The sequence below is a fragment of the Ursus maritimus genome, unplaced genomic scaffold (genome assembly GCF_017311325.1).
Source record: "Ursus maritimus isolate PB19 unplaced genomic scaffold, ASM1731132v1 scaffold_15, whole genome shotgun sequence".
Lineage (NCBI taxonomy): Eukaryota > Metazoa > Chordata > Mammalia > Carnivora > Ursidae > Ursus > Ursus maritimus.
Genome location: NW_024423897.1, coordinates 12196659 through 12485016, shown reverse-complemented (window position 1 = coordinate 12485016; position 288358 = coordinate 12196659).

Below are 288358 nucleotides of genomic sequence, written 5' to 3'. Positions count from 1 at the left end.
TATGTTCTGCAGGAACTACCCAAATTTACTATGGTACAGACACCTTCGCCCTAGATAGTTTCCCATTTAAAATGTTTCGCCAGAATCATGTACCTTGTATGTACAGGCTCAGACCTCACTATCCCTAAGAGGAATAAAAATATCTTTGTGTTTAGCTAAAAGCATTCTGTGGCATATTTCCAACAGAATCTTTTCTGGAAAGCAATTCTTGTAGACTGTAAATAATGGCATCAAGCAATCACCACTAAAAAAAAAAAAAAAAAAAGGTAACAGTAATTGTGATTTCTTCCTAGAGTGACCAAGAGAGTGGCTTGCCTATTTTTGTGAAAATTAAAAACAAGTTGCAAGCTCCCAGCCTGTCCTCTGTCCTTATAAAGAGTCAACAACGTTTTGTTGTCTCTCAGTACCCCATTCGGTGCATCTCAACCTGGTTTTTGGGGTTTTTTTGCCTTCGTTTATTAAAATAAATGTTGTACGTTCTTGGTGTGGCCAAAAATAAATGATGGCTCATATTGTGCGTAGGTTCTTGCTCATGACAGTCCAGACTGCGAACAGATTGCTAATATGTTAACAGCTCTATTATAAGACTCCGAAAGATGCAATTTTTATGCCATTTGTGAAGTCAAATTCTCCATGTTAAAGAAATATTGCACAGGAACTTGGGGGTAGGTGCTGTTGAGCCCGTATGCTTCCACACGCAGGGGTCTACAGAAGGTGTAACTGATTTAGATGACTGAGCCTTTCAAGGTAACATTCTGCAAGGTGTGCTGCTCTCCCAGGTATGCCCACTCTGGGAACCAGACTATTGATCTGAAACAGTCAAATAGGATATCTGCCTCCTGGTCCAGATCTACATCTAACAAAATTAAAGTACTCTAAATGCAAAAGTTTCTGGAAATGATGGGGGTTTAAAAAGTTTAAGATAGTCTGGACTCAAACAGTGAAATTAGATATATTTTCCAGTTCTTCCTTCCAAAGATACTGGTGAAAACCTTTAGGTAGATTACCTTTAGGTAATTCAGAATGTCTGTAATTCTTGTGGGATACAGGTTTTTAAAAATATGTATTATTTATATGTGTTAACGTTCTTTTATAAATCCTATGCTGTTTGTCCCACAGAGTCTTGGCACTGATATTGGCAAGGGGAGTCTGGCTTTAGGTGGGAACATGGACAGTGCCTTGGAGCAATGAATATATATCTGATACATGGAATGCACTCTATAAATACATCTCAGTGAAGTTTCCTGGGATGATCAGTCCTGACTTTTCCAAATCATCTATTCAAAGAGAACTTTATTGCTAGGAAAATATTCTGTAGAAGATGGTTATGGTCCCTCAATCTTTAGGTCATAGTGTCAGTGAGGTTCAACCATTGATTTAGATTGACTCAGGTAGCACAAATTGTATTGAGTACTTACTTTCCAGACATTATGGCAAATACTTTTATGCACAAAATTCCTACAAGAAGAATATGAGTGTTATAATCTTACTCAGTATTCATCCCTCTTTTTGGAAAAAAAATAAATGCGATTTATTTATTTATGAATTGCAATTGTAATGGGATGATTTGGCTTTAGGCACCAGAGTCAGATGCCCAAATAATACTGTATGGATTCTCTCTTTCTTTCAGTTGTTTTGTTTTCCACTACACTGACTTTATCTGGAAGCAAATTTTGCCTTTCCAGTAGCTTTTCCAGTAATTCCAACTAAGATCCTAACACTGCAGCTTACCCACTGATACTCTTTGAATATGTTTAAATCATGTGCCTGCTTCTGAACCCACACAGTGGGTTCATCCTCATCTGAAACAAACATTGAATCTAAGGGAAGGTAGTTCCCAGAAAAACTCAGGAAGTTATTTTTGGAAGGGAGCTGATTGAATGTTGTACTGACTAAAACAGGAAGTACCCCCTGCACGCTCACTTTATAGATAATTACACTGAAGCTTTGGTGATGTGTCAAGTAAGTAAAGCCAAAAGTTTCAGGCCTACTGAGCCCAAGGTCACGCTTGACAAATACACCATATTGATATCAGTCTCAGGGAGGATTGTTTATTCTGATTCATTCTACTGAACTGAAATGACAGTAATTCAACAAGTGAAAGGAGTTCTGCTTTCTTCGTAACTTTTGTGAAAATAACAGGTTTTTTTTCTTTAAATTCAAGTTTATGGGGGCACCTGGGTGGCCCTGTTGAGTGTTTGACTCTTGATTTCACCTCGGGTCTTGATCTCATGATCCCTGCATTGGGCGCTACACTGAACAGGGAGTCTGCTTGAGGTTCTCTTCTCCCTCTCCCTCTGTCCCCTCCGTGCCAAATCATAAATAAGTTAGTTTTTAAAAATTCAAGTTTATGTATGACTATCAAGCACCTCGAGGTATGTTCCACCAAGAAGACCCTGCTGTCTTTAAGGGCATATTATAAAAGGCATTAAAGTCTCAGAAAAGGTGAGCTGTTACTTAAATGCATTATAACCTTTGTTGTGGCTTTGAGTTTTCTTTTTATTAAATATAAGCAATGGATATGAAACTGATTTTTTTATAAACATGAAATATGACAAAGTCTGAAATATGACAAAGCCTGAAATATGACAAAGCAAAGAAGTAAGGCAGACAAAGTAGAGGGTGATTCCTTTAAAACTCTCTGCCATTCCTTACCTTTTTTTTTTTTTTTTTTTTTTTGACAACAATTACTTTTGAAAAAGATTTCTGATATTGGAGAACAGGTCAAGATTCATAGAACTGGATATGTTTCTGCTCACATAGGACTACAGCCTACAATCCAAGTCCTGGGTCTTGAGCTCTAAGTCAGCTAACTAGCCTCTCACTATGACTTCTAATAAAAAATTCTCATTATACCACAGCATGCTTGGCAGACCGCATACTGCTTTACATAAAACATCTTCAAAAGTGAGGAAGAAAATATCCATTGCCTCACATAGGAGATGTGTTGATGATATTATCATTTTCAAGATGGGAAAATGGAGAGAGGTTAAGTGACTATAGAAGGTCACACATTTTCTGTCTGAAGGAGGGTGATGGTTTTGTTTGCAAAATTTGGAGAACTGGAAACAGCATTATCTATGCAGTCACAGATCGATAATCACTGCACCCTCTGGCTGTAGCAAACTATTAGAAATGCATATACCCTCATATATCATGTGTCATTCTTGTTTTGCTCCTGTGTGAGTAATTAATTAATCTTCACAAGGGTGCATAAGTTGCTAGATTTTTTTCAGTTTTCCTTTTGTTTTCCATAAAAATTTAACAATTTATTATTTATTTATTTTTTTTTAAAGATTTTATTTATTTATTTGACAGAGAGAGAGAGACAGCCAGCGAGAGAGGGAACACAGGCAGGGGGAGTGGGAGAGGAAGAAGCAGGCTCATAGCAGAAGAGCCTGATGTGGGGCTCGATCCCACAACGCCGGGATCACGCCCTGAGCCGAAGGCAGACACTTAACCGCTGTGCCACCCAGGCGCCCCTTAACAATTTATTTAAAGATGGTTCACCTAAACCTCATTTAATATTAGTATTTTACTGTATCTGATAAATGAATCTCTATAACTTACAATTTTTTTGTAATTGAACATATGAGAAAATATGAGGAAATGTACAGATATCTAGCCAATTCAACAAAAATCTGGTTCTTTTCAAATTACTTTTTGTATTTTCATGACTTTTCCCATGGCACAAATCAGAAGTAATCAACAGCAAGCCTACTGTGTGAATCGACAGAGGGCTTAATGTAAATAATGAACTTTTATGATTAGAATCCCCACTGACACTAATTCTTTAATACAGACTTCCAAACTCAGGTACTTCAAAATCACCCCAACCATTTCTTTTCTTAACTTTCAAATTTTGAATGTCTGTTTTCTGATGCTTTATAGTATTCCAAAACTGCTAGGAAGCCATTTCAGCTTTCTTATTACCTGGAGCACAGTTCAATTCTTAAAATAAATAAATAAGTAAATAAATAAATAAATAAATAAATAAATAAAATAATTGATCAAAAATTCCTATTAGTAGGGGCGCCTGGGTGGCACAGCGGTTGAGCGTCTGCCTTCGGCTCAGGGCGTGATCCTGGCGTTATGGGATCGAGCCCCACATCAGGCTCTTCCGCTATGAGCCTGCTTCTTCCTCTCCCACTCCCCCTGCTTGTGTTCCCTCTCTCACTGGCTGTCTCTCTCTCTGTCGAATAAATAAATAAAATCTTTAAAAAAAAAAAAATTCCTATTAGTAGATTCTGTGTGGCTTTATTCACATAAAGGCAAAAGTAAACTAAGATGTTGAAAGTAAGAAAAGTTTTTATCTTTGATGAATAGGGTGGAGATAGTGATGTAGGAGCCTGAGAGTAGCTTTTGGTATGCTGAAATAGACTTTGATCTGTGTGGTGGGTTGCAAAAGTATGTACATGCTGTGATAATTCATTAAGTTGTACAGTTATTATTTGTACAGTTTCATGTAAATATATTCAATGTGTATTGAGTGTATTAAAAATAAGATACATATGAAAATTGGACTGTATGCAACCTTGATTTTTTTATGGAAACTTTTATTAATATCATCTAGTAAATACAGTAATATCCTAACAATATTCTTGTTTAATATTTTCTCTTGTCTCTGAATAATTCAAAATACTTTGTTATCTGTGCACAGGGAGTTACAAGCCTCAGAAAGGGTGTATACCAACACTTTGAAAAAATATCACTTGTAGAAACTGAATAAAAATTCACATAAAAGCGTTGGATGACTCCTCTATGGAAGCTATTCACAACAAAGAAATCATTTGTAATTAAGTTACTGAAAAGACTTCAATAGTTCTTAAACATAGATCATTTTATTGTTTTAAAATATCTGTAATGTAAGAAATGGCAATATTTACCAAATTATAATATTTCAGGTAGGATGAGTTATTATACTCATTTCTTTATGACTAATAAAACAAAAGAAAAGATCTTAAATAGAAATGTCCACTTATGGGGCACCTGGGTAGCTAGGTTGGTTAAGACACCGACTCTTGATTTCAGCTCAGGTCAGGATCTCTAGGTGGTGAGATCCAGTCCCATGCCTGGCTCCACACCCCCTGGGAGTCTGCTTGAGATTCTTTCCCTCTGCCCCTCCTGCCATGCGCATGTGCTCTCTCTCTCTCAAATACATAAATCTTGTTTAAAAAAATCCAGTCAATAAGTGAGTGTGTGATTTGATTCTAATAATTGTAATATTCATCATCTAGATGGAAATAAACTTCCTATATTGGAAAAGAAAGCATCAAACTCTTGTGCTTCATGACACTGTCTCTTTATGCTTCCACTAACCTCCTTCACTCACTGAAAAAAAAATTGTTTTGTTACTTGATGCCTGAGTGGTCTTACCTATATGGAGTGATGTCCCTTGTTAATAATATGTTCCAAATATCAATATTCTGCCAAATACTAAATTAACCAGCTGCCATTTAAGATCATTAATTAGTGTTCTGTGAGCTAGTATTGATCTTTTTAGAGTAGGTTATGCATAAAAGTAGAGAATATTTTAAGCAGCTCCAAAGGCACCTGGGACATTGCAGGTGCTCAATAAATGTTCGTTATTATCTGGAAACTAGAACTGACCACTACCCAATAGAAACTTATTGTTGACTGTTATCTCATTAGCATGTTGTAGGAGACTGCTTCTTCATGCCTTTGAAATATACTACATAAATCTGCCATGCAAAGCAAAAAGCTAATGCTTGTCATTAATAACCATAATAACAACAATTATTATTCTTTCCATATTCTACAAATGCTTACTAAATGGGTATTCTGTGCTGGGTATGAGTGACTCAGGAGAAATTAAGTTACACAGAATTCTTGCCCAATGGAGTTTAGTTTAGAAACAGAAGCGTATTCTTCAAGCATAAGCATAATGTGTGCTGCACAGTATGTTGTGAAACTGCCCAATAAAGAATGTGACCTTGTCTGGGGTTTAATCTGAGTATTCCAAGACTTAAAGGATCAGTATAACATGGACAGACTGACAGCTGAAGGGGAGGAAGAATTCTTCTCTACCCTCAAGTTCTTCCAGCTGCTCTAAGAATTAAATTTACATGAGACAGGGGTGCCTGGGTGCCTCAGTCAGTTAAGTATCTGCCTTCAGCTCAGGTCATGATCTTGGGGTCCTAGGATTGAGCCCCACTGCCTCTGCTCTCTCCCCTCTCCCTCTCCCTCTGCTCCTCCCCACTGCTTGTTCTAGGCATTCTCTCTCTCTCAGATAAATAAATAAAATCTTAAAAAAGAGAGAGAGAAAACCTAACTTTATAAATAAAAATAAAAAAATAAATTTACCGTGAGAGATTAACAGAAGAAAAATACCAAAGTTTCACTACGTGTGCAGAGAGGCCCAATTATGAAATTGAGACCCCAAGAAATGACCGAGGCAGGCAGTTTTCATACATTTTAGACAAAGAGACAATAAATCTGAGGAATTGACAAGACAAAGAAAACTTTGGGAGCTTCAGTTAGTAAGAAATTCTGAACAGAATTTGGGTTGAGTGGTAAATTACTAAAAAGTAACAAGCATTGTTTATACTGCCTTCTGAGCTCTAAATTTCCCATCTCTGGTGAGAAGGATGTCTCTCTGCATCCTGGTACAGGGAGGGTAGCTTTCACATGGGGGGATTATTTCCTGCTTTCAGGGAGACAGAAGAGGGTCTGAGTGTCCTTCTTACACAGGCTGTCTCTTCAGTAATGTTCATTTAAAATAATCATTATGCCAAAATGGCCCATCTTGGGGCAACCTGCCTACACAGTGAAAGAATAATCTTTTCCAGGCAAAGAGAGTATCATATGCAAAGTTTAGAAGATAAGAAGTTTGAGAGATCAAAGTAGCTCATGGAGAGAAGTCACCAGAGGAGAGTGAGAAGGCATAGCAGAGATATTCAGGAAATCCAGAAGAGTAGTTTATCAGTACAGTTCCTACATGTATGCAATATTTGGAAACACTTATACTAAAAATTTTTCATTGTTTATTTGCTATTCGAATGTAATTGAGCAACCTGTAATTTTTTATTTGATAAATCTGGCAACCCTTGTTATCAGGTATGTCAAGAGTAGAGAGTATTTCAAGAAGGAAACCACAACAATTACAAATACTCCTTGTGGAGCATTGTGTCAAGAACTTTGCATAAATAATTTTATTTCCCTGACTTTATCAGTTCTAGTTCCGACATCTGTATATACTGATGGCCTGACTTGAATTTCCTGGAAAGTTCTCATTTTTAACAACCTCAATCCAGATGAAAAATACCAAAGGAACTTTAAATCAATCAGCCTTTGGGGTACTGGAATGTCATTACTTTTCACACAGCCCTGAGCTCCAAAGTGTTGAGGGTATGTTGTAGGCACCATGAGAGCCCCAGAAAGTTTCAATAACTTTCTCTATCCCTTTCACATCCCACCTATATTGGCCTAGAGTCTTTATGTTAGCCTAGTTGGCTGACAGCAGAATTATTCTACAAGAACCACAGTGTCTTTCTAGGACCAAGCCCCTCCAGCTACGTCCTATTAGATTTACGTAAGTGCTCATTCTTCCCTGAGTAGCAGGTTCTTATTCCTCAGATTGTCTTAACTCCCAGAATCCTGGATCACAGTTTGCTATTACCATCTTAATCATAGTCATTATAATATTTAACATTTGCTGAGTTTTTATTAAGTGTCAGGCACTCTGTTAAGAACGCTATATGAGTTATCTCACCACATTTCACAACAGTTCAATAATGTTAATTTCATTAACTACGTTTTATACACGTGAAGAAACTGACACCCCACAGTTCAGCCACTTTCTAGGATGAGAAAATTCAGGTTCCCATGTTACTTGTCAAATTCAAAGTAAAGTTCCTTGACCAAGACCACTAAACTAGTAAGCTGTGGATTCAAGACCCAATCTACATTTGCCTGTCAACTAAACCCAGTCTCAATAAATATTCTTTTCTCACTCTCCAGCTCTCCACATTCTCCCCACCATCAACTGACACATTTCCTTATCATTTTCAAAGTCTGACTTTGACCTGGTGATTTGACCATTTGTCCAAATGTTCCCATAAGAAACACGAATTTGGATCTTCTTGACAAGGTGGTATTGTGACAAAGTTCTCCTTTCATCACCCCATTTTAGCATGCCTTCTACTCAACTCTACCTCAAACTTAGCAACTCTATTGCACCTCCAAAAAATCCACATAAAATTTGGGTTATATTTAGAGTCCTCAATATATCTCAAACAGCATGTAAAATTATGAGAAATGAGTTGAATTATGTATCTGGATTAGAAATTACAAATATATAGAAACATTGGGTTGGTTTCATTTAAATCCTGAGTTTAATACAACAGTTCTTTTTATCTCCATAAATATGTCTATTAACTCCCAGTAAAAGGTCTGCCTCACTAAACCTCATTTTGATTACACTAGTACCTCAGCTTCTGTTCCAGTTAATCAGATCAATAAAGTACAAAAAAATTGCTGATGAAACTATTTGAAATGACAGATCAAATACGCTGGGAGACTTAGGGGAGATGAAGTAGGCTCTAGGCAATCATTTGAAGGAGCTAAATCTCCAATGGTTTCAGAAAGATGCAAACATTGCTTAAGATTCTAGAATATTAGTTGAAGGACATAATATCTGTAGAATAACCAAAAAAGATAATGCTAAAAATAAAATATCTATTGCAGGACAGATTCGGGATTGAGATCAAATTTTTTCCCCCGGCAACGAGTATTCATCTGTATTCTTCCCTGTGGATTTACTCTCTGCTAGGCCTCCCCTTTAAACCATCTTATAATCTTCCAACTCCAATTCCATTTGAAAGAGACACCCTCTTCCCAAGAGTTTGGGCAAAGGTCCTAGGAAGTAAGGTCATTATCCCTGATTGGGTAATAAATTAATCTCTAAACCAGCCACTTCGGCAAAGGAAATTTAATTTGCAGGTTATCAGGCAGGCTTAAAGCCAGGGGTGTATTCAGTTCTCACTCAAACTAGCTGGGCTAAAGGGAAGGCTGGATCCCATGGAAACTGGGACATGACATTATCGCTAGGCAAAGCAGGAATGGGCACTGGAAAAGCCAGAGTCCCAAATGTTCCTTTTTCCTTTCCCTTGTTTTCTTCCTTTGAACAAATAAAACTGATAAGCCGTTGTTTCTTTTTCTTCTGTATTTACACTTCCCTAAATCCACACAGCTTAGAGTAGTTCCTTGAGTGGATTATAACGCTGGCATTCCCTGAGTCTTTGCACAGACCAGTTCTCAATGCCCCTTCCTTATTCATTTGGACTGCTTTTCCCCCCTCTTGTTGCATGACCAATTCCATTAATTCTCTGTTTAAATGTCAGTTCCTCCAAGAAACCTTGGAGTAAAGATCCAGAGACTTTGATTTGCTCATTGCCCTGTTAGCTTATAAACCAAACGAAAGCCTTTGCCCCACTGCACATGACAAAGCATTTGCATCGCTGGAAACCAGAAGCCCTGTCTCCTGAATGTGCTCTACTGCAGCATAACCACTATTGAATGAGAACAGAAATGTGCCGAAAATGGAGATGGGCAGAGAGGAATACAATCTGACAATAGCGAGTTATTATGGCTGGGGGGCAAAAATAGAAAAGTTTGTTGGAGAGTGGAAAAGTTAGAAAGGCAGTAACTCCACACTGGCCCTTTGTGTATTTTACAGTATTCTCTGGCTGCATTGAGCCAAGTATAAGCTGACATTTGAAAATTCAAAAAAAACCCAGTAACAATAAAACCATGAAATCAAATGTGATTACATAACTTCAAAAACAAAAAAATTAAATTCAAGCATTCTGATGACTATCTCCAAAGTACCTTCTCTTTTAAGAAATGAAAAGAGACAGAGAAAAAAAATCAAAAAGAGGGAAAAAAGCAATTTCAAGTTCTTTTCCTAGGGTTTTCTAAACCACTACTCTTAGTTGTGTTTGGAAATTTTTAGTTAGCATAATGTTCAGTGAAGGCAATGATTTAAAGATTTTTTCTTTGGTTTTTGTGGGGGCTTTTTTGGCTGTTTTAGAGCAAATTTCTTTGAATAAAATAAAGGAAGTCCTGCAGTTGCTATCTGATATGCTCTTCTCTTTATCTTTGCTTAGCTAACTTCTAGTCAAATTATTATGTCATTTCTAATGTCATTGCGTCTAAGAGAGGCTTTACCTGAACAATTTATCAAAATTTTGGTCCATCTGCAATGCTCTCCTAGAGATCATTGCATCTTTCCTCCTTTATCACTTATTTTTAGTCCAGGATTGTTAGCTTTACATGTCTGTGCCCTTTATGAACTCTGAGTTCCATGAAGGCAGGATCTGTGTCTGTTTTGTCCCCCACAGTATTTCCATTGTTTACCCTGGTTCTGTAAAATCACTCAATGAATATTTGTGGTATAGATAAATGCAACCCATCCTCAAGACTCAGCACAAGGACCTGCAACTCCAGGTCGGTCTCCTTAATACCTCCAGCCTAGAGATGCCCATGTTCTCTGTTTCCAGAGCCATCGGACTATACCACTATCATAGCACATATCACATTGTACTGAATCTATGATTATTATTTTCTTTCACCTTCTGGAGGAGGCCTAACACAGTACATGTCGTTGAATGTATGAATGAACAAAATAATAAATCTATCCTACATCCATCAGCCTCCCCGGGCAACATACTTGTTGTTATAGCCTGGCTGAGGATCCAAGGAATAGCTAGCTTGAACGACTCTGAAATGCACTCTTCACTGGAAAACGATATTACCCAGAGAGAAAAGATGTGATTACAGTAGCTTCACCTTATAAAAATATTTTTAGAGGGGAACTTGTAGAGTCTTCCCTACCTTCAACAACAAGAAAATATTTTTAGCCACTTGATTCTGAAGTCTTTCAATGTGACAATATAACAGCGTCATTAACTACAATTTCCATCATGTGAATGAAGCCAAAATAGCTGACACAGTTCTTGTGGGGCCACGTGATGCCAGCATGATTCAGCTGCTTCTCGTGTACATTAAGTGAGGGTGATTCATAATACCTGAGAAGCAGCATGACCCGTCTTAAAAAGAAATGCTATTCCGAATCCAAGTCAAGATCAAATGAAAGGAATGAGGATATCTAGTCACGATTACCAAACTTTCTGTCTATGTGGTATTTAGAGGAGACTCCTATACATTTGAATATAGAGAACTTCCATGGCTAATAACATGTACTTTCATTAGCAGCTGAGAAACCACATATATATATATATATTGTGTGTGTGTGAATAAACAGGTAATATGCTAATCTCATATAGAGACATATGGTTTATGCATACAATCTATACATAAATAGCATATATGAATATAATACCTTATTTATTTTTTTAACAGCTATGTTTTGAACAACTACTATAAACCCACCACTGTTCTAGGCCCTAGGAGTAGAATGGTGAACACAGCACAGAGAGTTCTTATCCTTATGGAGTTAACATTCTCGTGAAGGAAGACATAACAAACAACTACATTTTAAAAATTTAATGTTTTATAAGGGATTGACCAGGATAATATGGTAACTAGGGAGAGGGAGCCACTTTAGAGATTTCATCTGTACACATATACATATAGGTAATGTGTAAAATTTACTGAATGTTCCAATGGAAATCTAGCACATTTTGTAACAAACACAAGAATCCAATAACTTCATTCTTAAGAATTCTGTAAATAATTAGGTGTTATTTCATGTTTAGGCATTTAAGTAGTCAACTATTTCAGTTAACTCTGGTATATCAACAATAAACCAGGTGATTGCTAAGTTTAAATTTTTTCAAAACTGGAGAATACTGAAGATGATACTGATATTAATACGTTTTCAGAAAGTCATTCCCTAGTGTGGCTCTGGTAAGAATCACCTAAGAGGCTTTTGTTAACTATGGATTCTGGTTGCCCTACTTAAAATCTACATAATCATATTTTTGTGGATGGGACCTGTGAATAGAAGTACTTAAAAGCTCCCAGGTGAATTTGATAACTGGCCAGGTTTAAGATCTATTCATCTAAGAGATTTAGTGTGGACATATTAAAAAATATTCAGAATAGTGCTTTCCAGATTCAGGTAAGTAAACCTGCAAAGTTTGGTAAAAATGCAGCCTATGCTTTTCGGCCCAGGGATTCTGATTCACTAGGTTTAGAAAGCTGTTTGTCCAGCTTTTATCAAATTCCCTAGAGAACTGTGATGCGCAAATAAGTTTTTAGAAATCATTGTTTTGAAGACAATATGTTAGACAGAAAAATTTCCTACAGATACAAGTATGATAATTCCTTCAGCAAACCTGGGGCTACCAGCAAATTTTCAAATAACTTCTTGCTATGAAGAAATGCTATAGAATATGTCAGCAACTAATGCAGCCTTATAAGAAAATGCTGTTTTGGAAGAAACAGAAATAGATGCTTATAATATCTGAGAGAAAAGTATATTTGGCTAGTTGGGTTTCACATGCACCTACTGGTTATTGCATTTAAATGAAAATAAAGATTTCAATTTACTAATGAAAGAGGAAATTTCAGGATTGTGTCTTATGATAATCATTGGGCATGAAGACCAGAATGATGAATTTGCCATTCATTCAGATATGTAACTTAGTCTGCTCTATTTTCTTATGTCTGTTTTCCTATTACTTGGAAAAAAATAATTTGTTCTCTATCCTTTTTCTTGCTATCCCTTGTCCCTGGTTGAATTTTTATTCCTCTCAATGAATGACTCACACCTGTTGGAACAAGACCCTCTTATCCTGAGCTGGGAATTATGGGAGAAGGAAGGGGTTCAAACAGAAAGCATCAGTGTTGAACCAGGTGTAAGAAATTATGAAAGGAAAATGCACAGATGGTCATGGAAGATGTGGCTTCCCCACAGCACTCTGCTGGGAGTAATGATGTCTACCTGGGAATGTATATCATTGTGGTTTAATGTGAATACACAAGCTGGGTTGTAAGTCAGGCTTTGGAGTGGGCAGGTGAGTGGAGGCAGTTCTCTATAAAGGAAAAGAAGAAATAGAAAGAGTGTAGTATAGCCTAAGTTCACTGAAAAGCAAACACATTAATTTAAACTACATGGCAGTAATTTAAACTGAGTATGAATTGACCTACAGCTCAATGAAAGAAAATCGTTTTTAGAAAAAGCTGATTGGGGACCTGGGTGGCTCAGTCAGTTAAGCATCTGCCTCCGGCTCAGGTCATGATCTCAGGGCTCTATGATGGAGCCCCAGGTCAGGCTCCCTGCTGTGCTCAGCGGGGAGTCTGCTGAACCCTCTCCCTCAGCCCCTCCCCCCACTCATGTTCTCTTTCCTTCTCTCTCTCTCTCTCTGTCTCACCCTCCCTCTCTCTCTGTCAAATAAATAAATAAAATCTTTTTTTAAAAAAAAGAGCTGATTATATATGAAAATAAAGGATACATTTCCTTTCAACCTAATGTAGATTGTTTTAAGAATCAGAAGTCACGTAAGTAAAACACAGCAACATTCTATGTTGTTGCTATTATTAAAAATATTATTAAACAACATAAAGAGATATAGGCCCTGGGAGTTTAACTTGGAGAAGAACTTGGAAATCATGGGTCCTTATTCCATTTTTCCATCATGGCTTTGGACCTGCACACTTTGAACTCACCAAGGAGTTCACATCTTTGATGATATCCCTGCAATTACCACTTATTTTTCAGGCTTCCTGCTTTCTCCAAACCTCTGTTTTGGAAAGCCAAATCTCTGTTCTAGGAAGCTTATTGCTTTCCTTGATATGGACACAAAGAAGAGGAAAAGCATAGAAATTAATGTACCCTTTCTCATTATACAGTCATTTTCAGAAAAAAACAAATTGCATTGACCTCAGGTTGACAATTATTAATAAAATACATCTCCGACTATAAATACATCCTAATTTTGGTAAAGAGTTTTTAAAGTTTACTGTGAACATAAAATCAATTATAAAAACAAGCCATTCCACAGTTATTACCTAATAATAGATAGCATGACAGTTGATGTCTATCAACAACATCATCTTTAGGTTTGTATTTACACTGAACACAAACTGAACTTGATGTTATTTAGCTTGAAATAGTAGAAATTCTTTTGCATATCCAGAAATGCTGAGAATAATTTCATTTCTTGAACATAATTTTGCAAAATGGCAGGAGCATGATGTTTCTAAGGAAGATGACTTTAAGTGGCTTTGAAGCAATCACTATTTCCAGTTTCTAACTGAAATGAAGCCAAAACCACAAGTTTATTATAGGCCTCTGCCAAATGAATAGGAGAAAAAAATCCATAGGGGGGAAGAAGAAGAAGAAAGGAGGAGGAGGAGGAGGAGGAGGAGGAGGAAGAGGAGGAGGAGGAGGAGAAGAAGAAGAAGAAGAAGAAGAAGGAGAAGAAGTCCTCATTATATCTGCTTATGTTCTAATAGCATCATATACCTCCCCTGACACACTTAGGTATCATTCAACTGACCACTTACTCATCCCAGGCACTTATAAACATGTGTAAATTGATTAAAGGGCAATATTTATTTGAAGTCGCCCTGGTTTTTGGCAGAAGCAAATATAAGATATTTTCTCTTTATAGTTTATGTTATTACTTGATTTTAAAAGTACATGCCCCAGGTCTCTTGCAGGACACTGCTGTGCATGATCAGCAGTTAATTAAAAAATTATTCAACCAGAACTTTTTTAAAAAGGTTATTTTGAAATGAATCTTTAACTGGTTTCCCCCAGTGGCTCGATGACAAAGGAGAACTTATTTACAATTAAATAAGCAGTTATTTTGAAAAATATCCTTTCTATGGCATCCTTTCTCCGGTTCTACCAAAAATGTTTCTAGTGATTACTCTTTACAAATCAACATCAAACACATCATTCAAACATAATTTCAAACTATTTTCGTGTTCTATTTATTCCTCTCATTTTTCCAAATATAAAGGCTGAATATACTCACCACATAGTTTTTCTATCTGATGGATCCAACAAGTAAAGCAGTCTTCTTGGAAACCTTCTACATGCAAAAGGATTGAGACTTCCAAAAGTCTAAGAATGAAAAATGGAAATCTACTGCATTGACTTATATACATAGTAGCTGTTACTATCTATATTGGGGAACATTGTTTCATCCCTATGTATCAGGTTTACAATAGATTGAAGGTTAATTGGAAGTGTATTTCAAAAGGAAGTTGGTAGCACAAGGCCAAACGGGTTTTTAAAGATACATTGTTTCATATTTTTACACTAGAGGAGTCGCCCAATTCCGGAAAAAGTTGCTAGTAACTAAAGAACATACAAAAATTTTTATCTATGTAAAACCTGGCTATAATATGGAAAAAGTAAATAAACCTTCTGCAGATCTACTTTACTGAACAGGTTAAGAAGGATTTGTGATTCTAGCCTTCAAGGTCCCTATTACCTGAGCTTGATTTTTTTTTTTTTTAAGTGCCCTACATAACATTCCTTTCTTGTGGACTAGGACTTGCTCTATCCTTACAAGTGTTTTTCTCTCTGCCTATCTTGCCTCTCTTGTCAGCCCCACATTTTAAAACCCTCTACATCCACTGACATCATCTCAAAACCTTTCAGGTCACCTTCCTAAGCTGCCTGACTGGACAGTACATCTTCTTGCTGACACCTGCAGCTTAATCTACACGTATGATGATTATGCTTATGTTTGTTCTACCTATTCATCAATATTTGAAGTTTTTGAAACCATCATTGTGTCTGAATCATCCTTATAGCTCCTACAATGCAATTACATGCACAAAATAAACATGTTGCTTTGGACTGATTTGAACCTAGCCTCTTAAATCTGTGGAATGATGATGATATTTTGATTAAATGCATCCTGACGCCAATATATGAGTACTTGCAGTCCTACACTAAGCTTCATCTTGAAAAAAACATGCTGTCAGTTATTATGATAGAATCAAACGTTGAAGTGTTTAGAACAATTGTCAAAGTCTCATTCAATTGGGGTTAAAGTTAATCACCAGGAAGACAAAAAACAAAGAAAAAAACATATCTGAAGTTTGTGAAAAAGTTAAGTTAAAAGTTACAGTGTCTTACAGAACAAGTTTATGAGCTCTAAGAACTGCCACACCAATTGCTTAAAAGTTACAGTGTCTTACAGAACAAGTCTATGAGCTCTAAGAACTGCCACACCAATTGCTCCTTTGTTCACGGAATAATAACAATGGAGGGTATTGTTTAGTACTTGCCCTATCACAAATGTGTGCTAAGTACATAAGAGATTTAAAACGTCATCTCTTATGTGGTGGTCCTAGATTACTACATAGCACCAATTTGTAATCCTCCTACACACGATTGTGAGCATATCCATTTTTTAAGTGAGAAACCTGAGTGTGACAGAGAAATTCCCTTCTCACGGGATATCCTTCTCTACAATTTCCCGTGTACCTGTAAGGAGCAGGGCTATGGGACCAGTTCTGGATGGTGGACTATGTGTAGAATTGGTGAGTGCTACTCCAAATATTTAGAATGGGTATGCGTTTGCTAAGCTCCTTCTTCCCCTGGAAGCCATCTGACAAGAGATGATGGCACAAGATCGAATCATGCTGAGTTACATGTGGGGTAGTCACTGATCTGCATCAGGTTTAATAAACAAGAGATCTTTGTGTTAAGTAACTAAAATTCAGACCCTTATTTGTTACCACACATAACCTAGCCAACCCTAACTAACACTCTGAGGCTCCAAATGTTCTGTAATTTGTAATTAAAAAAAGAAAAAGTTGAGCAATTTTGAGACAAGTTCAGTTTTATGCCAGAGTTTACAATCTTGCACAGTATACTCCTTGCAAGGAAGCAGTTCCAAGTGGTTCCTCCTTGCCCACGTTATATGCAAGCCCCAACAAAACATTTCTGGCTTTCTTTGGTGGGACCAGTGAATAGTGTCTAAACCAAAGTTACTCTGTGATGACTGGGTATAAGGAAAGTAAATGCCCTCTGAAGTATCACATTATCCTCATAAGATTCTCTCTTTGGGAAGTATAAATTCCAGGTGCAAAGGCTACTGGGGTTGCGACGATGCTTTGAATAATGCTGAGGTCAGGTTCCAGTTCTTTATGAGACTATCTATGCTAGCTGGGAAGTTTGAGATCTAGAAAAAATGTTAAGGTGCCAAGGCTGTTTCCCCTGCTACTTTCCTTTCTATGTGTCCTTGTAATAAATACACAGCAACAAAGATGATCTGGCTTTGTGTCTTCTTGGGAAACCATAGAGACTAGAAATAAAGGTATTTATTCCCTTTCTAAACAGCATGTTTTCAAAGGCTAGAATGATACTGGAGGTTCATTAACCTAGATCTTCTACAAAATTATAGCCTAAGTACATTGCACTTTTAAGCTGGTGTTTCACAATTATGTTTCCTAAGATGAATATCAATGTATAGTTAGCTGGAAAAAGATACCTCTGTGCAAATAACATTGGGGAGATTCAGAGATGTTAAGAATTGTGTTGCTTTTCAAACTTCCAAGTTTGTGTGTGCATGTGTGTTTATATCAGAAATTAAAAGGATTGTTGCTGTTTCTTTTTACAAGAAAGCCCTGTTTATCTTTAAAAAGACAGCTTTGTGTGCAAGAGTTTTTGCAACTAAAATGACCTAGAAGGACACGTGCTTCTTAGCATGCTAATTGCTTTTGCCCTGAGGGGGGAAGAAATACCTTGTAGCTGGTTTTGCATTTCCTAAGCTACATATGTAGATGCCTCACAACCAGGAGGGAAGTTCACTTAATGTGCTTTGTAACTTTCAGAAATGATTACCCAGTGGACCTGCAGTTTCTACTACGCTTCCAGCATGTAGCTTTGCAACTGCAGTAATTATTTTTGTAGATATGTGGCTGCTCAATTGAAAAATACTGGGAGAAGAGAGAATTCAAGGCTTATGGCCATGGCAAGGTGGATAGTTATTAAAATTTCATTTTTTAACTTTTAATTAATACTACTTGATTTCTTAAAACATTCAGATAAAAATTACAGATGCCAAGTCCTCATTAAAATGATTAGTTTAGTGGGATTGGGGATATAAAGTTACATTGCGAAAACCATTAAAAACCCAATAGCCAACAGCTTAATTTTTCTTTGTTATTAAAAGGTTAGCATCAGCTTTAGGAAATTCTAAAATTCCACTCCCCATGTATATAGGCCATTAAAATGAAGAATATGGCTGGTGCTCCCATCTGCAAGTGACTGATCTACTAATTTTGCCTGCACAGAATCCACTCCCACTTCTATTAGTAATACTGATCCTCCTTGACTTACAATGGAATTATGTCCCGATAAACCCATCATAAGTTGAAAATATTGTTAAGTCCAAAATGTATTCAATATACCTAACCTAGCAAACATCATAGTTCAGCCTAGCCTACCTTAAACATCCTCCGAACACTTACATTATCCTACAGTTGAACAAAATATCCTAATGCAAAGCCAACTTTGTAATAAAGTATTGACTATCTCATGTAATTTATTGACTACTGTACTGAAAGTGAAAAACAGAATGGTTGTATGGGTTAGGGATGGTTATAAGTGTGTGGGTTGTTCCCCCTCGTGATCATGTGACTCACTGGAAACTCCAGCTCACTCTCACGGCCCAGCATCATGAGGGAGCATCTTACCACAAATCACCAGCCTGGAAAAATACCAAAATTCAAAATCTGAAGTATGGTTTCTACTAAATGCTATCATTTTCAGACCATTGTTGAGTCAAAAAATCGTAAGTCAAACTATCATAAGTCAAACTATCATAAGTCGAACTATCATAAGTCAGGGACCGTCTGTAGAACATATTCTATTTGAGAACAATCTTCCCCATCTTCGTTTCATGTAATTTAACTACCTGGCATACCTCTTGCTCAAGGGGAGAGTATGCAACCCGGGCCTGTAAATCAGAGTATCAGACTCCCAGTCTAAATGATTAGTTCAGGTATTAAAACATAATCCAGCTCAGACTGTTGAGGCTGAGCTTCAAGAACATGTTTTGCCATAAAGAAGAGAGACTCTGTTAGACCTTGAGCTTGGAGAATGGTTTGTCTAAGAGTAAAGCCAATACAAAACAAAGCAAAGCCAAAAGATGGAGAGAGAAATTACTTGTGATATCACCTGAGCCCTCAGATCCAGCAATTACTGGACCACCCGGAGTTGTTCAGTGACTGGAGACAATAAATCTCCCTATTCTGCTTAAGTCAGTGTGATTTTACCTTTTTTTTTTTTTTTTTTTTTTTTTGACGATGGTCTGAAAGTGATAGCATTCAGTAGAAACCATACTTCATTCTTTTATTTGTGCTTCAGTTTCATACAATAAAAAAAAAATTCTGGCAAATAAAATTATACTTTACTACTGTGCTTTTTTGGTATGATCTGAAATCAACCTACCGTTAACACTTATTTCCTCTTGACTTGCTATAAATGGTCTACCTCCTATTTTCTCTTTTATTCATTCATTGAAGAAGTATTGAAGTCTACTATGTGCTAGGTACTTGTGCTATCCTGGGTAGTCTGAGTCTAAACAATGCCAAAAAGTCCCGACCCTCACATAATTTTATGTCTAGTGAGAGAGGCAGAACTTGCTTCATGATTACTAAGACTAGACAGAAAACGTTGCTGTGTGAGCACAGGAGCACATAAGAGAGCACATAACTCAAATTTAGGGGCTTAGCAAATGTTCTTGGAAGGGTATCTTCTAAGAAAAAAGCAATGTATACAAGTTATCAGGAGTGGAGGAAGATGGCCTCAGCAAATGTATGCATGAGAGTCTTACTGAAAGAGAAAACATGGGAGGCATGGCAAGGTTTTGCAGGTTGGGGGGCATCGGGGAAGGAAGAATAACGATAGAGTAGAATATCTGAGAGTAAATACCAGGTATTTGAGTCTAGAGATCTCGAGATTAAGATCTGTGAATCATCATTATTTTTTGGAATTTGAGGCCATGAGACCAAAGGAGTTTTCCCAGAGAGTGTAGAGACTGGAGAACAACAGGCTTAGTTCAGAGTTGAGGGCAATACTAATGCTAACAAGGTCAGAGGATCCTGAAAAGGAAATGAAGAATTATCACGGCAAGAGCTGAAAGAACAGGGAGACTAGTGTCACAGGAGCCAAGAGAAGAACTTGTTTCAAGAAGGCAGTAGTTGTTCTCAACAGTGACAGTGCAGAGAGGTCAAGTAAGATAAGGCACAACAAGCAGACACTACATTTAACATATAGAGACTTGTTCATATCTTTGTTGAGATCATTTTTACTTTTGTGTTAAGTACAGAAGACAAATTATTATGTGTTTAATGTTGGGAAAGAAGAGGTAAATAATTAGGGACTTTTTTTTTAAGAATAAGAGATTGTGGCAGCTTGATGGGGATATGAGACTGGGGAAATTAGCTATGAGCATATATTTGCTTAAGTTAATAGATATTTAAACACCTTTAAATTCTTTTTAGAAAAAGTCAGCAGAAGGAGAGATTTGAGTTCTAGGAGAGAAAAGAAATTTTTAATAGATAATTAGGCACAGAGACTGCCAGATGGAGATATATGAAAACTAGTTTATCTTTTTCTTTGTTTTGAAAAATACAAAGCATGGCATTACCACGAGCAATATTGAATCTTCAAATAGCTAAATGTTCTAGCTCAGTTCAGGTGATTGTCTCTTCCTTGTATTCTTTGTCTTCAAACTTCCTGAAGGATTCTGGGATCAGTTATTGAAACAATCATATATTGAATGGTTTTACTTGTTCTCTTAAAAGAGCAGAAAATAAAGAGAAGCGAGGTAAGCAGACATGGCACTCCCTCATCATTCCTCCAGAATTTATCACAGACAAAATGACAAATCTCATTTTTATGGGAAAGTAAGTGAGGCAACAGTTCCAAATGGTATTATTTTTCAAACTTAGTAAGTTACCGTAAAAACATACGCATGCACCGGACAAAAACCTGATCTCTTTCTTTCTGGTTTTTATCTACCCTATCTACCCGTCCATCTGTCTTCACTCACTTGTTTTCTGCGTTGAAAACTTAACTCTGAAATTCTTTCCTTGTTTATTTTGTGTTCCTTCATTAAATCTGCATTCAATGTATTAAAACTAAGAATATGAGATTGTCTAGGTGGCTCAGTTGGTTAAGCATCTGCCTTCAGCTCAGGTCATGATCCCAGAGTCCTGGGATGGAGTCCCACATTGGGCTCCCTGCTCAGTGGGAAGCCTTCCTCTTCCTCTCCCTCTGCCCCTCCCCCCTGCTTGTGCGCAGGTGTGCACACATTCTCTCTCAGATAAATAAATTTAAAAAAAAAAACTTAAAAAAAAAAACTAAGAATGTGAGAATATTTCTTCAGTTAAAAAAAAGGCAAAGATGGGGGCGCCTGGGTGGCACAGCGGTTAAGCGTCTGCCTTTGGCTCAGGGCATGATCCCTGTGTTATGGGATCAAGCCCCACATTAGGCTCCTCCACTATGAGCCTGCTTCTTCCTCTCCCACTCCCCCTGCTTGTGTTCCCTCTCTCGCTGGCTGTCTCTATCTCTGTCGGATAAATAAATAAAATCTTTAAAAAAAAAAAAAGGCAAAGATGAAACCTTCAACAGATCCTTAAAAATATATTTGAGGAAGTTACTCTATTAAAAATGCAAGTAGGCATATGTCCAGTATAAATACAAATATTTGACTGATTTTAGAAATATACTTTACTCTTTGGGCAAAAACATCACTTGGGTTCTGAACTAGACCACTTAAGTACAGATGGAGTAAACTCAGCAGATGATTGATTATCTCTTTAGACAACTATCTCATATTCTAATCCACAAAAAATTATACAGTGCACAACAAACATTTAATTTATGAATAGCTCATTAATTTCATTGTTGTTTTAGCCAATGCTCTAAAAGAATATTGAAGACATTGCTACTACGTGGCTTAAGGCCATAAGTATCTGCCATATCCAATCCAAAAGATATTTCATGACAGATGGAAACAAAAATGATATGGACTCGTAACAATCTAAAAATGACCTTATAGTTTGATGAATTTATAAACTATTTCCACTTAACATAAATAATTTTTAAAAAAGTAACATAGTCATTTTTAATTTCTCCATCTATCTTTCATTGGACAGGTGGAAGAAGGCCAAATAATCACTAACAATCCATCAACCACATAATGGAATTTGTGCTTTAACAAATTGACTAAATAATGGCTCACATTTAGCAAAATGGACTTTTTAAATGGACTATTTATAGCTCTCATCTATATTTTTAAAGACCTTTCTTTTGAAGGTTTTATTTTTTTTTTTTTAAGATTTTTATTTATTTATTCGACAGAGATAGAGACAGCCAGTGAGAGAGGGAACACAAGCAGGGGGAGTGGGAGAGGAAGAAGCAGGCTCATAGCAGAGGAGCCTGATGTGGGGCTCGATCCCATAACGCCGGGATCACGCCCTGAGCCGAAGGAAGACGCTTAACCGCTGTGCCACCCAGGCGCCCCTCTCTCACTCTTCTTGAGACTTCTTATTCTTAGACTAGTTGGTATGTTTGTTTTGTTTGCCCTAAAGCCAAAGCATGATATATTACATTACCTATCAAACCAACTATACAGTGTTTAAAACACTCAAAAGAGGGGCGCCTGGGTGGCACAGCGGTTAAGCGTCTTCCTTTGGCTCAGGGCGTGATCCCGGCGTTATGGGATCGAGCCCCACATCAGGCTCCTCTGCTATGAGCCTGCTTCTTCCTCTCCCACTCCCCCTGCTTGTGTTCCCTCTCTCGCTGGCTGTCTCTCTCTCTGTCAAATAAATAAATAAAATCTTTAAAAAAAAAAAAAAAAAAAAAAAGAAGAGTGAGAGAGAAAGAGATGGGAAAATCCTAGAAACAAAATGAATCTGGCATATTCTGCCCTCAGGCAGCCAAGGAAGCCATTAAAAAAAAAATTAGAAAAGCTTAGGACAAGTGGAACTCAGTTGTATAATGACTACAATTTCCCCTACTTCAAGGGGAATGTAAATTAAACATCACAGGTTTCACAGGCAAAAGTAAAAAGCATTGCAAAAACCAGCCAACATGCTCCACAGGCGAATTCATCATAATACCAGATTCTAGAGAAGTTATATACATAAAACTACCCACCTACATAAGTGGAGAGATGGAACTCAGTATGGCAGGAAATGTGTCCCTTGAAAGGAAATTAGAACATACAAGAGTAGCCAACTCTGCTAGTTTAGAAAATGAGAGTTTCTTCTGATTATGAGTTAATTCAACTCTCCATCTTTGGAATTAGAGAAAGACAGTGACTTAAACCTTATTCTATTCCATGTGGCATATTAAGGCAGAGAAAAGAAACCACAAATCCCACAATTAAAAAATAAGTTCTATGTAAACCATATAAACCATGACAATTATCTTCCACTTGGCTTTGAATGTGGAGACTTGACCTCCCTAGAACAGATCTTGGTTTGGTTTCACTCACTGAAGCTGCCTCCTTCTAAATGACTCACAGAGCTTACCATATATAATACAGTTGTTCAAAAGCAATCTTGGCCTTGATGAGCAAGGACAGAATTCAGTAGCACACATCAGAATTTTCCTGGAAATTAAAGTTTAACATCAACCAAAGTAACGAATCAGCAGTATCAGGTCAGCCAGATTTACACATTAACAAAACAAAAAAATATGTACTTTTTTTCACAAGTAGGTCACCTTCCGGGATGAAAATGTTCTGTGGGATTTTACAGAAATAATTCAATGTCTTCATTTGTTTATCAAGTTTTTGGTTTGTTTTGAGGAAAGGGACTATGAAACCAGTGATATTTTCCTTCTTCATGGTTTATATTTACGTTCTATCTCCACATTTGGAGAGAAACTGGAGAAGGGTTGTTGGTACAATCGGTAGAAAGCAATTCTGGCAAAGTGAAGTAGACTTATGTAGGGAATCATAAAAAAGAAAACAAAAAAACTTCAGGAACCTAGGAACAGAAACAATTGGATAATCACTTTAGGCCATCCTTCCATGAAATGCTTGAAATTCAATTTCTCTGGAGAAACACCTGGACTTAGGGTTCATGTCCATCTCTTGGCTGATCAAGCATGGGGTCCTTTGTTTAAAATTCCCCTAAAGATTACACATAATGAGAAGATGCAGCAAGGGATAGAACTTATAATTGGATATCTGACCTGCAACTTGCCAATATCCTTAAATTTATTTTCTATTAAAATCATTCATAATTACTTTTCTTTGCAATTTTAAAGACTGACTAGCCTGCTTTTACACTAGCAAGCCTATATTGTACTTGCCTACAATGTATCAGGTAATACATAATATAAATTGGCACTTGAAAATTAAATCAAATTAGGTTGTTAAATTCAAGGCCCTACTAATATAAATAGAAAAGACAGCCAAGTTTACAGTACGGAAGAGCTACACTCCATGCATATGGCTGATGGGATTTTTGATGTGGCAATGTGTGATATTCTACAAGAAAGGGAAAACAGATCTTTAGGCAGAGAAATGTTAGGGGGCCCACCACGCATGCCAGTGCGATTGTTCACTGTTGGAAAGCAATGATAACTCTGATTTGACCAGAAACTCAAATTTAAGGTTGACGACCTTCTTTTGTCATAATATTCTTGGTCCATTCACTCCTTCTACTTGTCAGATTATTTCCTGTTTCATGGCAAAAGAGATGATGACTTTATTGCTAAAACACGGGAAAACAACAAAAAAATAACAACTAACTCTCTTGAACTTTAGAGAACTGTGAAGACCTCCCTATGGTATCATGTATCATGGTGTGTGTGTATGTGTGCGTTTCTTTCCCCATGTGTAAATATACCCTCTGTGAGCTCTCTAAAATAATCTATTTATACAATGCTTCTAAACGTTTGCAAAACAAGATAGTTACAAAGACATGAAATTTTTGAAAATGTATTTCTGTACTAGTATGAGCAAATACTTAGATCCTTAAAGAAGTATAATTTGATATTTTTGTTCAATAAAGGAACTCACAGCCTATTAAACTTCAAAACTTGCTTTAATCCAGAGCATCCCCTGTGACTATTTAAATAAATTTTAATGTATATTTATGATTAAGAGTAATAAAGTAGCAGAGCCTATTTAAAACACAATAAAAGGCTTATTAAACTTTGGTAAATTGCTTGGGGATTCTTCAGAGAGGTTTATTTTCCTCCTCCTGAAATATTGCTCTCCTTCTCTGCAGACTTCCATGAACTTTATATACCTTGACTGGGATTAGAATTCCTGCTGCTAGAGTAGAGAGCTACGTTCAAAGTGTTTTTCCATAAAGAGCTAGTATCCCAACAGAATAAACTGAAAAGGTCATTGAGATACCTTTGGAGTCGCAGCAGAGCTGGGCAGGAGTGAAGTGACTGAATCATAAAAGGAATTTGACCATACTGTGTCCGCACTGTTTTTCATTCACTCCTTCATGAAAATTACCATGGCAAAAATATTTTGTTTTTTCTTAGAGGCTCTTGCAGCATCTCTCCTTTGGAAAACATGCACATTTTCCTCCTGATGAAGCCAGTTTGCTAATCAGCTGAGGTGCACTAAAAAGTCAAGTGCAATCAGGTATTAAGAGACAAGTGATTAGGGAAAGTATTTAAGAATCAGAAGCAGAAGTCATATTAAATGTAAATGCTTCTGTCTCTAAACTTAGAAACTTTTGCTTTGTGACATTTAATTTCTGTTCTTGCTTATATTACCCATCTGCCTTCCTAATTAACATTTTGCATTCACTCCCAATATCAGCCTCTCCTATTGGTTTATGTCAATATGAAGTTGGTTCCTCTCCAGCAAAGTAGGTCTTGAAGCAGTTCTAGTGAATAATAGTGGGAGTGTAAAGAGATGAATTATTTAGCTTCTAGTCAATATGCTTTCTGTTCAATTCCCCCACTGTTAAATAGAAACAACACTTTTTATAAATGACTGTTTAATATGGTCAAATTAAGGTATATTTCATGTGACCCTTATGTTCCAATAACTTTTCATGCCAATACATGGTAATAATGATTAAGACAGATGCACTTCAAGACTATTCTGACATTGACCTTTGGGAACTGAATTTGGATCACGTTTTATAGGTTTTAAAGATTCTTCTACACAAACACATAAATGGTTTAAGATTCATTTTTCGGAGATTTCTTTCTACCATGACCCTGACAATTTAAACCATACAGATATATAATTTAGCAACACTGAAAAACCTTTAAGGATTATAAAGCAAAATTGTTTTCCCCTAAAACAATGTTTCTCAACCATAATACAAAATAAAAAAAAAAAAATGAAGAGGTTTTTTTGTTTTTTGTTTTTAAGTATCCATATCTAGACCCCAACCCAAACACATAAAAAGGCAAGGTTTTCTGGAAATCAGACCCAGATACTGATATTATCTCAAAGCTCCCCAGGTGCTGCGAATGCACAGCTGGGGCTGAGATTCACTACACTAGAAAACATGAACGCACGGACACACACACACACACACAACCCTCAGGTTGTAATTTCAAGTTCCTAGGAAAGGGCATTTAAACCTTTGTCCTCGAGTTTCTAAGAGTAATAGATACAAGTGTACCAAAAGTTACAGTAGCAAATTTCTCATCAATTTTTTTGGCTGAATAATAAATGCTTATTAGTTTTCCAAGATGCATTAAGCGGGTGATATATAAAAATGAAAAAAGCAATATCTTCACAGAGGATAGAGTTGAGTGCAAATATTCCTCAGTTTAGGACTGTTGGGAAAATTTCTGGCAGATCCTCAAGAACCAAGAAATTTGTTCAGCAGAAATACATTCTTTAGTATTATGGTTGCTTTTATTTTTCTTATATTTTCAAATATTTTCCAAATATTTCTGAAAATGCTACTTGAAAACAAAGCATTATATTATTTCAAATAAATAAATATTATTTATATAAATAAATAATAATAATAAATAATATTTATTTATATAAATAAATAAAAGACTTTATTTTTTTATTTGACAGAGAGAGAGAGACAGCGAGAGAAGGAACACAAGCAGGGGGAGTGGGAGAGGCAGAAGCAGGCTTTCTGCTGAGAGGGAGCCCAATGCAGGGCTCAATCCCAGGACCCTGGGATCATGAGTTGAGCCAAAGGCAGACCCTTAATGACTGAGACACCCAGGCGCCACTATATATTTTTTTAAAGATTTTATTTATCCATTTGAGAGAGAGAGAGAGTGAGCATGGGCAGGGGGAGGAGCAGAGGGACAAGCAGACTCCCTGCTGAATGGGGAGCCCAGTGGGGCTCAATCCCAAGACCCCAAGATCATAACCTGAGCTGAAGGCAGATGCTTAATGACTGAGCCACCCAGGTGCCCTGAAAACAAACATTGGAGGACATCTGGACTGTGTTAAGTATTAAATTTATCTTATCATTGAAAGAAGTCAGAATATTATCTTTTACTTGTTATTCTTGTCAGGCTTTTTCCTTCCACTATAGATTTATTATCAAACCACATGTTTTCTGGATGTAATTTTTCTATTAGCTCATTTGGTTCTCCATCAATTTAGAAAACTTTTGTCAGTGTTCTCCTGCTCTTACTCTTTCTGATATGATTCTCCTTTGTTTAACATTGTTACTTATGTCTATTGTCTTCCTGTTCACTATGACCAGAATTCTCTTCATGCTTTCACGTTTCTTGGTGTGAGTCAGGAAAGTAGGAGTGGTTTCGATTATTCATGGCAGATCTACAAAAAAAGAATGTCAGCTAGAATGTGGCCCAAGTAGCCTAGATTAGCCTCATTCAGAGTAAAGGAACTCAACAGTATAAATGTGAAGGTAAGGACAGAATTGTTACAGATTATTGTTCCCATGTTATCCTAATAGCCCCACATTCAACTAGCTCTTGAACATACTATCCGATTTCTACTGGCTCCAAACCCGCTTCCACACTCGTAGGGAATGCAAAATTTTCCCAAACTGATTTTTGAAGCTTCCCCATACTTACATTCACTTACAAATAATGTAGAGGTTTTGATGGTGCTGATGCGCCTCATTTATGCTTCAATTCTCGTTCTCCACGACAATTCAACAATCTCTAATTTAGAAACGATGCTCTTTATCTCTCGGTTACCCGGAGTGAAGTGCTCTGGGCCTGAACATGTCCCTAAGTGATTTAGATATTTCAACTGACAAACTCTATCTTCCTCCCAGCATGAAAAAATATTTATCATTTTTCTTGATCAAAGCAGTATTATCAGTTACCATACCATAGCCAAAATCCGCTTGCTTCTGAAACTAATGTTCTGTTATGAAATCTAATTTATTGAGTCATACCACATACTCTCTTATATCCCCTTTGCCATATCAATGCTCTTGTCTTCCCTTTCCCCGGTCCGCAGTGCAACAGTTAATCCCATATCTCTACTTGGACCCTGATGAGTGATTATCCTCATCAATGTGAGTAGACACGAATTGTTACTCGAGTTGGTAGGGGTTGCCTAGATCCACCTTTGACTTACATAAATCTGAATGACTGTACAAGAAATGCTCCTGTGTGATTTTTCTCCCATGCACAAAAGGAACTCTAAGAACAGGGATTAGATCCCAAATGCTTGACTCCTTATTATAGTTCAATAAAGGTATATGGAAAAACTGTACCAACGAAACAATGTGAGATTACACAGTGGTAGGAAAAAGTTAGGTGTATTGATACATACTATCCTCTATTCTACAACCTTCTTTTTCATTGAGAACTGATTTTTTTTCTCTAGCCTAAAAAAAATGGCAAAGATATAAAAAAGCCATAAAGTCATCTTTCTGCCTTCCTAGCTCAGCCAGCAGGGAGGGCACTGCTGCTCTTATTCCCTCAGAGGAGCGTTTCCCTTGGAACAGCCTAACAGTGCACTTATCCCAGCAGTAAAGCCTCAATCTATCTCGAGGAGCTGCAATTCTGCACAAGTAGCTCCACACTGAGGGATGCCCAACAGCGTAACAGTTACAGGGTCAGAAGAACATGGGGGCTGTTGATGTGATTATTTTGTTCAATCTGATTTCTGGGTGCTAAAGCTGATAACCTAAAACACACAGGCTCTCATTTGAGTAAAAGTATGATTATTGAAGCCATATTCAAGTTCCATTCCGTTTGATTTGTTCTCTTATGTCTTCTTCGGGTAAGAATGGAAATTATATTTTTTCTGATTAGATATGAAAGAAAAAAAATTTTTTTTGCTTCTTAGTACACTTTCAGTCCAGACTTCCACTTCAATACTCAGCCAAAGTCAGGAATCTTTTACAATTCAGTGCTGAGCACAATACTCTGAACAATTATGTTATCTTTTATTCACTAAATATTTATTGAGCTTCTACTAAGTGCTCAAGAAATATTCGTAGTAGTCTTACTAAATCAAAGTTGTAATAAAGATAAATGAGACTGTACAAGAATAAATGGAAGGCTAAGTAACATCACTTACTGTATACTATGAACTCCTTTGAGGCAAGGAAGAGTTTTAAGTAGCTAACAAGGTGACTGGCACGTAATAGATTCTCAATAAATATTTGCAGCAACGAACTGTGAAGTAATTAGAAAATAGGATCTAACCCAAGAAATTAAGACAGCAAGCTTAATTTTATTAGGAAATTAGTAAAAGTTGTAGTTAAGGAGCAGAAAACTTTGAAGATGGCCATGGAAGACCCGGTATGTATCATGTGCTTACTTAGAATTCTGCAGAAACACGAGGAACTGTGTCTTTTCTCTTGTCTGTCTTACAGTTTAGTCATAGAAGCAAGACATAAAGAAGTATTTGCTTTTGTTAAAATAGTGAGCATATTTGCACTGTCAGACAATTTAAGACTCTGTGTCAAATGAACAATCCAGGCATTGTTGAGTATGTAGAATTGTAATATTTCTGTGGATTTCATAAAGATGATAAGACATAGGCTATTCTCAAACTATACAAATATTTCTCCTAAGTATAGGTTCCTAGTAAACTTTCATCTCTAAGAGTATAAATACAACATTCCTCATGAACGATATCAACACTCTCTCTCTTTCTCTCTCTCTTTCTCTTTCTTTCTCTTTCTGGGTGTGCTTGCACATGTGTGTCTCAGAAGTACCAAATATATTTTATGTGATGGTGAGAATTTATTTGCCAGCCTCTGAAGGGTTTTACGAGACAAGTTTATGCTTGTCAAAAATCGCAAAATATTTGCTTGTCAAAAATCACAAAACGTAGGGGCGCCTGGGTGGCTCAGTCAGTTGTGTCTGCCTTTGGCTCCAGTCATGATCCCAGGGTCCTGGGATCAAGTCCCAAGTCAGGTGCCCTGCTCAGCGGGGAGTCTGCCTCTCCATCTCCCTCTGCCCCTCCCCCCCAAGTCATGTGCTCTCTCTCTCTCTTTCTATCAAATAAATAAATAAATATAATTTTAAAAATCACAAAGCATTTAAATACTTGGACACAAGTAGACTTGTAAAATAGTTAGTAACTTATAAAAAACCCTAAAACATTAATTATTCACATTGATTTCACTTATGATTAGTTTGTGACCACAACTATATTGTAAAGTACTTAACCATTGAGAATATTATTAGATTTTTTTTTTTTTTTGCTTGCACAACTGTCTCTAGCATGATACTTAAGAATTTACTGATTTACATGAAGAGATTAATTGTTGGACAACTTGAAGCTATCTGATATGATTTCTAGGTAAGCAGATATTAAGAAATCCAGCTAGAAAATTCTAAGAGTGGAAAATCACTTTTCTGTAATTAAAATCTCAAAGAATATTTTATTTCATAAGTTGGCCCTGAAAAGACTCTAAAAATGTGCAGCTTCTGTTGGCCTGGAAAACATGAAAAAAAGATAGAAATAGATATTATCACTCAGTATTCAGATGCTTAAAATTTATTAGGTTATTTTAAACTCCGCTTTTAGCCATTAGGCCTTTGAGCATAAAAAATACTTAGAAAAATCAGATAACTGAGGGTATGGAATTTTTTTTAAATGCTTTAAATATAGTTGAAGTAATACTGAATTGATCTGCTTCACAACCTTGGGGGAAAATACTTTCAAACATAAGGCAAGGATTAAGCACTGAGAGAGGTCGACGAGTCACACAGGAGTTAGTCAAGTCAGCACAGAAGGCGAAGTCAATTATGTAAAAATTGCCCTTAAATTACCTGTGAAATACACTACACACAATTCCGTGTACCCAACCTGGTGCAGAAAATTGTTTGCACACTAAAATTTGAGAAACATTGAAGCCGACCAAGAAAAGAACAAAAGAATGTCTGTATGTAGATACATAAAAAATCAAATCATTCTACTTTAGATATAACTATGAAATCTCTTGGGAAACAAGGTTGAGGTAACAGGGGGTGAGTAGGAATTCTAAAGTGCTTGTCCTTGCAAGCTGGTATAACCAATTTTAACATTAAGCCCTTACCTCTTAATTTAAGAGATTTATTAGCGCTTGTGAGAGGTTAGATTCTAGAGTTAGCACATAATGTAAATGTACTCGTATATGACTCCACTAATCTTTTTGAAAAGGACCTCCTGCTCTCAAATTCTCCCCTACCGCCATTTCAATGTACCTAGTGATCTCACATCTTACCAAAGTCATGATGGTTTGAAGAATGCAGTCAAAATTCAAAGGTTTCCTGAAAAAAGTAATTCGATTATCTTTGGCAATAGAATATCCAATCTCTCTAGATAGGTTAATTCATAGTGTCCAAATCTCTATGTACAGTTAGTTCATTAAAGATATTATTATCAACCTGTTCTATCCAATATGGAAGCCACTAGCCACATGTGGCTATTTAAACTAAAATTAATTAAAGATTAGTAACATTTAAAATTCAGTTCCTCAGTCATACTAGCCACATTTCAAGAGCTCCATAGCCACATGTGTCTAGTGACTACCATTTTGGGCAATACAGATATAGATCATTTCCATCATCACTGAAAGTTCTGGGCAGCACTGGTATAACCATGGACCTACTTCCTTTATGATATTTTTTCTACAGAAAACCTCACAAGCAGTTGGGGTAAATTTTGTATAACAAACAGATTAGTAATTTAATTACCTACAATAGCTTTAATTATCTTTAATTTACTTTGAGTCATTTGTCTTCATGAACATGATATCCATTTATAATGAATAATCTCATTTTGTTGGTGAGCAAAACTTTTTTTTTTTTTTTTGCAGTTCAGAAACAAAGAAATATTGTGCTCTAACATTATGGAAATAGCAAGATACAATCTAGCCTATTAGGCTTTATAAAACATTTATTTTTATCCTATATATATTCTTTTGTGTGCAGGGGATATTTTTTATTTAATGCATTATTTTAAAATTGACCAGTGTATTTGAGCCAAGAATAAAATTAAGTATGGTGTCTGCTACTGATGGAAATTACACAGCCCTTTATCCTTCACCCTTGGTGGTTGTTCATTTCTGGGAAAGTGATTTGGTGTACAAATGTCAATAACATACTAATCTCTACTGTAGGGATTTCATTTTCAAACAAAAAGCTTTCTTATTTTATTTTTATATAGAATGCTTGGGTTCAAGGAGGTAGAACTGCACATGTAAGTCAGTCTATTGCCTTTTTCCCATCCAATCACATATTCATAAGGCTTTGTGGTTCTCTCAGTTGGCTGGTTTCCCACTTGTATCCAAGTTGGAACAAATAAATACATAAAAGCAAAAAACAAATACTAAGAAATGGACCTAAGTCAACTTTTCATGCTGGGTACATTAATTTTTATTCTAACTCTGGTTCATTCATTCAATAATAATTACCGAGTACACACGGAATTCCAGACAATGTTGTACGCACAAGGAAGAGAAGGCTCCTGCCCCTCATGGGAATTTAAATCTATTAGAGTTTGAGTAAGTTGAAGGCAGGGAAGACAAGAAAATGTAAGCAAAAACATAAATAAGATCATTGTAAATAGCAACAAATTCTATTAAGAAATTAAAACAAGCTAATGGGAGAGAAGTGACTAATGCAAGTGGCTACTTTATGTAGGATGCTGAGAAAAGTCCTCTACAAGGGGTGATGATTAAGATGACAACTACATGATAAGTAAACATCAACAGAGGAGTAGAGAATTCAAAAAGACAGAACAGTAAATGCAAAATTCCTGAAGTGGAAATAATCTCTTAAATGTGCTTAAGAGGTAATTACTTAACAACAACAACAACAAAGACCTAGGATAGCTAGAGTGGAGGAAAGAAGAAGGGAATGGTAGGGAATGAGTTTAGGGATAAGTAGGAGGAAGATATTAGTCTTGTAGGCATGGTAATAAAGTTAGGAATCTATTCTAACTGCAGTAGGAAGCCATGTGAAGCATTTTAAACAGAGAATTTTAAACAGTGGTACGTTCTGATTTCTATTTTTAAAAGATCATGAAAGCAACTTTGTGCAGAATGGACTAAATGAGGCAACAAAAAGAAGCAGAAATATCATCCAGGAAAAATAGGGAGTTATAGAAGTTCCACCAGATAATGGTGGCTGACTAGAAAGGTAACAGCGGGGATGGGGAAAAATAGATTCAGGATACATAGCTATAGATATAGATAGATATAGATATAGATGATATAGATAGATATAGATATATTTTAAAGATTTTATTTATTTATTCATTTGACAGAGAGAAAAAATGAGAGAGCATGAGAGAACACAAGCAGGTGGAAGGGAAGAGGAAGAGGGAGAGGCAGACTCCCTGCTGAGCAGGGGCCCTGATGCAGTGCTCAATCCTAGGACCTTGGGATCATGACCTGAGGTGAAGGCAGACACTTAATTGACTGAGTCACCCAAGCACCCAATCCAGGGTATATTTTAGATGTAATGTAGACATAACATACTAATGGGTGTGGGCAATGAGAGTAAAGGGATGACTAGGGATGAACCCCAGTTTTTGAGCGAGTGACCAATGGTTCCATGTTACTCAATTAATTTCACATGGAGGATGCTGTCAGTGTCCACTTAGCCCAGTAAACTGTGAAGAGAGATATTTCTTAGTCATCAGTTTGGTCATGGCCAGAAGTATCCTCTGATCAGAGATAATTCCCTACCAGGATTGATGTAGTTGGTAAAATACAATTTAGAACCACTGTGCTATACATAATTCTATCTCGGTATATCATGATATCTGTGCCATGTGCATAAATATATATACTCTTAAGATATCAATCAGAATGGAAAAAGCTGGCAAACATAACCCATTCCATATCCCACAGCCCTGAGGTCAAATTCTTCCTTTGGCTCTGTGTAATCTTAGACAAAGCACTTAATCTCTTAAGATTGCATTTGAAAGTGGAGGAAATAATGTGGATTTTAAAAGATTTGAGTAAAGATTACATGAGATACTATAAGTAAAACACTTCACCTACTGCCTGTGATGTAATGATAGTCAATAAATAAGAGAGCCCCTCTGTCTTCTTTTCCACTCACTGTGTGATTGCCAAGTTGTCATTCAGCCACATCTATTCCAGTAATTTAGGAACCTTAGTGTAAAAATAGTATCTCTTTCCTGGTAGTTCAAGCCAAAGCTCCATATTTATCTTATTTTCCTCTCATGGCTGCAAACCAGAACTAAATACCGATGGGTAAGAGGTAGGATAGGATAACTCACCAGATGCAGCTCACCTGTCAATTTCTGGAACAAGAGGGTGGGCTCAGAAGGCCCAAGGCCATGTCTAGTGAATAGGAGAGAAAGGTGGTCCCACAATGAGAAATCAAAATGAGGTTACCAGAAGAAGAGTAATGAATGCTGACCAGGAGAAAACATCTACTGTGATGTATATACATTTATTTCTTGAAAAATAGTTAGAATATTAATATTTACTGGCCTAATTCTCTTTTAAAAATGAAAATGTTTCTAGCCCCCTCCCATAACTGAACTGCTCAGAGGAGTCAATATTTTATGGTAAGATTAGCCCCAGACGAGAAGTTACTAGGTGCATTTCTACTCCTATCTTCATTGCTATCAGCTCTTAAAGTGCAGGCGATAGATTTTGTTTGCTGCAATCTCAGGATGAGAAAACAAGAAACTGAGTTTAAATACAGATTTCTCCCAGGTGTCTTTCCTTTAAGATAGAGAATGGCGTGGGATTCTCATGCTTTGTCCTCCTCAATTCTAAGTTCACCTAATATACCTTTAAGTTAGACCTGTCTTCTTTCCATTATCATATTGAGGGAGTCAACCCTGTACATGCAATGTGGACCTGAAAATTCAAATGAATTTAATTGAATTCAATCCTTACTCCTTCTCTAATACTTTTTTTAAAAGGATCATTGTCTTTTTTAAATGCTTATTGACATGTGAATGAACATCCTAAAAAAATGTGCACCCTGATACAATTAGCTTAAAAGATTATATCTCAGCTCAGCCACTTACTTGTGACGTTTTAGGCAAGTCAGTTTACTTTTCTCAGGCTTAGTTTCATCAGCAGCAAATGGAAAATGATTCTTGAGCCACAAGTATGATGTTTAGATTAGACTAAATTTTGGAAAGCACTTTCAAAGCTTTTAAGATTTACGCATGTGTGGCAGACACTCTTCTTCATCCACTCAACAGCCATCTCACTTATCTTCTTTCCTAAGAGAATCTCAATTATGTTCTGTAAGGCAATGTAGCCAGCCCCAGGAATAAATCATTATTGATCTAATCTGATCATGGATAGATACTAATTTCCCAACCTTACTTGCACCAAAGGGTTTCCATGTTTCTCTCTTCTGGCTAATTAAACAGAACAGGAAGTCTGCTAGATTGTTAATGGGAAAGAACTTTTACTCTTTAATGTGAGGGGGAAGAAGATAAGGTCCTTACTTTCCTAGCCAACCACTGCTTCTTATCTTTGTATAAAGTCATACCACCGAAAGTCAATACCCTGATTTAGGAAGGGAGACCAGAAACTAAGGGGTTAGATCTTGGATGAATTCATTGAGGAACTAAAAAAAACGCCAGCAACTGCCAATATCTACAATTAATTTTAAGTGAGAAAAAGAAAACTATACTGGTTTAATACAATATTAATTGAGATTTCTGTTCTCTATTGCCAAATGTATTCTAATTGATAAAACAAGTATTACTATGAGTAGTCTTGCACTGCTCTGGGGATGAGAAAATGGAAGCAAGATAAATAGTTTATAGAGGACCGATGACAGGGATTTTTAACCAAGAATTCATGACTCTCTGGGTTCTATGATCCCTGGAATTGTATGATAAACTGTATGTGCATACGTATACTTTCTAGGAAATTGTTGAATCAATATTCAAATAGGGCTGTGATCCAAAATAGGTATGTAATTCAAAATAGATGAATATGTTCTCCCATCTGCTATATTGGTTGTGCCAGCACACAGTAGGCATTCGACAAGTATTTGATGACTAAATGAATGAATGAATTAACCATGTCAACAGTTTGCTTTCTATGTGCCAGATAGGTGCTAAACCCTGAGATTTGGATCATGTCACGGCATAGTCCTTTTCCTCAAAAAGCTTGTATTCTTGAGGAGAAAGAAGGAATGGCAGTGATTTTGTGTTAGACTGGTAATTGGTAAGATAGATTTGTGCAGAAATGCTACAGAAGATGTTATACAAAGACAGGGCCCTGTACCATCAGGAAAGCTCAGTATACTTCATATAGTCCAGACTTTTTCAGCTGTAAGGAGAAATCTACTCTAGAAAATAAGAGTGAGTTTTGCTAAAGAAGAAACCAATATACAGTAAAGTTTGAATAGCGTCCCCTTAAAATTCACGTACACCGGGACCCTCATAATGTGACCCTATTTGGAAACAAGTTCTTACAGATGTAACTACTGAAGATAAGGTCATACTAGATTAGGAGGAGCCCTCATTTCAGGGACTGTTGTCCTTATAAAGAAGAGAGAGGACACACAGAGAAACAGGCAGGGAGGAAGGCCATTCGAGGGGCAGAAATCGAAGTGGTGCAGCTACAAGCCCAGCAGTGCCAAGGACTGCTGACAGCCGCAGAAAGCTAGAAGAAAAGAGTACAACAGATCCTCACTCAAAGCCTCCAGAAGGAAGTAACCCTGCCAACATTTTGATTTCAGAATTCTGTGTTCCTGAACTGTGAGAGAATAAATTCCTGTTGTTTTAAGCCACCCAGTTTGTGATAATTTGTTATATGGCAGCCCTGGGAAACTAACACAGATGTCGGGCCAACAGGAAGGCTCAGTAAAGGCCTCGTAAAGAAAAAATTGTGAGCTCAATTTAAAAGATATTTAAGGTTCTTGTCTTGGTTCATTCAAATTTAAAACAAACAAAAGCATGACAACTACTTCATATGCTCCAGACTTTTTCAATGGTCATGAAAAAACCACACCAGAGTTAATTTTTTTTTAAATTTCATTAAACCATTTGAATTTTGTTACTCTAGGAGGAGCACAGTGTCCAATACCAAGTATTTCCATTCTTGCTATTGGAGTGCAAATGCAGTACTCAAGTGAAGAAACTGCTAGCATCTTATTAAAAGCAAATTTTGTGCCTACTCCAGTCCTCAATTTAGTATGCCTCAAAGCAAAGTAATGAGGTCAAAGAGATGGTATGACTTGGAAACTCATGGAAGAAAAATACTCATCCTACTAAAAGGGTAATGTATCATATATTTCTAACTGAGAAAGATTGCTTTCTATGTGGTTTTCCTTTCTATTAACAGCTAAGAACATCCCCATTCTTAACGACATTGACTTTATATTTTACATTAATTCTATTTTCAAATTTGGATGTAAAAAAGTGACTTTATACACAAAGACATTTTCTATGTAATAAATAATTACGAAGTGAACATAAGGAATATAATTATTGAACATTACCCATTATGTAGAATACTTTCAGTATTCTGAATCACATGTACAGAGAAATAGTTACATGCTGGGTTTTAAATTTAACAAGATATATATATATTTTAAAGATTTTATTTACTTATTTGACAGAGAGAGAGCACAAGCAGGGGGAGCGGCAGGCAGAGGGAGGGAGAAGCAGACTCCTCGCTGAACAGGGATCTGGGTCTGGGGCTCCATCCCAGGACCCTGGGATCATGACCTGAGCTGAAGGCAGACACTTAACCAACTGAGCCACCCAGGCCCCTAACAAAATATTTTAAACAACTATAAAAAAGTAATTAAAAGCAATTGACAGGCTTGCAGGGTGGTAACCCCAAAACTTTGGCAAGATTCTCAAAATGTTATTCGTATATATCTTATACATTCTTCATCTTTCTTCCCCAGGAGCTGGAGTTAGAAAGAAAGCCCAAGAAGCTATCCATTAAAAGATGTCTATACCTCATGACACTTAATTTAGGAACTTCTTCTAGATACCATGTACTGGAACCAGTGATAATTCCCATCATGTTCTTGAATAATTATTGTTCTTTTTATTGTCAATGAGCAAGTGAAGCTTATTCAGACCTCTATTTCCCAAAAGAAGTAAAGAGAATAACAAAAGCCTAATCTTCTGGAGAAAGAGTTGTGTCTGGAAACTGAAGGATTTTTATTATTATTCCTTCCTTCAGATGTCTCCAGGTCCAGGCTGTAGATCCAGTCCTTCTCTTTATACTTTGTCAACCATTGTTTTAGCCTTCTCCTAGCAAATGTGAAGCATGAGGGAGAATCCATGAGATCAATATGGCCACAATTCCATTTTATCAAGGCAGGTTAAGGCTGTCAAACAATAAACACTTTTTTTGAATGCTTATTACTAAGTGCCAGTCACCATACTAGGCACTGGGTTTTCAGTAGTAAGATAGACATAATCCCCTTTGGAAGACAGTGCTGTTTTTCTAACATTGGGACATGACAATCACTTGTGCAACCTCTTCTTGAGATAAAGGTTTTCTTAATCCTCTCCCACAACCTTGAAACCTTCAATTTTAAAATGTTACAGAATTAATACTACTGTCACATCTGTTTTAATTTATACAGTTAAAGAAATATTTTGATAGTACTAGTATATTTCCAAATGTAATATTTTCCCTATTTGGGATGTATTAAGTATGTGATGTGAATGGGGGATTTGGAATCCTCCTATGACCTCATTGCAGTTGTTCTAAAGTAACTGTGAAAGAGCAGTTTCAAGACATTTAAAGGGTTACTTTTCCTTGAGGAATTTTGCATTCTGTCCTGAAAGGTGAAACTTAGTCCATTTACATAATAGTTAAAACCAAGTGGCCAAATTGCCTACCTTTCTGCATTCTAATATGTAATTACCTATATTCAACTGAAAACAAACAAACAAAACTCTACAGGATAGCAAAGTCATTAGCCTATAATTTTCAAAAACAAGAAGGAGTGATATAAGATGCTTAATTTACTTACTTTGGCATTTTTCTTGAGGATAGGGTTCCAGAAATGCTTATGAACTATGAAAAGAAATACAGCATTTAAAACAGCCTGAGAATGCTATGTTCCACCATCAGAATAAAAGAACCTAAACTTATCAATATCATAACCTTTTTCTCTTTTTCTTTTCTTAAATTCTGGTAATATTTCTTTGGTGATGTAATGTTGAAGCTATGTCACGTTGTTTTAGTGGTACCCTGAGGGAGTGCAAATGAGCTGAGTTGTTAAATATATTTGTTTAATACCCAACAGTTATACCCACCTACATTTTCTATGCCAGTTATGCTTATTTTCCATTCTTCCTTGTTAGAAAGTTTAAAAACAACTTTATCTGCCTTCTTTTTAAATTTAAGGGATTTAATTTATATCTTCTCAAGTGGCCCATCTTCCTTCATGTGGTGTGTAGGTTTATTTAATCAAACATCTCCTTTGTAAGCAAAGTCAAAAAAAGTTCAAGCTTAAAAAATAATGAAAACAAAAAACAACTCTCATCCTGAAGATTAAAAAAAAATTAAATATTCAGGGGGAAAGATTTTACATCTGAATTTTATTAGGCAATTATCTTTCAGAAGATATTGAAAATATTTCAGTGATGTATAACCATAGTAATAGGTAATTGGGTTTATTATAGACATTTGCTTTGGTTATTCTCTGAGGTTAATTTTGCTCTGTCTAATGCTATTTTAATTAAATATACACTGCAAGTAGGTCAGTGTTATTAGATGTTGGGTCAATATATTTATGAGTCAGTTTTTATTTATAATAACTCTCTTGCTCCTTTCCAGCAAGAATTATTGGCCTATAATTTAAAACACAAATGAACTGCCTCTTGAAAATAGAACTAAGAATTAGTTTCAAGAAATGAATACTTAAAGTAGATTAACATCCAATGAATGAAATTGTGAGCTGGTTTGTTTTATGTATATATATGTCTATAAATAAATGTGAGCTGGTTTGTTTTATAGGCATATAAATATATACGCCTATAAATATATAAATATGACTATACACACACACACACATATATAAATGTAGTGTGTGTATGTGTGTATATTTAATACAACCTAGCTAGCTTCTAGTGAGATGAGATCACTTATCAGAAAAAAACAATTATACAACCCCCCCCCCCAGGCTTATGCTTTCTCAAATCAAGAGAAAATATCATCAAAGGGGATAGTTGGTGATGACAATAATGAGTTCAAAAAGGAAAACCTCCATTGCTGCCAGTGCTGTAGATGTAGTCTCAAAAGCATCATTTTGCTGCATTGGCAAGAGTCTTTGTGGCCACTGCCATATGTGCAGAGATAGCGTCTACAGATAAAATTTCAAGAAGGTCTCATCGACTAGAAGTTCCCATCAGTTTAACGATTCTATTTCACTATACTACTGAATGTTGGGAAGACATACAGAAATATTTAAGCAACCACATTATGACATGATATTCTTTGATTATTCATGGCAAAAAAATGTCTGAGGCAGTTAAAGGATGATTCTGCCATTTGGCACCACCTAAGGATTCCCTTCTTGGTCACTTGAATGTGGGATACGCTCTAAGACTCTGAAATGGCAGAACAATGCATAACTTTAGATTTTTGTTATCAAGAAAATATAAAACCAATCTCTTTCCTAGGGTATGGGAAACAATAAATAGAAGACAATCTCTTCCTGTACAAATTTCTTCTACTAAATACAAAACTGAATTTTAGATCTGAGTCATCTTTTGCATCAGAGGTTTCTAATTGATTAAATACAAGTAGGATCTCCAATGAATAAACAAGTTATCATCTAAAAGATAGGATAATGTCTAAAATTTTAGGAAGCAACGTTCTACGAATTCATCTATTCAATAAGTACATTGTGCCGGCCAACACTACTTCAGTTATTAAGATGAGCTGCAGAGAATACAGTAGTAATAAACCAATGCATATGAAACAGAAATTTCTTGTTTTCATGAAATTATCCATCTTGTGAGATAGATAAGAGATGCACAACTATGATACGAAGATATAAATGGTCAGAATAAGAGAGAGTGGTACAGTACAATACGAATTTAGGCCATCCTAAAGAAAGTAGTTCCTATTAACTTTGAAATGCCCATTGTGCCCCAGGCCTCATCATGAATACTTTGCACATTCATATTTTGGTAAGTCAAATATGTTCTAACTTGTGATGTGCAATTTTTTTTAATGTTAATACTTGGACAAAAGAAGAGAATATAAGGAGAGGAGAAAGGAAGTCGGTTAAGATGTCTGCTCTCTAAATGTCCCAACCCAGAGAAAAACTCAATATTCTACAAATGTTAGTTACTGTGTTTATTATTACTATCATTATGTTTCTGTTATTCAGAACCATACCCAAAACCTTCATCAAGTTATAATTAAGGCCTTTATATTCTGAATAAAGGCCAACATTTCGTAAATTGTATTTCTCAGAATATTCATTCTGTGAACTATTTGTGTTGAGGTTATATTTTACAAGAAAAGTTTCTTTCAGTGTCAAACATGTTTGGGAAATGCTAGGTTAGTCCCCCAGAGAAAACGTGCCAGACTTTTCTGAGCCTGTAATATTATTCTCCAACTAGGGAACACAGCAACTGCACAACTTATTTGAGTGTAGAATTATTTTTCTCTTAGCTCATTGAAAATTATTTTTTCTAAGATGTGTGTTTCGAACTCCTAAGGGTCATCTGTTCCAAGATGGGGATGGCTAGAATTCACTCCACTGTCTTTCCTGGCTAAGTCTATTTTAAACCACTGACTAACTTTTTTCTTTCTTTCTTTTCTTTTCTTTCTTTTCTTTTCTTTTCTTTTCTTGTCTTTTCTTTCTTTCTTTCTTTCTTTCTTTCTTTCTTTCTCTCTCTCTCTCTCTTTCCTTCCTTCCTTCCTTCCTTCCTTCCTTCCTTCTTTACTTCCTTCTTTTCTATTTTGCTCTGTTTATAAGACTTAGGGGAAAGTCAGATGACTCATTAGATTGCTTGAAGTTAGGTAAGTTAGAGTTTTTCCAGAAGATCAAGTATTATTGGCACTAACGTCATTTTTCTTAAGATAGATACGGTCTGAGATGATGACCCAGGTTCTGAAGAGGAGAGAAGATGACTAAAGAATGGCATAAACTCAGTGTTACATATAGATTCAACATGATTTCCTTTAGTTTGCTTTTCTCTCTTAAGTAAGAAATTAAACCAGTACATTTTATAATACAGATTCAAAGTGGAAGTTCATACTTGTTCTTGAAAAAGAGACAGATGAATTCCAAGTAGGATTGAAGCATGATTTATTGAGATAATATTTCATTATGTATCAGACTAAGAATCCTGTGCAGCAGGACGCTCTGTCCATGACAGTCTTGCTGAGTATTGAATTCACCTTTTATTTCCCTTTCTATCATTCCACCTCATCTCAATGTTTTCTAATGTTGCTGTGTCTCAACAGTATATTGGTTTAAGTAGTCACCAGGGATGGGATTTAGGATGAGGGGAATGAGATACTCACCTCAGAGACATTTAAGCAGTGCCAAAAAAAAAAAAAAGTAATCAAGATAAATAATATTTCAGTAAATTTTTAAAATCAAAATTAATATTAAAAGTCCATGATACACAAAACATCAGAATTTTGAATAAAGAGGATCAGAGTACTGGGTTGTCTTTTGCCTTCGGCTCCTATATGGTTTGGCAGGGCACCGGTAGATGTCTCTTTAATCTGAATTTCGCTGGGCTGTGCTGTCAGTCTCATACCTGAGGACACTTAGCTTGCAATAGTTGAGTTTTACATAACCTATATGATCAAGCACATTTGAACACAAACTGTTTAATTCAGGTGTTTAAGGTGTTATTTTGCCAACAACCATCAAGTATTTTGAAGCTAGATTAAACTGATTGTTTTCTTTTCCTCTAAATTTGTGAATAGGCATGCCTTATGGACAAGATCAATGGAAAATGTAAATATTGCTTATTAATGTTCTGATGGACACTTCAAAGCCCAGGAAAGTTAACTAACACAAGGTCAAAGAAAGAGCTCCCGATTCTGAATACCTCCAAACTGCCTTTTCTTCTCTCAGAGTAAACATGCATTCTGGCAAATTAAAAGCAAAAATCATGACACTGACTTTTCTTCCTTTATAAATATGTTAGACCTATTTTGATGATTTTTCTAGAGGTTAGAATGAGGGACATGGTTAGTTTTATCTAAAATAAATTCTATGAACCATTATTCTACTGCCCTCTATTGTTAAACAATGAATAATAATGTCCTTGAACAGGGTGAAATATAGAGTGAAATCTTTTTCACAAAGCAGCCATATACATCTGTCTTCTATATATGTTTTGATAACCTGGAGGATTCCCTGGAGGCAAAACATATGTGCTTTGTCTTTGGAATTTCAAAATCCTTTAGGAAAAGTTTTTATTCTGGCATATATACTTCAGCACACAATATGACAAATTAATAAGTTTATGAAACTTAACTTATTTTAAGAAAAATAGTATAAACACATTTAAAAATAGCTGTGCAGCATAGAAATATTGCACAGAACAGAGTACAAGTCCCCAAATCCTATACCCATAAACACTAGTGATATCCGATGTTATACTTCCAAAGTTCATTGTACACAATTCCACTTAAAAAAAAAAATCACGAAGGCACCTCGGTGGGGTATCCGACTCTTAGTTTCAGCTGAGGTTGTGATCTCAGGTCATGATCTCAGGGCTGTGAGATCGAGTCCTGCATTGGGCTCTGCACTGGCCATGGAGCCTGCTTAGGATTCTCTCTCTCTCTCTCTCTCTCCCTCTGCCTGTCTCCTTCTGCCCCTCCCCCACTCTCTAAAAACAAACAAATCTTTTTCAAAAAATCACAACTATTTCTAAGTCAACTTTTGCTTTTCCTCATCCTAAAAGGCATTTTCTTTCCTTCTGGCTTAGTTCTTTTCAATATCTTCAGTGTTCAATTGATTAAGCAAATCACCCATGAGGACCCATGCTAGAAGCAATGAGAGCATGTAGAAAAAAACCACCCAATAAGTTTGAGCAACACGTGACAAGCACATATAAAACAACCAACCCAAGAACACTAATGGTGGCATACTGTAAAGAACTAAAGAAATGAAATGCAGAGTAGCAAATGTAATGCAGCTCACATCTGCTGTGAGGATGGTTGTGAAAGCTTTCTTCATTCTGGAGAAAGCATGAATGAAGGGGATGAGGGTGACGTTCATGCAGATATCAGGTGAAGACCGAGTAAAAGTAATGATGGGTTGTACCACGATTGAGAATAAGCATGATTCCTACTGAGAATAGTTTAAAAAATAAATAAAAGAAACAAAAAAGAAAAATACTGACCTGACTTATGCTAAACTGTGAGCTCGTTAAGTGCAGTAGCTACTTCGTAGTGTTGGTGGCATTCTCAGATCTAGATGTGCACACAGTAAGCAAAAAGAAATATTAAAGAGAAAGAATGACACAAAAGAAAGGAGATGGGAAGGGAGAGATAAAGGTAGTACAGGAGGGAGAAGGGAGAGAGAGTGATGGGGAAAACAGAGAAGAGGGGGAGAATGAAGAATAAAAAAGGAAGGAAGGAAGGGAGAGAGAGTGGGAGGGACCAAGGTATTCCATAGGGAATACCAAGAAGTATTCATATATTCGGAGAGGTACGTTACTTTATCTGATAAAGAGCACAGATAATAAAAACGTCATAAATGCAAAAAAAATGAAGTTTTAAATCTTTAACACTCCAAGCAGACACTGAAATTTGAGCAGGTGAATGATAAGATGAAAATCTGGCTTTGGGTGGTATGTGCAGGTGTACCATAAAGAAATGTTGATGTCACCTGATCATGCAGAATGATATTTGTAATAACACATTATTGCTAATGATAATCTTCCTATAATTGTACTGTATGGGATAACCTTTCCAACACTCCCTATCCTGCTCACTCTGTCTGCTATTCATCCTCCCATTTATTTATAAAGGAAACATCTATTGTATATCTTATGTGTAAGGTGCATTATTCCAGATCTAACAAGAAAGCAAAGATTATTTACTTATATATGTACTTGTGCTGTACCTTATTCCAAAAAAGAATTGAAACAAGGAAGTGTGATTAATAGATGATTGCTCCTAAGAAGGTTATGATTTCAGTAGAAGAAGATATGCATGCATAATAAAACACAAAATAAATAAATTAAACATTCTATGAAAGCTCAAAGGAGGCTAAAATGAATTCCAAATTGCCAGATTCAGGAAGTCTTCATGAAAGACATGGTGTAAGAGTAGAGACATGAAGTATACGTCAAATTCTCAGAGGCAGAGGGGACATACACATACTGGACAGCGGCTATATAAAGTGAAGTAGTTGACCAGAAATGTGATGGTTTCAGGGAACAACAAAGTATATGATTGGCTAGGGTACAGGTGGACTGTACATAAGTAGACAATAATGGTGATGTATTTGCAGCACTAGATGATATTAGAAAAATCAATAATGTACTTTTTATTATTTTGTTCATTAAATTATCATGCAATAAAATTGACTTTGGGGTATATATTTCTTGGCTTATTCAGAAATGGAGCCTAGCAGACAAACAGCAAAGACTAAGCAGGATCTTGCTCTTCTTGGACGTTATTAGGTATTTGGAGCCTAGGACATGAGCTTCAAACAAATAAAGCTGACCCTGGCATCAAAACCCCCGACCTTTGGTAATTTATGGAATAACTCCTATTGTTCACCTGACACTTGCCTGACTGGAGTCTACCCTGGATGCCTAAGGAACATGTATCCTAGACTTCTTTTCCCATATAAACCCCTAACCCCAAGAAAAGATGACACTCATTCTCTTTTCCTTTCTGAGTCTCTCAGATACTCCATCTGCTATTCTTTCCCAGTCACTTACACTATTTGATGAACTCTGTTTTTCCTTTCTCTGACTCACATTTGATTTCTATCCTGTGCAAAGCCAAGACCCTCTTGGCTGGGTGGGACCCCCTCTGGGTCCTTGGACCCAACCTGTCTACATCAGTTAAAGTGCATTTATTTTATTTAGTATCTTAACACATAGCTCTGTATTATTTCCATATCTTTATTTTTCTTTGCCTCATTTTTTAGCCTGTTTTTAAATGTATTCATTCTTTATTATATGTCCTTTTATAATCCACCTTAAATATTCCTGGAATAAGTTTAAGGGGTAGGATAAAAGAGACAGAACACATAGTTACATATAAATAGTTAAATATGCAAAGAAATAGATTCCTTCCTGGGATTAAAAACTAGGGAAGTTATTGAATTCTCTCAAGGACATTTCTAGTTTACCTAATCAGATTTATAAGTATGTAGTCATAGGAAGGGAATGAGGATAAAAGCTCATCAGGAACAGAAAGAGTCCTAATTCCCCACACACACACTATCCCTTCATAGATTGGATTATTTTGATGAGTATTAAAGACAGAATGGAATCTAGAGTATTTTAATCAGTAAAACTCACATTCACACAAAAACATATGCACTTGCTATCAATTCAGACACAATGTTTGCTTTTCCTTTTTAGGACAGTCTCCTATACTGATTGTAGTAAAGAGACCTGAAAGCCTGAGGGTAAAAGGTGCCTTGTAAATAAATATTATTATTCCCCCAGGCTCTGAAGAAAGGTTCTGGAACATCAACCAGAGTTTAATTAAAGAGTCTCAGCATTACTGAAAATGTCTCTAGCAGCTTTCTCCTGCCTGCCTGAAGAACTGTCCAGCAAATGAATCACTGAAAACCAATGTGGCATTTATGCTGTAATTAGCTCAAATAAACCTGTAATAATATGGCAGACCTATGACTTCCATTTCACATTTTCTTTCACATCTGGCTCCTTCAGAGCTATGAAAATTTTCCAAAAAGATGATAAATATTAAATGCCAAAGACATGTCTCTTATTTCCTCAAACTGACATCATGTATCCTAAATCTTAAAAATCAAGTATCCTGATCTATAAAGGTATTAATTTCTACAAAGCTAATCAGATAACAACTTAGGAGATTATATAAGAATAAATGCTAGGGGCGCCTGGGTGGCTCAGTCGGTTAAGCATCTGCCTTTGGCTCAGTTATGATGTCAGGATCCTGGGATCAAGCCCCACCCATCCCCTCCCGTCATCAGGCTCCCTGCTCAGNNAGCAGGAAGTCTGCTGCTCCCTTTCCCTCTGCCTCCTCCCCCTTGCTCTGCCTCGGTCTCTGTCTCTGCCTCAAATAAATAAATAAAATCTTTAAAAATAATAATATAAATGCTAAAACATAGACAAAATAAAATACAGGTCAGAGAACTGAGTTGGAATCACAAAGTATTTCTTATTCAAATGATAATTTTTTCAATTCTTTCCCATGTCATTTAAGCAATGATTTTCATCACAACATCATCTGATCTTTATGTGGAGAGAGACTGTCAAGAAAAAAAAATACTGCAATGGAACTTTAAAATATAACACTAAAACTTTAACTTTACAAATAAAAATAATGTTATCTTCATTACGCTTGTGTTTTTTTGGGGAGGAAACAATGCATTTTGTTGAATTTACTTAAATTATCTTTAGTCAGAAAGATGTTTCTGACGGCTTTAAATCAAACTTAAATGTGACCTCTGTTAAAATACACATCTTAAAAAATGCTTGCTGATACTAACTTTTTTTACATTGAATCGGTGCTTAATTTCTCTTTAAAATACTTTTTATTAATCAATATTTAAATGAAAATGCCATTTCTCATCCTGCCTGTGGCCAAAATTCCAATTCTCATTACTCATGTTAGTATTTGCTGGAGATAATTAAAGGAAGAATGAAGTATCATATAGTCCTTCTTAAAATTCACAATGCACTTTACAATAATGACTTCAATGTGTCTCCACGCACGAGAAAGCTTATACAGCAAGTCTTCAGTCTCCTCCACTTTCCGGTGATGCTTCATCATTACAAAGAGGAAAGAAAAAAGAACATAATTTGAGCAAGAAGGTAAGACTTTGCATGCTTAAAAAAGAGAGAGAGAGAGAACAAGAAAGGAAAGAGAAGTTGTGTTGGGCTCTGAGCTATTGTGAAGGAAACCAAGCCAGGCGAGTCAAACAGAGTGAGTGATCTCAAGGGCCAGCCTGGATGCTTGCAAAATGTCAGGAAAAGGCAGTGTGTGAGGGACATGACAGGAGACTTAAAAGGAGCCTGGCGTGACTATGATCCATAAGGAGATCTGATGCAGGGACAGCTCTTCTTCCCTTTCTTTTTTCAAGAATATATATATACTCATATATATGGATGATAAAATAAATGATAATACACATTCACGAAATCCATACTATAATTGTTAGGTGAATCCTGGAAACTGAATCCTAACTACTAAATAAGCAGGGAAATTAGATGGCTTGAATATTTCCTCAGAGATGGAATCAGCATTTCAGCATCATCTTTTGTGAATGATGACTATTAAGTTCTTTTATTATAGGTCAGTTCTCCAAGTGCAGTTTCTGGACCAGCAGCATCAGCCACACCTGTGAACTTAGAATTGCAAATTCTCAGGCTCCGCTCTGGACCTACTGAGTCAGAAACTGCATGGGGGTGTTCAGCAATCTGCATTTTAACAAGCCCATGAGGGTTCCCAATGCATGCTAAAATCTGAGACCTGCTAATCTAGATACTGGGACACACTGAAACAATCTAGAAGTAGCTGTTCATTTATTTCTTTATCTGTTTAGGAGGCACCTACAAGATGTCAGGCGTTGGAGATGTCATGAGCAACGTAACATGGTCACCGACCTTGTGAAGTTTATAATCTAGAGATGACAGACAAGCAAATCATAAATAAGCAAAATAATATTAGGAAGAGAATTACTTTAAATGGCAAGGGCATGGAAGTTCTTTCTAAGGAGGTGATAAAAATGTCTGCCTGTCAAAATGTAGTCTGTGGATCAACATTGACATTACTTAGAAGCTTCTGTGAAATACAGAATCCCAGGGCATATTCCAGACTTACTAAATCACAGTCTGCCTTTGAACAAAGTCTCCAGATATTCATAAGTACAATGAGAAGCACTAACGTAAAGTAAAAGAAAAAAATCTAGGTGGGGTGTGACTTATTCCACTCAGATAAATATTCATGTGCAAAGGCCCTATAACCAGAAAAAAAAAGTATTGATTTTACATCTCTGTAGAATTCAAACATTGGCTCCTATGTAACCAGATTCCATCCCATCAGAAGCAGAAGAGAAAAGCTATCCTTCCACTTTAATACCATAAAATCATAGCCCATCACCTTTCAGTTTTTTTCAGTGAATTCTCGAATATCTCTTACAAGAAGTATCTATAAGAAACGTTAATTTCTTGACCCTTATTATACTTGTAACAAGGCTGTCACATTCTGGTTAGCCTTATGGTTCAGGATATATATGACCATACATAATTAGACTGACTTGTGGTAGGAAGGAAGGAAGGAAGGAAGGAAGGAAGGAAGGAAGGAAAAAAAAAGAAAAGGAAAGAAAAGAAGAAAAAAGAAAAAAATAAATAGATATGGTAAGAAAATACACTAAATAATTGTTTAAAGTTAATTTGAGTACTTCATCTGTTTCAAAATTTTGGTACTACGATAACTGTTATGATAAATTTTATTCTCATTATAGATGAAGCCTAACTCTACTCAGAGATGGGTGTTGGTTCCAGAGAATTAAGCTTTTTCTGGTTCTGAGTTCACTTAATGTGATACTTAACTTTTGATACAGTGATAACCAATAAAAGATATGGGGAAAAAAAGAACAAAAAGCTAGGAAATAATAATATTAACAGTCCATCTACAGATGACTACTATAAGATATCTAGCACTGAGCTAAGCACTACACATATATTTAGACATTTAATAAGACAAGAATCCTATAAGATTTGTATTCTCATATCCCATTTTTCAGGTATAAATACGTTGGACTGAGTGGCAGAATTTAAAATCAAGGGTGTATGAAAATTTCAAAACTGTTTGAAATAACAAGTTTTTCCAAGTTTTACACATTTTTATACTTCTATTAGGATATTATTATACCCAAATGTAACTTACACTATTCTTTTACTTACATAAGTGATTTTCATTTTATATCAATTCTACAAATGAAATTTTTTTTCCACGGATAGAAAATACACCAGCACACCTGAATGGCTCAGCTGGTTAAGCATCTGCCTTTGGCTCAGGTTATGATCCCAGGACCCTGGGATGGAGCCCCACATCAGCATCCAGGCTCAGCGGGGAGCCTGCATCTCCCTCTCTCCCTGCTCGTGCTCTCTCTCTCTATCTCTCTCTTTCAGATAAATAAATAAAATCTTTTAAAAAAAAAGAACATATACCAACAACAAACCAAACAAAATAAGAAAATACACCAACAACAGACTAAATAATATTTCTTGATTCTATCTCGACACTGTTGGTTACCTGATGCTGAAGACCATGAATTATAAGGACTACTCTAAAAGATAAAAATTATCTCATGTTCAAAGGAATTAGAGCAGTGATCACCAAACTAATTCTTTCCAGGGATAATCCTGGTTGAGCAAGAATTGAGCAGGGAGTGGGGAGGTGGGTGGGAGAATGGGGTAACAGGGTGATGGGCATTAAGGAGGGCACGTGATGTAATGAGCACAGGGTTTTATATGCAACTGATGAATCACTGAACTCTACATCTGAAACTAATGATACACTATATGTTAACTAATTGAATTTAAGTGAAATAAGAAAAGAAAAGAAATTAAACAGGGAGTAACTTCCCCGTCTTTAATGTCATTTGATTCTAGCCTCAAATAGCCATGCTTTTCCATGCTTAGCAGCAGAACTATGGGCTCTAGAGGCTAACTGCCAAGTGTCATCACACCTAAGTCAGCCCATTTTTTATTTCTAATCATGTGCAAACTGAAAATTATCAGTTCATCAATTATTGCTAAATATGCCACAAAGATGTCAAAGGAAATGGCACAATTTTGGGGGATGATCATAGTGCTGGGTTCCATTGCTGTTATTTTTTTCCTTCACAAACTCCCCTCCAATAAGGGAGGTCTATTACCTGATTCCTCTGGCAAAGTCCCCTAACCCCTTCTAAGATTCACATATATTTCCATAAAATAATCTTCTCTAATGTAAAATGTAAAAATAACTAAACATAGTTATAGAATAATCAAGAAAATAAGAGAAAAATTAAAAGCACAATGATGATAACTGAAAAAAGAGAAAACAAATATTGACTATATTTAGTATTATCTATGCATCCATCACTAGGTAAACTACTTTCCACATATTGTTTCGTTTTATCCTCACACAATCCCTATCCCATGAGTGTTGTTAGTGTGCTCATTTTACAAATAAGAAATCTGAAGTCCAGAGTATTTAAGTTGCTCACCTAATGTGATACATTTTGTAAGTATCAGGACTGAAATATAAAAACATGTTTGTCTGATTTGAGAATAAGTTATTTTAACTCTTTAGCTAGTAAACAATAGAACTGAATGTCTGCAAAAATAACAGCTCACAAGCCTAAGACAGAAATTTGGATTGATTTTTTAAAATGATGTCATATATTAAAAATAATAGATTGGAGTTAAAGTAATATCAGTACTTATGTTCTATGTTGCAACAAAGTTAATGGAAGATTATACTCATGATCAGAAATGCAAATTGCACCTTGCCGAGTGATGACTAGCTGAATGCAAACGAGCCTCACTTTGCAAAGTGCCTATTGAAGAGCTCAGTGTCAGCAAAATGAGATGCTCATCATTGATTAGAAAAGACCTTAGCATTTGTTGGGATAAAAATAAATTATCAACAAGAAATTAAGTCAGTGCTATGAGGTAAGTTATTTTTCACTACTAGGGTGAGAAGTCAAAAGCTTACCTAAAAGCTTGCTGAACAAGTATACAAAACGCATCACATTTTCACATTCTGGATGATGGTGGTTGGTGATGAAAATGCATACTTTTAGAGTATTTTATTAGCAATGATTAAAAATACTAGTGTTTATTAACTCAACTGTAATTAGGTAAATACCACCACAGGCTGTGTCTGCATGATAGAACAAAATATTATCCAAGCTATAAAAGGAGATTTGGAATTCTGCTGTGCTTACCCAACACTCTGTGTGTGTGCGTGTGTGTGTGCGTGTGCATGTGTGTGTGCATGTGTGTGTGTGTGTGTATCCTTGCATAAATCTACTGAATTAACTGTTTTTCAGCAACATTTCCTGTAAGACAAGTTGCTGCATTGCAAAGAACTCTTAATGGATATTGAAGAGGTTTATGTACTAATCCTGGCTGTAGGCTTATTTGATTTCCCGCTTCTTTCTTATCCATTAAGAGTTTGGGTAATATGATATCAAAATGCCTTAATTTTAGAACTCGTTGTCTAGATCTTCAGCTCCCCACAATCATAGACTGGTTGTCAGCTACTAAAAGATTAATGGCTAGAACTCATTTGGAAAAAATTACTTCACATGCTTTAGGGATCCCATACTTCGAATGTTCAAAATCAACTGGTTACTTGTAACCCACTTGGTGGCAGACACAGAGCTATGCACTTTATGCCACTGAATTCTAATCGTCACAAATGGATAAATAGAAATGCAGAGAAATTCTAAATCTTCACTGATGGATGAATAGAAACTTAGAGAAACTGTCCATTGTCACACACCTAGTGAAGGACACACAATAACTGGGAGATTCCCATACTAAAAATGAAACTGTCCTTTATCTGAAATTCAAATGTAACAATATGTCCTACATTTTTATTTCCTTATTCATTCAACCCTACTCCAGGTTCGTCTTACTCCAAAGCTTGTGAATTCATTGTCTTCTCCTGAAATTATTGTTTTTTTTTCCTATCTTTATTTTTTATTTTTATTTTTTAATAATATTTACTTTGTTATATTAATCACCATACAGTACATCCCCAGTTCTTGATGCAATGTTCCATGATTCATTACTTGCATATAACACCCAGTGCTCCATGCAATATGTGCCCTCCTTACTACCCATCACCGGGCTATCCCAATCCCCCACCACCCCCCTCTGAGGCCCTCAGTTTGTTTCCCAGAGTCCATTGTTTTTACGTTCATTTACATTTTGTCGCAAAATTTCCACAACAAACCTATGGGGAAGACTGCCTTTTCCATATAACGCTCTGAATGTAGATGGCAATAAAATACTTCTGAAAAACAAATGACTATTATTTGGCAGGGGGAATTTTTCACTTTACTAATATAGAAGATTGATGGTATATAATCCCTAGGCTCTGTGTCTGGCATGTAATAAGTGTTTTAAAAATGTTTGCTGATGATGTTTCTGCCAGTGTTATCATTATTATTATTGCTGTAAGAATCAACTAGACTATTTAAGATTAAGAGACTTTTGCATGTGCAGATCTATAAGGTTTTCCTAGAGAAATAGCTTCATCATTGAAATTTTGTCACATCTGGTAAACAACTTCAAATCATTAGCCAAACAGGAAGAAAACACAAAATGTTGAATCAGAGAATAAAACAGTCCTATTTGGGGGCGCCTGGGTGGCACAGCGGTTAAGCGTCTGCCTTCGGCTCAGGGCGCGATCCCGGCGTTCTGGGATCGAGCCCCACATCAGGCTCCTCCGCTATGAGCCTGCTTCTTCCTCTCCCACTCCTCCTGCTTGTGTTCCCTCTCTCGCTGGCTGTCTCTATCTCTGTCGAATAAAATAAAATAAAATCTTTAAAAAAAAATAGTCCTATTTGGAGGGCTAGCAATGGGTCTCTAAGTAATTTTATTAGACTATAAATGCCTTAGGGACCATCATAGAGTAAGAAAATAAAAATCTGTTTAACTCCCTTAGCATCCATTGATGACCACAGTAGTATGTTTAAGTAATCCCCACTCTTCCCTTGTACATATGGAATAGTAAGGCATGCAGGAAAGTTCGAATCTCAGATTTATCTCTTTCTGACTATCCACATGACCTCAAACAATTTATTTAGTTTTTTAAGCTTTGGTTTCTCATCTTTCAAATGGGGCTAATTTGAGAACCCCTGCTACTGAGTGGTTGCTAGTATTAAGTGAGATATATATGCAACATGCTTAGCACATTATTTAATAAATACTTGCTGTTAGTATTATCACCTTTGTTTCCCCGTTTCCATTCAAAATACTTTGGAACTCTTTAGTAAACAGCTTGAAAGGCAATTTGACTGTTTTTGATAAAGTGTATTCAGCTGGTTAAATCTGTCAAAATAATCTGTGATTGTAGATTTGTAGCCTAAATTTCACATACTCTAATATTTGGACTCAGGCCAGATTAATTAGATTTTCTGACAGCAGCCCCACCGGCTGTTTAAGATTAATGGTTTAACGGCTTTATTCCCACCTTAACACTCTTCTCCTGAAGAACTAACTCTTGCAGGAAACTCCAATGCCACAGTCCTAAAGAAAATTGATCTTCATAAATTCTTCTAAATAAAGGCCCATATAACTTGCACTTTTTATTGCTACTCCATTCTTTGTTTCTAGTTTCTATACGGGTTTCAGTTTTAGTATATCTCTGGGTAACAAATGTTCTCAAAGTTTCAGGCTACTGGCACAGAACAGTAACACCTCATTACAAGTAGATTTCACACTATTTTCTTACTTCATCTGTCTTGAGATAACAATGATTAAAGACAATCAAGGCATAATCACAATGATGTTATTTAAGTGATGATTCTCTGCTATAGAAGATTTTGAACAAGGAAAAAAAAAGCTGAAATCCAGAAGACTCAAACCATCTACTTCCTGACTCTCTCACTGAAGCATATGTGAGTGCTTCAAATCATAACTTATTTTCATACTAAGAACTGTTCCTGCCTAAGAGCAGAATCGCCCAAGGGAAACTCTTGAGGAGATTGGCTGGAGTAGAAGAGTGGTCAGTCACATTCACATTCAATTTACTTCTGTCTCAGGAACAAAAATACAACTAGGGCCACGGGCAAAGTCAGAGGTCACTGCCTCCAAAGTCTGCAGGGTCAGTCAGGTAAGAGCAACTTACAACCTACAGTTGATGTCGGCCATGTAGGAAGAGGGTCTGTTGCTACAATATTTTGCCTTTTTTTTTTCACAAGAAGAAAGAAATCTAGACTTACTGTGAATTTCTTGACTTTTAAATGTTGCTAATTCACATATTTGAAATATATTTTGTGTGACACAAAAAAACTTTCAGGCTAGATCCAGCAAAAGAGCTGCTAAGTTAAAACTTCCACTTAAGGTCCTGAATGATCAAATTCATTTATTCAAAGAGATCCTAATCTGAGCATAAAATAACAGTATAGTAAGATGCTGAATCTTTTCACAGATACCACAGGCAATACCTGGGCTGCCAATCACAGTTCTTCTAGCCTTTATTGACCATTGGCTTAACGGAGTTCTTTGTAGGGAATCAACTGTGGGCCAGCAGAACTGAGCGATGTCTCCCTATTGGATAAGGAATATACTCTTTGCTAATGCCATGACAATGCACCAAAGATCCATAATCTTTAATATCTCCCCTTGGTTTCCCTCCTTTAATTGCTCAGAAGAGGATGATAACAGTCCTCCTTGAGTGGGTTCTAGTTATATCTTTCTAGACTCCATTTCATATTACTCCAGACCTACAAGTATCAGAAGAACCATCAGTAACAACACATCTGGACCTTTATGATAGTTCTATATTATTATATTAGGGTTTTTTTTCTCATCCTTTGAATAAACTATCAGGCTTTTGGTAATCTTCCTGGAAACTAGTAACCAAGAGCAATGAAATTGGCTATCGAGTTACTTTTAGAGATGAATACCTTCTTCCAAAGGAGATATTTTACAGAAACCCAGTGTTTAAAAGATCAAAAGCACTACTCCAGATCCAGGGAAAACTCTCTTCCTCTCAACCTTTCTTCTCTTTCTCTCTCTCCTTCCAGTAGATCTTAAAGTCCTTAGAGTCCATATTCACAGAGGCCCAGAGTCCAACAAACTTGAACTGTGAATCTTTCTGCAGAGAACAAAATGATACTTGTCTGAATCTATGACTAAACTCAGAATGTAGGAAACTGTGTATGTGTGTGTTTGTGTATTTTATCAAATCCAATATTATTCTTATCTAGCATTTTAGCTCAGTTGGCAAGCTACTCTCTATTGTTTCCTTCTTCTCCTTAATACACCTACCCCTAAGATCTATTTTTTCCTTCTCTTCTTGCTTAGAAATGAAGCATTTTCCTCCTGATTTCTATCTCTAATAGTTTTCTTCTGGAACTTGATCCATCAACTGTGTCAATACACAAATGGACTGTAGATACAATGTTTTGAATTATGTACATTTTTTTTTTCTTTTCAGAAAGAGAGAGAGAGAGCACGTGCAAATGATGGGGCAGGGGCAGAGGAGAGAGAGAATCTTAAGAACCATTGATCTCACAACCCTGAGATCATGACCTGAGACAAAGTCAAGAGTCAGATGCTTAACTGACTAAGCCAGCCAGGCACCCCCACATACATATTTTGAAAGTGAGAACTACCATATATTCACTTGTAATGGTAGCTATTTCTTGTGGATGGGCTTGCCAAAAATATCATTCTAGACTCCAGCATTGTTTGCATATTTTTATAGCATATATTGTTCTTGTAATAAAATTTTTAAAAAACCCATTTTAATATGAAAGTGTGGCCACTGTATTTTCATCATGTAGTTATTCCTTAACCACTTGCAATTGTTTCCTGTTCCTACCACTCTCAAGAAACTTTTCATTTGGGGGCCATTATTTATCACCTATTGGCAAAACATAAGTCTTTCTGATTTCTCCTGAAACATTTGACCCTGTGGGCCCCATTTGTTCCAATTCCTATCCTCTTAGATCTCTTTGCTTGTTCAAAACTGTTCTATCTTCTGAAGTGAGTGAATATTCCATTTCTTATACTTATCTCGCTCCATTCTCTCATATATATAAAAGATTCCTTGGACAGTAAGATAATTCAATATCTACATTTTGCTGCTTTCAATCAAATACCATAATATGATGAAGATAGTAGTTTGCCAAGAGAGAAGAAACCCTAGAATTATTAGAAAGATCAGAGACCTGTCATTTCAGACTGAAATTTCATTTAAAATACTATTATTTGCAAATAGTATGACTGTATTAGTCTTTGATCTCTACATGAAAGAATTTTTTTTTTCAGATTTAATCTCTTTATTTTTTATTATATTATGTTAGTCACCATACAGTACATCCCTAGTTTTTGATGTAAAGTTCCATGATTCATTAGTTGCATATAACACCCAGTGCAGCATGCAATACGTGCCCTCCTTAATACCCATCACTGGCCTATCCCATTCCCCCAACCCCCTCCCCTCTAAAGCCTTCAGTTTGTTTCCCAGAGTCCATAGTCTCTCATGGTTCATTTCCCCTTCTGTTTACCCCCACTTTCTTCTTCCCTTTCTTCTCCTATTGATCTTCCTACTTGTGTTCCATAAATGAATGAAACTATATGATAATTGTCTTTCTCTGCTTGACTTATTTCGCTTAGCATTATCTCCTCCAGTCCTGTCCATGTTGCAAATGTTGTGAAATCATTCTTTTTGATGGCTGAGTAATATTCCATTGTATATATGGACCACATCTTCTTAATCCAGTCACCTGTTGAAGGGCATCTCAGCTCCTCCCACGATTTAGCTATTGTGGACAATGCTACTATGAACATTGGGGTGCATATGGCCCTTCTCTTCACTACATCTGTATCTTTGGGGTAAATACCCAGTAGTGCAATTGCTGGATCAAAGGGTAGCTGCATTTTTAACTTTTTAAGGGACCTCCACACTGTTTTCCAAAGTGGCTGTACCAACTTGGATTCCCACCAACAGTGTAAGAGGGTTCCCCTTTCTCCACATCCTCTCCAACATTTGTTGTTTCCTGCCTTGTCAATTTTTGCATTCTAACTAGTGTAAGGTGGTATCTCAAGGTGGTTTTGATTTGAATTTCCCTGATGGTTAATGATTTTGAACATTTTCACATGTGTCTGTTAGCCATTTGTATGTCTTCATTGGAAAAGTGTCTGTTCATATCTTCTGCCCATTTTATGATTTGTTTATTTGTTTCTTGTGTATTGAGTTTGAGAAGTTCTTTGTAGATCTTGGATACTAATCTTTTATCTCTACATGAAAGAATTCTTAAGTGTGATATTACTCATTTCCATTTCTTAGCATGTTAACCTTCTTCAGAAACATTTTTTACAGTTTTATTGAGATCTAATTGATATATAATGTTGTGTAAGTTTAAGGTGTAAAACATGGTGATTATATATTTATGTATTGCAAAATGATTACTTATAAGGTTAATTAACACATCCATCACCTCACATAGTTACAATCTGTGTGTGTGTGTGTGTGTGTGTGTGTGTGTGTGTGTGTGTGGTGAGAACGTTTAAATCTACTGAGTAACTTTCAAAAATACAATTCAGTATTGACTATGGATACCATGCTATACATTACATACCCAGAATTTATTCATCTTATAAATGGAAGTTGGTATCCTTTGGCCACTTTTAACCATTTCCTCCACTTTCTGCCCTCCAGAGAAGGGGACAGAAAGTCTATTTTAAATCCACTTCAGCAAGATTTTTAGACAAATAAGCAAAATATATTATAATATGTTTACAGTGTCAACCAAAAATAGTGGTTTGTGACAGGAAATACATTAAAAAGTATTCTTTTTTTCTCACTTTTAGAAAAATGACTGAGGTTTCCATTTCACATTGTCTAGAATTGTATTAAGTGTTTTTATCAAGTCCTAACTTTATTCATTCTGCACAACACCATGATATTAAAATGGAAATATCAAGCTACAAGAATAGGAAATGTAATGTGACATTAATTGGCTTGAAGGAAGTAAATAACATAGTATATTGAGGCTCTTTGTTGCTGTTTAGGCAATATTAATCTAAACAGCCATCTATTTTATTTTATTTTTTTTTAAAGATTTTATTTATTTATTCGACAGGATAGAGACAGCCAGCGAGAGAGGAAACACAAGCGGGGGAGTGGGAGAGGAAGAAACAGGCTCCCAGCAGAGAAGCCTGATGTGGGGCTCGATCCCATAACGCCAGGATCACGCCCTGAGCCGAAGGCAGACGCTTAACCGCTGTGCCACCCAGGAGCCCCTAAACAGCAATCTATTTTAAAGGCAAATGGAAAACTCTGAGGAAAAGGCAGAGGAAAAAGAATATAAAATCTGTGAGATCTGGGGATGTGTGCATACTACCAGATGTCAAGGAAAAACAAAACAGGAAGAAGAAGCCTTCAGAATATGAAAGTGGCATATATTTTTTGAAATACAAGAATAAGGAAAACTGAAGGTACAGAGAGATAGGACCATGGGTTAAGTTTTTAGTTAAAGCTGAGACACATATGTTCACTCATAGCTTCCTTACAATATCCCATAATAACCCCGGACAGTCATGGAAATAAATGGAGACAAGGCCACGTTCAGTCTAGTCAGATTCACCTTTAGGGGAGTTTGGGGAAGAATCTGGGAATAACTGGTTCCTCAAAGTGAGTGAGACTATGAGCAAAAGGAGATAAAGAACATTGGAAGTGACCACCTGCATCGTATCAAATTATTTTTTTCCACCAGACTAGGCCAAGCCAGTGGTTAAAATCATATGCTTACATTTCTTCATGGCTCATTCTTTTACTTGCCATCATCTCAGAAACACACTTGAAAAAGGGAGTGTTCATCTGGATGAGAATCCCACTGAAGCTAATTATGTCATCACAATTAATGATATTTTAACTCCTTCACAGTAGGCTTACTTATTAATATTCTTGTCTCATCATACAGGTTAGCGTTTTCAAATCAATGTTACATAACATGTTAATAGTAGGGATCTTTATTTTAGCTCTTCTATTAGTGGAAATATCTCTTGTGTTTCACTGTTATATTTGATGTTTTCATTTGATTTAATACACAAACTACTTACAAACCTTTAAAAAAAATCCTTCTAGAGGGAGTTCAATATGCTTGTTTGTTTTTCAGGAATGTATGTTTAATTTTCTCTAATGATCATTAGTAACAACCAAGATAATTTTGTTCTGTTTATTGATATGATGATTTAAGAGGCAGATGTTAAACCAACCTTACATTCCTGAGATAAAGCCAACTAAATCACAGAGAAATATATCTTATACTAACTTACATACATATTCAAAAGTGAGCGAATTCTACAATTTTATGTTTCGATGTTGACTTGCTTATTTCAGAATGTGTTTCATTTTCCCTTTTTTTTTTTTTTACTATACTTCTTTCCATATCTAGAAGATCATGTTCTATTTTGGGAATCCAAGATTGACAGTATTTTAGAATCAGAAGAGGAATAAATGCAGCAAAAATGACAGTCAAGAAATGGAATGCTAAAGACAGAAAGTGTGTTTTCACTGAGAGAAAATTTTCATGTAAGGACACAGGGGAAATCTTTTGTTATATCTCCATAATAATAACCACCCATCATGCAACATGGTCTGCTAATACATCTGCTTTTATGTCTATGCATTAGCACATATGAAATGAATGAGTGAAATAAGCTTAATAACTAAGGGTAAGAAAACATTAAGTTTAAATTCCACTTTATTTTTACACTGTTACCTGTCATTTTAGTACATAGCTCCAAATATTTGAATGGCTTATTTTGTGAAACTTCAAAGGAAAAAAAAATCCTAATGTTAATTTTAATCTCAATTTATGTATTTAACACATTTAGCAGTCTAAACATGTTCACTCTAAAATCAATGGGAAGAAACTGCAAAACAGTTCATTTTTTTAAAAATATGGGTCCTACTCTGGGTGCCTGGGTGGCTCAGTGGGTAAGTGTCTGCCTTCGGCTCAAGTCATGATCCCAGGGTCCTGGGATCGAGCCCCACATAGGGCTCCCTACTGAGCAGGAAACCTGCTTCTCCCTCTTCCAATCCCCCTGCTTGTGTTCCCTCTCTCGCTCTCTCTCTCTCTGTCAAATAAATAAATAAAATCTCTTTAAAAAGTAAATAAAATTTGGGTCCTACTCAAATATTATGCTCCTTTGAAGAAAGGGAAAATTAAGGAAGAAATTAAAATTTTCTTTAAAAATCATAAATTTATTGAAAGCTATCAAAATCTTATGAAAAATTGTTTAAGTTTCAGTATACCTCAATAAGGTGGAAATCTTTCTTTTTTGTTCAAATAACTGCAGTTTGTCACTTTACAGACACATTTGGAGATTACACAGTAATTTACAATGCAGAAGGGGTTTTTTTTGTACGGCCTAATTACTTTTATGTTATTTAAAGTATCTGCATATAAATCAATGATACTTATTTAGGAAGAACATAGAAACAAAAAGGAACACATTAAACATGTTAGAATGGATATCTAAAATGGAAAGAGAAATGGGAATAGAGTATAGGGATAGAAGACAAAGATTTTGAAGAAACTTTCCATTATTAAGCTACCTTAAGTAAATTAAAGTATTTTTGAGAACCACCTTGAAGCTTTTAGAGCATAATTAGATGTTATCTAAAATGGTTTTCTAGTGATCCTAAGGTGATACCACCTCTAAAATCAGTAGGCAAAAAAAAAAAGAAAGAAAGAAAGAAAGAAAGAAAGAAAGAAAGAAAGAAAGAAAAGGAAAAAAGAAGATTAACATGCTGGGGATAATAAGCTCCCTTATTTTTGTCTAATTACAGATATCAGATAGTTCTGATTCATAAATATACTATATATATATAGTATATATCATGATACATATATCCTGGAAAAACTCTCCAACTTTCCGTATCTATACTTTTTCTCCAAGACAAATAAGAAGATGTGTTCACTTTCTACCTGAAAACAACTCTCCACATAGAGTTTACCATCTGTCAGAGTTTATCAACTGTGGGTCCTATTGGGCCAATTTAACATTAAGATAGAACTACTGTATAATAAAGCAATCAGACTTGTGGGTATATCCAAAAAACTTGATATATGTACTTCTGTGTTTATAGTAGCTTATCCATAATAGCCAAGATATGGAAACAACATAAGTATCTATCAAGACATGAATGGATGAAGAAAAAGAGGTATAATACATATAATGGAATGTTATTCAGCCTTAGAAAAAGTAAATCTTGCCATGTGCGACAGCGTGGGGGACGGATGAACTTGGAGGACATTATGGTAAGTGAAATAAGCCAGTCACAAAAGGAGAAATACTGCATGATTCCACTTATATAGAATCAAACTCATAGGAACAGAAGGTGAAAAGGTGGCCACCTGCTGCTGGAGGAGGGGAACAGAGAGTGGTCATTTGATGGGTATGGAGGGAATTTTCAGATATGCAAGTTCTAAAGGTACACTGTCCAACACCGTGCCTGTAGTGAACAATACGGTATTGTGCACTTAAAAATTTGTTAACAGAGCAAATCCCATATTAAATGTTCGTATCACACAAATCTTTTTAAAGAAATTTTAGATGAAAATTTTCATTTCTAGCTTTTCTTTGTGGGGAGAGTAGGGGCTAAAATACTGTCAACTTGATACCTGGCAGGTATTAAGGAGAAACTCCCTCCCACCTACTGGGTCCCATCCTGCCAGTAAGACAAGGCAGCATTTAAGTTGTCACAATTTCCACTTCTATTGCCTTCCTGATACTGAGATGTTCATAGTCATCGTTGTGCTTCATTGCTGTTTTCCTAGAATCAAAAGGAATGGTTTGTATTTGTTCCCATGTCTCTGTCAAAAGTGAGAAAATTAACAAACTGAAAGGCCTGCATATTTCAGTATAAATGGAAGAAAACAATTTTCTGTATAGAAATGAAGATTCCACCTGACCAGCTCAGTCAAGTTACCAGCCTGGCGCATGAAGGTTATTTGAGTTTGGAATCCCTGTTCTATGTAATTGAGGATAACTAAAGTAACTACTGAAAGAATGAAGACTTTCTATTTCTCATGATAAAATAGAGGCTTGCGGACTATTTCTCAAAAGTTTCTAAACTATAATGTTACCAGTTTTCTTTAGATTTTTTTTGTAAACTGACTGAATTATTCATCTAAGCATAAAGCTTTGGGAAAGAAATGGTAGCAGCCCTTATAGGTTTACTGCCACACATCACAAATTCTTAAGGGTTTATCTCATGGCAGCGAAATATCTGGCATATTTAGTAATTCTTGCAAAACTTCAGTCAATTCTAATAGTATTTACTGTATAAATCAAATATTCTTTTTTGTTGCTATTATTTAAAATTTCATGGATTAACTAAGAATAGTATGCAGATCAGAGGATCTTGAACTTTAGTATACATTAAAATCACCTGGAAGACTTATTAAAACAAAAATTGGGGGGCCTCATCCCCAAAGTTTCTGATTTAGTCAATATGGTATGGGGCCTGAAAATTTTTATTTCTTATAGATTCCTAGGTGATGCTATTAGTCCATGATTCACATATTGAGAACCATTGAAAACCACAATGCAATTGTGAAATAGGATGTTAAATTTTTTAAATCAAAGATTAGTAATAAAATTTCTGTCGTGGTAAATATAACCTCAAATAACATTTTTATATGAAAGCTAATTAATAATAATAATGTAATAATAATAGCTTAGACTTATGCATTAGCACTTCCTAATACATAAAATCTCTCTCTAAAGTCTCCTTTTCCTGTTTGTTTGTATAAGGAACCTCCAGTTAGCATACAAAATGGAATTCCATAGGAAATATCATTTTTGGTGTAAGTTTAGGAAAGATATGGAGAAAAATACTAATATCTCTAATACTAATACCCTGCAAAAAGGAAAGATATCTAGCTCAGGATTTTATGGGTGATTTATTGATTTTTGAAAAAAGATCTATATTAGGGATTGTGAAAATCTTAAAAGGGGTAAATTTCTGAAAAAGATTGCAAAGTTAAGTTGTTTCATTGAAAATAAATCTTCAAAAAATTGGTACACACATGTTCTTTGACTAATATACATTATTATTCATCTTCACAATTAAATATTTCATTCCCAAGCCCATGTACTAATATATTGTGTCTTCAGTAAATTATTTTTTTCTCTGTTGGGAGGTTTTTTTGTTTTTATTTTGCTTTTCAGATTTTTTTTTACATTAATTCTAGTACAGTTAATGTACACCGTTATATTAGTTTCAGGCGTACAATATAGTGATTCAACAATTTTATACACTATTCAGGGCTCATCACGGTAGGTGTATTCTTAATCCCCTTTACCTATTTCACCCATCCTTCACCCTCTACCCCTTTGGTAACCATGTTTGTTCTCTATAGTTAAGAGTCTGTTTTTTGGTTTGTCTCTTTTTAGTTTGTCCATTTGTTTTGTTTCTTAAATTCCACGTATGAGTGAAATCATAAGTTGTTTTTCTCTGACTGACTTATATCATTTAGCATAATACTCTCTAGATCCATCCATGTTGTTGCAAATGACAAGATTTCATTATTTTTTTTATGGCCGAGTAACATTCCATTGTATGCATACCACATCTTCTTTATCCATTCATCTACCAGTGGACATTGGGCTGCTTCCATAATTTGGCTATTTTAAGTAATGCTGCAATAAACACAGAGGTGAATATATCTTTTCAAATTAGTGTTTTCATATTCTTTGGGTAAATACCAATAGTGAAATTACTGGATCATATGGTAGTTCTATTTTTAATTTTTTGATGAACCTCCATTCTGTCTTTCACAGTGGTGGAACCAGTTGCATTCTCATCAACAGTGCATGAGGTTTCCTTTTTCTCCACATCCTCCCCAACACTTGTTGTAGCTTGTGTTTTTGATTTTAATAATTCTGACAGGTGTGAGGTGATGCCTCATTATGGTTTTGATTTGTACTTCCCTAATGATTAGTGATGTAGAGCCTCTTTTTATGTGTCTGTTGGCCATCTGTATGTCTTCTTTGAAGAATTGTTTGTTCATGTCTTCTGCCCATTTTTAATGGATTGTTTGTTTTAGGGTGTTGAGTTGTATAAGTTTTTTATATATTTTGGAAACTGACTCTTTATTGGATATGTCATTGGCAAATATCTTCTCCTGTTCAGTAGGTTGTCTTTTAGTTTCGTTAATTGTTTCCTTTGCTGTGCAGAAACTTTTTATTTTGATGTGGTCCCAACAGCTTAGTTTTGTTTTTGTTTCCATTGCATCAGGAGATATATCAGTAAATTACATTTTTGAAGGATTAATCATTTTTAAAAATATTTAAAAATATTCCTGTACATTATTTTGTCTATAAACTAAACTTATGTCTCCTATTGGGTAAAAAATATTTAAAATGTTAATAATACCAAATGCAGAATCTAAGCTTACTTCCACAATAAATGCTTATATTAAGGATGTTATTAATATTTATATAAACATCCCTTACATATTTTTTAAATTACAACTATCAATATTTCTAAACAATAAAATGAAAAGAACTGCCTCTATTAGAATGTTTCATTGCAATACCTAATTTTTTAATGTTTTAATGGCTTAATGGGCTCTATTATTATACCCACATATACATTCTTAATAGTCACTCACATATGAAAAGAAACAAAGACAACTCAGATTAGAACAACTATTCAGAGTTTGCAATAACAAAGAAATCAGTCATCATCAGTTGTATTTAACGGACTCAAAAATATGCAAGGGAATGAGAACACTTTATATTGAAAAAAGGGAGGGCTTTAGATATACTCAGATTGGAAATTGTTGGCATAGAGAAGCTAAAGGTAGGCTAACTAAAAACCAAGCATCTTATGTGAGTGGTTTGGGAAACATATTTGGCTTTCTCGGGTTGATCTTCAGTTGGAAGCAAGGGCAAATATAGGGAAGTTAAAATTATTGACCAAGTCCTGACCACTCTGGGCTGACTGCTGCAGAAGTTGTGGTTTGGCTTCACAGTTCAGTTGATGCAGAGTTTGTGGTCAGTTCTGTTGTCACATACATTTTGGCCATTGTCCATTTGTATATTCAACAACTCCTCCATATAACATTCAAACAACAGAACCCAATATCTTCATGTAAATTTGCCATTAGTAATAGATGAACTCCTTAGCACGAATTCAGAGCAAATAACGTTATTTCTGTTGATATTCCACAATATAAATTATAATTAAATAAATAAGGTAAAGAGATATTCAAATTATTTTTAATCCAGCATAATAGAGTCACTGTTGTACACAAACACTGATCTGAATAAAAAATACCATTCACTCAATGAACATTCATTGAACACATTATCAAGCAATAATGTTTGGTTGTTGAGTCCCAAGAAAAGAAAACCACTTCTCTTAACACTTTTTTTCACCTTCTTAGGCGAACAGACATCTAGTTTTCCTTTGGGATCTCTTGAAAGTCTCTCAATTGATCATTGTTTCAACTGCCATATACTAGACCCGGAAGGGGGGTAACTGATCACCTTGCCTTACATTGCTGCATTCAAATACCCATACCTCTCTTCTCTGTAATGAAACCCCCCAGCTCTTAGCATCAGACTACACCATATGCTTCCCCAACCTGTTGCTGCCATCTACAAATTGATATCATTTCTTCAAGACTTTAGCACCTGCTCAAATACTTCCTTGCATCTTCTCTATCATTTTTATTTATGATTTCAAAAGTCAAAGAAGCAATGCAACCAATACCTTAATTTTCTCACTTCAAATGACTCCAATGTATAGTTAAGGTTGCAAATCAATGGTTCTCGAATATCCCAGCACCTGGAAACATTTTTAAATGTTAGTTTTCTGGTTCCAAAGCCCAGACCAATGAATGGCATCATTACATGGACTTGGGGCAGGCAACAGTGTTGTTTTTTTTTTTACAAAGAAATAAAGGAAGGAATGCAAGAAAGAATACATAATGGATGGACAAATAAATAAACACACAAATAAATTTCCTGAGTGATTTTAACAGTAAGTTAGAGTTGAAAAAATGCTGTATTCTAGACATTTCCATTACCAATAGCACTCCCCTCACTGAAGTCTTTTTGTTTTCTAATTCCCCTCTGAAATCTCTTTTCTCTCAAACAGCCTGACACCACCAATTCCTCATTGTCATAGACTTCTGAACCCACCATTTGAATTTCTCCCTTACAAAAATGCTCAACCTGTTCCACTCTGTTCCCTGCTGTAATAATGAATTGTTCTCTCTCCACTTGTTTGTACCATCCCTTCCTGCTCACTCTAGAATATTATTCCTGCCATTGTCTCCTCCATCTCGTTCATCAGTAATGTCTCTTTCACTATATCATTTCCATTATCAAGCAAAAATTTTATGACAATTCTGCATTTAGCAATAATCTCTCGATTTTACATCCTCTCCAGTTAGCACCCTATTTATTTGCTCCTTTCTATGGCATAAAACTTTCTCCATTTATTGTCTTTCCATCCTCCTTCCAACCTACTCTAATCACTAAATCCATTCTTGACAAGGGCAGCAATGAGCTTGACCTGAAGAAATAAATTGGCCAATTTTTAGTTCTTATATTATTCTACCTATTAATTAGCATTGATGTAGGTGATCACTCCTTTCTTCCAGAAGTTAAGTCATTTGATTTATATGATACCATACGTTTTCTTTTGTCCTACCTCACTCCTACTTCCTACGTCAGTATCTTCTTTGCTGAGTCTCTAAATGATAGAGTCACAAGGGTTTGCACATGGATGTCTTCTTTTACCTATCTACACTCAGTCTCTACATGAACTTAGTCTGTCTCACTGTTAACATGCATTCTTTATACTGATGACTCACAATTTAATTTCTTCAGCCTTGGTTTTCTTCCAAACTTAAAACTCATATCCATTCATGTCCTTAATTTATCCTCTTGGACCCACAAGAGGTACCTCAAATTTAACATGTCTAAAACCAAACCCTTTGATGTTTCTCCCTTGTTCTCCCCTCTCTCTCCCTTACCTTAACAAATGACAACTACATTCTTCCAGTTCTCAGCATAAAGATCTGGCATTCATATTTTATCTCTTTCTTTCTCTTATACCCCATTCCTCTGTATAAGCAAATCTTTCTGCTACTTTCTTCAGAGTATATCCCAATCCTGACCACTCTCACAGATTTCACTACTCCAGTCCATGGCACCATCACCTCTCACCTGGGCCACCACACTGGCCTCCCAACTAGGCCTTAGTCTACTCCTCCATCCCTAGTGTCATTCTGCTCTCCACACGTTAGCCAGAGTGATTCGTGTACAATATGTGTCAAATCAACCATTACTCTCTTCAGAACACTCATCCTAAAAAGAAGTAAAAACCTGTCTTTACAAATACAATTTAAAAGGTTTAGTGAGTCCCCATGTATCTCCTCTCCTATGATTTTCTTTTGCAATCTCTTTACTCCAGTCTTAATGAATACTTTCCGTATTTGTACATGCCAAAACCAATACAACTTCAGGGATTTTGCACATGCTATTCTGCCTATAAGGCCCTTCAGCCAGATGTCTCAATGACTTGTATCCTCACTTAATTCATACCTCTGTTGAAATAGCAACTCCTTAGAGAAACTTTATCTCACCACCATGTCTAAAAGAGCACTTGCCATCACTCTGTCCTCTTCCTATGTTTTATTTTATTATTTTTTGCGTCATTTTATTTATCTACTCATTGCTGTGTATTATTTGTCTTTGCTCGTGAAAATATAAAATTTAAAGAGCAAGGGTTTTCTCTATTTTTTCCATTTTAATATTTTAGATTCTAAGCCATGCTTGCCACATAGTAGATAATCAAATGTACTCGAATGAGTGAACATTTACTGTAACCCAGGTCCTACCTTCACACAACTTACAATGTATTGTAAGCAGAAAACAGCCAAGCAAAACAAAAGCCAGAGAGTTACAGATGACAGTAAACACTATGAAGGAAAGACATAGAATGATGTATATTATAGTGATTGTGTAAGAATCTTAGGAGGAGTTGGGACACACATTTCTGAGCAGCTGATATTTAACTTGGTGCCTATAGGCTGAGCAGTAGTGGTCCTTTGAAAAAGCTAGAGGCAAACACACCAGCAGAGAAAACTGCAAATACGAAGGTCCTTTTTAAAAGAAAAAGCCAAGTGCTATGTAACTGATAGAAGGAAATAAGAATACCAGAGGAACTCCCTGAATGAACGCATGAGTAAATCAGTTAATCTAACAGCAAGGAAAGGAATGTTTCTTTTCTTTTCTTTTCTTTTCTTTTCTTTTCTTTTCTTTTTAAGATTTTGTTTATTTATTTGACAGAGAGAGACAGCCAGCGAGAGAGGGAACACAAGCAGGGGGAGTGGGAGAGGAAGAAGCAGGCTCCCAGCGGAAGAGCCTGACGTGGGGCTCGATCCCATAACGCCGGGATCACGCCCTGAGCCGAAGGCAGACACTTAATGACTGAGCCACCCAGGCGCCCAAAGGGATGTTTCTTAATAGCATTTGTGCAATGACTTAGGTCTATGTAGGACATAATTTTTTGATGACCCTCAGCATTACCAACACCCTTATTGCCTAAATATAACCCTAACCGATGCCCAACAATAGCTACTTTGCCTGAATCACATGAGCTTCGCTTTCTCACACTCATTCTAACCAGCACCACACATGTCATTCTTCCAGAATACAAAATGCACAGCCTGATGAGGCTATCATGACATCTGTTTAAACAACATGACAAGATTTTTTTTTTTTTTTTTTTTTAAAGATTCATCGGCAACAAAGAAAGAAAAAAATAAATTCTAGTTCCGGCTTTGGCAGCAGCTTAGAAGGCAGCCTTGTATTTGTGGCCGCATCTCAGATTTTTTTTACCTGCAAAATAACAAGGTTTGACTGGATCATTGGTTGTCAAATTGTGTGCAGAACTAAGACAGGGGTCCCCTTAGGGAAGGACTAACCAGAGCAAGTAGACCTCTGGGTATTGAGCTCTATTATGACGAGAGAAGCACTAAGTTGTAGGAAATACTGGGGTTCCATGTAAGATTACATTGTAAAACAGTTGTTTCTGGGGCACCTGGGTGGCTCAGTCATTAAGCATCTGCCTTTGGCTCAGGGGGTGATCCCAGAGTACTGGGATTGAGTCCCACATCAGGCTCCTCCGTGGAGAGCCTGCTTCTTCCTCTCCCACTCCCCCTGCTTGTGTTCCCTCTCTTGCTATCTCTCTCTCTGTCAAATAAATAAATAAAATCTTTAAAAAATACAAAGAAAAAATAAAATAAAAAATAAAATGGTTGTTTTTTGTATAGAATCTAGGTGCTATAAATGTGTTCACTAAAAAAATTATTTCAGGTTTTCCCTACATTTGAACATTTTCTTAATGTTGGCCAAAAATTGATACCACTATAAAAAATAAAGTTATAGAATATTTCGGACTAATTAATCAATGCTTAACTAGCTCCTATATCCTCCGAGTCAATACAATTATAATCTAGCCTTTGGAGTTAAGGGACAGTTTTTAAAATAATGTTAATATATTAAGGTTTACTGTTGAGAAATTATTGAATCTGTACCATCTTCTAGAAGATTGGATGCAGCTTTGAGGCAGAAGTGCTTTTTTTCTGTCTAGGTACTAGAACAGAGACAAGCTCATTAAACACTCATAAATTTGTGCGTGTGTGTGATTTTTAATGAAAGAATAAACAGGACGTAATAGCTTAGTAGCCATTTTTCTAAATAATTTGATTGCATTTTACTGAGTGACTAGGCCCTCAAAACTGGTTTGTACATTTGAGTTTACAGTGAAGATCTTGCACAGATGCAATGTTCCTTCATTTTTCTTCTTCTGTACATGTTAGAAAATAATACAAGGCGAACAGAATTTTGCAACTGAGTTCAGCAAAGTACTTACCAAAAAAGCCCCTGTGGACTTTTTAAGCCTCATCTCCACAAGACACTAAAGATACAATATACAAAAACTGCCATCTTTTTGCCCCAAACATTTTACAATCATTGACAAATCCGTCTTTCCACCAGGCCCAGAGAATGGGGACAAAAGAAAGAATTTCTTTCTTTTCTCAAAATATTATGGGGCTCCATTCAATCTCACAAAGTCAATCCTTTGAGGACTGGTGATAGAATTAAAGTTGTCTAGTTTTAGACCTTGATTGCAAACACTGATTTCCCTGTGTCCACTTGGCACAGAGATAGGGATACTAATTCCTTCACGGGTTCCTCTTAAGCACATTTCACAGAAGCCATTTACTACACTGATTAGCAAAATAGAACAAGCGATAAATGAAAACCTGAATGTTCTAATATTCACACTGGAAAAAACAAATAAAATATACAAAAGATTTTTGTCCCTGGCTCACAGGTTGTGACACCAAGCACTCAGATATTTCAATTAATGTTAACTGAGCTTCATAACCATGACAGCAGGAGGTTACAAGCAGCAGCATTTGCGATCTGCTAACACATTAGAGAGTAAAGTACTTCTCCCCAAATGTCTTCCTTTAAGTGAATAAACATGCAGAGAATTTTACTTGTGATCAAATGGAATTTTTCTCCCATACTTTAATGAATTTTAAATGGTCTGTGTTCATTTTACTTGTTAATTACAGTCATGTGCACACGGAAGTGATGAAAATCCAATTCACTCCTATTAGAAATGAGTGGTGTATTTCCAAATGTCTTCACTAAGGAAAAAAGAGTCCACCGACCAAGCAAATAAAACCATTTCAAACAGCCAGCTGGCGAGGGTTATGCCCTGAATCACCATGGGTAAGAAATCATTACCTAGTGTCTTTCAATTAACAAGAATGACTAACTGAATGCTTGTTTTATACAAGAAACTACAATAAATGTTTCAACTGCTTAATCTCACATAATCCTGACAATCTTTTGAAGGAGACCATCTGATGCTGATTTCAAAAATAAGGAAACTGAGGATTGTTGAGGTAAACTGTTCAAGGTCACACAGCTGGTGATAATGAAGCCAGGACTCAACCAAGTTCTCTTTGATTCTAAGGCCCAAACACTGAAACCCTGCATGTGGTGCCCAGTTCAACTAGTCCTCACCCTTACCCAGCACCCTGACTCAACTGCAGGAAACTAATTTTCACTCGGAATTCTTTTGCTTGCATAGCAGTTCTAGTCTGTGAATATAGAATATCGAGGTGTCAACTCTCATAGGCATGTTCCTTCTGAATTCTCTTCTCAGCATGGCGAAAGTGAAAATTAAAATTAAACAAAAAATCAAATAAAAGCATCCAGAGCTTTACGGAGTATATATTTTGTGAAGGAATGTTTATATTCTGAATATGAAGTATAAAAACGTGTAATGACCAGCAGAAATAGAAGGTTGTATATTAAATAAATTTCACTTTACATTTCTATTTTTGTTTGCCAGTAAAAGTAAGGACATGATGCTAATTAGCCAGTTTGCTAATATTTATTCTTTATTTACAAACCTTAAAGGAGGACTGAGCTTTGGAAAACTCAGTATTGTTAATCAACAAATATTTGATAAATAAAATTTCAAATATAAATAACTGATGAATATCCTGTAAATATTATCAACATATCTTTCAAGGAGGTATGTCTCATAAAATGACTTTTTTTTTCTCTCTTTGCTCTATAAAGAACCCATCACTTTACTGAAGCTTGAAGTAATGACATCATAGTTTGAGTCTGCACCGTATTTGTTTTTCCCTTCTGCTAAATAGTACCTTGATTTTCTTCTGGTGTGTAACCCAACCCCAGGCTTAGACAATATGATTAAAGGGATCTGAGACTAGCCCAGGGATTGAGAGGTTAGCATATGGCCAGTCAGAGCTACATATCATGATTTAGATATGGCCAAATGACCTCATGCAAGCCAATAAACTCAAACCTAGGACTTTGTTGTTGCTGTTGTTGAACTCGGAAAGTATGTTTCATTGAGTGCCACTAGGCTGCCTAGAAGTAAGCCCAGATAGTAGTCCCTGGTAGTCCTTTTCCTACCTTAGAAGACAACTTGCCAGAAGCAAATTCTAGGAAAGCAGATCCAAGAAAAGGAAAAAGAAAAAATCCTGAAGACATTTTTGAACACCTGGATCCAGCTGTGCCATAAGTTTAGAACTTTCCAGTCAGATTTTTGTTTCCCGAGCCTATAAATTCCTTATTTTGTGCAATCTGTATAAGTTGTATTTTCAGTATCTGTACCTGAAAGAGTCCTACTAATATATTTGACCTAAATGAGAGAAATATTCACTGAGGTATGACACACATGCAAAATTGAGAGAATTGCTTATGTCTGATTAAAAATAGCCTTTATATGGATGCCTGGGTGGCTCAGTAGGTTAAGCATCTGCCTTCGGCTCTGGTCATGATCCCAGGGTCCTGGGATCGAGTCCCACATCCGGCTCTTTGCTCAGTTGGGAGCCTGCTTCTCCCTCTGCCTGCTCTGTGTGCTGCACCCCATTTGTGCTCTCTGACAAATAAATAAAATCTTTTTAAAAATAGCCTTTATGTAGCATTTCTTTCTGTGTCTGAAGGCCATTATAAATAATGAAAATACATAAATAATGGAATAAATAATGGAAGTTGTATGAAATGGATTTCTAGACATAGCCCCCAAATCACTACATAAAACCAATATAATATAGCTAATCATATCCACTTATTCTATAGGTAACTCCATAAATTCTATACATTATTTTTAATTGTGAAAGTATAGCATTACTGACTTAACAGACAGAGCTCTGTTACAAAGCAAGATGATAATTGTCAAACAAAAGACAATGCAGAAAGGTGGAGTTGTTTAAGAGGCAGTAAACCTGATTCTAAATCACTGTGACGTTTTCCTCTCTGGTTGTCAATGATCTCACCTATAAAATGGGAATAATACTCTCTTGTGCTAGTCAGCTTTAGTGATAATATAAAAGAGACCCCAAAATTCATTATTTAATGTTTTCTAAATGGTTCCTACCATCTTCTTATAGGGTTCTATGGTTGTCCTCTATAAATGCTATAGGCTTTTCACTCCCTCCTCTGCCAGATGTGGCCTCCATCTGTTGTCCTGTGGACACTCTCACTTCTCCACATGGGCTTTAGCAGCATTTGAACCAACAATACCCTTTATCCTCAAATTATCTTTTATCCTTTGCCTGTGGTCTGGGGAACCAAAGGCCAAATGTGAGCCCACTGACCATCACAGACTTCTTGTCTGAGCCTTTTAGATGAAGATGCCCAGAAGGATTCTTGAATTTACTGCCATACTCGAGTCATTGTTCTTCTCATATTCCCTACTGTGCAGCTGACTGTGTAAGGTGCCATGCTCATCAACTGACATTAATTAGAACATGTAATAAAAATGATCATAATTAATTACACGATTATGAACATTTCAAGTTTAATTCCACCAAAATTACTTCATGAACTATGTTGAGAATGATGCCTGGCTAAAAGAAAAGAGATATGAATAACTTTAAATACATTCAATAGTCATATACCAACAATCCACGCCACCAATATTTATAGATATAGATATGTAGAATTGATCACATACATGATTACTGATAAAATAGTAACATCCCTAGTTGTTTTTCACTCATTTCCAAAGATCGTTTGAACTTTAGGTTGACTTTGGCATTCAGTATTGCTTCATGACCCCTTTCTGTTTTTAACTGAAGTATAGTTGACATACAATGTTGCATTAGTTTCCAGTGTACAACAAAGTGATTCGACAATGCTATCCAGTATGCTATGCTCACCGCAAGTGTTGTGACATCTGTAACCATACAATGCTATTACAATAGCTTGACTAAATTCTCTATGCTCCATGACTTCCTAAGTGCAGTCATGTCCTGTAATCATATTGTTCCAGTTAAGCTAAAAATAAGCTCTCTGCCCACAAAAGATACCTTCCTTCGTCTTTCCTTCCTGCCTCCTTCTCTTCCTTTTTTTCTTCCCGCCTTCCTTCCCCCATTTTTTCTTCTGCAATCTTTAGTGAGATCTTTCTATATTTTAGATATTGTGCTAGCATGAAGAGAATATTATACTGAATAAGATAGAAGACATTTTCCTTCAAGGATATTAAAATCCAGCAGAATGGGAATAATGGATAGATTGAAGAATGAATAGATAGATGGATATGAAAATACAAATATAGCAACATGTTAATCATGTCAAAGTCTAGGTGTTCAATGAATATAGATGATAAATCTGCAATTCTTTCCATTCTTCTGTGTTTGAAAATTTTCACAATAAAATTTTGGAGAAAAATTCAGTAGAAGAAATAGAAAATACAATAGACAAGTCCATAAAGTAGAATAGCTGTTATGAGAGATGTACAAAATATTATAGAAGCTAATCTTATTTTAGGAGTAAAGGAAGGAGTCTTAGATTTCCAGATGAAGATTATAATGTGAATTGAAGTGGTTACTCCAATATCCATTGTGTAAGAGCCATGTGGATGTGGAGATGAACTCAATGCCCCATTTCTGGATTCTATTCGTTCAACTAACATAGGCCTAAACCAGTCCACATGTGACAATTTCCTGTAACTGGGATAGGGCAAGAAATGTGCATGTAACTCAGCTGAAGCCAAAGCAGCAAGATGAGGTGCTTCCTGAGAAGATGGAGACATTTCTTTCTTTGCTCTTTTGAAAAAAGCTACCAGACAGAAACCATTCTGTCTCTCCTTGGGGATAATGTGATGTGTTTTTTTTTTTTTTTTTACAACTAAGACTGCTATATTCATTTTTCTATCATGACAGAAACAGCGTTAAGATGTGGCTGACAACTCAACTTTGATGACATCCTAGAGTCTATGATACAAACCAACTCGAAGGACACATTTACTCCTAGAATTTGAAATTGTGGGAGACAATAAAGTCCTTTTAATTTTTAAATTATTTTAAGTGTGCTTTCAATTATTGCAACCCAAAATCCAAGGTTGTTTAGAGGACTATGTTTGTTGTCATTTGTTTGTTTTATCTCTAATATATACTGTTCTTGGTTTCTCAGTTTCAAATGACTAGCTTTTAGAGTGTTTTGGAGCCCTTGACTTGCAAGCTCTGGTGATGGTGGGTCAAAAGATGATATAAATGAAAATACAATGTTGTGCCCAAATCCTACCTCTAGATATAGGAATACATGGGAATCAAGCTGGTATATCTTGACCCTCCCTCCCTAGCTCCAAATTGTCTACTGGTACACTAATGTAATCATTTCCAAACATTCCAAAATTTTCAATTTGTTCTTACATTAAAATGGACAATAAACTTTCAACATGTTATATTCATTGGCTCAGAAATCTATACCTTCTTATCACAGGTAATATATTTTTTTCCAGATGTCTATTTGGAAACAGCTTAGCCCATCTGTTAGTATTTAGCTGTTGTTTCTAAACCAAACTTTCTCAAATATTTGTAATCATAGAAGGATAAACAAAAACAAATGCTGGCATTGTTAAAAAATTTAATTCAGCGTTTGAGAAATGAGGGATTTCTTTCTATATAGTGAGTATATGCTACTGGCTTACTTTTATACTTATGTCCATGTATTTATTCAGAGAAAAATTCTAAAAAAAATAATACTGACCTATTTTGAGGCTTATGGATCAGTGCAGCATATTTCATCTACTGTACCAGTCAGTAGAAATTCTAAACTGTCCTCAACTTTTATTGGTCCTCCTTACAGATATAAAAATAAGAATCTTTTGATCTGTAAATGATTGTAGATATTACTCTACCAGGAGAGGCATATTGAGAATGAAAACCATTTAAAAGCAGAAAGGACAACACAAAGGAAGATCAAATGTGTCTCTAGGAGCCTTCAAATCTCTTTTCACAGCCCTCTCCTTTTCTCTACATTCTGTTTCTTACCCCTCGGTGCCCACACCCAAGACTTTGTGCAAGAAGATCAGCTTTGACTCCATATTCCAGTCTTTTCTTATAGTCTTGTATTAGTTTTCTATTGGTACCCAAACAAATTACCATATGCTTGGTGGCTTTAAGCAACACAGATTTATTCTATCATAGCTGTATAATTCAGAAGTCTGGGCATTCCCAATATCAGCTGGGTTTCTGCTCCAGGTTTTACCAGACCAAGTCAAAGTGTAAGCCGGACTGCATTATCTTTTGGACACTGGGGAAGAATATGCTTCCAAGCTTATTCAGGTGGTTGGCCAAATTTATTTCCTTGTGCTTATAGGACCAAGGTCCCGTTTCCTCAGTGGTGTTGGCCAGGAGTCTTTCATAACTTCTCACAGTTGAGATCCACATTCTTTCACTTGTAACTCCTTCTATCTTCTAAGCCAACAACACATTTAGTCTTCATGCTTTGAGTCTGTCTAACTTCCCCTAAAACTTCATTCCTCATCTGCCTTCCTTTTCTGTTTTTAAGGACTTGTGTAATTACATGGGCCAACCAGATAATCTCCTTATATTAAAGTCAGTGGGTAAGCAGCCAAATTTCTTCAGCAAAGTACCTAGATTAGTATTTTTTTACAGCTTTATTGAAGCATAATTCACATACAAAAACAACACATGCTAAATGTATGCAATTTGATAAATTTGGACATATGAATATACTCATGATACCATCATGACAATTAAGGTAATAAACATATCCATCACCTCCAAAAGTTTTCTTGTGTCACCCTGTGGTTACTGTTGTTTAGTGTTTTGTTTTGTGTTTGTTTTGGTAAGAATGCTTAACATGAGATGTACCCTCTTAGCAAATTTTTTAAGTACACAATACCATATTGTTAACTATAGGCACTATGTTATATAGCAGATCTCTGGAATTTATTCATTTTGAATAAATGAAACTTTATAACAATAGAGCAAACAAACCCCCACACCCCCATCCCCTTCCCCACCAGCCCCTGACAACCACCATTCCATCATCTCACAATTTTGTTTCTAGGAGTTTTGTTATTTTAGATTCTTCATATAAGAGGAATCCTGCAGTATTTGTCCCTCTGTGACTGGCTTACTTCACTTAGCATAAGGTCCTCCAGGTTCACCCACGTTGTTGCAAACACAAGATATACTTCTTTTTTAAAGCTAAATAATATCCCAACAGAGGAGTATATCACACTTTCTTTCTCCATTTATCCATCTGTGGGCATTTGGGTTGTTTCTATATCTTAGCTATTGTGAATAATGCTGCAATGAACATGGAAGTATAGATGACTCTTTAACAACCTGATTTCAATTGTTTTGGATATGTACCCAGAAGTAGGATTGCTGGATCATATGGTAATTCTATTTTTAATTTGTTGCGGAATCCCCATACTGTTTTCTGTAGTGGCTGTAACATTTTACATTACCACCAAAACTGTACAAGGGTTCCAATTTCTCCATATTTTCTCCAACACTTCTTACCTTTTGTATTTTTTATAATGGTGATCCTAAAAGTTCTGAGGTGATATCTCATGGCTTTGATTTGCATTTCCCTGATGAGTACTGATGTTGAACACCTTTTCTTATACCTAGTAGTTATTTATATGTCTTCATTGAAGACATGTCTAATCAGAGCTTTTGCCCATTTCTAATTGGGCTGGGATTTTTTTCTTTCTCCTCCTTTTCTTCTTCCTCCTCTTCTTCTTCTTCTTTCTTTCTTTTTTTTTTTTTTTTTTTTGGACACTGAGTTGTAGGAGCTACTTAAACACCTTGGATAGTAACCCTTTATTTTGTTCTTGGATGAATGCTTCTCAAGTTTTTTCTTGCATTCTACAGGAGGCCTTTTCACTCAGTTGTTTACTTTTCTGTGAGCAGCTCTTTAGTTTGGTATAATCCTACTTGTCTATTTTTGCTTTTGTTGCCTGTGTTTTTTTGTCATATCCAAGAAATCACTGCTAAGACCAATGTTAACATGCTTTCCCCTGTGTTTTCTTCTAGTTTTACAGTTTCTGATCTTATGAGTAAGTCTCTAAACCATTTTAAGTTGATTTTTGTGTATGGTGTAATACAGAGATCCAGTTGCATTCTTTTGTATAAAGACCAGAACCATTTGTTGAAGAGACTATTTTTTCCTGGTTATGTATTCACAGTACCTTTGTCAAAGATCAGTTGCCCATACATAGTTAGGTTTATTTCGAGCAATCTACTGTGTTCTATTGGTTTATTTGTCTTATACCATACTATTTTGATTACCGGGGCTTTGTAACATATTTTGAAAGTAGGTAGTGTGATGCCTCCAGCTGTGATCTTTTTCTTAAGATCACTTGGCTATTTTGGATCTTTTCTAGTTCCACATGAATTTTAGGAATTTTTTTTTAATTCCATTGTGGGGGAGCATCTGGATGTCTCAGTTGGTTAAGCAACTTACTCTTGATTTTGGCTAAGGTCATGAACTCAGGGTCGTGAGATTAAGCCCTGTGTCCATCTCTACACTACCTGTGCATGGAGCCTGCTTAAGATTCTCTCTCTCCCTCTCCCTCTGCCCCTACATCCAACCTTGTGTGCACTCTCTCTCTCTCAAAAAAAAAAAAAACAAAAAAATCCATTGGGATTTTTTTAGGGATAGCCTTGATTCTGTAGATCACTTTAGGTAATATAAACATTTTTTCAGGTTTTTATTTAAATTCCAGTTAGTTAACGCACAGTGTAATATTAGTTTCAGGTGTAGAATTTAACAATTCATCACTTACATACAACACCCAATCCTCATCACAGTAAGTGCCTTCCTTGGTAATCATTACCTATTTAAACCATCCCACATGCTTACCTCCACTCCAGTAACCCTCAGTTTGTTCTCTATAGTGAAGAGTCTGTTTCCTGGTTTGCCTCTTTTTTTTTTCTCCAATGTGTTCATCTGTTATGTTTCTTAAATTCTACATATAAGTGAAATTATACGGTATTTCTCTTTCTCTGACTGACTTATTTCACTTAGCATAATAGTCTCTAGCTCCATCCATGGTGTTGCAAATGGCAGGATTTGCATATATGTACCACTTCTTCTTTATCCATTCATCAGTCATGGGCATTTGGTATCTTTTCATAATTTGGCTATTGTAGATAATGCTGCTATAAACATCAGGGTGCATGTATCACTTCGAATCAATATTTTTGTATCCTTTGGGTAAATACCTAGTAGTGCAATTGCTGAAGTGTAGGGCAGTTAAATTTTTAACTTTTTGAGGAATTCCCACACTGTTTTCCAGAGTAGTTCCACCAGTTTGCATTCCCACCAATAGTACGAGAAGGTTCCCCTTTCTATGCATCCTCACCAACACCTGTTGTTTGCTGTGTTGTTAATATTAGCTATTCTGACAGATGTGAGGTGATATCTCATTGTAGTTTTGATTTGTATTTCCCTGATGATGAATGATGTAGAGCATCTTTTTACGTGTCTGTTGGCCATCTGTATGTCTTCTTCAGAAAATATCTATTTATGACTTCTGCTCATTTTTTAACTGGATTATTTGTTTTTTAGGTGTTGAGTTTTATTGGTTTTTTGTATATTTTGAATACTAACCCTTTATCAGATATGTCACTTACAAATATCTTCTCCCATTCTGTAGGCTGCCTTTATTTTTGTTGATTGTTTCCTTCACCGTGCAGATTTTATTTTGATGAAGTCTCAATAGTTTATTTTTGCTTTTTTTTCCCTTGCCTTGGGAGACATAGCTAGTGAGAAGCCGCTACAGCCAGTGTCAAAGAAGTTGCTGCCTGTGTCCTCCTCTATGGTTTTGATGGTTTCCTGTCTCAGTTTAGGTCTTTCATCCATTTCAAACTGATTTTTCTGTGTGATGTAAGAAAGTGGTCCACTTTTATTCTTTTGCATGTTGCTGTCCAGTTTTCATAATACCATTTGTTAAAGAGACTTTTTCCCATTGGATATTCTTTCCTACTTTGCTGAACATTAGCTGTCCATACAGTTGTGGCCCCATTTCTGGGTTTTCTATTCTGTTCCAGTGATCTAGGTGTCTGTTTTTGTGCCAGTACCATACTATCTTGATCACTTCAGCTTTGTTGTATAACTTGAAGTCTGGAATTGTGATGCCTCCAGCTTTTCTTTTCTTTTTTGAGATAGCTTTGGCTATTCAGGGTCTTTTGTGGTCCCATACAAATTTAGGACTGTTTGTTCTAGCTCTATGAAAAATATTGGTGGTATTTTGATAGGAATTGCATTTAATTATAGGTTACATTGCATAGTATAGACATTTTGGCAATATTTTCTCTTTTGATCTGTGAGCATAGAATGTTTTTCCATTTCTTTGTGTCATCTTCAAGTTCTTTCATCAGTGGTTTATAATTTTCATAATATAGATCTTTTATCTCTTTGGTTAGGTTTATTCCTAAGTATCTTATAGTTCTTGGTGCAATTATAAATGAAATTGATTCCTTGATTTCTCCTCCTGCCACTTCATTATTGGTATATAGAAATGTAACAGATTTCTGTACATTGATTTTGTATCCTGCTACTTGACTGAATTTATGAATCAGTTCTAGAAATTTTTTGGTGGAGTTTTTCAGATTTTCTACATAGATTATCATGTCATCTATGAATACTGAAAGTTTGACTTCTTCTTTGCCAAATTGGATGCCTTTTATTTCTTTTTGTTGTCTGATTGCTGAGGCAAGGACTTATAGTACTATGTTAAATAAGAGTGGTGAGGGTAAACATCCCTGTCATGTTTCTGACCTTAAAGGAAAAGCTCTCCACTTTTCTCCCCATGGAGGATGATATTAGCTGTAGGTTTTTTGTATATGGACTTTATGATGTTCTTATGTTCCCTCTATCCCTACTTTGTTGAGGGTTTTTATTATGAATGGATGTTGTACTTTGTCAAATGCTTTTTCTACATCTGTTGAGATGAGCATATGGTTATTTTCCTTTCCTTTATTAATGTGGTGTGTTACATTGATTAACTTGTGAGTATTGAAACACCTATGCAACCCAGGAATAAATCTCACTTGATGTGGTGAATGATTCTTTTAATGTACTGTTGGATTCGATTTGCTAGTATTTTGTTGAGAATTTCTGCATCCATGTTCATCAGGGATATTGGCCTGTAGTTCTCTTTTTTAGTGAAGTCTTTGTCTGGTTTTGGAATCAGGTACAACACTGGCCTCATTAATAGAATGAGTTTGTAAGTTTTCCTTCCATTCCTATTTTTTTAGAATAGTTTGAGAATACATATTAACTCTTCAAGTGTTGGTAGATTTCCACTTGGAAGCCATCTGGCCCTGGACTTTTGTTTATTGAAGTGTTTTGATTACGGATTCAATTTCAATGCTGGTTATAGATCTGTTCAAGTTTTATATTTCTTCCTGCTTCAGTTTTGGTAGTTTATATTTCTAGGAATTTGTCCATTTCCTCCAGATTGCCCAATTTGTTGGCATATAATTTTTCATAATATCATCATATAATTGTTTATATTTCTGTGGTGTTGGTTGTGATTTCTCCTCTCTCATTAGTTATTTATTTATTTGGGTCCTTTCTCTTTTCTTTGTGATATGTCTAGCTAGGGGTTTATCAATTTTATTAACTTTTTCAAGGAATCAGCTGCTGGTTCCATTGATCTGTCCTACTGGGGTTTTTATTTATTTGTTTCTATATCATTTATTTCTGCTTTAATGTTTATTATTTCCCTTCTTCTGCTGGCTTTAGGCTTCATTTGTTGTTCTTTTTTCTAGCTCCTTTAGGAGTTGAGGTTGTGTATTTGAGATTTTTCTTGCTTCTTGATGTAGGCCTGTATTGCTGTATACTTCCCTCTTATGACCCCCATTTCTGCATCCCAAAGGTTTTGCACCATCATGTTCTCATTTTCATTTGTTTTGTGTATTTTTTAATTTCTTCTTTGATTTCCTGGTTGACCCATTCATTCTTTAGTAGGATGTTCTTTAGCCTCCATGTATTTGTGGTCTTTACAAATTTTTTCTTGTGGTTGACTTCCAGTTTCATAGTCTTGTGGTCAGAAAATATGCATGATATGGTCTCAATATTTTCATATTGTTGAGGTCTGAATAGTGACCTAGTGTGTGATCTATTTTGGAGAATGTTCCAAGTGCACTTGGAAAGTGTGTGTATTCTGCTTCATTAGGATGAAATGTTCTGAATATATCTGAATATATCTGAAATGTAACAATTCAAAGCCATTGTTTCCCTATTGATTTTCTGCTTAGATGATCTGTCCATTGATGTAAGTGGGATGTTAAAGTTCCCTACTATTATTATATTATTATGAATGAGTTCCTCCATATTTGTTACTAATCGTTTTATGTATTGAGGTGCTCCCCAAGTTGCGGGCATAAATATTTACAATTGTTAGATATTCTTGTTTGATAGACACCTTTATTATGATGTGGTGCTCTTCTTCATCTCTTATTACAGTCCTTGGCTTAAAATCTGGTTAAAATTTATGATGCAAGTATTGCTACTCTGGTTTTCTTTTGACATCCATTTGCATAGTAAATATTTCCGTATCTCTTCACTTTCCATCTGCACGTGTCATTAGGTCTAAAATGAGTCTCTTGTATGCAGCATATAGATGCGTCTTGCTTTTTTGTCCATTCCGACACTCTGTCTTTTGATTGGAGCATTGAGTCCATTTACATTCAGAGTAATTATTGATAGATATGAATTTAGTGCCATCTTATTACTTGTTTTGTCATTGTTTCTGGAGACTTTCTCTATTCCTTTCTAGTCTTTGTTTCTTTTGGTCTTTCTTTCCCACTCAAAGAATCCCTTTTACTGTTTCTTGCAAGGCTGGTTCAGTGGTCACAAACTCATTTAGTTTTTGTCCAGGAACTCTTTATCTCTCCTTCTATTCTGAATGATAGTCTTGCTGGATAAACTGTTCTTGGTTGCATATTTTTCCCATTCAGCACAATGAATATATCATGCCACTGTATTCTGGTCTGCCACATTTCTGTGGAGATCTGCTGCTAAACTTATTTGTTTTCCCTTGTATATTTGGGACTTCTTTTTTCTTGTTTCTTTTAGGATATTTTCTTTATCTCTATATTTTGCAAATTTCACTATAGTATGTCTTGGTGTTGGCCTGCTTTTGTTGACTTTAATAGGAGTTTTCTGTGCCTCCTGGACTTGGATGTCTGTTTTCTTCCTTTTTATCCTATTTTATCTTCTTTATCATATATTTGTTCCTCTGCTTCTTTCATCCTTGTGACCATTACATCCAGTTAGTTTTGAGTCTCAATTACTACATTTTTCATTTTGGCCTGATTAGTTTTTAGTTTTTTTATTTCTGCAGTAAGGGACTCCCTGGCATCTTCTATGCTTTTCTCAAGCCCAACTAGTATCCTTATGATTGTTGCTTTAAATTTTCCATCAGCCATATAACTTATATCTGTGTCAAATAGATCCTTGGCTGTGACCTTTTCTTGTTCTTTCTTTTGGGATGAATTCTTTCATCTTGCATTTTGTCTAGGTCTCTGTCGTCTTCTCTGTGTTATAAAAGCCTACTGTGTTTCCAGTTCCTGAGAGTAACAGCTTCATGAAAAAGAGGTCATATAGTGTCCAAGGTCTGGCACGTCAGGGAGTGTCTCTGGTGTGTGCTACATATACTCTGCTGCTGTGTTATGCTACTCTATCCCTCAGGTCAGTTGTCTGCAGAGGTTCTTGCATGCAGTGGGCAGTGTTTGGATCTTGGCCAGAGTATGGTGAGTTTTAACTAGTGTGCTCTGCTCTACTTATTAAAAGAGACCTAATACTATTTCCACAAGAAGTGAAGCCTTGAAGAACTCTGTGGTCAGTAGATGTGGAGTGTGTAGAGATTTCAGCTGGGTTTCTGGGGAAGAAGCCTGTTGCATTGGTCCTTAGGCACAATTGCCTGAGAAAAGCAGTACCAGCAGAGCACAGGGCAGTGGAACTTGGTATAAGCAAGTTAGGCAGCCAGTTTTGGTGCTGTGCTGTTTCTGAAGTTGGTTTATGTTGAGGGGCAGGGGCGGAAAATGGCTCCAGCCAGCTACTTTGTCTCCATAGAAGGGACTCAGTGCTTGCTGCACTCAGGAGAACACTCCCAGAAGAGGGAATAATTTCCTCTCATGAGACCCAGGTGTTTTTCAGATTGTTGTTTTCATGCTGTCTCTGCATTGCTTGCCTGCCTGGAGTGGCGAAGTGTCCTCCAGGCCCTATCCCAGCTAAGCCTGCTGACTTTTAAAACTCCAAACTGCAGGGATCTGGTGTGGTGGGGACCTGTGCTGGTCTTCTGGAGGAGGATCTCCCCACATTGGGACGGATGAAGTTTTCACTGAGAGGGGCAGTCGTGCCAGAGCTCAGGGGCATAAGATTTGAAGCAAAGTAGGCTAAATAGCCAGTATCCAATTTAGCCACCCTCAGCAGATTTCTCTGTGTGTGTCCTGAGAGGCAGTGAAGGAAAATGGGTCTACCATCTCTGTTGTGTTCTGAGAGGAGGCTGCAAGTGTCGACTCTCACAGATGCACCCCAAGAAGAGTAAACAGTCTCTCTCCATGCACCTTAGGTGATCCTCAGATCAAATAGTCTGCCTTGGGATTGCTTGTGTGCCTTCTCTTCAGGAATAGGGCAGGGCCCTCAGGGCTCTATCTCAGTCAAGCCATAGACCTCTAAAACTCCAGTCTTTGAGCCTGACTGGTTGAAAAAACTCACAGCCCCTCTCATTATCCCAGCCAATGGCTTTGGGGCAGTGTCCTCCTAGTGTGTATCCCTGTGTGTTCCCGTCTTTTCTTTCTCTGTAACCAGGGCTCCCTCTCCTCTGTAGCATCCGTGATATGTTTCTCCCCCAAACCATGCTCTGTACTTCCTACCTTCCTCACTGTGGCCTCTTCTCTCCCTCTAGTTGTGAAGTTTGTTCCATCAGTCCTCTCAGGTCAATTTCTTGGATATTCAGAATGATTCAATAGTTATGTAGGGTCTAGGGTCAAGGCAAGCCTAGAGTCCTCCTGCCATCTAACCCCCCTCCCTTAGGTAATATGGACATTTTAACAGTATTAAGTCTTCCAATCCATGAATATGGGATGTCTTTCCATTTATTTGTGTCTTCTTTCTTTTATTAATGTTTTGTAGCTTTCAGTGTACAAGACTTTTACTTTCTTGGTTAAGTTTACTCCTAGGTATATTTTTTCTTTTAGATGCTATCATAAATAAGATTGCTTTCTTCAGGGCGCCTGGGTAGCGCAGTCGTTAAAGCATCTGCCTTCGGCTCAGGGCGTGATCCCGGCGTGCCGGGATCAAGTCCCACATCAGGCTCCTCTGCTGTGAGCCTGCTTCTTCCTCTTCCACTCCCCCTGCTGTGTTCCCTCTCTCACTGGCTGTCTCTCTGTCACATAAATAAATAAAATCTTTAAAAAAAAAAAAAAAGATTGCTTTCTTCATTTCCTTTTTTGATAGTTCCTTGGTAATATATAGAATCATACATGATTTCGTATGTTATGTTTATGTTATGTATGTTAATTTTGCATTCTGTAACTTTATTACATTTATTTATTAATTCTAAGATTTTGGGTGACACTTAGGGTTTTCTATATATAAAATCTACCATCTACAGAGATAATTTTATTTCTTCCTTTCTGACTTGAACGCCTATTATTTTACTTTCTTGCCTAATTACTCTGGGTAGGACTTCCAGTACTATGTTGGATAGAAGTGGCAAGAATGGGCGTCCTTGCCTTGTTCCTGATCTTAGAAGAAAAATTTTCAGTTTTTCACTGGTGAGTATAACGTTAGCTGTGGGCTTGTCATGTTTGTCTTTATTTTATTTAAGTGCATTCTTTCTATACCTAGAAGAGTAATAGTAAAGATCAATAAAAGGAAGAGTTGGTTTTTTAAATGATAAGCAAAATTGGCAAGTGTTTAAGTAGACTAAATAAGAAGGAAAAAGAGAGAAAATGCAAATAAAATCAGAAATGGAAAAGGAAACATTACAACTGATGCCACAGTAAGGCAAAGGATCACAAAAAAGTAACTGAAATTATATATCAATACATGTATTAGATAACTTGGAAGAAATGGATAAATTCCTGGAACCATACAACCTACCAATACTGAATCATGAAGAAACGGAAAATCTAAACAGACCAATAACAATAAAGAGACTGAGTCAGTAATCAAAGACTTCCTAACAAAGAAATTTAACCCAGGACTAGACGGCTTCACTGATGAATTCTGCAAAACATTTAAAGAATTAATGACAATTCATCTCAAACTCTTCCAAAAAATTCAAGAAGACAGAACATTTCCAAACTAATTTTATAAGGCCAGTATTACCTTGAAACTAAAGCCAAAGACACTAAAAGAAAAGGAAATTATAGGCCAATACCCTTAATGAACATAAATGTTAAATCCACAACAAAATACTAACAAACCAAATCCAACAGGACATTGAAAAGATCATACACCATGACTAAGTGAGATGTATTCCTGGGATGCAAGGATGGTTAAAAATACATAAATCAATAAATATGATATACCACAAAAAGTATTTAACAAAATTCACCACTTATTCATGATAAAAATGCTCAACAGCTTAGATTAATATTTGATTGCAAAATCAGGGGATATTAATCTGGAGAGTGAGCAATCTGTACAATTTTCACCAGCACATTCCTCCATGCTTTACTTTACTATGTAATTTTACTACATTCTGTTCTGCCACCTAGGGGAAAGAACTTAAATTTTACTTAAGATTAATGCTGATAAAAGCTTAATAGGAACCTTCTTCCAAATCTGAGTTTAATATATACCTTTCAGATATTTTGGTCATGGGAAAGTCTTGATGTTCTTTTGAAGCATGTTTTAAAGTATTGTATCTTTGGTTATAGTCTACTTTGTGTCCTCCTCTGAATTTCCTGCAGGTGATAAGTGCTCTATTCCAGTTTTTAGAACACTGAACTTCTTTCCCATGTTTTGGGAGTTTCTCACCTTGTGGATATCTCCCACCATAAAAGCTAGAAAACGCTGGATACTCATTTCCCTAGGCGTCAGTGCTATGACATACACATATGACCTAGATTCAGCCAGTTAAGCACATCAGAGCCAGTGACTGGAGCAGCAGAAGTGGTGAGGATCTCTCTTTTTATAGCAATGGTAACAGTTTCTGCAAATAATAAATCCCAGGAAAATTGCCAATTCTATTAACAACCTAACTATATGATTTAGTTTTAGATGTGGTTTCTAGCTATAGAGCTTTCAGTCTTGTCTACCAGCACCCCAATAATTCTATAAATTCCCAATATCCTTTTAATAAAATCTACTTCTGTTTTCTCAGCCAAAGTCTGCTTTGGTTGTTCTCAACCAACAACAATGGGTTGTACAAACAACATCAACCGTGCTAAGGGAGACTTGGAAGGAGTTAATGGCACTTCACAGGGAACCTGATTTACCACGATCCATGGCTCAGGTTCTGAAAGAGCGGAATACAACTTTGCCCCTGATGTGTTTCTGCCACTCATGCACGGACTTTAATTTGAAAGAATTTAGCTATGCATTTGGAAATTGCCAATTTAATTCTTACTTTGCTTTTGTTTTGATATCAAGTCACTTTTTTTTCTATTTACATGACTAAGTGTTCAATGAATTATAAGGAAACAAAAATTGTCAATTTTGATACATTTGCATAAGAAATAAGTGTAATGATTTTATATTGCGTTCCGGTAAAATAAATTCATAGTCACAGTTATTCAGATGAAAATCATGCATAGTTTTTCATTTAATGAAATACGGAGTTTTTCATTTAGAAGATTAAAATTAAATGCTGTATGTTCTTAGGCAAGCCTTGAAAGTAGTTTCAAACAAGAACACAGAAACAACAATAAAAGGTTAAGGGTTAAACATTATACCTAGTTTAAATCATTCATTTGACTGCACCATGCATTTTTTTTTTATTCTTCAATTTCTCACTCCTTTCTTCTTTTGCTGCAGATCACATGGAACAAAAGAGAGCCCAAATATCTAATTGTGGTCACTTATCCAAAACTTTGAATGATGGGTAAAATTAGAGACAGACGTCTCTTATAAATGAATGCCAATAGAAATTAAATGAAAAAGAGAAAGAACATAAAAGTCACACACCAGTAATTATTGCTCATTGATACTACTTCCATTTTATTTTAGATATTGGCTAGAATAGTAAATGTTAAGTTGTCCAGAATATATCTTTTTATTCTCTATCCTAGTTCTGAATCTGGATGGTGGGTCTAACTGGCATGATTCTCTTGTCTTACACCTGGTTTATTATTAGATACAGTTAACAAGTTCTTTAAAGCATGTCACCTTTGTAGGTTTTGATTCCTCCCCAGTCTTTTCAAAAGAAGCTTTTACCAGAAACACTATTTATTTTGTGTCAATTTAAAATTTGTAGAAAACAGATTCCAGAACTCATTCTGTATATGTAACTAGCTGTAACAAACATTTATTAGCAAGTCATTCCAGATGACTGTTTTGCAAAATTAGATTCATTTAGTCTTACCAATCTTGATTGCAATAAATAAACAACTAAGTCGTTTCTGAGCACTAACTATAGTGTATACATTTTCAGGATGTGTGTGTATGTATGTGAGCGAATGTGTGTGTTTGTGTGTTTATGAGTGTGTTCTTGTGCCCCATGTGCAATGTCCTTTCTCCTTGAGGGGAACTCCCCATTGCAAATATAATCAGTGGGACACCTTACATCATGTCTCTCTATAGGAGGCCGGACAGAGGAAGGTTATAAAATCTTTAATTCTTATTCTGCCCACTTTGCTGGTAGCCATATGCAAGTAATGAACCGATCACAATCTCCTCACTTGATTTTGAGGTAGAATAAGAGCACCTGCCTCATTCAATACGTTATATACTTCCTTTCTTTCTACCCCTCCTGCCCACATGCACACCTTACAAGTTTGATTCTCCAGCCTTTACATTACACTGTGAATTCTAAAAAGCTGTTTGTTAAATTTATCGTTTTCTAAGAATGGCTAGAGGTGGTTTCAGTTGCTTGCTATTAAGAGCCTAAAAGCGCAAGCACCCTGACTGATAAACTATTAGGTTTAAGGGATGGTATTGACTACTTATAATGGTGCCAGATATTCAGGAAAAGTAATTGTATGTGTAGGTGAGGGGCATGGAATAGAATGTTGATGCTAGGTTTACATTATCTAAAACGTCAACTTTTTCTATCTTTCTCTTTTTTTTAATAGTATTAAAATGACTCTATGAAAATATCTCAGTATTTTCTTTTCCAAGTAAACTCATCCAATTTTTAAAGGTAAAAAATGTCAGGCTTAAACCTTTAATTTGGTGAATATGTACCCCGTAAAAAAGAGAAAAATGAAAAACTAAACAAAAATTTATAAAATCAACTTCGACTGCCATCACCATTACATACAAAATTTTAGAAAACTGATTATGTTTGCATCCCCAGCCTCCTACAGTTGAGCTGATGTACTTTCACTGTTTAAATTTTACTTGTCATAAGTGAGAAGCTAAGTAAGTGAAAGTAGATTTAAAAAGATTTGCACCCAGCATCATTGAATCAGAGTTGCAGACTTCCAACTCAGGCTCATGAGCTTGCCTTCAGATTTAATTCTAGATGTCCTTTCTCTCCTGCACATGCGAATAAATAGGAAAATGATTTCCGTTAGCTAGATCTCTGGTTTAAGCAGAAATGCAATCATCATAGTTCCTAAGTGTTGTGTGTACACTCTCTAACTCAATTTTCTCAGCATTATTTAGACACGCTCACTGCTTAAACCTGATAGGAAGCCTTCCCAGCCATACCAATTAACCTAACCCTGCAATTTAGTTTTACCCAGTCGTCCTTGAATCCTCCCTTGTTCTCCTCTGTGCCGCTTATTTGAATTGGTTTGAATCCTTTCCCAGAAAGTGTGTGTAATCTAAAAATTGTCTTAATCTCTTTGGTCCAATTTTTCCTGCTCTTTAATTTCCCATGGGACCCAAGTAGATTTCCAAACTTTTCCAGACATCACATGGGACACTATTTTTTAAATACAATTTTCTTTTTGTGTTTTGCCCACGGGAACTGGCATTCTAAAAACAGCAGTCATCAGCGAAACCATAATAAAGAGTTTCTCTTGCTCCTATTCTCATGGGGTTTCTGGATGTTTCTCTCAGTAGGATCCAGAAAGGAAAGAAGAGACAAAAATATGTCTTAACTGCCGAGCTAATGCCACTCTCTACAGGTTAGGCATTGAAAAATATAAATCAGTTGAGAGGTAGGAAGTCAATGATGCCCTGGGAATGACAAATTCTATGGGTACTTGGAAGGAGACTTAAAGAAATGAAGCTTAGAGGGATCTTCAATTTGGTTCAAATAAAAAACAATAACTCCACATCACTTGTCATTATAAAAGCAAAATACAGTCATTAGAGGGGATGAGTATATTCTCCAAAGATTTCATTTAGTACTTGGTACTCTTAGGTCATTATCTTTTTTTCCCCCACATTTTACAAAAGCCTTTAATGAAAAATATTCGTGAAAAGTTTAAAGTAGGTCCTGCTCCGCAGTGGGTTTCAAAGTATTACGGAGACCTATCTATGTTGTGATGTCCAGCATTCATTCACCAATATTTATTAAGTGTCTCGTATCCATCAGACCTGTGCCAGTTGTTACAAATAAAAACAAAACAACTAGTAAGACACAGCCCAGGGCCTTCGGAGCTTCACAATCTAGTATACTGATTAAAATAAAGCCTCTATTATTTTATTTTATTTTTAAATTTAAACTCAATTAATTAACATATAATGCATTATTAGTTTCAGAGGTAGAGGTCAGTAATTCATCAGCTATATATAATATTAGTTCATCATTTTTAGAGCTTTATGATTAACTTTGAAGTGACAATATGGGCTTAAGGGTTTAATTGACTTATTTGGATACATAAATTCATGATTTTCAGCAAAAACGCTGACAGATATTCATGTCATTCTACATGCATTCACATTTTTCTCATATTTCTCTAGGTAGAAATTTTTATGTTGATATTCTCCATCCTGTAAACAAATTGAGCCTTGTAATAAGATGTTGTAACAAACTGGTTAACTTGGGATTTAAGATCTGTACAAAATAGATTTCCTATAAAACTAATAACAAAGCAACATAAAATATAGTGATATATCCAATTTCTCTTCAGCGTCATGATTTTAAGTTGTGTCTCTATAGAGTTATGTATGTTAAGGGAAAATAGAGTTTATATAACAAAAATTCCCAGAATTCTTTACTTCCATTACTTCAAATAATCTTCTTGTTTTTCCTAATAAAACATGGAATGAAAACTCTAAAATACTATACTATAAAATACTAGACCCTGTATTTGAATAATTTCAGTTTGTCCCCAAAATAATCTTATGAGTTAGGTATCCACATTACTTCAGGTTTATAAAGGGAGTAAGGATGGCTTAGAAAGAACTGTTAATCGCCCCGAGTTACAGAGCTAGCAGAGCCAGTACTTGAACCTAGATCTATGTGGTTACAGAGCTCAGGTTCTCAAACACATCTCATCTCCATGGAGAGCCACAACTACTTATATCATAAATGTAAACCATACAAACTACAATCTCAAGATTAAATCTATGCCCAGTAGGAACAACTATACAATGCTATTCATCTTTGGCAATGGAGAAGCCATTCTCACGTAAGACAGAATCTTTCCATCTGTGAAGCAACGATTTGCATTTCTCTCTTAAAAAGTAGAGAAAAGTTGAAATTTCCCCAACAGACATGACATGAATACCAATCTACACAGAGCTTTTTGCTTAACCTGCAATTTTAACAATCTTTATGTCCAAAAGCCCCAGCTGTAAGACCAAACACACTTGTAAACAGAGACCTGATAATTTAGTCTTTTTGTTGAATTACATAATAGACCAGGAAAGTATGTATTCCAGATATATAGGCGAGCAGGTGGTTTGCATGGCTCACTTTTAGAATGCATGTGAATATGTGGGTGTCTGCAAGTGGTGGACATAGAGAAAAACGGGGTTATTCAAAGCCATCTAGTCTCACAGAATTATTTTGCGAGTCACCAAATGATACATGTCTTTAAAGCATAGAATTTTTTTAATCTCCTATTCAAAGAATGCCATGTATCCTATAATTCATGAATTAGTTTGATATTTCAACTATATTTATCCTTCATAAGGATGCAACCAAAATCACATACTCTGAAATTACCTTTCTTGAGATTGATTTAGTGCTCTGATGCATGCTAACTAGAAATATACCAGAAATGTTGAGATAAGTAGCTAAACATATTACAGAATATAGTGCTAAGCTATAATAAACCTAGAACTGTATATATCTTATTTCCATATGTTAGCAGTTGTCAGATTAAAGACAGTTAATAAAATAATTTTTTTTCTCAGAATAGGCATTTCACCAAGAAAGATTATTTTTTCTTTGTTTATGTTCTAATATATTTGAAAGGAAATTTTTAATACCTGGTGTGTGTGTATGTGTGTATGTGTTTTATAAATCAGAGGCTACAAAATAACAGTCCACAGGCCTTTGCTAGTCTACAGAAAGGTTTTACTTGAATATAAATTTGAGCCATATGAAAACATAGTTGATCCTTAAACAATAAAGGTTTGAACTGCACAGGTCCACTTTATGCAGAACTTCTTTAAATGTATTTTCTCTTCCTTAGATTTTCTTAATGACATTTCCCTTTTTCTAGCTTACTTTATGGTAAGAATACAGTTTATAATACATATAACGTACAAAATATGCATTAAACAACTGTTTATTTTATTGATAAGGCTTCCAGTCAACAGTATGCCATTAGTAGTTAAATTTGGGAGCCAAGTTATAGATGGATTTTTCACTGCATGAGAGGCCAGAACCCCTAACCCCCACATGGTCCCAGGATCAACTGTGCATTCTCTGGATATTAGCACTCTCCTGTGTAAAATGCAATTTTGGGACAAGGTGATCTCTAAGTTCTGATTTGAAACAGTGTGAGATGCTGAATGCTGAAAATTGCTATCTGTCATTTTAAAATAAAAGGAGGGCTACCAATTTCTTCTAAAGTGATACCTTCTCTTGATAGGGCTAGAGTCAATTAGTAGCAGTGGGTAGCAACATTATTTGCAACTCTCTAAGGCAGTACCTCTCAAACTTCAGAGTGTATAAGAATCACCTAAGAACCCAAAAATGCAAATTCTTAGGCTATACCCCCAGAGACTCAGACTAAACAGGTCTAGAATATAAACCTGAGTACTGTATTTGCATTTCCAGCAAGCTTTCACGTCATCCTGATGTTACTGGGCCATAGACACATTTTGAAGGGCACTCATTGACCTGAGGAAGAATCTCAATCATTCAAGAGGCATTCAACTCATATCACATAAAAAAAATCAACACAAAATGTAATCAAAGACCTAAGTATGAGAGCTATAAAAAAGCCATACAATCTTAGAAGCTATAAAAAACTATAAAACCTTAGAAGAAAACATATAAATAAATCTTCATGATCCCAAATTATGTACCAGCAGCAACAAAAACAAACAGATAAATAGACATTATCAAAATTAAGACAGTTTTGCTTCAAAAAACACCAATAAGCAGGGGAAAAGAGAATTCATGGAACAGGAGAACATTTTTACAAATCATATATATGATAAGGGATTTGCACCTAGAATATATAAAGAACCCTTACAATTCAACAGCACACAAAAATTTGCCCATGAATGTTCATAGCAGCATTATTCATAATAGCCAAAAAGTGGAAACAACTCGGTATTCATCAAATGATGAATGGATAAATAAAACATGTTATATCCATACAGTGTAACACTATTTGAAAATAAAAAGGAAATGAAATACTGATATATGTCATAGAAGAACTTTGAAAACATTATTAGACTTTGAAAACATTTGAGAATTCAGATACAAAGGGGCACATATTGTATGATTCCATTGATGTAAAAATGTCCCAAATTAACAAAGCTATAGAGACAAAAAGTAGATTAGTAGTTGCTTAGGGCAGGGGGAGGGGAAATAGGAAGATTCTGGGGGGTGTCTGTGAAGGAGTATAGGGTTTCTTCTGCTAACAATGAAAATGTTCTACAATTGATTGTGGTGATGGATGTACGACTCTGAGAATCTACTAAAAACATTGAATTCCATATGTTAAATGGGTAAATTCTATGTAATGTAAATTATATCTCAATAAAGCTGTTTTTAAAAGGCATTAAATGTTTATTGAGCTGGTACTACATTTTGAGCACTGTCTTCTCCCTCTTTTTAACTTTGAAAATATCAGATTAAATAGCAAATCCTCAGGAACATTTTTCTAACCTTCCCAATGACTTGATTTGATGCTTTAACTAAATGCTTTCAACACATCACTACTTCCCCTTCAGAGCCTGTGTGACACCTTGATGTCATAGATTATTTACTATTCTGTCTTCTCTTTTAGTTTCTAAATTCCGGTGACCATGAATATTTTGTCTGCTACGTTATCCCCATAACTTAACACCGTGTTTGGTAGAGTTGGTGCTTAATAAATTATTCTCAAATTAATGAACGAAGGGCTCATGGTCTTATGGGACTGTAAATCTCCTGGATGTTTATAGTCTCATAATACTTTGGAAGCATGAGGTGAAGAGAATGCCAAGCAGTTCTTCTGCTATTCACAGGCATATAGACATGGTTATTGTGGAGACAAAGCAACTTTTGTTACAATTGAAGAGGTCACCAATGGAATGGTTTAAAAAGGAGCATCAGATTGCAGAAGATTTAGATGACAATCCTTACCGTTTTTTGTTGTTGTCTTTTAAGCTGTGCAGCTCTTGGCAGATTGCCTCACCCAGGTAAACTTCGGTTTCCTTGTCAGTAAGGTACTGATAATGGTATTTACTTTACTTTCCTGTCTGGGTGGTTATGAAGAACAAAGAAGAGAACCTGGGTATTAACTTCTTGCAGACGCGAAACTATATAAACATAATTTGCTAATAGTATGGCATATTTGTAAAGAATTAAAAATATGACAGCTAAAGAAAGACATTTGTTCAGATCAGAACCAAACAGCAGACATTGTTGTTTGCCTACACAATAGCCATTTCTCCTTTCTTCCTTGCTAATAGAATTCCAATTTTGTTTGAGCAGCCTTGTGCCCTCCCCTAGGAAATGAATTACTATTGGTCTAAGCAAATCATTAAAATTATATTTCTCTTACCTACAATTGGGATAGACATTAATTCAGTTCTGGCCAATGAAAAATTAAGTGAATTTAATATGTGCTTCAGGGAAACATTTTCCTCCTTGAAAAGAGGCACACCAGAAAAAAACCTTTTATATCCTTTACACCCACCATCTTCCCTCCTGTGTGAGATCCTGTTCTATAAGGACCTCAGTGTCACTGCGGCCAACTTCCAGTCATGAAAGAAGGACCAAGAGAATCACAGAAATGCTGCACCAGTAACTGCCACAGATCCATTGACCTTGGAACCCCTGACCACCAGAATTCTTGCCATGTGAAGTGAATCACTGCCTTCAATATGGAAGCTGCAGGGTGCCTGGGTGGCTCAGTTGATTAAGCCTCTGCCTTTGGTCATGATGCTGGGATCATGGGATCAAGCCCTGCTTTGGGATCCCTCTCTCCGGGGAGTCTGCTCATCCCTTGCCCTCTGCCCATCCCCCAACTCGTGTGCTGTCTCTCACTCTGCCCTCTCTCTCTCTCAAATAAATAAATAAAGTCATTAAAAAATATGGAAGCCACTGGGGCGCCTGGGTGGCACAGTCGTTAAGCGTCTGCCTTCGGCTCAGGGCGTGATCCTGGCGTTCTGGGATCGAGCCCCACATCAGGCTTCTCTGCTGGGAGCCTGCTTCTTCCTCTCCCACTCCCCCTGCTTGTGTTCCCTCTCTTACTGACTGTCTCTCTCTGTCAAATAAGTAAATAAAATCTTAAAAAAAATATATGGAAGCCACTACTAGTGGGGCTTTAAAATAGTTGTTTTTGAAAGTGCTCTAACTGATACTGAGCTCTTTGGGGAAGTGCAGTGGCATAGTGACACAGGGAAGACTAGGGTCTATCATAAGGCCTTCCTCTATATGGAGTAGTGGCCGTCCAATGTCTCCTTGCATTTTGCCACATTAGAGCTGTAACAGTAGGCAATTAAATATTTGAAAATTGGAAAACTTTCTCTTGAAATTAGACGGATTAATTGAAATGATAAAAGGTATTTTTAAATGTTCATGTCTAAGTGCTTGTCACACTAATTTGATAAAAGAAGAGAGACAAAGCACAGGAGAAAAGAGAATGAGTTTTTCAAGCCTGAAGGATTTGTTGATTTCTAATGTAGATTCCTATAGGTTCATGACAGTTTTAAACAAGGTACAATATATAGTTGAAGACTAATTATGCAATTTTCTGTGTGGCTTTTGTAGCCTTGCTGTCCCAGCCAACACCTGTCTCTTTTATTAGAGTAACCACATTAAAGCAGCTATGAGGCCCAGGAATGCATAAGCAGGCACAGGGACACACAGTTACACACACACACACACACACACACACACACACAATTACTCATGACAACTCCTTCTTTATTTCACTGAAGAAAGTCAGAGTGATTTCTACCCAACTGGATTTCTTTGGGGGAAAGGGGGTCCTTGTATTGAAAATACACGGGATGTCTGGGTGGCTCAGTTGGTTAAGCGGCTGCCTTCGGCTCAGGTCATAATCCCCCAGTCCTGGTATCAAGCCCCACGTCGGGGTCTCTGCTAGATGGGCAGCCTGCTTTTCCTTCTACTGCTTGTGCTCTCTGGCATGTGGGCTCTCTTTCTTTCAAATAAATAAATAAAATCTTTAAAAAATGAAAATACACAAATGCTATCGGTTAAATAAACCACCTAGTGGAAACTCAGACAATAGATCTTAACACTTTTTAACACTGTGTCTGGAAAGAATGGCTATTGACACATATTTTTCAATGAATTTTTTCCTCTTCACTCCAAAGGTAAAGCCAAGGCAGTCTCAGCCTTGGTAAGCACAGGTAAAACTAAATGATTTTAAGATACAGTAATGAGTCATTTGTCTAAAAATACTGACTTTAAGTTCACTGATAGCAAGGCTCTTTGCTTTATTCATATTTGAGTTCTCAATGCTAGGCAAATTCCTGGCACAGAATGGTGGCTCAATAAATTTTTGTGGAATAAATGTTTGAATGAATGAAGTCATGAGTAAATCACTAATTCCTCAAATTTTGGCACTTCATTTCTTTCTAGATCAGAAACATTGCATTTTTGTAAAGAATCTTTCAAACTATATGTATTATGAATATTTTGAACCATGAGGGCAAATATAACTCTACATAATTTAAATCACCATAAACCAGAGTGAAGAATTTTTTATTTTAGATTTATAAATGTTACACACGTATAAGCCTACCGTAGGTAATGTGTGATCTCCCGTAGGGATCCAGGACATTGAAAATAATGCACAAACCCTGTAATACCTGTGCAATCCACTGCCTGTGCAGAGAATCCTAGGCTGAGGGTCACTGGCGTGGTAATGGTCTGTCCTGGAGAATATACTTTGACCAAAAGAAATGGTTCTCTTGCATTTGGTAAGGCCATCCTCTTTATCCAAGCCCACATCTTCAGGTAAGACTCCTAAGAAATAATAAAAGAGCAGCTCATCCATCTAGACACCAGTATAGCTTATGCAGTCCTGATAGAAGATACTGTAGCCAAATTGCTGCCAATCCCATGTCATTTCAGCATAGATAGTCTGTCCTATATCATTTCATCATGATCATTATTATTTTTAACAATAGATACCTTTTATTGTTTACATATCATACACTAGGTGCTAATATGTTAGGTGCTTCACAAATGTGTGTCAGAGTCATATCTCAGATATACCCCAAGGAGAATATTCCCCTGCCTTTAACCTATTCCAAGATAGAAAAAAGGACTCAAAGAAAGCACTAGCCTAAGTATACGTCCTTGATTAAAAAGTGACTGTGTCTCCCCTTAAATACCAGACAAATCATTCATCCCTATATTTCCCTTTTATTTGCTTTCTAGATCATGGGCTCTGTGCTTTTATAAAAGCAGAGTTTATGGAAGAGCCAGGAAAAGAAGGGGGGAAAAATGTGTAGGACTCTGAATAGCCAAAGACAAAAGAAGTTTCCATTCTGAAAGATGTGGGAGTAGAGTGGAAAGGACAACCCTCAATTTCCTAGAGAATGAAAGACCCATTTTCTAAGAACACTCCACTATCCCAACAGTCCCAGTCACTTGTAAGTCCCTGAAACAAGGGTTTCCAATTTGGGGAAATGTTACGTAGTTCTCCCCACTTCCTCTGAATTAAGAGGCGTTGGTCCATGCCATATTTAGAAGGGTTTCATTAAAAACTATTACCATATCTATATATCCTGTGAGCTCACCTTGATTACACACTTCTATAGGACGAGCATGCTATTCAAAGGTACAGTCATTATCCTACTAATCAACATATTCAATTAACAAAGATGTCCTATTCATCAAAAACATAATAAATGCAAGTTCATTTAGGTAAGAAAAAACACAGGCCTCTGATACTCCAGTAAATTCAGATGGCAACAAGATTAATGAATGTTTACAATCCTTTTTTTCCTCTGCCATCAAAGCAAACAGCAAACTCAAGTTGTCATCATTTTGTTCGTAAATCATATAAAATGTTAACAAGCTAACAACTTTAACAACTTTTTAGTTTAAAAACTAAACAAAGCACAGAGTACGTCTGTTATTAGGGAGTAGAATGGTCCCAGACACTGAAATCTTTCTTACTAGTTAACCAAGAACTGAAACCTGACTTTGATCATTTTTACCCCTCCCTCTAAGACGTAAAGTCCTGGTTAATAAAGTTCTTCAGGTTTGTCTACTGCATAATTTGTGACATCATTAATCATAAAGGAATTGATTATTTTTGCCACCTAATTAGTGAAACAAACTTCCACTTAGCACCTTGTGCTGAAAACGTGTCAGCACTTCATTACACAGATATTGGAAACTGCAATCTGGTTGCTATAGTGACAAGATCCCATGGGGATTTCTGTGTTTAGCTGACACCTCTAGATCAGACAGAATATGATTAAAAGGAAAGAATCTAACTTAAAGCACTTTTGCGCTGAAAACACTGCAAAATTATATTTTTTTAAACTGCCAATTTCAAATAAAATGATTGCATAAGTCTCCACAGAAATAAACTTTTTTTGTATTTCATTATCTTTGGACCTTCTTTTTTTTTTACTTTGAAGATAAAAATCATTATTGTAGAAACACTCAGACCATAACACCAATTGTTTCAATATTTTATTGGTTATAGTAATGTATAAATCATGTTAGAAGTCACAGAGTTAAGCCAAAGCAAAAAGACGAAAGATGTATGGCCTTAAAACAATAAATAAATCAGATACATAGATTGCTTAACGTTAATATGATTCTGTGACAGTAATTGACAGGGAAGCTTGTTAAAAAGGCAATTCAATAAAAGTTATAGCTCTTTGGTTAGATGCCAGATTTTCCCCTGTTCATCCTTTATGCTATCCCTCTACATTCATTCACAATACTTTATTTTTACAATTTGACATATATAGAATGGAGCTCTGGGGTCAATATTAAACTATAGAAAACATCCCAGTCAACAAATAACTATGGAGACCTCATTTAGTCCAAAATAAATGTAACATTTTATTATTTTGATACTTTAATCAACCTTTCAAAAATTTCATTATCTCGAAATATGCAATGACTTACTTGCACAACCCAGTTCAGCACCTAAAGAGGATAGAATCCTGGGGCACCTGGTGGCTCAGGCAGTTGGGTGTCTGACTCAGTTTCAGCTGGGATCATGATCTTGGGGTTGTAGGATTGGGCCCCCAGATGGGCTCCATGCTCAGCATAGAGTCCACTGGATTCTCTGCCTCTCCCTCTGCCACTTCCTACTTTTGCTTGTTCTCTCTCTTTCTCTCAATAAAATGAAGAAGAAGAAGAAGAAGAAGAAGAAGAAGAAGAAGAAGAAGAAGAAGAAGAAGAAGAAGAAGAAGAAGAAGAAGGCATAACCCTGAATAGCCTTGGGAAGTTAGAGTCTGGCTTTTGTCAGGACAAGGCTGCCATTACTGAGAGAGCAGTCAAGACCCAGGATACTGAGAGAACAAGTGCACTTCAGAGCACAGAACACCGACAAGTGTGACTAGGAGAGAAATCACTTGGCAGTTGGAGCCCCAAGTAGTCAGTGTCCAGGATGGCTCTTAGCAGCACAAATGATCTGAGATTTAGTTGCAGCAAAGATCTCATCGTTGGAAAAAATAAGATATTGGGCAGGAAACCAAGGCATTGGCATGGCTACAACCTAGTTTGGGAAGCTGTTTTAAAAAGTATCTAATTTCCATTGATGAAGAATCAATAGGAACCAACAAGTCATCATTGATGTCCCACGTGACACAGAATAGTTAGCTCTGCCACTGGACGTGCAGATTTAAGAATAGAAGTGATAACTCTTTGGAGAATCTGACCATAAAATATAGTAGATTGTACTGGTGAATATTGACTCAAGAGAGCCCTAAAATAACTATAAAAGTGTACTCATAAAAAATCATTACACAGAAATCATTTTGCCAGTCTGAATAATGATTTAGTAGAATTATAAAGACAGGGAGACTCTTTCCATATGACTTTAAGAGTAAATAGCAAAGCTGTTAGCATAAATTATCTTGCTGGCCTCAACTTCTCTGGAAGCACAAAAGGTAAACAATCTTCTACAATAAAAAGGTAAAAGCAACCTTTGGTAATCCAGATCCCATTTACTCAAGGCAAAATAACAACATATTATATATTCTACATTTCTCTAGAATTCTTAATTAAGTCAGTAGTGGCCTCATATATTTGGTATAATATGTCTGCAGGCTACTTTGAGCATCAATGGCTTTATTTTTAGCTGTATTTACACTAGGTAGAATTTCTCCTAAGTACTATCTGGGGCTCTCAACTCCACGACTGGAGCAGTGGCACATAGGCTTACAGCTGTGGAGTAGATTTAAGTTTTTTGCATGATTTAGGAGTAAGTATCTGAGCTTTACTTTATTTTTACTTTTTTAAGATTTTATTTATTTATTTATTTGACAGAGAAAGAGGCAGCAAGAGAGGGAACACGTGCAGGGGGAGGGGAAGGGGGAGAGGGAGAAGCAGGCTTCCTGCTGAGCAGGGAGCCCGATGCAGGGCTTGATCCCAGAATGCTGGGACTGTGACCTGAGCTGAAGGCAGACACTTAAGGACGAGGCTCCCAGGTGCTCCATGTATCTGAGCTTTAATCTTCATCATTAGATATGTATTTAATCAATTCCTACTTACCACTAACGAAGGTAGATGGCTATATTATGACTTACAGAAGTACATATCACACATCAGTCTACAGACAAATACGAAGGTTAAAGCTGGTTTGATTTTTCATTAAATCTTTTATTTTGAGGTAATTTTAGAATCACATACAGTTTTAAGAAATAATATAGGAAGATCCTGTGTACCCTTATTCAGTTTCACCCAATGGTAACATCTTTATAAAACTATAGTATACTATCCCAACTAGGGTATTGACGACACTGGTACCATCAAGTTATACAACATTCCCATCATCACAAGGATCCCTTATGTTGCCTTTTTACAAACATATTTCATTCACAACCCTACTCCCTCTTTAGTTTCTGACAACCACTAATCTTTTCTCTGTGTCCATAATTTTTCAAAAATGTTATATAAAGAGAATCATGCAGTATGTAACATTTTGGAATTGACTTATTTTATTCAATATAATTCTCTGGAGGTTCATCCAGTTTTTTGCATGTATCAGTAGTTTATTCCTTTTTCCATGGTAAGAATGTACCACATTGTCTAACCATTTATTCATTGAAGATATCTGGGTTATTTCCAGTTCTTAGCTACTATGAATAAAGCTGGTACCCATTTTTCATATACAGGTTCTTGTGTGAATGTGTTTTCATTTTTCTCTGATAAATGCCCAGAAATGCAACTGCTAAGTCATATGCTAGTTGCCTGTTTAGTTATTCAAGAATCCACCAAATTGTTTTCCAGAATGGTTGTACCATGTAGCATTTCAAAAAGTGATGCGTGAGTCATCCATTACTTGGCATTCTTGCCAGCATTTGGTGTCGTTACTACATTTTATTTTACCCATACTGATAAGTTAATAGTGAGAGCTCATTGTGGTTTTAATTTTCCTAAAAACACAGGATATTGATTACCTTTTCATTGCCTTATTTTCCATCTTCATATATTCTTCATGTCTTCTGCCCATTTTGTTCTTGGACAGAATTGTTTTGTTTTGTTTTTTACTGTTGAGCTTTGAGTGAATTTTATATACTCCAGATTCTAGTCCTCCGACATATATGCAGTTTGCAAATATTTCCTCCAAGTTTGTCGATAGTCTTTTCATCTTCTTATCAGTCTTTCACAGCAATTTTTTAATTTTGATAAAGTTCAATGTATGAGTTTTTTATCTAATGTGTCATACTTCCAATGTCAAGTCTAAGAACTCTGCCTAGCTCTAGATCCTGAAGATTTTCTCCTCTGTTTTCCTTCTATAAGTTTTATATTTCTATATTTTACATTTAAATCCATGATCAATGTTAACTGGATGTTTGTATAATGTGTAAGACGAGTGGAGGCTCATTCTTTATCTATGCTATTCATTCGCTCCGGCACCATTTGCTTGAAAGTGATCTATTCTCCCCTGAATTAATTTACTCCTTTGTCAACAATTAGTGAGCATACTTGTGTGTGTCTATGTCTGTCTCTATTCTGTTGCATTGATCTCTGTGCTTACCTCTGCCAATAACACATAGTTTGGATTACTGTAGATATATAAAAAGTCTTGAAATCAAGTAGACTGATTCCTCTCATTTTATTCTTCTTTTTCAAAATTGTTTTAGCTATTTTACCTCCTTTGTCTTTCTGCCAAATTTTAGAATAATTTTGTCTATATAAGAAATCTGGCTGTGATCTTGATAGAAATTGTGTTAAATCTGTATATCCATTTAGGGAGAATTAAAAGCAAATGTTTTTCAGCAAATGATATCAAATTCAATCACCATCTCAAGAACATAGAAGTGGCTTCTATGCCAATGGGCCACAATCTAATATGCTGTAAGTCATTATGTCCATGCTGAGGTGCCTCATAGAACTCAGCTGGGCATCAGGGAGAAGCCTAGGAAGTCTAGTTTCTCCTGTTTCCTGCCTAACAATCTTCATAAGTAGCAGTCCCAATTTAAACTATTTTATATATTAGTATGTACATTAATCATTGTTTTGTATTAAATTATCCCTAAACTTAATTACTTAAAAAATAAGTATTTATTTCCTCCCAAAATTTAAGAGTCAGTAATGTCGGAGCAGCTTAGCTCTATGCTTATGGTTCAGGGTCATTCATGAGGTTGCAATTAAGTTGTGAGCCAATGCTGCAATCATCTGCTTCCAAGATGACTCATTCACATGGCTATTAGCTGGAGGCCTGTTCCTCACCATGTGGAACTCTCCGTAATACTATTTGAGGATCCTCATGACATGGCAGTCAGCTTCTCCCAGAGTGAGTTATTCAAGGGAGAGAGAAAAGAGGAAGCCCCAAAGCCATTTTTGGCCTGGTTACTCACTGTGACTCTTGCCATATTTTATTTTCTAGAAGAGAGTCAGTAAGTCTAGCCTACCCTCAAAGCAAGAAGAATTAAACTCCACCTTTTGGAGGAACAAACCTACCAAAGAATTATATATTCATAATATGCCCTTATTTTAAAGAAGTGTTTCACTAGTTAAGAAAAGTTAGAAAATATTTTTCTAAGTTAACTTCATGAATGCTCATGACAATTCAATATATCACTATTTAGGCATCACAAAGCTTATCCTTGGTAATCTTTAAGCAGGGGAACAAAGGAAACTGTAAAAAATAGTTATCATCAGAATAAAAATCTAATATTTGATTATAAATTACATAAATGTTAAATGACATTGAAATGACATTTATCTCCCGTCAAGATTTCATTAGTGCTTTGTATGTTTCAATTGGAATGAAATATACAGGAAGCCCTAAAGAAGTATGAACTATGAATGAAATGTCACCTGGGCTTTAGGCAATCGTACTGGGCAGACAAGCGCTTATTGTTCATGCTAACATCTTTCATGAGATCAATGGTACATACTAGCTCTCAGTTTCTTTTTTTTTTTTTTTTCCAAGAGGTACTAAGTTTAGATATATACCCTATGGCTGATTTGAGCATTAACAGAATTATAAATTGACATCAGAGTGAACACAACTGTAAAGATGAAATGGAAAGCTAGTTTACCAATTCCAGTAAGAATAAGCTTCTAGATTTCTTCCACTACAATTTTCATCATAGCTAACTAAGAAAAAAAGGAAAGAAAACTTGTTTGTGGCAAGCTCTGCAAGACAGTTTTACATACAACCCCACGCACATGTACTTACATACACATTCATCGCTACACTCCTTGTCCACATGTAGGCACACTCACCTAATCTTCATTTTTCTCATGTGTACAATAGCAATAAAAATAGTACATGATACATAAGACAGTTTGAAGGTAAAATGAAATTATACATGTAGAGCACTTAGCATAATGCTTGGAACATTGTTAGTGTTCAATATGTATTAGCTATTTTTGTTACTAAAATGGAATTATCACAAATATGGCTTTCCTGTGATTGCAAATAGGAAGAGAGAAGTTATACAGCATTAAGTTTGCATTCTAATATATATCATATAAATCTTAAATTTCTCAAACAGGACTATTCTATTTCTCCCCTACTATATCACTATTTTTAAGACTCAAAGTCACCCAGCTAATAAGTAGGCAAATTGGGATTTAAACCTACAGTTTCATAAAAAAAAAAATGTTCAAAATCATTAGCCATCAGGGAAATTCAAATCAAAACCACACAAAGATACCACCTTACACCAGTTAGAATGGCAAAAATTGACAAGGCAAGAAACAACAATTGCTGGAGAGGATGTGGAGAAAGGGGATCCCTCCTACATTGTTGGTGGGAATGCAGGTTGGTGCAGCCGCTCTGGAAAACAGTGTGGAGGTCCCTTAAAAAGTTAAAAATTGAGCTACCCTATGATCCAGCCATTGCACTACTCGGTATTTACCCCAAAGATACAGACGTAGTGAAAAGAAGGGCCATATGCACCCCAATGTTCATAGCAGCATTGTCCACAATAGCTAAATCATGGAAGGAGCCGAGATGCCCTTCAACAGATGACTGGATTAAGAAGATGTGGTCCATATAAACAATGGAATATTACTCAGCTATCAAAAAGAACAATTTCTCAACATTTGCTGCATCATGGACGGCACTGGAGGAGATAATGCTAAGTGAAATAAGTCAAGCAGAGAAAGACAATTATCATATGGTTTCTCTCATCTATGGAACATAAGAACTAGGAAGATCGGTAGGAGAAGAAAGGGATAAAGAAAGGGGGGGTAGTCAGAAGGGGGGATGAAGCATGAGAGTCTATGGACTCTGAGAAACAAACTGAGGGCTTCAGAGGGGAGGCGTGTGGGGCAATGGGATAGGCTGGTGATGGGTAGTAAGGAGGGCACATGGTGCACTGGGTGTTATACGCAACTAACTTTACATCAAAAACCAGGGATGTACTATATGGTGACTAGTATAATATAATAAAAAAATATAAGAAAAAAAATAAACCCACAGTTTCCTGATCTTTCCACTACACTACATGGATTGAATAGATGGTCTTCTGGCACGTATTTTTAAGTGCATCTTTTTGTAACCATCCAATGATGTACAGGTTTTTCATATAACACTTATATAGACATAATATATTCTGATTAGATGCGTGAAGTCCTCAGGGATAGGGTCCAAACTCTTACTGTTTTTACTGTCCTCTTTCCCCATCCCTTCCCCAACATAATCTCTCAGGACAATGTAATCCTACGTACAGGTAGTCAATAAATTCACGCTTCTTAGGTAAGATGATAAATTCCTTCCAACACCTACTTATTTGTAATGGCTGGTTTTGACTACAAACATTTATCTCTGATAGGAAATTGACCCAGATATTCAGTAGCAAAGTAGTGTTTATGAATGTGATAGTCAAGTGAACATAATGGCCTATAGGTGCCTGAGTATTCTGAAGTTAGTTTTCTCTTCAGTGAGCGCAGGCTCTGCTATAAAAAGTTTACTCATGTTGGTATTTCAAATAAATGAGAGGAAGAAAATCTTTCTCTTAGACTTCAACTCTACTCAAAAACAGCAAACTGACTACAAAAGAAAGAAACCTAATGAAGAGTATAGCTCACTGGTTCTCACAAAAGAAGAGTCAAGGATATGAATGGAAAACACATTTCAGTTCCTTAATGGATAATAACTTCTTAGGAATTGATGGGTAGGAGATTCTTATGAAACAACAAATTATAATGGTCTTTGGTGTCCTTGCTCATAACGTGCAATCCAACAGATCATTTGCCAAACTAAGCTGGTACTTCAAAGATAGAGTCAAGTCCTCTGGCTGTACTGAGTTCTCAAGAGCGACTGAGTAGAAATGAGAGTTGGATAATGGTCTGGAGACACTTCTGGAGTGGGGATCCTATTAAACATGGTAAATTTTAAAGAAGTCCTGATGCTCTGCCCCACCCGAGTAATTTAGTTGGACTCTTTGGACAAGAGGACCTGAAAAGAAGTTAAAGATTGCAGTGGAAATCTCTTTTATTCCACAAGATGAGGAACACCAGCCTTAGCAATAATGAAGTTGGTAAGCAGAAAAACCTCTCTCAGGGATCTAGACTCCAGAAGGAGCCTTACAAGTTGCTGTCTGGTTCACTACTCAACCAAAGCTCTCCAGATCAAGAAGGCTTATGTACTTAATGTACTTAACGCACTCCAGAAGTTCAACCGAAGTACCAGGGAGCAAACAAAGGGGAAAAAAGCAAGCCACTAGATAGAAGGAAAAACAAACAGAAGACATAGAATGGGGGACTCTTAGTGAAATAGAACTACTGGGAAAAAAGACAGTAACTTGAACAACACAGAAAAAAATAATGAAAGCAATTAATTACATTCAAAAGTAGCACACAAAAAAGTTTGTGTGGAAAAAAAAGTGATACACAACTGTAAAACTCAAAAATGAATTGAAGACAAATTAAAGAGACATTGTTGCAATCCAGATTAGCCACCTGAAAGATTAAGAGGTGATATAATGCAAAAAAAATAATAATAAATAAAGGAGATGGGAAGTATTAAGAAAACATTGCAAACTTGGAAGATGGATTTAGAGTACTAACTAAAAATAATAGGTGGTCCAGGAGGAAAAAAACAAAAGAAAAATACATAAAAGAAAGATCATAAGTAAATTGAAAGAAATTTTTCTGAGAAAAATTTTCAAGAAAAATCTGTAACCAAAAATACAAACATTAGGACAGAGATCTCAATATTAGAGGAAAATTGAGAGTAGGGCAATTAACTTTGCAATATGTATACTTTAACTTAAATGGATAATGATATAGTGGCTGAGGGCAGAGAGTATGTAATTTAAGAGCTAAGCAAGGATTCTTTGCATAGAAAAGACATGCTGCTGGGGAAAACATAATAATAATCTGGAACTAAAAATACTAAGATATCTCTGAAAAAAAAAGAATTAAACTAAATTAGGATGCAGAGGTAGACTATTCTCAATATTTCTTCTTCTTGGAAAATGGGACAAATAGGAAAGAAGTTTATTATGAGGAGGAACTACTTATAAATTACTTTCATATAATAGCTAAGTGTATTCTATTAACAAAGTTCAGTAGACAACAGAGCAATGGAATAAACAATAAAAGTCCAAAATACCAGGAGAGAGAGAGGTAAATAAAATTTATCTAAAAAACAACAATAAAAAAAAAAAACCAATAAAAAAGAAACGATCAGCAACTTGGTCCAACCAGCAAAATATGAAATGGAAAGAGTAAACAATAATATAGAATAGACATTAGACATACATGAACCAGAAGAAACAAAATCTATTATACCCATTACTATGTTAAATGTAAATATTTAAAAGCATTGAAAACTTTAAATGGAAAAGATATTATAAAAGGAGAAATAGAAAAATGATTGATCTTCCTGTACACTGGTAAAGGGTCATCATCAGTTGCTATGGGAAGAAGAATCAGAAATAAATGAAGTCCACTTTTCATCCTTTATATTTAGAAGACCTCAGGAATTCTTTTACGAAAGACAATGGATAGGAAGGAGGAAGGGAGGGAATAAGAAAGGAAGGGGGGAAAAAGTCATATCTGCTCTGTAGCAGTTCACATTGACGTTCAAATGCTAAACATAGAAAAGTTGCCCTTTGTCATTTTGAATGGCTACCATGCTCTTTGATTTAGAACACGTGGTTTGTAACTAGGAAAACCCTCCCATCCCTTAGCCAAAAGAGATATTGAGGAAGTGCTTAATCAAAAGATAAAAAACAGGTAAATATGAACTGGTGACAGAAATAAAGGAATTTCTGGTAAAAGGAAAAACTTCTGAGGGTGCTTGGGTGGCTCAGTTGGTTAAGTGTCTGCCTTCAGCTCAGGTCATGACCCCAGGAGGCTCAGGTCATGACCCCAGGGTCCTGGGATCAGGCTCCCTGCTCAGTGGGGAATCTGCTTCTCCCTCTCCTGCTGCCCCTCCCCAAATGTTCTCTCTCACTCACTCTCTGTCTCTCAAATAAATAAAATCTTTAAAAAAGAAAAAAAAAGGAAAAACTTCTGTTCTTCTCTACCTTATTCTCACACTTTGCTTATGACACCCAATGTGTGGCGGTTTTCCCATACCCACCAACGGTCTGGCTCCAGTTGGCTGTCCTACAATCCTCTTTAATTCTGACACTAACCGAGTGAAGTTAGTATAGACACCACAGGTTAAGGGTTCAGTCCCACAAAACTCTCCCCAACTTTAGACGCCAATCCTAGTGCCAGGTTATCACTTATACTCCTGACTGACCAGCTATAAATTGGGAGTCCTATGACCCCCTTCTTGGGTTTGATAATTTGCTAGAATAGCTCACAGAACCAAGATAACAGTTTACTTATTATTACTGATTTATGACAAAGGGTATATCAGAGGATACAAATGAACAGTCAGGTGAAGAGATAGAGAGGGTGAAATCCAGAAGGGTCCTAGGCACCGGAGCTTCTTTCCCCATGGAGTTTGGAACGTGCCACCCTCCTGCCACATGCATGTGTTCTTGTTCAGTAATCTGGAAGCTCTCTAAAACCCTTTGGCCAGGGTATTTATGGAGTTTCACTATGTAGGCATGATTGACTAAATCATTAGCTATTAAAAGCCTCCAACTCCTCTCCCCTCAGCAGAGGTCAGGGGATGGGGCTGAACTTTCCAAACCTCTAATCATATATAGTTGGTTCCCCACACACCTTTTACCTCTACCAATCCAGACCTATTTCAGGAAATGGGGACAAAAACCAGATCTCTGTGCCAAGAACCAAGACAAAGACCAAATACATTTTTCTTATTATATCACAACATCGTACTTGGAAAAACCTGAAATATACGATCTCTCTTCCTTAGAGGTATGGTATTTCTCTTGAATCAAGGTTTGTTTGTTTTGTTTGGTTTGGTTTGGTTTGGTTAATAATAATAACTTTTGGTTAAGTTGCACGTGATTAAGTTTGCACTATTACTTTTAATATTTCAGAACAAACCTCACCTAGAGGGAATAGAAAAGATCACATAATCTGCGCCAGGCAAGCAGAAGAGGTGAGTATTTTTGTACAAGAGATCTTTATCCATTTATCCATCCAGTAATTTTTTAGTATCCATCACATTAGAAGCTCTCTATTAGCTGCTAAAACTCAACTATAACTAAAACAGACTACACTGGTCTTCTTGGCACTTACAGACTGATGAGTGGAGATACTATGAGCTGTATACCCTCTTCAGATCATATACATCATATAAGATGATACAATGTTATACTTGGGATGAAAAAATGTATTTCTCACTCATTAAGAATCTGACGACTCTCGGGCTTCTACTAAGAAACCACTGCTTGAGAAACACTCAATTAAAAGTTGATTGCTGAATATAATACACATTTCTCCAGAAAGATACACAAATGCTCAATAAACACATCAGTAGCCATCAGGGAAATGCAAAACAAAAGCACAATGAGGTGCCACTTTATACCCACTAGAACAGCTATCATCAAAAAGGTAATAACGCATGTTCTTAAGCATGTGGAGAAATTGGAATCATCTTAGACCATGCTGTAAAATGAAGCTGCTACTTTGAAAACAGTCTAACAATGATTCAAAATGTTGCACATTGAGTTACTATTTGACCCAGCAATTCCACTCCTACATATATACCCAAAACAAATAAAAACGTATGTTCACACAAAAGCTTATACACAAATATTCATAGCATTTATTTATAATAGCCTAAAAGTGAGAACAACCCAAATACCCATCAACTGAAAAATTGATAAGCAAAATGTGGTATATCTGTAGAGTGGAATTTTATTGCACAATACAAGGAAATGAAGTATTGACAGATGCTACATGGACAATCTTGCCAGTATGCTAAATGAAAGAAAACAGTCACCGGAGACTACCTATGATACCATTTACATGAAATATTCAGAATAAACAAATCTATAGAGACAAAAAAATAGAACACTGGTTTCCCAGGGCTGGGATGTCGGGGTAGAAAAAATTGAAGGGAGTTGGGGAATGACTGCTAATGGATATGAGGTTTCTTTTCAGGGTGATGGAAATGTTCTAAAATTGTGATGATGGTTACACAACTATTGAATTGTATACTTTAAATAGGTGAGTTGAATGTTATGTGAATTATATCTCAAAGCTATTATTTTTAAAATGCCAGTTGCTGTCATTTTAGGTATCTACTTCTTGTTTATATGATGTTAAAATGGGAAGACAGAAACAAGTAGAAGAGTCATTAATGATATAAAATGGTCAGATTATGCTTTTATTCTTTAAAATTTTCGTTAAGGTAATGGCTCAACACTAGCAAAGTCAGGTAAAGAATTGCATTCTTCTAGCTTCCAGAACCATGCTCTTTCCATTATATTTTCTCCTTATGGACTGCACAGCTTCTAAAGGTGCCACTCATTGTACTATCTTGTGATAGTTCAGTATACAACATGAACAGCAACCCACAGTGATCCTGATTGGGCCACTGCTCCAAAGGTAGGAGAGGTTTACTACTCACTATTTGAACTATTTGAACTTCCCAGAGGTAACATACATCCTGATTTGTTTACTGAAATTTACCATGTACTTTGCAATCTATTATTCTTTCCCAGGACCGTGAAATCAGTATTAAGAAAAGCAAGGCATTTTACTGACACCTGCAAGTTACCTCTCTAAAAAGGAGCCAGTATGCTGGTAGGAGTCATGGACTGCTGTCTGGGTGAACAAACTTGTCTCAGTGATTTTCTACAGTCAAGCAACCCCAAGCAACCTTCAAAGCAAAACTAAATCTTTTTAGCTTAAAGGACTGTTAAAAAAAAAATCAACATATGATAGAATTTGGCAATTTAATTTGTTTCCCTTAATTTAATTTTCACATACCAAAGGTACAGACTAAAGAGGTGTTAAAATGCAGGGAACAACTTTATAGAATTATCCTTGCTCCCTGTAAGAGGTTATGAAGATGACATTGGTAAGCATTCCCTGAACCACTAAATTTTAATATATGGTTGATTTCAGCATTTTTAGATGAAGTGTGTAGAGGGCTGATTACCTTGAGATTTCACTGTGTACATAGATCATAAATGCACATCCTCGGTGTTTCCCTAAGGTCCTTATGTTACCTGTTTAGAAGGCAGTACATTATACACGTGAACTACTGAAATCATGTCCACTCTATACAGACAGTGAATAATTTTTTTTCTGTAAACATTGATTCTTCTTCAAAAGTTTCAGTGAATTAACAACAAAATACATTTTAAATAATAGATTACAATAAATTAAAATGTGTAAGAAATGGTTTGAAGAGATCAAAAAGAAACATAAGTCTTTCCCCAACAACAGTTATAGATAAAATGATAAATATTACTTCTATCTTTTATTAGAAAAGTAATGCTTATTCCTTAAAGAACAGGTTGAACACAGAGAACATTTTTTAATGCCCATGGAACTACTATCATAAAACAATCATGTTAACATTTTGGTCATTTCCTTTTACTTTTTTCATATATAATTTGAAAACATCAATTATATATTGATTTTAGCAAAACATCAATTATATATTGTAACCATACTGTTTACAGTTTGAGTCCAAAGCATACTATTTAAGCCTGAATCATGCCATATTACTCACACGCGCATGCGCACACATGTGCACACACAGACAACACACGCACACCACACACACACCAGAATTTTATCCAAAGGACAAGTTCTGTTTGCTCTCATTTCTTTACTTTAGCCAGAATATGCATGTGCTCCCTGAAGGTGAAAGATTCCGGAAGAGGTATCAGAGTTCATTAGTTTGATCTAAGCAGTTCCCCAAACAGATGCCTAGGGTTGAGTAGAAACTCAGAGAAGGACAGTTGCTACGGTGAGTGTTGGAATTCATCATCATCTTGTACAGTTCCAATGCTAATACTTGGGCCTAGGACTTTTTTTGGAAATATGATTACCCTCCAAGAAGACCACTGGGTTTGTTCAAGGTGGAAGAGAGGACAACCTTCCCATCAGTGTTGTGAAAGCCGAGGATGTTTCATACCAACATTAGCTTGGGATCCCAAGATGACAGCTCTTTGGATTCAGTCATAAAAGCTACTTTTGCTAGGACAGACACCTGGCTAGCCTAAGACATTTCTCTGTGTCAACCATAAAACCACTTCCTTTTGTCTTATAGCTTTAGAGCCAAGGAGAGCCCACTCATTCATTCTGTGCCCTTCTGCTTTTATGAAAATTTATCTCTGGCATCATATTGTCCTCACCTGATCCCAGAGCCTCACTTGGCCACCTCAGTCCAACTGGCTTAGAAGAAAGGGGTTAGCTCTCGATCCATTCTCTCCTAAAGGCTCCTGGACCCTTATATAAATAAGCCCACCAATTTCAAGACAAACTTCAATGCTTTCCCTAAGCAATATAACAAAAATTTACCTTATCAAACAAATCACTGCCCTCAATATATAAGGCCACATTACATGGCAGTGAAGAGTATGGGTCCTGAAGCCTTAAGGCCTGGGTTTAACTCTCATCTTTGCCATTTACTTTCTTTATGACCTTGTTCAGATACCATAAATCTTCTGTGCCTAGACTTCCTCATCTACCTAATGTGGACAATATCAATGTCTTCTTCATAAGGGTGTTATGAGAATTCAGGGTTAATTTACATAATGCACTTAGAAAAGCACCTGGCATATAGTAAACACTAAATACACGCTACTTATGAGTATCCTGATTTTTTTCACTTAAGATTATGAATTTTTGTCATGTTATTTTTGGTGGTTGCCTGCTTTCTATCAAATGAATATGTTTATTCAACAATTCTCTTATAATCAGACATTTAGCTTTTTTTCAGTTTTTACTATTACTACTCTATGGACATAAATATCTTTGTCCATGAAGTTTCTTATGTTTAGTGTTACATCTTTGAGTTGAAGTTTCCAAAATGGAAACAACTACATTAAGGAATAAATAGTTAACAGTGCCTGACAAATTTTGCCAAAATACATTACAGAGTCTATTTGTTTTCAGCAATTTTGATGTCAATTCAGTCCCAGACCTCAAAAGGTAGAATGTGAAGAAGAAAACAGACACTTGCCCAATTTTTTAAACAAAATTTTCAAACCTAACCTTCAGACTTTATTATGAGTCTTATCTGACCTCACCCTTACTCTGAGAGCAATAATACCATGCCACACCAATGCATGCATATCTCAAGTCTCCAACTGTCCTAGGACTTGACTTTAAACTTGGTAAAATGCAAAATGGTAGCTGACCTGCAATACCAACACTCTCATTGTACACACCTCTCAGTAAATTTTGCTTTAACATTCATTGTGTCAAAAACCCTACAATGGAATCAGAGGAAATAAAGCGATGACACAGAGACAAATAGCTGAGATAAACCTGAAATGCATAGATTCAGGGTAGTAGATGAAGAAAACTTAGAAAAGCAAACCCATTCCCTGTCATCACAATGTTACTATAGAACAGCAGTATAGTAAAGTGGGTAATGAAAGCTCTGGGTTAGACTGCTTAGTGCATATGCGAGGTCTATCACAAAGAATGCTTATTTTGAGCTAGTCTTAATACTAGATAAAGTCTCATGGAAGAATGGATCTAAGTCTTCATTTGTGGTACAGGGATGGCTAAATTAAATTGTCCCCTAACATTCCTCATAAAGTTTTATACGGGCATATGATCACTCAGCCAAACTACATTTCCCAGCAACTCTTGCATCGGAGTTTGGCTATGTGATAGAGTTCTGGTCATGGGAATATGAGAAGAAATAGAGTGTGAAATGCCCACATATTGCTTTTTAAAGGAGTGGGTGTGCACTGTCTAGGTTTTGCTTCTTCCCATACGTTGATATATGGTGAGATGTGGAGGATGTGCCTTGGTTACACGTGTAAAATGCAAATATTGTGGATGCTGAGCTGAACTGTTATATGAGAATGGGATAAAGTTCAAAGCACTGTAAGAGTAGGGTGTTTTTATTACGACAAGTTAAGCTACACCCTTTCTAATGTAATACAATTCGAGCAAAAGTCAAGTATATTTTTATTTGAATTTTTTAAAAGAACGAGCGTGAAATATCTAAAAAAAATATTCACTAATGACTTCTGCATTGTTTAATGATCTTACCCTAGCTGCTGAGAGTACTGTCGGCACCCCCACCTTCTCTGTCAATTCTTCATAGTTTGCCTTAATTGTATAAAGCCACCTCGATCATGTTCACACCCTAAAAAAAGCCTGCACATTAGAACTCTCTCATGTCTACCTCCCAGAGAGTTCAACTTGCAATGGTATGTACCAGGAGTGATCCCAAAATGGAGGCAATAGAATGGATTCTGCAGCTGGATTAGTCACTCTCTGGCTGGCAATCACGGTCCCATCATTGGTGGTAGATGGAGCACAGATGGACCCTGGTAGAGCTAGATGGCCCAATTGCTAAAACTCACTGGTACTGAATTGTGATGGTGTACCAGAGCAAGAGAAAGCTAACACAATGTATCAAGCATTTGAAAAACTGGAGTAAATAGTAACCATAATGACAATGGAATTAAGTGGCTATTACTAAGCTCCACTGATGCTCTAGAAAAAGACAATGAAAAGCTGAGAGTAATTAACAGGCAATTGAAAGCCAAGCGTGAGAGCCAGAGAGCCTCTTTGGTGGTAATAAGCTCTCACTTCCTACAACAGGAGGTCAAAGTTAAGGACCAGACTCAGGATTTAAGTGTCATTTGAGGAATTTGTACTTTGTCTTCCAAAAACTCTAGGTTCTGCAGAGTTAGAGGTCTTGGTACTCCATAAGGCACAATTCTACCAGGGAACTAAATAAGAGACCCTTTGAGTTATAAGCTAAAGCCGTTGCCTGAGCACTTTGGATGACTCATGTCAAGAGACCAGCTGGCAAAAAAGAGTCACCCCCTTGGCAGAGTTCTATTTACACAATGGGAGCAAGGAGGAATATTTTTGGCTCTCCAGTGTTCCACTAGGGTGCTGCCTGATACTCCTTGCCAAGTTTTGATGCCACATCAACAAGCGAAGCAACAATGGCCTGAGAAAGGCATCGTGGCCAGAAATGAGGTTCCGGGCCATGCCACCAGACGAGCCAGTGAAATCACCAGAGATGCTGTTATTTAGGAAAATCTGGAATGTACAGTTGAGTAGAGACACAATGAGCATCCACTGTAAACCCAAAACCAGCTGCAACAGCAGGGGCTCTGGTTTATCCCAAATAAACTTCCTTTTCTAAGTTTAGCTCAGAAAGTGGGAAACCAATGAGAATCTTGGAGCATATGCTCTTAGAAAAATATAAAATTAACAAATATATATATATATATACACACACACATAAATATAACTAATTTGTGTATATATAATTATATATAATTTATATATATATTTATAATAATAAACATAAAATTTTACATATACAAATCTGAGAGCAAAGAGTGGTTTACAGTGGGCACAATGATGCACCACTTAAGGAAGGACTTGTCTCAGTCACTGGAAGAGATGTCAGCCAACAGTCTTTGGCTATCAGCCCCTTAAGGAACTGCCTCGGCTACACAGTCGCCTGGCTCAAGTTTACACCCTTTCCAGGGAAACACACATTCAGTGACTAACTGTGGTGGGGCATTAAAAATCTAGCCATTTGGGCCCAACAAGGGAAAACTCTGGATGGACCATTTTAACTCTGGAGTTAGCTGAGGCTTTTATCATCAGATGGACATTGCAGCTCCCTTTCTCTTTCCCCCATGTGGCTTCCTTCTTCTTGCTCCCACAGGTTTTGCTCCCACAGGTGTTCCCTAATAAACACTGCATATGCTACAACTGATCTCAGCGTCTGCTTGCCAGAAAATCCACCTTGTGGTGACCCACACTTTAACCTTCATACTCCTTGAAACACCTTATTCACTTAGATTGTAAGACACCGTAGTCTCCTGTTTTTTCATCTACTGCATCACCACTATTTCTTCCTCTTTTTTTGTCATTTCTCTAACTCATTCTGCCCCAGGACTCCCTTTTCAGTCCTTTCCCCCTCTTTAATCTCTCCACTTCTCTTGCTGATATTAGCTAGTCTTATTGCTTTAAATATCATGCAATCTGTTTTCAATAGTAATAAATAAAATAATAAAGCATCCAAAGCAGTTATGTTAAAACACTAAATCATGTCACTCCTCCCAAAACCATCCTGTAACTTCTCATCTTAATCAGAGTAAAACCCAGTTGTGTAATTATTTGTTTTTTGCTACAATGATCTTCAAGTGTTGGCACCAGGGGCTCTCAGCCCTGGATATACATTAGAATCACCTGGGCAGTTGAAGCTCCAGTCTGGAAAAAATAAGTACAGTATTTCAATTTCACAAACTAAAAGAATTTTTATAAAACTGGTATAATTTTGTGTCACCAAATCAAGTATAGGTAATGTTACCAAACAATAACAGCCACAGATACAGATATTAACAAAGCACACTTTCAAATACTATTAAAGTCAAGTTTGTACTTATATCAATACCCACTCCCAATCACTACCCTTAACCATTATTACATAGGTCAAACCTTAGGAATCACCCTTGGTTTTCCACCCTTTCTCACACCCTTAGTCCATCCATCACCAAAGCCTGTGCCTCTATTTTCAAAACATATCCTTTATAGAAGTAATCATTAAAGTTCAACAAATATCCCCAATCTCCTTCATATGTCCCAGTCCCTGTGCATGTTAGGATGAAACCATGGAATTAATACAAGCCAAGTAAGTTTGAATGGCAATAACGAGTATCATCTCCAGTCTCAAGAATCTAGGAGATGGTATGCCTCCTTTATCTCTCTCTCTTCTGCTGTAGTGACCTTGAAGGTTGTATGCTCCAGATGGTGTAGCTGAAAGATGGAAGAAATTTTGATTCTCCAATCACCATTTGGAGGAGAGCTGCTTTGGACAGCTGCCCAAATTGCATCAGACTGTGAGATGAGAAATACACTTTTATTGGGTTAAGCCATGGAGAATCAGGGATTTATGTCTTATAGCAGCTAGCATTAATTACTCTAAAAAATTAACATTGGTTCCAGGACTGGGCAGGGGTTTCTCTAAAGAAAACAAAAGCAAAAATATAAGACATATGTTCAGGGGTCAAGTGTCAGGTATAGTAACTACAATCATATCATCACTGAGCTAGCAACTCTAGGAGAGGACATGGGAAAATAAAAAATAAGTAGTGTTCACTGCTTAGTACAGGCTCTAAAACTGTCCCCTCTTCACGGATTTTTCCTCTCCCCACTTCCCACAATTTAACCCTTCATTTTGTTTTGTATCACTTCTTATTACTCACCATTATCCTAAATTACACTATATTATTGTTTACTCATTGAAGATCCGTCTCACTAGAATAAAATATCCACAAAGAAATGGCTTAGAGTCCCATGTTTACCACTTTATCATCAGAATATTTAGTGGTGCCTGCCACACAGTGAGAAAGAATAAATGTTGGACAAATGAAGAAAAGAAGGAATGAATATACTTTTCGTTTGAGATGGAGACTACTTTAATTAATATGCTGCAGGAACTGTCCTTACTCCTCCTCCTCTTTCTCTCTCATTCTATTTCACATTCTTGTTCTCTCTGCTTAGTCTCTTTTCTTTTTCCTTTGTGCATCTGCTTATTCTTTTTTCCCACAGTCTGGTTTCTCTGCTTCCAAGTTGACACAATAGCCCCACATTTTCCAAATTAATGTGTTCTTTTGCTATACAGTAATTCCAAGTTATCTTAAGAAATGATCCGATTTAGCTAGCTTGGGTCATTTACAACCATTTACCGTTATGTAGGGGGAGGAGGTATATACACAGTTGGCAATGTCCTAAGCAGAAATCTCAAAAGGTGTTTACTCTGAATGCTCTTGACAACAGAATAATGAAGAGGAAGCTGATTAATGAATTTTCAAATAACTGTCCCCTATTTGTGACATAAATCCTTTATCAGGTGGTTCACCAGGATACCAACCATTAGAAAAAGTAATGAAGAAAAGCCCCCAAAATTGCATTCTAAAAAGGAAATAGATAGCTGAATAATATTATTGACCATTTTGAAAAGCAAGGAAATAATAAATATTTTAATCAAATTGTATATCAAGCAATACCCTCAATTGTAGTTACTTGTTCACAATTACATGTTTAAAGCAAAACTCTATTGGAAGCATATTCAATCACAATATTACACAAAGATTATAAGGGTTAAAATGGAATCAACTATGTTTTTTCTATATGCAATTATTTTATTCTGTCATTCATTTAGGAAAAGAAAAATTAAACAGCTCTAGCAACAAATTTATAAGCAGATGAAAAAGAAAGTCAGCTACAGTTTACTCTGACACTTTCCTGGAAAAAGTCACAGATCAAACTAAAGATTCTGACAGTAAATACCATGCTTATGAGGGTGATTTGTCCATGAATAGAGCTACTGATTTAAAATAAACTCACAGCTTATACTTTAAAACTATGCCATAAATGTTACTCCAATTATGTTGTCTAGTATAATCAGATGTATTGGCACTCTCATTTTAGGAAAATAATTTTAATATATTTTTTTATTATTTGATAATTCTTTAATTATTGGTAGTTCTTTAATGTGGTATATATAGTCGTGTGATATATACATACACGTGTATGTGTATAATATATACGTACACACACATAAACACATTGCTTTTGGTTGAAAAATATTAAATTTAAATAAATTTTCAAACTATATCATGAATGTGTAGCTGTCCTACCTCTTGAGTTCTTCACTCAAATTCTTCAGACACCTATTATCCTCTGCTTCCCAGAAGCTGTCAAATTTTACTACAATCCTAAGGTCTTCTTATTTTATTCCATAAAATGTCTCTTCTGTTTCCCTCTCTATACCAATCAGAGGATACATTCCAGAATGTTAGATAGATGATTATCTTATTTACAGGGTAAAAAATTTTAACACTCCCCATGTTCATTCAAGTAGAACACACACACACACACACACACACACACACACACACACACCCCAAACTGACAATATGCTAAGGGTTAAAGAAGCAATAGTGAACAAGCCAATTTCCTATCATTTTATTCTTTAGAGTGTAACAAATAAAAACTATTAAGCCCTTACTATATGCCAATAGGTGATGTACAAAGTATGGTAGTTCATTTTGATCTTTCAACACTTTGATCTAGGGTTAATACCATTTTAAAGATGCCATAATTAGTTAACAAGCCACAACTCAGATGGTGTTATTTTTTTAAGTCTCTGGATATCTAATCCACAAACGCAAATATTAGGCATTAAGATAGTGTTTGAAGCACTACTAGATAGAATTTGAATAAGAAACGAAGAACCCCACAATCCCAGTTCATCGAACACCTTCTCCTTCTAGATAATTGCTGAGAACACTAAATACATATATCATAATAAGTGGGGATCCAAACCTTCACTTTAATATTAGGTAGGCGAACAGTGATACCCGAATGCAAGACTTTCTTATAATCTAGATCAAACCCACAGCTTTGAATCAAGCATTAAGTGGACTTCTGTATGCCAAAGAATGGAATCCAGTCAGGATGACTCTCCAGGTTTGAGGAATGCTCTGAGAGGAACACAGAGATGCAAGAGGGGCAACGGGCCCTCCCATGCAGGAGTGGGCCTTGGTCTCCTTATGGTTACTGGAAAGAAAGAGAAGTAGAGTGGCTGCACAGTGACCCTGATTATGAATAACAATGGTCCAACCATTGATCCAGAGTCAGAAGGATTAGACTAGATTTCTCTCTCTAGGGAAAAAGACTAGATTTCTCTCTCTAGGGGAAAACTATATTTTAGAAATTATGGCACTTCATTTCCCATGAAATTAGTAAATGTGAAAGCCAGAATATGATCTAGGTCTTTTCATTCCAAGGATTATTACTTTAACCAAACTACTTTTTTTTAAAGAATGTTTTATTATCGTGTTTTTAAAAGAGTTCTATTTACAAAAAATGAACTTCTAACCAATAGAATACTTATAGGATCCATTTTTAAGCATACATGAATTTTCTGCTTCTCTTTCCAGCAAACCGCTTCTTCCCAATACACCAATTCATTCCACTCATTCATTACTCACATGTGTATTCTTGCCAAAGTGGTTTTCCCCAGATTTTATTAACACTTTTTAAACCTCCAATGTGAGGAATAATCTAAAATTTTCCAGTAGTGATATTTGATTAAAACAGGAAGATCAAAATAATTATCATGATTAAATATTAACCAAAGCAATGATAATCTTAGAAAAAAACTTATCTAACCTTAATATATATACATATTTTATTTATTTTTTTTTACTTTAAACCTGAAACATTAATGAAAGCAAAAAGTCTTCTCCTTTACAAGATATCCTCATTCTGGGTAATATGGAACATATAGCCCATGAAAGCCCATTATTATTTTTAAGTAAGTTGTGCTTAATTTTTTTTTTTTTGAAATGCTCATTCCTTTCCCCCACCACCAGATTTATGGTAGGTACGTTCTTCAAAAATCCCTGTGCCTTTGAAGTTTTTTCCCCCATTTCTGGAATTTTTTCCCCTCTCTTTGTACTTGGTGAACTGTATGTATTGGTATGTGTTGTATGTATTGGTAATACTCAAATCCTATGATGGGGGCATTGGCACTTCACTTCACAAGTGTGCATGCCTACAAAACTGTATACTTCCTAATTTTAGAATTTGCTTCAATGTTTTCTGTGCAATAACACTATGACCTCCTTGAAAGAAAAGACTGTCCCATTCAATTCTGAAATTTTCCTTCCCCAAAGCCCACCACTGTACCTCTCTATGAAATGAACAAAAGATATTTGGAAGTGAGCAAGTACAGAGATCCACAACTCTAAACTCCCAGGAATTATTCCTCTACCTTCATCCCAAGATCTATTAATACCCATAGGAATATAACAAGCAAGCTATGACTTGGCGTTTTAACCTCTATCTAGTTCTGGGAAATCCATGCTTTGTGAAGAAGTTACAGGATGAAAAGATTGATTTGTGGTGACTCATTTTGATCCATGTTCAGCAGGACAACAAAATGTATAAACCCTTCAAATTTTCAGTCTAGATCCTATGCAATTTACTAGGACAGAGATATGGTATCTCACAAGAAAATTCAAGTTGACTGTTCAGCTTTTTCACCATTTGATAACTCCATTCACATAGGGAAATATTTTGATTCAGCCATTCAACTCTATAGACCATAACAAAAATCTGTGTGTGAAAAAGAGATAAATTACTAGCAAAGAAAAATAAACTTGAAAATTTAGGAACATCAAAAAACAACTCTCGTTAGTTACTGGGATTGACTTCCTGGAAAACAGTTGGACATAAAGGTATTTGAATGCTTTGCTGATTTAGACCATCTAAATCATTTTAGAAAAATGTTTAGATGATTCTTAAAAGGTCTTTGTTTCATTTCATGATATTTGAACATTTACTAAGTGCCAGTTACCACATCCTTAGGTAATGAAGAAAAACCACCAGAGCATCATATGCATGAGCCTTTATTAGAAAATGCCTGGCAGAAGTCTTCTAAGTATTTAACTTAGGGAAGGCCTCAAAAGAGTATCTAACTTGTGTTACAGGGATTTAACAGGAGGAGGCTGGCCAAAATTTAGTTATTTTCAGAAATAATTGATGAAAGATGGTTCTGGGGAAATGAGGAATTGTTCTTGTAAATTACCATTCATTGATTGAGCAATTTGGATTTTATCAAGAGGGATGAAGAGAAAGAATAAGGAGATAAAGTTATGTATAAGACTGAGTAGAGAAGACAGCTGCAGGAAACAAGGACATGTATTTTAAAATGCACAGCAATAAAGAACAAGGTACCGTTGAAGACATTGTCACCAACATTACCAAACAGCCTGTTCATCTAAACAAAGTATACAAATGCCCACCTCAGATCCTGACAAATAAACAATAAAATTATAATGTAATAGTTAAAATTTGCATTTGTCATATGGAAGTTATCCTTATCTTTCTTATAGCTTACAATTTCCAGAAGAAAATATTTACTATATTCTCACATCTAGAAAAATGTTGTGTTTCTTCTAATAAACTATTTTGTTTTTATTATAGGAAAATGAAACATGCAATTGATCAGTGTTCCCTTCCTTATGCTGATCATTAGAAAACTCAGGAACAAGCTTCCAATCCTCCTAAGGCAAATGGTCAGAACTTATAGAACATAATTTTGTTATAAACACCATGCTTGGATTTATCATATTTTTGTTGCTTTGCCTGGGTGTGCTTAACATAATTAAAAATATGTGTATTTTTGTAAATGACTTTAAGTCATTCTTAGGAAATTTGAGGAGTGGATGAATAAAAAGATGAATGAATGAATGATAAATAGATCAAAACTTTCCCTCCAAATTTTTTTTTACAACTGACAAATGCAAGTTCTATAGTTCTATTATAACACTACATTAAGTTAAGCACTAAAAACAAAATGAGTTATTATTTAAAATTTGATGTTGGGCATTCTCCGAACATACATTTTCCACACCAGAAAGTTAGAGTTTTACTGGCCTTAATTCCTATCTTTAAACTGATTTCATACCCAAACAAGCTGCCTTATTCAATAAATATTTATAAAGCTCCCTCCTGACATGCATTCAAAGTTGTTTTGTCAAGAGAAAGGTTAGCAAAGCTCAACTAGACCAAATGGAATGCTTGAGAGAACACAACTGTCTTTGGCATTTTTTTGAACGTTAATACTGTTGGTGGATTCTGCGTCCTTAGACAAGGAATTCTGTAGCTCTGGGCTAAAACTGATGAATTTGTCAGTAGCACCTGCCCACACCAATCTCTGTATGGGGATGAGAAATAAGCCATCACATCAGGGTTAAACATGATAATATAGAAAAAAAAAAGATTTTCAGGTAAGCATTTCCCAGCTATTTCATGTCCTTCAAAGAAAGCTTGCTCTGTTACTTTGAGTCTGATAGATGTTCTATTCCACCTCAGAGGAAGGTACCATTTAATACTGAAATATCTGCAGAAGAGACAATATTAAGCAAAATATTTAGAGAATCTTCTGGGGGGGGGGAAGGGATGCTACTTTCAAGTCACTGAAACTCTGTTTTCTCATCTTTTAATTGTGCCTCTTAAGTAAAAACTAAAATGTGCAGTAATTCTCAGCTTGATCACCAGAGAATTCTCATTTAAACACTGGATATAAACAGTTGAAATTGAGATTCAAACTGAGCAAATGTTCAGTTTAGTAAGACAAGTACATGTTAAAGCTGTAGATTTGGGGAAAACCATGTGGATCTGAAATTTAATGCCTATATCTCTATGGGACAAAACAAGAGCAAATGCAGATCTTTCTTGTTACATGACTGATTTGTGTAATGGAATAGAGAAGAACACAGCAGATAATTAAGGAGATACATAGAAACATGAAGGAATCTGATAGGAATGAAGTAAAAAGAGGGGAATGGATTACATACAAGCAATTTTATTTATTTTCTCAACTATGTGTTAGCAACAGAGTTTACTATATAAATGAGTTTTAAATCATTAGTCAGTATTAGACATTTTCTCACCAAATTAAAAATGCTAAGTTCTGGTACTTAACTTTACCACTAACATGCTATTTGAGTTTAGGCAAGTTTCTTTGTAAGACCATTTTTATCAATAAAAATGGAATAATATCTTTTCTTCCTTTCTCCTAAGACCATTATAAGGATAAAATGAAATAGTAGGTAAATGTAAAGTTTAAGTTCAAAAAGTAAATGTAAATTTAAGTTCAAAAGTTAAGTGTTCAAAATAAGTCAGCTGGTCCCAATGTAGGGTAGCAGAAACTATGCTTAAAACGATACTAAAAATGATAAGATTATAACCCTCTATGAATGGACAATTCAACTAACTGGCTGCTAAAAAGCTAATTAAATCCAAGACTACAAAAATAGAACTGTTGTCCAGCTCAAGGGACGGAACAAGCTATCATACTTTGTACTGGTCACATCGAGTAGATATTGCTCAAAACTTTGAAAAGCTTCCTAAGAAGATGAAATATTTGGAAACTGTGTCCTAACAAAAAACTTTGAAACAATCAGGGATAATTACTCAGGACAAATAAGGTTTCAGAAGTGTTGTCATTAGACCATTACATCAGAAAAAGAAATAAGGCTTGAAATATGCCTAGCCATCAGAGCTGTCCATAAGTGAAAAGAAAATGATGAAATGTAATGAACTTCCTGTCATTAGAAGGGATCAAGTATAGGCTACATAATCAATCAAGTGTCAGTGTGCTGTAGAGAAGGCATTAGTAGACATGCTCCAAAATCTCTTTCAACTAGATAATTTAAAATGGTAAATATAGTAGTAATTCTAAAATTAACAATATTATACAATGGAAAGACAGCCATCTATGAAAGTAGGTTTTTCCAATGGAAAAATCACTGAGTAATATGCTAATATGGCATCACTCTGAAAATGATGGTTAATATGGCACCACTCGGAATGATAAAAGGGAGAGAAAAAGAACAATTAGCTCTCTTTCACCATTTTCACAATGAATGCTATGATTTGCACATGGATAAAGACATTTTTCAATGTGAACATGAAATCTATCATTTCTATCAATGAGAATAGGTATTCTTCTGTTTTAAAAATAAACTATAAGATTTTTTGTCTCAGAAATGACTTAAAAGGAGTAAATTGTTCTTATTTGGAGTTAATATGAAGAAAACAATATTGAGCTATATTATAAAACTAATAACTTTTTCATAAAATAAGTTACGGTCCAATAGAAAATGACTTTAGTTGGTTTTTTTTTTACTTTTTTTAAATTTGTTTGGGGTTTCTGTGGGGTTTGGGGAGTTTTGTTTGTTTTTATTTAACTTCAAGTTAGTTAATATATAGTGTACTACTGGTTTCAGGAGTAGAACTTAGTGATGCCTCACTTACATACTGAAGCCAGTGCTCACCCCATGTGCCCTCCTTAATGCCCATCACATATTTACCCCATCCCCCGACCCGCCTCCCTTCCAGCAACCCTCAGTTTGTTCTCTTACATATAAAACCCAAAAGACTACATAATGTTATGGTTTGCCTCTGTCTGTGTTTTTATCTTACTTTCCTTCCCTTCCCCTATGTTCATCTGTTTTGTTTCTTAAATTCCATGTATAAGTGAAATCACATCATAATTGTCTTTCTCTGACTAACTTATTTTGTTTAGCATAGTACACTCTAGTTCCATCCACATTGTTGCAAATGGCTGATTTCATTCTTTTTGATCACTAATATTCCTGTGTGTGTGTGTGTGTGTGTGTGTGTGTGTGTGTGTATTGTATAGGGGAAGGAAATACAAATAAGATTTTAAAAAATGACACATCTTCTTTATCCATTCATCAGTCGACGGAAATTTGGGCTCTTTCCATAACTTGGCCATCGTTGATGGTGCTGCTATAAGCATTGTGGTGCATGTGCCCCTTTGAATCAGCATTATAATATCCTTTGGATACATACCCAGTAGTGCAATTGCTGGGTTGGTTAGTAGGGTAGTTCTATTTTTAGCTTCTTGAGGAACCTCCATACTGTTTTCCAGAGTGGTTGCACCGGACTACATTCCAACCAATACTACAAAAGGGGTCCCCTTTCTCTGCATCCTCACCAACATCTGTTGTTTTCTGACTTGTTAATTTTAGCCATTCTAACAGGGGTGAGGTGGTATCTCATTGTGGTTTTGATTTGTATTTGCCTGATGATGAGTGATGTTGAGCATCTTTTCAAGTGACTGTTAGCCATCTGGATGTCTTCTTTGGAAAAGTGTCTATTGAGTTTGATAAGTTTGATAAGTTCTTTACAGATTTTGGATACTGACCCTTTATCTAATGCATTCCCTTTTCCAATTCTGTAGGTTGCCTCTTAGTTTTGTTGATTGTTTCTTTGCTATGCAGAAGATTTTTAACTAGATGAAGTCCCAATAGTTCATTTTTGCTTTTGTTTCCCTTGCTTCCAGAGATGTGTCTAGTAAGAAGTTGCTGGGCCCAAGGTCAAAGAGGTTGCTGCCTGTGTTCTTCTCTAGGATTTTGATGCATTCCTGTCTCACATGTAGGTCTTTCATCCATTTTGAATTTATTTTTGTGGATGGTGTAAGAAAGTGATCTAATTTCATTCTTCTGCCTGTCACTGTCCACTTTTTCCAAACCGTTTGTTAAAGAGACTTTTTTCCATTGGGTATTCTTTCCTGTTTTGTGGAACAAACAGTATGTTGAATATAGAGTTGTGGGTCCATTTTTGGTTTTCCATCCTGTTCCATTGATCTATGTGTCTGTTTTTGTGCCAGTACCATGCTGTCTTGATGATTACAGCTTTGTAATACAGCTTGAAGTCTGCAATTGTGATCCCTCCTGCTTTGCTTTTCTTTTTCAACATTACTTTGGCTATTCGGGGTCTTTTTTGGTTACATACAAATTTTAGAATTGTTTGTTCTAGAGCTGTGAAAAATGCTGCTGGTATTTTGATAGGGGTTGTGTTAAATGTATAGTTTGCTTTGGGTAGTATAGTCATTTTAACAATATTTTTTCTTTTTTTTTTTTTAAGATTTTATTTATTTATTTGACAGAGAGAGAGACAGCCAGCGAGAGAGGGAACACAAGCAGGGGGAGTGGGAGAGGAAGAAGCAGGCTCATAGCGGAGGAGCCTGATGTGGGGCTCGATCCCATAATGCCGGGATCACGCCCTGAGCCGAAGGCAGACGCCTAACCGCTGTGCCACCCAGGCACCCCAACAATATTTTTTCTTTTAATCCCTGAGCATGGAATGGTTTTCCATTTCTTTATGTCTTCTTCAATTTCTTTCATAAGTTTTCTGAATACAGATCTTTTACCTCTTTAGTTAGGTTTATTCCTATGTATCACATGGTTTTTCATACAATTGTAAATGGGATTGATACCCCGATTTCTCTTTCTGCTGCTTCATTATTGGTGTATAGAAATGCCACGTATTTCTGTATGTTGATTTTATATCCTGTAACTTTGCTGAATTCATATATCAGTTCTAACAATTTTTTGGTGGACTCTTCCAGGTTTTCTACATCTGCAAAGAGTGAAAGTTTGACTTCTTCCTTGCCAATTTGGATGCCTTTTATTTGTTGTTGTTGTCTGATTGCTGAAGCTAAGACTTCTAGTACTATGTTGAAGAACAGAGATGCGAGTGGACATCCCTGTCTTCTTCCTGAACTTAGGAGAAAAGCTCTTAGTTTTTCTCCATTAAGAATGATATTAGCTGTGGATCTTTCGTATATGGACTTTATGATGTTGAGGTATGTTCCTTCTATCACCTACTTTCTTGAGGATTTTTTATCAAGAAAAAATGCTATATTTTGTCAAATGCTTTTTCTGCATCTGTTGAGAGGATCATATGGTTCTTACTCTTTTGTTAGTGAGGTGCATCAACTTAATTGATTTGAAGATATTGAACCACCTCTGCAGCCCAGGAATAAATCCCACTTTATTGTGGTGAATAATCCCTTTAATGTACTGTTGGATTTGATTAGCTAGTATCTTGTTGACAATTTCTGCATCCATGTTCATCAGGTATATTGGTCTGTAATTCTCCTTTTCAGTGGGGTCTTTGTCTGATTTTGAATCAAGGTCACGCTGGCCTCATTGAATGAGTTTGGAAGTTCTCCATCCATTTCTATTTGTGGAACAGCTTAAGAATAATAAGTATTTTCTTTCTTTCTTTCTTTCTTTCTTTCTTTCTTTCTTTCTTTCCTTATTTTTTTGAGAGAGAGAGAAAAAGAGGGTGGTGGGGAGGGGCAAAGGGAGAGAGAGTGAGAGAATCTTAAGCAGGTTCCTTACCCAGCATGGAGCTCAATGGGGGCTTGAGCTCACAACCATGAGACCATGACCTGAGCTGAAATCAAGAGTCAGATGCTTAACCAGGTGAGCCACCCAGGTGCCCCATATATTCTTCTTTAAATGTTTTATAGAATTTTCCTGGGAAGCCATCTCACCCTGGACTCTAGTTTGTTGGGAGATTTTTTTTATTAATGATTCTATTTCTTTCCTGGTTATGGATCTGTTCAAATATTCTATTTCTTCCTGTTTCCGTTTTTGTAGTTTATGTTTGTAGGAATTTACCTATTTCTTCCAGATTACCCAATTTGTTGGCATATAATTGCACATAATAATCTCTTATAATTGTTTGTATTTCTGTGGTGTTGGTTATGATCTCTCCTCTTTCACTCATGATTTTTTTGGGGGGGTCCTTTCTCTTTTCTTTTTGATAAGCCCATGTAGGGGTTTATAAATCTTGTTAATTCTTTCAAAGAACCATCTCTTACTTTTGTTGATCTGTTCCATATTTTTAAAAATTTTTGTATCAAGTATTTCTGCTCTGATTTTTATTATTTTCCTTCTTCTGCTAGCTTTAGGCTTTATTTGCTATTCTTTTTCCAGCTTCTTTAGGTGTAAGTTTAGGTTGCACACTTGAAATTTTTCTTGCTTCCTGAGGAAGGCCTGTATTGCTATATACTTCCCTCTTATGATTGCTTTTGCTGCATCCCAAAGGTTTTGGACTGTCATGTTTTTATTCTCATTTGCTTCTATGTTGTTTTTTTTTTTAATGTCTTCTTTAATTTCCTGGTTGACCCATTCATTCTTTAGTAGGATGTTCTTTAGCCTTCATGTATATATGGTCTTTCCAAATTTGTTCTCGTTGTCGACTTCAAGTTTCATAGCATCGTGGTCTGAAAATACACGTGGTATGATCTCAGTCTTTTTATATTGGTTGAGGGCTGATTTGTGACCCAGTATGTGATCTGGAGAATGTTCTGTGTGCACTCAAAAGGAATATGTATTCTGCTGCTTTAGGATGAAATGTTCTGAATATATCTGTTAAGTCTATCTGGTCCAATGTGTCTGGTCCAATGGCTTTGGCCATTGTTTCCTTGTTGATATTTTGCTTAGATGATCTGTCCATTTCTGTGAGTGGGGTGTTAAAGTCCTCCACCACTATTATTGTATTATTATCAATGAGTTTAAGTTTGTTATTAATTGATTTATATATTTGATTGCTCCCAAGTTGGAGGAATAAATATTTACAATTCTTAGATCTTCTTGTTGTACAGACCCCTTTATTGTGATATAGTGTCCTTCTTCATCTCTTATTATACTCTTTGGTTTAAAATCTAGTTTGTCTGATATAAGGATGGCTACTCCAGCTTTCTTCTGATGTCCATTGGCATGATAGATGTTCTCCCCCACAGTTCATTTTCAATCTGGAGGTGTCTTTGGGTCTAAAATGAGTCTCTTTTAAGCAGCATATTGATGGATCTTGTTTTTTATCTAATTTGATGTCCTGTGTCTTTTGATTGGATCACTGAGTCCATTTACATTCAGAATAATTATTGATAGATATGAATTGAGTGCCATCGTATTACCTGTAAAGTTTCTGTTCCTGTAGGTTATCTCTGTTCCTTTCTAGTCATTGTTGCTTTTGGTTTCTCTTTTCTGCTCAAAGAGTCCCCTTTAGTATTTCGTGCAGAGCTGGTTTAGAGTTCACAAACTCCTTTAGTTTTTGCTTGTCTTGAAAACTCTCTCTCTGCTTCTATTCTGAATGACAGCCTTGCTGGATAAGGTATTCTTGGCTGCATGTTTTTCCCATTTAGCGCATTGAAAATATCAGGCCACTCCTTTCTGTCCTGCCAAGTTTCTGTGTACAGGTTTGTTGCCATCCTTATGTGTCTACCCTTGTAGGTTAAGGACCTTTTCTCCCAAGTTGCTTTCAGAATTCTCTCTTTATCTTTGTATTTTGCAAGTTTCACTATATTTCTTGCTATTAACCTGTTTTTGTTGATTTTGAGGGGAATTCTTTGTGCCTCTTGGGCTTGAATGCCTGTTTCCTTCCCTGGATTAGGGAAATTATCAGCTATAATTTGTAAAATAAACCTTCTGCCCTTTTATCCCACTCTTCTTCTTCTGAGACTCCTATGACATGGATATTATTGAACTCTGTGAAATCACTGAGTTCCCTAAGTCTATATTCAAGGTCTAATAATTTTCTTTCCCTCTTCTTTTCAGCTTCATTATTTCCCATAATTTTATCTTGTACATCACCTATTCATTCCTCTCCTTTTCCAACCTCATTGTGACTACATTGAGTCAGTTTTGCATCTCAGTTATAGCATTTTTTATTTTGGCTTGACTAGATTTTAGGTCTTTTATCTCAACAGCCAGGATTTCTCTGGTGTCTTCTAAGCTTTTTTCAAGTGTAGCTAGTATTCTTATGACCGTTGGTCTAGATTCTTGTTCAGATATACTGCTTCTATCTGTTTTGGGCAAATCCTTGGCTGTGACTTCTTCTTGATCTTTCTTTTTGGGAGAATTCCTCTATCTTGTCATTTTGGCTAAGGTTCTGTCTTTTGCATACTATGAAAGCTTGTCATGTTTCCTGCTCCTAAGAGTAATACTATACTAAGAAGGAGTCATACCCTGTCTAGGGGCAGGATCTTCAGGAAGTGTTTCTGGTGTATGCTGTGTGCACTCTGCTATTGTGTTTTGGCTGCACTTTCCCACAGGGCAGCCCTCTACAGAATTTCTCTTTGCTTGCAGTGGGAAGTGTTTGGACCTTTAACTAGGTATGCTTTGATCTGTTTGTTAAGATAAGCCTGATTTCGGACCAGGAAAAAGATGGTGGAGGAGTAGGGGACCCTTTTTTCAGCTGGTTCCCTGAATCGAGCTGGATATCTACCAGACCATCCTGAACACCCATGAAATCAGCCTGAGATGCAGGAGATACATCTGGATCTCTACGAATGAACATCTCCAGCGCTGAGCATTGAGGTACAAAGTGGGGATCCGTGAATCTGTGCATAGATATCAGAAGATAAATGGAGCGCTTGGGTGCTGGGAAGCAATAGCCACCTGCACTGGGGAGCGGGCCAGACTCGCAGACCGGCACCCGTGAGAAAGCAGACTGAGACCGTGAGCCCAGGAATGTGTGCATGACCAGACTGAAAACCAGAGCTCTGAAGTGCTCACTGGAACCAGACTGATACCAGGAGCTCGGGAGCGTGTGCACAACCAGACAGAAACCAGCGCTCCGGAGCTTGCATGAACCACATTGAAACAGGGAGCTCCAGAGCCCGGGCAGGATCTGGCGGTGTTAGAAGCACAAAGGACAGAGACCTGCCAGGCCTGGGAGCAAAGGCAGGGAGAGTGGCTGTTGGGCGCACATCCCGGGACACTGCAGGGTTTTTAGCAGCACCGACAGAAACAGAGTTAAAGTGGACAGTAGAACTCAGTGGAGAGCGGACTGCAATCTCTCTGTTCTGAGACAGAGGCTAGGATACGGCCACTGCTGCTCTGACTCTCAGAAGAGTCACAGAAAACCACCAGGGAAAGCCTCCAGAGAACAAAAGCCTGGAAATACCAGCTCACATTGTGCTCATCCCCATCCCCCCTTGCAGGGGACAGGAAAACTCTACCCAAACAGGGTTGCCTGAGTATCAGCGCGGCAGGCCCCTCCCCCAGAAGAAAGGCTGAAAAATCAAGAAGCCCTCATCACTAAGGTCCCTATAAAACAAATGCACACTGCCTGGGTCCTGGTCAATAATTTGGGCTCTGTGCATCCCTGCAACCTCTCCTCATCAGAATGACAAGGATGAGAAATTCCCCCAACGAAGAAAAGATACAGAGTCTGTGGCCTCTGCCACAGACCTGATGGATCTGGATATAACCAAATTGTCAGTAGTGGAGTTCAGAGTAACAATTGCCAAGATGATGTGTAGGCTTGAAAAAAATATTAATGAAAATATTAACAAGAATATAGAATCTCTAAGGGCGGAAATGAGAGTGAATCTGGCAGAAATTAAAAATGCTATGAATCAAATGCGGTCTAAACTAAACGCTCTGATGGCCAGGGTAAATGAGGCAGAAGAACGAATTAGTGAACTGGAAAATGGATGGCAGAAGAGAAAGTAAAAATGGATACTTGGCTCAAAAAAATCAGATCTCAAGAATGTATATTATGGGAGATTACTGACTCAAAAAACATTCCAATGTCAGAATCATCAGCATCCTGAGGGAGTGGAGAAAGAGAGAGGTCTAGAAGAGATATTTGAACAAATTGTAGCTGAGAACTTCCCTAATCTGGCAAAGGAAACAAGCATTCATGTCCAAGAGGCAGAGAGGAGCCGCCCCCACCAAGATCAATGGGACCAGACCTACACCATGTCACTTCATAGTGCATTCGCAAATATTAGATCCAAGAATTCAGTATTGAAAGCGGCCAGGGGGAAGAAAATCCTTACATACAGAGGGAGGAACATCAGAATAACGTCAGAACTATCTAAAGAGACCTGGCTGGCCAGGAAGGGTTGGCAAGGTATTTTCAAAGCTTTAACTGAGAAGAACATGCAGCCAAGGATCCTTTATCCAGCAAGGCTGTCACTCAGAATTAATGGAGAGATAAGGACCTTCCAAGACCAGCAGGAACTGAAGGAATTTGTGACCACCACACCAGCCCTACTGCCTAAATGAGATATTAAGGGGGTTTCTGTAAAAGTAAAAAGGCCCCAAGAGTGATACAGAACAGAATTTGCAATCTATAGAAACAAAGACTTCACAGGCAACATGACATCCTTCAAATCATATCTCTCAATAATCACTCTCAATGTGAATGGCCTAAATGCTCCCATAAACGCCACAGGGTTGCAGATTGGATAAAAAGACATGACCCAACCATTTGCTGTCTACAAGAGATTCATCTTGAACCTAAAGATACATCCAGACTGAAAGTGAAGGGATGGAAAACCATTTTTCATGCCAATGGACCACAAAAGAAAGCTGGGGTAGCAATTGTCATATCGGACAGATTAGATTTTAAACTAAAGACTGTGGTGAGAGATACAGAAGGACACTATATTATTCTTAAAGGATGTATCCAACAAGTGGATATGACAATTATAAATATCTATGCACCCAACAGGGGAGCAGCCAACTGTTAACCAGAATATACGTTGATAGTAAGGGGACCTCAACACTCCACTCAACAATAGACAGATCACCTAAACAGAAAATCAACAAAGAAACAAGAGCTTTGAATGACATACTGGACCAGATGGAACTCATAGATATATACAGAACACTACACCCCAGAACAACAGAATACTCATTCTTTTAGAATGCACATGGAACGTTCTCCAGAATAGACCATATACTGGGTCACAAAACAGGTTTCAACTGATACCAAAAGACTGAGATTATTCCCTGCATATTCCCAGACCACAATGCTTTGAAACTGGAACTCAATCACAAAGAAAAATTTGGAAGAAACTCAAACACTTGGAAACTAAGAACCATCCTGCTCAAGAATGATTGGGCAAACCAGGTAATTAAGGAGATTAAACAATTTTTGGAGACCAACAAAAATGAAAACACATCGGTCCAAAACCATATGGGACACTGCAAAGGTAGTAGCCATCTAAGCCTCACTCAAAAGAATAGAAAAATCTAAAATGCATTTTTTATCTTCTCACCTCAAGAAGTTGGAGCTGGAACAGAAGAAAAGGCCTAACCCATGTACGAGAAAGCAGTTTATCAAGATTAGAGCAGAGATCAATGAATTAGAAACCAGGAGCACAGTAGAGCAGATCGACAGAATTAGAAGCTCGTTCTTTGAAAGAATAAATAAGATCGATAAGCCACTGGCCAGACTTATTCAAAAGAATAGAGAAAGGACCCAAATTAAAAAAATTATAAATGAAAAAGGAGAGGTCACAACCAACACCAATGAAATAGGAACGATCATTAGAAACTTTCATCAACAGCTTTATGCCAATAAATTAAACAACCTGGAAGAAATGGATGCCTTCTTGGAAACCTATAAATTACCAAGACTGAAACAGGAAGAAATTGATTATTTAAACAGACCGATTAATTATGAAGAGATCGAAGCAGTGATCAAAAACCTCCCCCAAAAACAAGAGTCCAGGGCCTGACGGATTCCCCGGGGAATTCTACCAAACATTCAAAGTGGAAATGATACCTATTCTCCTGAAGTTGTTTCAAAAAATAGAAACAGAAGGAAAACTACCAAACTCATTCTATGAGGCCAACATTACCTTGATGCCCAAACCAGGCAAAGACCCCATCCAAAAGGAGAATTACAGACTGATATCCCTGATGATTATGGACACCAAAATTCTCAACAAGATCCTAGCTAATAGGATCCAACAGTACTTTAAAAGGATTATCCAATATGACCAAGCGGGGTTTATCCCTGGGATGTAAGGGTGGTTCAACATTCACAAATCGATCAGTGTGACAGATCATATCAACCAGAAAGGAGTTAAGAACCATATGATCCGGGGCGCCTGGGTGGCACAGCAGTTAAGCGTCTGTCTTTGGCTCAGGGCGTGATCCCGGCGTTCCGGGATCGAGCCCCACATCAGGCTCCTCCACTATGAGCCTGCTTCTTCCTCTCCCATTCCCCCTGCTTGTGTTCCCTCTCTCACTGGCTGTCTCTATCTCTGTCGAATAAATAAATAAAATCTTAAAAAAAAAAAAAGAACCATATGATCCTCTCAATTGATGCAGAAAAAGCATTTGACAAAATACAGCATCCTTTCCTGATTAAAACCCTTCAGAGTGTAGGGATCAAGGGTACATGACTCAATTTCATAAAAACCATCTATGAAAAGCCTATGAAAAGCTGAAACCCTTTCCCTTAAGATCGGGAACACGACAAGGAAGCCCACTCTCTCCATTATTCTTCAACATAGTACTAGAAGTCCTTGCAACAGCAATCAGACAACAAAAAGGGATAAAAGGTATTCAAATCAGCAAAGACGAAATCAAACTGTCTCTCTTCGCAGATGACATGATACGGTATATGGAAAACCCAAAAGACTCCACCCCCGAACTAGTAGAAGTTATAGAGCAATTCAGTAATGTGGCGGGATACAAAATCAATGCTCAGAAATCAGTTGCATTTCTATACACAAACAATGAGACTGAAGAAAGAGAAATTAGGGAATTGATTCCATTTACAATAGCATAAAAAATCATTCATTATCTCAGAGTTAACTTAACCAGAGAGGTAAAGGTTCTATATTCTAGAAATTACAGATCACTTTGAAAGACATTGAAGAAGACCCAAAAAGATAGAAAAATATTCCATGCTCATGGATCGGAAGTATAAACATAGTTAAAATGTCTATGCTACCCAGAGCAATCTGCACTTCCAATGCCATCCTGATCTAAATACCAATGACATTTTTCAAAGACCTGGAACAAACATCCCTCAAGTTTGTGTGGAAACAGAAGAGGCCCTGACTCGCCAAGGAATTGTTGAAAAGGAAAATCAAAGCTGGGGGCATCACGTTGCCAGATTTCAAGCTATACTACAAAGCTGTGATCACAAAGACAGCATGGTACTGGCACAAAAACAGACACATAGAACAATGGAACAGAATAGAGAACCCAGAAATGGACCCTCTGCTCTTTGAGCAACTAATCTTTGACAAAGCAGGAAAAAACATCCAGTGGAAAAATGACAGTCTCTTCAATAAATGGTGCTGGGAAAACTGGACAGCTATATGCAAAAGAATGAAACTTAACCACTCTCTCACACCATACACAAAGATAAACTCCAAATGGATGAAAGACCTCGATGTGAGACAGGAATCCACCAAAATCCTAGAGGCAACATAGGCTGCAACTTCTTTGACCTTGGCCACAGCAACTTTTTTCATGACACATCTCCAAAGGCAAGAGAAACAAAAGAAAAAATGAACTTGTGGGACTTCATCAAGATAAAAAGCTTCTACACAGCCAAGGAAACAGTCAAAAAAACTAAGAGGCAGCCCACAGAATGGGAGAAGATATTTGCAAATGACACTACAGATGAAAGACTTGCATCCGAGATCTACAAAGAACTTCTCAAACTCAATACACAAGAAACAAATAAATCATAAAATGGGCAGAAGATATGAATAGACACTTTTCCAATGAAGACATACAAATGGCTAACAGACACATGAAAAAATGTTCAAAATCATTAGCCATCAGGGAAATTCAAATCAAAACCACACTGAGATACCACCTTACGCCAGTTAGAACGGCAAAAATTGACAAGGCAAGAAACAACAATTGTTGGAGAGGATGTGGAGAAAGGGGAACCCTCTTACACTGTTGGTGGGAATCCAAGTTGGTACAGCCACTCTGGAAAACAGTGTGGAGGTCCCTTAAAAAGTTAAAAACTGAGCTACCCTATGATCCAGCCATTACACTACTGGGTATTTATCCCAAAGATACCAACATAGTGACGAGAAGGGCTATATGCACCCCAATGTTCATAGCAGCATTGTCCACAATAGCTAAATCGTGGAAGGAGCCGAGATGCCCTTCAACAGATGACTGGATTAAGAAGATGTGGTCCATATATACAATGGAATATTATCAGCTATCAAAAAGAAAGATTTCTCAACATTTGCTGCAACATGGACGGGACTGGAGGAGATAATGCTAAGTGAAATAAGTCAAGCAGAGAAGACAATTATATGGTTTCTCTCATCTATGGAACATAAGAAGTAGGAAGATCGGTAGGAGAAGAAGGGGATAAAGAAAGGGGGGGTAATCAGAAGGGGGAATGAAGCATGAGAGTCTATGGACTCTGAGAAACAAACTGAGGGCTTCAGAGGGGAGGGGGGTGGGGGAATGGGATAGGCTGGTGATGTGTAGTAAGGAGGGCACGTATTGCGTGGTGCACTGGGTGTTATACACAACTAATGAATCATGGAACTTTACATCAAAAACCAGGGATGTCCTGTATGGTGACTAACATAATATAATAAAAAAATATTATTAAAAAAAATAAGTGTGTTTTCTTTTAGTTGCATGACTTTCACATTATATAATGACTATTTCCAGTATTTGTAGCTTTTTGTTCTGGCCTTCAAAATATTTTCATATATATAAAAATTGTGTTTAATTGTACACTGATAACTTTTATAACCCTAATTCACAGTTCTTTTTGCTGTTTCCTATTTATAAAAGGCTGCTACATGAAGTTAAATATAGTACAAAAACTTTATAAATATATTTAGTGGATATCCTTATAAGTTTTGGTGGAAGAGTTATACTACTTTATAAGTTACAAAGCACCAAAGTTTTCTATTCCGAGAAGCAGATTAAAAATAAAAACTGAGTCTATCATATTTTTTATTCATATCTAGTTCTGCGGTATTTGCATAGATATTTCCTTGAAGAGAACAATAAACCATTTTATAAGCCCCTGTGCAGTTGGCTCAGCATAGATCTTCATAGTCTGCTATTAATAAAAGAAACTTTGTTAGGACAAATCAAAGAATAATAAATGTTTGCTTGCTAGCAAGTTATTTGCAGATAGACCTCCATCCCACTTTTTTTTCACAGCCGAAACATGTGTCACTGCATTTTGGAAAAGATTCATTTTTACTTAGTGGAGACATAGCAAGCAACTGGAGCCCTCAATCTGGTGATCTGCAAGAATGACATTGTACCAGAAATAATCACCATGTTTACACTGGTTATGTCCATCAGGACATTAAGCAATCGTTGCTCCTAAATAGGCCAGAGAAGAGAAACAAAAAATCTAATGAGCATCATTATTGAAGTGGCTTCGATCTGAGGGCCCAAATTACAATTATTATTTGCCACTAAGGCTTCTGATTATATAGGAATTCTTCAGTAACAATTTATCTCTTCCAGAAATTTGTTCTTCATTCTTAAAATAGAAGCATAACTCTCTGTGAACACAATGGTGAAAGATGAGAGCATGCAGCCTAATCCATTTGTATGAATGAGTTGGTTTGATTTCCTTTTTGGCAACTCCAAACCCAAGGCTTTAGGAATAAATGTGTTCATTCAACAAAAATGTGTCTTATTTGATTGAATAATGCTCTGATCAAAGCAAAAAAGTCTTAGAAAAATGGAAAAGATTTGTGAGAAAGCTAATGAGATATTCATATTGTAATAGATATAAAGCCACTCACTGAAATTTTTTTAAGACGTACTTAATTCTCATCTGGAATATAAGAATGGCACACAGCTCTTTCCCACAGACCCATAGTTTCTAAACAGTTATAGTTATTCCCTGGGCCTAAGACCAACTGTTATCTAGCCTCTGGTATCAGTAGTAGTGCCTGTGTCTGTTAAGATTTTTTGGTTGTCATCAACAGAAATCAACACTGAATAACTGAAGAAGATAAAAAATTTACTGGAAGGTTGTCATGTAGCACACAGATTCAAAGCTAATACTGATGAGCCAGATTCAGAGACGGACAAGAACTGGGAAAAGTAAATACTCAAATTCCCAAAGGCAACTATCTGACTGGCCTAAGTTGGGACACTATGCTAAGAGAAGATACAATGCTTTGATTGGCAATTCCAAGAAAACCACATTAGAGGAAAAGTAATTCCTCAAAACAAAAAGAGGGTGCTACTATCAAGTGGGAGGCAGGGAATAAAATAAATATGCACTACTCTTCCCTTCATATTTTGGCTGTGATCAGTGTAAGATTAGAAAGGCAGATGCTAATAGAGGCCCAGAGTGTCAGTACAGGCTTTTGCCCGTTGCTTCTGATTTGCCTCCATCTGACTCCAGTCTTGCTATCTGATTAAAGACACATTTTCTTCATTTCTGATTTTGGACCAGGCCTTCACCTGGGGACTACTGCCGTTTTGTGCCTCTGTATCACAAAAAAGGAAAAAGGAAAAAAAAAAAGGAAATCAAGCAGACCATCAAAGACTCTTTTAACAGGAATCAGGTTGAAAATGTGTGCTTTTTTTTAACTTTATTGTGTAGAAAACATAACTGCTTACTACCAATAGTTTCTGGATGTCTATGAATTCATCATAACAGAAAGAGTATTAAACAAGGAAAAAACATAGTTTTATATAAATCAGAAGTGAAAAGTCAATTTCTATTTTTCAGGTTTCCAAACTTTTAAGGTTCATGTGAAAATAAGCATTGGGGAATATTTATTTATTTAACAAGAACACCTAAAATCAATTTTACATGCCCAGCATGCCATGGTGAGCATTTTGACTGATGAATATTTTATGATGTGCTTAGTTGGCCTAAATGAAATTCTTATCTGCAGCAGCATCAATCACTAGAATTTGCTAATTTCACCCCATAATAAATGCTTTGCAAACGTTAGCCCCTGATATTTAGAGACACTTGGGAGAAGAATGGCCCTACTTCTATGTTATAAGTAGAGACACTAAAGCCTACAGTCATTAAGTAACATACCTAGAGTCCTTAGCTAGTAAATGCTTAGAAGTGGGGGCTAAAGGGCTTCAGTTTTTATACACTATGCCATAATTCTCCCCAAAATCACCAGACAGCTTTGAATATTATTTAAGAAAAATGAATCTAATTTATTCTTATCAGGTGGCTCAAATTTAATTCAGCTGACTTAGTCATAGTGTCTATAAAATTTAAATAAAGGGGTAGAATTCAGTATAGAAGGGTCAAGAGCACCTATAATATTCAAATTTCACATTGTAAAAATAAATTATTATAACTCTCTAATGAATTCAACTGATAATTTTTTTTAATTGTCCATCATTCAGATCTTACTAGGAAGTAACCACATTACTAGAGACATAATTTAACCATATGAAAAAAGTTATGGCTAATATTGTGTACTCACTGTTTGATTAATATCAAATATAAAAATATGCCCACTTCTTGCCCCATCCTATTCCTCTCATCTTTTCCTAAACTGTAATTGTTGTCTGTTCTATACATGGTTTCTTATCATCAACACTATAGACATGTTGGTTGAATAATTTCTTGTTTTGGGGGCTGTCCTGTACATTGTAGGATGTTTAGCACCATCTCTGACCTTAACACACCAGATGCCAGTAGCATCACCTCCCCATGTGACAATCAAAAACATATCCAGAATTCCCCAAATGTTTTGGGGACTGAAGGAAGAAAGGATAAAATCACTCTCAGTTGAGAACCACTTCTCTAGAGTTAATCCCTTCTGTACCAACTTCTTGTACTCATCTCTGCCATGTTTGCAAGAATCTTCCCATCTCTATAATTACCTTTCTTTCCAGAATCTTTTAACTGTTTTATACAAATTTCTCTCATTGGCTTAAATACACAAGTCACCTCCTTTTAAGAATATTGATTAATTAATAAAGTAAAAATCAACTGACCCCTTAGGCTTGTCTTAGACCCTGTTCTGTCTCTCTTCTCCCTTCATAGCCAAGTTTCTTGGAAGAGCCATTTATTCATGTTGTATCATTTACTCACTTTTTTTCCACTCCATAGCTCCACCCAAAATTGGTTTCCATCAATCCCTCTCTTTCCTTGGTTTCTGTACATAACAACCACCTGATTTTCTTTTCTTTCTGGAAATTTCTCTTTCTTTTCCCTCTCTCTCTCTCTTTCTCTCTCTCTCTGGTTCATTCTCCATTACCTCACCACGAGATGTTGGAGTTTCTCAAGGCTGATTCCTAATTCACCATTTCTTTTTTACTCAAGATTCTGTGCTTCAATGATCCCAGAGCTTAAACAGCTACATCTATGGTGAAGGCCCACAATATTCCCAGGTCTCTCCTGGGAGCACCAACTGACTGTAGAGTTCTAACTGATTATTTGATATTTCCTTTTGGAGATCCTAGAGTACCTCAAATGCCATATGTCCAAGATAAAACTTATGACCATCTCATCTCTAAACCTATTTTTGTTTCTCTATACAGTAACTGAATCTTTGACTCATCTTGTTGCTGTTGAGAAACCTAACATTATTCTTGAAACCTCCATTTTCTTTTACCTCCATATCCATTTATTCACAAAATTATGTAAATTTTGCCTCTTAAATATCTTTTAAGTCTATCTATCTGTTCCATATTCATCAGTTCTGGTCTACTACATACAACTTTTTTCTCACACTCAGTTATGACAATAGTGTCCCATTAATTCTACCAGAATCTTCTCTGGCATGCTCCAGGTAGAGTGATGTATTTAAAACAGAAATCACTGATCTCACTATCCTCTACACATTTAAATACTTTAAAAGGCTCCCCAATGCCATGCAAAGCACACACTACTTAAAGTTTATACTACAAGCAAATCAGTGTTCAAAACACTGTAGCTAACTCCTCATCGAGCTATACAGAAGTGAAATCTACAAAAATGACAACAAAACAGCAACCAAAATATAAAACCTTCATTATGAATCCACATACTATTCTAAGTACTTTATATACTTTGAGTAATTGCATCTTCACAACAGTCCTAACAGGTAACTATTATTTTCACGTCCATTTCATAGATGAAAATACTGAGTCACAAAGAGTCAGAAGCAGTCTGAAAAGATCACACAATGATGAAGGTTCAGAGGCAGGATTATAATCCAGATACTCTGGTTCCGGATTCACAGTCTAGACAACCACACTATTCTCTATCTTGACAATATAAGAATTTAACCACTTCAAAAGCCAAGATTTTTACTTAACTGAGCTTTTCTTAGCACTTTTACAGAGATAACCAGTGAAAACATTAGAAGAAAAAAATGGTATTCAATTTCTACCTTTTAAGAAACATTTAATATTCTTTAATCAAATGTGTATTACAATATGCCCCTTCTGAAGTGCTTGGACACAAGAGAAATAGGCTCACCCAGCTGACTGTGAAACAGAATGGATCTAGAAAGAGTGGGAGAGCCATGCTAAAGGCAGAAAATGCTTTCAAGGCATTAACGGGATCAAATGCATTACAGCTTTAAAAGGAGAAGTCATCAATTGGAAGTGAAAGGAAAATTCACACAGGTATACTTTTGCTATAACCAACCATCAACAACAACACAAGCAGTGCTGATATTTGTTGAGCATTTATTATAAGCAAAAAAATTGAGTGGAGCCCTTTATGTGCAGTAATTCATTTGCTTCTTACAGTAACTCTATTTGCAATAAATATATTACCTGTAATTCACAGGTGAATCAATTGAGACTCAAGACCACAGAGCAAGAAAACTAGGCTGGAATTTGGATCCAACTTAGTTGAGCTTTAGTGATCATAAAATTAAAAAAAAAATTTTAGAAATTTTAAATCCACTATTTATAGAAATGAAATAAAATAAAATAATAAAGCATACTGATGCAAATGTAGGTCAGACCTTTCCAGGTCCTGGTCAGTGATGAGACTGCCTAGCCAAGAAGCAACTGAGAAACCCCTATGAGAAAACCTTCAGAGGCTCAACAAAAAGATGCTGGGTTTACTTATATAGCTGCCCTTTTTGCCTGCTCTGCTCTTTGCCTCTGCTTTGCTGTGAGAATTTGGTAATTGGTTTTTAAAGCAAAAAGTTGTTCTCTAGCAAAAGGCTTTTCGACCAGCCTTTAGGTAGATTAATTTTTTAAGCCTTCACAGCTTATTCTTCAAACACTGCTCTCTGGCACTGCCTGAGGAAGGCAATCACTGAAGGCCCTCAACACACAGCCAGTATTGGAGAGTGTAATTGGCTGAACGACAACAACAAAAGGGAAAAAATGGTGAAATTCAAATAAAAGCTGAATCTGAAGTTGGTCTTTGTTCTTCCGGAGAACTTGCTTGAAAATAACTCGTTTCAGCATGTACTCAAAATGCCTGAATCAGAAACCACCCTTCGATGTACACGAGGTGGAAGAGACTGAGTGTTGTCTGAAGAGCCCTTTCAAGTGACAGCTTCTACACAAGTCTTCTTGTGGAATTCCTCTCAGGATCTCCCTGACCATAAGCTTCTCTCTCAGAGACACCTGCAGTGGTAAGATAACTTTCACACACGAAAAATTAAATTTCCAAAACCAATAAGAATTTAGAAAGAACAAAATTATCTGGTTGTGAAGAAAAATACGTTGCATAACATTAGGGGATATGTGTAAAAAGAACTCTCTTTTCCTTCAGATGAATCCTCTACAAAGCATTTCTCAGACTCCGTGATTAGGCATACACCAGGACTTCAGTAAACATTTATTCATTATGCAATGGAACATAATATGATAAATAAGAGCTTGATCAAAATTTCTTCTGCACTTTGTAGCAGAAAGCAGTTTGACTTGAGTATGCAGGCCACAGGTCACGTCCAATTCCACATGCATGCCAAAAAGGAAATTAAGATGGTTTCTTGGTAGCTTGGGAAAGCATCTGAAGTGCCTGAACGTGTTCTATAGAAGATAACAGGGAATTACGTTCCACTACTACTATTACAAAATAGGACAAGTTTTATTAATGATACAAATTTTTAGTTAGGCTAAAATACTCTAAAAATAGGGGCACCTGGGTGGCTCAGTCAGTTAAGCATCTAACTCTTGGTTTCAGCTCAGGTCACGATCTCAGGGTCTTGAGATCAAGCCCCGTGCCCGCCCTGCATTGAGCCCTGCAATGGGCTCAGTGATCAGCACAGAGTCTGCTGAAGATTTTCTCTCTCCCCCTGCCCCTCCCCCTGCTCATGTTCTCTCTCTCTCTCCAAAATAGAATAAATAAATAAAATCTTAAAAAAAAATACTCTAAAAATTGGGGCACCTTGGTGGCTCACTGGGTTAAGCGTCTGCCTTGGGCTCAGGTCATGATCCCAGGGTCCGGGGATCTCACACCACTTGTCAGTCTCTCTGCTTAGGGGGCGTGTACTTCTTTCTCTGCCTGCGGCTCTGCCTTTGTGCTCTCTCTCTCCCTCCCTCTCTCTCTCTGTGTCAAATAAAGAAAATCTTAAAAAAAAAAAAAAACTCTAAAAATAAATCCACAACTCTAACGTCTCCAATACCATAGTTGCTTATTTCTTTCTCAGTGCAAAGCAGGCAATGTTGTCAGATAGCTCTTATCTGCACAGTGAAATGGGGTCCATATCTCTTCCATTCTGCCATCCCTAGAACCTAGTCAGGGCCTACACCCCACCAGATGAAGGGAATAAGGAGGACACCCACTTTTTAAAGGCCATAACCCAGAAAGGCACACAGCAATTCCACTCCCATTTCATTAATGAAAACTAGATGCATGACCCCATAGAGACGCCAAAGGGGCTGAAAACTGTAGTCTCTGTCTGGGCAGCTGCCATTCAACTACGCTTCTGCTGGCACCAGAAAGGAAAGAGGGTTTTGATGGCCATTTAGTCATTTCCACCACAAATCAACAAGAGTACAACCAAGTTCAGCTTGACTGACAGCAGAATTTTAAAGGTGGAAAGCTAATAATTCAGGTTCCAAGGACCAATCATTCAAAATCAATGTAAAAATATCAGAAAAACAGCAAACACAATTTTAAAGTAGAAAGGATCAGAATGTTGGTATGGTATTATAGAGGAGAACTAAAAATCCAATCTTGGATCAATGGTCAATAGTTTTGCTATTTTATGCTGTTTCATTTCAGAGAGGAAGCAGTATATAACAGGAAAGACAGAGCTGGTTTATTTGAAGGCTCTGTATTTCCAGCTGTATAAGCTTGGGAGAGTCAGTTGTTTTCTGATTTTCAGTTTCTTGTTCTGTAAAATGGAGTTAATGCCATCTGTTTACATGACTTTTTGTAATTTATTAATATATAAGAAGAACTTAACAGAGTTTGTGGTACAAATGAATGTTAAATAAGGCAGCCATTACCATTATTACTTTTGTTACATAAGTTTAAATTTAGAGGTTAACATAATATACTCAAAACCAAGTTCATTATCTTTCTACTGCAACTCAGTTCAAGTCTGTTGCCTGAAAGATGCTTCTGTTATTGGAAAAACAACTGTCCCCGGATTCAAACCTTTGTAGCCAGCTTTGGTTTCCACTTATCTCTTTATTCAAATTCCAGGTGTATTAATAGCCATTTTGAGCCTATCCAATCTTCCTAATTCACATTTCTGTTAGTGTTTTTGATCACCCTACACTTTCCTGCTGTGAGCCTTTTTATCCACCAGCGGCAGGTCGACTTGAAAGACAGTAAGAGAAAAACAGTTCAAACTCTATTCCATATCTAGTCCACTCAATCCCAATCAAAATTTTTAAATCACATGATTTTGCCAAATGTGTGGATTTTAAATCAAGGCTTAATTCAAACTGTGGTCTCGGAATTCAATACATCACAATAGAATTTCCAAAGCACAAGATATTAACTGGTCTTGCATTTTAAAATGATTGTCATTTAAAAGCAAGTACCTACAATCGTTTTACATCTTCGCTTGCACAGATGTAACACACACAGATAAAAAGATCATTTATACTACCTAACATAAAGGCAACTCTCGCCATATTCAAACACCATAAATCTTATTTCCAAGTAACTATAACATTTTTTGCATCATTGAACCATCTGATTTCTTTAGCAGATCTGACATGGGCTTCTATCACCTTTTTCTGGTTTTTCACCCAAACTAGGCATTTCTCATATGAACTAGCATCATCACCTAATTTGTCTCAATGTTTCCTGTATTTCCTTGGCATGTTGATTTATTTTTTTTCAACTATGCAACATTTGGATATATAAGGCAGTATAGCTAGAAGAAAAAGATTATTTTCTCAAACTCCTTCCTTTTGCAGCATTTAATCTAAGCCATTTGAGCTCCATTTTACTTATTAAGCGTGGAAAAACTTTTAATAGGTATAACAGAGAGGAAAAAGAATGGGCTTCAGAATCTGATGGATCTTTCCTCTGGATCCTACAAATTATTCCCTGCATTAACTTGGATATGTTGCTTAACTCTGATTTGCTTTCCTTATTCTTAAAATGAGGATATAATATCATGCCCTTAAAATTACTATGGAGTTTAAATAAGCTAGATTTTGAGTTCCTTGAAATCAAATACCTAGCCTTGATCTTTCAGTCACACACTGTTATATTTCCAGGGCCTAACACAGTGCCCTACATGATAGGCAGTCAATAAACCATTAATGTGTATTATCCCTAATAAAATGTTATAAAAACCTTGAGTAATCATATGTAACTCTAGGTAGAAGGAAACACTAATGCGCCACAAATAATCGATGTTATTATGAAAGGTCACATAAGCAATGAACAAATAACAAATTCCTCAAGCCAAAAACCAACCCTCAGCTAGTCAGTAACATTTAAAGAAAAAAAAAAAAAACCAAAAAACTCCATAGGTGCTGAATTTAGTGTTATCACACGGCTAGATGACCCATCTAGAAAACCCTAAATGTCCTAAGGAAAATGCCTTCAGGAATAGGGAAGGAGAAAAAGAAAAATTTGATCTCTCTGCTCAAGCCAGAAAAAAAAGTGAATCTCTAATATGCCCAGTTTGCCAGCGTAGACGTTGGTAAGAATTTGTCTCCAAATGAATAACCAAAGGATTCAGAGCCTCTTAACCAGGTTTCTGTTGCAAAACGGGCTTTACAGAGAGCTTCTTTTTGATTGTGTGCCCATTATACTAGAAGTAGGACAATATTAATAAAATCCTCCTTAACTACACATGCACTGAGATCATCAAAATGTGGTGAAGGCCTAACACCACCATCGGCTTACTTTTATTGATCCCTGAACTAACTTGTTCTATTCACATGCAGTGGTCACTTAATAAGCATCTCATTGTTTAAAACATAAATTGGTCTTTTTCTTTTTTAACCTCAGTTCGGTTCTTTGGGACTGCATGTTTCTGTAAAACAATAAGGTATGCTTTAATTTTTACTGCATGACATGACACATTCAGCTCCAATGACTTGTATTGAATCACCCAAATTATAAACCGTGGTTCCAAGGCATAAATGCTAACTAGGTCTGGTCACACTTTTGTTTTTTAAAGCACGGGGAAAATGGCAACTGGAAAACCACTGTTCAGTGTCTTGTGGGGCTTTGTTTTCAGTCAATACCACAAAGGGGGTCACATATTCAGCATGGCTCCTCTTAAACCAACTGGTCAATAGCTTACCATATGACATACCATAGTGCTGGTAAAGGCAGTAAGCTGTGTATCATAATTTCCTATTTTTTGGTACCTCAGTGCTTTCTAGCTCTTTTTCAAAGAGGTGACTTTAAAATGCATCAAAGAGGGCAGCCCTGCAATTCTGTTCACTCTGGAGTCTGTGCTCATCAGAATACCAAACTGTACAGCAGAAACCAGAACTGAAAAAAAAGGAGAAGAAACATGCCTGAGAAAAAGCGAAAGACAGACTCGTTTGGGTTAATTTTCCTCCCTCCAGTTGTGATCCTTTGTAACACTGGGAACGGGGGCAAGTATCATCGAAGCACATTTATAGGGTGTAGGGCTTTGCAATGGACATATTCTGCCAGACAGCCCTGGTGCCAAATCACAAGGCTCACATCCACAGAAGCAGCCCAGGTTCGAGGAAGTTGTAGCAATGGTCCCACACCCTTTAGTGATGCAAAGAACAATTGCTTAGAAATCATTAAGGGAGGTATCAAAAGTGAGTAGAAATGGAATTTCATTTATATACATACATCAGTCATTTGGAAAAAAATCTTGCTGGTGTATCCCAGATGTTTCAAAACCTCTGGCCTTTGGGGGTCCCACTTGCAATATCCAAATAAGGTGGGTCCATTCCATGCACAGAGGGGAAACAGCCAATATTTTCATGGTCTCCCAAGGGGTTTATGTTCCTCTTGTTTCATTTATAATATAGTTTCATTTGTAACTACTACTCTCACCTGTTCTTACTGTTTCTCTTTTATGACTTATTTACTTATTCAAGGATAGAGTAGGCAGTGTAGCACATGGAAAAAGAAAGTTGGGAGAAGATTAAGCTTCTGCTCTGCTCTGTGACATATTAACATACTCATATGATTAAAAGTGAATTAAAATTGATAAGGGTTTTAATGTCCTGATAGGAAATTCCTCATAGTTGAGTATTATTAGCCATGTATTAGGATTTCTGAATTATGTTTTATTAGCAATTGTCTTTGATCAAAGAAAAAAATGCAGCATTATTGCAATTTTTTAATTTGTTTAATGAGTTTACTTGAGAGGTTGTGTATAGAGTTTTCCAAGGGCATCAAAAGAAAGATCAGAGTGCAGATTTAAGAACTTTATCGATTTTTTTTAATCTTAGCAATTAGCTTGTCCCATTTTAGAAATAGAGACTAACGACCAGACATGTTAAGTATCTAGCTCAAAATCCCAGATGGAAGTGAGAGCCAGTTTCAAAAACATGCTCTCCTAATTGGTAAATTGTTTCTTTGCTGGGCAGATGGCCTTAGCTTTCTGAACCAAGTTCCTTGATCTCTACCTTCCTTCCAGAATTCACGTTTCACTGAGCCCAGCAAGTATTTCAGGTTCTTCTTTAGGGCACTGATTCTCAATCAGATTAAAGCCAGCAATGGGACTAACACACTTTAGAGGAGTATCTTCTCATAATGCTTGGGCACAATTGAGTGACATCTTGACTCAGCCATATGACCTTTCTATAGAGCCTTAGAAAATTTAAATTCATGTGAGGATACTACAGGGAGAGGTTGCTACAAAGATGATAGGGTTTCATAATGAGGATTGTTTTTACACCAAAATACTCAGAGGCTTCATTCTACTGTTCTAGGGGTAAAAAATGCCTGGAAGTTTCTAAATGGAAAGAGAAGATAGGCTTTGAATTTTTTTGTTATTATTATTATTGTTATTGTTTTAATACTTTCAAAGAAATAAAGTTGATTGACGTTTTCAAAGAAATTAATCTGAATGACAAAAGGTATTTACAATAGTTACATTACCTATATATGTCTCCGGTTTAGAAGTTAATCTTCCCATCAATCTTCCGTCCCTTCAGAAACGTTTCAGTGTAAATGAATAGCAGGTATGTATTGTATTATATTTGGTTCAATTAATGATACTAATAGCTTTTTTTTCTTTTTTGCATGTTTGCTGTATGCTAAATTGTGCGGTAAGCACTTCAAAGCAATTATCTTTAATTGCTACAGCAATTTTTTGAGGAATGAGCTTAATAAATATTTGTTGGAACAAATAAATGTAGGGGTCTCTGAGAGATACAGTTTTTGTCTGCCTAGAATGCCCCTCCTTTCTTGTAGTTCTTTTGTAGTATCCTTTCCACACTCCGTGAGGTCCTTTAGGTGTTTTCAGTTACCTTACCATACCCTTCTCCAACCAAAAGAAGGAAGCACAAAACCTAGGCTGGTCATTGAGAGTAATATCATCTGCCTGACCATAGTAATAACCCAAGCAGAATCAATCAGATAATTGTCTAGGCCTTTGGGAGCAACAAGTCCTCTGAGCTTTCTATTATGGGGATACAAATCTGGAAATGACAGAGACCTTCTTGCCCCATCAGGGACAGTATGAGAATGCAGCTGAGCAGAGAACAACAAAGTCAAGAGGTAAAAAGAGAAACACTATTCCAGCAACATCTTTTGAACCTTTGCACTGAACAGTGCCTAAAGCCAAACTATCCTTGGATTTCAGTTACATGGCCAATCAATCCCCCTTTCTGGTCACTGTAGTTAGATTTGGATTTCTTTCACTTGTAGCCAAAACAGACCAGACCAAACTTCATGAATGAATCCCATTTTACAGATGAGAAAACTGAGACTCAGAAATGCCAAATAAATTTCTCAAAGTCACCAAAAAAATTGGTGAAGCCAAGGTATAAAACTGGGGTCTCTAGACTTGATAGAGTCATGTGCTAGAAGCTGGCATGAGAGCCTTCTTCTGCACTTGAATACATCATATTCTTAGAGGTTTTGTTCTTCTTGTTGGCCATAATTTGTCAGTTGTGCTCTAAATCTCGGTCCGCTTCACTACCCATGCAGTATAGTTCTGAGACCATGGCTGAGAGCAGCAGACTGAAACTAACTGGTATATCCACTATCCAATCTTGAGTACCACATTAAACAACGAGCGGAGGAGAGAAATGAGATGATGCAGAAAAAAGGAAAAGCCTGCCCTCAAGGAGCAGTGCATTAAAGATAATGTAGAGAGACACAGGAATAAGTAATTAAAATATAATGTGATAAGTATTCTATTGGAGTTATTTATGCACAATGAGCTATAAAAGCAAGAGAAGAGTGTGAAAAGCAATTAAGGGAATGTGAGAAAATTTTCCAGAGGGATAAGACTTAAACTGAGAATTAAAAGAAGAATAGAAACTTGCTCTTTATAGAAAGTAGAAAGAATATTCCTGACCAAGATCATATTTTCAAATTCAGAGTCAGAGTCAGACAGAGTCAGAAAATGGATTTTGATAAGCATCAAATCCATGAATCTAACGTCATTAGTGATGCTCTTGCATTTCTCTTTAAACTGAATAAATCAGTCTTTTATTTCCGGTGCTTTGGTTATTCTTCCAGGATGTTTTCAGGTAAATCTATTTTACTCAGTTCAACAAATATTTATTGAGCACTTTTTATATGCCAGTCTCTATGCCAGGGAATACAAAGATGTGTGTGGGCAGGTGTGGGGTACAAGCAGGAGGAGTTACTGGGGAACAGGGTTGGGTGATGGAGCACAGACTCGTAATAGTCTAATTCTTTAAGGAGTTTGTGCAGAGAGGGAAACATACAAATGGATAATCTCCATACAAAGAGTAAGTACCCATTTTTTGCTGTTAAACCACAAAGAAAGGGCTCAGAGGAAGCTGCCTGGAGGTTAGGACATCTGACCTGAATTTTGAGGGAAGAGTTAGAATGAGAGTGATTGAAAAAGGGATGACAACAACCTTCCAGGCTGAAGAAATAACTTGAGCAAATGCATAAAGAGTGAAATTACACAAAGTATGCCAGAAAACCTCAAAATAATGTGGTGTTATTTCAGCAGAAAGCATACAACAGAAAGTGTCTGGAGAGATGGAAAGAGATCAGGTTATGGAAGGATAAAAGATCTAAAAGTTCATTCCATAGACCATGAGGAACCACCAACATGTTTTAAGCAGAAGTGTGACTATACCATTCTGGTTTTAGTTGCAATTAGAAATGGAGCTAAGGAGGGGGGTGGGATCTGAAGACCAAGTTGTTAGTAAGAAGGCTAGTGTAATTTTTAAATCTTTTTTGGGCAGCAGTTACAATTCAGGAGCATTCAGACTCCAATCTCTATTAACCAAGGCATTGATACAAAGCTGTCAAATCTTTTGGCCTCTCTGGATTATAAAAGCAAGATAACTGTGCACTTTGCTATGTAGGTAATAGATGAAAATCATATCTAAAGTAGCTGTTAAAAAAGCCTCTTCAGGGGCGCCTGGGTGGCACAGCGGTTAAGCGTCTGCCTTTGGCTCAGGGCGTGATCCCGGTGTTATGGCATCGAGGCCCACATCAGGCTCCTCCGCTATGAGCCTGCTTCTTCCTCTCCCACTCCCCCTGCTTGTGTTCCCTCTCTCACTGGCTGTCTCTATCTCTGTCGAATAAATAAAAAAAAAAAAAAACTTAAAAAAAAAAGGCTCTTCATCCTTTAAATATTACTCTATGCAAAAACAGATTTTACTTGGTTCTTCCTTTGGTGAGCCTAACCAAACAAAATATTGTTGACACAAAAACAGATGATACAGCTCATTGCTCAAGCCAATGCACTATAATCAATTTGTTTAGTTGGCCTTTTGTTTATTGTAAAGTCATACTGAAGCTCTTATTGTAACAGCTCAGAGGTAAGTTCCAAAACCAGATCATTTCAGATTTGGGCTGGAATGGATCTTGAAAGTGCATGTATACTATTTATCCTGCGGGGTTTTTTTTCCACTGTGATTTCTCTTTTTCTTTTTTCTTTTTCTTTCGTAGAAGTGTGAAATTTGAGTACATAACCCACAATCACTATAGTGAATGAGAAAAGTAATTCCAAGGACAGCATTCTTCACACTTAAAATGTGCCAACTCACCAGTTTTCAGAGTTAGTATGTACTAGGAGGTAGGGAGGAATTGGCTTTATGGAGTAGTTGAAATGTTTAGAAATTCTATAAAAAGCCTAATATAAATTCTGTATTTGAAAGTAATCTAAGTTCACATAGTACAGGCATCCTCTAAATTCTTCTATGGTATAGAGCTTATTAAAGAAATAGTGGGAAGCATCAGTATTTATCATTTTAGCATATTCATCTAATTTGGTGCATTTTAATTCAAGAATTCAGAATTTGACTTAGGTTCATTTGTCACATTCATAGTGACTGAAAACAAATTTAATTTTTGTGTTAACAAACATATGAACATATATACATATGTACACACTGTGTGTGTGTGTGTGTTTATCAATTATGAAAATCAATTCAAAACAAGGGGTGCTATTTAAAATATTTAACAACTGGTAGAGTTCAAGCACCAATTCATCAAAACAGATGCCAGCCCAAAAAGAATGCATGCCAGCTATAAAGAACCATGGCTATTTCCATAACAATGCATACTTATTGAATATTAACCTTTTTTATACTCTGTAATTTTTTTAATACTCTTTATTTTCTTTTCTGTTTTAGGTATCATCATGAACACATGACCCTTAATAAACTAACTTATTTCAATAATCCACAATGGCTATAATTGTTATGGTTATTTTTATTGTTACTGATATTGTTCTCAAATTTCTTAATCAATGGAAAAGCTCCTTTTGGCTTCCAGTACTTCCTTTTCACAGAATTGTCTCTTTTTGTTGAAATAGACTATCGGACACATAAATCAAGCGATGAGATGCATGAAAGTTGGTGGTGGTCAAAATTGAAAGAGTTGTAAGAGATATGTTTTAAAGTCAACAATTATTTCAAGTATTCCAAAATATACTGAGGTGTTATATCCTACTCTTTTTACAAACTAAGGGTTTCATACTATAAGACTTTCTACTACACAAATACCTCAGAAACATATCTATATTCAAACCCTTTATTCCATTTATTGGGAAAACAAATTCCTACTGCAAGGGAGGAAAAAATAATTTTCCCACTACCCTTCTAGGTTTTTGTTTGAGACACCCCAATAATAAAAGGCAGATTAACAGGAGAAAAACAAACAGAAATTTCATTACATGTATACCTCCTATATACATGGAAGAGACCCACAAAAATAGAATAACTCCCAGAAATGGCCCAAGTCACCACTTTAAACACCATCCCCAGCTAAAGATAAAAGAAAGATGTTGGGGTGGGAGAGGCCAGTTACCCTCTTACAAAAGGAGATTTCCCTTAAAAAGTAAGCATCTCTTTTAAGAGGGTACTTCTACTCAGTTTTCAGAGCTTCTCCTGTATCTGTTATTTCTTAAAAACAACCAGTTCAAAATAATCCTATGCCAAAGAGACATATTTTGGGGTAGCAAATTCTGCTCCCAGTCATCACTTGCTTCCTAACTTTTCAATAGTTACACAAGTCTTCTAAATTTAAGAAGGCTGATGAACTGTAAGCTTATGTATTTATTAAAATGCATATTCTTGGCACTAAGGATGTTTAGTATTCATTTCAGTTAACTGATTGGAAAGACACCACAAAAATGGGATGAACTATGCTGGATACCTATCCAAACTAGTAGACAAGTCATGACATTTATAAATAATGGAATTATGAACATACCTACTTGGACAAAATAGTCTCTTTTTTCCAGTTTTTCATAAACCATATAAAGAAAACCAGGCAAATAGCTATTAGGGGCTTAAAAGCTTAAAAGCTTAAAAAAATGACACGATTTAGATTTAAGACACATAATCCTGTTTCAAAGTTCATGTATTTAGCTTCCATACTTTCCAGAATTTTAAAATGCACAGTAGATATACATATGCCATTATGACCAGTCATTGAGAATAACATATTTTAGAAATCTGTTCTCCAAACTGATTAGGTCTTCTCGAGAATGCACTAGTTGAGAAAAAAAGTATTTTTTTTCTTCTCTTCTTTTGGTAATATGACTAAGTGGCTATTAAAAATAATAGGCATGCTAATTAATAGATTTAGGAAAGATTAGTCTCTCCAATTTGTCCTTGGATTCTTGAAATTTATCTACTCATTCATTTAATGAAAATGTATCTATTACTTACTGTTCTAAGTACTGGGAATAAGATAATGAAGAAACTACATGTACTTTTCCTGAAATTCTGTTTATCTTTTACTATCCCATCCCAGACTTCTCCTCCTGGATATTTCTTACTAATACTTAACTCTGCTTAGGGGTTATATTTTCTGAAAAACCTGTCTTGATCCCCCAAGATGGAAAGAATTCCTTTTCATATGTTTCCATAATGTTCTCAATTTTGTTCTTTCATAACGTTTTTATCCTAGGTTATTGGTTATTGGTTATTTTCTCATCTAAATTCTCCCTGCCCCATATGTCCTACAAGCAATCACTATGCATTCACCATGGTGGTCCTCAAATACCCAAACAATCAGATGTTTGTTCAAAACAATGATGTTTGTTCAAAACAATCAGATATCCATAAATATTTACTAATTGAATTAATGTGGATCAATGCCAGGGTGGTGCCCCAACTTTCCAAACACTCTTTAATGAGTCAAGCAAACAAAACATAGGTACTTCTGCATTATAAATGCACCATTATAGTAAGTATAGTGTGTAATGAGAGCACAAAGGAGGGGCAATTAACAGGGTTTTGGCAAGCCCTGGTTATCTCAAGAAGAGATGACATTCACAGCTGTTTGCATCTGAAGGGCTAAGAGGTAAAGGAAAAATGATCTGTACTTCCTGAGTAATTGCATTTCTTGCACCTTACCAAAACCATCAACAACTTTTTCCTGTTTTTCTTACCCCAAAATCATCATGGAATGCCCTATTCTGAAAGACGGATGAGAACAGTATGTCTATTTCAAGTTAATCAATGTTTTACTGTGAATTGGAATAAGTAGATAAATATCCCACACCAAGGGCTAAGTGACTAAAACACAGAAGCTTATCAACTGTCATTTCTGTCAAAATGCCCCAATTTCATACTCCGGCACTCTTGCTATTATGGAAGGGAAAAGATACCAACTTTGTACAAAGATCAAGAGAAACACAGACTGAAACAGAACTGATTTTTGTAACTTGTCTTCAGAACAGATAGCCAAAGGCAGAAATTAGAAATTTATGTTAAGATATAGAGAGAATGACATCTACTAGTTGAGAGAATTTGGCCTTGTGGACAGCTGGTAATGTTTTTTTTTTTTTTCCTATAAAGGTTAAATGTTTCCCTTTCTTCTTATACATAAAACTCCAATTAATGATAATGGAAATTATCTATACACAATGGGGGAGGAATTGACCTATTATCTGCACAGTTCTAATAATAATGAAAGAAAATTAATCCTTAATTAGCTAGCATTGCAGTTAGAAGTATTTTACAAATGCCTTTAAATGACTTTGACTTTATTTCTGTAGAGATCTTCTTCATTCAAATGGAGTTATGTCCAATTCATCCATCATAAATTGAAAATATTGTTAAGTCAAAAATGCATTTAATATACCTCACTACTGAACATCATAGCTTAGCCTAGCCTATCTTAAATATGCTCAGATATGCTAATATACATTAGCCTACAATCGAGCAAAATCATCTAACACAAAGCCTATCTTACGATAAAGTGTTGAATATCTCACGTAACTTCTTGAATACCGTACTGAGTATGAAAAACAGAATGGTTGTATGCGTACAGAATGGTAAGTGTATGGGTTGTTTGCTCTCAAGATAGTATGGCTACTAGAAGCCGTGGCTCATTAGCACTGCCCAGAACTAGGACAAGGTATGGCATATCACTAGCCCAGGAAAACATAAAAATTCAAAAGGTGGAGCACAGTTTTTACTGAAAGTGTATAGCTTTCTCACTATCCTAAAGTTGAAAAATCATAAGTCAAACCATCATAAACAGGGTACTATCTGTACATATATAAGCAGTATTTCATGACCATTTCTGACCTAGAAGTCCCCATTTTTCTTATTAGTAAAATATGGAGATTTGTGTGAGAATTTAAAAAAAAAAAAATCATTTCTTGTAGTTATCATTGGAACTTCCTGGACTAAAAGTTATTTGTACTCTTAAAAATAAGCTTGGGTTTAGTGATGAGTTCATTTTATTTATTTATTTACTTACTTACTTTCTTATTTATTTAGCATGGGGGGAGGGGCAGATGGAGAGAGAGACTCTCAAGCAGGCTCTGCACTGAGCACAGAGCCAACGTAGGGCCCAATCTCATGACCCTGACATCATTGCCTGAGCCAAAATCGAGTTGGACACTTAACCAGCTTAGCCACCCAGGCACGCCAGTGATGAGTTCTTAGATATAGCACCATGGCATAATTTCTAAAAATATTTTGATAAGTTGGACTTGATTAAAATTAAAAACTCTTTTGTGAGAAACACAGTTGAGAAAATGTAAAGACGCCACAGACTGAGAAAATTTTTGAAAATCACATACCTGATAGAGAATTAAATTTAAAAATAACCAAACTTTCAAAAATTTTAATTAAAAAATTTTTAAAATAGCCAAAAGGTCTGAATGGATATCTCACTAAAGACATACAGATAGCAAATAACCATATGAAAAAAAAGTCTGATATGATTTATCATTAGGAAAATGCAAAGTAAAACAACACTTAAATGCCACTACATACCCATTTAATGACTGAAGTCCAAAGCACTGGCAATTCAAATTTTCAGAGAACAACGGAACTCTTACTCATTGTTGGTGGAAATACGAATGATACACCCACTTTGGAAGTTTGGCAGTTTTTTATAAAGCTAAATAAAGTCTTACCATACAGCCTAGCAATCACACTTTTAGGTTTTTACCTAATTGAGTTGAAGTTTATGTCCACATAACATGCATGTTTATGGAAGCTTTATTCATAATCATCAAAAACAGGAAGCAATCAAGATGTCCCTCCATAAGTGAAGGCATGAACAAACTGTGGTACTTTCATACAATTGAATACTATTTAGCAATAATAAGGAGTGAGCTATTAAGCCATGCAGAGACATTGATGAATCTTATATACACATTGCTAAGCGAGAGGCCAGGCTGAAAAGGCTACATTCTATATATTACCATTTGTATGACATCTGGAAAAGGCAAACCTATAGATACATCAAAAAAAAAAATCAATGGTTGGCAGGGATTTGAGTAGGTGAGGTACAGGTGATTGTTTTTAGGGCAGCGAAATTATTCTGTATAGCAGTATAGTGTTAGATACATGATACTATGCACTTGACAACACCCAGAGAATCTGACATCTTCAACCTTAATATATACAAATAAAAAAAAAAAAACAGGTAGAAAACTGAGGAGCCTAAGATGGAATATTGACACTGGCAAAAGTATCTGACTGTATTAGAAATGTATGACAGGGGCGCCTGGGTGGCACAGCGGTTAAGCGTCTGCCTTCGGCTCAGGGAGTGATCCCGGAGTTATGGGATCGAGCCCCACATCAGGCTCTTCTGCTGTGAGCCTGCTTCTTCCTCTCCCACTCCCCCTGCTTGTGTTCCCTCTCTCACTGGCTGTCTCTATCTCTGTCGAATAAATAAATAAAATCTTTAAAAAAAAAAAAAAAGAAATGTATGACAGACACAACCTCACTGAACTGGGTGGGAGGAAATGTGCTGCCCTAAGTAATTTCAGAAACAATAGAGACTGTAAGACTAAAGACAAAAGGAATCGTACATAAGCACATACTATAGTTGGTGCAGTGGTTTCCCATCAGATTAACAATCCTAAAACCATAGTACATGTGTACTGGGATTGAATGAATAAGTAGATAGATGACAGGTGGTAGGTGCCAGGTTTCTCACTGTTGATGTGAAAGGTTACAGATAAGCAATGAGAAAGACTGGAAAATCCATGGGATACTGGATAAGTCAGAGACATCAGCATGAATTCATGTTTAGTTTAATATTGATACAAATGGATATCAATACTGATGCAGATACAAATATTTGCTGAATATGTGTATATACTCAGGTTGGTATATACACATCTATTTCCTACCTCTATTTGTTGAGAGATCCTAGAAGTAATGACACTCCAGAGCAAAGCGGCCCTTTCTGCCCTAAATTCCAATCACGGGGCACTTGTCACTATACAGCCTCCCACGTAATCTCTGTGTGTTTCACAATCTGTCCCTGACTTCAAGACTCTACATCAATTCTAACTTGTAGCTCCAGTAGGATGGTTAAAGGCAACATGCATAATTATATCCAAGGGAAAAATCCCCTATGATATTAAACTTAAGAACTTAAAGCTAATGAATTATTCATCTATTCGTTCTTCTACAAACTTCTATTGAATGCCTACTATTCTGAGAACTGTAGTAAGTACTAGAGATACACAAAAGAGCAAAAAAGCAAAGCCTCATCATAGAGGAAATTAGTTTAGTGTCAAGAGACAAAAAATCAAAACAAGTAAAATGCAATGACACCAAGAATATTAAAATCATGAGAAATGTCAAAATGCAAATAATTCAGGGTGATATACAGAAGGAATTTAAGTTAAGCCTGCTTTAGAATATGAAAGGTCTCTCTGAGATTACATTTATAACTGACACTGAAAGAGCTAAAAGATTAGCATTTATTCTATGATTAACATGTGAAAAGTTTAGGGGAGAGCTTGACAGAAAGAAGGAGAAGCAGGTGCACGGGAGCTATTCAATGACAAGAGGAGCCTGCATGGCTGGATCATAGAGAGAGGGCTAGGATGACATCAGAAATGAGGGCAGTGGGAAGCAGGATTAGACAGTGCAGGGTGCCATGGGGTATGCTGAAGGAAAGCATTGAAAGGGTTTGAAACTGGGGATAGTTTGGTTTATGTTCTAATATTACAACTCTGTCTGCTCTGTGCAAAGTAACTCATTTAGATCAAAACTGTTAAGTAAAAGGACCAGTTAGGGTACTACTTTAATGGTCAAGTGATTACCACCCAAACTTTAACCAGTATGGGACTCCTAAAAAGCCTCCCCTAGGTTTCGCTATTCCTCTACTAGACAGACACCACACATATAACTTTTTTTGAAAACATCTTAAGTGCTTCATTTTACTGTTAACCTGTGAACGCCAGCTCCAATTCAACTCAGCTCTCTAAGCGTGTAGAATGCCTCCTACACTTCAGATGCTGGTGTATGGCAAGATGTGTAGGGACAGACCCCTGCCCATGAGGTCTCCCAGTCTAATAGAAGAAAACAACATGCATACAAATAAAATCAGAGAATCTGCTATCTGTACCGCAAAATAAGATCAATAGTACCACATTCACCTAAATAAATCTAAGTATCATTGTGCTCTAACTAATCCCCACTTCCTCACATTTATTCCACATGTTTCAGGTGTTAGAATTACATTCTTTAACGCTGATCTGCTTCAAAAGTCAATGGCAGGGGGAAGTGCTTTTTTTAAATGACAGCTTTTTTTAAAAGACATATGTGATAGACTAACTGGGAAAGTTTAGAGAAAGAGAGTCATGGCCCCCTCATAACCATCTTTGTAAGACTTGAATTACAAAAAATCATCTGAATTTTCTTAAGCAGCAGTATATTTGTTTCAAAATAACTTATCCTGAATTCAAATATGTGAAAAGAGAGATGGAGAAGAAAAGCCTAATTTAAAATCTAACTATGCCACAGCAGACTTAGGATCTAAATTTTAAGCAGAAAGAAGAAAATTTAAGATGCAAAATTTTAAATTACTAACATGGAAGATAAAGATGTACTTCCCTAACCATAAAGGTATAATGGGCTTTCTGCTCCCAGTATTTTGATGGGCTAGATTCTCTGAGAAGTTTGTGACAGCATATAACTATGCTTGAAGAAGTTAAAGGCAATTTCCAAAGGGGCAGGGGACAGAGGAGGAGAGAGGAAGAGAGGGCTGACATCTATGAATAATCAATGATGGCAAGGTCTGGTTGGGAGTAAATGCCAGTTAGAAGACAAAGATAGGAAGACCAAGCTTTAGTTCCCTGCTCAGAGGGAGGTAAAACCAGAGACTCTCTTTAAAAAGAGCTAAAGTGATCCCAGGGTGTTATCAGTTTCTCATTCACAGCAGAAGCAATTGTAAATACTCTCTGAAGAGAAAAATTGTCCCTAATTCAGACATGGGATTTTCGCAGATTAAGCTCCGTGTATGAGTACATTAAAAATAACGAACAAGAAAACAAAAGTTTTTGCATGAGATTGACACCAAAGACAAAAATAAATGATAGATACATGCTCCCAAATTAATTAAATTAATTAAATATTAATTAATATTAATATTTTTAAATTGCCAAAGTGAATATATAATAGCTATTACTGAAATACGTTTTAAAGGATGGAATAACATAAATAAGTAATATGACACTATTAAGAATAACCAGGCATATTATAAAAAAAAAAGACCAAAGGGAATTTCTATCACTTAAGAATTTAAAAATTGAAATTTAAAAAAATCGGTAGACAGGGGAAACTGGGTGGCTCAGTACATTAAGCATCTGCCTTTGGCTCAGGTCAGGATCCTGGGTCCTGGGTCAAGCTGGCTTCCTGCTCAGCTGGGAGTCTTCTTCTCCCTCTCCTGCTGCCCCTCCCCCACACTTGTGTGTGCTCTCTCTCTCTCAAGTAAATAAATAAAATCTTTAAAAAAATCAGTAGACAAATTAAAAAGCAGATTAGGAACCAACTAAAGAGAAAAATAATTGCACAAAATATATATTTAAATAAATTGTTCAAAGTTGAGAAATAAGAAAGAGGCATTAAGAGAATACAGAGGACAGAATAAGTTTCAACATATATCATCAGAGTTCCATCAAGAAAGAATAGAGAGAATGGAGGGGGAGACGTTTTGGGAAAAAAAAAAAAAAAGAAAAGAAAAAAAGAAAGTTGGCTAGGAACTTTTCAGAACTAAAGAAGGACATAAAAATAAAATATATATGAGACAGTATAAACCGAATGAGATCTCAAGTTAGATCTATTGTGACAGTAAAGAGCACAAAAAATAAATATTAAACTTAAGCAGAAAAAAGACTTATCAAGCAGGAGCAAAAACTTTTTATCCTTTTAACACCAATAGTGGAACAAGAATACAAGACATAATATGCCCAAAGAGCTGAGAAGGTGAAAAAAGTCATCTTAAAACTGTATTCCCAGCCAAACTGGCTCTCAAGGAAAAGGGTAAAGTAAAACTGTTTGGGGATAAACAACTAAAAAAATGTGATCAGTTTACCACCTATAGAGCTTGACCACAGATATTTCCATAAATATACGTCCAGGAAAAAAAAAAAAAGGAAAATAACCCATAAAGTCTGTGACAGAGAAGGAAACTTTGAGTAAAAATATACAGGAATATGTATTACCTAAATCAGCTCTTCTCAAATAGGGATGGTACTATTGGTGGTACTATAGTGTGGTGGGGAGGGGTATGTTTGATTGTTAAAATCATTAGTGACTATACCACCCGCATATAGCAGGACCAACAATGTTAAATATCTATTAAAGGGGAATGACTAGATCACTTTTTTTTTAATGCTTGTTGATAAAAGAAATATTTCAGTTCATGTTTCCTTTCAGTATTATTCATATCTATTTATCAGAACCTCATTTTTTTTCAAAAAACATTTACTTTATCTTTATGAGTATAAAAGCGATTTATGTTGACATCATTTGGAAAATATTTTAAACCACCTATTTTAAAAATTACATTATCTCACTGCACCAAAAAAAAAAAAAAGAAAGGCTATCAATGTATCAACATTTGGGGGGATACTAATGTTAATATTTTCATTTTATGTATATTCATATATTTGAAAAATTAAATTGTGGTCATATTACAAATGTTATTTTTCATCCAGTTTATATTTTTTCTTATCAAAATATTTTTATAGTCATAAATTCTCTCCAATGGCATGAAACATTTCCGTTTCTAAGGCTACTTAGTGTTCTAGCATTTGATGTATTACAACTGATCTAATCAAGGCTCTAATGTCAAACACCTAGACTGCATCTAATGTTCACTATTACAAATGATGCTGATGTTTCTGGCCTTCATTGTTCTTTTTGGCCATGTAAACTACATTTACTTTGGTTATATCTTCTCTAGAACTTCAGAAGTCTGATAACTGGCTCAATTCCAATGGTGGCTGCTTTTGTATTCTTAGGAACAAGAAGATATTGCTTCAATCCATATATTTCTATTGTCAAAGTGAAATCTGATCTTCTGAATCCCTTTATTTAAATCATAATTTGGCACATTTTGAAACATCAAAATTCCCTCCCTCACAGCTTCACTTAATAATGCAATTTTGAATTTAAGATACAAATTTTACTGAAATTACTATTTTATTTTATTAAGTTTCCTTTAAAATATTCCAATGCTTGCATATGACTTCAAAAACACAAGAACAATAAGATGCTTATATATAACTGGTTCTAGTGTCCACCCCCTGTCATGTTATACCCATTTCATGTTATTTCCCACTGTAGAAAACTTAAAATAACTGCTTTACTAAAATGTATATCACAAACCATAAATTTCAGTCTTTTGAAGTTATGATTTAGGGGGGTTTAGTATATTTATAGATTTGTGCAACCATTACCACTATCTAATTACAAAGTATTTCCATCATCCCCAAAAGAAATTCCATACCCATTAGCTGTCATTCTCTTTGCCCCCTCCTCTCAGACCCTGAAAAATGCTAATCTACTTTCTGTTTCTTTGGATTTTCTTATCTGAACATTTTCCATAAATGGAATCAGACAAGCAATAAAATGTATTGATTAAAGAATCAATCCCAGTGTTATGCAATAAATACTTACTGAATGACAGAATTATATACTTATTTATTAATATAATCCTAGTTTTCCATGAGGCCTTAAAGATTATCAGCCTGTTTCACCTTGTAAGTGGGGGAATTATGACTAGAAGGTGAACAGATTATCTCAGACCACCCAGAGTAGGGGCAACCCTGCTTTCCTGATTCCTAATTGAAGTTTCCTATTTCCACACTAAGCTACATGCATCCTATACTAAGACCCCCAAAAGACACACCGGACATGACAAATGCTGACCAGAATGAGTTCTCTTGCTAGAGAATATTAAATTCATCAAAGAAGGGATAATTGGGACTGTGGGAGTGGTAATTATGCATGCCGGCAAACCAGTCAATGCTATTGACTGCAAGATGCTCAGCTTAGAGTCACTAGAAATGATTATCAAAATTATCTTTTATTTTACATTCAAACGGTTTCTTTCTGGGAGCCTAATTTCTTTCATATGTACTTACTGTATAGACCTCATTTTTACCTTTTATTTCTGACACCCTTTACTGTGTTGTGATTTGCTAAGAGACAGTATTGAGATGACCAGATCCTTGGCACTGACATTTATTACAAGGCAGGGGATGGGGCTGGGGTAGGGGTGCTGAGGGTTGAATGTCTGGGCCAGAGACATAGAAAATTGCATCCTAGAGGGTTATCAACAGCAAGCAGACACTGAAGTAAGAAAAAAATAAAAAGTGGTGAGAGAAAAAAAACAACCCTGTTGCTATAGATCTGAACTATTAAAAATTATATGTAAATCATACACAGAGTAAAGTCTTTCTCTTAAGGCTTAAAGATTAGTTCAACTTTCACTGGCAGCAGCAAACAATGTTTTTGTATCTTTCTGAAAGAATTCATTGGGTTTTTATTCCTAACTATAATCTGGTTTTTTCTATTCCCTCCCCTTCTTTTCCTCAATCTCCATAACATAACCATTCAGTTCTAAATTCATTAGGTAGGACAAAGGAAAGTAGGTATTCACACACTGGGAGAGAGGGAACATGTTGATGCAGATGGGGTGGCCTGAGGTGTTTCCACAGATGCATGACTCCAAGCAGAGTATGGAGAGCCTGAACATGGTAAGGAGGGCAAATCCGTAGAGGGGAAACCTGGTGTGGGATGGAAGCGCCAGAGCTCATATAGGATGAGAAGGTCATCCACAGGGTTGGGGGAAGGAGAATGGTGTACCCAGTAATTTATGGCACAACTCTAGTATAAGGAAAGAAAAGCACCCTCATTTGGGTGTGGTCCAGCATGGTGCGAGCCCAAAGAGGGTGAGGAGGGTGTCTGTATAGTGTAAGCAGGCATCCAGGAGAAATGAGTCAGAGCTGAGCGGAGCAAAGAGGGCCTCAGCACACAGAAGGGGTGGCAATGGCAGTAGAAGATTGGTTATATAGAAGGAATTGGTCAAAAAAGTAAATGTATAACGTTAATGCAAGCCAATCTTCTAAACTTCAGAGAATGCAGTTACAAATATGCAAAAGGAGAATTCAATTATCCATGTGGTGGATGATTGAAATTGGAAGCATAGGGTAAATTTATGATTTTCAACATATGGATATAGAAATAAGCAGAGAGATAAATGTATATACATGTATGCGTCCATATATGTATCATGTATACAAAGGTGGCCTAGGATTAATGACACCTTTCACTATAAATATACCTAATGCCCAGCTCTTGGCTTCTAAATACCATTCACCACCAAAAGGAAGTAAGATGCTGTAGAAATGACTGTGTCCAGCAGTGAGTCAGGGAGAGTAGAAAAATAGCCCGGGATATATTTTTTGTGCCTAAAAGCAACAAGTATTCAAGGAATGATTAGGTCATATTAAAAGGACATAAGGGACAGCTTGAAGGGGCTCTTGTTGACCAAATCTGAAGCAATTTGAGTTTCAAAATAAAGTAATAAATTAGAAAGCACTGAGAAAAATAGGAAACCGTGATTCCGTAATTTGATGAGATGGTTAAAAAGTAAGGTCTCATAAGATATTTATAAATTTCAAAAGAGAAAATAGTGACCGGCAGACACCAGCTTAATTAAGGGATCAATGTGAGCATCATTAGTAGTATCACAGCTCAAAACAGTGTGCCGCCTGATAGGACACCGGGAGAAGGACACACCATCACTGCGGCAGTATTCCTCCTAAAAATGCATAATTTAATATAATCATGAGCAAGCAAAAGACAAACACAAATTGAAGGACATTTGAAAAAATAACTGCTCATCTTTAAAAGGGTCAAGGTCATGAAAGCGAAAGAAAAAACTGAAGAGCTGTCCCAATGTGAAGGAGAATAAAGATCCATGAACTAAATGCGGTGAAAGGTTGTAAACTGGATCCTTTCATTATAAAAGATATTATTGGGACAACTGGTATCACTAGAATAAGATTAGAAGTCCAGATGATGGAATGTATCTGTACTAATTTTCTGATTTTTTAATAGTTTATTATGATGAAGTAAGAGAATGGGGAATGTACTGCATGTAGGTCAATATTCTGGTTGTTCCAAAGGATAAAAGACAAATGTCAAAACCACAGGTATCATAGAAGAAATTCTAAAGTAATGCATTAAACAAACAAACAAAAACAAGTAAACACACACTAAATTATTAGGTGATCAGGAAGTATCAGGTCAGGTTAGCCCCACTCAATTGTCATGGGGACAAAACATTATTTGTACTTTCCTACAAATATCAGATTGTATCAAAAATATTTTAAAATTTTGGTTAAAAAAAGGATCTGAATTTTAAATAATCATTATCACTCGATTCTTTACATCACATACAGAAGCCAACATATGACTTCAGGAATCAGAAATATCTCATTAGGCTCAGCAGGATTGTCATTTCTGATTTTTCACACCTAAGAGAAACAAAGCAGAGCCGTAAAAGAATTGTGCCTCTTTGTCAGCTGTAAGAACATTTGCTAATCAAAGCTCAGCTTTCTTTCTGCTTCTTGCATATAATTTTGTTGTGCATATATGCCATATATCTCCTGAATCCAGACCTACTACAGTATTTGGTGCAGTATTAACAGTATTAATACCTAACACTTAATACAGTATTAACAGAAATATTAGTAGTAATCATAGCAAACTCTTAAACATCACTTACTATAAATGCCAGGCATTGCTCTCAGCACATAACATTCATTAATTCATTTAATACATGCAGCAAACCAATAGGATTATGCTAATATCATTCCCATTTTACAAATAAGGAAACTGATACAAAGATAGATTAAGCCACTTACTCAAGGTCATACAGCTAGTAAATGTCAAAGCCAGAATTTAAAGATGGAGTATTTGACTCTAGAGTCACATAAATATTTCTTTACTAAAATTTTATAAATTTACTTCCCTTGAGTGGTTTACTAAGGATGAAAAACCTAATCCCCCCACTGGATTACTTTTAAAACTCACCCAAACCATAATGTTGCTCTGGTTTCTTTAAAAAATATATCAGCATCTAAGAGGAATATAAACTAATATATCTTATTTTCATTACATACACAATATGAGTCATATCTTCAGTAGACCCACTCTTTTTCTGTTATTATACAAAAGTCATCAGTTTTTAAATAAATAGAAATTTTGAAACTGAAATATTTTATACATTTTTTCTTATAAGTACAATTTCACAAATTGAATGAAACCATTTGAAACCCAATTCTGAAAATGCCACAATATATTAATTCATTACTTCAACAAATATTATTGAGCAAGCATTATGCACCAACACTCTCTGAGGCACTGGACAAAAGTTTCCAAAAAGAAAAAAGCAGCCAATTTAACTAGTAAGATTATACAGAGTTCTCACTAATAAATCCAGTGTTTTAAATAAGATACAAAAAGTTTCATTCATTCATTCATTCATTCATTCAATCACTCATTCATCCAAATATACTTATTTTTTAGTATGGCCTAGACTGTGGTTGTAGGTATAAGGACAAGGACAACAATGATGAAAAAGAACTAAAACAAGCTTAAGCAAGTCACTGAGAAAAACACCCCCAAATATTGTCACTAAATTCAAAATAAATTATTTCAGCAAATACAAATACTTGAAGCCCAATCCATTCATTGGCCATCATGATTGGAATAATCTTTAAAAGTCCCTGGAAGAGCAACAACTACTGACTTCAGGCAACACATGTTCAGAAAATTATTTTCAGACAAAGAAGATCTTTCAGTTTCCCTGAATCACACCACTATGGGCACTCACACTCTTCACACCATGGGCACCTATGCCTACCACCAGCCTTGCCTCCTCTCTCTGTCTGTGTGTATCTCAGGTCCTGGGTTTAGTCAAAATGAAAAGACTGCCACCTACTGAAGTACAGACAACTACATCTGGAATCTTGAGGCATGTTTAATTTAACCCTCTAGACTCAATCCTTTTTCTACTGTAGACATCACCTATTCTGAGGCACTCTGGGGACAACTAGCATGTAGGTTGTGACTGGCAGTTGATCAGGAATAAATCTTGCAAAAGCCACTCCTTGACTGACAAAATAAAGTAATAATAAGGTAATTCTTGGCTCAATAAAATTATTCAAAGCAGCATAACAAATTCCTTGAGATATTTCCTAGTATAAATACTGAAATTGGGTTTCCCTATTCACCCTTCCTGCCCACTAGGCTGTTAACAACGTTTTTCTTGCTAAAACAGTAAAATCAAAATCGCCAGCAAAGGGCTATAAAAACTATCAAAAGAAAGGAGGATGAATCATAAAGATTTCTCATACCTTTCTGTGTTTGCATCTTCATTCAATGTCATCCCTAACTTTGTTGTCTATAATTCACAAATCTCACCCCAAAGATAAAAGTGAAAAGTCTCTTCAAAATTCATACTATAGCAAGCAAGCAACAGTCATATCACTGACAGTGAGAGGGATTATTTTTTCTGAGCAATAATAGAAAAAAAACAGATTTTCCCATTAATCATAATTACTTGAGGTTTAAAGAAAAATTAATGTTGAGAAATCAAAAATTAACTCATTAGGTGAAAATAGTAGATCCCCTTCAGATTCACTATTCATGAATGTTGGCATTCATTAGCTAAAACAGAAAAGGCAGAGCTGCAGATAACACATAATTTACCGAAAGGTTACCTGAATGATGCCAAACATTCTCCAAATACAAATAAAAGCTTGATTAATGGCTTAACAGCCAATGAAGCTCATTTAAATTAGCTCATGGGGGAAAAGGTAATTCTCAAACTAAGCTAATAAGTCTCACTGTTCCTTGAACTAAATTAACTTTATTAACTTCATTGTTTAAATTCATGATTACTTAACATTTAAAATGTGTTTACTATTAGAAACTCAATAGTTGATTTCATTATTTTAATAAGTCATTAATCAAATACAAAATAAAAAAAAAACCTAAATCACATCTGCCAACTTGTTAATGTGTCAGATATTTTTTTGAAATGGCCTGATTCCCACAGGCATACATATGTATGTATTTATATATATGATATATATATATTCTACATCCTAAAATATTTTGTTATTATTTTAAAGTTTCAACAAGGGCATGAATTTTGTATACAAATAAATAAGAGCCCTCAAGTTACTTCTGAAGAGCCAAAGTACTGTATTTGCTACAAAATTTCTAAGGGTACCACTTTCCCCCAAAATTAAATGCATAAAGATATGGACGTTTTCTTTTAGCTAGAAATACTAAAGGTAGTAGCAAAAGCTATTGAGATCTAGTAATATCTTAGAAGATGCATACTAAAGAATTTAGGGAGAAGGAATTTTGAGGTATACAGCTTACTTTCTAAAGATTCAGCCAGATAGACAAATAAAGCAAATATGTCGGAATATTTACTTAGCCATCACAATAACAAATAACTCCAACTTTAGATTTGTGTGTGTATATATATACACAAATGTGTGTGTATATATATACACATATATATAATGTGTGTGTATATATATATACACATATATATAATTTTAGTATTCTTCCAACTTTCCTGTATGTTCAAAAATTCTGGTAACACATGTCAAATGGATATATATATATCCATATGTATATATATACATATATATAATTTAAGTATTCTTTCAACTTTCCTATATGTTTGAAAAATTCTGGTAACACATGTCACATGCTGGAAACAAGAGATAGCAGATAGCTCAAGAACAGGTGAATTTCTGTTTGATATCTTTGAGCAATGTCCAGCCTCCAACATGACATTCTTGAGTATTTCAGTCCAAACAAATATCTTTATCATCATGCTCTAATACCAGAATTGATAACACCTACAAGATAGGTATATATCATCAATGATTTGCTATCCATAGGTATTTCAGGGTCTTATTTTTAAGAAGGCCAGACAGATGGAATTCTCAATTGTTACACAACGTCAGGCATCTAAATCAGTAAAGAAAACTGAACAGATATTCAAAGGACTAGTGAAAGAGTTGGTAGACATGGCCCTTTGAAAAGCATTCTCATCACTCTGAGATCATTTTAATCAACAGAACCTCAGGGCTAAACTCTGGGAAATAAAGTACCTAAGTCCTTCAGCATATTAATGCATACGTAAGCCAGGCTAGTCCAAATGGTCATTTTAAAAAGTAGACTTAGTTTCTACCTCTGGAATATAAAAGGGAAGAGCTCTACATGGACCTGCTCCTGAGGGAAACTGGTAAAAATTATTTTTTTAAGATTTATTTATTTATGAGAGAGTGTGCATGAGTGGGAGAGAGACAGGGAGAGAGAGAATCCTCCAGCAGACTCCCCACTAGGCACAGAGCCTGACACAAGGCTCAGTCCTAGGACCCCGAGATCATGACCTGAGCCCAAATCAAGTCAGCCATTTAACCAACTGAGCCACCCAAGCATCCAATGATAAAAATTAGTTTTTTCATTTATTTAAATTCTCTGGAAATAGTCATAAGGTCATAAAGCAAATAAATATTTGAATCAAGAAAATCTACTAAAACCCAGAAATGAGTATCTGTGGTATCTGTACTACAAACTCATCCTTCCCTCCTCCAACCCAACCTAGCATAGTAAAAACTCTGTTTTAGTCTGATGTATTTAAGAATACAGGGCTCCTCTCTTCCAGAAACCTGTCAAGAGTTATAGGATTTGGGGTATATTATCAGGAGCAGCAGGATGTCAGCATTTTTCACCCTCTCCTCCAGCTATCCACTGCAGAAGCTAAATTCCAGATAGTGCAGCTGAGAAGTCAAGAGCTCCCTTCTTACATTTAGCCTCCACTTGCGGAGCAGACATTGAGGGCATTGCCTTCACCTGGCAGAGGTTCCATGCCAGGCAAGACAAGTCAAAAAGACAAGTCAAAAAGACAAACAAAAACCAAGTCCACTTGGAGGGGTTGATAGCTAAAGGGTGTAGGGGGTTTTTGATGGGTAATGAAAATGTTCAAAAACTGATTCTGATGATTGTTGAACAATTTCTGTGAATATCCTATCACTAAAAACTAAAATGGGGAATTATATAGTATGTGAATTGTATTTCAATAAGGTTGTTACCAAAAAAAAGAAAAAGTCTCACTTTTCCTTTCTCTTAATGATATAATCAAAAAATACATGGTTTTTTTTTCGATCAACATATAAATTATTAGTGGTGGATACCATCATCATCATCATCATCATCATCATCATCATCATCATCATCATCTTAGTCCTTGAGATACTCCTATCATGAAAGAGTACAATTATAATAATTGTAATAAGAATAATGGTGAGAATACATACCGTGTGCTGGTGGATTTTACAAGAGAGACCTACAAATACTTAAGAAATCAGAGGAAGTGACATCTGAACTTATTCCTGAAAAAGTATGGGGTAGTGGGCAAAACATAACCAGCTGCATACCAGGGTATGGACAGTTTAGAGACAAGAGAAACTGTATGGCCTGCCCTCAAATTACAATCACACGGTACAGCTCAAAAGAAAATTCAAGGATGAGGAGAAAGGCTTAAGGCCAAAGATGTAAGTAGAGACCAGGTTTTCTCATTGATCAGCAGAAGTGGAGTCAAACTCGATGATTACAAATGGGTACCACCAACTTTGGCAGTATCATAGGCATCCCATACCATGTCCCCTATAGCTACTGACCCCAGTTAGTGTGTCTTACATGTGTTGCTAGCCAGTATCAGAAATTCACGAAGCATTAGGAAAAATTTTATTTGCAGTTTATATTCAATGTTTCTGAAATGCCATGTTTTCTCAATCTCAAATGTTCATATTTCCTCTTCAAACCAAATCACCTGGTATCATTTTCTTTATGTCTTAGTTCTTACATTTTAATATTGTTTTCTTCTCCTGCTAGAATATAACTGCTATTATGAAAGCCGAAAACCTAACTTTTTTGTCTTTGCTGTACCTTCAGTGCCTGGAACAATATATCATTCATAGCAGGCACTCAACAAATGTATGTAAATGAACAAACATTTATTAATGTCCCATTAGTTCCCAATTTTTTATCTGTTTAAACTAAAACACTTTGAGATTATATCGAATCTATACACCTCTAAAAAGATTTCCCATGCATGGAAGGGGAGTTGATGATAGGGGAGGGGCTAGCAAATGGTCAAAACACTGTTGTTTTTATAAAACCTTAGTTTTTTGAAAGACAGTTATCATTATCCTTGAGGAAGCTGAGAACATAGCATTAATTGTCTCTTTGGTCTGAAAGAGTCTTGTCAAAGTAGTGACCTTTGCAGTGCATGTCAGACACAACTGATCTTCCTAGGTAAGCAAGAATCCAAAGCTCCATCTGGATTTTCTATTTGCCTTTGTAATATTTAGTTTTGAGAAACCTGACTTACATGGTTGCCATGGAAATGAGTACAATGGTGACTCATGAAGCTTTCAGAAGAGCGCTGCATAAATGTAAGGAAGTGCTATTTTTATTAATGTTTGTTTAAAAAAATTGGTAATTCTCAGGGTAAAAAAGATACTATAGAAAATGAGAAAATTGATTATTGCAGTTCCTGCCCAGGTTATTGTTTGTAAATTCTATGAAAAATAAATAAATACATTGTTACAATGAATCAGAGCAAATATAAGACTACATCTATATTTTATTATTTTATAAATGTAAGTCTATCATAAATCATAAGCCCTTTGAATGAAAATACCCAATATAATAGCCATTTATTTTATATGTGTGCATATGTTCTCTTGTCCAGCCTCAGCCTTATAAAGCATCTCCACTCTCTTTTCTTTTTTTTTTTAAGTTTTTATTTAAATTCTAATTGTTAACATACAATGTAATATTAGTTTCGGGTATCAAGTTAGTGATTCGACACTTCCATACGACACCTGGTTTATTTTCAACTATAGCACTCAGTTTATGTTTTAAAGCCCAATATGCACTAAATAAGCAATTAAATAAATAAATAAAATGTAATAATTAAATTGGCAACTATGAAAATAAACTAACTTTATTTTATAAGCAGCTTTTGCTTTCACTGCCTTCTGATATAAAAAGAAACAAGTACCGATCTGTCAACTCAATATGACAACTGTAGTGGGAAACCAGTATTGCATGAAATGTTTATTGACCAGAATTTGGGACAATAAAGAGAGCCCTAGGATAAAATCAGATTTCCCAGATGGAAAATGAACACCGAGGAACAATAGCCCTCACCTTTCTGTGGTATATTTTTAATAACATTTTCTTTATTTTTGGTCTATATAGAAATTTTCTTTATCAAGTTTAATAATTCTAAATTGGCTTTATTAGGAAATATGTAATAGCTACAGTGAATCGGTGGAATGATTTCCCACCATGATTAGTAATAGTAACTTGTGCTGGCCTTTCTGATTTCAAAATAAATGCTTTCTTTATTGCTTTGTGGCTATGGCCATTTTTGAAGACTATTATCATACCTGAATGGTATTTATTGAACATGATATGTTTTCCTCTTTTGTTCCAAAGCTAATTTTAGACTTGTCTTGTCATTTAGAAAAAGAAGGTAATCATGAGAACTGGTAAGTGAAGGTGAAACCTATCTACAGATCACTAGTTTGCCAGATGTTAAGGAATATTTGTCACATGGCATGCTTCCCCTTATAATGTTAACAAGTATAAAATAAAACCTCATTTTCAACTTAAACTTTAAGCCCTGATAATGTTCTGGGGTTTCTTTCTATAAGAATTAAACATTTTTTTCTGCATGCAGCAGGGGAGGATTTAAGAATTACCTATGAGGTTCCTACAATTATAACTCATTTGAACTTGATAAGTCTCATTTACCCTCCTAAGAATGCTATATTATAAGATCAATAAATAATACAAAATACATTTGCCTGTTATGGAAGGTCAAGAAAAGTAATTTTCTTCTCGTGATAGCGAGAAATATTAGGAGATGAAGGTAATGTTCAAAAGACTGTGTGTGGTTTTGAAGTTACCTGCCATGATAGAATAATCAATAGCTAACCAGGAAGACCTTCATTTGATCATTCATGCCTCATTGCTCATGAGCATTATTAAGTATTCTCTTGGTTTCTCAGCAGGTTGTCTTTGAAGTTGCCATACAGAACATTTTATTTTTTTGCATGAAGAATTATAATTCCCAAAAAATACAATACTGATGTGTAGCTGCAAGATAAGAGAGATATAAATTTGCACATTTATCAATTGCTCACTGACCTTGGGTTATAAGATTATTTTTGCCAATATGCTTGTCTCTTCTTGAAAAATCAGTTTTGCCAAATGGGCCAACCATAGGCTATCGATCATGAGGTCATATCGGACATAGGAAAAGCATTTAAACCATAGCTGTTGCAGTATTTGTGAGAATTTCATAAAGAAGCAAGTCATCTTTTTCATCCAAATATTCTTTGTTAAAAGTTACAATAGATTAAAATCATTTTCTTCAGGCATGTCATATTTGCCAACAAAATTATTAACAAAAGCATTTGCTGGGTCAAAACTGAAACTTAGAGCCACTGTGCACATGCAGCAAATAGGACTAAGAGCACAAGTGTTGGCTCACTAAGAAGACTTTTATGTACAACTACAAAGGACATGTAGCCAAAAGCATCAAAATTGTTGATGTTTACAAAAATCCAAGATCCTAAAAAAAAAAATCCTGTCATTTCTGAAGAAGACTCTTCAGAATGAGTCAATTTTGACTAGCTTTATGTTTCCAGCATAAAACATGTATGTATTCATTTGAAAATATCTCCAAAACCCATTCTAAGCGTAAGAGTGAGATGAAATTTACACTGAAGCTAATCTGTGATTCTTCAATAATGATAAATCTTTCATTCTAAAATCACGTTCCCAACTCAGTGAAAAGACATTTATTAGAATTTACTGTGGGTCAAGACTTACAGTAGGAACTGAGAATACAAAAATAAATAAGCCACATTCCTTACTTACAAATAATGGGAAAGTGAGGCACACAAACAGATTACATTATCCTGTAATGGAGCCACATTCAAAGGAAGCCTGATCAACCTGGGAATGTCAAAAGAATGTCCATAGACAAAACGATGCTTTAACCTAGGCTAGATGAGTAAGTATGCTTACACTAAGAAAATACAATCTGTGGAAAGAGCATAGGTTTGGGAAATTATTGGAGTTGTGTAACTCATGGGTGATCTGAAAATTGTGAAAAATTTATAGAATACAAAGGGCAAGGCAGCTAATATAGCTGAAGAGGGATTTGTTCCCATATTTTTAATATTTTCAATAGTTAAGACAAGAGATAACAGTTTGAATACAGATTCAGTTATAGTAGGGATAACATTAAGGGGCCTAATCAATAAACTTTGTAATTGAGTACATTGGTAAATGAGGGGAAAGGAAGAAATTAAAGATGACACTCTTCCTTCTTGCATAGATTTTAAGTCAATAGCAATGTCATTAACCAATATAGGAGATAGAAATAAGGACCCAACAGAAAGAAAGTGAATTCTATTTTGGACATTTCAAGTTTGAATTTTCTGAGGAACACCTATAAGTAATGTAAAAAGTTAAATACTAATAGAGAAGTGGATCTCAGGAGACAGCTCAGGTGCAGGGCACATGTAGTTGGAAATAAATAGCTCCAGATGGTACCTGAGATATTGCGAGCTAATATCATCACCAGGGAGGAGAAGAGGAAGAAGATAAAATCTCAGAGAATTCAAAACTTTAAGGAGTGAAGGAAAGTGAGGAGGAGTAAAATTTTAGAGGAAATCTCTAAGGGCATGAAGGTTAAGCGGGGGCAGGTAGTAAAGTAGAATGATTTTCTGGAAGCCAAGAAAAAATTATATCGAGGAAGAAAGGCAAGAGGCCTTTCTCAAGACCATGAAAACTGAAGAAAGGTCAAAGAAGAAACTAAAATAGATGACTGGACTTAGCAATCAGAAAATAAGCCACTGGACTTTTCAAGAGAACTTTTTATTATTATTATTATTATATTCTGTTAGTCACCATACAGTACATCCCTGGTTTTTGATGTAAAGTTCGATGATTCATTAATTGAGTATAACACCCAGTGCACCATGCAATGCATGCCCTCCTTACTACCCATCACCAGCCTATCCCATTCCCTCATCCCCCTCCCCTCTGAAGCCCTCAGTTTGTTTCTGAGTCCACAGTCTCTCATGTTTCATTCCCCCTTCTGATTACCCCCCCCTTTCTTTATCCCTTTTTTCCCCTACCGATCTTCCTAGTTCTTATGTTTTGTACAGTAGAAATACAAGCCTAGTCAGTGGGCTGAAGAGTAGGAATGAGGTGATGATGTGGGAAGAATAAATCTATACTACCTGGCCTCAGAGTTCCAGAAAGATGGAAGAAGGTAACCAATGCAGGCTAGCTAAAGGCCATGATGAATACAAGTACAGGTTTGCTGTTGATGTTTTATTTTTGTTCAGAGAGAGAAGAGCAAATAGTGTGCTTTCAAACAAAAGAACTTTTAAACAAAGTGACTGCAGAGAGGTAAACATGAATGTACAAAGTCCTAAAAAATTTGCAGGAGATGAGAGGTTTAGTCTTTAAAAAGGTAAGATGCATTGCTTGCTCTCAGATAATACAGATACAAGGACACATGGAAGGATAGGTAAGTTTAGAAACAGAAAGAAGAAAAGTGATAAAATTTGCAAACTAATAGATACTTTCTTTGGACTGTAAGCTTCTCATCTTTTGAAGGGATATTAAAAGACCATCCAGTATTGTGTTACATATGTATCGAGTCACATGGTACTTAAAAAAATGGGAATGTTTAACCAAGAATTGTCACATAACTAAGAACTGATGGCTAAAGATTTTCATATAAACTCAATGGCTTTTTAAAAAAAATGTCCTCTCATTCATTTTTTGTTTTTATTCTACCTTAAGAAGAAAATCTGAAAAACTAGTTCATTCAAATGTTATTCCTTCAAAGCACAGTTAAGTCACAAATGTCAGGAAAAAGAGCCCAAAACATGGAAATGCACAAGAGATTACTCTTGTCTTTAAGAATCATGTTCCATGTTTTCTAGTGGGCCCTCTGGGGATTATCTGATTCTATAAACTGAGCATCTTTGACTTTCTACTGAGTAGACCATTTTATATCTCTCTAGTAAATAGAAGATAACTTGAAGAAAGCTGATAGGAATGCAAATTATTCTTATCCATAACAATGCAAATGAATTTTGTCTGGTGGAGAATCAATTGATTTATGCCTTGTAGAAGAGATAAACATGACATTTTCTTGTCTTATATGACATTAATCAGTTTTACATCTATTAGCAAACTCATTTTTACATTCCTACATGTGTGCAGGCATGCATGCACACAGACACACACATCAACTCTTCAGTTTCTTCTTTGAAATTGGTTCCCTCACTAATTAATGAATTTTAAAAATTGTTTGATATGTGTTCAATTTATATTTTTGAGACAATCATGAGTTTGCCTTCTTAAAATTGAGCTGTAACACAAATTAGTTAAGTGAACTGGATAACTACATTTAAGAAATACCTGTCTAGAAGATTGTCCTCCAGATCTTCTAAATAAACCTCATTATATCAACCTCACAGCATTAATAAAATAAATTTATAATCAGCCTCCCATTTATATGGATTTACCATATGAATGTATTCATTTTTGTCAAACAAAAATAAAGTCAATTGTATCTAATCAAATTAGAACTTTGCATATTTGTACAGTAATAGAACCACTATTTTATTGAGAAAGAAATGTTACACAGAATGAGTATTAGCTAGAATATTGAAGAGTATATCCTTAGTCACTGTGGAGCTATTTTTACAATAAAACCTGCACTTTGTCTAACAAGTTCCCTTGAGAATTAAGAAAAAACACCTTGAAATGGAAAAAATGCAGTTGGAAATTTCAGCCTAACAACTATACCATCTAGCTTCACATTTAGGGTAAATATTCTCAACATATTTTTAATGCCCTAAGTTTTCATGTAATGAAATAGAAGAAATTATTCAACCTTTAATTATATCTATAAAATAAAATTCATATAAAAATGAGTTACTTAAAAAAGCAGGTATAGATTAACAAAATGTGAACCATGAGCCTTTTAAGGAAATAGGTATGGATTTACTGATCTTAATTCACTGATGCAATAAAAATAACTTATTTTATGAACTCCATTTTACCTCAAAAATAAACATTTTCATGACTCAGAGAATGCATTATTCTGATTACCTAAAGGTGTTCACCTTACTTACTTAGTGATTCATATAGACAGACTCACCTTTTAAATAAACAGAAAAGGCCATTTATAGAATGACCATATCAACAAGAAACGAAGCAAGCCACACTATTATTTGACTCTAAACATATGACTGTGCAATGAGATTTTATAATTCAATCTTTTAAGAGACAACTGTAAGTATAGGACCAGCATACTGTAAATTTTTCAATACTTGAGATTTTGTTTACATTCATTTTTTAATATTTTACCATAGATTAAGTAGAGTACTTACGAAAAAGAATTCAGGATATAATTTGAAATGGAAAACTCATATAAAATAACATAAAATGTCAAATGAGTAAAATATTATATAGGTATTATATACACACACATATATAGGCATATATACATACACAAATACATATTTTATTATATCTAATTATCTATATTATATATTTTGTTATTTATATTATATATATAAACTGAAAGGAAATTCTTTGAATTCTGGGCTGTTAGTAACACTTCCTGAACCAGCTCTTGTCACTTCTTCATAATTGATTGTTTTTAGATTTTTGACAGTGAAATGAAAATTACAAAAAAAAATCTATGCTTTTCCATTTGTCACACACACTGAGCTATACATATTTTTCTGTCTTCAAAGTTTCACCTGTCATTTCTTCACTCAGGTGTGTCAGAAGCTCAAGAAGAATCATGATTCCCACTGTTTTCACAATTGTTTCTACCTTTGTAATTGAATTGAATTCACTCAGAATGGCTAAAAGCTTTCCAGCTATGGCAGGTTTTCTTGTTAACAACTTGTCCCTGATACATTATAAATGTTTTACATCCTTTTATGCCCATTTCAAGTAAGTCACATGGCTCCATTGTTACAAAAAGAATCCACTCTGAAACCATGTCCATAACTAACTGGAAGCATATTGGCCTGAAGATTTGCAAAGTTCAACTGATTATTTTTCAAAGATTAAAGAACATATTTTCAGGAGTTACCAAACTAGAAACATATACCCTTATCCTAACAGACATTTTATTTACTAATTATTATATTCCTTGAGTTCTACTTGGTTACAAGGTAAATGTATAAAATGAAAATGGCATTTGTAAAGGCATTTTTGGTGTATTGGAATGATTAAGAAGCATAATTTTACTCTAGTATTTAGGGAAGTTTTGGGGAAATGCAATACCATTTCTGCAGCCAACTTAGAAAATGGTGGATTGAATGACTTTCAGCTTGGTTAAGCCTCTCAGTTCTCACCTGCCCAGCTTTGCTAAGAAAATAGCTGCTGGGAACAAGTAGATTGGGTCTGAGAGGGTGAATATGAAGTCCCAATTCTGTCTTCCTCCTGATGGAAAAGATAGTTTCTCTGGACCATAGGTGGATCAGAACAGCAACAGAGAGGCCTAAGACAGGAATTAGATTGCCACAGCAGGCCTGTTCTCCTGGGAGCCCGAACACTCAGTAATTATTGAAGAGGTGGATTGAGACCACCCCACCTGTTAGACTAAAAGACTAAGAACACAGGGAGCAGAGAAACTTTCTCCTATGAATCCAGAGGTGACTGACAAGTTGTCAACTGCTACAACATCAACCCACATGTACAGAGAACACTATAACTTACACGGGCTGCCAAAAATGAAGGCACCCAGCAACCAGCATACAAAGGAAAATTGCCACAAGCTCAGTGAGACCCCATCAAGACAAAAGAAGAAATGGACAAGTAAAATGAGCCCGGAAGGATATAAGAGATCCTGGAAGGTAAGGATAACACCATGATCAAACCTAAAATAAGGGCAGAAGAGCATCTCAATACGTTTAAGAAAAATGCAAAACCAGTTTCTGGAAATAAAATACACCATTTTCAAGCTAAACGAATGTGCTCAAGTAAAGAAAGAAAAAATTACTGGTGACATCTGAATTAGTATAATAACATGATCTGCACAAACCTTCCAACAACTTCCCTTCCTATTTAAAACAAAACTGCAATTTCTTACCATGGCTTGTAAGGCCCATTATAATCTTGCATTTCACTGCTCTCTGACCTAGAATCTAATTTGTCTCCCCATATGGTATTCCAGACACATTTCTTAAATACCCCTTTACACACCATAGGCATGATCAAGTCTCCAAGACTTTGCACTTGCTATTCCCTCTCCTAGATAGCCATGTGTCTGGTTCCCTCACTTCATTCCTGTCTTTGTTCAACTGTTACCTCATTAGAATATCTTGGTCTCCTTTTCTAAAACTGCTACAGCCATACTCTCTCTAAATACTATCCAATTTTATTTATCTTTACAGTATGCATCATCAGCTAGTATACATTTATTCATTTTTTTAAACTTTTAACTTTTCCTGAACAAGAATATACTCAAATAAACTCTCCGTGAGCATGCCTGAATCAGTGCCTAGAAGAATCCCTGGGACATGGTAGACACTCAATAAAGTCTTTGAATCAATGAACAAAGAAGTGGATGAATGAGTGGTATGAAAGTTTCATTTAAAATACCTTCTCGGGGCACCTGGGTGGCTCAGTTGGTTAAGTGTCTGCCTTCAGCTCAGGTCATGATCCCAGGATCCTGGGATCCAGCCCCCCATCAAGCCCCACCTTGAGCCCTGAATGGGGCTCCACACTCAACAGGGAGTCTGCTTCTCCCTCTCCCTCTGCCCCTCCTCCCCTGCTTGTATGTGCTCACTCTCTCAAATAAATAAATAAAGTCTTTAAAAGAATAAAATATCTTCTCAACGTCTCTCAATGTCTTCAATTCTTGATCTCTGTTAAAAAGTAATGAGAAGCTCTGTGGAAATGAATTCCTATATTATTGTGCATATGTATGACAGTGCTGAAATATTGATGGCAAATTTAGCAAAAAGCACTGGCTACTAGGAAAATATTTACTACTGTGGTGAATTGCATTATTTATTCACAATCACTGCTTCCTCTGCACCCTTCCCAGGCTGCCTGGTGGTCAGATTATATTTACCTGGCCAGGTGATTCAAGCTTGATTATGTAATTTGTTTTAGCCAATGGAAAGTGAATGGATATGACTTGTGCCTCATGTGGGCAAAGGCTTGAAAAGTAGTGTGATTTGGGGCTGGCATTCTTGCTCTGAAACCATCACCATGACAACTGATTGTTCAAAAGAGTGGTTGGCTATTCTATCAGCTTGGGTTCTAGAGAAGATACATGGAGCTCAGGCAATCCTGTCTTATTTATTTGCCATGGTATCCCCAGTGGCTAGAGCAACGTCTGGCACATAGTAGGTGCCCAACGAACAGCTGTAGAATAACAAGGACTACTTGAATATCAAAAAATCTTAACAATATCACCCATGTACAAGCAAGAGTCTATAAACATTTCAATGACAGTTTTACCTTATGAGATCAAACCCTGATAAGATCTTAGTATGAAACCTGTGTTTTCTGACTAGCAGACAGATCTTCCCTCATTACCTCATACTTTGAAGTCGGCCACCCACACTTAAGTGATAACACCTAATTGAGCTGACACCTAAATATGCATCTGAATGAACACCAGAGTTTGTTAGTATCGAGATATTCTTAAATTGGTATTTGAAGTCAGTTTTAATTTGAATCGACTCTCCCTCCCTGATTCCAGTGTGGCTTCATTCTACGTGGCATATTCTTAAATGAAAGAAGTAAATGAAGGAGAACTGTGACCATTTTTAGATCTTTCTCTCGAAATATTTTTTTTAAGATTTTATTTACTTATTTGACAGAGAGAGAGAGAAAGAGCATAAGCAGGGGAGGTGGTAGGCGGAGGGAGAGGGAGAAGTGGCTCCCTGCTGGGCTCGATCCCAGGACCCTGGGATCATGATCTGAGCCGAAGGCAGACGCTTAACTGACTGAACCACCCAGGCACCCCTCTCCAAATATTTCTGAATCTTCATTTTCTAGACTCAGTTCAATTACAGTTCCTGGCTGTTCACATTTAGGTGGAAACACAACTAATTAGTAAATTGAGGGGAAGTGACATGGGTCACTTCTGGGCCAAAGCATGTACTTGCTGGTTTGAGACATGCAGAGTTCTATCCTTCTGGCACGATGATGAAGAGGGCCCCACAGAGTACCTTCTCCCTTAGCTCAGGTCTCCCTGGGATTACAAAAAACAAATCTCTGCCAACCCATCACGGACATACTGTGTGAATAAGAAAACTAAACTCTTGCTTTAAGTCATTGGGACTTTTTAGACTGCTTACTACCATGCTTGTCTTAGTGTAATCTAACTAAATAAAATAAATGAGTATATAGAATTGAATATATGTCCTCAGTATGTATGTGCATGCACAACAAAACTGGTCTGAAATAATATGAAACTAATTAGTAGTTATAATGTATGATTATAATTAATTAAAATTAATAGCTACATAATTGTTAATTATAACTAAGTATTAATTACATAATTAATAATTATAAAGGGGATTTAAACACTTAAACACTTTTATGGGGGTTTTTTTTGCAATGTGCATGTAGCAATAAGTTTTCAAAATAATTTATAACAATAAATACAACCTCTACAACCCTGAGGGGGAAAAAGAGTATCTTTTAATAGAAAAGGGTAGAAATAAAGTAAGGGGCTCTGTTTGGAATAAAGAACCAGAGTGGAATCTCAGGTCAAAGATCAGCTTCTTACCTATGATTTCACTTTCATTTGGTATCTGGGAGTGAAAAGACAATAAGACTCCTGTTCCAACAGTCTGAATTTCCTATAAACTGTTCAAACCTATAGTGTTTAGTTGGAAAAATGTACACTAGTTGAAACTTGGGCCCCTAGTTCATCAAACATTAATAGTGATATGGCTGAAGAACAGTAGCTAAATCTGAATCAATTCAGAGCTTCAGAGGTAAAATTTAAGTTAACCTCAGACTACAAAAATGAAGCACCGCTGAAAGAGCTTTTTTCCTGCCTTTGCCCATACTTTTTCCCTTTTCTTTTCATTAAATTTGACCCTCCCCGAGCAGCCATTTTTAGCCAATCTTTCTAAATTACTATGCTTCTCCATTTTTTTTCTCTTTTATAGTCACTGCAGTTTCCATCATAGCATTTATCATAATTTGAAATTGTTATTTTTTATTTGTGTATTGGCTGTATTTCCCCCTGTGATATATGTTCCATGAGGGCAGAGGCCGTATCTATCCCTTTTAATACTTTATCTCTAGTTTCAGACAGTGCCAGACACATAGTACGCTAAATAAATATTTATTTCATAAATAAGTCTTTAATCAAATCATCATTATTCCATATACAGAATAGGTCTCATGTAACAAACAGGGATAAACTATGAAAATACTGATAGTTCTACTAATACTTCCCATTGTAGGAATTATCTGAGACAAAATAATTCATTTTTAATGAAATTTTTGTTTATCACATGTCAAGCAAATGAGATTGTTTATCTTTCATCTAGATTTTAGCAAAATACTTATTTTCATTTTGTGGAATTTTACTGGATTCTGGACAGAAAAAAAGATTTGAGGAACATGCCCTTGAAATTTCCATAAAGTTCAAAATTGTTTAAAGATTTTTGGAATTTTTCCAAAATAGATCAAAGTGTACACTTAAAGAATTTGTTTAAACCATCAATTTCTCAAGTTTTTCTTCAAAGGCATGCCTTTTGAAAGAATTAATTCTGATAGCCATGAAGCTGTTTCTTAGCAAGTAGTTTTGAATACCTCTACAAACCAGCCTATTCTTGTTTGAAACTTTAATTGGAAATCTCAAGAATTGCTGGCGTTTCTAATTTGATTATACAAAGAATAACTCAAGAAAGGGGCATTTTATGTGTAGATTATTTAAAACTCTAATTAAAAATGAATTGTAAAAACATCCCCTGAGAACTTTTAAAAGAAATACCTGAATCTGTATAATTTAGATCCTGCAGCAATTTATTAGACACCCTTAAGTATCTGAAGTATGGACGCCCTGAGCGGAAGGCAGACGCTTAACCGCTGTGCCACCCAGGCGCCCCTGATTTATATTTTAAACTAGGTTTTAATCTGTTTCAGAAAAAGTTCATCCTTAATCACTTTCCTATGGCCAAATTTTCTTACATAGAATTCCCTCTTGGCCAAAAATACTTTCACAATAACTATTTGCTAATTATTTTTAACATTAGGGCTAAACAAATTTAACTCGGTTCCCTTATTGGATTAGTGCTTCATCACCACCATATTAAATGTGGATCATGAGACCAGTTCCTGTGTTGGTTAACAAAAAGAACATTATACTGGACAATCTTCAGTGTTGCAATTACTGCTGCCTCTATAAGTGCATTCATTGTAGTCACTGTAATAATGAATTCAATGACAAATTGGTTGACCTTCTAAAATTTCTGATGCAAATCAATATTCATGAGCAAAGATTATGAGTTTATATTTATATTTATATTCCTAAAAACTGTCATGGCCAATAGCATTTCTAAAAACTGCCAATCAAATTTTTTATTTATAAAAAATAAAACTATTTATATTCCTAAAAACTGTCATGGCCAATAGCATTTCTAAAAACTGCCAATCAAACTGCCTGATTCTGCTTGTGCAATTGAGAGAAAAGTGGGCTTGGGTCTGAATTATCTGGTTAAGTGTTTAATTCTGGTAGGACCAATTTAAATGTAATGTCTTTGTCCACAATGTACACATTAGTCGTTATGGGTTCTCCCTGACAGCTTCTGGTAAGCTACATTCAGGTCGTGGACTTGCTGATAAAGTAAAGGAAACATGAAAATAGGTCACTCCCGAACTGTGGTCTTCAGTGTGTAGTCCCTGGACCAGCAGTATCAGTCCCACCTGGGAACTTAGAAATGCTACCTTGGGCCTGCCTCAGGCCTACTAAATCAGAAAGCCTAGATATGCACCCAGCAGTCTGTGCTCTAATAAGATCTCTAATTGATTCTGATGCTAAGATTTGAAAACAACTGCACTTGCATCTTCTACAATAGTCCAGTGGATTCTTGCACGCTGGCATTTCCCCTTGCCATAGGAAAGCTCAAGCTGTTCTGACCTACAGAGTTTTTCCCTCCACATGGGCTTTTCGGGCCCTGTGCTTTAGGTTCACCTCTCTAAGAAACTAGGGAGGTGTTGCTTAGCTGCAGGGCTCCCTATGTTTATACCCTTAACCACCACATACCTTTGACAAAGCTCAGTTCCCTACTGGAAGGTAAATTAAATGAAGGCGAGTTTGAGCCTCATCAGAGTTGACATCACTGCCAATCCTCAAATCTAGAACACTTTGTGTTCAAGCCCAGCTCAGTGATCCAGTGATTGTCTGAAAAAAACAAACCATCAACTGTTGAAGAGTCCTTCCTAGAACTAACCATTTGACTGATGGTCCATGAGGATTCTCTAAATAATCTGATCTCTAGAAAATGAGATCTGGACTTTGTCGTTGTTGTTTTGTTGTGGGGTTTTTGTTTTGTTTTGTTTTAGACAGAGTACAGGCAGGCTCAAGTGGGGGTGAGGGAGGGGTAGAGGAAGAGAATCTTTTTTTTTTTTATAATTTTTATTTTGTTATATTAGTCACCATACGGTACATTCCCAGTTTTAGATGCAATGTTCCATGATTCATTTGCGTATAACACCCAGTGCACCATGCGATATGTGCCCTCCTTAATACCCATCACCAGCCTATCCCAATCCCCCACCCCCCTCCCCTCTGAAGCCCTCAGTTTGTTTCCCAGAGTCCACAATAAGAAATAGGAAGATCGGTAGGAGAAGGAAGGGAAGAATGAAGGGGGGGGGGAGTAAACAGAAGGGGGAATGAACCATGAGAGAGGGAGAGAATCTTAAGCAGCCTCTGTGCCCAGCACAGACTCAGAAAGGGGGCCAATCTCACAACCCTGAGATCATGACCTGAGCTGAAATCAAGAGTCAGACGCTTAACCAACTAAGCCACCCAGGTGCCCCTGGACTTTGCATTCTCATCTGAATAATTTACTTTCAATATATAACAAGGTGTCACCCCTCACTGATGTTTCACCAAAACCAGCATTCTCTGCATTTGTTTTGAGATTTCAGAGGGTGTTTCTTTTATTCTGATCAGTAAATATAGGAAGCAAGCATATGGTTCAGGATGCTTTGCCTTTCTGAAAGAGCCATTAAATAAAGTTTGAGAATTGCTGTTTGAAATCATCATATATTCTAAACAACATTGCCTACATATGTCTAAATTCAATTTCTGTTCCACCTTCCAGAATAGCTACCTACATCATACCACCATTAATCTTGTACAAATGTAATGTTCCAGAGAGCAAAAGGGCTATGCTGAGAAAACATCAGTGTTATTTCAAACTCTGAAAATATTTAACATAAATCTGAAATTGTACTAATGCCAGAGACATTCAATACTACTACTAAATGGTCAAATGTAAATGTGAACTGCGAATGTGACCAAAGAGAAATGACAATTTCCATGAGCCAAAGTCAGAAACAGAATCAAAACATTTCCCCTAAATTCTCCTCATTCTCTTTGTGGAAATACAAACTCCTGATAATTAGCCTGTGTGATAACACTTTCCACGAGGTAGGCTTCCATGCCCCAATGACATGAAGTTAACACATGGGTAGTAGTGTTAATTGCATTTCCATTTTCATTTGTACTTTGAGTATTTAAGTAGAATGCGACTGCCATTTTCTACCTCTGGCAGAATCAAAAAGGTGAGTTTTCAATCTCAAAAGATATAGATAGATAGATCTATAGATATATTCATACCTATAGTACTCAAGTGGCACAAGAATGATGGAATTTTGGAAATCTGGTCTTGCCAAAATTTTACATTGCAAGGATCTTCTAACTTTTGAACTGAACCTTAGGAAATTAAGCTTCTTCCCTAAAGTTGCATGGTTCCCCAGAGCCAAAGTGAACATTGGAAAAAACGTATCTCTCTTCCTCTTTTCCTCTCTCTTTCTCAAAAAGAAAGAAACATGCATTACCAACTTGTTTAAAGAATTCTTTTTTTTTTTTTTTTAAGATTTATCTATTTGAGAGAGACTGTGAGCAGAGAGAGAGAACATACAAGCAGTGGGGAGAGGCAGAGGGAGAGGGAGAAGCAGATTCCCTCCTGAGCAAGAAGCCCAAAACCAGCATATCCCAGGACCATGGGATCATGACCTGAACTGAAGGCAGATGCTTAACCAACTGAGCCACCTAGGTGTCCCTGTTTAAAGAATTCTTAAAATTATCCTCAAATTATTCTCAAATACCGGATTTTCAAAAAAAAAAAAAAGTGTGTATGTGTGTTTTATTCTGCTAACATAAGTAAAACAGCCAAGTAAAAACCATCTGGCCATACCCCCTCTAAAAAAAGGAATGCTACTTAACTATTAGAACTATACTTCCCAGTGTAGTAGTCATGGTGCTAGTAAGCACCTAATATATGGCAAGTCCACATTGAAAATGTTGTATAAAATACTGATTTTAATTATTTAACATGAAAAAAGAATATAAAATGTCTCAATAATTTTAGGTGGATTAAATATTCAAAATAATATTTTGGATACAGCAATTTAAATACAATATATTAATTCCATCTTTCTACTTTTTTAACATGTCTACCATAAATTTTAAAATTATATATGTAGTTCACATTACATATGTATTCACATCAGTATTTTTGTTGGATAGTGCTATTCTAGAAGGTCTCATGAGTGAATTCAGCAAAGTGAACATCATAAATGACTTGGTGGAGAATATAATTTTTGTCAACTTTTTTCACAATCCTCTGATGATCATGAGCCTATTCTAGTTCTCTACATCATCTTGTATCATTTTTTATAATTTATATTTTATAAGAAAAGAGTTTACTTTAGGGCTTTTGAAATATTTAATAGATACAACATGTATAATATCCTCATAAATGTCTGTTTTTCTGTAGACCACTAGTTATATTCCTAATGTTAAATTGTGTATATTCGGAATTTCTCCTTTTATACTTTATTTGGCAATAATGTATTATTTTCATTGCTTTTCTATAATCTACTTTGAGTTTCACCTTTTACATTTACTAATGTCTTCTGTTTAATGTAATTTTGCTAATTTCTAAAATTCAAATCTTACTCTTTTTCTTGTTTAACTATAAAAAATTAAGATAATATAAATTTAAATAATATAAACCAGTGTGATAAGTAATGCATCTGTAATTCCTCAAATGTACCAGAGCACATATGACCAGACTGACTCCAAATTATTTTTCCCATCCTTTATCTATGAGTCAAGTTCCTCCAGAATACCTACCGGACATATTTCAAAGGTAAAGCTAACTAGAGCACATCTTCCTCTGCCTCTTTCTTCTTGCAATTCAGTTCTATGTGACTATACTAACAATATAATACAACGGAGGCTCCATTGCAAGACAACCAGAAGTGGCAGTAAATTATTTGTGTAATTCGCCTTCCTTGAATCTTTAATTCTACTTATCATACCCTCAGCATTAGCTGCCCTCACTCGTACAAGTGAAAGAATAAAAATATTTCTATAGTTCTGCAGTTTCCTGTCAGTTTTCTTAAAACTCCACATGCTTCTCATGATGTAGGATCATCTCTAAAACAGTGGGTCTAGATCCACTCAACTAGTGTGCCTGCCCAGATATTTTCACTTGAATGAGACCTCTCCTTTTGAACTTTTAAAAGACTCCTAGATGTGTTATTAAAGACAGAAATACCAAAATTACATTTCAATGCTTCTAATTATATTTCAGATACTACTAAATGCATTAACTCATTTTATATAACTTATTTTCATACCTTCATATTGCAGATTGTATTTTCCAAAGACACCTGCAACAACGTCACTCATACCACATGCTTTTCTTACCATGTGACCTCGACAATCCTTCCACCAAGAGGTGGCAATGATGTCGCACTAAACCTGGGCTGGCTGTGACTGTAACAGATATGACATTATACAACTTATGAGGCTAGTTCATAAAAGGAGGTATAACTTCTACCTCAATATTGTGAGAGGTGTGCTTTTGGAATCTAGTCATCATGTTGTGAGGAAGCTCAAGCAGTCACACTGAGAGACTGCATGTGCTGTCCAAGTTTCCAGCTGAATTCCCCAGCTAACAAGCAATACGCACCGCCAGGCATGTGAGTAACAAAGCCTTCAGGTGTTTCCAAGCCACAGTCATTGGGTCATGTCCAGCTTTCAAGTCTCTCCAGATCAGGCTTCAGACATCATGGAGTAGAGATAAGCTGGACCTCTTCCTAATTCCTGATTATAGACTCCAGAAACCTAATGAAACGTTTATGTTTTTATGCCACTAAGTTTGGGGCACTTGGCACCCAGCAATAGGAAACTGATATACTTTCTCTCCTTTTTAACAACCCATTCACTTCTGATTGACAATACCCACACAATATACATTGTCTCTGCTTTCCTCTTATTTTTAACTAACTTTTTAACCTTAGAATAATTTTAGACTTAACAGAAAAGTTGTAAAGAGAATACAGAGAGTTACCATATACTTACATAGTTCACTTAGTATTAGCATCTTAAATTAATATATTTCTCACAATTAATGAACCAATATGGATACATTATTATTAACTAAAGTCTATCCTTTTTCTTATTGCCTTATTTTTTACAAATGTCTTTTTTGATCTAGGATTTCATCCAGGATACCACATTACATTTATTCATTATGTCCCTTAGTCTCCTCTTCCCTAAGAGTTTTCTTGTTATTTGATGATGTTGAGAGTTTTCAACAGTACTAGTCAGGCAGTTTGTGGAAGGTTCCTCACTTGGGTTTTATCTGATATATTTCACATGACTGGACCAGAGTTATGGACTGTGAGCAGGAAGATCACAGAAATAAAGTACCATTTTTGTCATCCCATATTAAGATACATACTATCAAGAGGATTCATAACTGTTGGTGTTAACCTTGATCACCTGGCTGAGACAGTATTTGCCAGGTTTCTCCACTGTAAACTGATTCTTTATTTTGCCATCTCCATGTTACACCCTCTGGATGGAAGTCACTACACACAACCCACAAATAAGCAGTTGGTAATTATACTCTATCTCCCTAAGAGTGTAATGTATATGTGTTATTCAAAATGCTTCTTCACAGGAGATTTATATATTCTCCCCCATTTCTTTATTTATTCAATCAGTTATATCATTATGGACTCAGAAGTTTAATTTACACTTTGAATTAAAATCCAGCAATACTTTATTTTGTTGCTCAAATTGTTTCTATTTTGCCATTGGGAGTACTTTCAGTTGGCTCCTGTGTCCCTTTGATACACTCCCTTTTCTGTTGTTGTTGTTGTTGTTGTTGTTGTTGTTGTTAGCACTTCCTTAATTTTTGGCACTACAAAATGCTCCAGATTCACCTTATATATTTCCTGCCATAGTCCTACAATCAGTCTTTTCTTTAAGAACCCTGGTTCCTTCTAAGAAGGGTGGTATTGGAAACCAACATGGATAGTTTGAGCATTAGGCATGTTTGTTGCTACTGGGATGTCCTTAAGTCTAGGCTTTTTCAGCTAACAGGGTAAGAAAATGCACATGTGTATACTAACCCATGCATTTACATGCATTGCAATAAATACATTTATTACATATACTTACAGATATGTGTAAATGCATGGGTTAGTAAACATTCCAACAATGAGAAACATGGCTCCCACCAATTGTCATCTACTTAATTGTTCAATTCCAGTGTACATGTATAACAATATGAAAACTGTTATAGCCCCATGGAATATAACTAACAATTACAATACAGTGTTTATGCACTGTTTATTTAGCCTTTTGTCTTACAGACTACTTATTTCTGAATTTGCTTAGGTCAGCACTTCCCTCACAGCTACATGTCTTCATTGAGGTTGATATATTTCTAATACAGTTAAATTGCTTATTCATATTGTGCATTCCTTCCTGGGATCCCCTGACCTACCAAATGGTATTTTACCAATTTACTAACCAAGTTTCACTCTTTGTGCTGCAAAGGTTTTGACAAATGTATAGTACCCTGTATCCACCATTAAAGTACCATGCATAGGGGCGCCTGGGTGGCACAGCGGTTAAGCGTCTGCCTTCGGCTCAGGGCGTGATCCCGGCGTTATGGGATCGAGCCCCACATCAGGCTCCTCCACTATGAGCCTGCTTCTTCCTCTCCCACTCCCCCTGCTTGTGTTCCCTCTCTCACTGGCTGTCTCTATCTCTGTCGAATAAATAAATAAAATCTTTTTTAAAAAAATAAAAAATAAAGTACCATGCAAATTTTACCACCATAAAAAGTTCCCTGTTCTTCATCTATTTCACACTGACCAACTCTTCACAAACTCTTAGCAAGTAACAATCTTTGTGTAATCTCTGTAGTATGCCTTTTCTAGAATGTCATAAAATCGAAATAACACAGTATATAGTATTTCTGACTCCCTTCCTTCACTTAGCCATATGCACTGAAGATTTATCTATATCATTTTGTAATTTGATAGTTGATTTCTTCTTATTGCTGGCTAATATTCACTTGCATGAATGTATCCCAGTTTGTTTATTCAACAAGTGAAAGATATCTTGGTTGCTTCAAGTTTTTAGCAATTACAGATAAAGCTTCTATAAACATATGCATGCAGGTTTCTAAGTGGACATAAGTTTTCAAATTAATTGAATAAATGTCTAGATGGACAACTGCCAGATTGTATAGCCTTTGTTTTATGTGTGTTTGCCCAGTATGCCTTTAACCAGTTTTTTTTTTAATTTTTAAACTTTGTAAAATTTTGTTTTAGATGTATCTCCTGTAAGAAATTATAACAATAGCATATATTTGCAGATGGCTTTTTTTAACCCAAAATAAAATCTTTGAATTTTAATAAGTTAAATATATATATATACATACATCCTGAAATTTGATAGTTACCTTTATATTGTCAAAGAATATATATCTCTACACACTATTCTTTAAAACTACCAAGAAAGAGACAGCATCTAGCGAATACTTCCTCTGAAAACTGAGGAATTTAGCATCCTTTCTTAAGTTTCTATCTTTCCAAGTTACAGATACATTCTAAAACAGTGAATTTAAATCCTTTTAGTAGTAGAAACTTGTCTTCAAACAAATTTTGCAGGAAAATACAACACATAAAGCAGTGAAATGGTGCAGGTGCTCTAGCTGACTCACACAGGGTTATTTCTTCCTCGGTTCTTCTCGATTCTTCTGAGGTTTAAAGATGCTCTTTGTTTGACGATAGTATTTCTTTACCATCTCATTAAAATGTGTCAAACTCATCTAGCTAAGTGTGGGCAGGCCTTAGAAGCAATGTATGCTTTCTCTGTATTACTTTACTGTTACATCTCATGGAAAGTGATCCTAATCTCACATGGACTCATTGTGATACAAGGTCTCCTCCTTAGATAAATTAATTTAAATAACAGAAGTGAGTTGATTAAAAAAAAAACTACATAAATACTCATGCAGACAATATGAGAAAAAAATCCCAATAATGGATAAAGGAATAACATGATTTTAGGAAATAACCAAGCCTGGATGAAGTTGAGTTAAAGAAAAATAAAATGTTGTCTGGGACTCCAAACAGACTGAGAGGCTTTCAAAGATTTTGCTTAAATAGCAGAATTTTAGGGGAAATATAATAAAATTAACAGGTTTGCTGAGAATTCACACAAGGCAACCAATACATGTCAGAGCATGGACTGCTTCAGTTTGCCCTCACCCCTGCTCACTTAATTCTTCGGCAAGTAGTCACCTTTTTTAAGGAGTAAATAATCATCAGAAAAACACCACCACAAGACGTAGGCATGAAAATGCATTAAAACTTATGAACATGGAGTATACACACCATATATCTGCAGAAGAGTGAAAAAATGCAACAGAAAAAAAGTGTTCAGGATATAATAAAACTCTCTTGAAATAATAAAAGAAACTTGAGATTTAGATTAAAAGAGCAGCCCATCTATTGATATAGCATTCCAGTGATAAATTGAGACAACAGTGAACTTCAAAAATAAGGAATGAATCTAATATACATCTAAGCAAGAAAACTAAATAATTTACTAATTAAAAACTGATTTACCTCGGATTACTCTATGGCAATACTCAATGCCAAAATAAAGTGGATTAATGGGTGCAGTTGGTTAAATAATGGTCATCCAAAGATATCAAATCCTAATCCACGAAATGTATAAATGTTACGTTATTTGGAAAAACCATGTTGAAAAGCTTTGACTAAATTAAGAATTTTGAGATGAGATTACCCTGAATTATCCAGGTGGGCTCTAAATGCCATTGTAAGTGTCTGTTAAATAGAGACAGGTGGAGATTTCACACAGACGAGAAGGTGCTGTGGAGATGGAAGCAGAAATTAGAGTGATATAACCGTAAACCCAGGAATACTGAGGCAGTCATCAGAAGCCGGAAGGAGCAAGGAACAGATTCCACACTAGACCCCCTAGAGGGAGTTCAGCCTTGATGGATTTCAAGTTTCTAGCCTTCAGCTCTGTGAGAGAATAAATATCTGTTTTTTAAGTCACCAACTGTGGTAATTTGTTATGACAGGCACAGGAAACTAACACAATGTATAAGATGTTGGCGGGAAGTATGATCCAAGAATATTATGCCCAGAACAACATGTACAAATACGTAAGAAACTAAGAAATAGAGGCTATCTTTAAAAATAAAACAAACTCACTTGAGTATGAAATCCAACCAAGACATAAGTTAAATAAATAACTTAGGAAGAGAAAGATAATGAATAATAAGAAGAAGTAATAAATCAATTTGAATATAAAATCAAGTTTGTAAAACTATGGGATTATGGTTACGTTAAAATATATATTAACATAAATGTATTTATGCATATAAACCCTAACAACAACACAGTAATAATGTAACTCAGATGAATTGAGAAAAAGTAGAATAGGGGGAAATAGGGAAAATGAAACTAGGCCAATATGCTACTTTTACAAAAGAGATTTAAAAATATATAAGTAAAAATGTATAAGTACATAAGAATTTCAGTCTATAATTTTTATTATCTTTTTAAGTATAGTGTCTTTGAGAAACACATAGACTATAGCACTAATTATTTAATCAAACAAATTTAATTAATTTCATTGTTTTGTTAAGGAATTTTGTAGATGTGGTTAATATCTATCATCGGCTGACTTCAAGGAGATTACATCAAAGACACCTTATCAAATCAACTGAAATCTTATGAACAAAGCCTGAGATTATCCCAAAAAGAAGAAATTCTGCCTCTATCCTGTAGCATCAAGTCCTGCCTGAGTTTCCAGCCTGCCAACCTGCCCTACAGACTTCAGACTTACCAGCAATTGTGTAAATCTAATTCCTTGAAAGGAATTTTTTTCTCTTTCCCTCATTCCCTCTGTCCCTTTCTCCCTCTCTCACCCATTGATTCTGTTTCTCTGGAGACCCCTGACTGATACATAAACTTATTCTTATTGATGAAGAAACAATTCTTCCAGTTTTTCTTCAGATTCTTCTTTTTAAAAAGTTAAATTAAAAGGAAATTTTAATTAAAAAATATGGTCTGCATAATGGAACGGAAAAACGTTCCCTCCTTTTTTTCCTAGTAGCTTTTTTCTTTCTTTTCCTTTTCTTCTTCTGCTTCCACCTTGCTTCCTTCTTTCCTATTTCTGCAGATCTGTCTATACACAAGGAGAAACATCTAGCATAATGTTCATGAACAGATATGAAAGTCATTTCCAACTAGTGAGATTTTGTTTAACTTTCTTTTTTGTACTTTTTGGGATGCTTGAAAGTGTTACAAGTGATTCTATGTATTACATTTTTTAAAGCCTTCAAAAATAAATAATCCTGATATAATCAATTACTTGAAGAAAATAGAGTTGAAACCCTTCCTTTCTTACATATCCACATGTATGCACACACATAGAAATTTAAATTTCTTTAAATATTTAAATGCAAAAGAATGTAGAAGAAAATAAAGCCCTAATATGAAATGTAGAAATTATTACTGAAAAATTTACCAAATATTAGAATGAGGCAGTACTTTCACACATAAAACCAAGAGAAAATGGATTACAAAGTGTATTCATTATCAGGGTTCTCCATATAAACAGAACTAACATTATAAACAATATGTATGTATAGTAAAGGAGGTTACCATATATTTACTTCTGTGTGTGTGTGTGTGTGTGTGTGTGTGTGTGTGTATACATATATATACCCTCACTTTGTTACCTAGAGTTCATCTTCTACAAATAGTGAAAATTTGCCTTCCTCTTTGTTGATTTGGATGCCTTTTATTTCTTTTTGCTGTCTGATTGCTGAGGCAAGGACTTCCGGTACTGTGTTCAATAAGAGTGCTGAGAGTAGACATCCCTTTCGTGTTCCTGACCTTAGAGGAAAAGCTCTCCACTTTTTTTCCCAATTGAGGATGATATTAGCTGTGGGTTTTTTGTATATGGCCTTTATGATGTTCTTATGTTCCCTCTATCCCTACTTTGTTGAGCGTTTTTATCATGAACGGATGTTGTACTTTGCCAAATGCTTTTCCTGCATCTATTGAGAGGATCATATGGCTCTTATCATTTCTTTTATTAATGTGGTGTATCACAATGATTGATCTGTGAATATTGAGCCACCCACACAACCAGGAATAAGTGTCACTTGATGGTTGTGAATGATTCTTTTGATATAATGTTGGATTCGATTTGCTAGTATCGTGTTGAGAATTTTTGCACCCATGTTCATCAGGGATATTGGCCTGTAGTTCTCTTTTTTAGCAGGGTCTTTGTCTGGTTTTGGAATCAGGTGCAATGCTGACGTCATAGAATGGATTTGGAGGTTTTCCTTCCATTTCTTTCTTTTTTTTTTTTTTTAACAGTTTGAGAATCAGCATTAGCTCTTCTATAAATGTTTGGTAGACAGGGCACCTGGGTGGCTCAGTCAGTTAAGCATCTGACTTTTGATTTCAGCTCAGTTTATTATCTCAGGGTCATGTGATCAAGCCTCAAGTCAGGCTCCCCACTCAGCATGGACTCTGATTGTCGCTCTCCCACTCTCCTGCTTGTGAGCATATGTGCTGTCTCTCTCTCCCTCTCTCTAAAATAAAATAATAAATAAATAAATAAATAAATAAATAAATAAATAAATAAATAAATGGTACAAATCTGCTGGGAAGCCATCTGGCCCTCGACTTTTGTTTGTTGGGAGATTTTTGATTACTCATTCAATTTCTTTGCTGGTTATAGGTCTGTTCAAGTTTTCTATTTCTTCCTGTTTCAGTTTTGGTAGTTTGTATGTTTCTAGGAATTTATCCATTTCCTCCAGATTGCCCAATTCGTTGGCATATAAGTTTTCATAACATTCTAATTGTTTGTATTTCTGTGGTATTGGTTGTGATTTCTCCTCTCTCGTTAGTGATTTTATTTATTTGGGTCCTTTCTCTCTTCTTTTTGATAAGTCTGGCTAGGGGTTTATCTATTTTGTTAATTTTTTCAAAGACCAGCTCCTGGTCTTATTGATCTTCTATTGTTTTTTTGTTTGTTTATTTGCTTGTTTGTTTCTATATCATTTGTTTCTGCTCTAATCTTTATTATCTTCCTTCTTCTGCAAGCTTTAGGTTTCACTTGCTGTTCTTTTTCTAGCTCCTTTCGTGTAAGAGATTTTTCTTGCCTCTTGAGGTAGGCCCCTATATACTTCCCTCTTATGACCCATTTTACTGCATCCCAAAGGTTTTGCACCATTGTGTTTTCATTTTCATTTGTTTCCATGAATTTTTTTCTTTCTTCTTTAATTTCCTGCTTAACCTATTCATTCTTTAGTAGGATATTCTTTAGCCTCCATGTACATATGGTTTTTCCAAATTTTTTCTTGTGGTTACTTCAAGTATCATAGTGTTGTGGTCAGATATTATGTATGGTATGATCTCAATCTTTTTGTACTTGTTGAGTCCTGATTTATGACCTGTGGTATCTATTTTGGAGAACGTTCCATGTGCAGTAAAAAAGAATGTGTATTCTGCTACTTTAGAATGAAATGTTCTGAATACATCTGTTAGGTCCATCTGGTCCAGTGTGTCATTCAAAGCCATTGTTTCCTTGTTGATCTTCTGCAACTGATTTCCATGCATTGATTTTGTATCCTGCCACTTTGTTGAATTCCTATATGAGTTCTAGCAATTTTGGAGTGGAGTCTTTTGGGTTTTCTACATAAAGTATCATGTCATCTGCGAAGAGTGAGAGTTTGACTTCTTCTTTGCCAAGTTGAACATATTTTATTTTTTCTGTCGTCTGATTGCTGAGGCTAAGGACTTCTAGTACTATGTTGAACAACAGTGGTGAAAGTGGGCATCCCTGTCATGTTTTTCACCAAAAAACTGGGAGCTTTTCCCCATTGAGAATGATACTTGCTGTGGGCTTTTTATACGCAAGCTGGTAGTGTCACTCTGGAAAACAATATGGAGGGAGGTTCCTCAAGAAGTTAAAAATAGAGCTACCCTATGACCCAGCAATTGCACTACTAGGTATTTACCCCAAAGATACAAATATAATGATCCAAAGAGGCATATGCACCCCCAATGTTTATAGCAGTAATGTCCACAAGAGCCAAACTATAGAAAGACCCTGGAGGTTCATCGAGAAATGAATGGATAAAGAAGATAAGGTATATATATGTGTGTATGTGTGTGTGTGTGTGTGTATATACACACATACACACACAATGGAATATTATTCAGCCACCAGAAAGGATGAATACATACCATTTACATCAAGGTGGATGGAACTGGAGGGTATTATGCAAAGAAAAATAAATCAATCAGAGAAAGACAATTATTGTATGGTTTCATTCATATGTGGAATATAAGAAAGAGTGGAGGCTCATAGGGGAAGGGAGGGAAAACAGAATGGGAAAAAATTAGAAAGGGAGACAAACCACGAGAAACTCTTAACTATAAGAAACAAACTGAGGGTTGCAGGAGGGGAGGGGGATGGGGGAATGGAGTAGTTGTGTGATGGGTATTGGGGAGGGAATGTGGTATGGTGAGTATTGGGTGTTAAATGCAACTGATGAATTGCTGAGCTCTGCATCTGAAATTAATGATTATATGTTGGCTAATTGAATTTAAATAAGAAAATATATAAATACTTATAAATTATGCCTCTAAAAAGATTTAGTTTTGTTCTTATAGAAAATATAATTCTTTAACTATTTGTGAAGAATTAGAATAATAATCAGCATGGGTTTACAATGTAAGTATTAATACAAATTTCTCAGTTCCATTACTTACCATTTGTTTGACCCTGAGCAAACATACAAAGTACTTATCACAATGTCTGGGGGGAAAAGGGAGGGACTCAATAAAAATATAGCTATTAAGAAGCAGCTCAAGAAATTTTCTGTATAGTAATATGAGAATGAAAGGATCATAGGAAGCACCATAGCATCATAAAAGGGAATTCACAGCACCAAAAATTATTTTATTACTATTATAAAATAGCCATTCATGTCTTCTGAAAATAAAATCTTGCTTGAATTACATTTTTCATAGATCTGAAGATTATTATCCTAACAGTGAGCAGATAAAACTGGATAGTCTTATTTGTGAATGTGCATTGTTATTATTTAAATTCACAGTTGCACAGGATGAATTACTTCATCTCCCTTTATAAGCCTGAACACAGCCTTGTTAATTAATTTTTTTGCTTTGAGTAGTTTATACAGGAAAAACAAATAAACAGGGATACTTGGATTTATCCCAAGCAGTTTTAACACTACAATTACTACCTGTTTACCTACATAAAATTGAATCTTTCCTCGCAAAAGTAATTATTGATTCAAGTGAAATGTATGTCTCATAAGAGCCATATAATGAAAATAATAGTCTAAAAAGAATTCCTGTAAGCAAAACCTATCCAAATCCATGGAAAGAAAAGATTAATTTCCCCTTCATATATTTATAGCCGCCTAAAAATTATCAAAGGCAAAAGAACCAACTGAAAGTAAATTTTTTATAAGCTATAAGTTGAAAGAATGACATAAGAACCACATAAGCAGAGCAAGACAAATCAATTTTTCTTCACCAAAAATGATTTCATAAATAAACATTCTGCTCGTAGGAAAAACTATCGCTGCTGACAATATGGATTTCTGTCTTCAGGGTTTACTACAGGTTTAATTATCATTCCTTTTAATTTCCTGAAGCTAACCTTCGAACCGTTAGTAGGAATTTTCATTCAAATTCTTGAAATTTAGCTATAGTTTGTGGATATAATAATAGTGCTTTTTAGATAGAGGGACTTTAACAACAAAAACACTTATGGTACTTTACAAACAATATTATTTCTTATATTAGGAAAAGTGCAAGATTTAAGTAACTGAGATCTGCTTTGTTGCCAAGAATACATACTTGCTGAATCCAATCACCTCCACAATACCTCCCCTGATTACTCTAACTACATTGGTTTCATCTTTATCTCTATTATGATCATCATCAGAGAGCAGCTTAGGGATTAACACTAAACTGCATGGTATGATTTTAGTCTGGTTCCATAGCCCGGTTAAAATCCCCAGGAGTGACATCCTCATGATTTTGTTTCTTTCAATGCATCGTATTTCTTGGCTCATTTCACAATGAACTTGCTAAATGTCAAACACTTTTCTAGCGGATTTTACATGTAGTGCCTTATTTAATCCACACAATATCCTTGTGAAATGGTATTGTTATCTCAGTTTTTCTAAAGGGGGAAACCGAGTCAGTCAAACCAGAGGTTAATCCTAAACCATCTGATTCCAAAATATTTCCTCATCTCATTATCGCCACACAGTAGACATTCAACAAGCACTTGGAGCAGAAGGAGAAGGCAAGCAGATCTCACTTGCTTACTAGTAACTCAATTTTGATGTTTCCTTATCCTGAAAAAGTCATGGGTTATAAAATAATCAAAAAGATATAGAAGGTAGTGGAATAAAATTAGTTCTAGTAAAGTTTATTGAAAGTAATGAGAAAGTTAAGTTCCTCTATCTGGTACTCAAGTTTCCTTAAAAAAATAAGAATAAAAGCTTTGTTTTGGGAATAATTTTAAACTCAGTACAAGTTGCAAATACAGTACAGAGAGTTCCCATATAACTTTCACTCGGTTTTCCCCAATGTTAATGTCTTATCAAACAGTAACAGATTATTAAAACCAGGAAACCAGCACTCATAAAATACTATGTTGTTTTTTGATGCTATGTTTTGTGGAAACATATATGCACCATTTTCTAAAGTAGTCTGAAACTCACAGATATGCTGAACTGTTGCTAGGGAACCATTTCCTATAGTCAAATTCCCAAGAGAGAGAAAGGATAAGAGCTCACAAATACATTTTTGTTTTTGTTTTTTTTTTAATTAAGCAACTAAAACTGTAGAGTTTTACAGATGGAAGAAGACATAGTGTCATATTCATGGATCTTCAGACATAGAAATACTTTTAAGGAATATTTGATATAGTTCCTAATTCTAAGTAATATAAAATGCAGATCTCTTAAGATTTGCTCACCATCACACACCAAGTTAGGACTTAACCTGGATTAAAACCCGTGTGTTTCCAACTAGCAAGTTTCCCATTTTACCCCTCTGTCCTTTTATAAGTGGAAAAAGGAATATGTACTGACTTCTGAAAAGAGGAAGAGAGCCCCTCAGGAATCTAGCTTCAAAATCAGACTAGATTTAGATTAAACAGAGATTGATAATATTTAAAGATTAGCGAGAGTTGATTAATTACACATGACATTAAAAACTTCCAATTTTCCATTTTACATTTGATACTATTTAAATTAGCTTTCTTCATTCAAAGTAATTTCTGATGAGTGAGCTGAGAGGTGGGCTATTATGGATTGGATGTTGGGGATGGGTAGAAAAAGGGAGGATGTACAGTCTGATAATATTTGAACTACATTTGAATCACTGAGATGTGATAGCTGGACCCACAACACCCTGAACCAACTATTTAAAGATTAATAAAATTCATGAAAATTAAACCTGCAAACTTAAATTTATAAGATGTATTCCCTTTTATCCAAAAATACCATTTTTAGCCTATTTTAATTCTGATTTCTTTCTGATGCCTGAATGAGTTCATATTAATCTAACACTTCTCTGATCTACCCTACTACTTATAATCTGTATCAGATTTTAATAACTAAGTAAAGCTTTTCGTATTTTTCTTCTCTATATGTTCTCTTACCATTACAAAGCACACTTTGGGAAGCAGCTTATGTTTAATGATTTTCTTTCCCAAGCTGTCCACAGAACAAGTTTTCAGAAATTCTGAATTTATTTTGATAAAGGCAATGCATAAAAGAGCATTTTATTCCACATAAATTCTGAAAAATCTTTCTATCAAGACACTGATGGAAAATTAATATTCTGAAAGGGTTGGTAAAATAGGGCTAAACATCTGACAATGAATCATCAGTAATTTATGCACAGATAGCATTAGAAAAGTTAACATTGCACTGCACAATGCTTATTACTTTAGAAGGTTGGTGAGGAAAGCTCTAGTGTAAACTTTAGAGAAACTCCTTTCCAGACCAGACTATTCTTCGAGCAAGTTGCATGACCTTTGGGAACATACATAATTTCTTTGGGCCTCAATTAGGATTGATCTCTAAAGTACTTTAGCTCTAAAATATTAAATTTTATTTAAGTTCTAAAAGCATCCTTACTCATAGAGTGGTTAAGAAGAATTTAATTTACAGCAGAGTTTGGAAAATCAAATGTTTTAGATTATCTCAGTTTCAATAAAACATAACCCTTATTTTAAGTTAATTTGTGAAAAGCTATTTTGGACATAAAAACCAAATAAGGAGAACTCTGATATTAAAAAAAAAAAAAAAAAACAAAGAAGCTAGTTTCAGCTGATTTGAATTTAAGACTCTCCTTGACCCTTAATAGTTTACTGGAACTTGAGGAAACTGCTCTACTCTGTCTTTGCTTGTTTTCTTGTCTATAAACAGGTATAGGTTATGGGGAGGTTATTACAATAAATATTCTCTAAAAACCTTTCCACGTTTTTTTATCATATTGTAGGGAAATAGTATGACATTTTGGCGCAACCACTATCTAAAGAAAGATGGCTAAAGAAAGAAGAGAATTAAATACTATAGTCAAAGGAAGAAGTATGGGCCTGAATCAGTCAGAGCTTCAGAGGGGAACTGGGGGGCAGTGTGTGTGTGGGGGGGGGTCGTCCTACAATCCCCAGAGAGAGATCTGCAAGAAGGACCAGGTTACATGAGGGAGCTGGAAAGCACTCCCAGGAAGCAAATCTCTGTAAGTAAATTTCAACACAGCCCTTGCTATAGACTGAATGTTTGTGTGCCCTCAAATTCATGTATTGAAGCCCTAATCCCCAATGTGATGGTATTTGGAGTGGGAGCCTTTGGGAGGTAATAAGGTCATGAGTGTGGAGTTCTTTAGGTGGGATTGGTGTCTTTATAAGAAGAGACACTGGAGAGATGACCTCTCTCCCCACCATGTAAAGATATAGCAAATAAGCAACTGTCTGCAAGAGAGCCCTTACCGAAAACCGAATCACAGGTACCTTGATCTTGGTCTTCCCAGCTTCCAAAACTCTGAGAAATAAATGTTTCTTGTTTAAGCCACATAGTCTATGGTGTTTTGTTTAGCAGCTGGAGCTAAGATGGTCCTTCACTGAGGCAGCCATTTTTTGTTTAATCTGACACTTTCAAATCTAAGGCAGATTTTTCTTCTGAAAGGTGGATCCGTATGTCTGTTCTCATTTAGATGTCTCATGGCCACTTCAACCTTAACATGTCCAAAGTCAGGGTGACGTGATTTGTCCCCTCAAATTTGTTTTTCTAGTGCCACAATTAACCAAGCTCCTCAAACCAAAAATTCCTGATTCCTCCTTTTTTTCTACCCACCCCCAACATCCAATCTGTAATAGCCCACCTGTCATGAATGCCTTCACTTTTTCCCATCATCCCTGCTATCTCCTGATCAAAACCATTATCATATCTCGTCTGGACTATTCCAATAGACAGTTTCCATTTCTTCTTTACCCTAACCACAATCCACTTGCTATCCATCAGTTGGAATAAACTTTAAAAATATAAATAAGATTGATATTATTATGACTAGACTCTGCAGTGGATTCCCAGTGAACCCTGTTTACTCCGCTCTGCAAAACCCTTTCTGATCTAGCATGAGTCTCCCTCCATCTTCACCCTGGCCACTTCTACTCCTTGGTCACTTTCCTCTAGAAGCCCCAGATCCTGAAATAGATCAATCTCATCTCCCCTTCCAGGTTTTTGCACAGGCTCTCTCCACTCCCTCTTTCTGGAATGCTTTCCCCCTTCCCTCCTCTCATCCCTGAGCTCAGCTCACTCACTTTCATTTGGCCAGTTCATTTTCTTCCTTAGGGTTCAGTTCAATGCCAGCAAGACAGTGATGCTTTCCCTCATCACCCTACCAAAAATAGCTTCCTCTTAATTATTACCTGAGTCCGTTATTTGTTTCCTTCATGGCTCTTACAACAATGTACAATTATTTAACTCATCTGCCTGTTCGTTTTTAATCTTTCTTTCCCTCCAGAATATTGAATCCCTCAAGGTAGAGAACAAATATCTCATTCACCACTGTTTTGCCAGTACTTAATAAAGTGTCTACAATATGATAGGCGCATGGTAAATATTTGTTAAATAAATACATTGTGTCAGAAAATTTTCCCCTCAGAATACATCAAATTTTCTCATGAAAATCAAGAATGCGATTATAGTCATTTTCTCTAGTTTCTTCTTTGCCAGACTCATTCCACAAAGCAGAGGACACCTTAAATAAGAGAAACTTGGTTATGTGTTTTCTTATAACGCTGCTGATTTGAACTTATATTTTTGTTTCTCATGACTCAGCACTTTCTGAAACACATTTCATCTAGGTATTAGATCACATTTTACACTTAAAATTTTTGAAGAATTCAACATTAGTATATGCAGTATTCCTTGATAGTCTCCTTTTTTAAAAAGATTAGGTTTTTTGGAGTTCAGAGTTGCTGATAAAGCTCACCTACCATACTGTGAAAACTCTGAAAATATTATTGGATACTTTGAATACAAATATATATGGTATTGGTAGGCATAAATAGAACCATATGCCATTAATATCCCACAGCATTTATCTTCTACCACGCTATCTAACTTTTTCTTTTCTTTAGGATAAAAATCAGTTTTTTTAGGGACACAGTGCAATCAAATTAAACTTGCTTTAATTTGAATTTAAGTGACTTATGTAACTCAACAGAATAGAGTTACCGACAATAAAAAGTGAAACTTATCAAATAATGCTTTGAATAAAGTTGTATCTACATTTATAAATTATCATAACCCAATTTTAGACAATCATATTCTCAACGGATCCATTTTTATATGAAAAAAAAATTAACCCAGTGGTCAAAGAAAGGTACCTGTGACTACGCCTATTTACCTTTGCTTAGTCGATATTTCTTTTGCAACAGGGTTTCAAACCAGGTGATCAGATTTATATAACACTTTCACCTGAATTAAGAGCAGCTGGGGTCACATACAATTCTGTATGAATTCTCCTAAAAATATCTAACATTTTTTAAAAATCTACCAATTAAAACTAGTACTCAGAGTAAGTTGCAGACAACTGTTAAGAATTAATTAACTCTCATAGTCTAAGTAGGAGCTGATTACGAACTGTAAAAATGGTAGAATCTGCAAAACTTGCCCGAGGCACCTCAAATATGAGTGATAATAAGTAGAGAAAGTTTTCTTAAATTAGTCAATTTATATTTGGATTTGGGAAAAAGAATGCATTATATCTATCATTGTTATGAGTAACTCCACTATTTTAAAATAGAAAGAAGCCAACACACATTTAACTATTTATTGTGAAGGGTCCAAAGATAAACCTTGAGCATAGGTAGCTGCAAAAAATTTAGATTCTAGAATGTGGCATCAGACTAACTATATTACAAGGTAGAAAGTATTCTCAATGGAGCAGCCACAGTAATCTCTTTAAAACATGAGTCAGATCCTGGCACTCCTCTGCTCAAAATCCTGCCATGACTTCTCCTTACTCAGTAGAGACAAAGGGAATTTCAATGCCTTTTGTGATTGGTTCCCTACAACCTCTCTGTAGCCACAGCAGCCACCCCCCTGCCCTCTGACCTCACCTCCTCCTCTATCACTCCCCAGCACATGGTCTCTTTGCTGTTTCTTGAATGTTGTAGGCACATCTGAAAATTTATCAGCTGTTTCTTCTCCCTCGTGTGAACAAAACATGCTCTTTAAAGAGAGGCAAGATTAGGTTTCTATTTCACAAAGCACAGTAAAGAGAAAGTTACAGGAGTAACCTCTCCTTGGACACTTCTCTTTGATGTGGTACAGGCCATCCACTGCTGTTCTCATCATAGACATGCACACATACATACACAATAAGCTCCCTTATCACTGGGGGAGCTGGGCACCTTGTATGTCTGGGGAACTGATTATTGTTCTTATCCTAGACCGGGTGAGTCAGCTAGGCTCTGTGATACCTGGGGGGTCACTTAGGTGGAAGGAGCTAAAATGGGTATGTGTCTGCCCTTGGAATAGATGTAAACCATTCTTGATGTTAAACAGACCTCTGTTTAGACGCTTTCAAGCTATTCCCCTGCTCTTGTTCTGCTCTGTACCATCGACCTAGGCCTTAGAATGAAAATTCCTCCCCACCTAGCATTCCTGGCCTCTTGGGAATGAGGTCTCTGTCCAAGAGAGCACTTTGTCACAGACTAGCTGTGCGTAGGTCCCCAAGCTACTAGTGAGTGGCCAATGAAAGCAAGAGAATCACGGGGCTTGAAGGGCTTTGTTCAAGACTGACACCTAGTGGAGGGAGCCATTGGCCTCGCGAAAGGGTTGTCTCTCATTATTAAAGGAATTTTCTGCCTAATAACTGTTTGACTTAATTATATTGTGAGGGTTTTTTTTTTACTATCTTTAACAAAACCCTATTTAAAAAACTATTCACAAAACTAATCCCTCACTCTTTCACATGTTACGTATCCGTATGTCATCTTCTCATTGAGGACCATCCCAACCACCACATTCGAAGTTACAACCTGCCGCCTACATGCTCAATTCCCACTCCTTGCTCTATTTTTTCCTTTGATCTCCGTGATACTTCTCACCTTCCAATTTCTTTTTTTTTTATTTATTTATTTGACAGAAATAGAGACAGCCAGCGAAAGAGGGAACACAAGCAGGGGGAGTGGGAGAGGAAGAAGCAGGCTCATAGCAGAGGAGCCTGATGTGGGGCTCGATCCCATAACGCCGGGATCATGCCCTGAGCCGAAGGCAGACGCTTAACCGCTGTGCCACCCAGGCGCCCCCACCTTCCAATTTCTTTATTGTATTTATTATTTACTTCTTTATTGTAACTATTGTATTTGTTGTTAATCTCTCTTCCCTTATTAGAATGTAAGCTTCATGAAAATACAGATCTTTACCTGTGTTAGTCTCAAACACCTAGGACAATGTCTTGTATCTGGAATGCAGTAGACATTCAAGAGTTCCTGGTGTGTAGTATGTATTGAATAAATGAAATGATAAATCCATGATTTTTCGCTAGAAAATTCAGTCTATAGGAAAATATACCCTGAATCAAGACTAAAAGCCAAGAAGAATTAAAAAGAATAGACTTACACTAAAAAACTTAGACTAAAAACAAGGTGGCATGGAGTGTCTGGACAATGAAATTCTAAAATCAGGAAGTTTAAAGTCTCTGTTAGCCAAAACTGAGCTTCTTCTGTATTTCTTTTAATTTGTTACCTATATTCTATAGTAATCTTTTTGATATCAAGGAGTCTGTAGTAATATTTTTGATACCAGGAATTATTTTCTGTAAAAGTGTTGCATATGGCTTCTTAGTAAGAGAACAAAAGGAAAGTGAAGCCAAATTCATTTGACTGCAAACCAGCAATCCAAGTATGAGTGGCAAGAGACCTTCGGGCCAATGAATTATTGTAAATTTATAGTATTTCCCTCAATATTCTAACTTGTGGGATTTCACTGACCATTAAAAACAATTTTCCTTTCATCTAAATTGGCATTTTATCCAGAACTGGGATTTTGTGTGAAGCCTTAAAATACTCTTTTTTATTTCTCTAATTAAAACTGCTGTTCTATCTAAAAATTGACTTTAAAATTAAGACAGACATAGAGGCTGAGATCTATAATAAACCCTCAGGATGAAAATTAGTCATCCTCTTATCTTCATCAGTGAAGTTTCAGTCTCCTTTTTAAATCTCTGCAGGTCCCTAGAAATCTCATGAATAGGATAGGCAAGCAATATGAGAATCAAAAGACTAGTAAGCAGGCAAGATTCTATCACTGGTGACAAAATGCAGCTATTCTGCTATTTTGACAAATTACAATCTCCTTCACTCAAAATTTCGTTCTCTCTTCTGTCATCATTGCTTGTCTAAACATTTATTTGTACAAACAAATTTGTAGAGTTTCCTCCCTATAAACTTATTTACTTATTGACAAAGTAAGTAAAGGCAAAGAGGTACGTCAGGGAAGTTTTACCCTACACAGATTCCAGAAACTTTTCAGTCTTTGAATCGATGACTATGTCACTACCTAGGGACTAACCTAACCAACCAGAAATGGCTACCCATAGCTCGTATTTTCCAATGATTTTTATAAAAAATAAAATTTATGACTCAAAGTATGTAGAAAATAATGTCTATTAATTATAAACCTAACATAGACGGATACCTCAATCAGGGATTACTCTAAAAACTAGGTGTGAATTTACTATACATTTTTTATGATAACTCTAATATTTGGAGAAGGCAGATGATGTAAATTGCCTACTCTTTTCTTAAACAATAATGCCGAATGATACCTTCAAATAACATGCAAAAGATTAAATGTTTAATTCAGCCAATGATAATTCTCTTCCCTTCAGACTGCATAAACGTTAGTACCCAAATGCGCTTGTCAGTAGGCATTCCTATTCCTCAGATGGCACTAGTGTTCAATAAAGTATCATCTAAACTGAAATCACAGTCGATGACATTCTATCAGGTAGGTAGTGAACATCATAGCCAATTATTGGCAATAGATAAGTACTGAGGGTTGGTCTAATGGCATTTCTAAATTATCTTAATCTTATACTTATGGAAAATAAACAACTTGAACACAAAAAGAGATTAAAATTAAAAGAAACTTTGATCAGTAGGGAAATCATTATATACTCATCTATTGGAATATTCTGGGGTCACGTAAAAAGATAAATACGATGTTTAGTATTGACTTGGAAAGATAGTTATCAATCTATATTTAGCAAAATATGGTAAATAAAGAAAATGAAGAGCAATACACCAATAATACCATTTGCTATGTGTTGAATATCAAACACTTTGCTAAGCATGTAGTGTGCATTACCTCACTGAATCCTTATATTAAGCCTATAAAGTAGGTACCACTAGAAACTCTATTTTATAAATGAAGAAACGAAAGCTCAGAAAGATTAGGTGACTTTCCTAACTTCACTCAGGAAGGCAATGGTAGAGCTTGAACTCTAGCCTGGGTCAGACCAAATGCAGGGCCTACATGAGAAACAGTCTTGAGATTTGCTAAATACCAAAGTGGTTCTATCTGAAAAGTAGAATTAAGCAGTAGAGGAAAAGGAGCAATTTTCATTTTCCCTAATCTCCATTATTTAAATTTTATGATAAATACATATTATTTTCAAATAGAAAATAAATGTAATCAATTTTTGAAAAAGAATTTTTAAGACAAAAGCTCTTGTGTGAAATTTGTCCAGTTACGTTTTCAGCCTGGACCAGAGACATTAGTAGTTCTCCAGTTCCTAGAAATTGACTTCTTTCAGGATTAATTTTGAGAACTCTTCTTAGAGGAAGAGTGTCTATTACAAGCTACAGGTATGTCGCTACTCTGTGATGAAATGAAATGACACATATTATCATGAGCAACATTCAGTGTGGAAGATCAAAAAAAAAAACCAACAACTGCAACTAATGAAACAGACTGGTAGATAAGATCAACAAAGATTCAAGACACCTGAAAATTAAGATGGTAAAGGCACACCAAGGCCAGAAGAAGATCCAAAGTTTTTGCAATCAACAGCTAGGAAGAGCTTCTAATGAGTCCAAGTTGCCAGTCAAAATTGCTACTTAAAGGGGTGCCTGGGTGGCTCAGTCAGTTAAGCATCTGACTCTTGATTTCAGCTCAGGTCTTGATCTCAGGGTTATGAGTTCAAGCCATGTATTGGGCTCCATGCTGGGTATGGAGCCTACTTTTAAAAAAATGGCTACTGAAATATTTGAGGAGCGATGCTTGGCACCCACAACAAGACAACTTATAGTCCATGACAAATTACTTTTATTCCTTTATGTTCCTGGAATATGACATTATATTTACATATTTGACAATATGACATATACTTTCCTTATACATGACATTATGAGGCTGCCATTTAACAGGAAATGGGAACAGACCCAGCTCTCTGGGCATTACCCTAATGTGGATATATCTGGGAAGTTGAATTCTTTCAACTTTTTAAACAAATGTTTTTCCTGAATCAGGTTTGACTTAAATGTTTTGTCTTGAATGATTTGTCACATTATGATTCAGAATTAGATATTGTACAGTTTCTTTTTATAAAAAAAGACTGTATTTATTTATTTGAGAGAGAGAGTGAGAGAGTGCACAAGCAGGGTGAGAAGCAAAGGGAGAATCAGACTCCCTCCTGAGCAGGGAGCCCCATGCAGGGTTTGATCTTGGGAGTCCGACATTATGACCTGAGCTGAAGGCAGACACTTAACCAACTAAGCCATGCAGGCACCCCATACACACAGTTTCATACACACAAATGATAACACAACTTTCATTCAACAAAGAATTACTGAAATCTTAAATAATACAGGCACTGCACTATATGCTTAGTATAAAATGGGGATCAAGATATAGAGAATTTGCCATCAGAAAGCTTAACTATGTAGTGGGAGAGACTAACTGAATAAACAAATGTTGAATTTCAGCTATGAAAAGTGATAAAATAGAGAGATACAGGGGCGCCTGGGTGGCTCAGTTGGTTGAACATCTGACTCTTGATTTTGGCTCAGTTCATGATCTCAGGGTCCTGGGATCCAGCCCCGAGCTGGGCTCCCTGCTCAGCAGGGAATCTGCTTGCTCCTCTGCCCCTCCCCCCACTCATGTGCATGCTCTCTCTCAAATAAATAAATAAAATCTTTTAAAAAATAAAGAGATCCACAAGGTACATGAAAACATGCAAATGATGGTTAAGCTCGATTGGTATTTCCAATCACTGGCACAAGAAGCATCCAAATATTTAGGGCAGGGGGATTCCTTTCTTGCCCAGGCAGGTGTTTGTTCCATTATTTAGACTTGTTTTTTTCTACTGCAAAACAATTCCACACCAAGAACAAGATGTATTTATTTACTCTTCCTACATAATCTGGTGCCCTGTCCTTATATGCAGCAGCTATAATTAAATATAAAATATTGGAGCACTGCCTTCACTTGGATTCTGCAGCAAAAACATTTGTCCAACATGGTTCAATAAATGGAGGAGGGAAACTCCATGGCAACTGAGGCAATAAAAGAAACTTGATAAAAGAACTGCATGATGACATTTATTTCTGAAAAACATTTATGAAAAGGAAGGGTTATGTTTCTACAGCAACCAACTTTGTTGGGTCCACTATGCTCTATTAAAAAGAAAGAAAGAAACAGAGAGGGAGGTGAAGGACAGAGTGGGATCTAACGTGAAACGGCATATGAAGCAAAAATTAGGAATGTTGAAGTCAATGTCATTGGAAGAGGAATAGAAAAACCCCCAAGCTGACCATGAGGTTCGTATCTGGGTCTGTCCTCTTTACCTTGCAGGTCAGTGGTTAAAAACACAAGTGCCAACAGTTCAGGTAGGTTATGCAAATGAGTAAAGTGGGCCAGGTGGTAACCTGTATAAATACCGGTACAGGCTTCATCCCAGTGGGTGCTGGCTACTCAACTCCAAACCAGTGTGGCCAAATAAAAAATGTGCTCAATTGGGGCGCCTGGGTAGCACAGCGGTTAAGCGTCTGCCTTCAGCTCAGGGCGTGATCCCGGCGTTCTGGGATCGAGCCCCACATCAGGCTCCTCCGCTGGGAGCCTGCTTCTTCCTCTCCCACTCCCCCTGCTTGTGTTCCCTCTCTCGCTGGCTGTCTCTGTCAAATAAATAAATAAAATCTTAAAAAAAAAAAATGTGCTCAATAACATGAATTTGTCCACGTAAGACATCTCAGTATTAATTTCCTTTGGCTGCCATAAAAAAATACCACAACCTTAGGACATTCTTTTATTATCTCCTATTTTCTGTAGGTCAGAGATTCAGCTAGAGTGTGACTCAACTTGGTCCTGTTAGAGTCTTCCAAGGTTGAAATCGAGGTAGCAGTAAGTTACATTTCTTTCTAGAGGTTCTAGGGATATATTGGCTTCCAAGCTCATCAAAGTTTGGCCACATTTAATTCCTTATGGTTGCAAAGCTGAAGTGCCTATATTCTTGCTGTGGATGGCCTTTGCTATTAGAGGCTGCCCACATTCCTTCCCACACCTTCCATGTGAGTTCCTTCCTGCAACAGTGAGCCGAGTCTCTCTAAAGTTTTGACTATCTCAGATGTTGCCAGCTGCCACATTTCTCTGCCTTCCAGGTGAAGAAAGTTCTTTGTCTTTAAGAGTTCATGTAACTAGATTGGGCCCACCTAGATAACCCAGGATAATCTCTTTCTTTAAAGGTTTGGTCCATAACCTTAATTATACCTGCAAAGCCCCTTGTGCTGTGTACTGAAATATATTCTTGAATCCTAAGTATTAGGCACAGACATCTTTGGGGAGCCATTATTCTGCCTACCACAATCCCAAATTTAAAATGTTTACAAATAATTATTAACTCTACTCGGGCCAGGTGAAACCTATCTGTGGTCCCCATTTTGACTCAAGGACGAAAGCTATGCTCCCTGCTTTATAAGAGAAGTGTTATTAACAAGACCAATATTGCACTATACCTTTTAAAATAGAATGTTCATTCTTAAGTTAACTGGCATGAAGATAAATATACATTAAAAAGAAAATGAATATTTGGCTTTAAAGTCTTTGCTTCTACATGCATTTGTTAGTACTACCTAGAGGTCAAGGTCCTTTAGCATGGACTTGGTTAAAATTTGAATAACTAATAATCAATATTTGTTTAGGACTTTCTCTCTTTCACAACACTATTAGAGTCATTACTATTGTATATAGTGGCTTGAAGGCAGTTTAAATAGGTTGTTTTCTTGCTGGGTTTGATTTATATAATCTATTAGATTTTTTTTACTGGGTCAAGAGACAAAATTAATAATACCCACAGAGCAATCTGTCATTTGTATATTCTCATTAATTCTGTAGTAAAATGAACCATGGAACCATATTAAAATATATTGGCATTAAAAGTCTTTTTTTAACATTTCATTTGCAGTCTATGGTTTCAAACTAAATATCAATGTAACTTTTAAATGCTGATAATGTAAAAAGGAAAACAAACAGTAGGACTGGGGAAGGTTCACAAGAGACTTGCACTGCCTGCTCCCCTCACCATAGAAGGCTGCCTCTGAACACGTCTTCATGTAATGCAAGGCAAGCGTCTAGGCTTTGGAGACAACTGGAATTGAGTCCTGAAGAAGGTATAGTCTAGTTCTCTGTGGACAAATTGCTAAGCAAACTAAGCTTCAGTTTTCTCCTCTGTAAAATGATTTATAAAACAATTTTACCTATTTTTCACAGATTGTTGTAAGGATTGAGACAACTCATGGGAAGTGCTTAGTGCACAAAGCATAGCACAGTCTCAACAATGTTATTAACATAACTGGTTTTAACTCAGATAATATGTTTGCTTCATTCAGAGTTTACTGCTCAGCTTACCAATTTATCCTCAGTGAATCTCTCCTACTTTATCAATTTCTTTTCGAATTTCAAAATTCCTGTTAAAAATTCAACCTGAAATTATTATTATTGCCATTTTTTGAAAACTAATATATTTCCAGACACTGACTTAAAGACTTACATTATTGCATTTAGGGTTGCACTAGTTAAAAATGTTCCGTTTTAAAAATGATCATTACAAAGACCAGTAGAATTGAAAAAAAATATATGATAAAAATACAAGGGGCACCTGGGTAGCGCAGTCAGTTAAGCTTGGGGCTCTCAGTTTCTGCTCAGGTCGTGATCTCAGGGTCATGAGAGGGAGCCCCATGTAGGGCTCCATGCTCAGCAGGGAGTCTGCTTGAGATTCTCTCTCTTCCTCTCCCTCTGCCCCTCCTGCTCCTGCACTCTCTTGAAAATAAATAAATAAATCTTTTTTAAAAAATACAAAATTGCATACAAATGCAACTATGTAAAATATACATATGGACTAGACCTAAAAGCAACTAAAAAAAATAATTTTGTTAGGGATTATGGATGGATTCTTTTTTCTTTTTTAGTAACATGTTTCAATTAAAATAATAAGTTGCTAAAAATCCCTAAGAATTGACAATAGACTTTTAACTTGAATACACAGTTGCATAATAAATTTTAAAAAGAACTCATCATTTACAAATAGAATTTTAAAAGTTGTTTCTATCAACCTTGGAGATCACCCAGCCAGGAAGTTTTCACACTGTGCACAGCAAGCCCTAAACGGTTCATGGAGGTGCCTTGGGTATAATTACACGGCATGGTTGCTGTGAAGCATAGAACAAACAGGCAGAGGACCTGGCCTCTTCAGCTGTGCTTCCATTAGTACAGTCTCACTCTTACTTGTTTTATATATTTATATATTTCATATTAAGAAATGTTTACACTGGTCAAGAAAACAAATAATCGACATCCCCTTATGTGTAAATTACTGTCCTATTCACCAAATATTCCATTTGCTCCTCTATATTTCTCAGCCCTCTTAGTTTGTCTGTTTCTTGCCAATGAAATGTGAGAAGTGATGTTACTTCTAGAATGAGGCAATAAAATGCTTATACACAGTTCTCCAATCTCTCTTCTGATGATGAAACAACATGGCATGGGGAAGACTTGTGTTCACAATGGTTCAACTCTAAGAGAGGAAAGCCTCCGTCAGCTGGTCCCTAAGTGACTATGTGGGATAAAAGCCCTCTGTCCATCCACATGGGACAGGCAAAATAAGTTATGAGTTAATTCTGTTGGATTAAACTGTTAAGTGAATAGGGTTACTTGTTACTTCTGGATAACCTAATCCATTCTTACTAATGAACCCCATTTAAAGATGAGGAAACAGGATTGCTAATAATGAAAGTGAGTAATTCAAGGTCACTGAGATCTGAACTGTAATTCAAGTCTCCTGCCACTCCAGTGCAAAACCCTCATTTTACCAATCTATAACACCTTAGTGACCACAAAAGAGTAATGAGCTATGGTATTGGGGGTAGATTTCCAAACGATTCCAAACTTCCCTAAATTCCAGATGACAGAAGTCCATCCAGATGCTGGTGAAAACCAATGATGGAGATCTTACCATTTCCAGTATCAGTCCATTCTTGTTTGATAGTTGTCATTATTAGCAATTCCTTCTCTAAAGATACGCCATTTTAAATAATGTAGCAAGGAGCATGAAGGTTCATTCAACAATTTTTGAGTCCTTACTATGTGATAAACATGAAAGTTATAGCAAAAACAGGTATGTCAGCACTGATAAGGAAACACAGAAATGATCCCAGCTCTCATGAAGCTTATAGGCCAATGAAGTGGTATGTATAAACACATATATGAAAAAGATAAATCTGTGATCACAAAGTTCAGTAAGTTCTATGAATGAAAAATCATACAGTATTTTGCACAAAACAAAAGATCTGATAGTCTGAGGAGTCATAAGGGGTGGAAAAAGAGAGAGAGAGCAAGGATAACACACGTTTCTCTTTTGCCCAACTTGATAGGTTAGAATGTCGTTTGTTGAAATAGAAACAGCGGAAGAAGACCTGGGTTTGGTGTGTGGAGTGAGTAGGATGAAGAAACCATGCGTTCAATTTCAAAACATCTGAAGTTAAAGGTATCAGTGTAACTTCCACCACAAAAGTATTGATGAGGATCCCAGGAATCTTTGAAGGAATATCTTACAGAAAATCTTTAAAAACACAGAGCTAGGGAATGACAGCAAATTTACACAGTTGGAAGCACAGAGCCTCCCTGCCCGTTCATTTTCAAGTCACTGGCAACACAGGCAGATGGCTGCAGCTGTTGCTCCTGTCCCCTCTTGTCTGACAAATGCCAGATGGTATCATTCTGTGGGTGATCTTTATTAGAGAGCAGCCTTGTCAGTTCAGGCCTTAAAGGGATCCCTGAGTCAGGAAGTAGAGGTGGTTAACCTTTAATCCATACCATTTCCCGCCACCCCTTAGGCCAGGTGTGTTCCAGTGCTAAATAAAGTGCTCCCTTCTGAATTTTAGAATCCACCAGAACATTATACTTATAACCTGCATTATGCAGCAGCATAGCCTTAACATTTTTGAAGGCCCTTATAAAAAACTACTCAGCACTACTATCAATCATGATTTTCAATTTTTTAAAGAAAAAAAATGATTCAGAGGTTTGCAATTAGAAAATTTAGAAGGCAATCACTGGCCTCTGGAATCTGGATCGATAGGCAAAAACATGAGATTCGGCTGTACCAACAATGTGAGTTATGGAAGACGCGGTCAGTAAATAGCTGTGTGGCTTCTAGCAAGTTATATAATCATTCTGGGTCTTGGTGCTATTGTCCATAAAATTGGGCTAATATCCAATTTGGGGTTGTTGTGATGACATTCATTAATATAAGGGTTTATTTATGTATAGCACTTGGAAGCTTTCAACACTTATAATCCATTGTATTTTATAGATTGACTTGTTTCTGCCTAAAACTATAACAAATAACAGCCACCATTTACTAAGTGCGTAGTGTGTACCAGGCACTGTCCTAAGTGCTTTATGAGTATCAGTTTATCTGATGTTCAGAAAAATCGATGACATATTTACCATTAATAATTCCAGTTTTGTGTTTTGTTTTGTTTTCTTTTTTCAGATGAGAACACTGAAGCAGAGAGTTTCTTGCTCAAGGGGACACAGATTACAAACGAGGGCAGCAGGATTTGAACCTCCCAGTCCATACTCAAGTCTGTTAAGCTACAATACCAAGGATGAAAGAATGGAGTGCAATTATGAAGTGTATACACCTATGCACTACATACCTCTTTTTTATGGGTAATGTGAATACTTGAAAATGCTTCTATAAAATTGCAAGGGCCTCCTTCCTCATTTAGGCTGGATAGGGAGAAACCCATGTCATAGGGAGAGATGGAAGAGGTGAGGTGAGGGTTTGCAGGAGATGAGGAGGCGGGATGAAGATTTTACTAGCTAAGGACAACCTGACGGCTTTGAGGTGTAGTTGGAAACGTACTGAACTAGAAGCCAGGTGACCTCTGCCCTAGTTCCAGCTTTGCCACTAACAAGCTATCTAGTGTTGCATCTCACATAACCTGTCGCACTACCTTTGTGTCCTCATCTAAAACGAGGACGTGGGTCTAGCATCTAGACCAAATTAATTTAGACTGATAGTCTCTAAAGATTGCCCCTGTTCTAATTTAATTTTATTGTTATGTTAAAATCTAGAAACAGCATCTTCAGCCACAAAGACTACCAGCAATATCTCCTCATCTTAGTAATAGGATTCTTTAATTAAATTTTTCATTAATTTTAATGAATATAGTTATACTACTTAATTCAAGAACATTGAATGGACATAATTTTATCTAGACTGGGGAATTGAGTACTTGTGTTTCAGTTTGTGACCTGCCACTAGCTCTAGACTCTTGGGTAAGCCCATGCTTGACTGTGAAGCTCAGCGTCCTGAACAAAAGGGGTAATTTCCACATTTTTTTCCTGATAAAACATTAATCATGGTCATTTTACAAGTTAATAAACTTTTGGAAACAATTTTGTTATACCTATTTAATTATTTTTTTGCAAAACACCTTAAAAAAAACATCCACTGCCTTGTAAAGAGACAGAGCTGTATGGGTCCTCAGCTAGTGACGTTATTAGTACAAATCGACAATTAACAGAAAGCCTTTGGGGATTGCTTCTTTTCAAAGGCACATGGCTAAGTGCTGGCTAAAAGTTCCAAGGTTTTGCCTCCTGACTTTCTGACTTGTCTGACTAGGAAACTTTCCACTACTAGTAATTAGCACCCTCTAGACATCTGTTTCTTTGGGGAAAAAACTACATAAGCCACAGAAAGATTAAATCTAATTATTATAATTTCCATTTCTGGGGCAAGGCCTTTTCATAAATAATTATGTCTTGGTGCAAAACTGGCAAATTTTAAGCACTGGCCCTATCATTCATAGTAATAAGTAGATTTATAACCCACAAGCTCATTAGCTACAGAAGGCTAATTAGGACTTTAACCAAAAACACCAGTACATGAAACACTGAGGTAATCACAGCATTTTGGCTCTGAAAACACCCACTTTTTACCAAGTGAACTCCATATCCAGACCCCAGGGCAAGAGTGAAGTAGTAACTACGACACCACGAAACAGAGGTTTACAGCTCCTTAGGAAATTACCCCTGGATAGAGGCAGGCTCTGCTTTCCTAAGGATGCATGTACTTAAAACATGTGTGACAGAAGATCATAACAGAATAAAATACTAGAAAGAGCAGTGCACAGGCATGAGAAAGACCTTAGTCTACTTCTGGCTCGAACACTACCCTGTCTCTCAGCTTCATTTCTTCCCATTTGATAGGAGAACCTTGAACGAAATACACTCTCAAGTCCATTTCTAATCCTCATATATAAAGTAAAAGAACTAAAGCAGAGGCTCATTTCTCTTCCTAGTAAATAAGATGCATTTATTTTATTAAATCCTGTTTTATTAATTTTACTATACACTCCACTTACGTGTGCTAGGCACTGTTCTAAACTCTTTACAGGTATTTAATCCTCATAGAAATGTCTTAAAGTAGGTAGTATTATTATCCTACCTTACTGGATCAAGAAACTGGACCATCGACAGAGGTTAAACAATTGGCCCAAGGTCACACAGATAGTGTTTCTCAATCCATGTGCCATAGCATGCCGGTATGCCATAAATTCTTCACAGTCAAGGCTTAATCACAGCCAAAGTCTGAACACAGCTGAATGTTGAACAAGATCTTAACTTATTTCAATTACAACTGCTATATACTATTACTGAAATATCTAACAGAAGTTACTTGAGTGCCTTTGTAATGTGGTGATTTTTCTTTTTTTAAAGATAATTGTCAATATTTAAAATTATATTGTGGATATATATTTATTTTCCACCTCCTGCCACAATGTATAAACTCTGTGAAGACAGAATTTTCCCCGCCTTGGACATTATTCTATCTCCAGATCCTAGAATAAATAAGTAAATAAATGAGAAACTCTTTTTCTCTGTGATTTGAAAATAGATTAGATTTGAAGAAACAAACTATGAAGATAAAAGTTAGGAAATAAAGTACCTATATTATGAAAAAGTCATAAAAATTGAAGTCCTATCTCTTTCAACAAAAAAATCTACATACATGAATTCTTATCGACACCACCATAACTCATTGTCATTAGTCAGATTCTAATAACTTTACATATTTGCATCATTTCAATAACTGTTATTTGCTATATTGCTTATTGTAGTTGACTACCGCTAGTTGACACCACACCTAATGATTCTTCTAAGTTAATAATGGTAAGCTTATCCCTTTTCCTATACTTGGCTCAAGAATAGACTTTTAATTCTCTTCAGATATAAGTAGGTAGTTGTTGGGTGGGACTACAGGAAATACCTCCTCTGTACTTATTGACTGCTGTAAGAAGATATATTCTCTCTTCTTACCTTGTCTGGATGTGCAACCTGGAATCACTGCCACCATTTTGCAGCAGGAATGGTAGAACAGAGAGATGAAAAGAAAAGGGATTCTAGATGATATCACTGAAACACTGACCATCCTCTGTAGCCCACCCTACCTCAGGATTTCCAGTTATGTCAGATAATAAATTTCCTGACTGATTAAAGCACTGAGAGTTGTTTTTTTTTTTTTAACATATACCAAATTCATTTAGACAACCCTGCAAGAGAATGTTTTTTTAATTACCACTGTTATCCAATGCACTTTTCGCCATGATAACAGATAAGTTCAAGGACTCCTGGGCCAGTCCTCTGTAGCTTTCACTATTAACTTTCACGGCATAGAGCCATGAATCTCCTTCTGACATTTTCCCGTCAGTCACCAGGGAGTCCTGCCTCCTCTATTTTTATCAGTCTAATGTTCATATATGGTCATTAAATCTCGATATTTTTAATTCTCTTTGACCAATTGGTACAATTCTGATCTTTACCACATTAAGATTGTTTCACTCACTAATAATAGTGTTGGTATTTGATGTTTGGTGAGAGAATCCCAAACTTCACTTCTGTAGTGGCTATATGTTACAGCTGCTTCTTTGATGTTCTCAGTATGTTCTTACAGCCCTAAATTGGACATAATAGGAAATTAGAGGTGAAAAGAAAAATGGTATTATGGAATTAGGTGAAAAATGGAAAAAAATGTAAAATATTGTTCATTAAATCATGAGCATCTGTACTCATTATATTCATCCCAAAACAAGCAATTTATTTAAATTTAGCAACATGGCAGAAGCCAAATACTTCACTCCAAACTTCAAGGCTTTCCAATAATAGTAATGTTTCTCCTTATTTCCTCCTAAGAAATTTACTTTTGATTACATGTCAAAGCTGTTTTTGATTTCCTAATGACCTCTTCCTAACTCCTAACTATGCCCTTTAACATGCTTTTCTTCCCATCTAAAAAACTTCGTCTTATCTTTGCAAAAATCCAGGGTATAATTCTCTCCTGATCCAGCCAATGATTAATAAGATTAAATGAGGCAATATGAACAATACTGGAAAGCTGGAAACAATGAATACGCCCAACAGATGAGAATAGTTAGGTATGGAATATGAGGATTGTGAACAGATATGCAGCTAGCAAAGGCATACTGGAGAAGAGTATACATGATACATTCATATGTGAAAAAAGAGGTCCAAACATTGTAAATTCATCAACCGATAATATCCAGTAGGCTCTCTCTGTCTGTGCCACCTACTTGTAATATAATGATGAGGCAATTGCACTTACTGCCCACCTTTCACATTGTAGTGAGAGTGACAAATATTCATCAAATAATTACATGGTATAAAGGAGACCTACAGGGACATATGCCGAAGTGTAATAAGGATACTTAACTCAACTAAGGTTTAAGGACTAAGCAGAGATTTGAAAGATGCTTTGTGTTTAACTTGATAAAGAAAGGATGAAAGACTATTCCAGGAAGAAAAAGAAGCAAGAATAAAAGACCTTACGGTAAAAAAGTAAAGATACACTTGAGAGCATAAAATAAGGCCAGGAACTGAAGAGCAAAAAGAGGGGGAGTGGGGTGGGAAGCAGTGTTTCCCATATGAATGTGTTAATTTTGATCCTGCAGAAGCTTCATGAAGTGGACTAAAATGTGTCAAGTGCTTCCTGGAGTTATACAGTGCACAACATACACAACTATATATAGTAGCCTTGAGGGACACGGTGATGCAAGATGATGCTAAAAAAGTAAGATGCTACAGCATCTTAAAATCTACAACAAAGAGCTTTCTCTTTATTTGAAATGTAATGGAAAGTCATTGATGGTTTAAGGATCAAATATGTGGTTCACAAAGATCATTCTGGCTACAGTATGCACAATAGTTTGGAGGAAGAAGTGTGGATAGGCATCAGACCAGTTGGAAGATTATTGTAGCAGTCCAGATAAAACACAATGGTAAGTTGACTACTGATGGCCATAGTTACAGTATAGCTGAAAATAACTCACTGGATCTGGGAGATGTTTTGGCAAAAGAGAAAGAAAGGAAAGAAAGAAAGGAGAGAAAGGAGAGAAAGAAAGAAAAGAAAAGAAAAGAAAAGGAAAGAAAGAAAGAAAGAAAGAAAGAAAGAAAGAAAGAAGAAAAAATATATCACTAGGACTTGGGGTGGATTCTATATGAGGACAGAGGAAAAAAGAGATGTTAAAAATGACTCCATGTTCTGCTTATGTAACTAGAATATAGTAGATAAAGGTGTTGCATTTACAAAGATGGGAAAGTTGAAAAAGAACATTTGGAGCTGAGAGATTATATGATGTTATCACATAATATATCATCCTATGTTTATAGAAGAACGAAATACATGCTCAGAGAGGGACAAAATTTTGAAGAAAATAAAGCCAAATATTAACATTTTTAAAATATGGTCAGTGATCACAGACACTATCAAATTATTGTCATGGCTTTTTTTTGTACATTTAATTTCAAAATTTTTAAAAGACTTTTTAAAAGCATGCCATCCTAGTCTTTGTGTTATACCCACCCTACCAATTACTACTCTGTGACTTCCCTTCCCGTCTGATATCATGTACTTTCCTTTTGAAGAATTCATAAATTCTACACTTCCTAAGGCTTTGTGTGTCCCTGATGCCCTAATTTGCCCCCAGTCCCTGCTGGGGAAAAACTAGTTTCTCCTGCCTTCTTGCCGTGTCCCCAATAGACCCTAGTTCAGAGCTTGCCATTCAGAAGCACTCCATGCGCATTGCACATTGGCTTTTTATCTACTTCCACAGTTTCCCTGGGAACATTTGTGAGGGATTGTTCTAGCTCCATCGAGGGAACAGCCAGTGCAATTTAATTTAGCATATCATAAAGTACTCTGCAAAAACAAAAGAGGAAGGGAAAAACTAACAAATGAGGCTTTGGCTGAGAACAGGACAAGTTTATCATTTCTGATGTGCTCCCAACCAGAATTTACTCCCAGGAGGTAAGGAATGGCACTCGCACCAACAAATCACCATTCACTCCCCATATCCTCCCCAGCTCAGAGCAGTCTGCTAATCTACTGCCTTTCACTCAGCTCCACAGTCTAATTTGGTAAATTAGCAATAAGGTCTGGCCTAAGTGCATTTCACATGTAGTTAGCTATAATAATGCATATGTTATGCTTCATTTACACAATTCGTTACACCTATTTCCACTGGTTGATTTTAGCTTTTATTTTGTTTCAATGTTATTTCAGGAGCTAAGATAAATTGATGCCTTAGTAAACTCACACAATGGCTCATAGACTTTCTGCATAGGGCCTCCTTGAACTTCCTTTGAATTACTAAAGGACCAAAGGAAATAATCCCTACCTCTCATATGCCACCTTGCAATAACCATTTTCACTGTACCTAACTCTATTGAAAAGTTCCAGGGTCCTTTTATGATTTCAAAGTAAACTGAAAAAACAAAAATAAAACAAAACAACAAAAAAGAATGAGAGGTGCTAGTGTCTCAAAAATCTGTTCCAAGATGAGTGGCATCATGCTACCATTGAACTTCTCAAACCTACAACATTGGCCCATATGGGGCTCCAGGACTCTGACAGATGTTAAGGCTTAGTTTTGGGTTGTTTTTTGTTTTGTTTTGTTTTTTTTTAAGGTAGCTGTTTCTCAAATTCTGTCCTGAGAGAAAACATACTGGTAAATTTTCATTGCAAGAAAGGCATCTCCAGGAAAATAAATGCAAATTAGATGTGCTGCTATTAATTTTCAAGAGGCCACATAGAAGAGATGTTCTCAACTTTTTTGGTCTCACCATCCCTTTAAGCCCTTAAAAATTATTGAAGACCCTTAAAAGCTTTTGTTTACATGGGTTTTCTCTCTTACTGATGAAACAGATTTGAAAATGAAAACTAAGACATTTTTTAAATCACGTATTATTTCATTTAAAATAACAGTAGTAAATGTTCACATAGATTCAGCATATTTTTATGGAAAATAATTTTAAAATAATTTACAAGAACAATATTGCTTCACATTTATGCCACACTCTCTAATGTCTGGCTTGATAGAAAATAGTAAAATTCTATTTTCTTATGAACTCAATCTCTTGTGAATGCATTGTTTTGGTTAAAGAATATGCAGGAAATTCAGCTTCACAGATACAAAGGAGTTGGGAAAATGGCAATTCATTTGAAAAGCAACTAGTTCAGCTTTTAACTCAAGCGACTGCCAGACCTCAGTAGATAGCAGCATTGCTCTTTGTCTACTTCTTATTTTGACAGAAAGAATGTTAAAAAGATGTATACTCAAAAGTTAAGATTTATTAAAATTAATGTTTGTACTGATCGTTATGGATTTGAAATCAACCTTTTTAAAAATTTTTATTTTTTTACAGCAGTTTTAGGTTCACAGCAAAATGAGGAGGAAGGTGGTAAGATCTCCCATATACTCCACACACTCCCACCAGCACAACGCCTCCATGGTGGCAAATTGCAACTGATGAGCCTACATTGACACATCACAATCCCCAAAAGTCCACAGGTTACCTTACGGTTCACTCTTGGTGTTATACATTCTGTGAGTTTGGACAAATGTATCATGACATGTATCCATTATCATAGTATCATACAGAGTATTTTCATTGCCCTAAAAATTCTGTGTTCTACTTATTCACCCCTTCTCCACACTCAACTCTTGAAAACCACTGATCATTTCACTGTTTTCATAGATTTGCATTTATGTTGATGAGAGATATTGGTCTGTAATTTCCTTGTACCATCTCTCTGGTTTTGGTATTAGCATAATACTGGTCTCATAAATGAGTTAGGAAGTATTCCCTCTGCTTCTATCTTCTGAAAGAGATTGTAGAAAACTGGTATAACTCTTTCTTTCAATGTTTGGTAGAATTCACCAGTGAACCCATCTGGGTCTAGTCCTTTCTGTTTTGGAAAGTTATTAATTACTGATTCAATTTAATACTTATAGTCTTATTTAGTTGGTCTATTTTTTTCTTGTGGGTTTTGCAAATTGTGTCTTTCTCTTTTTTAAAGATTCTATTTATTTAAGAGAGAGAGAGAGAGAGAGAGAGAGAGAGTGAGCACGAGTGGGGGGAGGGGCAGAGAGAGAGGGAGAAGCAGACGCCTGCTGAGCAAGGGGCCCAACACAGGGCCTGGGGCCGCGAGATCATGACCTGATCTGAAGGCAGACGCTTAACCCACTGAACACCTAGGCACCCTGGCAAACTGTGTCTAAGAATTGTCCATTTCAACTAGGTTATCAAATTTGTGAGCAGAGTTGTTCATAGTATTCTTTTATTATCCATAAGATCCGTAGTGATATATTCTCTTTCATTTCTGTTTTAGTAATTTGTGTCCTTTTTTTTTTTTCTTAGCCTGGCTAGAGGCTTATCAATTTTATTGGTCTTTTCAAAGAAACAGCTTTTGATTTCATCAATTTTTCCTATTGATTTCATTTATTTTTGCTCAAATATTTATTATTTCTTTTCTTCTGCTTACTCTGGCTTTAATTTGCTCTTCTTTTTCTACCTAAGGTGGAAACTTAGATTACTGATTCTATATTTTTCTCATTTTCTTTTTTTTTTTTTAAAGATTTTATTTATTTATGTGACAGAGAGACAGCCAGCGAGAGAAGGAACACAGTAGGGGAGTGGGAGAGGAAGAAGCGGGCTTCCAGTGGAGGAGCCCGATGTGGGATTGGATCCTGGAACACCAGGGCCACGCCGTGAGCCAAAGGCAGCCGCTTAACGACTGCGCTACCCAGGCACCCCACTCATTTTCTAATATGTATTCAAAGCTATAAATTTCCCTTTCAGCACTGCTTTCAGTGTATCCCACAAGATTTGATAGGTTGTGTCTTCATTTTCATTTAGTTCAAAATATTTTTAAATTTCTTGAGATATCTTGAGACCCTGTGCTATTTAGAAGTGTGCTGTTTAATCTCTATGCATTTAAGATGTTTTCTGGTTATCTTCCTGTTCTTGGTTTCAAGTTTAGTTCCATTATGGTCTGAGAGTAGAAACTGTATGATTCCTGTTCTTTTAAATTTGCTAATGTGTGTTTTATGGCTCAGAATATGGTCTATCTCGGTGAATATTCCATATGAACCATGAGTGCACAGTAGCTAAGAATACAACATCTACCTGTACAGTTTGCTGCCACTGCGTTGATTTGTACCAAGGCACCAGCAATTTTATCTGCTATTGTCTTTGTACTGTTATGGCAAATCCCAAATGCTAAAATAATGACTAATGTCTTAGTATTATTATAAAAATAGGTTTGACCTTGTGGATCCCTGAATCTCAGGATTCCCTAGGGGTCCATGGATCCCACTTTCTGAGAATCATGATCTTAGAATTTAGCACACATGAAAACTCTTATCCTGCAAACTCCTTTAAGATTATATACAAAGGTGGAACGGTCAATGATCTATACCTCTTTCTCTAAAAAATGTTTCTGTTCAACAGGATTTTTTCTCTAAAAACAAAAATAACTCAAAGCACCCACCCCTCCCACCACTTGATTACCTCTAGCTATCACAGAAATGAAGCTAGAAATAACCAACACAATTGCCTACTCTGGAAACTGAGACCAAGAGAGGAAAATTCACTAGGACAAGACTATAATTTTAAGTCTCCTGATTCCCAACCAAATCATTTGTTTTTCTATATATGACTTTACTCAACCATTTAATTCTTCCCTCTTTAGTATGTTTATTCCCCTCTCTTCCTCTCTGTTCTTCATCTTTTAATCAGACACCCTCCTAATCATACACAGCAATGTCATTCATTTATGCTTGGCTAGTTCAAGCTAAAAGATCTTTAAAATACTGTCTCTGTGTGGTTTGACTACATTTAAAAGCTGTGTGCTAGCCCAAAGCAATTAAAAATGGTTTAGTCTAAATTTCCGAATGATAAATTTTAAGGAGGAAACAGAATGCATATAACTCCTAATTATCTTTGCATGAATTTGAAATCTTTCCGGAGGACAAAATATTGTTTAAATGTAAATAATTGCAGTGGAGAAGAAATGAGTTCACCCTGTAATGCTGTCTCTGACAATAGCAGTTTACTCCATCCTTCAGTGGCTGTAACCTTGCCTAAATTAAATATAATGAGTAAGAAACTATTGAGAAAGGAAAGCAGGAAGTGCAAGAGCAGAAAAATCCTATCGATATTTTCAGTCCTAAATTACAGGTTTACTAATCTAGATGCACCATATTGCAGATGTTTCTTGATCCATTATAACTGAACCACAGTAAATTACCTCCTACACAAAATAAAATTGTTACCTTAACCCAAAAGAAAAAGATGATGTGAGATGATGTGAGCATCTAGCATTGGTTCACAGAATTAAAAATGTTCCTATCTGAAATCTATGATGCCTTTAGCTATTAAAATGTGGTTAATAATTCTCTTGTCAGTCATTTAAGTGCGTTTAGGTCTTGGTAATTGAATTTAAAAGAGCACTTCATCATAGAGAAAGGACAAACTGGGTTTGAACATCTTTCCCAAATAAATAAAGGGCCTTTCTATGTCCAGTGTCTGGAACAAGCTGGTGGCCTATTTAAACTGGAAATATCCAGAAAGGTGTCATGTTGATTCTAAGATCTCAATATCATACTCTGAGTGCCAAGGACCCTATTAGAAATGGACCTTGTAAAACCAATTTTCCTTATAGAGCTTCAAAGGTAAGTTTTTTTATACTTATTTTGAGAATTATACTTTAGCTTTTTCTAGGTTTTGTGTAATGCAGACCTAAAGATGGCTCTTGCTTATGTCAACTGAGCATATCATTCAACAGACAGTTCTGGCTTATATTGCAACAAACAAACATGGTGAGCCACACATTTCCTGTCAATCTTTCAAGGTCTTTACTGGCTAAAATTTAGTGAGAACAGTGCTGTAGATTTCTGTTTGTTCTGTAACAAAGGCACATTAACTGGGCACGCACGGCTGTAAGTTTAATATATTATCTAGCATTCAGATTTTAGCCATAACAAATTGTTAAAAACTGGAACTCATTTTTATATCATGTATTATAAATTGTAAGAGATTATCTAAAATTTCAGCATATTTCTGAACCACTGGTTGAAATACTTTTTGCATTATCTTTCTGCAATTTTATAGACATTACATGTCTGAGTCTAAAATTTTTATAAACATTCCATGTCTAAGTCTAACATTCTATGATCTGGAGGGGAAACTGAAACAGTGAGTGTCTGCCCTGCGGGGTTCTTGGTATGTCAGTGTCACTTCAAGGCATTGAAAACAGACCCTGAAATCCTTACCTGCTATGTGTATGGGCTGAATAGCTTTTGGACAAATGTTGGGAATAGAAGAACTCCTGACAATCAGTTCTTTCAGGCCAGTTTTATTTCATTCATTTCCTAACTATGGATGGAACAGAACTCTAGCAGTTAATTACTAATGAGCCACAGTAAATGATCAAGCAATGCCAAGTCTGGCAGTTCTGTAGGCAAACAGAATCACTCCAAATCCAAGGGAAGGGCTAACCAGAATAAATGTGAATGTCTGATATTCATCTTTGCTGAGTAAACTGAAAACATTACCCTGGAGACATTACTCCAATCTCAGCTATGAATTAGGGGTGAAATTAAAAGTGGAAAGTGAAAAATATGACAATTTACCTCCATTTGACAAAGAGCAAACATTTTTGGTTCAATTGTCACTCAAAGTGACAGAAGCAAAGTATTTTGAGATGAAACTGGCACAGAGAAGCTGAAAGTTGAGAGGAAGAGGAGGAATTTAAATTTATGTTCAATGTTCTAAGTACATTTCCAGAATATCAAGAGAATATGAGTAACGATACCAGCCACATTTACTGGACATTTGTTATAATAATAATTCTATCCTTCATACGTCAAAATGAGACCAAAGGAAGCATATATTAAAAGTCTCCTTTCTCAGGTAAAGAAAAGAGTAAATACAAGAGAGAGAAGAATACAATAATAAAAATCAACAGGAGCAAAACGCATTTTCAACTCTACAATACTTCAAACTCAGACTCCACTTGCTGGATTACTTAACCAAACTGTCATTCCATGAAGGTTATCAGAATTTTTACTTATCTATTATATATGATTGATGTTAAATAAATCTATAGATATATAGATTTATACAGAGAGATAAATACATATAGACATACTTATGTAAATATATATAAATAGATATGCATATATATACTAATGTATGTATAGGGAGGGAGACAGACAGAAAGAAAGCTTTTGTAAATCTTCAAACTCATCCCAAAATGAAATTCTCTGAGTCAGAAAAGAAATTGGGCCACAGCTCCTTTTCATTAAAATTGCATTTGAACCATTTATTTGGCCTAAATATGACTATCCTCTTTTCTCAAATGAATTGGGTCCTTATGAAAAAAATATGAATTTTTAGCACTAGATCACAACCTTGAGTCTACCCTGAGCACCTTCACAAAGAAAAGTTTTAACTATGTCTGTAGAAATTTTAAAGATATAATGTACTTTCACAAATATAATAAAATTTAGATTCTGTGCCATTAAGAGGGGCAGCAGGGAGGAGAGTTTTGTGGTTCCTAACCATTAATGGTTTGGTACATGTACCAAAAAAATGGGGCTATTTTGGTCACACTGACCAGAAGCACCCTGTTTAATCAAACCAAACCAGACCCAAGTTGTGCCAGAATTCCATAAGTAAGACTGTGTAATGACACTTTTAAAAAAATTTTTTTTGAAGTGAAATAAGAGAGACAATCGCAAATACCATATGATCTCACTTATATATGGAATCTAAAAAAACTGAACTCATAGAGACAGAGAACACAATAATTGTTTCCAGAGGTGGAAGATGGGGAGTGTAATGTACACCATGGTGACTATAGTTAACAATACCGCGTTGTATATTTCAAAGTTGCTAATAGAGTAGATCTTAAAAATTCTCAACACAAGAAAAAAAATGTAACTATAGAAAGATGGGTATTAACTAAACTTATTGTTGTCAGACTCTTGATTTCAGCTCAGGTCATGATCTCAGCATCATGAGATCAAGCCCCTCATCAGGTTTGGTGCTGGGCATGGAGCCTGCCTAAGATTCTTTATTTCCCTCTCCCTCTGTTCCTCCCCCTGCTCATGTGTTCTTGCTTGCTTTCTCTCTCTCTAAAAAAACAAAGAAACAAATTTAAAAAATCAATTGTTAAATGTTGATTGAGTGTTAAAGGAAACCCAGAATTATTTGAAAAAACTATTAAAATACCCCCCATATTCCAGCTATTTAAAACAAAACAAAACAAAACAAAACAATTTAAACACATACCAGTTTCAGGGAAAATGACTAGAAATGAAATGGAATTCATTCAATTGTTTGAGCCTTGGGTGATTTAGAAAGTCCCTGAAACAAAAGCAAAGATTATCTACGACAGCTATTTGAGCTAAAGTAGGAGGACCTCAAAGGCCCTCTCAAGTTTCATATCCACTACATTTCTCACTACGAGGTTATACCCATAACCTCAGTTTGATACAATAATTCTGGTCTTCTTGGTGGTAAAGTAGATATGTCAATCCCTGGATTAAATGGAATGAACTTAAAGTAAAAGTAATTTTAAACTAAGAATAACTATAGGTTTAAAAGTAATTATAGGTGGGAGTTAAATGTTCTATCATAAGTAGCTGTAGAGGGATTTTTGATTTAACATCTTTTCAAATTTATCAGAAAATTGTAGTATTTCTAATTATATTTAAATCAAAGCTATTTATATCCAACAATGTCAATATTTTATTTCAAATAAAATGCATCAGGAAAAAGCACACATGACATCAAAATCTGAAAGGAAGAATATCCTAAGAGATTTCTAATTTTTCTTTGACAATGAGGTAAAAGGAGTTTTCAAAGACATGCTTCATAACTTGACAGCAATATCCAGAGAGAATAATTATACTTTGATCAAGCTAAGCAATAAGGAATATTCCCAGACTTATGGAATGAGATGTATTTGATTGTTTGAATGCCACTAAACAAGTTCTTAGACAAATAATGTTACACATGAAAACAACACTGACTGAAGAAATAAAAAATAGTAAAACATACTGTGAATGTAAAGGAGTAAATTTCAATACAAATATTGACCTTACCTCCCACTTGGGACGATATTGTTATATGGAACATTTTTGAACACTGATTATAAACCAAGACTGTGAATATTTTAACACCTTAAGCTTGTTGAATTTAGGAAGATAAATTAAACTTCAAAGAAAAATCATCTGTGAATATAGAACAAATATTGACCTAAAGTACTAACTTTTTGAAAAGTTTAGATAATCTCCTAGTGACAAATTATGGGTTAGCTTAGAGATGTTTTCAAAAAATTAACTTGACAGAGACATTTCCATAATTTTGCTCTTGTGCCTGTCCTTGGGTAAAAACAGTAGGCTGGAGATGCCATGTGCATAACCCAGGAAATTCATTTGTATTCATTTATTTACACAACAAATATTACAGTACCAACTACGTATGCAACATTTGAGATTTCCTGTTGGGACTAAATAATACATGATACACATACTTAAATATGTGGGAGTTAACTATATTGTTTTTAAAGTCAAAATAATAGTTAAAATCAATATTAAATGTGAAGTAGAACATAGCTTTTTAATGGTGAAGGGTACAACATAGAGTGAAGGTAAAACTATGATTTTTCTATGAGCTGAAATCATGGTAACAAAATACATAGGGTGAAAACATCTGGGTATGAAGAACAAATAGGTATGAGTAGCGAGAAGTTTTAACACAGCTCTCATTCTTTATGTGTTAAAATAATCAAAAATGACATAAGAGAGTGGAAGGAAAATTAATAAAAATTGACCCTGAACCCAGTAATCTGAGGGGAAAAAATGTGCATTTTCAAGTACCCATGAAACATTAACCAAATTTTATCATATATTTGGCCACAAGGAAAAACTCAATAAATTCTTTAAAATATAAAAAGTATACACCACATTCAACGACTACAATCTAATTTAAAAAGCAATAGAAATCAAAAGTAAAAACTATCTCCAGCCCCTCAGATATTTAAAACACTTTCCTAAACTTCTTTTGAAGCGAACAGTAAATAAAAATCTCAACTGCTGAAAAGAATATCAGTAAGAATAACACTTCAGTTCAAAATTCATGGGATGTGATAAAAGAGCACTAACTTGGAAAGAGAAAATGGAATGAGGGCAATCGCTATTTTGTTTTGTAGCTGTTACCATAATTTTTAAGGAGAAAGGCAGATGGTAAAAACAGAACCAGTCAGCCAAGCCGAGAAAAGTACACAGAACAGTGGTCAAAGATGACCTTGGTCATTATGTTGTCACCACTGTTACAGCGCTAAGAAGTGAGCTCTGAGCTCAGTGCCTGGTGTCAGATTCTCCTTCCCCTATGTGCTGGCTGAGTAACCATGGACACATTTCCCCATCTTTAAAATGGGAATAATAGATACTTCTTTCATGAGGTTTTCACAAAGAGCAAATAAATTATCCAAGACTAGACAGTATCTGAGACAAAGTAAATTCTCAATAAATGTTAGCCAAGTATCAGTGGGGAAAAAAGCCAAAGAATAAAGACAAAAGGCTAAGCAATCAAAAGTATAAAAACTGAAAGGACATTAAATTTGAGAAGAAGTCATTGGATTTGACTATGTGGATGCCAAATGGAATCACAAGAATGCAACTTGAGAAGAGCCAGGAAAGTCAAAGTCAAAGCAACATTCCCACATAACATTCTGGTGGGGGGGGGGGATCTTCCAGGATGTCCAATAGGCATTTCTAAAGGATAAGTATGTGTGAATCATTTTTCAAAACTATTTCAGGAAGGAAAGGAAAAGATCATCCCATTCACTGTCTCTCCTATGTCCTCTTTTGGCATCCTAAAGGTCCACTGGCATTTTTTACTCAAACACAAACTCTCTGTATTCTGTTTTTCATAATCATTCTTTAATGTGCTTAGCAAATGTCTATTGAGCACCTATGTGCCAGCCTTTATGTTAGAATTTAGAAATCAACACATCAATCTTGGAAGGTAAATCAGATTGATTTTTATGATGAGCTAAACATCCAAATATTTATGTAAAATACACTAATTTTTAAGTATTGGCTCAAAAATATTAAGACTATACAAACAAAATAAATAAAAGGTTAGGCAGAGTTCGTACTTGAACACCATGACAATTTAGTTCTTAATATCTAATTTCTCACCTATTCTCATTTTTAATTTCTTTCAGTGTTTCTTGTAAACTCCATGTCTTTAAAAAGAAGAAGAAGGAGAAGGAGGAAGAGGAGGAGGAGGAGGAGGAGGAGAAGGAGGAGGAGGACGAGGAGGAGGAATCGTTAAGGTACAAGATAAGCAGAAATGAAGGCGTTCAGAGAAGGAGGTCCCTAGGGTATTTATTTCACATCTTTAGATCATCTCACTTGATTTTCTTCTAGTTCTGAAAACACCATACTGACCAGATTTCTGATTAAAGGTGGATTTGGGCTCGGCAGAGAGTTAGAGAAGCATCTATCAACTGATAAAAATCCTTTTCTGGAATGAAACTAAGGAAAAGTACTTTCCTTTCGGGTACAATTCTCTCATAGACGTCAAAGTATTTCCTTAGTCCTTAGCAATCCCCCAACCTTTTCACTCCAGGAAATCCATAAAAGACGATTTTATAATTATGTATTAGAATTGAGTTATTATTATATATCAGGCATTATGCTAAAGTGAATAGCATGGAAAAAAAACTATTATCCATCCTATTTCTAAACAACAAGTCAGGAACTCACAAAAAATAAGCAATTTACCATGGGTTACATAGCCATAACCAGAGGGGCTGAGATTCAAACCCATAATTATGTGATAATTCTATAAAGACTAGAGAAGATAGCTAAGTTGCAAACAGTAAAAGACTATGGAGTAAGGGACAAAAAGAAAAGAGAAAAGAATAAAGGAGCACAAAAAAGACATAGAAAGTGTAACAGTGGCAATAATTGATACACGATCCCATACCCAAGAGTCTTGAGAGAGTTCTACTTCGGAATTCACCCCATAAAGGGAAACAGAACTTTGGGATGGTGCTTCTTAAGAAGAATGGCCTGTAACTTGCCAAGGACAATTGACAAAAGAATCCAGAGAGATACTGACAAATGTCTGATTGTTCCTCTTCCCCCCCCCCACCTACTTTTTGAGTAGAAAAAAGAAGCAGCAAGAGGAAAATGGGAAAATGTGTGCTATCTTTTCATCTTTGCTCTAAATGGGGGATAGGGAGGATATATTCATGTTTCTATTGGTAGAAATACTTCTCAGACTTCACTGCCTAACTTTATTTTTTTCACTTTTTTAGTTTTATTGTCATAAAGAACTGCATTTTATTTTTATAGCAAAATAATTAAAAAGTAGTACTAGAACACAGACACATAAAATACACATACAGAAACACACTGTGTAGATTTTTTTAAAAAATTATTGTGGCTATCTGTTTGCCATTGTATGTGATCAGTTTTTTTGTAAATCTGTGCTTCCTTGGGGAACAATTATTCTAACATTAAGACAATATTAATCTTTTAATTTGGTAGGTTGTGTTTTATATTCAAGCTTAATAAAAATCTCTACTTAAAATACTTCAAAAACATCATTTAAATAACCGTATAATATTTTATCACTGCCTAACTTTAAAAATGGTTCTGGGATTCTTTTTCCTGATGGAATTATATCACTGTTATTTTTTTAAATGAGGTTCATATCAGAAATCTTTGGCAGAGAAAAACTTATGCAAAAACTCAAATGTGCCGCAGTTAAGGTTGGATGATTGCCTAAGGAAATAAGCCGCACTCTCATTTACTTAAAAGGCATGAAGAGAAATGGTGACCATTTTTGTAGTCAGCGTTCTTCATATTTAGAAGTAAAAGTATAATCATTGGATCTTTATTTAAAAAAATCAGTAAGATTATTTCCTTGGGAATAGATAAGATGCCATTTAAATCAATACCAAAGTTACATAAAAGTCAGGTGATGGGAAGAACAGAGTTGTTTTTCCTGATTTTATTAAACCATAGCCAGGATATCATAAATCCACCACTTGCCAAAGCTGTCTAGAATTCACGTGAAAATGTACACAGTGAATGGAACCAGTTGAGGAGAGAAAAAAATGTCTGATGTCCACCCTACAGTCACTTTGATGAAGGGCAAAATGGTTTAGCCACAGATCTCCTCTACTGCTGAGAAAACTGCATCGCCTGCCTATACACAAGCTTAGCTGCTGTTCTAATTTTGAGGCTAAAGAATTCATCTGCTGCTGAGAAACTACTTCACCACGTGTTTTTAAATCTTTTGATATTTAGCTGTGTTATGAAGATTTCCAAATATATAATAGTTGAACTTTTAATAATTCGTAGAATTCAAAGGGAGAGTTACCTTTAGTCATTTCTTGTTATACAGAAAATAAACATGCAGAGAAAATGCCATACAGAAAATAATTACACACCTGAGAGCAAAAATAGTAACAGAAATGACTAATTTTGTTATTTCTTATTTACTTCAATATCAGGAAATTTTTAAGGAAAGATTCTGAATCCTGTGCTATTTAATCTAATTTCTAATATATATTGCAGATGGGTATAATACAGTCTGTCCGGGCATTGCAAATGCAAATGTTTTCAGGGTCTAGACAGGTAAAGTCAGGAAGTAAAGTGAGCCTAGATAGAGAAACATCACATGGCCATCCTGGTCTACATTTTTTTTTTTAAGATTAATTTTTTTAGAGAAAGAGAACGTGAGCAGGGGAGGGGCAGAGGGACAGGAAGATAGAGAATCTCAAGCAGACTCCGGCTGAGCACAGAGCCAGAGTGCATTTTTGTCATCCATCTTTTGATAGAGATACAGTGAGGATAAATATTTATGTAATGTATAAATATGACGATGAATGGCAGATGGTGCTCCATATTTGTGTCAGAGACAAGAGGGGAGGGTTTAGACTCTGGCAAAATGGAAACCCCCATATCTCATCAAAGGTGTCAGCTCTTCCTCATTCCTATCTCATGGTTGCTTTGAGAACATGGGTCCAGGGATGTCCAATCTGCTGATGTGTTTAACATTGTTAAACATGTTTCTAAAATACCATGTTAATACAAACAAAATGCATCTGTGACCATGTTTAGGTCATAAGTCTGGTCTAGGTTTATCTAATGATCAAGGAGGTTGGGAGGGTGAAAAGTAAAGAGGAACATGTCAACCAGGCTGCCGGAAAATGGGCTAAGCTGGAAATACTGCAATCAACTCTGTATACTTGGGCGCTGGAACCAAAGTTGCTACTATGATCTGTACAAGTCATTAAACATCTCTTTGCCAGTTGTTTCCTCTTTTGAATTGATGAGAATTAGACAAGACAATAATCTAAAATCTCTTCTACCCCTAAAATCTAGAATAGGCGTAGACAAAGTATTTCATAGCTTTTCATGATACCTAAGGAAGTTATTAGTCATATTGTATCAAGCCTATAATTTATCTTTAAATCTTCTTTTATAAGCCTTTTCACTGATATAATTTTCTTTTTTCTTTCCTTCAAGACCAGGTGATATAATTTTTGTTTTTAACAATTATGTTTATTTTATACTTTCATGCACTTCAAAAACTTCTCCCTACGCCTATGCCTTAGGAATAGGCAAACAGATTTCATCTTGTGTGTCAGGTCTAGTACTGAAGTACCCTTCTAGAGGACTATGTTCAAACGGATTGTGGGAGTTGTAGAGGTGGTACCCAGTGCATTATTGATTAGTAATGTCCGCATGGTTGAGGGAGATTGTTTATAGTTTATATCACAGAAGTGTGTTTGGAAGTATTGATTCTGAAAACTTACATTTCAAAATTACCCCAACTCTTGATTGAGCACCCAAGATTCATGGCTATTTTTCTCTCTATACTTCTTAAGGAACTTTAGAAATAAAAAATTTCTAGCCAAAAGTATCAACTTCCCTTTTATTTATGTATTTATGTATTTATGTATTTATTTATTTATTTATTTATTTATTTATTTATTTATTTTGGTAGGGGAGGACATAGAGTTAGTACTTTTTCTCTCAAATTTTAAGATATTATCAAAAACATCATTAAGTTCTATTTCAAAATCTTGGAAAATTTATAGGTAAAATTTACAAAGTATAAGTTGAATTGAAATTAAGCAAATTTAACTCTGTATTATCAGTTGCATCCTAGTTAAGTATTTTGTAACAAATCAGGAATTCAATTTATTCTATTCTTTACAACTTAGTTAAATATGAGGGAGAGAACTAGTATGAAGTATACTAGTTTACTAGGCCTGTCAAAATGGAGCCAGATTTAAGATTCCTATCTGGTCTTAAACACAGGTAAGTTATACATGATATCCTATACTCACTATCATTGCAAAAGGAATGAGTGCTCCTAAAAATGTCAGAATTAAAATTAAAGTAAAATCCTAAAATACTTAAGAAAGAATCTTGTTGCCCAGAAGTTACAGCAGGCACTTACAGCTAAACATTTATTCAAGAAATAAAAAAGAAAAGGTAACTCTTCCAAATGCTATGACCTCTAGAAATATTTTCTTGAAGAAAGCTGCTGTTACTTGTTCCATCAAAAATATATATATACCTTTATTAATTGCATGATGAGATTTTATTGTTTCTCAAGTAGAGTTTTTAAAAGTTCTGGTCTTAAAATGTCCATATGTAGAACTTTTAAAAATAATTACAATTTTATTATTACAAACTGGATAGAAAAGAAGTGCCTAACAGAGGTCTTACCTACTCCTTGATGAAGACATAAGAATAATTTGAAATTTATTTTATTAATTTTCAGTGCATATAGATGTGCTGATTTAGGGCTTTAAGATTACTGAAAAAAAAGAGTGTTCTTTGAGATTAAGCATTATATCCATGAAGAATGAGTTTTCTAAACTGAGGTAAATTCAAATTACCACTGCTTCTGAATTTCTGAATTAGGAAAGAATAACCACGTACCCATCTTACCACTCAAGTTTGTCCTTATTAATAAATACATTTAAAAGAAAAACAACTTTTGGGAAAAGTTGAAAATTCAGGTACTCAAAAAATTCTCCGCATGCAGCTTGCTCAAATGAATATTTTAAATCTCACTTAAATTTCTACCTGATGGTAGAAACCTGTCTCCTATGTTCGCTTTTCCCACAAGAGCCAGAGACAAGGATTTTCCAATTACAGTAGATATGCTTAGAAATTCCTAAGTCTCTAAATAAAAGCTCTCACTGGATTCCTTAGGAAGAAATTCTATGTGACTTACACAAAAAATTTAACTCTGACACAACCATTAGGTAAGAAAGCTGTCAACCCAGAGGAGAAAAAAGTCCATTTGTTTTTCATGCCTGTTAAAGAAAATCAGTCCACCTACTCAGAGGGGCAGGGGAGAAGCATGTTTTATTTCTCATTCTGAGCAATTCCCCCATTGAAAACAATACATCTTCTACCTTTGAGAATCTTCTCACCAAAATTTAAAAATTTTTTTCAAATCTCAAAATTTCTCTAAATTTTCATAAGACCTGAAAAATGCAACCTTAGAAACTTCTCCATACTAGGAAGTATCATATATTACATTTATGCAGGTCTTTCCTCATTAGAAGAAAATTAATGCATTGATTACAGAGAAACACTAAAAATGATGTCATAAGACCACAGGATTAGTTTTAGCATTTAGCATTGAAGCATGTCCTTAATTATTCAGAAGACTAAGTAATCATCTATATGGAATTTATCAATAATTAATATGCTAACTTAATGAACTTTAATTCCCCTTTTGTAGAGTGAATCATCCACATTCAACACTATTAAAGTTTAAAATTTTAACAAACTTAGACGTGGTATCAATAGTGAGAGCTCAGGCTAGGGTCTTTCCTTTTATTTACAACCACCCTCTGTATTCTCTCACCTAGTCCAACATGTCCAAATACCAATTGTATGTACTACTGCCTCTCAAATTTATTTCTCCACCTTGGTCCTCTCCACCGTGCCATGTATCCATTTACTCAACTGCTGATCTCATCTTTTCACTTGGATAGATAGCTGACGAACATTTTAAACTTGATACTTGCAAAAGTCTATTACTGCCAAAAGTCAACTCTTCCAACTTAAAAAATCCACTACTCTACCAGTTTTGCCATTGATGTAAAAAGGGTCACCATCTACAAAAAATTTAAAAATCTACAAGTTGTTCCATATCCCTTGCTTACCATCATCATCGCTATGCAATCTTCCAGCGAGCCCTGTTTATTCTACCTGTAAAATACTACCCCAAAGTGCCCACATCTCTCCCTCTCCACTATTACCCACCCTAGTTCAAACTATCACCATCTCTTGCCCAGCAAACTGCAGTAGTTTCTGAAAGAGATGACTGTTCTTACTCTTGCCCCTTGCCCATCGCATTTTCCACATAGCAGCCAGAGCAATCTTTTAAAAGAATAAAGCAATTCATGCCACTCTGCTGAACAAAACCCTATAGTGACTTCACATTACATTGAGAATAAACTCCAAACTCTTTACCTATAAGGACCTTTATCATCTAATTTCTGCCTTACTCTTTGAATCCTCTATATTTATTACTTTTTGTTGTCATTCCCTCTCTTGAATATTAACTCCAAGAAAGCAGAGACTTTTCTGTTCAGTGTGCCTCTGCCCAGCCCTTAGGACAATGTGGGGTGTATGGCAGACTCTGAAAATGGGTTTCTAAGAAGAAAGATTCAGCTTTCTCAAATATGAATACAAATGCATGTGTGCAAAATGGGGGAGGAGGGTATTGTCATTGTGTTACTGAAATAAGGTCATAAAATATACATTTCTGTACCTTTTTTCTCATTAAACAATAATTTGAGGGATACTTTCTATTCAGATGGTAGAGCTTTAGTTTCTTCTTTTTAATAGTGCATTATATTGCATTAATAACTCAAAATTTTTCTATTAATGGACCTTTTTTTTCACCTTTTGCCACTTTGAATAATGCTGTGATATCCTTGCACATAAGCCTTTACATAAAGATATATTTATATCTGTGAGATTGACTACCAAAAATAAGAGAGTTGGATCAAAAAAGTTTTTAAATTTAAATAAATAGTACTAAGAATAAAATTACCAAGTTTTTAAAAAGCTATTTGTTTTTGTATGTTTTTGTGTTTTTAAATTTTGTATAATTTTTTAAATTTTTTATTTTGAATTTTATTATTCTATCATTATGTCCTTATATATTTTTACAATACTAAAATACTAAAAGTAATTTCTATTTTAAGCAATATTTTTTATCTTTTTTCTTATTATTTTTTAGTTTTATGTATTTACCCTTGATTAAGAAGGTCTTTCTACCCTAAAATTGTAGATATAGTATCCTATATTTTCCTTTAAGATTTTTATTGTACTGTTATTTAAAGTTCCAAACCATATAGAATAAACTTGTAAATGTAATAGGAGATGGCAGGGGGGTGCCTGGGTGGCTCAGTCGTTAAGCGTCTGCCTTCGGCTCAGGGAATGATCCCTGAGTTCTGGGATCGAGCCCCACATCAGGCTCCTCTGCTGGAAGACTGCTTCTTCCTCTCCCACTCCCCCTGTTTGTGTTCCCTCTCTCGCTGGCTGTCTCTATCTCTGTCAAATAAATAAAAAGTCTTAAAAAAAAAAAAATAGGAGATGGCAGGTCCACTATCATTTTTTTCTAGAGCTGTTTTGAAGGTGTCACCACTATCCTATCCCCTCACTGAATTAAACTACCACTTATATCATAAGGCAATATATCATAGGTATTTCATATGTCTCCTTTCTCAAATATTCTGGGATATATTCTTGTTCACTGATTTATTTGCCTACTCAACATACTACTACCATATTGAATTGGTTGCAGTGGCTTTTTATTATCCTCTCACTGTTTGGGTATTTGCCAGTATTTATGGTTCCATATAAATTTAAAAAATCATTTTAAGTAAAAGTCCATGTGGTAATCTAATTGGAATTACATTAAATTTATGTAAATTTGGGGACAATAAATTTTATAAGAAACCACTGTTAAGAATGTGATTCTTTTTTTTTTTTAAGATTTCATTTATTTGACAGAGAGAGACACAGCAAGAAAGGGAACATAAGCAGGGGGAGTGGGAGAGGGAGAAGCAGGCTTTCCGCTGAGCAGGGAGCCCAATGAGGGCTGGATCCCAGGACCCTGGGATCATGACCTGAGCCAAATACAGATGCTTAACGACTGAGCCACCCAGGTGCCCCAAGAATGTGATTTTCTTATCTATTTACTCAGATTTTATGACTTTCAAAAAGATCTCACATAAATCTTACATCACTTTTGCCTGAATTTATTACTTAGTACTTTTCAGTGTACTTTTGCTATAGCTAATTATTCCCACTACAGATTCACCTATAATTGTCTAAGTATTGCTAGAGTAGAAAAAAGTGGGTTGATTTATGTTTATGTTTATTCTCTCCATTCATATTATGCAACTTTTTGATGGATTCTAAAAGTCTATGTAACTTTTTCTTGGTTGCTTGCATTTTATGGAAATATAATCAATCAGCAAGAATAGAGCATTTTATTCTTGTTTTCCTACTGTTTATGCAAGACATTGAATGCTCAAGAACTTCTAAGGCAATGAATAATACTGTTGACAATAGACATGCCTGTCTAGCTCCTAATTAAATTCAAGTAGTCTTATTTTTAACAGGAGTATTGATTTAATTTTATATTAAAACTCTTTACAAAATTTACATTTTCAGAATTTAAATAATTTGAGAAATGTAAAAAATTATTCATTTCACTAATACCTCAAACCCACTATAAAATGTGCTCTGTGATTACCATGATCTAATTGCCCAAGGTCTATATTTCTGTGGGGTTAGTTTTTGGAAAAGAGTCTATATCATATTTTATTAGTATCTTGGAGCAAATTATACTTATATAGCAGAGTTGTATGTCAAAAACTATGGCTGTTGAATTTTGTCACATACATCTTCACTATTGTCATGAATTGTTTATTTTAGTGTGTTAATATAATAATTATTTCTAATATTAAAATAAGTTTGCATTTCTTAAATTCTACTTTTTAATGGCATATTATTCTTTGACACATTTCTGAGCCATTTGTCAATATTTTATCAAGAATTTTGTTCAATATTTAGAAGTTGAAGTCATCTATAGTCTCATTTTTATACTACATATTTATATATATTTTTTACATATCTTAAATTCATAGTTATTAAAGAAATTTTGGTTTTGCAAAATGGAAAACAATCTGTCTTTTCTATGCCCTGCACTACTTTAAATGCAATTAGAATATTCTGATCTTTAACTCAAACCTAAATTCAGTGGTGAATCCATCAAGTCCCAATTATTGATCAATAGTAAATACCACTACACACCTATTAAATCAGCTGAAATTTAAAAGACTGACAATACCAAATGTTGAGAAGTGTATGGAGCTGTTGGAATTCTCCTACACCACTAGTGGGAAGGTAAAAAATAGGTCAACCTAGTCAAATTAGTTTGATAGTTTCTGGAAAAGTGAAATATATCTACCACATAATCCAGATATCTCAACTGAATCCAAGAGAATTGAAAACATTTTCATTCCAGGATAAGTATACAAATGATCATAGCAGCATTATTTGTATTAAGCTCAAAGCTAGAAACAACCCATTGTCCATCACCAGATGAAAGGATAACCAGCTGTGATGTAAGCATCAACAGAATACTACTAAGCAACATAAGAGAATTCTTGACACATGCAAAAGCACGAATGGAACTCAAAATAATTATGCAGATTATAAGAACCCAGACAAAATAATCACATACTGCATTATTCCACTTACATAAAATTTTAGAAAATGCAAATGAATCTATAGTGGAAGAAAGTAGACCAATGGTTACCTGAGACAAGAGAACAAAAGAATGTGGGATGGAGGGAGTACAAAGACACACAACAAATCTTTTGGAGAAAATGTATATGTTCATTATCGCTGTTGCAGTGATGTTTCCATATATATGTATGAAACACTTCTCAAACTGCATTGTTTAAATATGTGCAGATTATCGTATGTCAGTTACGCCTCAATAAAGCTGTTTTAGAACTCCTAAAGTCCCTCTCTAGTTTGTAAACTAACAAAGGATGAGTAACTTGTAGAGACCAGGATGGGCAGTGTGTGTCACCAATTAAGGGTGCCATGTGAATCTGGCCTCCTCTCATGTCAAACCGAGGTCTGTCATAGCTAACAAACAAAATCTTATTGCTAAATCTTAAAAAATTTCAGTGATACATTATGAAACTAAAGGGCAAAAAAAGATACATAAAAATATTAGAGCTGCCATAATACATAAAAATATGAATCAACTGAATTATATACCTTTGACATTGATCACATTTATTCATTTAATATGATGATAATTATAATGTACTTGGTGCATATGTACCTTTAAATAAACTCAATTAACAAAGAGCATTCATCAACATTCATTCCAAACAACCGTGTTTAATGATATCCTTAAGAATTAGAAGCTTAAATCTTGTCATTAATTTTTTAAAGCAGTGTATGTGAATTTGATTAATAAACTCGAGGTACTGATTAAGCTATCTACTTGTGTATGCATTTGTCTACCAAAAACTCATTGTAATTCAGCAACATCATTATCTTTAATGGTTATTGCTGAAAATGAGGGTGTTGTTAATATCATGGCCATCAGCATTAGCACATTAAAGACACTTTCCCACACAGCTCCCTTCCCCAGCTTTAGTGACTTGATTTTGTTTTGACAAAATGGAGAAGTATTTAATAGGATCTGATTATGATTTATAGCCGTAGCACTTGAAATAGCAAAGGAAAATTCTTTATTCTCCTATAGAGGAATATATGAATACATTCGAGAACCTAATACAGCTATGAAAAAATATTCTATGTATATAAATATGAAAAAATTTCAAGTTATATTGTTAGGTGTAGTAAAAAAAAGTAAGTAAAAAATTCAAGTTATATTGTTAGATGTAGTAAAAAAAAGTAAATTAAAGAATGATCCTGTTTTAAAATATAAACCATAAGAAATGCTGAACTCTAGGAAACAAACTGAGGATTGCTGGAGGGGCGGTGGGGGGGGAGGGATAATTGGGTGATGGGCATTAAGGAGGGCAGTTGATATAATGAGCACTGGGTGTTATATGCAACTGATGAATCACTAAATTCTACCTGTGAAAATAAATAAATAAATAAATATTTAAAAAATTAAATGTGAACTAAATCACTCTATATTATATTTTTTATATTATATATATTTTTTAGAATAGACATGAAAAAGTGCTTCCCAAAATGTCAACATCAGTTACCTTAGGCTGGACGTCAAAGGCATAGATTATTTCTCTCCTCATTATTATTACAAAACATATAATTTACGTTTTTAATTTTTATAAAATCTGAAAAGAAGTATTATCTCTGAAAAACACTTAGTTTCAAAAGTCCTAGGAAAAAGTCTCCTCTGAAAGTAAAAATATACAGATAACATTATTCATTCAAATTAATAAAGTTAGTTTAATGAATTGTCAAATACTGAGGAGACATAAGTACGCTGTCTTACAACACTGCAAGATAAGCATCATTATCTTCATTTTACAGATGAAGAAATTAAGGTTCAGAGAGAATACGGTTTATTTCCAAACTCACATAGTTACCAAATATAGAAGCTAATTCAAAACCAAGTCTAGTTTCAAAGCTTGGGTTTTTGAGTACACAATATTACTTCTATACAGTCATAGCCTATTTCGAAACATTTACAGAGCATGTCCAACAATGCAAATATTATAAGGGATTAAATATTATAGAGCAGACTCTCTGCCTCTAAGAAACATTTTATCTTGAGAGAGAGGGATAAGGTACAGCCAAGTGAAGAACAATATAGCACTCAGTAACCAAACCATGATGGAAGAGGCCACATCCAGCTCATTCATCTCTGCTTATTTCTATGCTTTCCATTCAGCGGATGCTTACCAAACATTTGTTGAATGGAATGATGCCTTTCATTGTGTAATATAAATGTACTGAAATGTCTGATAGCATTCAAATGTGTTCTGCCCAAAGCATAGGCTGATACTGTGCAAATCAACATGGACAAAATACAAACGATGACGCATTTCTCTTTTCTTAGAGCATCGATACTACTTCAACCACACAACCTTATGTGCCCTCTTTTGCCAAGAAGAGAAAACAAGTATGAGCTGCCTGGTTGGGGATATGTGTTGTCCATCGTCCTGACAAGAGAGCTCCCTAGGTAAAGCTCACTGGCTTTTGTAGCCGTTTCTCATCTCAGACTCCCAGAAGGCATATGCCAATTGAATAAAGTTAATCTTTAAATACATTTCTAAATACAAGGTATTGGGCTTAAAAATAGACTCCAGTGAAAGAGATAAATTCATGTGTCCCAAGGGATCGTTCATTCTCTTTGGAGCAATTGTGCCTGTTTTCCAAACAGCGAGAATTATATTAGAGTATTCTCACAGGCCAGGTCACTTTCCATGTGGCCTATACAGGCTCTTCTATTGGAATTTATGTGTATTATAGCTTCATGCTCCTATGAAAATGATTTTTAAAATTCTTGGATTCCTAAGCAAAGGAGTCTGTTTACATTGCATCTAGTTGACTATCTGAAACAGGCACTCAAAAAGAAAATAGAAAATCAATTAGCAATGACTTTTTTTTTAAAGATTTTATTTATTTATTTATTTGACAGAGAGATAGCCAGCGAGAGCAGGAACACAAGCAGGGGGAGTGGGAAAGGAAGAAGCAGGCTCCCAGCAGAGGAGCCCGATGTGGGGCTCGATCCCGGAACGCTGGGATCATGCCCTGAGCCGAAGGCAGACGCTTAACGACTGCGCCACCCAGGCGCCCCAGCAATGACTTTTTTTTAGTAGACCTAATCCTAAACCTTTAATATGGTTATTTTATGTACCAAAAAGTGTGTGTGTATATATATATATATATATATATATGTGTACATATTCATATACATTTGCTGCTAAGAAGTAGCAAATTCAGATATACCACAGGTCAAATGCCTCTTTTGTTATCCACTGCTGGGATAATTGATATTTGCAGTTTTAAATCTATTATTTTTGAATAAGAATTGTTTAATATAAAATATATATAATTTGTTAATATATAGTTTGTAAAGTTGGGAAAGACTTCATTTATTCATTCATTCACTCATTCATTCTTTCTTTTAAGAAAAAATATTTTATTTAATAAAATTGTTTGTATACATTTTACCAACCTCATGTAATAATGGCATTGCTAGATAAGCAAACATTTCAAAGCCATTCACACATATGTGCAAACGTTTACTCAAACATTTGTCATTTCTCACGTTCATTCAAATATAATTATGCTTCTCAAATCCCAGTATACTCTTAGATATTACAATGACTTTTTTTAGGAATAAACCCAACAAAAGAGATAAAAGACCTGTGCCCTAAAAAATATAAAACACTGATGAAAGAAATTGAACAGGACACAAAGAAATAGAAAAATGTTCCATGCTCATGGATTGGAAGAACAAATATTGTCAAAATGTCTATACTACCCAAAGCAATCTACACATTTAATCCAATCCCTATCAAAATACCACAAGCATTTTTCACGGAGCTAGAACAAACAATCCTAAAATTTGTATGGAACCATAAAAGATCGCAAATAGCCAAAGCAATCTTGGGGGGGGGCAAAAAAGCAAACCTGGAGACATCATAATTCCAGACTTCAAATTATACAACAAAGCTGTAGTAATCAAGATAGTATGGTACTGGTACAAAAACAGACACATAGATCACTGGAACAGAATAGAAAACCCAGAAATGAACCCACAACTATCTGGTCAATTAACTTTTCACAAAGCAGGAAAGAATACCCAATGGAAAAAAGTCTCTTTGACAAATGGTGTTAGGAAAACCGGACAGCAACATGCAGAAGAATGAAACTCAACCCTTTTCTTACACCATACACAATAATAAATTCAAAATGGATGAAAGACCTAAATGTGAGACAGGAATCCACCAAAATCCTAGAGGAGAACACAGGCAGTAACCTCTTTGACATCTTTGGTAACTTCTTACTACATACCTCTCCAGAGGCAAGGGAAACGAAAGCAAAAATGAACTACTGTGACTTCATCAAGATAAAAAGATTCTGCACAACAAAGGAAACAATCAACAAAACTAAAAGCCAATCTACAGAATGGGAGAAAATATTTGCAAATGACATATCTGATAAAGGGTTAGTATCCAAAATCTATAAACAACTTATCAAACTCAACACCAAAAGAATGAATAACCCAATTAAAAATGGGCAGAAGACATGAATAGACATTTTTCACTCATTCATTCTTGATTCAAATAAGTATTAACAATGTATTATATGTAAAGCAATGTGCCAGGCTCTGAATTTTCAAATCATTCCAATGTTCAGTAATTGTTTTAAATACAATTACTCAAAATATTAACTGAAGTAACTATAAAAAGTATTCTGATAACTGAAAAACAATCTGAAGAATCCACGCTTATAGAAGATTTCAGTATCTTACCCAAATCTATTAACACTAGTTTTACTATTTTATCGGTTGAATGTACTACTGAATGTTTTTACTTTTCAAAATCGTACATAAATTTTGACAAATGTAAAAGGTCATTGGCTTCACTGAAATCTTCCAGACCTGCTATGAAATGTGCTCTCAATGGGATATTAATTAATTAATTTCAGAGACATACATTTCAGTTGATTACCCCTGAGCAAGACATAAATGCTACAGGACATTATTGCTAAAGAAATGTCTTGCTTTTGAAATAATAAGGAATAGAATGAACTGGCTTTTCTTTTCTTTGCTTTTCTAAAAAAAAAAGGAGGGGCTATGAAGATACTTTACCTCCAATTTTACTTAAAAATAAAAACAGTAGTCAAATAATTAGACCTTCTTTACCTTAGAAATTCTACTTCCATAAATTTTTCTTAAGCAATAATTAAGAATTTGCACAAAGAGTTATTTAACAAAAGTGTGCTTCAAACACTTTTTATAGTAACAAAATAACTGGAGAAAAACCTAACTATTAAATGGGAAAATTTATTCATATACAGTGTATATGTCTGAATCTCTCTCTATATATTTTTTATTCAAATTCAATTAGCCATTGTTAGTTTTTGATGTAGTATTCGATGATTAATTAGTTGCAAAAAACACCCAGTGCTCATCACATTATATATAGTATTATATATAGTATACTTAATATACTATATATACATATATGTGTGTCTGTATATATACATATATATATGTATACATATATATATATAATTCCTTAATTGCAACTGGGTCTAATGATATATACCAAGATGCAAATAACAATTGGGGATCAGTAGTGGAAGTTTTCTCTCATTTTTGCTTAAGTATTCAGAATTTTCTAACTTCCCATAAAAGGCTTGTATTGTTCCTATGACGAGAAAAAACATTATTTGAAACAAATATATTTTTAAAAACTTAATAATGAGGTTTTGCAACTCTTAAGCATCAAATATATACTTCATTAATTAGTCCCTTCCCATTTTATGAGCCTCATAAAATGCACAGTTAATCTCACTGCCCTCAACAAATTTGTTTACTGACTCCTACCTTCATGGCTTTCCCATCCCTTCTCAACATATATCTCAAAGACATCTTACATATAATGTTGAGACAATTACTTCTTTTCTCTGAATCTCAGTTTTTCTTCTCTGTAAAATGGAAGTAGTTGAGGAGTTTCTCTTTGTACATTAATATTTAATACATTGATGATATTCTGTGATAGTCTAGGAAGTATTCTTAATATTCCCCCTCACAGACTTGGTTAGTTCAGCATATAACTTCATGTCCTTACAGGTGAACTTAGTTTTTTTATTTTGCATTAATCGAACAAAAGCATACTCACTGGGCATACACATTTTCTCTTCTAGTATACCGAAACTTCCTAAAGCACAACCTTTGTAGTGAACATATATTGTTTTATCTCAACAACCCTCCCTCAGCCCATGTGATTTTCATGAAACTGTGAACTCAAGAGTGTTCATGTTACCTAGGTCTGTCAATCATTACACCTCAAGTAATAGGTGTAAGTCCAGAGCAGCATGAAAGAAGAGTTCTTACGGTCAACGTGTGAACACTGGGTGGGAGAATTTATTTATATCGATAGATACTAAGTTATAGCTGGACTTACATGTCCAGCTTTTATAGTAAACATTCTGTTTTTTCAAGAATAAAGTAAATCTTACATGTAACAAAAGCATGAAGGCCAAAGTGAAGCTAGAACTGCTAACTACCATTTACCCTGAATGCATAAAGAAAGACCATGTGAAAATCAGAGAATGTGGCCAACACACAGAAGGCATCAAAACGGAGAGACGGAGGAAGGAAAAGAAAAATGTTAATGATATTAGTTATGTCTCTGGACCAAAATGTGACTAAATTGATCCCACATCCTGGACCTCTCAGATGTATGATACAACATATTCCCTTTAACTATTTAAGCTAGTCTTTGCTGAGCTTCTGGGCCCTGTCATCAGAAGAATTCTGATGCATAAGAATCAGGACTTAAACTATTTATTTTTGGTTTTATTTTTTTTTTCTTTTTTAAAGTTCTCCCTAATACCCACAAAAAATTCTGTACCCTATAGCATTCACTATATTTACTGATTTAAATACATGAAAGAATGTTTTCAACTATTTAATTTTTATCTTCTTTCAAGCAACACATAATCTTTTTCATAGATCTCAAAAGCACAGCCAATAAATTCTAGAAACAAAGCAATATCTCAATTTATAATACGAAGCTTACATTTCTACTCTGGTGTCAAATGTTGGCAGACACTCTATTCCATGGCAAATCATCATTAAGCAACAGAAGAAGGAAAACAACTTATTTGTTTTCAATAAAATTACTGTAGGATCAGAACTGGACATGTGCATCACTTCAAATCCTCTCTGCCTCATCTCTTAGTCCAGTCATAGATGTGGTCACAAACCCTCACCTCCAGACTGGACGGGGACTCTCTTGCTTCCTCTGTCCAGGGCTCCCCGGTGCCCCGGGCTGGAATGCCTATAGGAATTTGTTCCTCAATAGCAGAGATACAAAGAGAAAATTCAGAGAACTTAATACCTCTTGACTGCTGTGTGGAAACCCAGGCTAAATTAGTTCATTTCATAAAAATCTCAAAATGACTCCTCACCATCCCTAACCATGTTAACCCAATGGAAGGTTACTGGCATGGCCTTCTAAGTATCTACTAGAAGTGATCAGTCAATTTCAAAAAGCTACCAGACCATTTGTACAAATTGTTGATGGACTTTTTTTTCTTTTCTTTTCCTGAACTGGCTGATGAATGTAATCTTCTAAAAAACGACCCATGACCCTAGTGGCTCGACTTAGACCCTGATGCCTCAATTTTAATTTACATTCTCTTTACTTGTAATGAAAATATTGACTATGACATTGACTTTAACTTAGTTTTGGAGGCCATTAACTTTGAGGCCAAAAATTTCCAGCTATGACAAATTATTGCATCAAGATTCTTTCGTGCATAAGAAACATCTAAGAAACTGATCTTTCTGCAAAGTTCTAACAAATGAAAACCTCAATGGCATTTCTACTGCAATGTAGCTTGGCCCATCAATAGAAACAATCCTTTTCTTTAATCACCAGACTATTTTTCTTTTCCTAATATTCTTAGCATAAAAATTCACATATCCATCAATTTTCTGGCTGTAAAACATAATTAAATGTCCTGAACTTTTTGCTAAACATTTTAGGGCTTTTTTTACTCAGTTGCTCATACCCATTAGTGTTAGCATAATATTTTATATACCTATTCTCAGTAAACCTATAACTCCACTGGGGAATATCATTCTGTTTAATACTTGTGAGAAAATAGTATCATTTGAAACATGGGCAATTTATGCAGCTTTTATAACATTATAATTTGTTTTCAAAGGTCAACTTAGCTGCCTTTCTTATACCCTTTATGGATTTAAACTATATAAGTGTCATTCACATGAAAAAAAATACAAAACAGAATGTACAGTGGCCTGGCCATCCCAAGAGACCTGACTCTACTCCAGGCTGTAGTAATCACCAGCCATATGGTATTTTCAAATTATATTTGTCTCTTCTCTTCTCAAAATGAAAAGAATAATAACACTCATTTATTGGAAATAAAATAGAAAAAAATTCTGCAGCATGTCTGAAAAATACATTCATTTTTTACACCTACCTTTTGAGGTCAAGAGTAATAGCAGCAGCCTCATTAACATTAGTGTATTTATTATCTATTCTATGCCTGTTTACTAAAGCCATTTTTCATTTTTTCATAACAGTGAAAATAAAATAAGTTATATTTTGCCCTTCTACAATATGCTAGGAACTAGGCTGAATGTTTTTCATTTTTTATCTTAAGTATTTCAATATTGTAATATATTGATATCCCCATTTTGTAAATGAAGTTTCAAAAAAGGAGACTATAGTTGAAGCCACAACTTTCTGACTCAAATTCTCAGTCTATTATCTTTGAACCATAATGTTAATATGCTAAATTTATTAATTTATTTAACAAATACGTATTAAGTACTACTACATAATATACCCGGTTTTAGACAATAAGTATGCAGTATAGAGAAAGGGAAAAAAGACAGAGATCCTTTTCTTCAAAAGTTGTATTGTAAAGAAACCAGTACTTAGTTAAAATATCACACAAATAAATGAATGCCATGTGATAAATCTTACAAAGGAAAGATATTGACTGCTATCGGGGCTTAAGATAGGGAGACCAACTTTAATGTAGAATCTGGAAAATATTTCTAGAGGAAATGTCATTCAAGCAGAACTGAAGAATGAAGTTAAGTTATCTAGGAGAAACAGGAATGGGTGGGAGCATCCTAAGCATGTGGGGAAATATGGACAAGGCTCTGTGGTTGGCATGAGCATGAAAGGAGACATGACTAAAGGAAGGTCAGTGAGAATGAAGAAACTGAGAGAAAGCCTTCACTACAGAGGTTCTGTAGACCACGTTAAGGTTTTTAAGCAAAAGTGAGCTTGGTGTGGGAAGACTTAGGGTTTTGGAAGGAGTTGTTAAAATGTTTTGTTGGTCAAAGTCTACACTTTACCAAGACTTTGATTTGTCAAGACTCTTAATCCCATGTAATTGTGAAGATATGCCTTTTCTTATTTTACTAGAACTAAAGAAAAAAACATTTCTCAAATTATCAAAGGGAACTCACAGGCACACAGATACCTAAATTTACATGCATTCACACATGGTATTTTACAATCGATAATCTTATCTCTCATCTCCTAATTCACTTTGTTAATATGTTAATATGTAATCACCCTATCATGTTCAAAATTTTCAAAATTTTATACCAACATTACCTAGTTCATAGTCTTATAAAGGACAAATAGAAGAAAGCACATATGGTTTAAGGCCTAAGCTATACAGACAGCACTCAATTCTTCTAGCAATGATGTGTGACAACAGGCATTAAATACTGCCAAACAGGGAAGCTCACCTGGGCCTGTTGTCCAGGGTTTTTATTGGGGGCCGATCACATAGGCATGAAAACCCATGGGAATGATGCTGGTTGCTCAGTCCCCAGCCCCTTTTTGAAGGTCAAGCTGACACACCATTGCTCAAGGACACACCATAAATCACGTTCTTAGCAAAAACTATGCTGTGGCCCAATGCTCCAGATTTGTACAAAGACACTCTTAAGAGGCAGGATATTTCTAGGGCTTAGTTGTTATCTCTCAGGAGTCAGTTAAGGGCCAGTCCTGTCTTTGGAATGTGCAAGTTCTGAAGATCCTAAGCCTGATGACTCAATCCTTTACGGCACATTGATGTTTGTTGAATATTAAGTGAAAGAAATGTGAAGGATTTTATGAAAGGAGAAAGGCAGAGTGCTCTAAGAGCATATAGCAAGGGATTTAGCCAATTTAGAGATCGGGGAATCTCTCCCTGAGGACAAGTTTGAACTGTGATCTGGAAGATAAACTGAATTTACCTAATTAAAAGATGAGGGATATGATGAGGTAGTAGAAAGAGAGGGGACAGTGTCAGGGATGGCATACCAGAAAAAGTGAATAAGCAGGATACAGAAAACCTGGAGACACTTTCATCATTTTTAAATTACCACCCATTCCTTGAAACACACACACACACACACACACTGATGCTTATAGAGAAAACTCTGCATAAATTTTTAGATGCATCATTTGAATTTTATACCAAGAACCAAAAACTCCTTCTTCCAGGCCCCAACCTTTTCCTTAGTTCATATATATATATGAACAGTAAATAAATATATATATGAACAGTAAATATATATATGAACAGTAATATAATATATATTTTATTGATTGATTGATTGAGATTTTCTGTGTACCACACATCATGCAGGGCATTGTCAATAGAGCAATAAACCTCAGTCTTGCCCTTACTGAGGCTTTCATCTGGGCATGGGTCTACAAATTGTGAGAGTGTAAAGGAAAGGAAAAAACTATAAATGGGAATGATAGGTGGAACCAAATGTATCTCATTTAGATGGATAGCAAGGACATCCTCCCCAAGGAATCACATTTGAACTGACATCTGAAGACATGTGGAGTGAGGCAGATAAAACACAACCAGAATGGGGAACAGTACTGCAAAAGATATCTAGCCCATGGGAAGACCCAGAGTGGAAAATAACTTGAAGTGCTCAAGAGCAGAAAGAAAGCTAGTACTTGGGGGGCATAGCACATAGGAGGAAGACTGGTCCAAGGTACAGGTGAATTGGAAAATAAGGACCAAATGATGGAAGTCCTTCTGGGCTATAAGATTGTGCCTTTAATTTGAACTGCAGGACCAGAGCAGAGTTCTAGAACCATTCACAGCCTGTTTGGAAAGAGCCCCTAATGGTTACTGGTTAGAGCCACCTGTGAGTCCTACCTCTGCCTGTTTTGATTCTTCAACAGAACACACACATATATATCCAAACCACAAGCTTTGTGCTTTCAGAGAAAGAGCAGGCTAGGTGATATCATAAACCCCCCACTAGCTTTGGGACAAAGAAAGGTCCTGAGTTTATATGAGGTCATTCTTTGAGTCAGAGCCCCTGGCAAATTTATAGCCTCACCTAAAATTTCCCTCCCAATGGCATATTTACCAGCTTCTAGCCCTGCATCCACCGGTGTGCCGAGTCACCCAAATTAGGCCCAGGAAAAATATTTAGTGGGACCTTAATATATATCTATGTATTGGAGAAATTGAGAAACTGCAAAAGAATTATACCCTGGTCTTAAGTATCTTAAACATACTAGGGAAGATAAGACATAGAAATTATCTCATTTAAGCCCAGAATACAGCAAAAGTTACAAGATGAAGCAGACAATAAGATTAGGAGGAGACAAGAATGAAATGGGATCAAACATTGCTTCTTGGAAGGAATATTTTAGCTGCAACCCAACTGTTTGATAGTTTCAACAAAAAGTAAATAGTAGGTAAATGTTTCGAGAAAATTGGCAAAGGCTCTTCAAAGATTTAGATGGAAAATAAGATGCATTGGTTGATTTTAACTTCTACTGGTGCAGGCCAAGCTCCTGCTTCCCTCTATGTATGCTGAAAACAGTTTGAAAGCTCCCCTTCCCATCATGAGACAACACACACACAATACACTTTGTCATTAAAGCAGTCTGAGCTACGGCTTTAGAGCAGAGCCAAGCAGGGAAATTAAATTGTACACAAGAAACTCAAATTATATAATGCCAAAGATGATGGAAATATTTTACATTTGCAAAGCTTTCAAATATGATTTCAAGAAGTCCAAAGAAAAAAGTTTCATGGATCTCATCACAAAAGAGGGAAAAGCTTACCGAAAGTTCTCTGAATGAAAAAGTAACCAAGGATGGCGATCAGGAGGTAGAATCTGCCTATAGGTCAGTCTCTGCGGTGCAGTTTATAGTATGCTATCACAGTTATCCTAAACAAAAAAGACAGGAGACAAGGCTTGAGTTGCTTATACTCAAAAACCAAAGCATTTCAGAATGACATTGTGACAGGTTAAACTTATAATGCTCTATTTGAAGGAATAATAAGAGAGGTCCCTAACAGAGGAAGAGTTTGGCAACACTGAAGAAACTAAAAATTCAGTTCCTCTCGTTTATATTTGCTGCAGAATGAGAGTTTCTTACCTTTTCCCAGACTTCCTTGTTTTGCATTCCCTACATGCTCATTACCCCCCAGTGAGTTTTGGTAATCAGAGTAGAGGGGCAGAGACTTTCTTAGAATAATGGCACATCTATTTATTCACATATTTAATAAATATTTCCTGAGTACTTATTAAGTACTGGGAATTCCATAAGGAGTCAACCAAGGCCTGCCCACATGCATAGTTATTTTCATAAACCTTACTTTCTAGACCTTTCATCAAAGTTATTTTGTGAAAAACTGTATTATCCAAAGAAAGGTTTGTGTGTCTTTATATTTTACTCAAAGGAATACCAAAAACCTGAAGTGCCATTCCCCAACACATGGCGATAAGACCTGGTAATACCTCTCCAGCATGGAACTGGGACCCCCAGTAAGGTAAAGAGGACAACCAAGGGATTGTAAAAAAGAGTAAACTATCAGACAAAGACGGGGGTTCTGTGGTGCTTATTCAAGAAGGAACAACAAAAACTTTAATCAAAAATTAAGACTTGTATGTACCATTTTCTTCGGGTAATGATTTGTATCAAAGCCCTCTCATACATAAGAATAACCCTAGGGTTTATATTTGAAGAATTCATTTTTTTTTTCTTCCCCCTAACCCTTTCACAGAGGAAGGTCTTTAAGGCAAAGTAAAGGGGTATCTGATATCAGCAAGAGAAATTGTGTTTTTTATGTAAGTGCTCCAAACTAAAAAATCTAAACCCTTCTCAACTGGTGTTCAGGATCCTGACCCATTAGGATCAAGTGTAATCTCAGGGAAAGAGCAAAGTGAGGACAGAAGTGAGAGGAGGAAGAGAACACTTAGCCACGTACACTTCCATTCTCACTACCAAGTGGGCATTGCGTTGGCCCTCAAAGGGCCTGAGACCTAATCTCTGTCACAAAAGGCCCACATTAGGGGCGCCTGGGTGGCGCAGTCATTAAGCGTCTGCCTTCGGCTCAGGGCGTGATCCTGGCGTTCCAGGATCGAGTCCCACATCAGGCTCCTCCGCTATGAGCCTGCTTCTTCCTCTCCCACTCCCCTTGCCTGTGTTCCCTCTCTCGCTGCCTGTCTCTGTCAAATAAATAAATAAAATCTTAAAAAAAAAAAAAAAAGGCCCACATTATGAGGAGGTGTATTATACACCATGGCTCTCATCCCTGGGGGACAGCCATGAAGGAGACCCAAGCTGAAAAAGGAGAGGTTGTTTCTGTTCTGTCAAAAAGAGAGAGCAAGTCCCCTACAAACAGAGCTGTGGGAAGAAAACCATGACAGTGGTATGTCCGCGCACGCCCAGGCAGGTGGAAGATCCCAAAGTTCGTTAAAGATCAAGTCAGCCCTCCAGGCTCTGCTGCACTGTAGGATAGCAGCAGCATTTTCTGGGAGTGAGACCAGAAGATATAATTGGATTTCAAGGTTTGGAAAAGTGTGTAAAGAAAGGAAGCACCTTAAATGCCCAGAAGAGAAGCCAGAACTCGCTTGAACAGGAAATGTAAAATCAACCTCAAGTTTGCGATGAGAACAATAATGTCAGGATTAATAATTTCCCTGGAAAGGACAATTTGCTATTTCTAAACTCACTGGGGGTGGGATAGGCGGACTTGAATTAGATAGCACGAGAAAAACTTATTAACGTTATATAGGTAATCTGAGAAAGAATTTTACATTCATTGTTCAGTAACTTCCTCTAGGACTAAATTAGAACATGATGGGGAAAATGTTACTATAGTAAGAAGGAAAAGCTGTTTGTGTTTAATAAGAGCCTGATGCTATTTAACTGAGAATAAAATTTTCCCGAATGAGCTAATACAAAGTGTAGCAGATCTTTAACTGTATCATTAGATAAATCTAAATGACATGAGGAATTCCTAATAACCAACCCAGCAGGGCAACGAACCCCTCCTTGAAAACTGTAGCATGCTTGCTAAGAACACAGTCTTTGGAGTAAGAGAGGACTACGTGAGTTGTGTGATCTTGGGCAAACCACTTAACCTCTGAGTGTCATGCATTTAGAAAGGCAGTTATATGATTAGTTATGGATCGGGCATCACACAAACTACTGGAATATAAGAGAGAAACAGAAAGATATCATCCCTAACTTCCTAGAGCTTATATTTTTATGGGGACTTTTTTAACATGGGAGTAAACAAGCAATGTGTTTTATAAAAAGCAGATTTTACAAAACCTATGTTATATTGTAGGTTGTTGTGAACATTACACAAAATATTGTCTTCACTGGCATAGTCATACATATTGAATAAGTCTTAATTATCATTATTAGTGACATTGCAGGCTTCAGGAAGTTGCTTTTGTAAAAGCAACGTGCAAATGCAAATTTTTGTGGAAGTCTAAAAAATCAAGTAAAAAATGATTTAAAAAAAATGACTTCAAAGCAATCAGAATCATGGTTACTAACAGAGATACCATAGTACAATGGAATGGATACTGTGCCAAAAAAAAAATGTGCTTTGTTATTTTAAAATGGCACTACTGTGACAGACATCATTCCTCTGCTGTGAGAAAGAGCTTTGCCATCCAGTCACAGAATCAAATCTACTTTAATGGTAACTGCTACTTTGGACAAAAGAAAAACAGGAGTCATGTTGATTGCACTACAAGGGGATCAGAACATTAAAATAATCGAAGGAGCAATTTACTCTCAAGACAAGGAATCCTGTGCTAATATTTCACTAACTCTGAAAGACATCCATGGGAATGAGTCTGTATTGAAGAAAAGACCAGCAAAATTCACAAAGACTCCCTTTTCTGAAAGTATGCAATCAGAAGATATATTAAGATAGAGTGGGAAAATTTTTATTTTTATTTTATTCTTATTTATTTATTTACTTATTTTAAGATTTTTTATTTATTTATTTGACAGAGAGACAGCCAGTGAGAGAGGGAACACAAACAGGGGGGAGTGGGAGAGGAAGAAGCAGGCTCCCAGCAGAGCAGGGAGCCCAGATCCCAGGACCCTGGGATCATACCCTGAGCCGAAGGCAGATGCTTAACGACTGAACCACCCAGGTGCCCAAAGTGGGAAAATTTTTTTAAAAAGCTGTGAGTTTTCAAAAAATGGGAAGAGCAGTTTAGAAAGATTTAAAATCGAATACTTTAATCAAAGTGTGGCCTTCTGGATGTCAAGACCCAGAACCTCCTTTGTATTCGCTGGTCTAGTGTCTATACACAGCAAACCTTCAGAAAATACTTGTTGGATACACTGAACTTTCTAGACTTTGTAAACTCTGCTATATATCTTAACAGGTCAATAGCATGAGGAGAAAACATTCATTATGCAAAGGCCTCACCTGCTACACCACAGTTTAATTAACAAGCCAAGTATTTCAGATTGAATACCATCTGACATGAAATGGGAGCGAGTTTGACTGTACTAGTTCCTCATATTCTTTCCTGTTCCTTACTAATCATTTCCCACTGTCAGCTGTTAACACGTGGGCCATGACAGAATCTAGTCCGAGCCCCCACTGTAGTTCCCTATGTTTCATCTTCAAATGGTGCTTAAAATAATTTGCTCCTCCTGATGCTCTCAGTATCATAGGAGTTCTGCCTGAAAGAGGAAGACTTCTAAAGGAATAGTTTGCTGAGCAATGTCATAAAAGGAACTGTCACAAAAGAAATTCAAGAATTGATCAGTTGCCAGACGTTTCCATAGAACCCAAAATAATAGTTCTAAATACAGAGTATTTTCATACTGAACACTTAGCATGGTGTCTGAAACATAAGCTAAGCCACCATCAACAGTAACTTGGACCACTGCAATAGCGTTTTATTATGGTTTTCCTGCTTCCATTCTCGCCTCTACAATTCATTTACCACTCAATGGCTAGAGTTATCATTATAAAAGTAAAATCAAATGATGCTGCTCCCCTATGTAAAATGTTCCAATGCTTTCACTGCACTTGGAATTGACCTATAATCCAAACTGTGATCTTTAAAGCCCTATAGGATCTGGCCCCCACAGACTTCTCTAATGCCAAGTCATACTAAGTACTCAGGTTCACAATACGCCTCCACACCAGGCTTCTTTCTATTTCTTGGTTTTGCCAAGTATATCTCTTCCTTTAAACCTTTGCATCTGCTTTTTCATCTGACAGAATGACCTGCTCCAAGATTTTTCTAATGAGTGCCTTCTTATTCCCTCAGTTCTCTGTCACTTGCTCAAAGAGAACTACTGTCAACAACCAACCTGAAGGGACCTGCTACTCCGGGAAGTCACTATCTCATCTCTCCAACCTATTTCAGTCACATATTTATCACTGTCTAAAATTATTCTCTTAAATTATTTGCTTACCTATTGATTAGCCATCTATTCAGCAAGCCCACCCCTATGATTTGCAGTGCCCATTAATGTATGTTTAAATATTTAGAAGTTATAAAGCTGCTTAATAAAATATGTTCTTACATTGATAAAAATAGTTTAGTAATGAAAGGTCAAGTTCAAATTTAGAATTCTTGGATTCCTTGATATTCTGTACCAGAATATGACAGTATGGGACAGGGGAGTAAACCTTGGCCCATGGCCGGACCTCTTGTTCTTCCCACTCTCTGACATTGTCTCACTGACAAAAGAGCCTCGTGTTCATGTATGAGACACACCAGCTCATTCATCCATGTCCCATCTATAGTTCCTTCTCCCCATGCCCTGACCACTCCTCATACATAGAAGAGAGCACAACAGTGTCATAATACCCTGCCTTTAAAAGAATGGTTCCAGGAGCAGGCTCATGCACTCTCCAGAAGTAGGTACAAGGTGGTCTGGCTAGGGAATTCAAGGTGCCAATTATCCGGATTATAATCTTGAAATATGGGCAAGTGTGCAGCTTCCCTAGACCAGACACCCTGGCCAGTGGGATGTGATGTACCAGATAGGACCAAAGTGTGTTCCTCTTACATGTGAGGTCAAGGACAGGGGTCTGCTTGCCTGGATTTCTGAGAGGTATTGCAGTCTAAACCCCACCCCTACACATCCCAATCAGAATGCAAGTACCAAAGAAGCAGCTCTATTTTTGTGTTTTTGTGTTTTCTTCACAAAACACTTCCAGTATATGCTAAATAAATACTTGTTGAATAAATACATAATTGGCACTCAAATGTTTATGAAAATGAATGTAATATTTTAATCTCAAAATATCCTTGCAAATGTCTAAATACTTTTACCCTCATCTTTTTTAGTGCAAAAACTTGAGTACAAGCAGGAAAAAAAGATGAATTCTGGTTCACATACCAACGGTCAGAAATAAAAAATAAGAATTCAAAAAACTCAGGTATTCAAGAACAGAGGATTAGTTATTGCCATACACCAGATTGCATTCTATAGAATATAAATTTTTTAGTAGACTTAATTTTTTAGAGGAGTTTTAGGTTCACAATTTGAGAGAATATAAAATTTTGAACTCTTCAGATAACACAGGAGAATATGAGAAATTTAAGATCTACACCTCTTCACCAACAATGATAGGGAACCCATATGTCAAAACAGGTCAAGAATAGGGGAATAGATGGTTATGTAGGCTAGTAGGCTAATCCTGGATCTTCTCTATCAGAGGCCCACTGTTCCTGTTGGAAAACCAGAATCCACAAAAAGACTGAGGTGCTAGAGGCAATTTGAGATCTGCTACTGTACCTCTCAGAGTCTACCAGATGGGCTCTTTAGACTGGGTGAAAACTTTCCCTCAAAGGTGATGGCTATTGAAAAAAATAAAAATAAAAATACTTATTTAAAAAAAGTGATGGTTATCAAAGAATATACTTACAGCATTTCCCACTGTCATCAAGTTTTTCTTTAAAAAAAATTTAAAAATTAAAAATAAAATCATTGCCTCAAACTCAAAAAGGAAAAATGTCAATGGCCGATCATATGGCAGAAGAACCTTATTAATAACAACAATAATCATGATTAACATATATTGATTTCAGTTTCTCAAAGCCATGAACTTCTTGCCTCCCCAGAGCTGTCTCCCTAACCCAAGGTACCACCCTCACCTGACCCACATCAGTAGTCTCCTCCCTTAGGGTCTTCCAGTATCCACTCCTACCCTTCTTATGTTCTTCACATTGTAACCAGTCAAAATGCAAGCATATTTATCACCAAAAATACTCTATCCTTCTTAAAATCTCTCCGTGCTTTCAAAAAATGTCAAAAAAAAAAATCAGAATCTGTAACATAGTCTAAAAGGCCCTATATAGGGGTGCCTAGGTTGTTTAGTTGGTTAAGTGGCTGTCTTCAGCTCAGGTCATGACCCCAGGACGCTGAGATCAAGCCCTGAGTCTAGTCCAGTCGGGTTCCTGCTCAGTGGGGTCTGCTTCTTCGTCTCCATCTGCCCCTCCTCCCTGCTTGTGTGCTTGCTTGCTCTGCTCTCTCTCATATAAATAAATAAAATCCTTTAAAAAAGTAAAATATAAAATAAAATACCCTATATAGTCACACTTCTACTAGTGTCTCCAGCCTCATCACACATCACTCTTCTCTACCATGCTCTGGTCTCCAGTCACACTGACCTGAACTCTATTCTTCAGAAGCTCTCTGTTCCCTGCCGATGCAGCACTTTTGCATGCCTTACTCTCCATTTGTGAAACCTCTCCTCTCTCCCCATCTTCCCTCAGCCAACTTCTTCTCATTTCTGAGATCTAGCTCTAAAGTTATCTTCAAGGAAATTTTCTTGATCTTTCAGACTGACGAATTAACTCAAAGTTACCACACTGTATTGCTTTATTTCATAGACCTTATCACAGTTAAAATTTCATACATATTTTTGTGATTATTTAATTCATAGATGTTTTCCCAATTAAGCTCACAAATTCCTCAACTCAGGCTCTCTGAAGGAAGAATGTGTGTTTGAGCTCACTCTTCTATTCCTAGAACTTAAAGCCATTCTTGAGTGACATTAGCAACATAGCTCAATGAGATACCCCTTAATATATCCCTCTTCAACAACAACTTGGTATCTATCCATAGCAGTGTCTTGGTGGGAGCTGTAGAATCCATCACCATTTGCCAAGGGACCCAAGAGGAGTAATAGACATACAGACCTTGGTCTTGACTGTGGACTCTGCAGCGGCCTGTGAACTAGCATCACCTCCTCTCAGCCATGGTCCAGGAGCCTGTGGAGAACACTCTCTTACACAATCACTGAAGGGGGAGAGAGTTTTGCTGTTGGAGAAAATAATAAATAAATAAATAAATAAATAAATAAATAAATAAATAAATAAAAGATAGATAGATAGATAGATAGATAGATAGATAGATAGATAATAGTTTGGATATATTAGGAGGGTTAGGAAAAAAAAGTTTGACTTTACCCATGTCATGCCACCACCCAAAGAGGTACATAACTCCTTGTCAAACAAGACCTTCTAGACCTATGATTTGGAAACTGAGAGTATGTAAGAGCCCAGATTCCCCAGCTTTATGGTATGTTGTCAGAGAGTTCATTTCTCTCTCACCCCATCCAGAGAGCTGAGTCCTGAGCTGCATGACTATATATATATATATATATGGCTACTTATATCAGAGAAAGCAGACTGTAAACCAAAAAGTACAACAAGAAACAATGAAGGTAATTTTATAATGATAAAAAAGTCAACTCATCAGGAGGATATAACAATCTATTAGTATTTGGGTAACATATTTAGGTGTTCTGATGTTGCGTGCATGTATACTAGCAGATCTGAAGGAAAGAAAGACAACGCAGTAATAGTAGAGTGCCCCTGTACCCCATTTTCAACAACAGAAAGGTCACCTAGACAGAAAATCATTAAGGAAACTTTAGACTTGCACTATACTTTAAACTGAATGGACCTAACAGATATATACAGAATATTGCATCCCACAGCAGCAGAATACACATATTCTCAAGTGCACATGGAAAATTCTACAGGATAGATCAGATGATAGGTCACAAAACAAGTCTTAGCAAATTTAAGAAGACTGAAATCATACCAAATATCTTTTTCAACCATAACAGTATAAAACTAGAAATCAGTAACAGGAGGAAAGTTGGAAAATTCACAAATGTGTGGAAATTAAACAACACACTCCTTGAGCCAAAGAAGAAATCAAAGGAAATCAAAAAAATAACTTAAAAAAAATGGAAACAGCATACCAAAATATAGGAGATGCTGCAAAAGCAGTGCTAACAGGAAGGTTTTATGGCAATAAATGCCCACTTCAAGAAACAAAAAAATAAAATCTTAAACAACCTAACCTTATACCTTGTCAAGTAAATAGAACAAAAACAAGAAAACAAACAAAAAAGAACAAAAGAAGTCCAAAGTTAGTATAAGGGAAGGAAATAACAAAGATTAGAGCAGAAATAAATGAAATGGAGACTATAAAGACAATAGAAACATCAATGAAACTAAGAACTGATTTTTCATAAAGATAAAGCTGACAAACCTTTAGCTAGACTAACCAAGAGGGAAAAAAAAAAGTGAGAAGACTTAAGTATAATCAGAAACTAAAGAGGAGACATTGCAACTAATACCAAAGAAATACAAAGGACCATAAGAGACTAATTTGAACAAGTATATGCCAACAAATTTGACAACCTAGAAGAAGTGGATAAATTTCTATAAACATACAACCTACTATGACTAAATCATGAAAAAAGAGAAAATATGAACAGCAAATAACAAGTAAGAAAATTGAATCAGGAATCAAAAACTTCCCAAGAAAGAAAAGCCCAGGACCAGATGGTTTGCCCAATGAATTCTACCAAATATTTAAAGAAGTAACACCAACTCTTCTCAAACTCTTTAAAAAAACTGAAAAAGAGGGAATACACTCAATCTTATTTTATGAGGCTAGTGTTACCCAGTTACCAAAGCCAGATAAACAGGTTACAAGGAAACTACTGGCCAATATGCCTGATGAATATAGATGCAAAAATTATCAGCAAATCAGGGGCACCTGGGTGGCACAGTGGTTAAACATCTGCCTTCGGCTCAGGGCGTGATCCCGGTGTTATGGGATCAAGCCCCACATCAGGCTCCTCTGCTATGAGCCTGCTTCTTCCTCTCCCACTCCCCCTGCTTGTGTTCCCTCTCTCGCTGGCTGTCTCTATCTCTGTCGAATAAATCAATAAAATCTTTAAAAAAAAATTATCAGCAAATCAAATTCAACAATATGTTAGAAAAAATCATACGCCTTGGTCAAGTAGCATTGACTCCAAGGATACAAGGAAGGCCTAATATATGCAAGTCAATAAATGTGATAAACCATATTAATAGAAAAAATAAAAATCATATGATCATCTCAATAGATGCAAAAAAAAATCATTTGACAAAATTCCATATTCCGTCATGATAAAAACTCTCAAAGTGAGTATAAAAGGAACATATACCTCAACACAATAAAGGCCATATATGATAAGCCCATAGCTAACATCATACTCAAAAGTAAAAGGTTCAAAGTTTTTCCTCTAAAATTAGGAACAAGATAAGGATGCCCATTCTCATATTCAACATTGCACTGAAAGTCCTCTCCAGAATAATCAGGGGGAAAAAAGAAAAAAAGAAGATGAGAAGAGAAGAGAAAAAAGAAAGAAAAGAAAAGAAGGAAAGGAAAGGAAGAAAGAAATAGCATCAAAATCAGAAAGGAAGAAATAAAATATTTTTGTTAGCTGATAACATCATATATAATATATAAAATCTTAAAGACCACCAAAAACCTGCTAGAATAAACAAATTCAGTAAATACTAAGGAATAAATTTAACCAAGTTTACACCTTTAAGAATGGCTATTATCAGACAGCGGAAAGATGGCGGAGGAGTAGGGGACCCAATTTCAACCGGTCCCCTAAATCAAGCTGGATATTTACCAGACCATCCTGAACACCCACGAAATCAGCCTGAGACATAAGAAGATACATCTGGATCTCTACAAACAGAACATCTCTGGTGCTTGCTCCTGAGGTATGAAGCAGGGAGCTGAAAGTCTGCGTGCAGATATCGGAAGATAAACGGAAGGGGGTGGGAGGCGCCGAGCTTGTGCACAGGGAAGGCAGAAGCCTCCCGTGCTGGGGAGCAGCCGCACTAGCAGACCGGTAGCCAGGGGGAAACTAGACTGAAACCTGGAGCTCAGGAGCATGCTTGCGAACTGCGGGCAGCTGGCGGTTTTAGAAACACAAAGGGCAGAGACATGCAGGCCCTGGGAGTGAGGACTGGGAGAGCGGCTGTGGGGCGCACAACCTGGGACGCTGCGGGTTTTTAGCAGCACCAACAGAAATGGAGTCAGCGGGGCCTGGAGAGCTCAGTGAAGAGCAGACTGTGATCTCTCTGTTCTGAGACACTGCTGCTCTGACTCTCAGAAGAGACACAGAAAGCCGCCAGGGAAAGCCGCCAGAGAACAGAAGCCCCGAAAAAATGGATCTCACTATGCCCATCCCCCTGCCTCCCCCCCCCACCTCGCACAGGGGGCAGGGCAACCCTGCCCAAACAGGGTTGCCTGAGTATTAGTGCAGCAGGCACCTCCCCCAGAAGGCAGGCTGAAAGAACAAGAAGCCCACATCCTAAGGTCCCTATAAAACAGGGCATCTTGCTTGGGTCCTGGTCAATAATTTGGACTCTGTGCATCCCCACAACCACACCTCATCAGAATAACAAGGAGGAGGACCCCAATAAAGAAACAGAGACTGTGGCCTCTGCCACAGAACTAATGGATATGGATATAACCAAGTTATCAGAAATGCATTTCAGAGTAACAATTATCAAGATGATGCATAGGCTTGAGAAAAAAATTAACAAAAATATAGAATCTCTAAGGGCTGAAATGAGAACAAATCTGGCAGAAATTAAGAGTTCTATGAATGAAATGCAATCTAAACTGGATGCTCTGACTGCCAGGGTAAATGAGGCAGAAGAACGAATTAGTGAGTTAGAGGATGAGATGATAGAAAAGAAGGAAAGAGAGGTAACATGGGAGGAAAAAACTCCATTTTCATGAAAAAAGCTAAGGGAGATTACTGACTCAGTGAAACATTCCAATGTCAGAATTATCAGGATCCCCAAGGGGGCAGAGAAAGAGAGAGGTCTAGAAGAGGTATTTGAATAAATTGTAGCTGAGAACTTCCCTAATCTGGTGAAGGAAACAAGCACTCTAAGAGGCAGAGAGGACCCCTCCCAAGAAAAATGAGAACAGACCAACACCACAACATATAATAGTACAATTCACAAATCTTAGATCCAAGGAAACAATCTTGAAAGTGGCAATGGGGAAGAGATTCCTTACGTAAAGAGGGAGGAACATCAGAATAATGTCAGACCTGTCTACAGAGACCTGGCAAGCCAGAAAGGGCTGGCAAGACATATTCAGAGCACTAAGTGAGAAGAACATGCAGCCAAGGATTCTTTATCCAGCAAGACTGTCATTCAGAATGGATGGAGAAACAAGGACCTTCCAAGACTGGCAGAAACTGAAAGAATATGTGACCACCAGGCCAGCCCTACAAGAACTATTAAGAGGGGTTCTATAAAAGTAAAAAGACCCTGAGTAATACAGAGTAGAAATTTACAGAGACAATCTATAGAAAAAGGACTTCACAGGCAACATGATGACATTAAAATCATATCTCTCAATAAAATCACTCTCAATGTGAATGGCCAAAATCACCCATAAAGTGACACAGGGTTGCAGATTGAATAAAAAGACATTACCCATCCATATGTTGTCTACAAGAGACTCACTTTGAAGCTAAAGATACATCCAGACTGAAAGTGAAGGAATGGAAAACCACTTTTCATGCCAACAGACTTCAAAAGAAAGCTGGAGTAGCACTTCTCATATCAGACAAATTAGATTTTAAGCTAAAGACTGTAGTTAGAGATACAGAAGGACATTATATTATTCTTAAAGGGTGTGTGCAACAAGAGGATGTAACAATTATAAATATCTATGCCCCCAACAGGGGAGCAGCCAACTACATAAGCCAACTATTAACCAGAATAAAAAGACATATAGATAATAATACGTTAATAGCAGGGGACCTCAACACTCCACTCAGCAACAGACAGATTATCTAAACAGAAAATCAACAAAGAAACAAGAGCTTTGAATGACATACTGGACCAGATGGACCTCATAGATATATACAGAACACTCCACCCTAAGAAAGGGGATCCCTCCTACATTGTTGGTGGGAATGCAAGTTGGTACAGCCACTCTGGAAAACAGTGTGGAGGTCCCTTAAAAAGTTAAAAATTGAGCTACCCTATGATCCAGCCATTGCACTACTGGGTATTTACCCCAAAGATACAGACGTAGTGAAGAGAAGGGCCATATGCACCCCAATGTTCATAGCAGCAATGTCCACAATAGCTAAATCATGGAAGGAGCCGAGATGCCCTTCAACAGATGACTGGATTAAGAAGTTGTGGTCCATATATACGATGGAATATTACTCAGCTATCAGAAAGAACGAGTTCTCAACATTTGCTACAACATGGACAGCACTGGAGGAGATAATGCTAAGTGAAATAAGTCAAGCAGAGAAAGACAACTATCATATGATTTCTCTCATCTATGGAACATAAGAACTAGGATGATCGGTAGGGGAAGAAAGGGATAAAGAAAGGGGGGGTAATCAGAAGGGGGAATGAAACATGAGAGACTATGGACTATGAGAAACAAACTGAGGACTTCAGAGGGGAGGGGGGTGGGGGAATGGGATAGACCGGTGATGGGTAGTAAGGAGGGCACGTATTGCATGGTGCACTGGGTGTTATACACAACTAATGAATCATCGAGCCTTACATCGGAAACCGGGGATGTACTGTATGGTGACTAACATAATAAAAAATCATTAAAAAAAAAAAAAAGAACACTCCACCCTAAAACAACAGGATACTCATTCTTTTTGAATGTATATGGAACTTTCTCCAGAATAGACCATATACTGGGTCACAAAATAGGTTTCAACCGATACCAAAAGACTGAGATTATTCCCTGCTTATTCTCAGACCACAGTACTTTGAAACTGGAACTCAATCACAAGAAAAAATTTGGAAGAAACTCAAACACTTGGAAACTAAGAACCATCCTGCTCAAAAATGATTGGGTAAACCAGGAAATTAAAAATCAGTTTAAACAATTTTTGGAGACCAATGAGAATGAAAACACATCAGCCCAAAACCTATGGGACACTGCAAAGGTGCTCCTAAGGGGGAAATACATAGCCATCCAAGCCTCACTCAAAAGCATAGAAAAATCTAAAATGCAGTCCTTATACTCACACCTTAAACAGCTGGAGATGGAACAAAAGAACTGGCCTAAGCCACACACAAAAAGACAACTGATTAAGATTAGAGCACAGATCAATGAATTAGAAACCAGAAATACAGTAGAGCAGATCAACAAAATTTTAAGCTGGTTCTTTGAAAGAATTAATAAGATCAATAAGCCACTGGCCAGACTTATTCAAAAGAATAGAGAAAGGACCCAAATTAATAAAATTATGAATGAAAGGAAAGAGAACATGACTAACATCAAGGAAATAGAAACAATCATTACAAACTATTATCAACAACTATATGCCAATAAACTAAGCAACCTGGAATAAATGGATGCCTTCCTGGAAACCTATAAACTATCAAGACTAAAACAGGAAGAAATTGATAATCTAAATAGAACGATTAATAGTGAAGAAATTGAAGCAGTGATCAAAAACCTCCCAAAAAACAGGAGTCCAGGGCCTGATGGATTCCCTGGGGAATTCTACCAAACATTCAAAGAAGAAATAATACCTATTGTCCTGAAGCTGTTTCAAAAAAATAGAATACCAAACTCATTCTATGAGGCCAATATTACCTTGATCCCCAAACCAGGCAAAGACCCCATCAAAAAGGAGAATTACAGACCGATATCCCTGATGAATATGGATGCCAAAATTCTCAACAAGATCCCAGCTAATAGGATTCAACAGTATATTAAAAGGATTATCCATCACGACCAAGTGGGATTCATCCCTGGGTTGCAAGGGTGGTTCAATACTCGCAAATCAGTGTGATAGAACACATTAATAAGAGAAGAGACACGAACCATATGATCCTCTCAATTGATCCAGAAAAAGCATTGGACAAACTACAGCATCCTTTCCTGATTAAAACCCTTCAGAGTGTAGGGATCAAGGGTACATTCCTCAATTTCATAAAAACCATCTATGAAAAGCCTACAGCGAATATCATTCTCAATGGGGAAAAGCTGGAAGCCTTTCCCTTAAGATCAGGAACACGACAAGGATGCCCACTCTTGCCATTATTATTCAACATAATACTAGAAGTCCTTGCAAAGGCAATCAGACAACAAAAAGGGATAAAATGTATCCAAATCAGCAAAGAAGTCAAACTGTCTCTCTTCGCAGATGACACAATACTCTATATAGAAAAACCCAAAAGACTCCACCCCCAAACTACTAGAAGTTATAGAGCAATCCAGTAATGTGGCAGGATACAAAATCAATGCTCAGAAATCAGTTGCGTTTCTATACAGGAACAATGAGACTGAAGAAAGAGAAATTAGGGAATTGATTCCATTTACAATAGCACCAAAAACCATAAGATATCTCTGAATAAACTTAACCAGAGAGGTAAAGGATCTATACTCTAGAAACCACAGAACACCGATGAAAGACATTGAAGAAGACGCAAAAAGATGAAAAACATTCCATGCTCATGGATCAGAAAAATAATCATAGCTCAAATGTCTATGCTACCCAGAGCAATCTGCACTTTCAACACCATCCCGATCAAAATACCAATGACATTTTTCAAAGTGCTGGAACAAACAATCCTAAAATTTGTATGGAATAAGAAAAGACCTCAAATTGCCAAGGAAATGTTGAAAAAGAAAAACAAAGCCGGGGGCATCACATTGCCTGATTTCAAGCTATATTACAAAGCTGTGATCACCAAGACAGCATGGTACTGGCACAAAAACAGACACATAGACCAATGGAAGAGAATAGAGACTCCAGATATGGACCCTCCACTCTATGGTCAACTAATTTTTGATGAAGCAGGAAAGAACATCAAGTGGAAAAAAGACAGTCTCTTCAATAAATGGTGCTGGGAAAATTGGACAACTATATACAGAAGAATGAAACTTGACCACTCTCTCATACCATACACAAAGATAAACTCCAAATGGATGAACGACCTCAATGTGAGACAGGAATCCATCAAAATCATAGAGGAGAACATAGGCTGTAACCTCTTTGACATCAGCCACAGCAACTTCTTTCATTACATGTCTCCAAAGGCAAGGGAAACAAAAGCAAAAGTGAACTTTTGGCACTTCATCAAGGTAAAAACCTTCTGCACAGCAAAGGAAACAGTCAACAAAACTAAGCGGCAACATACAGAATGGGAGAAGCTATTTGCAAATGACACTACAGATAAAAGACTGGTATCCAAGATCTATAAAGAACTTCTCAAACTCAATACCCAAGAAAAAAATAATCAAATAAAAACGAGGCAGAAGATATGAATAGACACTTTCCCAATGAAGACATATGAATGGCTAACAGACACGTGAATAAATGTTCAACATCATTAGCCATGAGGGAAATTCAAATCAAAACCACCTTGAGATACCACCTTACACCAGTTAGAATGCCAAAAATTGAAAAGGCGAGAAACAACAAATGTTGGAGAGGATGTAGAGAAAGGGGAACCCTCTTACACTGTTGGTGGGAATGTAAGTTGGTAAAGCCACTTTGGAAAACAATGTGGAGGTTCCTCAAAAAGTTAAAAACAGAGCTACCCAATGACCCAGCAACTGCACTACTGGGTATTTACCCCAAAGATACAGACGTAGTGAAAAGAAGGACCATATGTACCCCAGTGTTCAAAACAGCATTGTCCACAATAGCCAAACTATGGAAGTAGCAGAGATGCCCTTCAATGGACGAATGGATAAAGAAGATGTGGTCCATATATACAATGGAATATTACTCAGCCATCAGAAAGAATGATTACCCAACATTTGCATCAACATGGACGGGACTGGAGGAGATTATGCTAAGTGAAATAAGTCAAACAGAGAAAGACAATTATCATATGGTTTCACTCATTTATGGAACATAAGGAATAGCAGGGAGATAGGAGAAGGAAGGGAAAAATGAAGGGGGGGTACAGAGGGGAAAACGAACCATGAGATACTATGGACTCAGGGAAATGAACTGAGGGTTTTAGAGGGGATGGGGTGGGGGGATAGGCTAGCCCGGTGAAGGGTATTAAGGAGGGCATGTATTGCATGGAGCACTGGGTATTATACACAAACAATGAATCATGGAACACTACACCAAAAACTAATGATGTACTGTATGGTTACTAACATATCATAATAAAATAATAATAATAATAATAATAAAAGAATGGCTAGTATCAAAATGACAAGTAATGACAAATGTTGGTGAGGATGTAGAGAAGGGGCCACCTTGAGGGAATGTAAATTGGTACAGCCACTAATGAAAACAGTATGGAGTTTTCTCAAAAAATTAAAACTAGAACTATCATATGACCCAAAACTCCCACTTCTGTGTATATATCTGAAGAAGACGAAATCACTCCCTCAAAGAGATATTTGTACTCCCGTGTTCATTGCAATACTATCAACAATAGTCAAGATATGGAATCAACCTAAGTGTCCACGTAAGAATAGATGAACGGATAAAGTATATATGGTGTGTATACAATGAAATACTGTTTGTAATGAGAAAGAAGGAAATCCTTCTGTTTGCTCCAACTTGGGCAGAGCTCGAGGGCATAGTTATGCAAGGTGAAATGAGTCAGACAGAAAAAGACAAATACTGTATAGCACTTGGATGAGGAATGTTAAAAAAGCCAAACTCACAGGAATAGAGTAGAATTTTGGTTGCCAGGGACTGGGGATTGGGGGAAATAGTACATGTTGATAAAATGGTACAAACATTCAGTTCTAAGATGAATAAATTCAGGACACCTGGTTAGCTAATCAGCTAAGCATCTGACTTCGGCTCAGGTCATGATCTCAGGGTCCTGGGATCAGCCCACTTGTGGGGCCCCGTGCTCAGTGGTGAGTCTGCTTCTCCCTCTTTCTCTGCCCCTCCTCCCACTTGTGCTCTCAATCTCCCTCAAATATATAAATAAAATCTTTTTTAAAAAAGATGAATAAGTTCTGGGGATCTAGTGTACAGCATGGTGATTATAGTTATTAATACTATGCTATATACTTGAAACTTGCTAAGGGAGTAGATCGTAAATGTTTTCACTACAAAAATGGAACGGTAATTATGTGAAGTGTCAACTAACCCTATTGCAGTAATCATTTTACAACATGTAAGTGTATCAAATTATCATGTTGTACACCTTAAACTTAGACAATGTTGTATGTCAATTATATCTCAATAAAGCTGGAAAAAAATTCCTACTACACATTTGGTACTCCATCAATATTTGTTGAATAAGGGAATAGAATGAACATGTGTGCAAAAAAAAATGTGCTCTGAAATATTCATGTTATAGATGAGAAAACTAAAACTTAAGAAGTTGAGTAATTTTCCCAATGTCATATATTGAGTAAATAGATGATGGAGCCAGGAACCAAGCTCAGGTTTCCTGACTCAGAGCTTCTACATGCTCAAAAATACTATGTAATATGTCTGCAAAAATTGACTTTGCCTTGCCCCCATATCATGCTTCTTCTTTCTTTGATAGCATCATCTCACTTGCAGATAGTGTTTCAGCAGAAATAAAAATATTTCTAAATTATTCCAACACTATTTTCAAATGGTTAAGTGAGGTAATTCTTTCAAAAACATTCTCACTTTTTCTGAGATAGAAAAGACACTCAAAAATGTATTTCTTTATCAACAGGTAAACTGAAAAATAATATCAGATTCCCATCGCGTTACACTAAATTATTCCCTTTCCTTTACTAAAGCAAATGGTATTATCAACTTCATGCCACACAAGTCTTATACCACTCTGCCCCATGGTATTAAATTAACCTTTACCTGACATTTGTAGGTAATCATTTGGGGAGCCATCCAATAAATCATTTAATAAAATGAAAGTGGAATAGCTTTTCAGAAAGAGTGTGTGCTTATTTTAAGTACTTATAAATGGAGGCAATTGCACTCAACAACAAAAATAGCTCTTTGTATCACCAAACACAAATGAGTGGACTGGCCTTCCACAAAGGCAGCCAGGAAGTACCTGGCCATGAACCAGAATGAGTTTCGTAATAACATCCTCAAACAAAGACAACTATGCCTTTGGGGTTTTCTTCCTTGCCATCTTCATCTGTAGTCACTGAAATTTGCAATTGTTTGAAAAAGCAGATTACTTTTGCAAGGAAATTGCATCACTCTGTGAGATAAGAACTAATATCGCAAACTCCTTATCATTTAGCTTAAAAGAACGCTTGTCTTTGGGAGAGAGAATTTGACACCTTTTTTATAATATGGAAATGATCGAAAGTCACCTTGAAGATAATTTTGGTATTGCAAAGCATCACTTGACTGCCTCCCTTAGTTATACCAATATAAAGAAGTGGGTGCCAGTTGTTATGTTCTCAAGGGCCTTAGCAAATCTGCTTCATTCTGTGGTGTTCCAAGTTGGTTTCTCAGAACTAATGGACTAATATGCCTCATGAGACTAGAACCTTTTGGAGGAAAAGGACTCATACCTGAAATCCTGATCTTTGAGATCTAAAGTTAGGAAATCTGCAGGAGTGGTCCAGAATAGCTTAGACCAAGGTCCGAAGTTATGACAAGGAAATAAAATTACCTTGAAATATGAGGTTTCTAAGCAACCCTGCTTTAACACAAGAGTCTATGAGATTGTAAAGCAAGGTAAATTTAATAAGAAAAAAGGGCTTGTAGCTGCTACTTCCTCTGAAATATTTCCTTTATTATTTAAATAAAAAGATTTGCCATTTCACTTTACATGGGACCTCTGATCACACACAGCAAAAGCCATATGAGCATTTTAAATGATAATAATTGGCTTGAGAGAGTAATGCAATCAATGTATCTAACAGCAGTTAAAAATATAGAATAAGGTCACTTAGGAGTTCCCTTTAACAACAATGAAATCAGGATAGTCATTGCTCACAAAGGCTAGCCATTTGTTTGCATCCCATAAAATAAGGAAATTTTGCATCTCTAGGAAGTGTATACATATAGATCAGTGACTCTCAATTAGAGGCAATTTTGCCTCCTCCCAGGGGATATGCGGCGATGCTGGGAGACATGGTTATTTGTCACGACTGGGTGGTATTGGCCTCTAGTGGGTAGAAGCCAGGGATGCTGTCAAATGTTCTACAATGCAGAGGTCAGCCTCTCACGACTAATAATTATCTGCCCAAAATGTCAGTAGTACTGAGGTTCAGAAACCCTGATATAGGTAAAAACAATCATCTTAACTCCACAGAAAACCTTAGTCAGATCTCATTACAAATTCCAAACAAGTCAGTGAATTTGAAAACTGGCAAAGACTTTGGCATTTTTCCATTTTCAGACACCTGGTTCATTTCTTCAGCCCAACAACATATTTCAGTCATTCCTTTCAGTTAATCCCAAATTCACATTGACATTCCGGAGGATTATAGGACAGGCTTTGAGAATTTTGCCTATATTTAAACAGCCAAGCAATGTTACTATATGGTGCATTGTAGGGAATTTTATATACTTGGCAACTTAGCAAAAGAGACTCAACAACAAAACAAAACTTCCATAAAAAATCTGAGATTATTAAATAGTATATAAAAGCAACTTTGGGCCTCTTAAAATAAGTTGTCCCCTGAGTTGTAATTTAGTATTTAGACTGTCAATTCTGGTCAACCGAAACAAATTTTGAGTCCCAGCTCCATTTTAACAAACTGTTCTATATTTTGGAACCTAGATTCACGTATCTCACCAAAAGATAATATTGTGCTTCTCTCAGAGATTTATTATGAAAGTTAAATGGTACCTATCAAAATATTTAGGATATTAGCAGCTTAACACTCAATAATGTAGGTCATAGTGACATTGCTCCAAAATAACCTCAGAAAGTGTCACAAGATGAAACTTGATTGATAGAATCCTGGGAATTTTCTATATTAAAGTGTCTTTTTTTGGAAATTTTAACTTTCAATAAGAGATCAACTTAAACCATTAAAGATGTTGAAAGACATGGGAAAAGCTTATGTATCACCTCATACTGATTCTAAATCAGGGTATTTTGTTAATGTCAATATAAAGAGGAGGTTTTGTCACAAAGAATGGAGTCATGATTACACAGGATTTCCATAGTTTTACTATTATAGAACTTCAATTATTAGATAGCCAATTTCGGTATTTCCAAATCTCATCTAAAGCAATTAATTTAAATGTAAAAGATAATGAAGACATGAAGAATTATATAGTTTCGCTATTAATCACAAACTTATACATCTAAATAAAAAATAGAACAAAGTAAAAATTAACATTATTGCCTATTTAATATAAACCATATGTAATTAATGGTGAATAACTGAATGAATTCTAAACTTCTCAATGGCAATTTCTTGGGGAACATACCCACCTACTCCAATAGGGACCATAATACCTACTCAGTATTCCCAAAATGCCTACCCCAGGGTATCTATTCATGCTATAACATTAGCATTTGATTCATAATCCTTCCAGCTTGAAAACAACTTCACACTTTGTCTAGTTATGTACCAATGGCCCAACACACACACACACACACACACACACACACACACACACACACACAGAGTTTATTTTTCCAAGTGGATATCTAAACCTACAGCCTTCAAGTGATTTACACTTACTTTCCCAACTCAATCTGTTACATGTGCTGTGATCTTAAAATTAGAGATATGCTTTTGGCCTTGTTCTCCCTCTGAGACACTAATGAAAGAATTATATAAAAGCTATACAAGAAGAAAAGCAGCTCTGTGATACGGTTTCCCTAATACACTGTTTATGCTACAACATCCCACTGTCAATAAACAAAAACTCACACCCATTAAAAAGCAGTGCTTTTTGTGGGGTGCCTGAGTGGCTCAGTTGGTTTAGTGTCCGACTCTTGCTTTGGGCTCAGGTCATGATCCCATGGGTTGAGGGATCAAGCCTCACTCCTCCAGCCCCATGCCTCGAGCCCAGCACGGACCTCTATGCTCAGTGGAAAGTCTGCTTCAGGATTTGCTCCCTCTGCAACTCCCCACACTTATGCACACACAGTCTCTCTCTAAAATAAATAAATATATATAAATATAAATAAATATAAAGCAGTGCCTTTTGTGATATCTTGGAAAGCTTGAAGTTTTCTATAGATCCCATCAAAATTAAAGAGCAACAAAAACAGGAATAAGAAAGTTGTAGAAAGAAATTCAAGCTAATGAAGTATGTTAAATATAATAGGTTAAAGAATATTAACTACTACTAAATGAGCTCAAAATATCAACATTTAAATTAGCTCATTTTCTAGAGTGAGAAAATAGAGAGTATAGAATGATTTACCTCAAAAACTTCCAATTTCTTCCAAATATCTCCAAGAGGCTTTTAAAATTATCTTACTAATGGGGGAATTTACTATAGCAAATTACTTTATATACTTGCTTAAATACAGTTTTAAATATAGGGAGCATTAGTTGACAGAAAATTACACTATACGCAGAATAATTTTATTTTAATTATATGGCTAGAGAGGATATGTGTTATTTTACCCATTGTTCATCTCTTTCTTTTGGAAGCTTCCTCTCCCCCACCCCATGCAATTTTGGGAACAGAGACTGAAAACCATTAGGATAGCATAAATAGAGAGCTTCATGGGGACTACTTTTGCCTCCACATGTAGAGAGTATCCCTGAAAAAGGAAGCCAATATAAAAAAAAAAAAAAGGAGATCTCAAGGATAAAGAGGTGCAGGTAGTGACATTCCTAACCATTCCTCACAAGGATTGGGGTGTTTATATTAAGAGTAATAAGCCACAAAGCCACTGAAGATAATCAATCAGGAGATAAGCATGGTCATATTTACACAACATATTTACACAACAAGGTCACTCTGGCTACACTGCCGAGCACAGTCTGAAGAGGAAATAGTGTATGAAGGCCATTTCAGAAGTTATTGTTAACGTGCAGGCAAGAAATCAAGGGATATCTTTGTGTAAGTCTTCCTGATAAAGGATTCATCCCCAGCATAATATTATGTATTCTAATATCTTGTGTTTTTTCTTCTTCATACTTATCACAACTGTAAATGTATAATTGTTGTGCTCTAGTTTAATATCTGGTCACCCAGTAGACTTGCCCGTAAGTACAGAGATTGCATCAGTTTTATTTACCTCTTTTAACCCCAGTACATGGAAGAGTGCTTAATATAGACTTCAGGCCTTATAAAGATTTGTTGAATTAATGAAAGAATGACCATATGAATAAGAATTGACAACAACCTTTACTGACCTTAGAAACATGGTTTCAATAGAAGCGCAATCTCTGGACATACGATAAATTGGAAGAGATGAAAACAAATACCTAGCTGGACACTCATTTATATCAATAACTGATACATCCACAAGCAAAGTCCTCCTCCCCAACCATGGCTGCCAGTAAAGAAGATTCTTTTTATCTTAAAATTTTCCTCAATATTATAAGAACATTCTAACAAACAAAAAATTAGCAGAAGGTGTTGGAACGTAGAAGGGTGGAAAAGAGTTGAATAATGTATAGGATGAATCCTTTGGCTACTAAGTAAAAAAGTTGCCTACAAACCAAGTCTGTACCAGTGTCAAGATCCCAAAGCAAGTTTGAATATGGTCTAATTACTAATTTGATGGATTTGCCTACATTTTCACTCACCCTCCAGTAAATTAGCTTAACAATATAGAAAAAGAATTCCTTTACAAATAACTACAGCTCTAATTGAATTTTTGAGCCCCTCCGCCCAACACTCCCAGGAAAATGTACTGTTCATGGTGCTAAAACTCTAAAAACAAATGACTAAACTTCATGAAGGTCTAAACACAATCTCAGTTCTTCTTTTTGATGCACGACGACAGGCCCATAAGTTTGTTGCTGGATTTATAATGAACCTCTCCCACTGGCCTAGCGAGATAAGGCACATTCTAATTATTTAGTTTCAGGTTCTGAAATCACATCGAGCACAAACCAGCATAGAATCAAATCATGTTTTGACTGACTAATCTGTCAAGCAGATTAGTCCCTGACATTAATAAGTATTTATTGTTTTATATAATTTGAAAATGTGTTTAGATTACAAGAAAATATTTTATCTCTATATTAAGGAAATATATTCTATATTCCTGTGTTTCTGTTAATAAATTTGATTCTATATAGAAGTAATATGACAATTTCTGTTTACATTTCTCCCTTGGATATGTTTTAATCCATATGAAGTTTCAAAGCAATTGCAACATTAGCTAACAAATGGGATGTGTAGATTGTAAATGCATCATGGGAAATGTACCTAAGGCCAAAATTGCTAAACATATTATTTCTGTATGCCCTACCCAAGTTCAAAGATGAGTTGGTTTCCAATGTCGGAGTAATGTATTTTCAATTGTTAACATGATTTTTATTCATTATAATAGAAAAATAATACATCTTAGTTTCTTTTTTGTTTAGTTGTCACTTCTCTACTTTCTTATTATAGAATTCTAAATTCAGTTAGCAAAAGTCCTTTTGAGCTCTGGATGGAAATTATTTTGGCTGAATTCCTTAATTCAGGAAGATAAATAAGTATTTAAATGGATATGATTTGTGCCTTTGGGTAAATATGCTGGGAAAATTATTTTCTTTTAATTAACTCCCTTTCCCAGAAGAAAATAGCTAAATAATTTGTCTTTGTGTGAAATTTAGGACAGTGTCAATAGTATGTTATGGCTCAATTTAGACCACAAATATATCGCATTAAAATCACATTCCTGGATGAAGGGAAAAAGTAATAGCTACCTGACATTTCAATGAAGTATTCACAACAACCTAGAGAGTTTAAGAACAGATGTTGGAATTCTCTGAAAACAATTTAATACCCTGAAACCTAACCACATTCTGTTCTTGTTGTCCATGTTCTATGACCACTTAATAGGGGAAATTAATTAGTTTAAATAATGTCTTTGAATACTTTATGAACTCAATGAATCCTTTGGAATACAGTCAATTCTTTTCTACTTTCATCCAGCTTCAAAAAGCCAGTGTTTAATAAATATCTGAGCTCTTTTGCTTTTTTCTACACTGTATTGAGGGTTATAGAAAAGAACAATAAACACAACTAATATCTCTACCGTTCTCTAAGGCTAAATATGGTGTTTCACAACATTTCATTCAAAACACCAAATCATACAGTGAGGAAGCTCCCTGGAAAAAGACCTGAGGGAGTATATTGCTTGCCCAAATTCATACAGACAATGAGAACGGGGACTTGAATATGTGATTTCTGACTATAGTTCCAGTGTGTTTGTCTCATGACCTAAAGAATGTATGATTAATTTAAAATAAAATGCAAACATATATGGAAAACATAAGTACCATATTAAGAGATAAGAGAAATTCTCTACATTAAATTTGGACTCTATATAAAACAATGCCTAACATAAACTGAATGGAGAAAGGGATGTTAGCCCTGAGATGGCCTTCTTAGAAAAAGAAAATAACAATTAGAGAATTTTAAAACATTTAAGGAATTTTTCTAAAGAATCTTTTAAAAACCTTAATTCCCTCAGAATTTTGGACTGGTGCAGGTTCTCAGGTGCTTTCATAAAGAAAAAAAAAAGCATCTTCTCTGTGACTGAACAAATTAAAAATACTGTACACCAGATGAGGCCAGGTGGCATCTTCTGACAGCTATCAACAGTGAAAATACCATGCCTTGTATCTCCATGCGGAAGGCAATTCTATAGAAATAATGCATGTTTTCCTGTTTTATTCGTAATGATGCTTTGTAGTAGTATCAGGTGAATTAATATTTGCTGCCATACACATTAAGATGGAAACTGGAAATTAAGTTTTCTAAACATTTCCAAATGAGCAGATATTCCATTTTCCATATTTGAATGTTGTTTAAACAGTATTTGTGTACATTCTCCAGTTTTCTTCCTAATGTTAACATGCAGTGATAGAATAATTCTTTAAACATAGGTCAGAAGAAATTGTTACATTTGATAATCTAATTAATTTGCCACCTTATGATCTAATTCATAGATACAATGAAGAAATGAAATCACTAGGTAATGTATTGGAGAGCACATACTTATACACAGCCCAGTGGAAAATGCGATATATAGTAAGATGGTTAAATGCATCACTCTTCCCTTTACAGCTTTTCCTCTGTGAGTCAAAAATGTTCTCCATCCAAGGTCACAAATGCATTCCCCATGTTTTCTTTTGTTGGTTTTACGATTTCATTTTTGCAGTTAAATCTTTAATCCACATGGAATTTTCAAGGTGAAGGAAAAATCATGTAATACAATTTTTAAAAAGAGGATTCTCCCACAGACCAAGGAAAGTTATGTGTTATGAATTGAGTATGATGATCTTATAAAAATAGAATAAAACAGTATTTTCAATAGACACATGAATATATAACATATGGTCTGTATTTATGGCTTAAACCATATCACAGATAATTACACCTGGGTTCTGAAAGAGCTAGAGATCACCTGGTAGTTCTGCCTCTGTTTGAAATGAGGATGCTGAAGCTCAAACAAGTTTTTGTTTGTTTGTTTGTTTGTTTGTTTGTTTGTTTTTAAAGATTTATGTATTTATTTATTAGACAGAGACAGCCAGCGAGAGAGGGAACACAAGCAGGGGGAGTGGGAGAGGAAGAAGCAGGCTCCCAGTGGAAAAGCCTGATGTGGGGCTCGATCCCAGAATGCCAGGATCACGCCCTGAGCCGAAGGCAGATGCTTAACGACTGCGCCACCCAGGCGCCCCATCAAACAAGTTATTAGCTAATATAAGATGTAAGCAAAGCCGAGACCAGGACCCTGTTTTCCCAATACCCACATGAGTGTTTCTTGCCCTCTTCCATTCTATTATTATTCATCAGTTATTTTTTCAGCATCTATTATTTGCTAGGTGTGTGTTAGGTCTATTGAAATGGAAATAGACCGAAGTCTGGCCCCCACGGCCAAGGTTCTTAAAATATATTCCAAATACAATAACATGTATGCACAAGCTATAATACAAGAAAGTACATAAGGGCCAAACAAGTGGTTAGATGTAGGTTTTTTGAGTTCAAAAGAAAAAAAGAAAGTCATAGTTAATATTTCTCACCAGGCACTTCACTAAGTTTCTGCAATACAATTAAAAAAAACAGTTATTATGAAACCCACTTTATGAATGAGGACATGCTGAAAGCACATTGAGTGAGGTACACAGGATAAAAGAGCTGCTAAATGTTCAAACCCAGGTAGTGACTCCAAATATTCCATCTCACTGCTCACCCACAAGAGCAGGAAGGATGACAAAATGTTGGAGAAAACATGAGATGTTCAGTAAGATATAAAGTATACATGGGATTTCCAGTTATGAGAAAGAGAAGGAATATCATGGGCAGAGAGAGAAAACACTGCAGGTATCAGGCAAAGCGGGATACTTGCAGGAATGGCAAAGTGTAGGAGTACACAGAGAGTAGTATCAGAAAATGAAGATGGAAAGTAGGAAGAGTTTGAGTACCAAGCTAACATGTTGGGTTTCTCATATTGCAGGCAGTAAAGGATACTGATACTTTCTGAGCGCAGAAGCAGCAGATTCAAAACAGACTTTTACCAGCATTTATCTGTCAAGGATACTGAATTTAAAAAGAGAAAAAGAGCAAAAGACACAAAGAGGCATTGAAATATTTTTGCAATCCAGGACAGCAGCCTACACTAGAAATAATAACCAGCCAGATTTGTTTAAGGAGTCTTCATCACCAATAACAACACGCCAGATTTGTTTCTTACCAGCTACAGAAAAAAAATGTCCTCATTTTCACTGTTTGTTTTTACTTAATGGCACCATTTTAAAATTTAATTATATTCAATAATATTTTGAATAATTGAAATGTTGATTCTTAATTACCCGAAAGTTTTTTATTTTGTTTTAGTATGAAATTATTGAGGATTGACTCTGGTTACCAAAAGAGTCCCTAAGTAAAATAGAATCATTGGGAAAGCTACCTAAAATCTGACCTGGATTACATATGTTCCAAATGCTTCCCATTGTAAAGGATACTTGTATAGGCATAAATGATTGAGAATTCAGGAAATCACTTATGATAAATGATATTGTCATTAACTGACTGGCAGTCCATTTAAACTAAAACATTATTCCTACATGAGAACTCTTAGTCAAAGAATCTTAGAATATGTATGACTTCTTCTTAACCAGGCAGAAAAGAATATGAGAAAAAGGGAAATTTTCCATAAAGAAAGTGGATTGGACACTTTCTCAAGAGTGCCCTCTCTCCCTCCAAAAAACTAGAACACTTACTTTGAACATCTCTTCCCAACTCCATTTTCAAGAGACATTGTGTTAGAATCTAGTAAAAGACCATGCTGGGAGATATACACCATGGAAATCAGAAAATGCTACAAATGTGGGTGTCTTTCTTCAGAGAGCCAATTTGCCAACAAATTTGCCAATTTGCTATCACTAACTATATATGTTTCACATATTTCCTACAGGGAGAGACTCTTATTCTTGTGAAAATGTTTATGAATTTGGCACCTGAAATAGAAATTTTAAAAAGGACTTCTGAAAGATAAGATAGGTATATTTTTCTTTGTTTTTTTTTTTAAGTTTATTTATTTATTTGACAGAGAGAGAGACAGCCAGCAAGAGAGGGAACACAAGCAGGGGGAGTGGGAGAGGAAGAAGCAGGCTCCCAGCAGGGAGCCCGATGTGGGGGCTCGATCCTAGAACACCAAGATCATGCCCTGAACCGAAGTAAGACGCTTAAGGACTGAGCCACCCAGGCGCCCTTTTTTCTTCATTTTTTAAAGAAGTCTTTTCTGATTTATAGTTTTACCTGTGCTATACAGCATGACTCAATAATATTTTAACAGGCACTAAATATTTTAAGGCTATTAATGAGAATTCTCCTTAAATATAATAGCATAGCTCAGTTGTTCTAAGTATCAAGTACATCAGAATCATACAGAGAACTTGTTCAAACATGAATTCCTGTATCCCACTCACAAAATTTCTGATTCTGTGGTTTTGGGTGAGGACAGGAGACTTTGCATTTCTCACAAGTTCCCAGGTAATGCCTATGTTCCCAGTCAACGATCACACTCTGAAAACTAGTGGTATAGTTAAATATATTTTATTATCAACTAAAAAGTTTACAATAAATAATTTTAAATATTTTAGCCTTCTGATAAAAATCCTTCTAAAAGGGAGTGGTCTACATGTTTACTTAAGAAGGCCTATAGGACATAATTTAATATTTCTTTAATAAGGGATGTCTCCGGACAATTAACTCAATCATGTGGGCATCAGTGCACAGTTTTCAGACTTCTAGACAGAATAGACGACCAGCACGTACGCTACTGGGATGTCAGGATATAATGTCTCTGAAGGATTTCCTTGGTAATCTGTATTTAAAATTAAAACATCAGACTGTTTTCTTGTGATTTTCCTCTTTTCTCAAAGGTAAAAACATTCTGCTATAATTGAGAGTTAAATATTATATTGTCTATATTTTTAAAAGCAACATTAGCATTTAGTAAGTATAAAAACCCTATACCCAAACATGAAAATTAACATAAAAAATGACAGTATTTCAAAATCTAGCCTTGGTCTTTCAATACCTCTCTCTCTCTTCACACACTTATACACACACAGAGAAAACAGCATTTTCAAATCTATTTCCATATTTATTATTGTCCCCTTAAGTTTGAGCAGTCACCTATATTGATGACTTTTCAATAACAACTTTTCTTCCCAAAAGCAGAAACAGGGATATTGTGTGAATCAAATAACTAATGATGGTTCATGTTAAGTAACATTAGTGGCAATGCTTAAGTGTCCAAAGATATGCTGTAATAATCTGATTTTTAGCTGGAAACTGAAATACTATGCAAAACAAATACGGAACATAAAATAGGTAGTAAAATGTCAAGGGACTCATTTAAATTAAATACCAAGAGTCCTATTACAAATGGAACATTAAGCATACATCAAAGAATGTGTATTGGTTCTTTCAGGGATATATACATTTATTTATTCCTTCATGAAGTCAATACTTACTGAGCACCTACTGTGTGTCAAGCACTATGCACTGGGGACACAGTACTGAAGAAACACAGATACAGAGCCTGCCCTCATGGATCTTAGAGTACACTAAGGCATAGAGATGTGAATGAAGGAATCCGATTAATGAGATAATTCATCCAAAGTAACAGGGTGCTGTGAGCACATATAATGAAAAATGACTGGAAGTCAAAGAAAGAATAGTCTTGTGGTGAGATCTGGAGTGTTGCAGAGGGAGGAAGGAACACACAGGCCCTTGGGCTGAGGGGGAGGATGCTGGAGTGCTGGAGGACCTGAAGGAGGTCAGGTAGCCCTGGTGGTGCGAAGGGAGTACAGAGAGATTGAGAGAAAGATTGAGCACATAAGGCTAGATAAGTCACAGTAAGAATGTTATCATGGTAAGAGTTTTAATTACCCTAAGAACACTAGAAAGTGCTTGGGGGGCGGGGAGGGGACTTAAAAATTGCTCTCTTGTTGCTTTGGATATACTGGATTAAATAAAAAATACCATTAATCTCACTTTATTTTTACTCTTTAAATATGACTACTAAAAAATGTTATATGTGACTCTCATATTTCTCATGGATCATGCCATCTTAGAACTTTATTATTTTTTTTTTCTATTGCTTTGAGCTAAGCATTCAAGAAAAGTCAGTTGGCAAGGTATCAGGACACTTTTTTACTAGGTGAGCTTTTTAAAAAAAAATTCTGACTACTACAAAACCCTGACACATTACATATTAAAGATGATGATCAAAGACGAAGGTGTGAAAATGTATAACCTCAAGGAACTTAACATAGTTGTGATAAAAAGCAAGGAAACTTATCATTAGAATTTGTAACTTCATAGACAATACACTTAACTATTTCATTATGACAATTTGTGAATTTATTGAACAGTACCTAGTCATGATGGTTAGACTGACATAGAAATAATCATGTCAAACCCTAACTGATTCTTAAACTCCAAAATACCATATGAACTTAGACACACAGTTAATAGCCCCTACATAGATCCTTAGCCCAAAGCAGTAGAAAAAACAAAGTTCTAGGACAGCACTGTCCATGAGAAATACCATGAGAGCCACATACAAAATTTTAAGTTTTGCAGTGGCCACATTATAAGAATTGTATACAACATATTTTATTTAGCCCAATATATCCCAAATCTTATCACTTTAACATGGAGTTAATATAAAATAATTAATGTGATATTTTATTCCTTTTCTAGTACTGTCTTTGCAATACAGTGGGTATTTCCTTCCCACAGCACAGCTCCCTTCAGAGTTGTCCCATGTCAAGTGCTCAGTAGCCACATGTGACAGATGGAGGCTGCATTATACACCACAGTTCTAGGAGGTAACAGTTTGAAAGTCTTGTCTGTCTCCATCACTGAACAACTTGTAACCTTGAAAAAGTCACTTAAACTGTGAGATTGATTTTGTCGTCTGCAAGATGAACATAGTATTCATTTTATCTGCCTCAGTAAATTATCAGAATGAAATAATAGATTTTCACAATATTCAATATCGATTTCACACCATATGAAATGACTTCGATCTTACTTTTATAAATTTTATCCCCCAAAACTAACAATAAAAATATAAAGCTCCCAAAAGAGTTACTATTAAAATAACTAATACTACTCCTTTCACAGGTGCTATCTGTACTATGATGATTTTTAAAAATATACTATGTTATGTTCAGTATTCTCTAAATGAAATTAGAACTCATATAAATTTCCCATATGAATGGAGTCATGAACCAATATTTCAAAAAGAACATTAACATGAATTTTAATAAATTAGAAATATTTAATGATGCTCGTGTATAAATATTGGACAGATGCCTTAGCTATTAGTACCACAAGCATTTTCATTACCAGAAAATTGGAAATAGCACAGATTAAGGAAATTATGAATAATTGTACAGAATTTTAATTAACATTAAAATGCTCTAAGTTCAGGTCACAGTTACATGTAATAAACAATGCTATGGCAGCCACTATAGATTTCTATCTTTATATAACTACTGGAAAGTAAGTGAAGTTTTATAAAGTGGCACCTTCTTTTCTTTCAGATATCTTGATACAACCTATTTCATAAGAAGACTTTAATTCTTTAGTTGATTATTTGCAGCATAAGCAAAATGTAATATATGGGGGTTGACTTGTTTCCTGTAACTTGAATTTTTCATGCTAACTAATATATTGTGTGGTAAAGCGGCTGGTATTCTTGAACTTGGTTCCCAGATTCGAATCCCTGCCATACTAAGACAGATATAACACCTCACTACAATTTTTCTAAATCTGTTATAAATGTCAAAGTCATTTGAAGAAAATTAAATTTTGCAATGATTCATTATGCTTTGAAAAACATGTTACTGCCTTTAAAAATATCCTCTGTGATAGACTGACTCCTTGAGTGTCCCTAGTTATGTGCTTCTCTGTCATCAACATCTATTCTGCTACATGACTCTGCAACAATAATTACCAATTAGGTTAAATCTATCCCCTTACTCTTTATGTACTTTTTTATCGTGGTAAAATATACATAACAAAAAACTCACCATTATAACCACTTTTAAGTGTGCAGTTCAGTGACATTAAATACATTCACACTGTCGTGCAACCATCACCGCCATCCATCTCCAGAACTTTCTCATCTTCCTCAGTTGATACTCCATACTCATCAAACTGTCCATTCCCCTTTATCTCCCTCCCCTGACAATTACCATTCCATTTTCTGTGTGTATGAATCTGACTACCCTAGAAACCTTATAAAAGTGGAATCTTATGATATTTGTCCTTCGATGACTTATTTCACTTAGTAGAGCATCTTCATGGTTCACCCAGTTTGTGTATGTGTCAAAATTCCCTTCCTTTTAAAACTGAGTAATAGTCCAGTTTGTGTGTGTGTGCATGTGTGTGCATATGTTTATCCATTCTCATCCATCGATGGACTTGGGTTGTTTCCATCTTTTAGTTATTGTGAATAATGCTGTTCTAAACATGGGTGTGCAAGTATTTCTCTGAAATCCTGCCTTCAGTTCTTTTATATATACACCCAGAAGTGGAATTGCTGGATCATATGATAATTGTATGTTTAATTTCTTGAGAAATTACTATACCATTTTCCACAGTGGGTGCACCGTTTTACATTTCTGCCAACTATGCACATCCTTGCCAACACTTGCTATTTTCTGCCTGTCTCATGATAGCCAAACTAATGAATGTGAAATAGTATCTCAGTGGCATTTATTCCCTTACTCTTGAATCTGATTGGCATCGTGACTAACTTTGGTCAATGAAATATCAGCCCATCTACTCAAGAACAAGTTTAAAAAAGTGCCTGTGCTTGTCTCTTGCCTTCTGCCAAAAACATGGGAAGACCATCCTCGGGCATGCCTGTTGGAGGAGGGGGCATAAGGAACAGAGCTGAGCTGTTCAAGTTATCCCAAAAAAGGCCACATAAGAATAGGTAATGGGAAGCTGATCAGTGAGTGAGCCCAGTAAACAGGGATGGAGCTACCCAGCTGACTTGATCTGACTGCAGAGGCATAAGTGAGACCAGCTGAGATCAACCAAGCATAACCAAATCAGCCAAACCCAGTACAAATCAGAGAAATCCCATAGACTTGAGACTAAATAGATGATTATTTGGGGTTTATTTTGTAGTATTATG